The sequence below is a fragment of the Spinacia oleracea genome, chromosome 5 (assembly GCF_020520425.1).
Source record: "Spinacia oleracea cultivar Varoflay chromosome 5, BTI_SOV_V1, whole genome shotgun sequence".
Classification (NCBI taxonomy): Eukaryota; Viridiplantae; Streptophyta; class Magnoliopsida; order Caryophyllales; family Amaranthaceae; genus Spinacia; species Spinacia oleracea.
Genome location: NC_079491.1, coordinates 9,299,592 through 9,540,313, shown reverse-complemented (window position 1 = coordinate 9,540,313; position 240,722 = coordinate 9,299,592). Strand labels below are relative to the sequence as shown.

At 36.2% G+C, this 240,722-nt stretch overlaps 18 protein-coding genes, 3 long non-coding RNA genes and 3 pseudogenes across 31 annotated transcripts; 14 read left to right on the top strand and 10 right to left on the bottom strand.

The window, feature by feature from the left end:
* Window positions 1–4,081: 4,081 nt before the first annotated feature.
* On the top strand, window positions 4,082–16,209 carry LOC110804921 (uncharacterized). The gene is made up of 16 exons (XM_022010519.2): window positions 4,082–5,255; window positions 5,410–7,044; window positions 7,129–7,257; window positions 7,339–7,530; window positions 7,668–7,708; window positions 7,867–8,155; window positions 8,344–8,476; window positions 8,635–8,844; window positions 9,958–10,059; window positions 10,952–11,145; window positions 11,232–11,447; window positions 11,585–11,860; window positions 11,997–12,144; window positions 12,261–12,394; window positions 14,979–15,065; window positions 15,155–16,209. The coding sequence occupies exons 1-16, from the start codon at window positions 4,254–4,256 to the stop codon at window positions 15,239–15,241; spliced, it is 4,875 nt and encodes a 1,624-aa protein (XP_021866211.2). The 5' UTR covers window positions 4,082–4,253; the 3' UTR covers window positions 15,242–16,209.
* Window positions 16,210–17,953: 1,744 nt separating this feature from the next.
* On the top strand, window positions 17,954–19,406 carry LOC110804928 (LOB domain-containing protein 27-like). Its single transcript, XM_022010529.2, has 2 exons — window positions 17,954–18,961; window positions 19,113–19,406. Exons 1-2 carry the CDS (start codon window positions 18,147–18,149, stop codon window positions 19,219–19,221), a joined length of 924 nt encoding a protein of 307 aa, XP_021866221.2. The 5' UTR covers window positions 17,954–18,146; the 3' UTR covers window positions 19,222–19,406.
* A 12,384-nt stretch (window positions 19,407–31,790) lies between these two features.
* Window positions 31,791–43,862, bottom strand: LOC110804917 (zinc finger protein BRUTUS-like At1g18910). Of its 3 annotated transcripts, none has more exons than XM_056828003.1 (12): window positions 43,468–43,860; window positions 39,719–39,937; window positions 38,183–38,377; window positions 37,772–38,106; window positions 37,422–37,653; window positions 35,737–37,292; window positions 34,428–34,595; window positions 34,215–34,352; window positions 33,893–34,130; window positions 32,582–32,650; window positions 32,390–32,467; window positions 31,791–32,308 (listed from the first exon to the last, which is right to left on the bottom strand). In XM_056828003.1, exons 1-12 carry the CDS (start codon window positions 43,741–43,743, stop codon window positions 32,207–32,209), a joined length of 3,606 nt encoding a protein of 1,201 aa, XP_056683981.1. In that variant the 5' UTR covers window positions 43,744–43,860; the 3' UTR covers window positions 31,791–32,206. The 3 variants fall into 3 exon arrangements, with proteins under 3 accessions (XP_056683981.1, XP_021866205.2, XP_021866206.2); XM_022010513.2 differs by having other exon boundaries at window positions 34,428–34,643; window positions 43,468–43,859; XM_022010514.2 differs by lacking the exons at window positions 31,791–32,308; window positions 32,390–32,467; window positions 32,582–32,650 and having other exon boundaries at window positions 33,960–34,134; window positions 34,428–34,643; window positions 43,468–43,862.
* A 6,525-nt stretch (window positions 43,863–50,387) lies between these two features.
* LOC110804926 (protein NUCLEAR FUSION DEFECTIVE 4) lies at window positions 50,388–55,675 on the bottom strand. The gene is made up of 2 exons (XM_022010527.2): window positions 54,987–55,675; window positions 50,388–52,173 (listed from the first exon to the last, which is right to left on the bottom strand). Exons 1-2 carry the CDS (start codon window positions 55,449–55,451, stop codon window positions 51,019–51,021), a joined length of 1,620 nt encoding a protein of 539 aa, XP_021866219.1. The 5' UTR covers window positions 55,452–55,675; the 3' UTR covers window positions 50,388–51,018.
* A 12,149-nt stretch (window positions 55,676–67,824) lies between these two features.
* LOC130460928 (uncharacterized) lies at window positions 67,825–68,560 on the top strand. Its single transcript, XR_008921154.1, has 2 exons — window positions 67,825–68,032; window positions 68,319–68,560. It is a non-coding gene; the product is annotated as an uncharacterized lncRNA (long non-coding RNA).
* A 2,323-nt stretch (window positions 68,561–70,883) lies between these two features.
* Window positions 70,884–72,385, bottom strand: LOC110791842 (uncharacterized). Its single transcript, XR_002534220.2, has 2 exons — window positions 71,891–72,385; window positions 70,884–71,525 (listed from the first exon to the last, which is right to left on the bottom strand). It is a non-coding gene; the product is annotated as an uncharacterized lncRNA (long non-coding RNA).
* Window positions 72,386–77,721: 5,336 nt separating this feature from the next.
* Window positions 77,722–81,878, bottom strand: LOC110804946 (uncharacterized). The gene is made up of 2 exons (XM_022010546.2): window positions 81,699–81,878; window positions 77,722–78,207 (listed from the first exon to the last, which is right to left on the bottom strand). Exons 1-2 carry the CDS (start codon window positions 81,708–81,710, stop codon window positions 77,845–77,847), a joined length of 375 nt encoding a protein of 124 aa, XP_021866238.1. The 5' UTR covers window positions 81,711–81,878; the 3' UTR covers window positions 77,722–77,844.
* LOC130461259 (uncharacterized) lies at window positions 77,946–79,434 on the top strand. Its single transcript, XR_008921686.1, has 3 exons — window positions 77,946–78,080; window positions 78,886–78,953; window positions 79,051–79,434. It is a non-coding gene; the product is annotated as an uncharacterized lncRNA (long non-coding RNA).
* Window positions 81,879–82,595: 717 nt separating the features above from the next.
* On the top strand, window positions 82,596–86,548 carry LOC110804930 (pre-mRNA-processing-splicing factor 8A-like). Of its 2 annotated transcripts, XR_002537873.2 has the most exons (5): window positions 82,596–82,889; window positions 84,411–84,512; window positions 84,775–84,936; window positions 85,798–85,973; window positions 86,055–86,548. XR_002537873.2 is itself a non-coding variant. In XM_022010531.2 (4 exons), exons 2-4 carry the CDS (start codon window positions 84,432–84,434, stop codon window positions 86,172–86,174), a joined length of 363 nt encoding a protein of 120 aa, XP_021866223.1. In that variant the 5' UTR covers window positions 82,596–82,889; window positions 84,411–84,431; the 3' UTR covers window positions 86,175–86,548. The 2 variants fall into 2 exon arrangements, 1 of the variants encoding a protein (XP_021866223.1); XM_022010531.2 differs by lacking the exon at window positions 85,798–85,973.
* Window positions 86,549–87,690: 1,142 nt separating this feature from the next.
* Window positions 87,691–94,422, top strand: LOC110804940 (protein NUCLEAR FUSION DEFECTIVE 4). Of its 2 annotated transcripts, none has more exons than XM_022010539.2 (2): window positions 87,691–88,364; window positions 92,978–94,422. In XM_022010539.2, the coding sequence occupies exons 1-2, from the start codon at window positions 87,879–87,881 to the stop codon at window positions 94,112–94,114; spliced, it is 1,623 nt and encodes a 540-aa protein (XP_021866231.2). In that variant the 5' UTR covers window positions 87,691–87,878; the 3' UTR covers window positions 94,115–94,422. The 2 variants fall into 2 exon arrangements, with proteins under 2 accessions (XP_021866231.2, XP_021866232.2); XM_022010540.2 differs by lacking the exon at window positions 87,691–88,364 and adding an exon at window positions 91,483–92,057.
* Window positions 94,423–96,548: 2,126 nt separating this feature from the next.
* LOC110804920 (protein NUCLEAR FUSION DEFECTIVE 4-like) lies at window positions 96,549–98,802 on the top strand (annotated as a pseudogene).
* An 855-nt stretch (window positions 98,803–99,657) lies between these two features.
* LOC110804927 (protein NUCLEAR FUSION DEFECTIVE 4-like) lies at window positions 99,658–112,806 on the top strand. Its single transcript, XM_056829343.1, has 3 exons — window positions 99,658–100,090; window positions 110,359–110,390; window positions 111,658–112,806. Exons 1-3 carry the CDS (start codon window positions 99,658–99,660, stop codon window positions 112,804–112,806), a joined length of 1,614 nt encoding a protein of 537 aa, XP_056685321.1.
* A 5,340-nt stretch (window positions 112,807–118,146) lies between these two features.
* Window positions 118,147–121,265, top strand: LOC110804923 (protein NUCLEAR FUSION DEFECTIVE 4-like). Its single transcript, XM_022010522.2, has 2 exons — window positions 118,147–118,773; window positions 119,961–121,265. The coding sequence occupies exons 1-2, from the start codon at window positions 118,321–118,323 to the stop codon at window positions 121,101–121,103; spliced, it is 1,596 nt and encodes a 531-aa protein (XP_021866214.1). The 5' UTR covers window positions 118,147–118,320; the 3' UTR covers window positions 121,104–121,265.
* Window positions 121,266–121,408: 143 nt separating this feature from the next.
* LOC110804922 (HIPL1 protein) lies at window positions 121,409–127,168 on the top strand. Of its 2 annotated transcripts, none has more exons than XM_022010521.2 (7): window positions 121,409–122,082; window positions 123,102–123,259; window positions 123,862–124,662; window positions 124,750–124,963; window positions 125,486–125,664; window positions 125,776–126,017; window positions 126,702–127,168. In XM_022010521.2, exons 2-7 carry the CDS (start codon window positions 123,179–123,181, stop codon window positions 127,111–127,113), a joined length of 1,929 nt encoding a protein of 642 aa, XP_021866213.2. In that variant the 5' UTR covers window positions 121,409–122,082; window positions 123,102–123,178; the 3' UTR covers window positions 127,114–127,168. The 2 variants fall into 2 exon arrangements, with proteins under 2 accessions (XP_021866213.2, XP_021866212.2); XM_022010520.2 differs by lacking the exon at window positions 121,409–122,082 and adding an exon at window positions 122,576–122,994.
* Window positions 127,169–131,978: 4,810 nt separating this feature from the next.
* Window positions 131,979–134,435, bottom strand: LOC110804944 (uncharacterized). Its single transcript, XM_022010544.2, has one exon. It carries the CDS (start codon window positions 134,433–134,435, stop codon window positions 131,979–131,981), a length of 2,457 nt encoding a protein of 818 aa, XP_021866236.1.
* A 2,368-nt stretch (window positions 134,436–136,803) lies between these two features.
* LOC110804942 (DDT domain-containing protein DDR4) lies at window positions 136,804–148,483 on the top strand. 2 transcript variants are annotated; one of them, XM_022010543.2, is made up of 12 exons: window positions 136,804–137,908; window positions 138,007–138,117; window positions 142,597–142,683; window positions 142,782–142,819; window positions 142,898–142,979; window positions 143,352–143,458; window positions 143,616–143,784; window positions 145,418–145,510; window positions 145,667–145,787; window positions 146,581–146,623; window positions 146,735–146,914; window positions 147,004–148,483. In XM_022010543.2, the coding sequence occupies exons 1-12, from the start codon at window positions 137,318–137,320 to the stop codon at window positions 147,788–147,790; spliced, it is 2,409 nt and encodes an 802-aa protein (XP_021866235.1). In that variant the 5' UTR covers window positions 136,804–137,317; the 3' UTR covers window positions 147,791–148,483. The 2 variants fall into 2 exon arrangements, with proteins under 2 accessions (XP_021866235.1, XP_056686198.1); XM_056830220.1 differs by having other exon boundaries at window positions 136,809–137,912.
* A 330-nt stretch (window positions 148,484–148,813) lies between these two features.
* Window positions 148,814–153,028, bottom strand: LOC110804931 (F-box/kelch-repeat protein At3g23880-like). 2 transcript variants are annotated; one of them, XM_056830221.1, is made up of 2 exons: window positions 151,489–153,028; window positions 148,814–150,587 (listed from the first exon to the last, which is right to left on the bottom strand). In XM_056830221.1, exon 1 carries the CDS (start codon window positions 152,772–152,774, stop codon window positions 151,527–151,529), a length of 1,248 nt encoding a protein of 415 aa, XP_056686199.1. In that variant the 5' UTR covers window positions 152,775–153,028; the 3' UTR covers window positions 148,814–150,587; window positions 151,489–151,526. The 2 variants fall into 2 exon arrangements, with proteins under 2 accessions (XP_056686199.1, XP_021866224.2); XM_022010532.2 differs by having other exon boundaries at window positions 148,825–150,595; window positions 151,489–153,026.
* Window positions 153,029–164,366: 11,338 nt separating this feature from the next.
* Window positions 164,367–165,596, bottom strand: LOC110804945 (F-box/kelch-repeat protein At3g23880-like). Its single transcript, XM_022010545.2, has one exon. The coding sequence runs from the start codon at window positions 165,594–165,596 to the stop codon at window positions 164,367–164,369; it is 1,230 nt and encodes a 409-aa protein (XP_021866237.2).
* Window positions 165,597–170,157: 4,561 nt separating this feature from the next.
* LOC110804936 (AAA-ATPase At3g28580-like) lies at window positions 170,158–172,222 on the top strand (annotated as a pseudogene).
* Window positions 172,223–173,791: 1,569 nt separating this feature from the next.
* Window positions 173,792–192,235, top strand: LOC110804924 (uncharacterized). Of its 2 annotated transcripts, none has more exons than XM_022010523.2 (19): window positions 173,792–173,955; window positions 174,287–174,624; window positions 175,874–175,976; window positions 176,960–177,067; window positions 178,101–178,282; window positions 179,599–179,794; window positions 180,613–180,870; window positions 182,171–182,314; window positions 183,122–183,200; window positions 185,363–185,476; window positions 185,580–185,749; window positions 187,349–187,470; window positions 187,954–188,077; window positions 188,184–188,255; window positions 189,099–189,225; window positions 189,362–189,476; window positions 190,568–190,758; window positions 190,852–190,964; window positions 191,784–192,235. In XM_022010523.2, exons 2-19 carry the CDS (start codon window positions 174,323–174,325, stop codon window positions 192,039–192,041), a joined length of 2,778 nt encoding a protein of 925 aa, XP_021866215.1. In that variant the 5' UTR covers window positions 173,792–173,955; window positions 174,287–174,322; the 3' UTR covers window positions 192,042–192,235. The 2 variants fall into 2 exon arrangements, with proteins under 2 accessions (XP_021866215.1, XP_021866216.1); XM_022010524.2 differs by having other exon boundaries at window positions 173,841–173,955; window positions 174,292–174,624.
* A 2,218-nt stretch (window positions 192,236–194,453) lies between these two features.
* On the top strand, window positions 194,454–197,889 carry LOC110804919 (eukaryotic peptide chain release factor subunit 1-3). The gene is made up of 2 exons (XM_022010517.2): window positions 194,454–194,614; window positions 196,338–197,889. The coding sequence occupies exon 2, from the start codon at window positions 196,366–196,368 to the stop codon at window positions 197,674–197,676; it is 1,311 nt and encodes a 436-aa protein (XP_021866209.1). The 5' UTR covers window positions 194,454–194,614; window positions 196,338–196,365; the 3' UTR covers window positions 197,677–197,889.
* A 1,090-nt stretch (window positions 197,890–198,979) lies between these two features.
* LOC110804941 (hyoscyamine 6-dioxygenase) lies at window positions 198,980–205,076 on the bottom strand. Of its 3 annotated transcripts, none has more exons than XM_022010541.2 (5): window positions 204,941–205,076; window positions 201,096–201,312; window positions 200,760–201,010; window positions 200,170–200,488; window positions 198,980–199,474 (listed from the first exon to the last, which is right to left on the bottom strand). In XM_022010541.2, exons 2-5 carry the CDS (start codon window positions 201,297–201,299, stop codon window positions 199,226–199,228), a joined length of 1,023 nt encoding a protein of 340 aa, XP_021866233.1. In that variant the 5' UTR covers window positions 201,300–201,312; window positions 204,941–205,076; the 3' UTR covers window positions 198,980–199,225. The 3 variants fall into 3 exon arrangements, with proteins under 3 accessions (XP_021866233.1, XP_056683929.1, XP_056683928.1); XM_056827951.1 differs by lacking the exon at window positions 204,941–205,076 and adding an exon at window positions 201,467–201,492; XM_056827950.1 differs by lacking the exon at window positions 204,941–205,076 and having other exon boundaries at window positions 201,096–201,359.
* A 962-nt stretch (window positions 205,077–206,038) lies between these two features.
* Window positions 206,039–213,221, bottom strand: LOC110804937 (uncharacterized). Its single transcript, XM_022010535.2, has 3 exons — window positions 212,991–213,221; window positions 211,780–212,142; window positions 206,039–206,381 (listed from the first exon to the last, which is right to left on the bottom strand). The coding sequence occupies exons 2-3, from the start codon at window positions 212,075–212,077 to the stop codon at window positions 206,302–206,304; spliced, it is 378 nt and encodes a 125-aa protein (XP_021866227.1). The 5' UTR covers window positions 212,078–212,142; window positions 212,991–213,221; the 3' UTR covers window positions 206,039–206,301.
* A 2,768-nt stretch (window positions 213,222–215,989) lies between these two features.
* Window positions 215,990–223,931, bottom strand: LOC110780300 (AAA-ATPase ASD, mitochondrial-like; annotated as a pseudogene).
* Window positions 223,932–240,722: the final 16,791 nt, after the last annotated feature.

Sequence of the window (240,722 nt, the reverse complement as noted above, 5' to 3'; positions counted from 1 at the left end):
ACATAAAAAGCCTTAAAATAAGTGAAAAATTGAGGAAAGTGTGGATAGATCATACAATACACCCCCTCATATAGTGAGTTTGATTCCTCATTCCGTTCCCTTATTTCTTTTACGCAATCTTAATTTATATGAACTTACAACAAAAGTATTACTTCGACCTCGATTTACGCAATCTTAATTTATTTTATACGGAACAAAACTAAGCGGACTAGCTGAATCATCTTTTTGGATGTCATACAATGTTCGACCTCGAGATAGAAATAATAATGAGAGAAGAGAGTACAAAGAAATGCACATACACCCTAGCCCCACACTACGCAACCCCATCAAATTAAAACTTGGTGAATCTCAATTGGATAAACTAACTCTCGAGTCAACGTCAAAAAAGTGATTGTCCTTTTTATCCTTTAGTTAAATCAGAAAAATAATTACAATTAAGTACAAAATCATTCTATACTATACCATAAGAATCAACTTAGAAGATATTTACCATGCTCACCATATTTTAAAAACTAAGAAAAAAATATCAATAAAAAAGACAAATATAAATTAACACTTCATTATGATGCATTCATTTTTAAATTACAAGCTCAATAACTAATATACTAAAAAATACATCAGGAACGACACGTGTCATCTTTTGATGTGTTTTTTATTTTTTAACTTTTTTTAAGTATGTCAGTTCAAGAAAATTTTAGAATCTTTATATTTCCTATTTTTTTTCCTTCTAATGTATATATAGACTATATATATATGACAAAAATTATTTTGATTCCATATATTATTGCGATAATCTAAATTATATACTCCCTTTATTCTTAAATATTAGTCGATTTTTGACTATTTCACCTGTTTCAACTCAATATTTAAGCTTAAATATTTCCAAATGCGTATGTTAAAAAGTTATAAAATTTGATTTGTGAAACTACACAGTGAGACAATTAAAATAAGATCTCACATGAATATATTTGGAAATAACTATTGGAAATAAATTAAAAAATTTCTATTCAATTGTGAATAGTGTCAATATTATAAAGAAGACTAATATTTGAGAAAGGAGGGAATACTAATACTTCATCCGTTTCGAAATAGATGCATTATTTCTTTTTTCACGTATCCTAACATGCTTCTTTGAACATTAATATCTCTAATTGTGTGTAAGTAAAAATTATAAAAAATTGATATTTGGAATCTTCACATTGATACGAATTTAACAAGATCTCACTTGAGTATGTTTGTTTTTACATAATGTACGTGAAAGAATAATTGTCAAAGTTAGTTCATAAATAGTGTCCAAAAGAGAAACGATGCATCTATTGCGGAACGGATGAAATATTAATTTGAAGAATATATATGCTTATATTAATTTCTACGAAAATTTGTCAAAGGACCTTTTAAAACCAAAAAATTGTGACAAATGAACTTTTAAAAAAAAGCTGTGACATAGGACCCAATTCATATTTTTTGTTGTGAATAAGGACCAACCACTATTTTCCATTGGTCAGCGTATATTCCCCGACGTTGACCGGCACGTGGCGTGCACGTGTTCACTATCATGCCTCATATCTCCTCCTTTAATTCTTCCTTTTGTCATTTTTCGCAGCAGATTGGGGGTCTAGGGTTTGACATTGATGGAAAAGCACACGGTTGTGGAAGATTATCTCAGAAACGAATTGTTAAGTGTTGTACCAAGCGTCGGCGAGCTTCTCCGGCATGATACGGTTAATCTCTGTCGCTTTTTAGCCGAACCCGCCGGGACTTAGCTTATTGCAGTTTTTGTAAATGTCGGAGTTGAACTTTGGTGGAAGATCGTACACGAAGATTCTCCCGAATTCGCATTCTTCTAAATTAGGGCTTGGATTAGGGGAAATCGAATTGGAGTAGGGTTTTACAATGGCGATAGAGAAAGGATCGGAAGCGGCGTTAATAGACTCTGGACGACGACCGAAAAATGACGAAAGGAGGAATTGAAGGAGGAGAACGAACAATATATAGGAGGCATGATAGTGAACACGTGCACGCCACGTGCCGGTCAACGCCGAATAATTGACGTTGACCACCGGAAAATAACTTTTGTTCCTTATTCACAAAAAAAATGAATTGGGCCCTATGTCACAACTTTTTTTTAAAAGGTCCTTTGTCACAATTTTTTGGTTTTAAAAGGTCATTTCTGACAAATTTTCCTAATTTCTAATATACAATATAGAGTATGATATTCACAATTTCTAAAATTTATCGTAATACTCTTATCCTACTTAACGACTTTAAAAAATATATAAAGCAGTAAAAAATTATTTACTTAATTATATATACCCAAACAATAATTTTTTTCCTTTCATTTTATTACATTGTATGTAAAATAAGTGTTAAAAAATGGGTTTGATTGAATTACCAAAAACCCGAAATTCAATTAAATACCCAATCTAAAAATAGGTTATTCTAGCGGATATGGTTATCAGATTAAATAAGTGGGTTTAAATAAAAATTACCTAAAAACCCGAAATTTGATTAAATACCCGGTCAAGAAAATAGGTTGTTCTAAGTTTCTAACTAATATGGTTTTCGGAGTTGTTACAGATATCATTCTTGCTTTACATAAAATTTGGATAGCGGGTACGTTACAAATATAATTCAATTCTAAAAGCAACGAGTATCCGATAACAATATGATGAATTATTCTTCTTTTTTACCAACTTATATTTTGCCCGAAATCCTAAACTCTTAAATACTCTGTATGTACTAATCAATTTATAATTTGAATAAGTAATAATTTTCTCTTATTTTCCAACAACCTATAATAAAACTTAAATATATATTTTTGTAATAAATTAGTTTGCAACAATATATATAAAAAAGTATTTCGTATGGAGTATTATCCGTGCGTTGCACGGGACCTGACCTAGTATAGCTCATAAAAGTAAGTCGATTGCCGATACTTCCCAACTCACACCGGAAACAAACCCGAAGCCAATCTTACAAAAAATAAACCCTCAAAAAACCATACCATAATTCTTGAACAAAAATAAATACGAAGTACTAATAAGTTGAAACATAATGTTTTCCTTGCCACATGCCATCTTGATTTTCTATGTTTATTTTTCTTTTAAAAAAAATTGTTTTACCCTTGAAAATTTGTAATCCATTTTTTAAAAAAAATAAAAATTTCCCCGACTCCAATTTAATCAAATTTATTTTACATTTATAACATCTTAAATTATTAATTCACCAATGATAAAATAATTTGATTAGTTAATTGCCCCTTTAACTTCTATATCAATGGCAACATTAGGTAGATTTGATAAAATATAACTAGTAGTAATAATTAACATAAGAAATAATAATTGAAAAATTAACTATACAAACAAGCTAGTAAATTAATTACAAACATACAACAGCATATACAAACAAATCGATACTTCATTGAAATTCAAGTGAGCTTTACAAGAAGAGAAGAGCGACGGGTCAAAAGTTGTAGAAGCACACATCATGCACTCATACTCGAACTTTATACCCTTGAAATTTGAAGGTAGAGGAAGATGATTCGAAACAAAATCACGAGGTAGATAAGTAGTTCGGCTAAAGACATGGAACAAGAGACGTCCAATTGAATATTTAAAATTTTGGATAATATCCTTTTGATTCTTGACCAAGTGAATCTGAAAAACTCAGAAAAGACAAGATTTGAGATTACAATTACCATTCATATCTCAAACTCAAAACACGAGATTAAATTCAGATAATATAAAGTACTTCAATGCATGATATTTTGCCAAGTTACCTTCTTAGATCATTATACTTTATTCAACCATGCCTCATACAAATGAAAATCAAAATCTAAAAAATGGAAAGAAAAACCAACATAGACAAATGAGCCAATAATTTGGATCCTCACTTGACCACCAACAACACCACCACCATTTCTCTTCACTCACTCACTCAAATACTCAATCACTTGCATTTGTTTGGTAGGTGAGATTGCATATTTGGTGAATTGGTGGTATATTATTATTATATTATAAAAATAAAATAAAATACTATTAAAAAACTCTTACATATAAAAAGGCTCTCCAATATCCTCCCCCTTTTCCATTCCATTCTTCCTCGTTTTCTCTCTCTGTCGAACACCTTACACCTCACCGGCGAAATCTCTGCTCCTTTTTTATTTTCTCTCTCCTCTCGTTTTTCATATGAATCGACTCGACTGAGCCGGGCCCCACACACACACCCCGCTTACTTCTCCACTGCCCTAAACCATGGGCCACCACAAGAAACGCACCACCACTACCACCACCACAGGGAAACCCTCGTCACCACCACCACCACTGCCTCCGTCGACGCCTCCACTCAAGGAAATTGATTCTCCGGCGACTGAGTTAGCGAACACTTCCGCGATCAAGCTTGAGTGTGAGAAAGCCCTAAATGCTCTCCGTAGAGGTAACCACAACAAAGCGCTGCGTTTGATGAAGGAATCGAGTCATAAGTTTGATAGCTCTGCGCTTTTCCACCGTGTTCATGGGACTGTTGCTATGAAGGTCGCCGGGATTATTGACGATCCGAATACGAAGCAGAGGCATTTCCGAAACGCGGTTGAATCGGCTAGGAAGGCGGCGGCGTTGTCGCCGAATTCGATTGAGTTTGCTCATTTTTATGCGAATTTGATATTTGACAATGCCAGCGATGGGAAGGATTATGAGGAGGTTGTTAATGAGTGTGAGAGGGCGTTGGCGATTGAGAACCCTATTGATCCTATCAAGGATAATTTGAGTAATAATCAGCAGGCGGAGGATAAGTTGTTGGCCAATTTGACTCCCGAGGTGAGGATTGCACAGGTGCAAGGGGAGCTCAGGGGACTGATCCAGAAGTCGAATATTGCTTCGATTTCGACATGGATGAAGCATTTGGGAGGGCCGCCTGGGCAGGAGAGTTTTAGGTTGATTCCGCTAAGGAGGTTGGCGGAGGATCCTTTGGATTCAAGGTACTTCTCGACGAGTAATTCAAATGCTAGAAGGCCGAATGAGATTAAGAAGGCTACCAAGACGCCCGAGGAGAGGAGGAAGGAAATTGAAGTTAGGGTTGCTGCTGCTAGGTTGTTGCAACAGAAGTCTGAGCAGGGTCAGGATGCTGAAGAGGGGACAAATGGCGGTGGTTCGCAATCCAGTAGTTTGGTGTCTGGGAATGGTGTGAGTAAGGTTGCTGATAGGAGAAGACATGGGACCGCTAAAAGGAATTCTACCTTTTCCGAGCGGAAAGATCAGGTGAATCCATTGTTTTGTTCATGTTAAGAATTCATATTTTTTTTATGCCATTTTTCGTTCATGTCAAGAATTCACTATGTTTGATTAAAATTGCATTAGTATTGTAAAGTGGATGTTTTATGAGATTGAATTGTCGACAATGCATAAATTGCAGGTGAGGTCATTTTGGAACTCAATGAGTTCCGAAGCGAAGAGGGGGTCGTTGAGTGTTAGGGTTAGTGATCTTAGGGCACATTTTAGTAATTTTTCTAATAAGGATGGAGGTCAAGCGTGTGAGGTTTTGTCGGAGGCTCTTGAGTTTGGTGAAATTAATAAGACATGGAAGTTTTGGGCATGCTGTCGTTGTGGGGAAAAGTTTTCGCGGGCTGATGCTCACATGCAGCATTTAGTTCAGGAGCATTTGGGGAACCAATTGCCAAGAGTGCAATCTGCTGTGCCGCGGAATGTTGATAATGAGTGGGCAGATATGCTTTTTAGTTGTTCTTGGAAACCCCTGGATTTGACTGCCTCAGTTCGGATGCTTGAAGATCAGTCAAAATCTGAAGACTTCGAGTTTTCTGGCAGGGAAAACGGTAAGGAGCGAATTGATGACTGCTGGAGCGACCATTTTGGCTCTGATGAAGTGTGGGAGTCATTCCCAGAGAAGAAGAGCCTGGCTGATGGCTGCAATGGCGGTTTTTGGGAGAGTAAAGAGTACGATGAGGATTCAAACATCGAATGCAAAACATGTGATATTAAAGAAGGTTCCAAGGTGTATAATCTTCCAAATAGCTGGCCTTTATCTGATGATATTGAGCGAGCGAAGTTGCTTGAGAGGATCAGCTTGTTATTCCAAGTGCTGATCAGGCATAGATGTCTTGCTGTGACTCATCTCCATAAAGTGATACACTCTACCATGGAGGAGTTACATACTCTTTATCCTGGCTCACAGATTCTAAGCTCTGGTGTGGATAATACCCCTCTGTGCATGCGCTTTTTGGGAGCTGAACCGCTGAAGAAGATAATTAAGTTTTTGCAGGATGTGTCTTATGCTTGTGGTATAGGTAGATACCCCGAAAAAGTCGCTCCAGATGATTCCAGTAACTGCTCCCAAGTTTCTGATTGCGAGGAAAGAATCATGCTCGATGATGATGCATCGTCCCTCTTATTGGATGAGAGCTTACTGAATTTTGATGCCACAAAAAATGCTGTGGGTTTAGGATATTCTATTGGTGTCTCTGAGAAGGATGTTCAATCTGGTTCTGATTCTTTTTTGTCCTGGATATATGCTGGCTCTTCTAGTGGGGAACAGCTAGCAACATGGTGCAGACTTAGAGAAGAAAGATCACAGCAAGGTATGGAATTGCTGCAGATGCTGGAGAAGGAATTTGGCCATCTTCAGAGCTTATGCGATAGGAAATATGAGAATCTGGGCTATGAAGAAGCTCTGCAAGGATTGGAGGAGCTTTGTGTGGAAGAAAGCAAAAAGAGGGAGCACATTACTGAATTTTCTTATCGTAGCTATGATTCACTCCTCAGGAAGCGCAGAGATGAGCTTGTTGAAGGTGAAAACGAAGTTATGTTTGTCAGCAACAGGATGGAGCTGGATGTCATCTCGAATGTCTTGAAGGATGCGGAAACTCTCAGTGCTAATCAATTTGGATACGAAGACACCTACGGTGGGGTAACTTCACATTTGTATGACTTGGAAGCTGGTGAAGATGACTGGAGATCAAAGGACTATCTTCATCAGGTGGACACATGCATTGAGATTATTCTTCATAGACAAAAGGAACATATGTCTTTGGAGGTTGGTGTTTTTTGCTTGTTGATTCCCGTCAAATCTAATCTGTATTTTTTTAGGAATTGTTATCTTACCTTTTTAGCCATGCAGCTGTCTAAAATTGATGCAAGAATACTGCGGAATGTGGCCAGCATGCATCAACTGGAGCTTAAGCTTGAACCTGTTTCTTCCTTTGATTACCGTTCTGTATTATTGCCTCTTGTGAAGTCATTCATGCGGGTTTGTGCCGACCTTGTTTGTCTTTGTTCCATATGATATGTACCTACTTTTAACTTACTAAGTCTTGTATATCTTTTAAAGGCACACTTGGAAGATCTCGCAGAGAAAGATGCCACAGAGAAATCCGATGCAGCAAGAGAAGCATTCTTGGCAGAACTGGCTCTTGATTCTAAGAACGGCAGCGGAGGTGGAAATGACAACCCAAAACAAATACAAGAAAAGATGAAGGACAAGAAAAAAAATAAAGATTCCAGGAGAAGCAAGGATTTAAAAGTATGCTTTCTAGTTACAAGGCTTCTAATTTTACCATGCCCTCAAAGTTTTGTAGCTTTCCTTTATACAATTTCTGTTCCAATCTTGATAACATGAGCGGGTCTTCATACTCTTTTGATACTCTCATGTTCCTGCAGGTTGGCAGCTTTAACGAGCAGCTTGAGCCTTCTGAACAATTGTATGTGTATGCCTAATTATCGTATTCATCTGCCTTTATTTGGTCACCTGTTAGAGGACATTCTTGCCGAGTTCTTTCATTTTATTCTTCCTTTTAACCTTTGTTTGGTAACCTAAGTGATTTTACAGATTATTATAATGTGTATATTTCTGCTGCAGCTCTCTTGGAGTTTCATCCGACGGTGATAATGTGGAAACTGACCTAAAAAGGGACGATGGCCTTAAAGAACAGGAGGAAGAATTTCGAAGAAAGATTGAGCTTGAGGCAGAAGAGAGAAAACTTGAAGAAACTTTGGAGTATCAGAGACGACTAGAGAATGAGGCAAAACAGAAGCTTCTTGCGGAGCAGCATAGAAGAAATGCTGTTGCAGCCTCTCAAAATGTTGAGCTGTACATAGGCGATGTTCCTTTGGATCCTAGCTCCATAGTAGCTATACCCTTTAAGCAAGTATGATCCCTTTTCCTTCTTGTCTTTTGGTCTTAAAATTTTGGGATATAATAATTAAGTGGGGCTTTTATTTTTTGGCCCTCGTCTCTATGGAGAAGGAATGCATTTAAATTGGGATATGATATCACCTAGTTTCATAAAAATAAAATAGTTCTAGTGGGATTAATACTCCTTCCAACTTAATGCAGGACCAACTGGTGTCGAAGAACGTTGTCGAAAAAAATATAGATAGTCTGGAGAGGAATCTGAGGGATGGCAGTGATAGCGCTGGTATTGCTAATGATGAGTGTGATAGAAGTGCTAGAAGTCGTCTTAAACAAGGTAAAGATCATAGCTTTCTTTTTTTCAGAAATATCTTTGCTTGAGATTGCTTAAAGGCATATTTATACAGACCACAGGTATGATAAAAAAAAGAGGATTCATGTAGAAGTTGCCTTTTGCATCTGAATTGATGAGGATGTGCGGCTCTCATTTTGTAGGATCATCTGATGGAGAAATTCCAAATGGAGTTTCGCCTTCTGAACGTCGTGTTGGAAGGAAAGGGAAGCGCAGGAGCTCCACAAAACTAACAGAAGGAAGGTATCAAGCTGATTCCTATGGAAAGGAGAATGTTAAAGTTGAGAATTCAACTGCTGATGTAAAGCAAAAAGATCAAGTCTGGAATCAGGATGATGGTCTCAGTCGCAGTGGTAAGATTTCCTAAGTCTTCTATCAACTAGGATGTCATATCCCATTGCCCTTTCGTTTTCTCCTGCATGACTAATTGCAGTTGCAAGTAACCTCTCTACTGTTTCTTGCCCTGCCACTATTAACAAATTGAAATATATACGCCTGCCGTTGGCTAAGTTGAAACTTAGTGGACAACTTCATCCATGTTCTCTACTGTTTCTCTCTCTCTCTCTCTCTCTCTCTCTCTCTCATTAGTTAGGTGGTATCCCAGATGCGATTTGTTGCCTTGGACCAAAATTTGTCAACTTTTTTGAGTTGTTAATTCTCGAGTTTATGGGTTTGGGTGATATATGTTGAGAGCGGAGGAAAATCACTGCGGACCGCACCTGAATTGGACCAGAAAACTATGAATGATAGAGTGATATTTAATTATTTATCAATTTTCCGTTGTAAACTAATTTTCATTAGACATACCTGACCTGAGAGTTTGACCTAACCCAGTCGAACAGAATCTACTCTTTGCCTGAACATGACACAGGACAAATAGATCCGAAGTAAACCTTTTTGCCACCTCAAGTTGGTGGTCTTGGTGGATGGTTGCATCCAACTAATCCAATAGAAAAAGAAAAAAAATATTGTTTCCTGATTTGTACTTCCAAGATCAAACCCTTTATATTTCCTTTTATTCCTTGACAGTTTTGGTAGATCTTTAGATGGTGGTAATGGTGATGGTGAGGATTGGATCATGCCTCCATGGCCTTATGTGAGGGTATAGAGGAGTTTGAGGGAATTGTTAAGCTGTTGTTAACCCTCGAGAGCAGGTTTTAGGTATAAGGAATAAGAATTCGAGAGCTAAAGGGTAACCCAAGAAGAAAAGTGAGGACAGCGGATTATGAAACTGCTAAACTCTAAACTAACTACAGGAAAAGATGGTGTTTAGGGACCTTAGGCATATTAAGAACTGGAGAATATAAAAGGACTCTTTGGAAGTGAAACTTCCCCCCTCTGACAACATTAAGTTTTACCATATGGAAATGTTGGTTATTTCTCTCTGAATTTTTTTCAACGCCTAGCCAGTTTATGGTCTGTTTCTGGGAATGAACTAATGATTTTTGAGCTTGTATGTAAATCAGTTGGAGATGGTGGGACAAAGACACTTCGACAATTACAAGCTGAAGAAGACGAGGAGGAAAGGTTTCAAGCAGACTTGAAGAAAGCTGTACGACAAAGCTTAGGTAAAAACCTTTTGCTTTCATTGCAAGATATTTAATTTATTGTGAATTTGTGGTACACGTTCTTAATTTCTGACCTAAATTGTTATTTTTTGAATGGAAAATGGGATTAGAGTTTCCTGTATATGTGTGCGTGTGTGTACATGAATATCTTTATGTTTTTTCTGTTAGTTAACCACAAGCATATGGGTTATGGATGTATTTAATTTTGATATTGTAAGGTGCAAGTTGATTTGTAACATCCTTAATTTTATGGTGGTGATTGTCTTGTTCGATGTTGGTTCGTTACACATAGGAGCCATATTATTCTTTGTTGCTTGTTAAAATATAATGAGTAGGCGCTTGGTTATTTTTTTGCAATTGAGTCCGTGCGTTGTACTCCGTATATTAGATATTGGTGAGTTATACTTGGGTGAAAGATCATTGTTTTTAATTACGAATATGTCGCACCTCACACTTACAAATACTTTGCTCCAAGGCGTTTCTTCTTTATAGATTGTATCCCATCCTAGCTTAGGTGAGTATTTCTTTTTTGTTTATTTGTCTTTGGTGAATTCTTTAAACTCAATGCTTTCTTTACATTACTTCATAATTTTGCTTTTATGTCAACTCTGGAATCTGATTTTGGGTCATGTCATTATCATGGCTTCATTAACCTATTATTGTGGTTGCTTAGAAGAACGCAGTAGTTATAAATCTAAATGTCATATGATATACTCACATATACACATTGAGGTATTAGTGAAAATCGCGAGCTAATATATTATTTTAGATTTCCCCTTGAATTTTAGATTTCCCCTTGATTTTTTAAACATTGTGCTTATTGATTCCCGCTCTATTGGCTTCAACAAGTGAGGATCTTAGTATTAAATCTCTTCTGAATTTTTTGTGCCAGATACATTTCAATCCCGTAAGAACCTGCCTTTGGTTCCAAATTCTAGGGTGGTACAACAAATGCAGAATGGGGATTTCTTGGGAACAGAAACGGGTGAATTGATTAGCGTAAACGTGAATGAAATGGATTCTGTAGGTGCAGGACTGCAGAATGAAATTGGTGAATACAATTGTTTCTTAAACGTGATCATTCAGGTTTGTAAAATCGCTCACTTGACATTTATTTTCACTTCAGCTGCCTGCAGCTAGTTTGGCCTGATTTTTCAACTGGCTGTTTGTAGTCCCTGTGGCATCTTAAGCGATTTCGAGATGAGTTTTTGAGAAGATCACCGGCTGAGCATATTCATGTGGGAGATCCTTGTGTTGTTTGTGCATTGTTTGATATTTTAACAGCCTTAAGTGTTGCATCTGACGGTACAAAAAGCGAACCAGTGGCCGCTACTACTTTGAGGATTGCCCTGAGTAATCTATATCCAGAAAGTAATTTCTTTCAGGAGGTAAGTGAATACTGGATTTATAGCGGAGGATAGCGGACAATATTAGATTTTTTGTTTAGTTATTTCAAAACTAATTTTTCTCCTGTAAGGGTATATTTTTTTTTTTTGAGACTGATCCAGTTTCCTGCAATTAACAGGGCGAAATGAATGATGCTTCCGAAGTGTTGGCAGTAATATTTGAATGCCTGCATCGATCATTTATTTCTGGTCCAGGCAGTTCTGATAGTGAATCAGTAGAAAGCAACTGCTTGGGGTCTTGGGATTGTTCCAGCCCTTCTTGTATAGCACATACTCTATTTGGAATGGACATCTTCGAACGAATGAATTGCTATAATTGTGGTTTGGAGTCCAGGCATCTGAAGTACACTTCTTTCTTTCATAATATTAATGCCAGTGCCCTGCGAACAATGAAGGCATGTCTTTTAGTGTGACATTATTGTATACAAAAAACTATTTTCTTGTCTTATGCTGCGTTTCCTTTTTCTGATTAGGACTCAAACAATTTTGTCCATTCTTCATAGCTTTTGTTAACTCCCTACTATATTTCAGGTAATGTATGCAGAAAATTCATTCGATGAGCTGTTAAACTTTGTTGAGATGAACCATCAATTAGCTTGTGACTTAGAAGGTGGTGGGTGTGGGAAGTTTAATCATATTCATCACATTCTCTCGAATCCTCCTCATATCTTTACTACAGGTTACTTCTAGATTCTCTCTGCTCTTTGAAAATTATTTCTTTTTTGCATTTAGCATCTTGGTGTTTTGTAAACTGCTCGTGGAAACCTGTATTTGATTTCCTTTTTTGTCTTGCAGTTCTTGGTTGGCAAAATACATGCGAGAGTGTTGATGACATAACAGCGACCTTGGCAGCCTTGTCTACTGAGATAGACATCAATGTTCTTTACCGTGGTCTAGATCCCAAGCATGTGCATCGTCTGGTGTCTGTGGTATGTATCTGTATCTAGGTCTTAACGGTGAATCTCGTATAATGTAGCAACATACTTCCTCCGTTTATTTTTAGTTGCAACATTTTGACTTTTACACTATTCACTTGGGCTCTGTTTGGTTCAACTTATTTTGTCTGAAATTTTTAATCCGAATTTATTTTATCTGAACTTACTTTGTCTGAAAAAATTTATTTTGTGTCAAATTGTCTTGAATTTTTTTTATTTTGTCTGAACTTATTTTTGTATGAAGTCCAAATAAGTTAAAATAAGTGGCTTTAGTGATTATACTAAAGAAAGAAACATAGTTTGAGATCTTGTTAGTTTCGTCTCAATATATACTTTTAAAGTATCAACCTTTTGCAATATTTAGTAACTAAGATATTAATGGTTGAATTTATGTGTTGGCAAGCAGAAACATATAAACGCTGCAACTAAAAATAACGGAGGAAGTACTTATGTTATGGTCCTTTCTACCTTTTCGAAAGGAGAGAAATTATATTGGAAAGCTGTGCTATTTGGCTCTTGACTGTTGGCTTTTGAGAAAGTGTTGCATATAGAAATTGAAATATTGTCAGTCGTTTTAAAAACTTTTTTTGGTTGATAGTTTCTTGGTTTAGTAGTAGTGTAGTACTGTATACGACCCTTTTCTTTCAATTCAAAATTAAGTAATAGTGTAGTAGTGTAGTACTGTATAAGACCCTTTCCTTTCAATTAAATTTTGTGACATGGCATACTAGGTCGCCCTTTATTATCTTTATGCTCCTGTAAATTTCTTTCTTTATAGGAAGATATATTAGTTTGTTCTTTTATGCTCCTTGTAACTTATTTATTAATTTTGAATTATACTAACTTAAAATTTTCTGAACACATAAAATTAATAAAAAAAGCTTACGTAGTATATAAATATGTATCTTTTGAAATGTTGTGTCAGAGTCTATATCCAATACTTGTACTCTTAAACCCCTCATTGCCTCTGAATTTAGAATTTCCCATGTCAGACTTTCGTATCCATACTCGACCTGTATCCTAGTCCAAGCATCGTGAGGTGAAATCCTACATTACATTCACATTCTTAGCAAAACTTAATTTAGTAGCATGATAAATATGCTACTAAATGTAATTTAATTTAGTATCATATCCTGAAATACGTACCATAGACCCCTGTATTGATATGAACGTGTCCTACCACATCGGCAAGATCAAAGACATTTCAACTTTAATTACCCTTTTCAACTTTCATACCCGGCCTTAGTTAATTGACAATTTATTCGTAAGCCTAAATGAGAAAGTCTAGGGTTTGGTAGCTTGGTGTCTGAAGACTGAATGCATCATTAAGCGGGGAATGGCTTCAGCTGATTCCCTCAGATATCCTGGAGCAGATTGATCTTTCGAGTAAATGGATAGGTTTGGAGAGAGTGGGAATAATATGGATAGTTGTTGACACCTCTATGCTTTGGTAATTTGGTATACATTGCTTTGAAAACTTCTTCAGTAATTTGGAGTGATCGAAATCAAAGATTTTTCTGAAAAAGGAAACTCCCAATTTCCAGCAACTTGCAAATAGCAATGACAACATTATCAGCAAGCATGGTGCACATCAATTGAAGTGGCTTTTGAAAAAGACCTATCTGCATAGGGGTAGTTACTAAATTGGGTGTACTCTTAAAAGGGCCTCTGATCTCCAGGCAAGTTGTGGAATCAAGCTGAATTGTGAAGGTAATTACCCTAGATGGATTGGAGACTCCTAGTCTTTCTAATCTTTCTTGGTACCCAGTGGAATCATTTTGCATTCTAGACTTTGGGATTAACCTTTTTTGCTACTTGACCAAAACATCCTTACGATGTGATGCACCTTTTTTCATTCTTGAAGGAATCTTCACGAGTAGGACTAGGAGAACTCCCTGAATTTATTTCATTAAAGGAGACCCAAGATAAAAGGACCTTTTACATATCCACGTCCGAAGGTTTCTAATTTTTTCCTCTTAAGGCTATGGAAGCAAAGTGAGTGTGAGTGTGATTGTTTGTGTGGTTATTAGGTTGGATAAGCTTGACACTTGTGACTTGTGAGAAAATTGCATGTTTGAAGGCCCAACATAGTACTGTTGTCTCATGTGTGTACTTGGTGAAATGCTAGTGCAGAGAGGGTTCACTTCTGTAGCATTATAATATGGAGAGTAATCTTTGGCAGACTCTTTGGTATTAGATGGGCTAGTTCAACTACTGTTTTAGATGATTTATAGAGCGATTATGAGTGCGTTAGGAGGGTATGAAAGGCATTTTATGGTAGTCTGCAATTGTCATCATTTAGTGACTGATTTGGTTGGAAAGGTACTGTATTATATCTTCAGTTTGCCTCTTTTATGGAAGCCAATTATAGCCTCCGCTTCTCTTTTGGCTTTTGCGGAGTATTGCCTGTGGCGTTTCCTGTCATGTCCGTCTTAGATATAACACGTGATTGAAGCTCTTATTTCCTTTTCACTTGATTTTAACATGCTTCTAGAGTTCTAGTCATCGGCTTCGTAATACCTTTTCATTCACTGGTGTTTTTTTTACTTATCTTGAAAGTTTTCCCCTTGATTTGCAGGTTTGCTACTATGGTCAACATTATCATTGCTTTGCTTATAATCATGACCATGAGAGATGGATTATGTATGATGACAAGACAGTGAAGGTAACCTCTTTTCTTTTTTTTTCCTTACCATCCACAGTTTTCATTGTTTCTTTTCATTCCTGAACTCGGGGTGGATGTTTGCTCATCAGGTTATCGGCACCTGGGAGGAGGTCCTTTCCATGTGTGAAAGAGGGCATTTACAACCTCAAGTTCTCTTTTATGAAGCGACAAACTGAATGATTTCAGGGCTGGTCATTGTAGTTGAAGAATGAGAGGTTTACGCCTAAATAATGGCTTGCTGAGAGCGTTTTGAATCCGTAAGTCACTAATATCTTTCAGAAAGTTGGAAAAGTTGGATGATTGAAATCCTAATTTCTGCTAGAAAGAGGATTAGAAAGATAAAAGTTTTGCTAAGAGTATCTGATACAACACCTATTCTTAGAACGGAGCCGAAACAATACTGACATGATATTGGTAGATGCTTTAACCTACTGCTGTGCAGTGTTATTGGTAAATGGAGGAGCATCAGCCATCGTCGGCCCCTACAATGTAAATTGTTGATGAGAGGTTCAAAGTATACAAGCGTACTTGCCTTATATAGTGGTTCTGAGGGAAGTTGGAGAATACCAAACTGGCTGCAATTATCATTATGGTTTATAGCAAAGATGATTTACCGCCTGCTATTCGGAAACAACAAATATATACGAAGTATTTAACTTACGGTTGATTCGTCTGCTCGCGTTCACCGGCTAAAAAGAGTGAGCATGCCCTTGGACAAAGAGAAGAAAATGTGGGGAATTTTTTGTATAGATACTGGTATCCCATGGAACTTGTTGCAGGCCAGAATAACTATTTTATATGAGAATTTTGATGATGAAGAAATTAGCAGATTGATTGTAGTATCCGTAATATAGGAAACTGATTTTCGCACACCAGCTTGTGAGTAGAGTACGGAAGACCGTCTCACAGTGGGTGTGCCAAAAATATTTCCATACTACACAGTACTAGTGTGTCTATTCTTGTAGCAAAACCCGGTGTTATGGGCATGGCATAACATCACTCATTTTTTCGATCATGTTCTTTTTTGGGGCTCCTTTAGAGTAAAGAACAAAATATGGGCCTTGGTTGATTACCCCCAAGTCTATGATGATGAAGAATGTTTTTTTTAATTCAAATAAAGAATGCATAGTGTAGTTATAAAGTTTCTTTTGGTTTCTATACAACAATCTACTACTCCGTATTAATACTCTTGTCCATCCAAGATAGGCTACGCCATATTATGTACTCCCTAATGCCTACAAGGAATGTGAGCTCTGGCTCCATATTGACTCCCAACAAGTTAGAGGTACCCCCTTTCAAACAACTCCACCTTTCCTACCATTCATACCCCTTCTCCCGTCTTGGTAAGATGGTTTCCTCCCCCACGGGAGCCTACAAACTCAATTTCGACGGTTCTTGCAAATTCCTTTCAGCAGCAGCAGGTGTCATCATCAGAGATAGCAATGGTAAAGTCTTTTCATGGCAGAAGCTTTGGCTCTTCACATAGGCACTCAAGAAGCGATCCGTCTTGGTATTCAAAATCTTCACATCGAAGGCGATAACTTGCTTGTTATTAATACGGTGAAAAAGGTCTGGAAAACGCCTTGGAAGCTACAAAACATTGTTCAAGACATCCAATTGCTTCTTCAGCAATTCCAAAATGTTCAGATTCAACACGTGTACAGAGAAGCCAACAGAGCGGCAGACTGGATTGCAAACGTTGGTCATCTCGTGTCCCATTCTATGTATATTGATTTTAGTAACAGTCCGTAGTTAGAGTCCATTGTAAATGATGATTACTTAGAGCATCTCTAATGGCAAGCTAGTTTGACAATTAGCTTGTTATGCCACATAAGATTTTAAGCTATTTTATTGTATAGCTAATTTATGCTTCAATGGCTAGCAAATAGCTTGTTATTTAAATTGGTCCTACTTATTCCACTTGTCAATTATTTATTTGAAAAATTTGGGAGCTAGTTGTCAAGCAAATTAGCTTGTTTAAGCTAATTTGCTTGGCCAAGCTAATTTATTATCTTCACTCCAATGGTCTAGCTATTAGCTTGAAACTTTTATAAATTTCAAGCTAGTCCCTAGCTACAACCATTGGAGATGCTCTTAGGAGTTACCCTCGTGCGGAGGGGCTCCTAAGTTTTTTCTTCTTATCTTATAAAAAAATAAAATGTACTCCCTAATATATATGTAGTACTATATAGTACTATTTCTGTCCCATAATTATAGTCCTGTTTTTATTTTTTGGTCATTATATTTTTCACTTTTTCATGTACTATGTTACTTTAAATGCATCGAAAACACAACACAACAAAAATATGTATTATAGTCAACTTTTCTATGTAATATAGTCCACTTTGCCATGTTTTATATTATGTTCTTTTTATGCAAACAAATTACCAACGTACTATATTTAACTTATCCATGAAATCCGTATTTTTAATCAAACAAGAATATAATTACGAATGGATGAAGTATATGCTTTGAAAGTCAAAAGCGATTATGCCAAAGTCCACCTTTACGTATAAGTAGGGAAATATTTACCAGAAAACAAAGCAGTCGTATTATAAATATGGCCTCACAATAATATTGACTTTGTATCCTCGAAAACAAGTAAGAAATAGAGAGGACCAAAAGCTATAACAAACTAACAAAGTGAACAAGTGAGAGCAAATGCTAATTCAGAAACTATATTCTATATTCTACTTTTCACGAAATTATAGGATTCTCCTAAAAATTTCTCATTAGTTGACCTCCCAACGGTCAGATTTCTTAAAACCAAGTTCAGTAAAATACAGTTACAACTTCCAATCTTTCCCTTTTTACCAAGTTTTTTTGTTTTTTTTTTTTACCTCCAATATTTTCGGTTATTTTAAGACTGTTTCAGATCACAAAAACAAAACAACCCAAAAAACAAACTACAACAAACTAACAAACAAATAATCAATCTGTTAGTTGCTTCAGTTTCCAGAAACTCACATCTTGTTTCATATTTCTACTTTTAAACTTTTGTATAAGGTATAAGAAAACAAATTCTGATCAAATTTAGAGTTTTTTGGGGTGGGGGGTTGTTGGGTTGGGTTGTTCAGAGAAATGACCCTTAAAGGTGGCAGCAACCAAGCTTGCGCCGCGTGCAAATACCAACGGAGGAAGTGCGCACCGGACTGCATACTCGCCCCTTACTTCCCTCCTGATCAACATAAAATGTTCTTGAATGTCCATAAACTTTTTGGGGTTAAAAAGATCCAAAAACTACTACAAATCCTACACCCAACCCAACAAAATGAAGCAATGAGTTCCATCATTTACCAAGCCAATGTTCGTGATCGTTTCCCGGTGTTTGGATGTGTTGAGGTAATTCAACTCTTAAAAAATCAAATTCATCAATGTGAGCAAGAACTTTTATCTGTTCATTCCATACTTAACCTGTACCGGAACCAACACGAACAACAACAGCCAGTTTCATCTAATGGTGTTCCATTTACTGATTTTAACGCGGCTTCACAGTTACAGTTGGGAATGGCACCCCCAATTAACAATGATTTGTCCTGTTACCCCCTTAATACTTTGGTTCATGAACAACAGTACAATTCAGATAATATGGTACCTGTTTCGCAGAATCACTCGTATTCTAGCAGTAGCAGTCCATATAACTCTGGTTATTTTGATGTTAAAGAAACTGTGTTGAACTCGATGTGGATCCAACAACAAGGAGGTGATGATAATAACAATAGCAGCGACAATGATAATGGGAATATGATGCCTATACAATCACAGTTGGTGGTGACATCAGAATCAACGGCGAATCAGCAGGATGCATTTCAGGATTACAATGACATGCACCCGTACTTTGATACCGTAGATGATCGACAATCATACATTGATTCTAAAGAAACATATGATTCAAGGTAAATATATTGGTCTTTGATTTATTTATGCAACAAATATCACATATTGTACTCATCACGTTAGAGAATATGCAGAATTTAGGAAATCAACTCTGTTCTTCACTAGTTTCCCATTTGAAACTAATTTTCCATACTGGATGTGTATATGCAGCCCTGAATCATCAGCGAAAGATATAACACAATTTACAGTCACAGAGCATGTCGGCGAGAATGAATTGAAGACTGCTGCTGCATACTTCAGTCTTACCAGTGTCAACTAATGACATTGATAGGCATTTAGGCAATTTTGGTCAGGAATGTTTTTTCTAGTCCTTAACTTCTCTATACTGGTAAATTTTTTCATTTCTTTGTTCATTTGACACATGAATAATATGTTATCCACGATATTACTGTATTTATTCCTTCAACAATAACATAAATGAAATGAAAGGCATTTTATACTGTATGCTCACACAGACAAAATGACATGATGATAGTTACACCCTTCTAAAATCATAACAGAAATCTAATAGTATAATAGTATTATTAATAGTTCTCAAATGACAATATCAGCAAAATCATACAGAAAGAATCATTCTTATAATACATGATTTGATGGGAGTCATCCTAATAATCTAATATCTGATTTACCACACAGCTCTTGATGTTATGAGCATAAGAAGAGGGAACAAATACAAATATAGGAGGACATATATATCAATTCATTGTGTACTTGTAGTAGCAGCTGAAGAAAACTTCTAAAAAAAGTGCAGTTGAATATATCTCAAACATCCAAACAACAAATATTTCTGGTTAAGCTATTATCATAATTCATAAACTAAAATGCTTATCCCCTTATACTAACTAAATCTAATTCCAATCAGAATATCATAAACTAAAATCACACACAAAGATGATATTCAATACTCTCTTCTTTCCAAAATAATCATCTTCTCAGCCATTTTGGTATATCCCGTAAAGATCTTTCTACGGGGTAAATATTTGTAATAGTCTAAAATACCCTTCATAACTTTATCATAAAATTGAATTAATTAAAAAATCGTTTGTTTTATGACATTGAATTTAATTAATTTTAGTCGATTATTTAATGCAAATCACCAATTAAGAAAGTTTAATACAAATCATAGATTGAATCATGCAATCTCTAAAAAAAGACATAAAAGAAAATTAGTCAATTCATACTACTTACCAACTATATTAACATTAACTAGCTTTTGAGCCATTTTATTAGTGGTTGTTAAGCCATCTTTTAAATTGTTAATTTTATTGAGGGTTTGTGATTTTGATTAATTGGAATATATGATTTATATATGAGTTAAATTTAAATTTAAAATTAGATAAATTCGATGGTGACTTAATATTGAGTGTTAAAGAGGGAGATGGAGTTGAAGATGTTAAAAAAATATATGAACTAAATGGTGAATTGGTGTTGAATGAGGAAGATGAAGGGGATAAGGTGTTGAAACTTTAAAATATTTCGTATAACAAAATGAAAAATTGGAAAAAGAAAATTATGGACGAAAGATAGGTGACACGAGTCATCTAATGGTCTATGATTTTCTTTTTAAAATAGTAGTTATAGATTGTAAAATAAAATAAAATGACATAAAAGAAAAATAGTTGGTCCAATCAGATTTAATCACAAAAAAAAAAGTCACAATCAAACATTTACTCATGGCCAAATATACTCCTTATTGATCACATAATTTATTTATTTTCCTTTCAAGTATTGTATTATGCCACATTTTTGTATTATCACAAATAAATCATTTTTTCATTTAATCTTTTTAAACAAAATTCAATCAAAAAAATATACTCCGGAATTAAAAATACATCCCCTATAATGTATACTTTTTTTCTTGTAGAGATAGTTTGCGAATAATTTTTCTACATAACATAATTTTGTTTTTTTATATATTATCGCACGCATCGCGTGCATATAAGACTAGTTGAGACTAATCCAGCAGTATTTGAATACTATTTGAATTTATAATAGTAAAAGTTCAACTTAAAGTATATGAATAATGTCATATAGTCAAAGTGATAGCATCTAAAAAGGAAATGATGGAGTACTACTCCGTTTTTCTATAAGATGTTAATATTTATTATTTGCACATACATTAAGACAAAAGCAACAAGAGTATTGGTGTGGTGAGTGGGTGTAAGCAAAAAAATAGGGCATGTCTAGGGTAATACTTCTATTGAGTATCACCATAATGTTTTTTTAATCTTTTTTTTTCTTCAACAAATTCATTTTCTTATTTTAATTTTGTTAAGTGAGTTGTAATATTTGAAAATTATTTTGTAAATTCCAATATATTCCTGAAAATTATTTTCTCAAAAAATATTAAACCCTAATTAAGTTAATTAATTAGTTCACCCATTCCCAATCCTGCTTGGCCGGTGCCGGCGCCACCACCAGAGCTGCAATCACCGGAGCCGGCACACTTCCCCTTTTCGCCTTTCCGGCATCGACGATGTACACCTATACCCCTCCACTCTTCCTTTCCCGTCACCGACTAACACCGGTGCCGACGCCGGAAAAACTTTTTTTTGTCGCATCCATCTCCCCAAGTTCATCCTCTCCCCAGTTTCATCCTCTCCACCAGCTTCACCATGTCGTAGAATATCCTATTGGAATTGGTTAGTTCGCCGGAGCAAATAAAAGTAGACTATAAACTCGCTCTGAAAAATGAAACTTAACTTTTTCTAACAGGGGAAGAAGATGAATAACAGCAGAAGTAAACCATAGTGGTATTATCCAACATCTATTTTGAATTATACCTAGTACTGAAAGAACATGAATGCTATGGATATTTATTTTTCAGGAAATATTTAGTTTGACCCGTATTCCAATTGGATATCATATCATATAGGATAAGATCCATTTTGAGTTCCTTTAATATCAACCCCATAGCCCAAGCCTACCACAACTAGTTTTGTTAATATTGGTAATTATATTCATTATAATATAGTTTAAAAAATAGTTTGTTTGGGTGTGCGCGGCGCGCTGACTACATTATATTTGAGAGACTGAAAAATAGTGTGGACGGTCGAACCTAAATGTCATTACTTGTGACCGAGAACACCTAAATCTAAAATATCGTTCATTGGAGGTGGAATTTAATCTTGTTACATTTATAGGAACACGCATAATATTAACAAAAACTAGTTGTGTACATTAAATCTGATATATTGCTAATATTCAAACCACCGTTTGGAAAGAACCACAAAACCACTAGCCACTAATTTGTTAACAACGAAATTTTATGAACCAACGCAATTTTGGGTAATTGGGTTCCTTAAAATAAACCGTATATACAAGAATATGTTTGTCGGCGTGCAACTTAGTATGAGGTAACACTGGAAAATAGCGTGGCCGGTCGTGACCGAGAACACGCTAATCTAAATATCCTTGATTGCATGTACCGGATATGTCATATGATCTTATCCTATTTACGCGACTTATAATATTTAACAATCCTAATAGCAACCTATATTCTAAAAACAAAAACTTATTATTTACATTACATTTCGTATTTTGCTAATAAGTAATAACCAAACTATTGTTCGATAGGTCACAACTTCGTTAATAACTAATTTTTTCCATAAAGTCTCTTATTTATGAAGTAAAATGAACCAACGCAAATTTTTGTAATTATATTCCTAATAATATAGTTTAAAAAATAGTTTGTTTGGGTGTTCACGCGCGTGCTCTGACAACGTAATATTTGAGAGACTAGAAATAGTGTGGACGGTCGAACCTAAAGGTCCTTAATTGTGATCGAGAACACGCAAATCTAAAATATCGTTCATTGGAGGTGGAAGTTAATCTTTTTACATTTATAGGAACACGCATAATATTAACAAAACTAGTTGTGTGCATGATTTCTGATATGTTGCTAATAGCCAAACCATCGTCTAGTAAGAATCACAACTCCGCTAGCAACTAATTTGGTAACAACGCAATTTATTTTTGAAATATAGGGAACCAACGCAAGTTTTTGGGTAATTGGATTCCTGCAATATACAATAAATAGTTTGTTCCCGTACAATTTAATATATTTAAAAGACTGGAAAATAGTGTAGCCAGTCGAACCTAAAATTTGTGATCAAGAACACGTCAATCTAAAAAACAGATTAGGGAATAACCAAGAAACGTTTTAGTCATACTCTTACTGTTTTATTACCTTCTGGTAATGTTCTGACTTAGTGAGGTGGTTTCATCATAACATAGCTTCTAAAAGAATTTTGGTAATGTATAAGGTCATATCCATAATAGCTGTCGAACCTAAAAGTCCTTGTAACCGAGGACACGCAAACCAAAAATACCCTTGGTTTTATGTATTGGAGAAGTCAATTGATCTTATCCTATTTACGCGGCTTATAATATTTAAACAATCCTGATAGCGCAACCTATACTATAATAATAAGACTATTCGTTTACATTACATTTCATATTTCCTAATAGCCAAACCATGGCATGGTAAGAATCACAACCCTGCTAGCAACTATTTTGGTAACAAAGTAATTTATTCGTGAACTAAAGTGAATCAACGCAAGTTTTTGGTAATTATATTCCGGATAATAAACTATATATATTTGAAAAAATAGTTTGTTATAATATTTAAACATTTATAATAGACCTGATCAAGATGAGCCCGGCCCGGCCCGCCCAAAATTTTTGCGGGTTTGGGCAGAATTTTCCGGCCCGGCCCGGCCCGAAATTTTTATTTTTTGGGCGGGTTTGGGAAACAAAAAAATACACTTTTTAGTTATAAATTTGGCCCGGCCCGAAAATGGCCCGAAAAGCCCGGTAGGCCCGACCCGAAAATAACGGGTTTGGGCACAAATTTTTTGGTCCGAATCTTGGCCCGGCCCGGCCCGACATAGCGGGCTGATTTTTTACGCTCAAGCCCGGCCCGAACCCGGCCCGGCCCGCCATTTGATCAGGCCTAATTTATAATAATAAAACTTGTCGTTTACATTGCATTTCGTATGTTGCTTATAGCCAAACCATTGTTCGCTAAGAGTCACAACTCCGGTAGTAACTAATCTGGTAACAACCTATCTGGTAGCAACTAATAGCAACCTATATTATAATAACAAGAGTAGTCGTTTACATTATATTTCATATTTTCTAATAGCCAAATCATCTTCTAGTAAGAATCACAACTCCGCTAACAACTAATTTGGTAACAACGCAATTTATTTATGAACTAAAGTGAACCAACGCAAATTTTTGGGTAATTGGATTCCTGAAAATAAAACGTATATACAAGAGATAGTTTATCGACGTGCAACTTAATATGAAGTAACACTCAAAAATAGGGTGGCCGGTCGTGATCATGGACATGCAAATCTAAAATACCCTTGGTTGCATTTGAATTTATCCTAGTTACGCGGCTTATCCTGATAATTTATTCTGAACTAAAGTGAACTAGTGCAAGTTTTTGGTAATTATATTCCTAATAATAAACTATATATATTTGAAAAAAATCGTTTATTTATCGTTAATTGGATATGTCAGTTGATCTAAAATATCGTTCATTGGAGGTGGAAGTTAATCTTTTTACCTTTATTAGAACACGCATAATATTAACAAAACTAGTCGTGTACTTTAAATCTGATATGTTTCTAATATCCAAACCAACGTTTGGCAAGAATCACTGGCCACTAACTTGTTAACAACATAATTTAATCAACCTGGTAGATTTGTAAGATTGTATATGGTTTTCAGTGTTGGTATAAATCAAAACAGGTGTTGGATATAATAATACCACTTCTACGTTTGTCATTGCAAAATCTTATCCGGTTATATCCATAACTTATCTATGAGATTACCTTCTATTATCTGTATTTCGCCTCAAACTTTTCAATTGCTTGTGTGTTATTCATCTTCTTCCTATGTCACATTTTCTGGAAACCATGGATGACCTGCAAATATGAATGAACCCCATTTTATTGTTTACCAAACAACAAGGTCCATCGTTTGTGATCGGTTTTCTCATATGAATTATTTTCAGGTCTAGTTTTCGTTTTTCAGATCTAATTTGTTGTCCATTTTTATTTTCTCTGTCCGAATTAATTAACCAATGTGAAGCTGGGGGGAGAGGAGAGAGAACGACGTGTTTGGGGGAGAGGAGAGAGAACAATCGACGGGGAAGAGAATGAGGCGACGAAAAATGTGAACGTAAAATTTTTCGGCCTCCGGTGACGAGAATAGAGGTCGACCGTCGGGGCAAGTATGTCGTAGCCGGAAAATATGGCGTAGGGTAGTGCCGGCGTAATTGGTTGTTGGCGTGTCGACGGCCTTTCCGACGCCGCCGTGGTTGCTGGAGATGGGGTGGGGGTTAACATAATACTGGGTAATTAGTGTTTACTTAGTTACCATTAAAAACGAAATTTTCTTTTTGGTATTTTAGAAAATTATTTGGGTATTTTCAGAAAATTATTTTTGGTATTTAATAAATACTTTTACAATTTATGTAAATCAAAGAAAATGAATTAAAAAAACAAGGGTGGGGCGGCCTCCTCTTTGTGGACCAACCCATATGCGCCACGTGGCATTATGGTGATACTAAATAGGAGTATCACCTTAGAATTCTTACAAAAAATAAAGTAAAAGAGTGAGTGGGGTAGATAAAGTAAGAGAGAGGGAATGAAAAAGGAGTTAACCCCATGTTTGAGGTCTAAGTTTTAGTTTTTATCACCAATTAGGAGTTCACTTTTTTTTAGTCACCACTTGGGACATAAGGTTAGACTTTAGGTAGGTTAACTACTTTTTAACCCAAGATTGACTATTCAAACTAATAAAATAAATTAAAAATAAATTATAAGAGTTTTAAATATTAGAAGAAATGAATTGGCTAGCAAAAGTATACATAAAGTAGGAAAATAAAATTAGTTAGTTGTTTCTCTCACCACAACTCCTCCTCCTTCACCGGCCTCCTCTACCTCTACCAATTTTCTCCGACCGAGTCAACTTTTAATCAAGGTAACTAGATTGTTTATTCTCCCGGTCCTCTCCTCTCTCCACTTTCACCGATATAAATGAAAAGGTTTATGGCCGATTTACCCCCTAAATCAGTTGATAAAATGATGCCTCAAAGTCCTTCATTACCAGTTGATTTTTCGGAGCTAATGGAGCTGAAATGAGAATTTGAATCACGCTCTAAATAGAACTGCAATTGCTGGTGAAAACTATGGTTATTAGGGTATAATTTTATAGCTCGCAATCAAATTTGAATTCAGGACTCTTTGCATTTCCCTTTCTTCAGGTGGCGTGGCATGCAACTCCGATAGCACAATCGTCTACTCCGAGGAATCATCCGGTCGATGAAACCACCCCATCACTATTTTCATTCTTCTTATATTTTCGTTTTTTTAACCTTTTCGTTTTCTCTGATATTTTGGGTATGGTTATTTGCTAGCTTCTTTGTTGTTAAGCACCTCTTGTCAAGGCACCACTCTTCTAAAGGTAATAAAATGGTGTTTTCAAACAATGGCATTTTTTTTGTGTTTCTGTGTTAAATTAAACCACTGTATACTAGAAATTACTCCAACTAGTTAGCATCTTTTGATAAATTATCACTAAAATGTAAATTATTTATGGGTAAAACTCCATTAATGAAGAAAAGAAAAATTATCGTGGTGTTGGCGGTGCAGGTGAAATAACAAAATTAGAGAAGACGAAAAATAGTAAGAGAATAGTTAATTAGTTTGTACTTTTTTAATATATAAACTAATTATTTTCTATTTCTTAACTCAAATACCTACTTTTTTTAACCACACTAGTTAACTTTTGATCAGAAAAGGGAATGATGTCCCAATTGGTGACAAAAAAAACTATGAGGTCTTGATTGGTGATTTAATGTAAAACTTAGACCCCCCCAATCATGGGGTTAACTCAATGAAAAAGTGTAAATATTTTGGGTAAGAAGGATAGTATTGTAAAGGGGTTGCCAAAGACGGATAAACAAACTTGTTAATAACTTAAGAAACGGTAAAATGGAAATTGTACATGATCAATGTGTCTTGAGCAAAACCTAAGAGGGATTACATCCAAAACTAATTAACAATGAAGGATTAACCACCAAGTTATTCTTTTTGGGCCATGTCCACAATAATCCATTATAACGATTAGATTTGTGAAAATAAGAAGAATAGCCGCTTAGCCTTATAAAGTAAATATGTCTCTCTTCTCTTATCAATGTGGAATACTCACATGTGATGTTTCATTTGACTAGATCATAACATTTTCCCATATACGTGGTCCCTTCTGGTTGGCCCATGGTCGGGATGAATTTTCCAGGCCGAAAAAGGCCTATTACAGCATTTCTCAAGTTGATGAGTCCGAAAACTTCAAGAGTGATCTAGGATGGTCTTGGGGATTCTTACATGATTTTGTCTGGTGGGTCCTAGATGGGATATATTTAGAATGTTGTGTAATATTTATAGAAGCCTCTTTGCACGTAGGAGTTCCTTGGAGGTTGGAGCATTCTAGAAAGTATAGGATATTTTCTTGTGGGAATTGTATAAAATATTCGTCAACTTTGTGTAAGACCGTCTTATTGGAAAAACCACTTTCATTGCTTAACTAATTGGTTTCATTGCTTAACTAATAAATTTTAGTGTTTAACTAATCTAATATATATATATATAAAGGGGAGTTTTTTGGAGAACATTTAGAGCGTCCACGTAGGATTTCCACGTCATCACATGTTATTAACTTATTAATTAATTAAATAAAGAATATTAGAGTCTTGCCATGATTGACCACTTAATAAGATAAGATGATAGATAATATGATAAGATAGATTCCAACTAAAATTTATCTTACTTCTCTTCAACCTTTTTATATATATACATATAAGCTTTTGATGGGAATTTATCCTACTTCCTTTCTACGTTTTTGTGATAAAATATGCAATGTGACACAATGTGGTGTTAATTATACCCCGGGGACAGATGAGATTATTATCTAGTGTTGTTATTTTTTGGTGTCTGTTTATTGTTTCAGAACATGAGAGGATGAAGCTTAAGGTGTGAATTCTGATTCGTGGGAAACAGTTGATATGTTGTGTTGTTTCTTTGATGGTTTTTCTGTGACACATCTTGCTAACCATGTCGTCTAAGTTTATATGCTTTGTTCTCATAAATCTCTTTATGGGCTATTGGCATATCACACATTTTTGGTCAATCATGATTTTGCTATGTCTATAAACTTAAATGCCTATGTCTTGAGTAGTTATCGTATTTGTGTTTTGTATTAGGTTCATATGTATTAGAAAGCGTTGTTTAGTTTTGATACGTAGTATAGCGGACTATTTTGGATGGGTATGCGTTATTTCCATGTCATCAAATCTCTGAATAATATATTTCAGATTATTAAAATAAAAATAGATAAATAAGCACCTAATAAAAGATAATAAGAGATAAATTTTACTAAGAATAAAAAAAGATAAATAAGTACTAAGTAAATAACAGAAAAAAATACAATTATCCTATTTAAAAAAATAAGATAGAATTACAAATAGTGAATTTTCACAAAGACAAAATACCATTGGGAGTGGATAGAATAGTCAACGAAGAAAAGTAGATATAATTACAATTCTTCATTCTATACAATTGCATACGTATGCATATCCTTAATAGAGTTTATGTGACCATTCTATACAATTCTTCATTCTATACCATTACATACTTATGCATATTCGTTATAGAGATTATGCATATTCGTAATACTATAAAACACTCTATGCCTAGATAATTATCAAATATGTAATAGAGTTTTATTTATATTAAACCTTCAATATTTGGATTAATTCATATCATAAATTTAAATCATAATAACTATTATTAAGCATACAATAGAATTCTACTTTCTATTATACTTATAATTTATAAAATACCTATTTCTATACGATGATATGTATGAAAATGGACAAACCCGTGCATCGCACGGGCTTCAATACTAGTTACTTCTATTGTTTAACTAATTGGTTCTAGTGCTTAATTAATTAGTTCCAGTGCTTAACTAATTGATTTCATTGCTTAACTTGTATGGCACCAACCGCCTTATATAAAATTTTGTACTTGTATAAAATATTCTAGAGTATGAATATTCTACACCTAGGGGGTGGTGGCCTATAAATATGCACCAACGGTTATTTATACATGGGTGAGGTCCCAGGTGTAGGACTGACTCGATTCTGTGAAACTCCTTCATTGCATTGTTTACTGTGGATCAATATTTATACGAGTCAAAACTGACATAACAATAAGTATTCTTTTTGACATAATAAGTATTCTAATTATATTAAGATACAACACAAACCTATGACAATAATATTATAGGAATATTATCTATCAGTAACCTTAATTTATTTCAACGTACCCATTTTTTAAAATTGAACAACAAAACCTAAATGACCTTGGAAATTATTTAAAAAGTATTGGTAGACAATTTTCATACATGAACTCAAATAGCATACTATAAATTCTCACATAATTTACACAAAAGAGCAACTTTTATCCATTCTTAAAGGATAGCCACCTTAAAAATTAGAAAAAGGCGACTCGAAAAGTCGCAAAATAGGATGTTTATGTATGTCAATAATCTCTTTGGGTAAAATAAATAAATCCAAATACTACTACAATTCCTCATACACCCAAACCAACATAATGAAACAATGAGTTCATCATTTACCAAGCCAATGTTCGTGATCGATCCCAGTGTGTTGTTTATTCCATGCTTAACATGTACCGGCACCATCACAAACAACACTCGATTTCATCTAATGGTGTTCCCTTTGTGAATTTTAACGCGGCTTCACAGTTACAGTTGGGAATAGCACCCCCAGCTAATTCAAAGAATGTGGTACATTTTTCTCATAATCACCCTTACTCTAGCAGTAGTAGTCCGTATAACTCTGGTCATCTCGATGTCAAAGAAACTCTGTTGAACTCGATCAATGTGGATCCAATAAGGAGGTGATGATAATAACAATAGAGAGAACGAGAATAAAAATTTGATGCCTCACAATCACAATTGGTGGTGACTTCAATCACAATTGGTGGTGACTTTAAAATCAGCGGTGAATCAACCTGATGCCTTTCAAGGTTACAATGACATGTATCCGTACTTTGATACCGTAGAACGACAATCATACATTGGTTCCAAAGAAACATATGATAGTAAATATGTTGGTCTTTGGTTTAATTATGAAACAAATATCACATACTATATTCATCATGTTCTCTAGAAGGGAAAAAATCAGGAAAAAAACAGAACACAAAAAAACAAACTCTTTTCTCCACTAGTTTCCATTTAGAATTAATTTCCCATACCGATTGAATATGCACCTCTGAACCATCGACGAAAAATATAACACAATATACAGTCACAGAGCATGTCGGCAAAAATGAAGAAGATAGTTGATGTATACTTCAGCCTTACCAGTAGGGGTGAGCAAAAATTGGTCCAGATCGAAAAAATGGACCGGACCGGACCGACCCAGACCGGACCGGACCGAAGGCAATTGGTCCAGTCTCAGGGTCGAGAAATATCAAGTTCCGGTCTTCGGTCCGGTCTGGTCCAGACCAGATTTTGGACCGGATCGATTTTTCCTCAATAAATATAATATAAACTTTTTAAAAAATCAATTCTCTCCTTTAATATGTTGTAAATATTTCTCCCTCCATTCTTTTTTGATGTTCCTGTTTCTATAAATGTTTCTATTTGATGTTTCTGTTTCTATTTTTGGACATAACTTTTTACCATAAATTTCCCCGCCATTCCTTATTTAATTCATTCACATTTCCCCATTCACTCACCCAACCCCACTGTTATGGTTTTTTATTACTTTAATAAAAATATCTTTTCTCTCCTTCCTTTCTTTACTATTTTCCTTCATTTATTTATTACTTTCTCTTACACCCAATCATTACTCTTACACTCAATCATTACAAGATTCCATTTTCTTATTTTCCACCCCAAACTCCAAATAGGAACATCATTTAGGAATGGAGGGAGTACTATATTGTGATATATTTTACTTTAGCTTCCAAAAAAAGCCTTAAACAATTAGTTTTTTATATACTTCCCCCGCTCATAAATACTCGCAACGTTTGTCAATTTCACGCATACCAATGCACAATTTAGATCGTTAATATCTTAAATTCTCTTCAAGCAAAAGTTATAAAAAATTGATATTTTGAAAGTATGTATTGAGACGAATCTAACAAAATCCCACGTGACTATGTTTTATTTGACATATAAATCACCAACAATAGCCAAAGTGAAATATGTGAATAGTGTTAAAATAACAAATGTTGCGAGTACTTATGAACAGAGGAAGTATATTTTTTCTTTTTCGCCATACTTTTTAGAAAAAATAAAAAATATATAGAAATAGGTCTACAATCGGTCCAAAACGGTCCGATCCGGATTTTGTACAGATTATTCCGATCCAGTCCGGGTTTGGTAAAACATAATCAGTTCGGTCTTCGGTCTTAAATAATCAAATTTTCGATATTCGATCCGGTGCGAGTCTGTCTAGTCCGGTCCAGTGTCAACTAATGACATTGATAGGCATTTAGGCAATTTTGGTCAGGAATGTTTTTTCCGGTCCTTAACTTCTATACTGGTAATTTTTTTTTATTTCTTTATTCATTTGACACATGAATATTATGTTATCCACGAAAATACTGTAATCATTCCTTTAGCAATAACATAAATGAAATGAAACGCATTTTATACACACGACTCTATGAGTCTATGCTCACACAGACAAAATGACATGATGATAGTTACACCCTTCTAAAATCCTAACAAAAATCTGATAGTATAGTAGTATTAATAGTTCTCAAATGACAATATCAGCAATACATATATCAAACTACTTGCAACCCTCGTGGAATATCTTTGCCAATCATACAAAAAGAATCATTCTTATAATACATAATTTGATGGGAATCATCCTAATATCTGATGTCCCATACAGCTCTTGATGTTATGAGCATAAGAAGTGTCCCTAAGGCATGTAACCAGATACTTCGAAGGAAGCATAACCTACCATTATTTAAACAACAGGATGTCGCCTATTCTATTCTCTCAAATCTAGACATGTACTCTAATTAAACTGAATGTGTCAAAATTGGTTGAATCATACATTAATATCCTATTTACAAGATTGTATTTGCTTTTTACCCTTTTTCCGCCTTGTATTTGAAGGAAGAGAGTCATATAAGCCGGGTATTGTAAGACCCGCAAAATGGACACTTGTGATGTACCCAATGGAAGGGAGCAGTTCCTTTCCTCTCACAGTCATTGCATAGTATGGCCTGGAGTTTTAAAACCAGTTATGATTACACATTACATAGTTAACCTAGATGAATTATCTGTTTACTAAAGATCGCACTAACCTGAGTTCGCCCAATGTATTCCTCTGGCATTTGCAATTTCTCTTCAGCCAAAAGTGCATCCCACATTCCGAACAACACCTGCAGAACACCTTTCCAATTTTAAGAACTGAATTATGTGACTTCTGTTCCTTTAGTGAACTTATGTGATCATAGTCAAGTGATGAACTGAAACACTTAAAGAGTAATACAGACCTGCATGTCATTGATGTCACCAAGGGACTTACTGCATACTGGGCATGTATAGCGCGTGCAAGTGTACACCTGTCCACCATGTAAAACAGTTCAGAAAGAACGAAAATGATAAAGGTCGCAACATGCGACCTTTACGCTGTGTCACAATGATGACATGGCATGCTTATGTGTCATGATTTAAATTGAAAACTAAAATATTTAATTTATATAACATATTATACATTTTACAAAAAAAGGTAGGAAAATCTTAATATTTTAATTTGTTTCTTTCTTTATATCGACAACCCTATTTACATATTTTCATAGTAAAAATATTGTATTAGTAGTAAAAATATTCTGATGACGCATAGCCTACGTGGCGCCTATATGTGCCAATTAAACTGCGACACGTAAGATTGCGACAACTAAAAATTGTCGCAACTTGTGACCTTTATCATCAATAAAAGGGCAGGGAACGTTTAGAAACTTTGATGCCTTACTTGAAAAGGGTCTCATCTATGAAGTATATGACAATTATCTCACTTTAACTTTAACTTTCTGGGTTTTAATATAATTCCCTCAAGGCAGCATATTCAAGAATTTCAGAATTTACTTTTACAAGATAATATGATTAAGCCAAATGATTACTTCTGGAATTATTTAAAGAATTAAAATATTGTTATTTATCAATAAATCATATACTAAGTGGGTTAATACATTAGATTAGTGTAGTATGGAATACTATGTTTATATTTAATACACAAGGCACACATGGTTTGTGATCAATATATTAGGATTCACACATGGTCATATTAGAAGGAAATAAGTTTAAGCAAAAGCAATCGAATAACCGTACTATATAAATGTGAGTGAAGTTTGATAAAATTCAAAACATTTTGTATGTTCTGAGTGAAAACTAGGTTTTGTTTATTATACAATGATTCAATCTTTAAGTAAAAGTATTCAAGTAAAGGAAACACTAGATCTAAAAGCGATTTTTTTTATAGATTGTACCTGTTTTATTTAGTGTGATACAATATGTGTTCTGATAAAAAAAAACATTACCCCAATGAATATCAACCATATATATAGATGGTCAATTTTTACTCATCATCAAACTTTTTCCTATTATTTCTTTTACACTACCTACAATAGCCAATAGGACACTTATCTTAACAGGAAGTTTCTTTGATCACAGAGTCGGTACCAATTTATCATTTATTTTTTTTTGATTTTTGTACTGTTAACAGTAACATTGAAGTATTCATTTTGTTTGGTCTTCAACAATTTCTAAATTACCTAAAAGTGGCACAAGGGAAGGTTTTTAAATACCTCAAAGCATGATGAGTGCATCAAATGACCACAAACAAGGGCCTTTACTGGATCACGTGAAGTAAACATGTCGTCATGGCATATGGGACACTTATCCTCAATGCACTTCTCCCTGCATACATGCGAGGTTGAAACAGTTCGGGACATGCATGCGTTACATTTCATGCAATGGAAATAGTCAATCCCCAATCCTTTTCCAAGTCGGCATAAGTTACAATAGGGGCAGTGATAGATCTCCCTGTCTAATAAATATAGTTAGAGAAACTTCAGAGACCACATCTTTTATAAGAATAAAGAATAGAGTGCTCCACGGAAAATTAACCTGTTATCGTCGAATAATCGACAAATCTTGCAATAATATTTCGCCATAGAATACTTGTTGCAGGAAGGAGTCATGCAAGTGCGTCCAATTGGTTGAGTTTCTAGGCACATCATGCACATCATTTGGGTTGTGGATTTCCTGCACATGTGTTCATTAATTGAGAAATGACACTTTCGTAAACAAGTAAAAGGACAACACTTATTATAAATTTACCTATCCATCACGTGATCGGAAACCTCGTCATGGCAGTGTCTACAAGTAAAAATCTGGTTACAACAAGCTGCGACAAGCTTGCAGTTCTGTTTGTAGTGTTTGCAACCAAATACAGAGTCTCCTGTGTCCCTATATGAGGGAAATTGACCAGGAAGCTTTCCAGGCTCGCTTGTAATCACAACATTTGAATCAGGTAGTGATTGTGGAACGCAATGGCTAAAGAATGGCAGAGAACAAGCATGAATTTAGATGCCATTAAACGTACGTATTTCATAGAGATTTTGAGAAGCAACAAGGTCAACTCAAGAAAGGCTACTATGAGAATACAAGAAAATCATCATGCTCAATTAAAGAGAATCCAAATGAATAGATTCAAAATAACACAATACATGTCTTCATTTACTTCCTTCATCCCTAAATAAATCACACTTGGGTTTGGCATGGATATTATGAATAGTGGATACTGAAAAGAAAAAAAAACAAGAGGAAATGTGGGGATTTAGTAGGGGCGCTGCTAGGGTCTTGCTCCTTTGTTTTGTAGCTGGGTTGTTGTCTAGCTTTTGCTAGTTGTTTTCCTGATCTTTGGTAATAAATTTCATTTTACTTGCAAAAATAAAAATAAAAAAATAGATTTCCGGGACGTCCATTTTAGGAAATCTTCAAATCTATTTAGAAATGGAGTGAATAGCTGTTTAACAAAACAACTAAGCCATGACACCCAAGTATACAAGTATGTTTAGAGCCACGAATCTGTGTAAAAGTGCTCTAATTAAGATTCTAGAGCATATGAAAACCTAAATATCCCTCCTATGGGTGTAATAATCCAAGAAAAATAGCAATATCGTAAACTTGACATAAATAGAAGGGGTTTTATCCACATATGAAAGGTGCATGAGGCAGAAAATTTATGTTCAATTTGCCAATCCAGCCTAGTAGATCGAAGGGGTTCTATGTTCAATTTATCCAAAAATAAAATTCATGAGCTCACAGACCAGCACGATGGGTATGACCTATGAGGGCAATAGTACAAGAAATTCGAAACAGGATAAATATTCAAAAGTGATCAACCAAATAGGGTATGATGATCATATAACACAAAACGAGGGGGAAGACTGTGAAACTGATCTCAGTAAATCAATTTCTCTGATTCAAGTAAATCTGAATCATGAAGAACAGAGGTGGAGAAGAAACAAGATACAATTGTATTAATTATCTCACTACATGGTTCAGATGATGTGTCATGAATTCATATGTAGAAGGCATATTAGAAGGGGAAAAAGGGAAGCTAAGGAACAAATAAAAAACCAACCTTGTCATCAAATCCTGCATTATTCGTGTTTTTGCTTGTAGATCCAAAGAAGAGTCCTGTGACACCTTTCTCATAGCAGCCTCCAGTTCGCTTATTGAATCAGTGAGATTCCCTTCTCTCTTGGGGTTGTCTTTCTCACCAAGGAGCATTTTATTATCTGAAGATTTATGCTTCTTGTTGTCCTTATCAAGACCTTCCCTTTTTTTAACCTTATTGACATTGTTCGCCTCATCATGCAAATACTTCACATTTTCAATTCTGAAGTTTTTCCCTCGGTCATGAGAAACACTCAGAGACGAATGCTTCGCTTCAAGATCTAGGGAGTCTGTTGCTGATGAACAAGAAAAATCTGGCTTTTCTGCCTCAGCACAAACATAGCTCTCCATTCCTTCCCACCATTCTCCTAACCACTCATCGAACTTGGTATATTTAGTAGCTTTGCGCCAGTAGCTCATCATAGCTTGCTGCTCTTCTGATGTTAAAGAGGCCATAAGCCATACTATCATTTTTTGCAAAATCTCTGCCCGTGTTCTTCCAAGCATGTACCCTACAATTTTTTCCTGTTCTTCAGTGGAGAAATACTCTCTAAACAAAGGCCAAAGTTCAATCTCTTCCCGATGTATGTGATCATTCAATATCCTCTCCAGCAATTTACAACTATCTTGGAGCCTTACACACAACTGATGAAACTTCACTAATGCTGGACCTACTTCATCAACACTTGAACCAGAAAGTGTATTATACAATTCAGACATCTGATCCAAAATTCCTGAAACTCTATTAAAGCAGTCACCTTCTAGTTTGTGGTCAATTGTATAAGACTGTGTAAGGTTTTGAACCTTTTGCTTTGCCTCCAGAGCTGGAAATGCCACCCGATCTTCGGTTTCACTATGAAGTTCATATAAAGATCGCACTAGCCGGAAGTGTCGGTTGAACTCCACAAAAAGGTCCACGTTTTTGGATAGCTTAGTTGAGTCAAGAACTAAGGACTCAAGGTCCTTTTTTATGGCTTTGTGGAAATAATAGATGTGATCCATTGGCCTTGGTTCTCGGTGATTAGCAGAAACTGCTTCAATGGAAGATCCAGAAAAGGTATACACCTGATTTAAAGATCGTGAAGAAAACACGAGCAAGTTAATGCCACTAGAATACAGTGTCCCATGCTTCTCATTTCGCTGGAAACACTTGCTTAAAGAATGAGAAAAGAAGTTGGAGCTGTTTAAAGATCTTTGTTTTGTTGTGGGATCTATATCCTCTCTAAACTGCTCAAACATGTAAGATACCCTGCTATTGAACATCTCCCGCAAATCTTCCATAGTAAATTTGGCAGAGTAACCTATGCGAATCCATTTATGTAAAAGGGACGCAAAAGGTTTATCAAGAAAGCCAGATTGCTTAATGCCATGTAAAATACACTTCAACTTATCCTTCGGCAAGTGAGATGAAAACCAAGTTGTCACACACTTTAACAGGCCAAGGGGCAGCATACAAAGACTCTTGAACAGCAACTTCTGTTGGGTTTCATGGGCATAGTTCTTGCTGATGAAAGGAAAAACCTGAACAACAATTGAAAGCAGTGAGACAGGAAAGTTCGGTGGTTATAGCCTGTTTGCAACTGCTGAAACAGCTTAACATATACCAACTTAACGATTTCTGTCATACATAAAATAAGGTGAGCTACATACCTCTGTTTCTTGGAAAGACAAGTGCTTACTAGTCGCCAGGACTAAATCTTCCATCTTATTACATATCATCTTGAAAAAGTTCGGATTAGAAAAATTAATCTGAGTAGCACCGAATATGATCTTCTGAAATCCTTCAATTTCATTTTTGCAAGGAAATGCTTTGTATGAGTCTGATGTCGGAAGTACAGAGGCATCTTCTAACAATGGATAAAATATTCTTTCCAATGCATCACTGTAAAAAAAAGCTACACTTTCATGAAAAACTTACAACAAAGAAGTACAAAAGGCTAACAAGAAGTGCCAATGGTCAAATTGATTCCAAATATTTAGAGGTAGTTAGAGCTAGTTACCTATAAAAGATCAGCACATCTGTAAGGAAGTTAATCCGAACAAGCAGTGACGCCAATATGGAGAATTCCTTTGATCCTGTTGTATAGAGCTTGTCTAAAATTTCTTTAAAGTCAGACCTAATGGCAGCATGCCAAAGAAGAAGGCCGTCAAACGGGCTGTCCTTGACTTTTGACAGAAAATCTGACTGATTACTTTCATTGGAGGTTTTGAGCAGACAAAGTTTGGAGATGTCTTTCAAAGTATCCCTTTGATCAGGACACTTAGATGATTCATCATGATTTACGCAACCTCCTGAGGATGGTTGAGCAGTCTTATCAATCCAGAAAAACACCACCTTCAGAGAATGATTTCTACCATTAGAATCAGAAAGACGACTTATAATAGGAGATACAGTTCAGTTAGAAATATACTTCTTGTAGCATTTTATCTTGAGGCACAATTTTTCTCATGATATGTTTCAAGTCCAATTGTTCTTCTGGAGCAAGAAAACAAGCTAACCATGGAAATAGGTCCTCCATGAGCACCACAGGGACACTACACATTAACTGCCAAAGGAGGAAACCTTGCTCTTCATCGGAGAATTGGCTCACTAGTAGAGGGAACACCTGCCATAGGAGCGGCGAGGTATGGTTAACATAAGCTAAGAATAACCATTATGCAATGTAAATGGGTGAAGGTAAGCATGCAACTTAGACAGGCATTTTGTTGGCATTTAACACATTTGGTCTCTCAAATGTTGGATATTTGATTCCTTGAGAGCCTAGTTAATGTATCATTCATCTTCATAAGAAATTGACATCTGATCTAACCACTTCTATGACATCAATTCTAAATTCAACAGTAGCTCGAAGAGGGAGTGGTGGGGGAAGGTAAAAGGCTTAGTGTCCAAGTAAATCTAATTCTAATAGAATGTCATAAACTAAAATCACACACAAAGATGATATTCAATACTCCCTTCGTTCCAAAATAATCATCTTGTCAGCCATTTTGGTATATCCGGTAAAGATCTTTCTATAGGGTAAGTGTTTGTAACTCGTAAGCACTTGATGATAAATTACAGTGGGATGAGTTAAATTAGATGTGTACCTCCCGTCACCATGGATGTGTGTGCTTAATTAACATAGCTAGACATCAATAATGGCAGAAAATTATGGAAGAAGATGATTTGATTAGTAAGCTGGAAAATACAGAAAATGTGATGATATTCAAGCTTTCAAGAGGTTTGATTCTCTCCCAATGAACTATAAAACCTCAACCAAACACTCGTCAAGTCGTCAATATTCAACAAATTTCCCTCTCCCTAATCTTCTCTATTCATAGAGCTTCTACTCACAGATTAAGTAGCTTCTTCTTCAAGCTAACAACGTTATATGCTATTTCCTAAAGTACCCCCTACACCCCTCGTATCAGTTTATTGCAGTATGTTAGTCAAAAAGTTCAACTATAACCTGATGGTACATTAGCAAGATCGTATCCCCCCTCTTTCAAGGTACATAAAGATCGAACAAACATAGTAATCACTTGAACATCTTTCTGTTAATGACTGTAGGAAGTGACTGATATGACTACTAGTTCCGGAACAAGAACACAACTTTGAAGGAGCCTAAGGAATTAAATACAAAATCATGGCAAGAAGCATCAAATTTCCAAAGAAGTAACGAAAAATAAGGGAAATGTATAACCGTACAATTCAAATAAAATAAATGATGTCTTACCAGCTATATCTCTTTTGCATTGAAAAAGCAAATAATCCCAAAATTCATTAAGTGTATTAGTGTATAAATGTTGAAACCTTGAAAATATTTAAATCTATTTTTCATACAAAATTTTTGGGAGTTGACAATGCACTATTAAATAAAATTGAAAGAGGAAAGAGATCTTGAATGGTTGGATGCACTATCTGAAGAATGCATGTTTTCTAAAAGGAGATGCTACCAATTCTATACCTGCTGTTCTTCTTTCACCATATGCTGACAAATAGACCCCTGTAGAGTGCTAATATGAAAGGCAAGTTCTTGAAATTCTTGACATATACTCCCGTGGTCCTCCAGTATGTCTTTTAGACGGGAAAAGATTGAATCAAATACAGAATCAATTGTATGGTGTTCTAGGAAGTATGTACAAGCAATGTTTTTCACACGTGCATCTAGAGCAAAAAATATAACCTGTTGGAAAATAAATAAAGATCAGTCATGTTTTGGGTTCAATGAAATTTGTAGAGAACAAAGTCTTCACATTAGTATATCTTGTTCTTGGTAATAGAACAACACAGCTACAGGTTGTAAATGGTACAACAATTTTCTTACCCTCTCCTCCACCTAAAACACCAAAAAGAGGAGTGTTCTAATATTCTAAGAACACAATTACTAGGTGGTAAGATTATTACTCCCTTCGTTCCTTTTCAAATGCATCACCTTGACCGGCACACTTGCCTATACATCGTTTGACCATTTATTATTTATAATTTTCTATTTGTAAAAATTATAAAAGGTTGGTAAATATGAAAATATTTATTATGACTAATCCAACAATATTTGAATGCTATTTGAATTTATATAATAGTAAAAGTTCAACTCAAAGTATATGAATAATGTCATAGTCAAAGTGATGCATTTAAAAAGGAAATGATGGAGTACTGCCTCCGTTTCTGTAAGACGTTAACATTTACTATTTTCACAAACATTAAGACAAAGGACAAAGAGTTTTGGTGTGGTGAGTGGGTGTAAGCAAAAGATAAAGTAAAAGAGCGAGTGCAAAAGGTAGACGGGTGGAAAAAGGTAGATAAAGTAAGAGAGAGGGAATGAAAAGGTGTAAATGTTTTGGGTAAAAAGGATAGGATTGTAAAGGGGTTGCCAGAATGGATAAAACAAACTCGTTAACATCTTGGAGAAACGGACTAAAATGGACTTGTACGTGATCAATGTGTCGTGAGCGGCAAATTATAAGGTACACCCGGTTGTATGTAGTTCTACATGCAACCGGGTTAAAAGCACATATTTTTACGGCTTAAAAGCACATTTACATACTTAAAAGCACATTAACGATTTAAAAGCACATACTTATATATTTTTCATTTCCTTCTACTTGCAAAACTTTGATATTCATCTGTAACAATGTGTTTTTAATTTGTCAATATGTGCTTTTAAACTATAAAAATATGCTTTTGATGGGTTAAAAGTATAAAATGAACTGATTACACGTAGAACTACGTGCAACCGGGTGTACCTTCTACCAATTGGTCTTGAGCAAAGCCTAAGAGGGATTACATCCAAAACTAATTAACAATGAAGGATTAACCCACCAAGCTATTATTTAGGGATATTTCCACAATATTTTCCATTGTAACGATTAGGTTTTGTGAACCAGATGAAAATAAAGGAATAGCCCCTTAGCCTTATAAAGTGAACATGTCTCTCTTCTCTTGTCAATGTGGAATACTCACATAGTCACATGTGATGTTTCATGGGACTAGATCATAACATTTCAGTGATTCCTTCTGTTTAGCCCATGGTCGGGACAAATTTTCCAGGACCGAAAAAGGCTTATTTTGCAGCATTTCTCGAGTGGATGGGTTCATAAGCTACTAGATTGCTCTAGGATGGTCTTGGGCATTCTAGCATGATTTTGTCCGGTGGGTCCTAGATGGGATATATTTAGACAATCTTGTATATGTTGTATAATAGTTATAAAAGTCTCTTTGCACGTAGGAGTTCATTGGAGGTGGGAACATTCTAGAAAGTGTAGGACATTTCCTGGTAGGAATTGTATAAAATGTTCTAGAGTATGAATATTCTACACTAAGGGGATGGTGACCTATAAATTGGCATAAAGGGTCATTTGTACATTAGTGAGGTCTCAAATGTAGGCCTAAATGGATTCTGTGAAAATCCTTAACTGGATTGTTTACCATATCAATGTTTTTATTGGTCATGCCATTGGTCTAGATGTGTTAGGAAAACAAACATAATAAGTAATCTAATTACATTAAGTAGATCATAACAATATTCTGGGAATATTATCTATCATTAACCTTGAGTTATTCCAACGTACCCGTCTTTTAGAATTGAACAACAAAACCTAAATGACCTTTGAAATTATTTAAAAAGTATTCGTATGACTTTTTTCATCGATGAACTCAAGTAGCACACACAGGATCCTCACATCACACACAGGATCCATGGTATGCTACTATAACCACCTCGAACATTAGAAAGGTGTCGCAAGATCGAGTGTGGAAGATTGCTCACATGCGTATCGTTATTGCCATCGTTAATAAACTAAAGGAATCAACAAGTTTGTACGGAGAGGGTCATACTCATATCGTTAACCTTGTTTCTGGATATCGTGTATCATTCTCTTTTGACCAAAATGATCATAGTACGTCAATCACTACTGCATAGGATTCTTTCTATTTTCACCTTTTCGGCATACATTATATGGTTAGAAGTGATAGTGGAAATAGTTATTCACTTACCGCAAACATTTTGTAGAAATTAATAATTGAAAATTTTATAAGTTTTTGGATCGTATAATTTTACTACATGTCTACCTGCGATGGATTTAACATTTTTCTATGGAGCAACGATAAATATGTCACTAAACAAAGTCATTCCTTAGGCTATTCTTGTAAATTAAATTTTCTTTTGATAGGAATCTATATCGATCAATAAAAATGGTAGAGTTAGTCAAAATCATTTTAAAAAAAACAATTTTAATCAATACTTCATACATTAGTACATACTATACACTAGTGAATCAGAAAATACATATGTTCGCAAAAAAAAAAAAAAAACAGCTTTTAATTGATATCAATTTTAACTTAAAAAAAAGTCCATTCAAATATTAAATCCAAAAAACAATATCAACTGAAAAGACTGGGACGAAGTATTTATCAAACACATGTACACGACATATGAGTAACATGTGCTGAAATTAATTGAACTCTTTCCAAAATTGGATGTTTGTAATAATTGCAATGTTTCCTTTTCTGGGGCATGTAGCCATATAGACAATTTTGTGGAAGATTTGAGCAACTAAGTTACCCCTCTACGGGCCAATAGACCCAATACATCCACCTTAATCTTCCTTGTGTTTGAAAAAATACTACTGCCTCCGTCCCAGAGTAGTTGTTACACTTTCCTTTTTCCTCTGTGTCCCATATTAGAACAACTAAAACTTTGGGCAGAGGTAAGTTTACGATTAATTTGGGACAAAGAGAGTACAATTATTACGAAAGAGAGGGAGTAATAAATTTGATGAAGCGCAATAATTTTCATTATTTTTTTTGGTAAGAAAACTACCTTGGACCCTTTTGGAAAGAAAGATTCAATTGTAACCTAAGTTCAAATTGGATCTTTTCATAAGCCGATAAATCAGCCCGCTACCCACGTTAAGCTCTTCGGAATGGGGAAGGATAAGGGAATCCAAACCCAACTTTGGGAGTATAATTGTACCAAGATACGATGTACCTTGGAATATAAGAATGAATAAATTTCTTTTTCCACAAATTTTGACTTGAATTTAAGAAAATATTCCCCCCATAGCACAATCAAACACCCCCAATTCCCCAAAGTACTCTAATTTCTTCTCAATTTTCCAATCCATTTCTCTCACCTAGTCATCTCCCAATTTCATCTAAACAATTGCAACGAAAAAAAAAAACGAAAATTAAGAGAGGGAAAAAGGCGAAATATACCTCATCTTCAGCAGCGCAGTGGTACCTAAACACAGTTCTAAAGAACTCAAGCCTCCTCCGAAGCTCAACCACCGCCGTTTCCCGGCGACGCTTATCACTCTCGTTGGAAGCAGCGACGGCGTCATTGGCCAAGCGCAGGAGCTCGCCAAGCTCCCCTCTAAACGCCTTATGAAAAAACACAAGGACTCGCACCGGAGAACTAGAGTTCCGGTCGCCGGAGAAATACTCCGACGCCGGCAACGATGAAGAGGAGGAGGAGGAATCTTGGCCTCCCATGCGCAGTGAGAGAAGAAGAAGAGAGAGAAAGGCATGAAAATGGAAGGTAGAAGATCATATAGTGGTAGCTCAGAAGAGAAAGAGAGAGATTTTGATTTTGATTTTAATTTTAATCAGCTTCTTTTGTCTTGTCTCTGTTTCAGATTTTGAACCTTTTTTAATTAACATAACTTAATTAATTGATAATAATAATATGGTGGTTTCGTCGTAGTGCGGTTTAAAACTGATCCGATTCGATCGATTTCTGACAAAAATTGAAGTTATTCAGAACAAAAGGATTTACATATTCAATCTGCATATGCACACTCGTCCCGTATAAAACATTATTTGATTAGACCTAACCGATAATTTCCGATCTATAACCAACCGAAGACCCGATTTGACACCCTCTAGGAAGTATTACATTTGATTAAATAAAAAGGAAAAATTAAGACAATTAATGGCGTTTAGTGTGACAATTGTTGGGTGATGAATGATGATGAATGATTAAGACGTTGGCTTTACATGTAATGACTGCCCGCTGCCCGTCAAGTGTAAAGTTGACTAATGTTAATGTTTGATGCGTTGGCGCGTGCTTTATTTCGTTAACTACCTAATTATTGGAGTTAGTTACTAGTCTTTTACTGTACAAGACTACAAAACTAGAAGACTACGGAGTAGTATTTTTTATTTATTTTTACAAATAGGAAGTCTATAGTATTGACTATTGAGCATGTTAGTACTCAAGCTAAAAATAATAAATTATGTACTCCCTCTGTTCCTTAATACTCGCACCGGTTTGATCGGTGCGAAGTTTAAGACATTTGAATTGATTTATTAATTTAATGGATGTTAGTTGATAGTGGGGTATTTTTTAATATTGTTAGTGGAAAATGTGTAAGGGGTGGTGAGTGGTGAGTGGGAGGTGTGGATTTTTAAATGATTTTTTATAGGGAGTAGGGGTGTAAGTGGGGTAGTAGGTAAGTGTGAGAAATGATATAATATTGGTAAAGAATTCCATTTATAGAAGCAGTGCAAGTATTAAGAGACGGCCCGAAAAGGAAAACGGTGCGAGTATTAAGGGACGGAGGGAGTAATAAAGAATACGAAAATTTAAAGTAATTCACTTACAATATGTTAGTTATATCCACAGACGATGAGGGAGAAGTTTTATTAATCTCGAGGAAAAGAAAATACATAATATAACTAGGTTATGACCTAAAGTGTTGCAGAAAGGGGATTTGACCGATTCAATACATATTCTAACAGTGCATATTTGTAATCCTCGTGAGAATGGTCCGGTAGTAAAAAAAAATCCCTTAAAAGGAAATTAAGCATGTCTTACAAGGTAAATTATTTGGTTTCCCTCAAAAAACGGTAAGTTGTTTGATAATTTGAAACCTAGTAAAGTTTCTCCGATTCGAAATATGTACAATGTGTTTCAAGCAGAAAATCTCTCACAAGGAGTTCCAACAAACAACGTCGATGTGTGGCCCTTGTGAGAATGTTTGGTCTTTTCTTTTAGTGAGATTTTATTTTATTGTTTGGTAGGTGTTCTTCTCTTTTCTCTAATGTTAGTTTTTTACAAACTTTTTATATAAGGCGGTTTTACACAAAAGATCGTCTTGGTGTCATATAAGTTAAGTAATGAAATCAATTAATTAAGCACTTGAACTAATTAGTTAAGCACTGAAAGCAATTAGTTAAACAATGAAATTAATTAGTTAAGCACTAAAACTACTCCGTAATTAATTAAAAAATGAAACCAATTAGTTAAACAATCAATGTGCTCTTTTTCAATAAAACGGTCTTACACAAAAGTTGTATTTTTTTTTTTTTTGGTGTTTTGGGTTAAAGATTCACAACATCAAGATGATAGTCAAATTTTAGTTTTATATAACATCGGGACATCTTAGGTGTTGAGTCACTTTATGATTGAAAGATTACTACTCTGTATAAAAATTAAAAAAAAGGGGGAGCATCAATTTCCTGCTCACATACTCTGCATATAATGAATGAACATCTAAACTTGTCTATTTGGAAGGGTACACCATATTCCAAATTCCTAGATGCATGTAAGAAATTCAATAACAAAATAACCGTCACTAGTAAAATGGATAAATTACTTTATGTTGATGATATTTTTAACTGAAATCTATTATTGTTACATGAGAAATTTCAAAATAATCTCCTTAATTGGCATATTAAGTTGCACTCTTATAATTTTAATGAACAAACTAGTGTGTGGCTCGGGCAATGTCCCGATTGCTACATTGAAAAGTTAAAATTTTAGATGTTTCTTGAGCTTAATATTTGATAAAATACATGTATTCCATAAAGTGAAAAGCATTCATCTAGTTCGTCAACTACACAAACACACTATGTCGTTTATCATGGGAAATAATTTTTCAATTATACCATTTTACAATTAAACACCAAATTAGATATATGCAGCCATGCAAAATATGCATTTCTATAGTTGATGCTTATAAGACTTATGACATCATGTTCATTCATAGTTGTCATAATTCTTTAATTATTGAAGTATTATTTTTCTAAAATAGTCAATAGAAAATAAAAAGTCACATAAAAATGTAGTTGTTTTAGACTTCATGTTAACATTTATTTCTAAATTAATGTGAAGAAATAAACCACAATTAGTTGTTGGTTAAGATGGTAATGAGAGTTATCATTCATACTTGAGGCCTGGAGTTCGAACCTCATTGAATGTATTGATTTTTTGTTGTTTATGATATGTCGCTCATTTGATGAGTGAATGATGTGGCGCAAAGGGAAGAGTACTACGTGACACATAACCATTTTTCTCAACTCCTTTTAATATAGAAAAGTATAGATATGCAATCTAAAAATTACAATGTATAGTATATTTGATATTAAAAAAAATAAAAAGAAAATAAAATAATTTATATAAAAAGAGATTGTATATTTAAATATGTAGATTATATAATTTGACAATTTATTCAGGAAAATACCCTTTGATATGTTTTACTCGTCTATCATGAAGATTGTATATTTTTACCATTTATTTACGAAAATACCCCTTAATATATTTTACTCGTCAATCATAGATATTGAATAGCGCTCTAAAAGTGATAACTTTTCTACCCTCCTAAAACAGGAAAAAAAAAGTACTTCGTATACTATAAATATATAAACATAAAGTATGGTCAAAATAAAATCGAAAAGAAAATTCAGAGTAATGTACGGACAATCGGACATATATCATATGGCCTCAATTGACGTACCAAAATTAGACTTTGTACATTGAACATACGAGTTAACACGTATGTTAGGAGAAATTCCCGATTTCAATCAACTTTTTTATATATTATTATGATATGATGACTGCTCAAATTTTGCATACTATTAGTTTAAATTTAATGGTAAAATAATTTGATGTGGACAATTTATTGGATAACTAACTAGTTCGCAATATTCATCAGAAAATCTCTGAGGAAAGCATCCAATATAACTTTTAAATTAATTTCGTGTTTAATATAGTGCATGAGCACATCCTGTATACAATTTTTTTTTTTTTTGGTTCTACTACGAGGAGTTTCCACCGCCTTCGGCAAGTGGACTAATCTCCCGCGGGAGTTTGCATGGGTACCTCGATGGGCAGCATCCCTTCCAGTTGAGATTTTTTCCATTCCCAAGGCTCGAACCCGAGACCTTGGTTTAAAAGCAAGAGGCCCTTAACCACTCATGCCAACCTCAATTGGTTATCCTGTATACAATATTGATAGTATTAAAATGATGTGGAATTGGCTACTATGTATGTACTTAACTCGGTTATTTTTTATGCTCTGTTGTGGTTACTTCGTATTCATTTGTTGAATTGAGAGAATAAGATATCATGATAGCTGCATCAAAACATGCTAAGATAAAAATAAAATAAAAAAGTAAAATGATATGAATGTCAACTAGTTCAGATGGTTAAAGTCTTGAGTATACGAACATGATTCTAACTAATTTAATATTGTGCATGAGCACATTTGCATATAATATTGATAGCATTAAAATGATGTGGAATTTGCTACTTTGTATGTACTTAACTCGATTATTTCCTGAGCCCTGTTGTGGTTACATCGTATTATATTTGTTGAATGGAGAGAATGAGTGATCATGCATGATAGCTGCACCAAAACATGATAAGATAAAAAAAAAAAAAAAAAAAAAAAGAAGTAAAATGACGTAAATGTCAACTAGTTTAGTTGGTTAAAGTCTTTGAATATACGACTATGATTCTAACTGCAAAACACAACGCAAACTTGCAATCTTATACTTCGTAAATTTCTTAATTAAGAATATTACTCAATAGAGATGCTAGACTCAAGATTTCAAGAGCCATGGACTTTAACATTTTGGTGATTTGAATGAAATCATTTTCAACTACAACATACTCTCGATCCAACATTGAAGAGCAACTTTTAAACATGGAGTAATGTCAAAATCAATTAACTTTAAATCAAATCTTCAATTATTAGTGCTGGCAAAGGCGCAAAGCAGTAGTCTTTGTATTTCTAATAATGTGGTGGAGAAATTTTGGGTGAAACTCGACGGTTTCTTATTTATCAGACTCAAGTACTAGTACTTAGTAAAAAAAAACAATGTTATGAATTGCAAGTACGTAGTATATTTAGATCATAGATGATCAAAATATTTGGTCAGACAGTTTAAAAAAAGACTTACTCCCTCCGTCTCTTTTTGTTTTTTACGTTTTCCTTTTTGGGTGTCCCAAAATATTTTTTACATTTCCTTGTATATCATCACATAAATAATTTAATATTCTATCAAAATTTGTGTCAAATTATTATTTTAACCAATTAAATCTATTGAGTTATTTCTCTCACACTTTTCCATTGGGACATTAACTTTTTCTCATTTTTCCAATATCAGAATTTTGATAAGAGTGAAAACATTATAAATAAACGTAATTTTCCTCGTTTACATAAAAAAAGTTAGAAGAATCTCAATGCACATTAATCTATACTATATATTAAAAAGCGTTTAAAAAAGTTTATGTGACACGTGGCGCTCTTCTTATGGTTGGTTTGCTCAATGTAATTTTCATGTACATTTAAAAAAAAAAATATCAAACATGGTTTGCATAAGGTTTGAACCCTTGACCTTGTGTTTAAACAATAAAGCCTTTACCACTAAACTATTACATGTGTTCATGTTATCATTACAAAAAATATATATATAAGTAAATGTGAATGTCATTAATGTGATAACCCGGGGCATCGCCCGGGCCCAAAAACTAGTTAGTCGTTAAAACGCGTACAAAATACCAAACGTAAAAAACAAAAAGAGACAGAGGGATTATAATTCAAATAAAGTGCTGAAAAGTAGAATATTACGGTAAAAAAAGAGTAAAAAAATTAATGATATATTATTAATTTATTATGTATATGAACCTTCTTCGATTCTAATTGTAATTGAAAATATTGAAAGACTTTGTAATCCACGATCTTTTTCCTTACAATCAATTAATAGTGATTAAAAAGTGTGTTAGACAGGAGCTAGGCACGTGCCAAACTCATGTCACCACGTTCCTGGCTAAACTAAGTTAATCTCCTCATTAAGCAAGACTAATCACTAATTAAATAGAAGTTCCACCTTTCGACATCAGAAAGAGTTGCTTCTAAATTTCTAATCTTCCATCATGGGCTGTTTGATTAAACAATTAAAAGATTGATTAAATCACTTTCAGTAGATTTTATATGTTTTATATTATAATTAATTAATTAATTAATTAATTACAAGTACGGAGTATTTGGTAAGGAATTAAGTGGCTGCATTAATAATGTGTCACAAACAGTATATTCCCAACTTAATTATGGAATATTTCAGTAATCCAGATTATTGTGTCTAGAAATAGGGCAGTAGGGGCTGCCAGCCTTCCTAGGATCTATTGCTAGCTGATATTCTGAATTCTGATAACCAGTTTTGTTTATCAGGAATTCAAGATAATTTATGATTGATCTTAAGCCTGCGTTTGTTCGACTTATTTTGATTTAAAAAGTACTCTATATTATAAACAAAATAAGTTTAAATAAGTCCAAATAATTGCAAACAATGTCCTAATGATGATAGTTTCAATTGGGTCTTATAGGTTAACTATGTAGAGTTTCTTCTATTGCAATCAGGTGTGATCAAGTCCAATAATTTTCATTTTTAATAAGTTCAGTAAGTTGTAATCATGTTTATAAGCCTCATTCAGGTCCTAAGTCCTACTAGTATATGTTTGACTCTCTCAAATTTACTCTTTTATAATCAAGTTTGATCAAGTCCAATAAATTCCAGTCAGGTTTGATCAAGTCCAATAAGTTTCAATCAGGTTTGATCAGGTCCAATAAGTCCTAATAAGATTTGATTAGGTCTTATCTGGTCAATCAAGTATAACCGGTTTATATTAATTCAGGTTTCATCCGACGAAGAGAACTCCCCCTCAATCAACCTAACTACTTCGTACATGGGAGGAGCCATTTGGGTTGTAAACTTACACTCAATCACACATGCAAGAGATTACACCCGAGTGCATAGTGGACAACCTCGAAACAATTATTATGGATGTTCATTCCCATGGACGGTTGGGCAAGATAAAATTCTGAAAAAAGCAATTGGTCATGCCTGCTGTCTACTGAAACATCATATACATTCATTCATTCTTGAAATAGAAATCAGCATCAAACCATAACTCAATACAGATAAAAGAAACCAGTTAATTAGCAGATGAATTCAACCAAATCTAACTGCTTAAATTCCAGAAAGCAGCCATACCTCAGCCCTCGCATCAAGAATCCAATACTTGCACAACAAAGGTTGACAGCAGACAACATCAAAATCAGCCGAAAGGCCAATATACCAAGCAAAAGTCTTAAATAACAAAGTGGAGTGTTGGTGTATTACTGTAAACTGTAAAGTAGAGCATAACCCCATATTTCTCTTTCAACGTTTGTTTGTTATTGGCAGATTTTTCCAATAACTGTTGTCAAATTGTTACACACAACACGAGTGCACAACGAGGTCAGATAGCACCTTAAGAGTGACATCAGTTCACACCGACCCCAAGCAGCAGAAAGTGTTTGCACCCAACAAATGGCAGGCTGCACTTATCAGCAGTTTTAGCACCCATTAAACGAATTCCAAGGGTCAACATTAGCAGTTTGAAAAGTCAACCTCGCTCTGATTGAACAAACGATACAAAGGGCTGCACTTGTAGGAATTTCTTCCAACTTTTAAGTGAGAAAATGAGAACAAGATCAGATTTCACAGGGAATGGCGTAAATTTTTAAGCACAACAGACTGATAAAACACCCTTGTTCGAAAGAACAATGTCAGAGCAACAAGAAACCCCAGAAAACTAACAAACGCCAATATAATGAAAGATACCATGAAGCAGTGAACTCCATAGCAAGATTGACCTTCCCCTGCTTCTTTATCATATATATGTCCAATCACCAACACAGAGAGAATGTAAGTTCCAACAGGACTTGCTATTGCAATGGTATTGAAAATCGTACCCATATGCAGAATCCCGAATATCTCTGAAGTTATAGTAGGCATCAAACCCCATTGTGCTCCATAACAAATCCCGACCAAGATAGTTCCTATGTACAGATTACCGAAAAAACCAGATCCGATTATGATATGCCCGATAGTCATTGTTGCTAGAGTGATTGCCATCAGTAACGGCCTTGCCCATCCTTTTTGGCGTAGTAAGATATCAGATATGTATCCTCCACCAAACCGACCAAGGAAATTCCATATTGACCATAATGAAACCAATGTATTGATCTTTACCGTGTCATACCCAAGTGATTGTCCTATTTGGCTCATGTTATTTATAGTGGCAAGTCCAGATCCCATTCCACATGACATAGCAATGAACAACAACCAGAAATTCAAGCTTTTCATAGCTTCCCACAGATTCATGTTTTCTGTGCGTGGTGTAACGTTATGGGAAGTACCTGGTAATTCATCATACCCTCCTCCATCTTTCTCACCCAGAAATTTCTCGGGCTCATTTGGGTCCGTACCATAGAGTAATGTATCCCAATCTGAGGGTTGTACATCATTGTTTTCCTTGCTGACAGCTTCTGCAGAGACTTTAAGGGGTGAAGAGAGTAATATAACGAGACCGACAAGAGTAACAAGGTGTGCCCATTTTGGTAACACAAAAATGTTCTCCACTATGATGATGAACATCAGATACGCAGCCAGAACAAGAGCGACAATGGAAAAACCATTCAAGTACTTTTTCTCATCACCTGTGCTTCCCGGGCAAATTCTGACCAAAAACATTAGTGAGAAAGAGACTAAAGTTGGCAAGAATGCAAGGAGTAGGATGAATGTGCTTGGACTTTCTTTGAAAAATGCTTGATATACTTGAATTAAGATTGCTCCACTAAGTCCAAGAAAACCCTGACAATAAGAATCAAGAACGGACACATTAACAATTTAACAGTCAAATCACATGTAAAAGCTAATCAAACAACATATGCATGCTTCCCCACCCCCCTGCCCTTTGGATGATATGCATACACTTCAGTTTTGATCTGCACACAAAAGAAAAGCAGGCTCAGTTCTCCAATCTGAACTAGAACTCTAGGCCACTTTTTTGGTTCTTCATGGTTAAGTACTTTTCTCTATTTCAAAGGGATTTCCCACTTGGTTATTTAGCAAATTACGGCCTCTGATATGTAATTAGTTCTTCACAGAGACCAGCAGAAAGTAATAAGTATTTCTGGAAAAGGAAAACAATGTGAGAACGGTGGGGGTAAATTACTAGGTGCTCTTTTAAGTGTGTTTTTCGGCATTATGCAGCAAGTGAAGGATAACATTCTCTCCTCATGCTATAACCTTATGCACCTCAGGATGGCGGAGTGACATAATTCTTTGAAGCATCCACTTTCTTATGAAGGTTTTATATGGCACAATTGACATAATCATTCCTACCTTTCATCTTCAACCATCACAAGCAGTCACAAGTTCCCTCACAAAAGACCTAAACTTACCCAAATGAATGTACAAAGTATTATAGCATATGGACCCAACACCAAATATTCATTCCTATCTTTCATCTTCAACCATCACAAGCCGTCACTTCCAAAACACCTAAAAGTAGCCTACAGAAAGGTTGAAAGTACTAGAGCATAAGGTCCCAACACCACGTACATGCCTAGCTTTCATATACTTGCAGTATTATTTTCCAATCAAGACCTTTCTCAGAAAATCCAGGTCAAGAGTTATCAAATCAACACAAGATTCACAAGTCCTTCAACAAAGCTTCCTTTAATGCAGGATCTCAGGGTCGCCAGGATGTCAAGGACAACAAGTTATATCGATGTCTAAACTCACCAACCCTATTCAGAAAATTATAACTAACACTAAATTCGGACAACCAACCAGATAATTTCTAAGAAACACGCTTGCATTCACTAACTACAATTCGAAAATTTTAATCTATTATCAATTTATTACCAACTCAAGCCTAAGGCTCAGTCTGAAATCTCGTCTACATCTTCCACTCTTTTAAATATTCATCAAGAGCCATTTTGATACTACGCCAAAAACGACAACTCATTTGACAGCTAACAAAAAGTGTAACAAAGAGGGGGAAAAGAAACCATCCTTCAATTCATGATACCAACACCACTTTAGAATTTTTAAAGTTCCTTGACTCCCACAATGCACGTTACAACATAAACCTTGTTAAAGAAATCAAAGCAAATGCAGCATAAAAATCATCAAACCGAGCAACTTGTAGCACCAGAAACAAATTCAGAAATAAGGAACCGGTAACAAATTCCATCAGAATTCCTTTCATCCAAATACTGTATAAACAAACTTAAAAATGCCTTGTTACTTATTCATATTAGAAATAACAATGCAATATTTCTTGCCAAATTTGAATGTCGATGAAACAACCAAGTCCTTAAGTCGTGTTCGTGACCTTAGGGAATTCTCTGTGAAAGAATAGAAGGACCGAGGATACCAAATGCATTGTTAGTTTACCTTAGCACAGCCAAACAAACTTATAAACCCCATTAAAAGCAGACAAGAAGCTACATTGAACTGACCTTAAACTTAACAACCCTCCTTAAACAAACACAACTAACATTAATTTATTCTTCAATAAGACAACCAAACAGTACCTACGAATAATATATTCAATAAAAAGCCAATTAAGCCCAAATTTAACAGGATCCACTACTCTCTACTCCCAGCCTTGCAAAATAGTTTCAAAATAGTTGCAACACATTGCTTTTTGCACTATTCACATGATCCACTACTTCGTATTTTTTATGATCTATATTTAAAAAAAAAAATATTCATGTGCGATCTTGTTAGATTCGCTTAATGTATATTTTTCGAATATCAAGTTTATATAATTTTTCCTTATCACTAATTAAAGATATTAATTGTTTAAGTTATGCATTGGCAAGCGTGAAAAACAAAGTGTTGCAACTATAAGGAAACGGAAAGCACATCCGTTTTACAATAGATACACTGTTTTAAGGCCTTTAGCCATATTTACAACCACTGTTCCAATGCATTATCAATCAACTTATCTACATTGACCTGACCTTAAACTTAACAACCCTCCTTAAAAAAGCACAACTAACATTATTCTTCAACAAGACAACAACCAAACACTACCTGCGAATAATTGAATATCCAATAAAAAACCAATTAAACCAAAGTTAAACAATTATCCACTACCCCCTAGTCCCTAATTCCCGAAATAAGTATGATTACATGGTCTACATCCACCTTGTGTAATTGGTACTTTTGTTTATACTAAAAAAAATGTTTTATCCGGTGACTTGTGTCCAATTTAGCCACGTTTAGAAACCCTCTTACTCCATTTGCCATATTTACATCCACAAAGTTCCAATGCATTATCAATCCAACTTATGTAAACTTATTGGTTTAGTTTAATCTTACCTAAACTTAATTTTCCCTTCCAATAAGGTGAAAAATATAAGGCCTTTTGCCACTTCGCTTAGCAATTCATGGTTATGATATTAAATTGAAAATCTATCTACATTTGCCACTAACAATTCACCTACCAATCAATTTGACTCAACCAGTGAAGTATTGGAATTATAATACCCGATAAACGGATCAAATCCCGTCTACATCATTATCAATTTTCACATTGCGGCTTTTTCGACATGGATAAAAAGAATCATATTCAATTTTTCATAGATTGAAGTGTACATAGTACATACCTTCATGATGCCAACAATAGTCCCCTTATAATCCCGGAAATTCTCAACACCCGTGACAACATTCGCAGTATTGAAAAAAGTCTGCGCATGTGCAGCCAGGAACATAAATACACACATAACCGCCACAGGCGGCGGAGCAATGATCCCAACGACGGCAAGCCACATAAAAAAGTACCCCACAAAACACTGAACCGCCCCCACCAAGTGTACCACCCATGGGCCTCCGAAACAACATCCTAAACGACGGCCCAAGACGGCGGCGTAGAGTAATCCGGAGAGAATTCCGGCGTTGGCGCCGATGTCTTTGAAGACGGAGATGGTATCGAGGGTTGACTGGTCGTAGGATTGGGAGGATTTGAGTGCGGGAGAGTATATGCTAAAAGCGTAGGACCCACCTGTGGTGGATTGAATCCATATGCTTGATGCCGTTGATATCCATCTGTTGTTCATGTTGCTGGTTTCCATGGCATTTGATTTGATGATGATGATGATTTTTGATGGTGTTCTTGAGTTGGGTTTTCCTGTTTTACTGGAAATGATCAAATGAATAGCTTAATTGTTAGGTGGGTGGATGGATAGAAAGAGAAAGTGTAGAGTTAAACACGTAGGACCCTTGTCGTCCGATGATGACACGAATTTAAGATTTGAGTTTTGTGGGTGAAGATGATTTGAATTGGAATTAGATGATCCGAATGCAAAAGGACTTGATCTGAATTCGACTCATATTCGAAATTGGATGAATTTGATACGGACCTGATATAGAATGACCCGACTAAAATCTAATGATGATAAAATGAATTAGCTTTTTATATGCAAGTATAGTTTTCCACAATAGAAGTATTCAATTGATACTCGAGTTGGACATGTACTTACTCAATAGACACAAAATTGACCCAACTCGAGTGAAGTAACGATTACCCGAATGGAAAATGTCCTTGCTCATATATGACTCATACGACCCGATTAGAAAGGCACCATATCTAAAAGTGGCACTGAGCAGACAGACCCAACATGAAAAAAGCACGGCTCGACACAAGCACGAACTTGTGGGTTGTGGATCGCGTCTGGGCCGTGTTATTTAAATTTTTGAATCGGTCCATCCCGGCATGTGGAGTACGTGTGTTGGGCCTATTCAGGCCATAACCCGTGAGCTCAGTCTGGATCGACCCACAACCATCTTTAACTATACCCGTATCTGAACACATAAACGAGCCCGACCAGATCGGCCTGTTTTCCATCTCCGATTAATGATTATACATACCGAGCTATATTTGTTGAAAACATCGATCGTGTCGGTTTCATGTCGGGCAATTTATGACCCGAGCTATTTTCAAGTGGTATGATTTTTTGTTTTGGGTCGAGACTCGAAAGCACTTGATTATGACCCAAAATATTGGGTTACAGTCGGTTGATTGGAACAAGAGCGTAGACTTTCATATTCCAAAGCCCATTAATTAATAACAAGTGCTCCAACTTTGTAAAAGCAACCCAAACCCAATTTACACTGGGGCTTACCAATAACCAGCACCAGAAAAACAATAATCCTCAATTCTAAATCACACATTCAATCCTACTAAATGGGCTAGACCCACATGAGTATCCATTAACCATTAGCATCATATGCTCCGACTTTAAAAAGAGTATGTAGCATCACCATTCACCGACCATCATAAATTCAAGGTGACATAAATATAACCCGCCACGATATATTTGTTAGCTCTAGACTCTAGTCACTCTAGAAGGAGAATCTTATAATATATGGTTTCCATGCAAATGATTAAAGATGGGTAAATTTTCATGGACATTTTAAGACTTTTAGGTGAGTTTTATTTGTATATTTTTGTTGTTAGGGAACTTACAATTAGTTTTAGTTCTCCAAATAAGAAATGTTTTGTCAGTATAATTCAATAGTTAGAATTTGTTAATCCTTTCCCTTAATTAGATAACATGAGTATAGTCGTAAACTGTAACAGTTGCAAATTTGTTTGGTCTTTGTACAAATGATATGTTATATTGGTGGTAATAGATGACTTAAAACGGATCTATTTTTTCAGGCAAGATGAACATAAGCAGAAAAATGTAATGTTTAAGAAAGACAAGACTGTAGGCATGGAAAATTCATTAACGTGCCACGTTGAATATTATTTGGGTCAAAAGTCAAAATATTGACTCGGTAATTATTTGACGGTCAATGAAATTATTAATTTGGTTATACAAATAATTTCTGCACATTTTGGTTATTTTTAAACCCATTCATTTACGGTTAAAATCCAATAAAATGGATCAAGAGTTATTAATGGGTCATAACTACCAAGTCCAGTTAAAAAAGCCCAGTGTGCATCAAAACCCTAAAATCCCATTCACTCTATAAATAGAGTAGCTTACCTCATTTTGAAGGAGAGGAGAAAACAGACGGCAAGGCGTATCAAACTCTCTCCCTAGAATAAGGACAACAAGCATTCAAATCGATGTGCCGCTCCATTATAGAAGATCAACATTGGACGAGATCAAGCCCGAAGACCCTTATTCAAGAAGATCAAACCCGTTCACGAGCAACATCAAATTATCCCGGTGGAAGAAGAACAACAAGCATATAAAACTGACGTGTCGTTCTATTCTACATCAACATTCTTGAACGAGATCAAGCCCGAAGGCTCTTATTCAAGAATCAAACCAAATCAGTCCGCGAACCAAATCAAATTAGTTCGTGTGCCAAGTCAAATTCAAAGTGGAGATCGAATCAGAGGTGCAAATATTAGAGATTGTACCCAAAATTACACAAATCAATAAAATATAATGTGTTCACATATTTTAGCTTTGTTATTTTACAGACTTGAAATTTGTGTTTACAAATTTGGCACGCTCGGTGGGACCATTTCTACCTCTCATCACTTTCTCCACAATCAAATACTGAGCCGTAAAAACATGACGACGAAGAAACAAGACCAAATCATGGAGGCCAAGAGAAGATCCATTCATTTTGATGCAACTTTGTCATCGCTAACAAACCCTGACGGTGGCCACAAATGCAACAAGTCCTTCCTTCAAACATCAATCCAAGGTCCGTCACAGGAGGCAAGCAAAGATGCGGTCCAAGATCCGTCAAAGGAGCCAATCAATGGAACGGTCCAAGATCCGTCAAAGGAGTCTATTGATATATGTGTTTTATATAGAGTTTTTACCCCCGTCCCTTAGTACTTTTTTGTGTTAAATGAGCTCTTAGGAGCCATTTTGAGTATTAGTCTGTGTAATTAAGTGTGCCTTGAATTTCAGGTTCGTTTAATGAGAAATTGGCGCTTTTAGGCTCGTTTCATGGTGATATGGGCCACTACACGACCCCGAGGAGGTCCGGGGCGATTATTGTTGACTCTTGGGAGCCTAGGACGCTTACATTTGATCCACAAGGGTTAGAATTGATGATAATATTGATAGAGGATGCGTTTATCCGGTCGTCATAAGGATGGAGGTCGAATGGAGATAATCGGGCGAGAAAAAAGAACATTTAACTGATTCAGCACGCGACCGATCGGGCGGACTTCGCCCGGTGCCCATCAGGCGCTCATCCTGCAATCACAGTGAAGCCTTTCTCATCCAGCCGATCGGGCGGAATTCTGCCCGATCGACTTGATTGCGAGCCAAAAGCCCGATCGGGCGACGACAACCTCAACGCGTTTTTTTTACTTAATTATTTCCGGTTTTTCGTTTTGTTTTAGACAAGACTATAAATATATCCCTTAGTTATTTGTTTAAAACATCTCATTTCCTAGCCATAAACACTTAGTTTATTTTAGCACTTGTTTTCATTCTCTCAAACATTGCAATTACTTAAGTTCGAACCTTTCAGTTCTTCCCTTGTTCTTCATTTAGGTATTGTTTCATTCTCAACTTTATTAATTAATTCCAATTGTTTTAATTGTTTTATTAATTGCTTAGAATTATGTTTTCATTGATATCAATTGTTTGGTTTATGTTTAGCATGTGTGAGTAGTCTATTATTCTAGGGTTTAGGGGATCTATGAATGTATGATTGGGATTGGGTTGGATTAAATTATTGATTGTTGATTATAATTTCCATAGCTTGTTTTAATTGCTCGTCAATTCTGTTCGGCCGGACTATTTTGATTGAGTTTGATGAATCCTAGATTATGCGCTGAGAGGTATAAATCTGATGTTCTTGTTCTATGGTTATTAGATAGGGATTGTTTCTAGTACATAGCGAGAGCCTGCTAGTTATAATTTCCTAAGGAATTCATAGGATTCGAGAGATGCGTGTTTTCCTAGTTATGGTTATTGATTGATTGTTGTTGTCTGTTGTCCAATCCTGGTCTGCATTTGTGGTGAACCGTTACCCTAGATTCCTTTAATATTGTTATTTTCCGATTTAATTATTGTCTTAGCTTTTGTTATAAAAATCAACCCTTTTTTCCTGTTCCCAATAGCCTAGACCTTAGTTTTAATAGTAGAAAGAACGCTTGTGGATACGATCTTGACTTCCCTTGCTACCTTGTTAGTGGACTTAGGTTTATTTTTTATTAGGTGATACGACTTTAGCCTGTCATCTATCAACGGAGTGGTCCACAGTCAGTCACAAGAGCCAACCAATGGAGCAATAGACGTCGTCGTTGTAAATGTTATGGCGATTGAAACAAACACTATCGACGAAGAATTGACGAATATGAAGAAAGTCCTTGAAAAACTTGTCAAAGACGGGGAAGAACAAGAAGCCCAAATCAAACGCCAAGACGGACAAATAGCCAATTTGACCAAGAAGCTTGAAAAACGTCCCATTGGTGAATCATACAAAATTGCTGAAACCGCAAGTGAAGGAAAAATAGATGAATCTTAATCAACTGTGAGGTCAAATCCAAGAAGGATAAGAAAGCCCCATGGTGATTCTTTCTGCTTCCGTCAAATTCAAGATATGACAGCCAAAACTATCAAACACCAACTTGACGTAGATCCTGACGAAAGTGGCCATTACGTCAAACCTTAGACAGAAAGGATTGATGCCTTGGAGATGCCCAACGCTTATCAACCTCCCAAATTCATGTTTTTTGATGGCAATCCCAAACAACATGTTGCACATTTCATTGAAACATGTAACAATGTTGGCACCGAAGGGGACTTGCTGGTGAAGAAGTTTGTTCGATCGCTAGAAGAAGTCGCCTTCCATTGGTACACTAAAGAATTAGCTCCTGGATCAATAGATATTTGGGATAAAATGGAGAAAATGTTCTTGAATCGCTTCTTCAACACTCTTCGTATTGTCAGCATGCTGGAGTTGACACAAACAAACCAATTGGAGGATGAACCGGTCGTGGAATACATTGACCGTTGGCGGAAAATAAGTCTTCAATGCAAGGATCATTTGCGCGAAACTTCTACAGTTGACATGTGCATCCAAGGCATGCACTGGGACTTGGTTTATATCTTGCAAGGAATCAAGCCAAAAAAAATTCAGGATTTGGCAACGCGAGCTCATGAAATGGAAAATTTGTTAGCCAATCATGAAGAAGAGTCCGATTAGTTGAGAATTTGTTGAGACTTCGATGATTTGGGGCTACAAGTCTGCAAGAAGTTTCAACAATGATCCTGGGGGCAAAGGTGAAAAAGATCGTCCTCAAAGCTCCTAAGCACGAGCATAAACTGCATAACCAAAAAAAATTACAAAAAAACTCTGAACTATGTTTGGCTTGATCCAAAAAGGTGAAAAATTAATCACTTTATTTGGTACGTAGGCATCTTGGATTGTAATACCCCAAGTTTTTAGAACTCGATTAATTATGCTTAATTATTTTTATTTAGCTTAAATCGTTTTAAATCCTAATTTCGAACTTTATTTTAATTAACGAAGTTTTATTTCGCTTGAATTTTTACTATTGCTACACGATTTATTTTTCAATTTATAATTTAATTTTCATATTTACGAGCTTAACGAACTTTTTAAATTTTAATTATTTTCGGATTTCTAAATTTATTTTATTCAGAAACTAAATTAATTATTTAACGTTCTTATTTTTATTCGGAAACTAAATTATTTTTCGTTAACGATATTTTTATAAAGAATTATTTTAGCTAAACATTTCTATTTTTAGTAGTTTCCTAAAATAGCAACAAAATTTCTGAATTTTAGTCCAACCATGTGAAATTACTAAAATACCCTCAAGGAACCAAAATTCCCTTTTCTCCCCTTCCCTTGCTCTCCACGTACAACCAGGAAGGAAATTCCTTCCTTCCCTCTTTCCCTCAATTCTGTCTAAGTTCACTCCTTGGACCCCAAGAAATGCTCCTTCTTCTTCACTCTACTTCACCTTATTATCAGACACAAATTTTCACCCATTTCCTCAACCAAAAACAAAATCAATTTTCAACTTTCATTTCTCTTTGTTTTCTGTGATTCGAAATACTGAAACCACCACCACCATAACCATCCAACACCACCTCAACCACCATCCAACACCACCTCAACCCCTCGACCACCACCCGACCACCACCGCACCCACCGTAGCTCCCTGTTCCCCTCTCCTTCCCCGTCGCAACACCCCTGCCCTCCCCTGTTTCACTCGGTCTCTTCCCCTACCGCAGCCACCAGAACAACACCACCACCGTCCAGCATAACCACCACTGGCGCAACCCCTTTCGCGCCGCCCTTCCAGCCGCCAACGGCCTTCCTCCTCCCCAGAACGGATCGAAAACCCACCCCCCAAACTCCCCTATTTTCTCGCCTCCTTCGCACTCCCCCTCCCTTTCTTTCGTCGTTCTGCCGCCGCAGACCAGCCACCACCACCTTCGCATTAACCGGCGATTCCTGGCGCCACCAAACCCAGGCCGCCGCCCAGCTCAGCCGCCGTCCTCTCCTCTCCTACTCCCCTTCATGCTCCTCTGCTTCCTTCCTCAATTCGCACCTCATTCTCTATTCTTTTGACCACCGTGCCGCCGCCCAGCCACCACCCTAACCGTCGCATTGACCGACGCAACCCAGCCCAACCACCACCTTCCTCCTCCCTTCTTCTCGTGCCCTGTTCCTCGTGCTTTCCTCCCTCCCAGGTCGTGTCTTCCTTCCAGAAACCAAAACCAAATTGTGGTTTTAAAACTTGGTTTTATTTCCTTCCAAAACCCATATTAGAATTGGGCTATTTGAATTTGGGCCTTGGTAAGTTAAAACTAAATTGTAATTTCATATTTTCAAACTATGAATTTGCATGTTTTAATAATTATTATTATATAATTAGTTACTAATAAATCATTATTATTTTTCAGGTTAAATTATTGATTTTACGAAAATAAGTTACTAGTTTTATTTATCAAAAACCGAATTTATATAATATTTTCATGAAAATCGGCTTATGAAATATAAAATATATTTCGATTGAAATTTCGATTAATAGTATTTTCATTAAATTTCGAAAATATACTTTTTATTAAAATTCATTAATTATAAATTCATTACTTATAAAATTTATTATTTATAAAGTATTGATTTAGATTATTTATCGTTGTAGTACTAATTCAATAATTTAATATTCTGAAAGAAATCGGACTTGGAGCTTAGGAAGAACGATCCATCAGACGGGAAATATAAAACTACGGTTGAGGTAACGGCTATTAGTAGTACATGCAATCCCCTTATAAATGTATTATGAAATTATGACGTTATGATTGAATTTATGAATTAAATACTTCGATGTGTTTTATGGATTGTGGGATGAAATATGATTTGATTGAATTGTTTCCTATAATATGATTTGATTGAGTTTTCTCATAAAATGATGTTTATGCAATGCCATGAAAGAATTGATATTTTATTGATCCCAGGATCAAAATGATGTTTTATGATCTAAAAGAGTTATGTTGTTTCAACTGAAATACAAGCCAAGGCTTGGTAAAATTACATACAACATGATAAATGAAAGTGAAAGACCTGGTTTGTTTGGCGGTATATAAACTACCATAGTCCTATCTACCGGTCATGCATACACCACGGACACCTGTCCACCCATGGATTACGAGCCCAGGCTCCCATGGTTTATGAGCCCAGGCTCAGGGCCCAGGCCCATGTTACGATGATGAGCCCAGGCTCAGGGCCCAGGCCCAGTGGAGAATTCCTTCACGGTTCGTACTTGCCGACAACTAGCATGTTAATTAAGAGTTGATGAATGACGTTTTCATTAAAAGTTTATGAATGAATTGAATATGATGTTTTATTAAATGTTTTACCTATTCTATTCTCCTTGTCTTATTAAATAAAATGAATTGAAATGAATTTACGTTGCTAGGTGATGGAAATAATGCCCTTGGTCCAAGTATGCATTCTATGTTAAGTCTAATAAATGCGGTTCAGTATTAATTAACAAGTTAATAATTCAGTGAGATCAAGTGAGCTGAATGCCTAGCTAGAGGCCGCTTCAGTTCAAGTGGAATTAATGATATTAATCCACAGCTTACTCTTGACTGAACCCGTAGGGTCACACAAATACTACGTAAACGGATCAAGTATTTAATGGCATTAAATACTCTATCTATGGATATTCGGAATCGACGGATCTTGGTTTCAGTGGGAGCTGAGATCGTCACAGGCAAGAAATGAATACTCCGGAAACGATGATATTACCGGAAACGGAAATATGGATCGTATCGGAAATATAAATATTATCCAAGTCGTAGATGTTGCCGGAAACGGAAACATGGTACGTATCGGAAAATATTATCGGAAATGGAAATATTACCAGAATCGGAAATATTGCCGGAAACGGAAATATTGTCAGAATCGGAAATATTACCGGAATCGGAAAATAATTCCGGAAACGGAAATATTAAATATTTGTTCGAAACGGAAATTAGTTCCGGAATCGGAAATGTTAAATATTGTTCGTATCGGAAATGAATTCCGGAATCGGAAATTTAATCGGAAGCGTATCGTACGAATAAGCATCGGACGAGGCCTGCCGGACGAGGGCCCAGCACGAAGCCAGGCCATCGCCCAGCAAGCCAAGCGCGCCGCACAAACAGCCACGCCAGGCCCAGCGCAAGGCCAGGCCCAGCAGGCCGTGGCAGCGCGCACAGCGTGCGCAGCGCGCGCGGGAGCTGCGTGGGCTTGCAGCTCGCGCAGGCCTCGCTGCGTGGGCTGCTGCTCGTGCGCACGCATGGGCGGCCCATCGTGGCTGCCGTGTGTGCGTGTGTAAGTGTTTGTGTTCGTGCACGTTTCCTAAAACGTGCAGAGTTCGGTTAATGATTAAATTCCTAATTCTATTTGATAAATTAATTAAATTAGAGTTCTTGTAGGATTCTAGGTTTAATTAATTTGTATCTGAATAGGATTCCAATTCCCTTTCCATAACCCTATAAATATGTGGCCTGGTGATGAGTTAAAAAGTGATACCGCAAGTGCACGGTGTCTGTTGTTAGCAGATACTTAGCAAATACGGGTCGATCCCATAGGGAGACGAGTTCTATTAGTTTTTGCCCAATTATACGAACTATTTCAATAACGAAAGTTGATTTTGGATATTATTAACTAATGAAGCTAAAGCAATAATGTAAATGTGAACTTATCAATGAATTAAAAGGTCTAGGGCGTCTGTTCGGTTCACCATGCTTATACCAATCCAAGAACACAAATCAATCCATAAATGAATAAACTAAGCCGAGTAATTAAAGTACATGTTAATCCTACGGTCGGGTCTTAACACTTTCAATTCAACATATGCAGTACGGTCGCTACATAATCAGAATTGCCGATTGCACTAAGCCTCTAAAAATACGATCTTTCGATTCTAATTCCTATTAGCTAGATAATCAATTCATGAAACTGGCCGATAACATGAATCAACAATTAAAACAAATCAATCGGAATACTCAAGCAATAATCTATAAATTAACGAACTTTATGCATAATAATCATGGTATAAACATGGCTTCCCTTACTTAGCCCTAGAGTACGACTACTCGCTCATAATTGAATTAATAAACATGATAGAAATAATAAACATGAATTTCATAATCAAAGGAAAAATTAAACTAAGGAACGAAAACAATAATAATAAATTAAAGCAAAAGAAATTATGAAAAATACCTCTATATTGATTTATTGAATGGAATGAACTAGGGCTCAATAATGTGTAGAGAGAGAAATAAAACTGAGCGTTTTTAAGAATTCTCAGAAAATAACATGAGGGAAATTAATTAGTTCCCTTGAGTATTTATATGCTCCTATTTTCTAAAATAAAAAAAATTAAATAAATATGAAAATAAAAATAAAAGTCGTCGATGATTGGTCGATGGAGCGATGATGTGGCAGCCAAACCCGAGCACGAGCCGCGCACACGGGAAGATAGATGGCGAGGCATGGGCAGCGAGGGATCTCGCGCACCATCCCTCGCTGGCATCATGATGAGCGACTAGCAAGAAGGTAGAGCAGCGAGGGAGCTAGCGAGCCATCCCTCGCTGCCCTGCGCGTGTGTGTAGCAAGCCAAGCGACGAAGCTATAGGCAGCGAGGGAGCTAGCGAGCCATCCCTCGCTGGCCTAGTGAAGTGCAGCAAGACAAGACGACGAAGCTATAGGCAGCGAGGGAGCTAGCGAGCCATCCCTCGCTGGCCTAGTGAAGTGCAGCAAGACAAGACGACGAGCAACGAGGCAGCGAGGGAGCTAGCGAGCCATCCCTCGCTGGCCTAGTGAGATGCATAGCAGGCCAAGGCGACGAGCAACGAGGCAGCGAGGGAGCTAGCGAGCCATCCCTCGCTGGCCTAGTGAAGCAAGCAACCATGAAGCGATGAGGCACGACGATAGATGTAGCGAGCCAACGATAAATGTAGCGAGCCTACGATAAATGTCTTGCGAGCCAACGAGGGATCTTGCGAGCCAACGAGGGATCTTGCGAGCCAACGATAAATGTAGCGAGCCTACGATAGATGTCTTGCGAGCCAACGAGGGGTCTTGCGAGCTATGCACAAGCGATATATCGAGTTAATCATCCCCGGAAAACTCAATTCTCCGATCAAACACTTCGTCTCCGACTCAAACCATCCGGTGATCATTCGTTCCACCTCCAAACACTCCGAAAGCACCCAAATGATTGTAAAATCACCTGAAATATCAAAGAAAACACAAACGGAGCGTAATAGAGTACAATAACGACGACTTATGCAATTATGACTCTAAATGCAACTAAAATGAGACGAATGCCTAGAAATGCAACCTAAATGAGCCTAGAATACCCTATATAAATATGATTCATCACCTGGGTTCACAATTTATAACGAGTTTTCAAAGTATTCAAAGTGAGTTTTTGAGAGAAAAATTCAGCCACACATCTTGCTCAAAAGTGCCGAAAATTCTAGTACCTTAAGGGCGATTCTAGTTGGTCAATCTTAAGGCGGATCCGGACGTGCTGTGGACTATCTACGGAGGGACGACACTTGGAGTCCTAAAGACTTGTTCTTGCTCGGTTCGGGCGCAGCTAGGGAGGGCACGCAACAAAGAGTATGCATCTAAATTATGCTATATGATTATGTGTAAATAATATGTAATCCTGGGTTAATGGTTGTTTCCGCATGATTTATGTAATATCATATGTATCATAACTTAACAGTGGTATCACGAGCCCCTTATTATTTTCATAATCTAAATTGCATAAACATGGTTAAATATTACAAATTTGCAAGAATTAAAAGGGGTGATTAATTTTCGTAATTGTTAATTAATTGCAAATTGCGTTTATTTAATTATACGTACGCAGTTTTTCGGCAGTTTCTTCGTTACTCATCCAAATCGAGTGATTTTTGTGTCAATTTCGCATGTAAAAGGCATTCTAAAATTTTGACAAAAACAGTATTTTTCTGCCGAACCCAAAATTCTCAAATTCGAAGCCTAACTATGACTTTTCGAAGGTTTTAGTTTTTCGAATGCAAAATTTCGTAAATTTAAGATGTTAAATTAAATATTTGCGGTTCTTGTTGATAAATCTTGAATTTTTGATTGACCTACTGCATATGTTTAACAAGTTTGAATGCCTAGTCTTGTTAATTATGCAATCTAATTTGTAATTATGATTAATTTGTTGAAAATTAGAATAATTTAGAATTAATTTGATTTTCATAATTAATTGTAATTTAATTAGAAACCTATGATTAAAAACCACCATAAAAAATTGTAAATTTATGATAAATTTTAAATTTTTATGACCTAGGCTTGAATCCATAACAATCGGAAATCAATTGGATAATAAATTTTCGATTTTTTGCCCTAAAATTATGAAATTAATAATAGTTATTAATTTGTCATTAATTTTATAAATTTTAAATTTTTTTTATGCGATTCGTTCATATAACTTGCACGCACAAAGCAATGGACGCTTCGTGTTACCCTTAAGGGGTGTTGTATAATGCGGGCATGCGACGACGAGCAAGGGAGCTCGTCGCCCGTGCGGCACGAATGCAATGAGCAAGGGCGTGGTGCACGAGAACAAGGCAGCAACCCTGCCTTGTGTCGTGGGCCACGAGCAATGGATGAATGGGCATGGGCGAAGGGCGAGCCAAGGCAGTCGCGTGTGGGCAGCAAGCGAGCTGCGCCACAACGCGCACTGCCTCGCGCAAGAGCGCGCAGCCTCGCGCGCAGCGAGCGCAAGCTCGCGTGCCACGAGCGCTGCGCCCAGCGTTGCTCGCGCGCACAGCGAGCGATGTCGCGCGCCCAGCGAGCGATGGCTCGCGCGCCCAGCGAGCGATGTCGCGCGCCCAGCGAGCGATGTCGCGCGCCCAGCGAGCGATGTCGCGCGCCCAGCGAGCGATGGCTCGCGCGCACTGCGAGCGATGGCTCGCGTGCGACTAGCGCTGGCGCATCTGTGATGACTGATAAGAATACTGTTACAAAATAACTATCAGATATTAAGATCAACCTAACTGAACAAAAGATATTCAGACCAGCCTTTCATATGTTTATGATCTATACTTTCTTTGTAATTTAATGATGTTTCCTTTGAAATTACCAGGTATTATTGCTATTGATGAAAAATCTTTCGGTCCATTTGCTAAGCCCTAAATTTGAGGAATATGTAAGTGCATTTTGTCAAACATTAGTTAATGTTCATTGTGGTACTTTATCGCGGCGTTTATGGTCTTTGAGATATTCATTCTGGTGTTGTCAGCCTTGTCAGCCTGCATTGCACATGAATTATCTAGTACTTGCATGATCAAAAGTGATCCTTTACTATTAAGATCTTAAATGACTGTTGTGCTACTTCGTTTTTGTGTGATTTTTGTTGAACCAGAACCTTGGTAGCTTTTATGTTCCTTGCTGAGAAGCTTGGTTGTGAATCTGTGATGTATTAAAAATTTCAGGGAATTCCGGAGTGCAAGCTGAAGTTTCCGGAGTGCAACCTTTTGCTGCTCCTACTGATGTGCATCCTCATTCAAGAAGACCGCAGGCTGATTTTCTTTGCTTGAGTAATGAACCTGTACACGGATTAGGGGAAGGGTATTGTTACATTATGTTTTTTTCCTTTTCCATTTTGTAAACGCGTAGGAGTAACTTGTAAAATGTACGCTATTTTTTAATATATTTAATGCTTGTTTATGCAAAATTATATTTAATGGTTGTTTATGAAAGTATTTAATTTTTTTTTTAAAAAAAAAAGATGGAATAGAGGACGGTTATCTAAGAAAATCGTCCTCTATGATTATGTAAAAAAGGAAGAATAGAGTACGCCTATCTTAGCAAGTTGTCCTCTATTTTAATAAATACATAACAGTTAAGTGTCTTAACCGTTCTCTATTCCTTCTCTATTTTCTGATTTTAGGAAGGGAATAGAGAACGGTCAGCTGAGACCACTATACTCTATTCATATGTATATAAAACGCCTGTCCCAACCGTCCTCTAAACTATAGAGATCGCTTAGCAGGAGAACGGTCATCAGGCATCCTCTAAAGCCTATTTCAACAGTTCTCTATTCCCTTTTTTGTAGTAGTGCCAGATCGTAGAAATCCATCAAGCACCAGATTGTAGAAAGCTTCCAAGCACGTACCGGACATTTGTTAAATATAAATTGAAGAATGGAAAAAGCTTCTAAGCACCAAAACTTCACCAAATTTCCTGGAGAAAGCAGTCAAGCACCTGATAGCAAAAAGAACCTCAAAGCACCGACTAAACTTATTACATTGACATCTAGAGAGAGCGGTCTAACCCAATCTAGACAACATACACACATTATGATCACTGTTGTCGAAGATTCCAACGTCAACTCAAGTGGCATGTCCAAAATTAAAAATGGATAGTGAAGGCGGACAAAGATAACTAGGAATTGAGCACAGACGTCTTCGATCTTCTTCCTAGAAGAAAAGCGAAAGATGATGTATTTTGTCACGTCATGGATTCTAAGTACTCAAGACGTTATGAAAGGAATGAAAGCGACGAACTCAAACTGTAGCAACGTCAAATACCATCCTGCTCTTTCAATCACCAAATACCGTCCACAATTTACTCCAACTAGAGCTTTCAAAACGGTTACTCGAGTCGGGTCATGATCTAGTCGGGTCGTGCAGAGTCATTTTATCACCCGACTTTAGGTCAGGTTCGGTCAGGTTGATTATTTGTCGGGTAATGTCAAGTTATTTCTTCATTTCGGTATAGTCGGGTTCGGGTCGGGTCTTTTGTAGTCGGGTACAATTTCGGTTTCGGGTCTTAGCGAGTCGGGTTTGAGTCAGACTTGTAGCAGTAAATTTTGGGTGTTCGTCAAGTTTGGATCGGATAATTATTGGGTCGGGTTCACTATCGGACACGGGTTAAGAACGGGTCCGATAACTATCAGTTCTAGTCAAGTTTAAGCCTTATAATTAACTTTTATAAATTTGGTTAAATTTGGTTTAACGCTTTTCATTCGTTCTAGATTAGGTAATTATAAAAAATAATATTACAAATCGGGTTGTCAACGTCGTGTATATTTCGGTCGGGTGTCAGGTTCGGGTCCGGGTCATGCATTAACGGGTCGGAATCGATCGTCAGTTTTAACGGGTTGGATACGGTCGGGGTACGAGTCTCCTATTTTAACAACATTAAAATTCATTTACAAACAAACCTATTAATGAAAAATTGCTAGTTACAAACAAACCATTTTTTTGTTGTCCACTTAAAAGTCATTTACAAACCAACCTAGCTACTAATGGAAAATTGCTAGTTACAAACAAACGTTTCCCACTTAAAAGTCATTTACAAACCAACCTACCAATGTAAAATTGCTAGTTACAAACCTATTAATGAACCATTGCTAGACACCAGTGTTATCTTGAGAAATTTTCTTCTTCTTATTCATAGGCTCACAACACTGTATTTGCATTACCACCCAAACCATTTTTTTGTTCCAAGTGTTTCAACCTTCTCATGTAACCATAGGCGTATCTATGGTGTGAATAGGGTAGACAACTGTCTATCCTCTTTAAAAATAATTTGATGCATATAATAACAATATTAAAAGCTTACCTTAGTTGGCAATCTCCTTCAAGCATTATATACAAGCAACCCGAGTTCAAGACCCATCGAGCAATTTGAGTTTTTCTTTTTCTTTTTCTTTTTAATTTTTTCTCTTTTCCTTAATGGGTTATAACGGGTTCGGATCCTCTGGAGTTGGAGAAAAACTCTACAAAATAGAGTTGAGAAGATCTTGGCCTTCTATTATATTTTATGGCTGAGATTTGCTCTAAATAAAAAAAAAGGAAAAAAAAGAAAAGAAACAAGTCAGGATTAGGGGCGTGCATATATACTTCTCCTAAATTATAGGGGAAGTTAGTCTTTTATGGTATTTCCCACCAAAATCTTCATCATTATCAATTTTGGTGGGAATTTCTCTTTGTTTTTCACGGGAAGATAAATAAATTACGGATACTTGCACATAACATTATACATACTCAGTATTACGATTGAAGGCTTGTGGCCATAAGTTTTTATTTTTCTAAAAAAAAAAATTGAAGCAACAATCTGTATCCCTCTATATACACAATCGACACAATTGCCTGCATATACCGATGAACATTGAAGTCGTAACTTCGAGCAGCCATTGTAAGTAAGAGAAGCTAATATATTCTAGTAGCAACACCCTCATAAACACAAGCACAAACCTTCTGGGAGACAAGAACAGGATCACAGTGATCCGTACTCAGACCATAACTCAATTTCTTCAACCTTGCAGTAATCTTATCGACATGAACGTTCCCCTGTCGCCCATCTCTCTTTACTACATACATACTTCTTTTTTCTGTAGCCTATGCACGATTTGAACCTACGTCTTTGTGTATTGTCACACAATGCTCTCCCATATTGAGCTAATAGGCTAGATTAAGAAAACGATGGTTGCAACTCTTGCAAACCAAAGAGTTTGAAGCATTACTCACGCAAGTAATTTAGCCAAAAAGAACATATCAGTAGCTAATAAGGCAATTTGAGTGGCATATGAGGTATCATAAAACATCATACACATTTAAATACTACAGTATCTCATTCAACCAACCAATTGCAAATGGGTCACCTTCGTATTACTCAATCTAGCCCAGTTGAATCTACAAAAAAAAAAAAAAACAAATATTGGGTTGGAAGTAGTCAATGGAGTAACTGATGTAATAGCTTCAAATAGATCATTCAAAACACCAACAAAAACAAAAGCCCTCAATCAATTGCATAAATAATCAAGGTAATACACCAGAAATTTTCGAAAAAATAGAACTAACTTAATTGGGGAAAAAATTGTGTTGGAAGTACTCCATGGAGTAACGGATGTAATAGCTTCAAATAGATCATTCAAAACACCAAAAAAAACAAAAGCCCTCAATCAATTGCATAAATATCAAGGTAATACACCCGAAATTTTCGAAAAATAGAACTAACTTAATTGGGTAAAAATTGATGAAATTAATATATTCGTAACCTGGGATTTAGGTAGACACCGCTTTACCGGAATATGCCTGAACGAAATGCAGTTCCGACGAGGTGACCCGACAGGGATGAAACACCATGGCAGATGATTGTAGATTTGTAGTTTTCTGTGATTAATATGGAGACTGGTACGGAGTATTTGAGAATTAGGCGTAAATCTTGAGAGATAGAGGGATAATGATTTCATCTTCTTTTGTGAAGATGTTGAGTTGTGAGAGATTAGATGATGGCGACGGTGCCCACATCGAATTGGTGTTGTATTGTCGATCTCTATCATCTTCAAATCCCTCAACAATTAAACAAGAACATTAAGGAAATTCCTTCCCAGATGTTTTATCTTTTCATCGTATAATGATTTTTTTTTTTTATTTTTTTTTTTTACTTTTTTTAATTAGTTGAGTTAGTAGAGCAAATCTCAGCCATTAAATATAATAGAAGGCCAAGATCTTCTCAACTCTATTTTGTAGAGTTTTCTCCAACTCCAGAGGATCCAGACGCGGTTATAACTTATAATCCTCTAGTTTGTCAATGTATTTACTTATTCAGCATTTCATTTATTTAACTTTTAGAAATGAAATTGTAAAAATAATAATATTACGCAGTACAAAAGATGTATGGTTCTATATTTATATATTTTGAAAAGAATATAATATAAAAATATTTATAACATGAATGACAAATAAAAAAAAATTGATAAAAGATATCAATTAGATAAGCAATGATTTTCTATCAAAAAAAAAAAGGAATGATGAGATTCTTTAAAACATGGTGAAATTTTTTCGGCGAAAAAAAGGAAAAATATCAAAGACTCACTAAGACGTGACATGTGTCATTCCTGGTGTGTCTTTTAGTATATAGTAAAATCCTTTAGCCTTATGAAAAATGAATGTGTCGTATCTTTTAAAAAAATACATAATGAAATTAATAATTTAAGTAAAGAAATAAACTGAAATAGGGGTGAAAAGGGGGAAAAGAAAAAGTTGCAAAAAGGGTAAATATGAGAAACTTTTTATAAAGAACTGAAAGAAAAAATAATTGGCAAATTGTTACCTTATATTGAAAATAAATATGAGTACACTTATTTCAAGGAATATAAGTTTAGATAAATTTAGTTAAATTAAGGCTTTGTTTTATTCGACTTATTTTGTCTGAACTTATACTATCTCAACTTGTTTTATCTGAAAATATTTTGACCGAAACAAACATATTTGTCTGAACGATTATTACTACTCCGTAAATATTTTGACTGAAATAAACATATTTGTGTGTTAAAATGTGTGATTTTTTTTTAATTATTTATTTAGGAAAAATTAAATAAATTGGTATTGATGAACTCATTAACGAAATATTTATTTTATTAACTTTTCTGTAAATGATTATTAAATTATTAAAATTATTACATAAAAATATTTACGGAGTAGTAATAATCGTGCGTTGCACAGGTACAAAACTAGTTTTATTTTACTTCAAACATACCTTCACATCTATATCATTCACATTCAAGCATGCCTCACCTCTAACGCAGTTATTCTCATATATGCAATCTCTTTTAGTTGTTCCATAGTATGTTGTAAACCAACAACAGTCGACTCTATCTCAACCAGTTTGATCTGTAATTGATCAGAAGCCCTATTTCCTTGTTCTATAGTACTTTGTAACCCATCCAAAGTTGATTTTATCTCTATAAGTTTCAACTGTACTTCATCAGAGGTTGTCATATTTTTTTTGTGCTGTTAATGTCGGTACCTTGTCTTCCCACGAAAATATCATCCAATCCCCTTTATTCAAGCCCGTTCCCTTGTCTGCGTGATTCTTTTTGAAAGCATTCCACCCAGTACCCTTCAATTCATATGTCCAATTTGTCCTGTTTGGACTTCTTCCTCTTCTTTAGTTTCGTACCATAACTGTTTCCGGTATTTTTGCAATACCAAAAAACTGGTTTTTCCGCCACTATGTTCTGCATATCAGCATTGGGTACTATCCAGTCCGTGTACACACTCTTGGGAATAGCGAGGGCACGGTAAAGTATGTATGATCTTGTTAGCTTCTTGTTGTACTGCTTAGGTTGTTTACCTACACATTAAGAGAGAAAAATCTCTATTTAAAAATATAGGTATAAACAATGCCAAAAACAGATCACTGATGTTCTCAAGCATATATACCTGAACCAGATCATAATTGCAGCTGATTAGTGCCCCATGATCACTTGAAGTGTTATTAGTTTGCTGAAATACAGAAATGGTTTTTAAAAATGGTATTAAACGAGCTACATTAATTTTTTTCACTCACAAAATGGAAGCTATTGAAGGACCAATTCAAACATTAAAAACAATAATCTAATATATATATATATATATAAAGGGGAGATTTTTTAAGAGATTTTGGAGCGCCACGTAAGACTTCCATGTCATCAATTATAATTTACTAATTTCAGATTTATTAAAATTAGATAAAAAAAAAGTTCACTAAAATTGAAAAACGATTAGAATTCTCATACCAAAAGATATATTTTATCCTTTTGTGGAGGAAAATGATTAATCACAAAAGATATGTTTTATCTTTTTTTTGTGTGTGATAATCTCTAAGATCTCATACCACTATATTGCTTTGTACGGAGTATAAATGTATAACTAGTGTGTGGCTCGGGCGATGCCCCGCTTGCTACATTCAATACTTAAAATTTTAGATTTTTTTGAGCTTAATATTTGACCAAAATACATGTATTTCATAAAGTGAAAACATCCATTAAGTTCGTAAACTACAAAGACACACTACGTCATTTATCATGCTAAGTAATTTTTCAATTAGATCATTTTACCATTCGTATAATTTGTTTTCTGGTGGAACTAAGTGCTTCAAATTATTAAACACCAAATTATTATAATTTACGTAAACATGTTTTTCATGTTTTAATGCTATAATTATTATTATGTTTTTCAAACAGTCCAAAGAAAATAAAATGTCATGTAAAAATTTACATAGTGTTTAGATGTTAATATTTATTTATAAATTATGTGAATAAATGAACCACAAATGGTGGTTGGTTAAGTGGTAATGAAACTTATCATCTACACATGAGGTATTGTGTTCGAATCTCATTGCATTAGTTTTGGTTGTCTATGACATGGTATAACACTTTGTGAGTGGATGATGTGGCGTAAAAGGAAGAGTATTACGTGCCACATATACATTTTTCACAACGCCTTTTAATATATTAGTATAGATGTAGTGTAGTTGTGTCATGACTGCCTCCCACGTAGCATATATATTTTTTGGGAAAATAAAATTAAATGATATATTATCATGTACAAAGAACATATTATGTCATTGTGTTTTGATTTGTTTTTTCTACTCTTCTTATGTCTATTGTCTCATTCAATTCGCTTCCTAACTTTTGTTGCCTATTGCTTTTGCATGGTGCGAGCAGCTGCATGAGGACTTTCCAGCAATTGAAGAGAGAATATGCAACTCTGAAAAGGAAACTTGAATCCTATTTTTCAGGTTTATATTCACATTCATTATATCAGCTATTAGTATTATTCCTTTTACGAATTACGAGTTGTTAACTTTCGTAAGGTAAACTTTTAATTATTGATTACTAGTGTGTGGCTCGGGCGATGCCCCGATTGCTACATTGAATAGTTAAAATTTTAGATTTTTCTTGAGCAAAATATGTGATAAGATACATGTATAGCATTAAGTGAAAGCATTCATCAAGTTCGTCAACTACACAAACACACTAGGTCATTTATCATGAGAAATAATTTTTCAATTGCATCATCTTACAATTTGTATAATTTGTTTTCTAGTGGAAAGTGATTCAAAATTAACAAACACCAAATTGGACATATGCAGTCATGCAAGACATTTTTGTAGTTGATGCTTATGAGACTTATGACATCATGTTTATTCATGGTTGTCCTAATTATTTAATTATTATTTTTTCCAAAATAGTCAATAGAAAATAAAAAGTCGCATAAAAGTTTAGTTGTTGTAAACTTCATATTAACATTCATTTATAAATTAATGTGAAAAGATAAACCACAAATGGTTGTTGGTTAAGATGGTAATGAGATTTATCCTCCACACTTGAGGTCTAGAGTTCGAACCTCATTGTACGTATTGATTATTGATTTTTGATATGACATATCATTTGGTAAGTGGATGATGTGGCGCAAAAGGAAAAGTACTACGTGCCACATCGACATTTTTCTCAACGCCTTTTAATATATTAGTATAGATTAGATTGAGATGCCACATAGGATTTCCACGTCATCATATATAATTAAGTTATTAACTAATTAAATAAATAATATTAGAGTCTTACCATGATTGACCACTCCATATGATAAAAGATAGATTCCAACTAAAAATATATCCTACGTCGATCTCTTCTATCTTTTTGTATATATTCGTGCGATGCACGGGTTAATTTTTTTTTTTTTTTATGTTTTATATATATTATTGCAGTCCAAATTTTTTATTGGCGGATTTGAAGCCCAATATTACTGGATAAGGGTTAATTTATGTTATGTTGTATTATTTGATTCTTCGTCCTTTTCTCAATCCATCAACTTAATTTATATTTGATTTTATCTTTTAGCAAAAAATAAAAAAGATATTTATTATATTATATCTTTTACATATTCATTTAATCTTATCTTTTCATCCTAAACGTATTTTACAATTGCTTAAACTATATAAATATCAAATAAAATGCTAAATTTATTTAATTATTTGTAGTGATCATTAAAAAATGTTGGATACTAAAATGATGAAAATGAATAAGGCAAGCATTTGTACGTGTACTATAAATATTTGGTATGATGAAAAATATTCCAGTGACAAGTTAGGAAAAATACAATCTCAAACTATTTTTGATCTTTTGTTTGGCTTCTTACAGAAAAGTCATACAAAGTAGTTAAAAGAAAAACGGGACTGAATGATTGATGAGAAAATAGTTTTCCTTCCTTCAAAATGTAAAATGCATGATTTCCACCATTGCCAAAACAATCAACGAACAATGGTTTGAAAAGGAAAAAATCATTGTCAAAAAAAAAAATCCATAAAAATAGTATTTTACACAAACCAAACACACACTTTCTTGATCGACTTGCAAATACATGCTAGCAGACAAAAGTGTTAAATTTGATTACATATATTGGCTAAATATATAAGGTAGTATAGGTTTCAATGTTTCTTCTCTCTTTTATTTTTAAAAGAAATTCTTTTAACTTTATATGTGAGTATATTTGCAATTAATAGAGGAATCATCTTGAGACCGTAGGTTCATATAGATATATAATTATTTATCCGGACATAATACTTTGTAGGGAGAGTAGTATAATTTCTTTTTTGTAAAACCTTATTTTCACTTATTTCAGAAAAAATAACTTTAGCTCAATTCATAAAATAAGGAATTTCAAGTTCAGTTTTGCAACTAAGATAATAAGTTTAGGTAAACAAAAATCAGGTGAATAAGACACCCCATAATCGAAATACGGAGTAATGTATGGTGAATGTTTCAGTCCCTTTTATGTGTAATCGGAAGTTTTATTTTTATTCTTTTCAAACTAATCCAATATTATTAACAATTTCATGCAGTCATGCCCCGGAGAGAAAACCAAAAGTTAGCACCTTTCATGTAGTCACAACTAAAATATAATTTAAACGCTTAATATAACGTCAAATTATTATTCAAAACCCTAACTTCAATATCATTCTCAAATCTAAGCAACCCATGAATCATCAAATTTTTCGTTGTGCAAATACTCCATTATACTATCATTCAACTGAACCAAAAAAAACATACGCAGAATTACGTAATTGAAAAAGGAACGTAAAGTTTAGACGTATATATATATATATATACAAAAAGGTTAAGGGGTCGTTTGGTTGGCCATTATGGAATGGATTGGAATGGAGTTAGAATCCATTCCATCAATTTTATTGTTTGGATGGGCCTTTTTTGAATGGAGTCTCATTCCAAGGGGGTTCTATTTCCATCTCATACCCATGGAATCTCATACCCACCTCTACCCTAAGATTCATAATCCATTCCTCCAAAGTTACTAACCCTAAATTACAAAAGAAGGAGGAGAGATATTGGAGCCTACAGTCGCCCACCGTACGGTGACCTTCAACCATCAACCGACTATCCATCTTCTTCGGTGTAATCGACGGTGCTTCTACTGCAAGTGGTATCACCGGCTGGTACCACATATGGAATTCCTCGCCATTATCTTTCTCGATTTCCAGTATACATATGAAATTGAGAATGCTTATGTTTTCTCCCCCTAAAATCCTTACCTGCAATAAGATCATGATGGTATTGCAAATTTGCAATATGATATGCACGATGCACCATACCGAATCCTTCATTTATTCCAGTCAAATCGTTGTATTATTGGGTTTTTTTCCTTCATTTTTTTTTGAAATTTTCTGGATCGAAATACTTGTTCTTTTTAATTTTTATGATGAAATTAATCAGAGAATACACATTACCCAATTTTATTTTGATAATATGAATAAAATAATATATACTGTATTTTGATGTATTGTGAAGTAGCAGTAAAGTGAAACATAGTCTATCGGTAAAGCGAACCAAACAATGGTATAAGATATAGAATCCATTCCAACGCGAACCAAACACAACTACTTAGGAATGGGGATGTCAATCCATACCTCCCTGGTATGGGTTTGCAATCCATTCCATTCCACTTTATCATATTATCTACCAATTTAATCATGGCAAGACTCTAATTTTTTTTTTTTAATAAACTTAAAATATTTTATATGTGATTGGAAATTCTACGTGGATGCTCTAATGCTCTCCAAAAAAAACTCCCCTTTATTTATATATATATTAGATTAGATGTAATTAATTACTTTAACTAATTTTCTTTTTATCAATTTCCATATCTAATGGTTATATATTTGTTGAATGGTAGTCACGAATAACTCCTGCAACACTGGCTGTGCACACAGGATTAACAAGGACGCATCAACATACACATGCACTAACTCTTGATAATGGCGCAAATGGGGTGACCGAGGTAAGGAGATGTTTAGACTTTAGAGGGCATCCCACACTCCCTAGCTATGTGGAAATCATGAATAACATTGATAGAATCCTCTACCTGATGTATGCAGCTAGGGCAGAAAGGATGGTCCACTATACCATGGAGAAGCTTTTGGTGGGGATCCTATCTCACCATAGAAAACACAGGAAGAAGGCATATTTTGGGAGGGGGTGGGTCTTTGTTTTCCATAGCCAACAGGTTTTGTTTTCCAATAGGATTGTAAACGGAGAGATGTAGTTTGTTATTTAGAACAGAAGAAAGATGATGCAAGGAATCGTTGACATAGGTCATGTTGTTAACAGGGCTATGTGTCTTAAGCTAACGATTATAGGCCTGAAGAAGTCTATTATTAAGCTAACTATGATACTTCAGGTGTTCTGTAATGAAAATAGAGTTGTATAAAAATGGCCATTCGTTTATCACACAAAAAAGAGACCAATTGCCATATGAAAACTTTAACACACGGGGATAAATCTCAGGCGCTTAACTTCATAAGTAGATTTTTGGTTGTAAAGTATTTCATATATTGCAGCGAATTCTGCTGGCGCAATTAAGGATAGCTACATATTTGTAGCATAATTTTGTATTTGAAGCTGCTGGTTGTTTTAGTAATTCTGCTGTCCTGTCCTGTCCTGTCCTTATATACAATGTCCATGTGGAGTCTTGTACTCTCATGACGTGGTTAATGTTATTTTTTACCTAGGAGATCATACACAATCATAGCTTTATAATATTGAAAATTGATGGAATTTGTTCTGCTTGAAATACAATAATCTAAATTTTATTGTGGTTCTAAACATATCACACAAAAAAATTTTACCCAACCTGAACCCAATCAAGAGTCTTGGACGCTATTTTTGAACCCCGAAACAACCCTCTTAAGAACTGAAAGTGACCCGAACTTATCCACCTTGAAATGACAAGTTAATTTTAGATAGATGAAGAAGTTAAACATTGAATTTGTATTCCCTGACCCCCCCCTCCCCCTGTCTCTCTCAGTCACTCGTTCTCAGTTGATGTAAGGCAGTAGTTGATGGCTTATGGAAAACATAGCACGCGTGAGCCTCTTTTTCAAGTAACCATGAAGGTTAAGCAAGTAAATTTTAGGTCAGCATAAAGTTCATGCATAGTTTTGCATGTTCAAATTATGTGTTGAATTGTATCATTCTATTGTTTGTTCCCCACTACCCTCCCTATGTTTTTAGGTCATCCTGGTGAAACGAATAACAAGAAATTAGTTTGGCGTTTGGCTAGGCTGCTAGGATACTGTGTAACACGAGGTTGGAGTTTAGCTCAACATTTCATGGTTTACTTTGAGATTTTTTGTTCTTATGGATCATTGTGTATCTTTTAGCCAAGCTTTCTCTCTTCTGTAGGCAATCTTGGTGAAAAGTCCGTTATGTATTGGTTTTCCTGCAAGGTTATATAATTAAGTTTTGTTTTCTTCGTCCCAAGGAATCCATTTTTGTGTTCCTTAGGGCATGCTTGGATTGAGGGTAATGTATTAAGGGGTAATAAAAGTCAAACTACAAAATATAAGGCAATTGAAGGTGATGACGAGGGGATGAAGTGGTGGCAAAGAGTATAAGGTAGTGTTGGCAGGAAGAAAATAAAAGGAAAGGGGGAACAAATACCCTTATTTTGGGGGAAATAGTTACCCACCATCCCACTAGGGTGATTATTACCCTTATTTGAGGGGTAATAACTCCCCTCCTTTCCTCCATTCTCCTCACAACACCACCACTACGACACTACCACAACTTCTCATCACAATACCACCACACCTTCCTCCTTGCAACTACCTCAAATCACCTTCATTGTCCTTTTATGAAAGTGGTTTACCATAATCCATTACACCCAATCCAAACATGCCTTTAGTGGAGTTAAGTTTATAAATATTCAAATCACTAGCTAGTTGCTGTTAGTATTAGTACTCTCAGTGTTGGACGTATGTTACTTCTATCACTCAGAGGTTCGGCTGCTTTTTGATAAAACATCAAGAAAACAATATAAATGGGGGTCTTCCTGTTGAAATATTAATCTAGAAAAATCTAGATAATATGATTGTACAAATCTAGTAGTGAAATGTATTAATGTAGAACAATCTAGAAATTAAGAGGTGAGCCAATCAAGAGAGCTCCCACAAAATATGAGGGGTAGAAAAAAAAGTTCTACCAAATTAAATAGATAAGTGAGAGACATTGGCTCTCGTAAAGTACAATTCTTATTAATGTAATCAATGATAAAAATGCAATTATGTTAGATTTTTTAGGCTCATCAAAACTTCCGCGTGCATCATCAAATTTCTATCATTTCCTCTATGCATCTGCTAGTTTTCCTGTGTTAGATGTTTGAATAATGCAATAATTTGAAAAAAGAAGGCAGTCCAAAAACTTACATCTAAGTCAATATGCTCGTTATCATTAATTGAAGTATGCTCGTTATCATTTACCAGCAGAAAAGATTCTGCTGTGCAATTCACATAAATTCATCAACACTACATTTAAATTAATTACGAAAAGAAAATGAAAAACCTAGAAAAACCTAGTTGACGAAATTCCCACAAGACTCAAATTAGTTGACGAATTTCTAAAAATTCAAAACCAGAACCAATGATTGCAAATTAAAAGTTGACGAAATTAAAATTGAGAAATTAACTCAAAAATTCTAAAGACAAATCAGAAATTAAATTGACGAAATTAAAAGTTAAGAACTTACATTAGATACCATGGCGTTTTCTTGAATTTCTTGAAATCTTTTGGGGCGAAAAAAAGTTTGAGGTTGATGAGAGAGAGAATGTGCTTAAGCGGGAAATCCAAATTAGTAATTCTCCTTGTCTGGGCGTTACGTTGAGTTATCGTGATCTAGCTAACGGAGCCACGGATGAAAAAGCGCATTTTTTTTTATTTTTTGAGACAAGCAGCCAAACCCGAAAGGTAGACCTATTAAACGGGTCGATCTGGTCGGGTTGTAAAAAATTATTTTCGGGTTCGGGTTGAATGGGGTTGGTCACTTTTGGGTTCGGGTTTACAAATGCTTGTTCAAGACTCAGAACTTCCGGGTTCGGGGTGACCCAACGGGTTGAGAGATTTTAAAACGCGCATTATATTTTCATTAATTTAGGTGATAACTATACAAAATATGGGCACAAATTAACAAATTTTCCTACACAAGTTTATATTTAGACAAATACCATAAAATGGCGTATAATTGAAATTAAATCATATTGCACACAACAATAGTAAAAACAACATGTTTATTATGCTTAAATTTTCTCATAATCTCATATATTACTATAAATACAATGATTTTCAATCGGTTGGGTCCAAAATGGGTCTCGATCGGGTTTGACCAACTACTTTCTGGGTTATCCGGGTTCGGATAAAATCAGGTTATGGGTCACAAAATCTTGTTCAGGACCCACTATTTTCAGGGGGGTTCGGGTCAGTTTTCGGATCTGGTCGATTTTTAACAGGTCTAGAGAATAGAATATAATTATGTGTGCTATGAATCTCTATTATATAAAGGAACAGCTGAGGGCGTTTTTGTAATATCACTTTTCGTGTCCCCATTTGAAAAGACTAATACACCCTTCACATTTTTTCGGTTTATTTCAATCACCCAAACTGGGCAAGTGGGCAGCCGCGTACTCCTCCTCCTTCCTCCTCCCTCTTTCCTCTCAAACCTTTCTTCTTCCTTTCACTGAGCTTCTTCTCCTTCCTCAAAACCCTAATTTACATTTCTTAATTTGTTCGAGTTTCGGCTGGTAGGATTGATACTCTCGCACGCATACAAGGACTGAATGTCTGCAATTGTGCGCATCGCCGGCGTTCTTTGAACTCTCAGTTCTTTCAATTTCAATTTTTTAAGATTTGGGGAAGAAATCGAGTTCCAGAATCACTCTCTTTGGTAAATCACTCAATTTCTTTCATTTCTTAAATTTTCGATTTCAAATTTGTAAGATTTGGGGGTTTCTCTCTTTGATTGATGATTGAAATTTGGGTGCTTCCTATCATCTCTTTCACTCTTGCTACAAGGAAACTTTAAGATATTTAATTAATTAATATGTAATTAATATATTTTTTTCACAGGGAAATAATTAGGGATGTAGGATATGGAAATGATATTTTTTTGTGGGAAATGATTAGGAATATGCAAATAATAAAGTGTGATTTTGGTATAGGCAGATTGCCAGGAATGTAGGGTTTATTATTGCGTATGTTTGAATTTTTGTATAGGTAAATAATCGAGTCTTTAGGGTTCAAGTATGATTCTGTTTACTGTGTTTGTTTGGATTTTGGTAGAAATCTTTGAATTTCATTCTATTGATTTGATTTAACCCTAATTTCCAACTATTCTATTTCAACGACGTGAATTTCGAACGATTAGGGTTTTAATTGGTGTTTGTACATATTGATTTTGGAATGCATATTGAGGAATATGTGAATTCCTGATCACATGTAAATGCATATTGAGGAACTGAGGGTATATTTTTAAAACAAGTGACGTTTGTAGCCCATAGATCAAGTTAATCAAACAGATCTAAATTATTAGCGTGTCATTAATGGTACTTTGGTACTGTTCAAATTTTTGTTCCTAATGTCACGTTGCCATACCCAGAAACAACCACTCTATATGACTTAGGAAAATGTTCGCAGAGTATACAACAACCGGTGATTGGTGCAAAGAGCCATTCTTGGTACTGTTTTAATAAGAAAGCTAAGCTCTTAATAATAAGAAAGCTAAGCTCTTGATTTAGTAAGATTTTTGTACAATAGTCATCAATATTTTAGGTTTATTTTAATGATATTCACTGGCTCTTTGTGTTTAACACAAGAGCATTGTGGCCAAGCATTAAAATTTACTGAGACTTATTGAGAATGTAGTTTTATCTGACATCTGATGGATGTTTGCTGATAGTCAATAATGAGATGACATTGAGGGACAGAGAGAGTAATTAAGTTTAACACTATATCGATTTCATTGATGGTTAGTTTAATCCATGATGACTAAATAATCACTAATCACTTTAATAATTCCTACAAATATAGAGGGACCTTAAGAGGACCATAAAGCGCAAGAAATCGACAACCGTTTCAGCTTTCAAAAGTTGTCCTTGACTGATTAGGAATTTAAGATTAATCACCTTAAATCTCAAGCTAATCTTTCTGGTTAAAACCCTCAAACCCAAAACTTGGAACATAATCCAACGACCCTTTTCTCTCTCCTCCCCAAACTCACTGCTCTTCACTTACTAAAAACTTAAGATGAATATGCAATTCCCGGATTACTTACCGGGCACTTCATGTCATCTAGATTTTGTTTCTCTTATCCACAAATGGGTTTCTGCAATATTTATATGATTGGTTGAAGAGTATTTCTTCATGTACAACATTTTCTCGGCTAATCCTCATACTCCGGGCACTTCAGGTCAATAATTAGAAGGCAAAGATGTTGCTGAAGCCTGACAGGACTGTTGTAACTGAACCACATCATATATGGCCGTCCCTAAATGACGATCAATGCATGAAGGTACTCGCTATATGATCCCTTTGTTAACTGTCTTTTTTCCCTTACTCCCTTTTTTATTCTCTCTGGTGTCTGTCGGTCAGTGTTGTGTTTTTTGCTTTATCAACTAAAGAAAGAGCGTAAAAGCTCTCTTAATTTGCTATATGAACAAATAGAAGCACAATATTAATGGATTCTGTACAATAGCTCGGGCTGGCAATTCCTTTTGTTTTTGTTCAATAGGTAACATGCAAGTAAGACCAATCCGAAATTCACTTTTATGTAGGTTGAGGCCGCTTTAAGAGATCTTATACTTTCTGATTATGCCAAGAAGAACAACGTGAACACCTCGGCTTTAACCCAGTCAGAAATTCGTGATATCATTATGGGTGCAGAGATCACTCATCCGTCTCAACAGAGACAGAAGATCGCTGAGATTGAGAAGCAGGTGTGTTCAACTTCCAGTTCTGTTCTGTATTTTTTGTATTTTTCCTATTAAAATCTATCAGACCTTTTCCCCTTATCATTTCCTTAATTTTTCCTTAATGTGCCTCTTTCTGCTTTTATTTTGTCAATTCCATCACATAGAAATGGAAACTTGGAAGTAAATTAGTTGTAGATTCATTTTGTATAGAGTTAGGGCATACATTCTATTTACTGTGTTTAGGAACATGCATGGAAAATCAAAGAATATGTTTTTAGACATACAATTATCTCACATTCTGGAAAATTAGTGAATACTCTTTTCTGAGAATATGATAATTGAGCAACTAAGAGAGTGTGCCCAGTGTGGGAATGTAATGATTTTTATAGTGGGTTTTAGAGTACTTTATGGTATGTCTTAATTATGAGGGTGATGGCAATGGGACAAATTTTCCGCTATGAAATGAGGTGTCTTCAGTTGGTATTGGAGAAAGTAGATGCCTTTTCTGGGAATAGCTGAACATTTATGGGGGTTATCATCTAGGAATGAGTTAGAGTCTTGGATGCTGAGATTCATTGGGGATTGAATCTTTGTCATGTTGTTTGCTGATTTTATGTAACCTGATTATGCTCTTTGTATGCAACTTTTAATTTTCTCATTTGTCTGTCTTCGACCGAGTCTCCCTACTTTTGTTGGGTAAACTATCAAATTTATAATATGGCTGTGTACAATCTATCAAATGAATGAATGACGCTGCAAATCTATCCCTTCTCATGGTTAAGATATAGTCTTTTGCAGAATCTACATTATCAAGAGATCTAAGTGGTTGGTGGATTTGACTTATGGATTGAAAATAATCTCTGTTTCCCAACATCTTCATTGTAGGTGACTGTCAATTCCGGTAGAGTTGTCTTCTTTGCTTTGTTCAAAACTGTAAATGATGGTTGCAAATTAAGAGAAAGAGTGTTGCAGTGATCAAGTTTTCATCTTATAAAATGGCCACACAATCAGAACGCTTTGGCTATGAATTATCATAGTGGCTAGGAGTTTGAATAGCTTAGGTTGGTTTCTGTTACATTTGAGTATTTGTCTCTATAGGTGGCTGTATGAGATTGTTTCATAATTGTTTCTGTTAATTATAGGCAAGAGTCATTCATAAAGGAAAGGCCGGAGAAGTAGCTGCTTCAGAGTGGCGTCGCATAAAGGAGGTTGCTGAAAAGCCCGGAGAAGTAGCTGCTTCAGAGAGAGATGAAGTTGGCTAAGAGACATGCTCTGAGCTTCTTGAAACTCTTGAACTAAGCCGATGCCTTTTGTTGAAGTATGCCCTCTGTGTGGGTGTGTGTTTAGACATAGTTTGTAGTGCTGGAAGCAAAACTTTTATGCACTAAATTTTCGATTTGTTTTCCTTCAAAAGTCTGCTTATGGCAATTTTACAAGTTTAAATAACAAGGGTGGAGAGAGAGTTTTCCTGGGCTACTGTATCTGTTCTAGACTCGGATGATTTTGGACTATAATAAGACATAATCGTCCTATCATGCAGGATATAGTATGTAGAGACTATAACAGGATTATGGAATTATGTTAGCACCTGCACCTCCTTTATTATCTGTAATGAAATTTTGATTTTTCGTTGTGATACATTAGTTGTAACAATACAATTTTAAGTTTTTTAATAATTCCGCACGCATCGCGTGCATATAAGACTAGTCAATTTTAATTGTAACTTAAAAGCTAAGCAATTTGAATTAATTAACGTTTGTACTTTGACGTAGTTGAATTGTGTTCCCGGGAATTCTTGTACGCGTCAATAACAGTATGTTTTGTTTTCACCCGTTAGCCTAAGGTCTTTGCTTCGTGACACAAAATCATGCATTATGTCCCATAATTTTATGGAAAAACCATCATTTCGATATGCATAAATGCATAATTAACGTTACTTAGACTAGTGAGTTTTGTCATATTTCCATTTTTCACTCGTCTCCGACATTAATATTGACCTACATCGATCCTCGTCTTTGCTAACATCATACTTCACCCGTTTTCTTAGTGTTTTATATTTAGAGTGCATTCTCTTCACCTGAAACGCTTCTAAATTTATCTAAACTTATTGAATTTGATTTAGACTTGATTAACACTTATTAAACCTGATTGCAATATAGTAAACTTCAGATAATAAATTTATTGGATCAGATTAAAACTTATTAATTAGTACTTATTCGAATAGAACATACCTATGCAAGTTTCAACCAATAATTCAATCAATTCTTAACCAAACATTGAATAACCTTGGCTAAAATTGTTCGTAAGGAGACTAACATAAAAGATCCGGTGATGGAAATCTTCTATATTAAACCCAAAATAATTATAATTGGCACCAATACTTATGCAACGGGAGGTTGGAGGCTTGGAGCACGGGAATTAAGAGTATACAAAGGGCAAAGCGAAAAATGATATAGACGAGATTCGATCTTAGGTCTTAGGCACCAACCCTCAAGACTTTACCACTAATCTAGTGACTATATATTACTTTTATCAAAGTGTCATTTTTATTTACCTATACGGTTATACATGTGTGCTTTGGTGCACAATGCTCACTCTACACCGTTGTCAATAGTCCACGAACATATTAAACTTAATTAGTCACCATATAGTCAATTACGTGAGGTTCCTTTGTCTTCTTGATAGACAATGACTAAACATAAGAGACATTAATTCTTTTACTCCACCCAACAAATATAATACTCCACTCACCCTATCAAAATCAAAATCATAGTACTATGAACAAACACACCACAACTTATACGTAATACACAAATAATCACAAAATTAAGCTGATCTATTTAACCCATTCCATTTTTTCTGACATTAACCCTACAAGAAAATATGTGTCATCACCATTTGACTTAAAACTTGTGTATTTCCTCGTCTTTCTGATCACAAAAAGACCTTTTACGACGAGAAATGCAATGGAAAACTCAATGTTAATCAATACAAGCAGTAGTAATAGTAGATGGGTAGCAACAGCAGGAAGCATATGGATACAAGCAATAATAGGTGGGACGTACACTTTCAGTCTATACTCACCTATCCTTAAATCCTCTCAATCCTATGATCAGTTCACCCTCAACACCGTCTCCGTCTTCAAAGACATTGGGTCCAATGCCGGAGTTCTCTCCGGTTTGCTCTATTCCGCCGTCGTATCCTCGGGGCGGCATAACCGCAATGGCGGTGTTCCCTGGGTGGTTCACACGGTGGGGGCGGCGGAGGGGTTCTTGGGTTACTTCTTTATTTGGTTAGCTGTGGTTGGAGTCATCCCTCGTCCACCTGTGCCTCTTATGTGTGTGTTCATGTTTCTTGCTGCTCATTCTCAAACTTTTTTCAATACTTGGAATGTTGTTACGTCTATCCAGAATTTCCCTGATTATAGTGGGACTGTTGTTGGGCTTATGAAGGTACGTTAACGTTCGTCATTCTAGTTTTAAGTGCACGTGCGTCATAATTTTAATTTTGCTTCATATTCTTTCTGTTTGTTCCTAATTGTTTGCCCCATGCTTTGATAGGTTTTTTTTATTAAGAATTGGTGGAGTAGAATTAAAAAGAGACAAAAGTGATGTGCCAAATGTATTTTATGTGAGAGTAAAATAATGATCCATTAACTTTTATGATAACAGAACAATCTTTTAGGGACCTTTAAAAATAACAAAAAGTGAAAACAAAAAGAGACAGATGAAGTATTAATTTTTGTATTGAATATGTTATGGGAATTACCAACTTAGTTATAAGGGCAATTACCTTAATCTTCAAGAGTTAGACGTGTAGAATAACGATACCTTTCAACTTGATTGAGAACCGTAACGGGTCACTTAGAGGAAACTTTATGAAATGCGCAGAAAGTTCGTTTAGTGCCTAAGTTTAGGTGTACCTGAGTACATACCAAACAAACTTTAACCTCTTGTCCTCTTTACTTCGTATCTCTTTGCCTCTTTGGATAGATTGTGGGCCTTGTATCGTGTACAATAGCTTCCCATACCCCATGCTAGCAAAGAGGGCCCAAACTCATATCCCGACTGGGTTGAGTTTAACATCTAATTTGCTTAGGGAAAAAAAAACAACTTTTTATAATTCATTTTTTGCGAGAAATAACCTTCTAAAAAACATTTTGCGTAAAAGAACCTTAAACTAAAAAACTTGCAAGAGACAACCTTTTTGCCTTTTCCGGTATTGACTACTCATTTTCGGCATTAACTTCGCCGGTTTTGCTAACCTCACTCTTTTTCCCTTAAAACCAAAAGACAAATTTGTCAAAAACAACATTTTATAACCAATTGTTTGCGACAAAACAACCTTTTAATTTTTTTTGCAAAAAAAGACCTTAAATAAAAATAAAAAAACTCGCGAGATACAACCATTTTGGGTTTTCTAGCGTTGATTACTATTTTCCGACCTTGACTTTCCATGTGCAGGCCACATGTTTTCGTTTTTCCTTATTTACAATTGAATTGAGATACAACCATTTTGGGTTTTCTAGCGTTGAATGATTGAATTGAGATAAAATCTACCTTGGAAGCACCAATTCCAGCGAAATTTGAATATCTGGGGAAGAACGGAGAGAGAATGAAGTGGGGATTTTCATGGCTTTTTTTTTGATGGATTTTGGTTTTAAGGGAAAAAAAGGTTAGGTTAGCAAAACCGTCAAAGTCAATGCCGGAAATGAGTAGTCAACCCGGAAAAGACAACAAAGTTGTCTCTCTCAAGTTCTTTTTAGTTAAGGTCCTTTTTTGCAAATGTTATTTTTATAAAAGGTTGTTTTCGGCAAATTTGCCTTTTGGTTTTAAGGGAAAAAGGATGAGGTTAGCAAAATCGGCTAACTTGAACTAACTCATATCCAATCCAAATGACCTAATTGTCTTTAAGAGCATGTTTAGATTGAGGGTCATGTATTAAGGTGGTAATCAAAGTCAAACTAAGAAAATTTTGATGATGACAAGGGGATGAAGTGGTGGTAAAGAGAATACGTTAGTATTGGTAAGAAGAAAATAAAAGGGTGGAATAGTTACACTCGTTATGAGATTAATTGTTACCCACCATCCTCATAGGGTTATCCTCATTTGGAAGGTAATAAATTCTCCCTTAAGAACCACTCAAGAGACTCAATGTTGACCAAGAGATACTTCTTGTTGGAGAGCTATTTGGATATCCACTCCAAAAGCCCCAATGTACATACTCTTATGATCTTATCCCTAAATTCTTATCCCTCGTACCAAACGCCTCCAAAAATACAGAGAAAGAAGAAGGCAAGTAATATAATACTAATGAATGCATTACATTTTGAGTTTGTCCCTCTATTATGGACTTATGGTAGTACGGCAATTGGCAAATGGTTGTTTGGTAGCAAACATGAGTCGACATGACACGTGGCGTAATTTCAACCATTATGCCATGAATAAGTATTGTATTTCAACCATTAACAATATGTGTAGTTCTAAAGCAAACCAAAAGTTGTTGTATGCACCAGGCCAGTTGTGGTTTTCACCAGTTGATGCCTAGTGTTACAACTTACAAATAACGCCTTACATGCCCCTTCTTAATCGACTACCAAAATTGATAATCCAAATACGCGTTGCCTTTGTCTTGTTTCTAGGATAAGACGAAATGGTGAATAAGTTTAACTTTCATTTACCCCCCCGCTTGATGTGATTTGATAGAAAATATTTTTTAGACGAATTTAATTAAACACTCCATTAGGCTATGTTCTATTCGTCTATTCTAATTTGGTATGGTTTTCGAGTTTCTGGTCGAATATGATCTGTTTTTTCTGGTTTGGTATGATCTGAATACTTTCTGTAAATGTTTTTGGTCTTATATGGTCTAAAATTTTCTTTTCTTGTTTGAATTTAACAAAAATTAAGTAATACTCCCTCCGACTCTAAAAGATTGCCCTATATCTCATAAACTGATGTCCCTATTTGTTTGCCCCATACCTTATTTATTTATGGTCCTCACATGTTTCTCCTTCTAACTAAAAGACAAATCTACCTACCAATTTGCTTTTAAGTATACACAATTCTTAATGTTTTTCCTTCTAACTAAAAGACAAATCTACCTACCAATTTGCTTTTAAGTATACACAATTCTTAATAAAGTGAACAAAAACACTTGAGTCTATCTATTAGGGACGGAGAGAGTAACCAATAATAATAAGGCAAATATAACATAATTTTATACTTAAGTACACTAGGTTGATAAGTTTGTAAGATGGATTTGTTTGATTGTTTCCCCCAAATCTCAAAATACACCTCAATCCCTTGAAACAAAAGGGTCGGGGTTAACTTCTTTGCGAAGGGGTGTTGACAGTTGACTGTTGTTATTCATGTTGTTGCACCCCTAGAGGTCGAACTATGATCTTGTAATAACGTCGAATGTGACCAGACTTGATCGAAGAGTACCCAAGGGTCCCTCTACCTCTATCTTGTCATGGAAAATGACCAAAGAGTAGGGAAGTTCTTTTACTCTTCTCAACAATAATAAAGAAGAATAAGAATAAATAATAATAATAATACTCCAATGTAGGCCATAACTTATACTACTACAATTACACAACTCTATAATAACCCCCCTTACATTTTCCTTTTCCCTCCAAAAAAAAATTATCATCAAGAAGAAATTCTATAAGTATAATGGAAAGCTCCATAATTAGTAGCAGTGGCAACAGATGGATAGCTGCCGCTGCTAGTATATGGATACAAGCAATACTAGGGGGTACGTACACATTTAGTACGTATTCCCCTACTCTAAATTCTTCACAATCCTATGATCAGTCCACTTTAGACACTATATCTGTGTTCAAAGATATTGGGTCCAACGCCGGAGTTCTTGCTGGCCTCCTCTACACCACGGCCTCCTCGGGGCCCAACCGTTATGGTGTTCCATGGGTGGTTCACGTGGTGGGGGCGGCTGAGGGGTTCTTGGGCTACTTCTTCATGTGGTTAGCCGTTGTTGGAATCATCCCTCGTCCACCTGTGCCTCTTATGTGTTTGTTTATGTTTCTTGCTGCTCATTCTCAAACATTCTTCAATACTTGGAATGTTGTTACATCTGTTCAGAATTTCCCTGATTGTAGTGGAACCGTTGTAGGGTTAATGAAGGTATGTCTTTTTCGTTTATGGGTATTAGATGGTAAGGTTAGGCCATGGAAGGCACGTTCGGCAACACCAGTTGTCATCATGTTCTATAATTGTTACAAGTAGTTGTTTTCACTAGTCCTAACTCCTAAGCCTATACAAATGTTAGCTATAAATGTTTAGTAGCCAAGATAGGATTGTACAACTAGTGTTGAGTAACAAAATGACAAAAAATTAAAAATATACTCATACTTTGCAAAAGATTAGAATTACTTTACATTAAAATTCAATTTATTTAGGAAAATTCGTCAAAATCTAACTTATTAAATAACTATGAAAAGATTATACTCATATTAGGATTTCATTTTCCTAAAAGCTTGAGAGAACAAACTAAATAATGATGCTTGAGAAACCGCATAACACACATGGCCAATAGGGGCCATAAGCCCATCACAAAATTCGCCAAAGAGACAATGACCCAACAACATACATTTACGGCAAAATATAAAAAATGTCTGTAAAGAGAAATGAGAACATTTTTTAGGAACGGAGGTGTATTTTCTTAAAATGATCTTCAAGGATAGACAATTATAGGCAATGCACATTTTTGAAAACCTTGTATAGTTTCTAGTATCTTGTTTTGCTAATTATTTAAACCCTCGCCCCCGGCCACTCGATTTCATTGATAAAGATACCCTATGAGAAATAAGGTAAATAGGGCCAAGATTGGCTTGGGGGGAAGTACAAACTACAGAGTAATAGTTTCGAATATTAGCCAAGTTATTCTACAGTGTCAAATACATTACTCCCTCCGTCTCTATTTGTTCTTCCTAGTTTGACTTTTTTTATCTCAAAAAAATTCAAATCAGGAAGAACAAAAGAAGACGAAGGGAGGGAGTAGTAAATATCGTTGCACATTTTGCTGATTCTTAATTTGTGAACAGGGTTTCCTAGGATTAAGTGGAGCAATCTTAATCCAAGTATACAAAGCATTTTTCAAGGGAAATCCAAGCACATACATACTAATGCTTGCATTACTACCAAGTATAGTCTCATTATCACTCATGCATCTGGTAAGACTGTGCCCAAACAAAACATCTGAGGACAAGAACAACCTGAATTCTATGTCCATCGTCTCAATGCTTCTTGCTGCATATCTTATGATCATCCTCATCCTGGAGGACATTTTAGTGTTTCCCCATTGGGCGCGCCTTGTTGGGTTCCTAGTTCTTCTCGTATTCCTCTCTTTACCTCTGAAAATCGCTACAGAGGCTAACAACAAAGAGAAATCTCAATCTCAACAACCAATGCCCCTAAAAACAGACCCATTGCTACTCTATCATGATGATTCTACTTCAAATGAGCCCGAGAAAAACCTTATGGGTGAAGAAAATAGGGAGTCAGAAAGCGTAAATCTGTTGGAAGCTATGGGAAGCATCAACTTCTGGTTGTTATTTCTTGCTATCTTATGTGGGATGGGTTCGGGCCTTGCCACCATAAACAACATGAGTCAGTTAGGTCAATCTCTAGGGTACAACACGAGTAAGATCAACACATTGGTTTCACTGTGGTCAATTTGGAACTTCGTTGGACGGTTTGGGGCCGGGTACATATCAGATAGCCTACTGCGTCAAAGGGGATGGGCGAGGCCATTAGTGATGGTGATCGCGCTAGGGGCCATGACTGCAGGGCATTTGATCATTAGTTCGGGTTTTTTTGGAAATTTGTACATAGGAACTACCTTGGTAGGGATATGTTATGGTGCATTATGGAGTTTGATGCCTACTATTACTTCGGAAATTTTCGGTGTTTTGCATATGGGAACCATATATAATGCTATTGCTATAGGAAATCCTTTGGGAACGTATGTTCTCTCTGTTTGGGTGATTGGGCATACTTATGATAAAGAAGCAGGGGATAATACTTCTTGTCTTGGAGTTCACTGCTTCATGGTATCATTCTTTGTGTTGGCTTTTGTTAGCTTCTTGGGATTTCTTGTTGCTCTTACGTTGTTCTTCCGAACACGGGTGTTTTATAGGTCTGTTGTGCTAACAAGACTACACCGTTCTCTAAAAAGGTAATAATCACGGACGGACTCCTTTCGCCTTAAAGGACATCGTAATGGTAGCACATACGAAGTACATTTTTAGAAAGAGGTGTACTAAATCTAATGCTTCGTACATGATACAACGTACAAGTATTCTTTGAACTCATCTCATCGATTTTAAGGCGAGTTTATATGTTATTTTTCCTTAGCATTTCTTTCAATTTTATGAAATATTTTCTTTGATTGTGTTATTATAATGTAAATTATTTAGATAAAAAGTTCAATAATGATAAGTATTTTTGTAAATCAGTTAAATAAAGATATATATCCGTATTATGTTGATATTGTCCTATTATCTTGTTGACAGTTATGAGTGTTACTCTATCCACAAATACTCGTTCTCTAACATCACCATCAACATCGCTATAATGGATTATTAAACTGGCCAGTTATGGTTTTCACCAGATAATGCCTTTGCATGTAATTAGGAATCATGCCTTTAGAATTCAGATGCATGGGTTATATAAGCTTCTCTCGCGGTGAAGGTCTCCTAATATTATTATTTTTCATAACCTTTATACTCAAGTAGAAGAAAAAGAAAAGATTGCTTATTTTGCTCTTCTATAGAGAAGATCTAACAAGAAGGTTTTGATAAACTTCTAGACCTTTATACTCCTATACATGAAACTTGGCCTCTAAAGATATTAATGGCTGAAATTATGCATTGACATTTGACGGGGCATGAAAATAAAATTGATTCTCTAATTCTAAATTGTATGAGCAAGGTTTTCTAGGACTTGAGTGGAGCAATCTTAATCCAAGTATATAAAACATTTTTCAATGGCAATCCAAGGCTCCAAGCACATACATACAAGGCTTGCATTGTTGCCAAGTTTAGTCTCATTTATCACTCGACTGGATTTGTAGATGTCAACTAGCTTAGTTGATAAAGTATTGAGGGAGTGGTACCCACTACCCGACCTCTGGGATCGAATCTCATCTACACCATTGTCGGCTAGCCCTTTGTTACTCTCTCTCTGCACACACACACACAAGAACCACCTTAATTCTATGTCGGTATTCCAATACTTCTGGCTGCATATCTTATGACCATCATCATAACAGAATACTTACATCTTTGTGTTTCCACATTGGGTGTGCCTTCTTGTGTTTCTAGTTTTTCTATTATTTCTATCTTTGCCTCTAAAAGTCGCTACAGCAGCTAATAACAAAGAATAATGTCACCCACTTCTGGTAAAAACTGATCCATTATCAATCTTGGTGGGGATATGTTTTGGTGCACTATGGAGTTTGATGCCTACTATTACTTCAGAAATTTTCCGTGTTTTGCATATGGGAACCATTTACAATGCATTGGTAAAGCAAATCCTTCGGGAACTTATGTTCTTTCTGTTTGGGCGATTGAGGATTTATGACAGAGAAACAGGGGAGCAAATTTCTTGCTTTGGAGTTCAACTGCTTTATGGTATCCTTCCTACTATTGCCATTTGTGAGCTTCTTTTGATTCCTTGTCGCTCTCACGTTGTTGTTCCGCACAAGGGTATTTTACAGGTCTGTTGTGCTAAAAAGACTAGGCTATTCTCTAATAAGGTACTGTAGGGTAAATGCCATTGCTATAAGGATATATTGACTCCTCCTCCACCTAATACACCGCGTATTGGCAAGTTTGGTGGCACGGACATTTTTAGAAGAGACGTGCACTTGGACCTGGGAGAGGTCAGCACTCAGCACTTAGCAGAGACGCATTTACCAAGTCAAATACACAAGTATACCTTAAACTTCTGTGGACAAGGTTATACGTGTACGTCTTTTTCTTGTTTGAAACTTCAGCAATGTTTTTTCTTATTAACTAATTGTTGTGTATCATGTACAATTATTTGATTAATAGCTTCTACACAATAAGAATCAAAGTAAGTAACTAACATAAGTTTGTGGAGTAGGTGAATAACTCACCTTACACGGTCGAGTCCCATCGACAGCGAAATGCTTGGGAGTGGCTCAAACATAAACCTGTGTATGTTCAGTAGGTTCCCGTCTTCTCTTACCTGACAATAAAATTAAATAAATAAAGAATTAGAGTACATATTTTAATCCACATTGCCGATTGTTCTCTTCCTGTTGTTATGAAGACGATTTAATTTTGTTAATTTGTTATGAATGCTTCACAACCGCCATAATAAAATCAAGTATACAGCGCTTGCAAACCCAGAAGGGCGACTTTATAGTGTTAATAATACTTCAATTGTCTGTAAAGGGAGATTTCCACAAATCTTATTTGCTAATACGATCAGGTCATGTATTTTAACAATAATGACCAGCAACGTGGAAACAGCAACCAAGACCTACTCAATAAGTTCATCAAACAGCTTAATCCTACAACAAACAAAGACACAAAGTGAAAAACCAAACAGAAACACATTAGAAATTCATCAACACAAACAGATGCAATGGACAACATCATCAGCAACAGATGGGTGGCGACCGTGGCAAGCATATGGATACAAGAAACCATGGGAGGTTCCTACGCCTTTGGCGTCTACTCCCCGGTTCTAAAGTCCTCCCAATCCTACAACCAGTCCACCCTTGACACAATTTCCGTCTTCAAAGACATTGGCGCTAATGCTGGTGTCCTCTCTGGTATCCTGTATGCAGCCACTGCGGCTTCCTCTGGGTCCCGCCGCTGGCGTTGCTTCCATGGGCCATGGGTAGTCCTTGCTGCAGGTGCAGTCCAGTGCTTCTTGGGTTACTTCTTCATGTGGCTCGTTGTAGTTGGGCTCATCCCTCGGCCACCTGTGCCCCTCATGTGCCTCTTCATGTTCCTAGCTGCCCATGCTCAGACGTTCTTCAGCACGGCCAATGTTGTTACAGGTGTACTGAATTTTCCAGAATATAATGGGACTATTGTGGGGATATTGAAGGTCAGCTTAATCATTCTACTTTACCATTGCCAAAAAAAAACTGTGTGCTTTTTCTTTTGTGGAAATGTTCCTTAAATCTCCAGCCTTGTCACTATTTTCAACTAACACATAACATCCAATATCAACCTAACAAACCTTAATTTCAAGTTACAAGCCTTATAACCAGCACCATGAATCGATGGAAAATCTTTGAAAGTAATAGAAGACAACTTTCCTGACCTATTCTTAAGGTTGAACAATTGCTAATACAGATTATCACGAACGAGATATAGGTTATACCCTGTAGAAGCACCTCTCCAAACACAATGAGACAATCTCAACAATAGATATAGTCAAATAGATTGCTGCAAACAAGGCACATAGGTTATACCCTAAAATAAGTTGGCCATGATCAATGTTGGTCAACTATACCATACACCCATCATCGCAAGTTGCAACAAATTGCCGCGAATAAGCCATTGGTTTTACCCAGGAGAACCTCTCCATATATATACAATAAGACAAACCTAACTACAGATATAGAGCAAGTCTTCCTAAATCCAAGAGATCTCTAAAGATTAGGCAGGATAAGCAATTCTTTATAATCATTTCCGCATATCTGTGATTACAGTTATATTTCAATGTTAATTGAATGTTAATTAGTGTTTGTAATTCATATGGCCAGGGCTTTCTTGGACTTACTGGAGCAATGACAATCCAAGTTTATCAAGCATTTTTCAAGGGAAATCAAAGCACATTCATCCTAATGCTGGCTTTGTTGCCAACCACCGTAACTTTCTCAGTGATGTGTCTGGTGAGAATCAGTCCAAGAAGCAGATCAGATGATAAAAAGTACCTCAATCGGTTCTCCGTAGTTTCTCTGGTTCTAGCTGCCTTTCTAATGATCATCATCATCTTGGAGAATATTATTGAATTTCCACGGTGGGCACATTTTGTTACAGTTGCAGTTCTTTTAGTATTGCTTTCTTTGCCCCTCTATATTGCTGTTGAAGTTACAAGAAAGGAAAACTCTTACCAACTGTTTCTGGAAGAGGAATCATTAGCTGATAGTATTTTTGAAAATGAGGAATATAAAGCATTACCTGGTATTTCGAATGAGATTGAACAAGTCGACGAAAGCATGGATATATTTGAGTCCACAAGAAGCTTGAACTTTTGGTTGTTGTTTGTTGCCATGTCTTGTGGAATGGGTTCCGGGCTGGAAACCATAAACAATATGAGTCAGATAGGACAATAACTTGGCTATGACATGGTGAAGACTAATACATTGGTTTCACTATGGTCAATATGAAATTTCCTAGGCCGTTTTGGAGCAGGGTTCATATCTGATATATTACTGCGCCAAAAAGGATGGGCAAGACCGTTAATGATTGCAGTCAGTCTAGCAACCATGACTGCAGGACATCTCATTATTTCTCTGGGATTTCCAGGGAATTTGTATATTGGAACTGTCCTAGTTGGGATATGCTATGGTGCGCAGTGGAGTCTGATGCCTACTATTACTGCAGATATATTTGGTGTGAAGCATATGGGTACCATTTTCAATACCATAGGTATCGCGAGCCCTATAGGAACTTACTTCCTCTCAGTTTGGGTGATAGGACATATATATGACAGAGAAGCAAATAAAAACAATTCTTGCTATGGAGTTCACTGTTTCATGGTATCCTTCTTTATTTTGGCTTTTGTTAGCTTTTTGGGGTTTCTTGTTGCTCTGACATTGTTCTTCCGAACAAGGGCATTTTATAAGAATGTTGTCTTAAGAAGATTACATATTTTGTAAGAATGTATAACTTGGATGTATCACTGTTTTTTCCCCAGAAGAAATGGGTTTCAGTGTGGATTTTTGTTTGTATTGTTCATTCCACTTATTTTTCATATTTTATCTCTTGGCTACATACTTATTAGCAACCGTTTGGTTACATGAAGGAAGTAACACTTCTAGTAAAATTGTAATTCACAAGGCGTTCCATTTTAAAGGAGCGGCGGAATTTTGGTTGGTTGAATTGCCTCTTCCTTATTTACCTCAGAAAAAGAAAAGAAAATTGCAGAAACCTACAATGCATACAAGTTACACCTATCTTAGACCATTTGATAGCTGAAAGGGAAAGAATTGAATGTTTAAAACCCATTCCTTTCATATGAAAAAGAAGTTTGGTTCCTATCTTTGCTTTTCTTTTTAAACCATTAAAACTTATCTATACACAGTGACATAAATGCGCCCTCACCCCTTCTCTCGCCACCACAAGTCCACAACTGTGTTTTCTCTTTTCCCCCCGCCCTCTACCCTTCTCCTTAATATCGTGCCATTTTTTATCAATGTCAGGGACTTAATATCTATATTAGTACACGGCCTCCAAAATGTTAGACGGACCTGGTCTCTTTCCTACACATCCCTTTCCTCCCACCATTACTATCCAAACACACCATCAACACTCTAATTTATTGGCCAGCCCTGCTGTAAGGGCAATATAGGAATGCAAAAAATATTTCAATCAATGTCTCAACCTCCCCCTTACAACTTAACATGATCAAAATAGTTCCCTCTTCCATAAAAGTCAACAAACAGGAGAACATTCCTCCTCCCCACTTCCTAAATTCCTATCCAAACAAACTGTAAGAGTAATATTGTATCAATATGGGCAGTAGTGAAAGATGGATGGCAACAGTGGCAAGCATATGGATACAAGCAATCGTGGGTGGTTCCTATGCCTTCAGTGTATACTCACCTGCTATTAAATCCTCCCAATCCTACGACCAATCCACCCTCGACACCGTGTCCGTCTTCAAAGACATTGGTAGCAATGTAGGTGTCCTTTCTGGCCTCCTGTTCGCCACTGTCACCGCCTCCTCTAGACCTCGCCACTGGCGTTGCTTCCATGGACCCTGGGTGGTCCTCGCGGTGGGTAACATCCAATTCTTTTTGGTTTACTTCTTAATGTGGCTCGCAGTTGTTGGGTTCATCCCTCGGCCTCCTGTACCTCTCATGTGCCTCTTCATGTTCCTAGCTTCCCATGGTCCAACGTTCTTCAGTACTGCCACTGTTGTCACTGAAGGAAATAATGCCCTTGGTCCAAGTATGCATTCTATGTTAAGTCTAATAAATGCGGTTCAGTATTAATTAACAAGTTAATAATTCAGTGAGATCAAGTGAGCTGAATGCCTAGCTAGAGGCCGCTTCAGTTCAAGTGGAATTAATGATATTAATCCACAGCTTACTCTTGACTGAACCCGTAGGGTCACACAAATAGTACGTAAACGGATCAAGTATTTAATGGCATTAAATACTCCATCTATGAATATTCGGAACCGACGGATCTTGGTTTCAGTGGGAGCTAAGATCGTCACAGGCAAGAAATGAATACTCCGGAAACGATGATATTGCCGGAAACGGAAATATGGATCGTATCGGAAATATGAATATTATCCAAGTCGTAGATGTTGCCGGAAACGGAAACATGGTACGTATCGGAAAATATTATTGGAAATGGAAATATTACCAGAATCGGAAATATTGCCGGAAACGGAAATATTGTCAGAATCGGAAATATTACCGGAATCGGAAAATAATTCCGGAAACGGAAATATTAAATATTTGTTCGAAACGGAAATTAATTCCGGAATCGGAAATATTAAATATTGTTCGTATCGGAAATAAATTCCGGAACTGGAAATTTAATCGGAAGCGTATCGTACGAATTAGCATCGGACGAGGCCTGCCGGACGAAGGCCCAGCACGAAGCCGGGCCATCGCCCAGCAAGCACGCGCGCAGCCAAAGCAGCGCCCAGGCCTACCGCAAGGCAGGCCCAGCGCGCGCCAAGGCCACGGATGCGTGGGCCGCGCTGCGTGGGCTGCTGCTCGCACGCGCATGGGCAGCCCTTGTGGCTGCCGTGTGTGTGTGAGTTTGTGCTCATGCGTGATTCCTAAAACTACAAGAGTCAGTGTATGATTAAATTTCTATTCCTAATTGGATAAATTAATTAAATAGAATTCATGTAGGATTCTAATTTCAATTAATTCGTATCCTACTAGGATTACGATTCCTTTTCCATAACTCTATAAATAAAGGCCTAGGGGTCATTATTTATACAACAAGTTTTTAAGTATTCAAAAAAACTAAGATTTTTAAGCAGAAAAATCAGCCAATATTCTTGCCTACCCAACCGAAAATATTAGAACCTTAAGGGCGATTCTAGTTGGTCAATCTTAAGGCGGATCCGGACGTGTTGTGGACTATCTACGGAGGGACGACACTTGGAGTCCTAAAGACTTGTTCTTGTTCGGTTCGGGCGCAGCTAGGGAAGGCACGCAACAAAGAGTATGCATCTAAACTATGCTAAATGATTATGTGTAAATAATATGTTTCCTGGCTTTATGGTTTTTCCGCATGATTTATGAACTGTCATATGAATCATAACCTAACAGTGGTATCACGAGCCCCTTATTATTTTCATAATCTAAATTGCATGAACATGGTTAAATATTACAAATTTGCAAGAATTAAAAGGGGTGATTAATTTTCGTAATTGTTAATTAATTGCAAATTGCGTTTATTTAATTATACGTACGCAGTTTTTCGGCAGTTTCTTCATTACTCATCCGAATTGAGTGATTTTTGTGTCAATTCCGCATGTAAAAGGCATTCTAAAATTTTGACAAAAATAGTATTTTTCTGCCGAACCCAGAATTCTCAAATTCGAAGCCTAACTATGACTTTTCGAAGGTTTTAGTTTTTCGAATGCAAAATTTCGTAAATTTAAGATGTTAAATTAAATATTTGCGATTCTTGTTGATAAATCTTGAATTTTTGATTGACCTACTGCATATGTTTAACAAGTTTGAATGCCTAGTCTTGTTAATTATGCAATCTAATTTGTAATTATGATTAATTTGTTGAAAATTAGAATAATTTAGAATTAATTTGATTTTCATAATTAATTGTAATTTAATTAGAAACCTATGATTAAAAACCACCATAAAAATTGTAAATTTACGATAAATTTTAAATTTTTATGACCTAGACTTGAATCCATAACAATCGGAAATCAATTGGATAATAAATTTTCGATTTTTCGCCCTAAAATTATGAAATTAATAATATTTATTAATTTGTCATTAATTTTAAATATAAATTTTAAAATTTTATGCGATTCGTTCATATAACTTGCACGCACGAAGCAATGGATGCTTCGTGTTACCCTTAAGGGGTGTTGTATAATGCGGGCATGCGACGACGAGCAAGGGAGCTCGTCGCCCGTGCGGCACGAATGCAATGAGCAAGGGCGTAGTGCACGAGCACAAGGCAGCAGCCCTGCCTTGTGTCGTGTGCCACGAGCAATGAACGAATGGGCATGGGCGAAGGGCGAGCCAAGGCAGTCGCGTGTGGGCAGCAAGCGAGCTGCGCCACAACGCGCGCTGCCTCGCCCAGCGAGCGATGGCTCGCGCGCCCAGCGAGCGATGTCGCGCGCCCAGCGAGCGATGTCGCGCGCCCAGCGAGCGATGTCGCGCGCGCGCACTGCGAGCGATAGCTCGCGTGCGATGAGCGCTGGCGCGCGCAGCGAGCACAATGTGTGCGGAGGCTTGCGATAGGGAAGCAGCAGCTATGCGACGAGCGCATGGGCTGCGCGCACATGGCCAGCAATGGCTGTGTGCGTACGGTCCATGGGCGTGCAACGCGTAGGGTGTTTGCGTTACGATTAGATCGTTTTGAATGTTTAATTTGAAAATTTCAGTTCACGTAATTTTAATTGATTTTAAAATTAATAATTTGAATTATTTTCTTGGATTTTAATTTTGAATATTATAATTATAATAAATGTTATTTATTCTAATTATTTTACTAAAATTAAAATCATGAATTAATTTAAATACGACTGAAATTAAATTAAATTTTTGGATTCAATTATAAATTGATATGAGCTTTAAATTTTAATTAAATTTGTATGTTTCCGGTTGGACTAGAAATACATTTTTATGTTTAAAATTGGTAAAGCATATGAATTTATTGGTTTAAGTGGGAGCGTTTTTTAGTCATAAACTCTTGATTAGGTCTACAAATCCTTAAGGTTAAAACAACTTGATTAGAATTAATAAGGACTGAATAATTGGTAGATTATTGGTGCCCTTGATTAATTGCTGCAAATGTTTACGTGATGCATAATGTGTTTTACTAACCAGCTATGTGGGCCATTCATGATAATGAATGGGTGAATGGTATATATTGTATGTGTACTGTTTTGCAGGTTATGAAGTGACTAGTATGGCCCAAATAGGATAGAAAATATGGTCTGCGTACCATTAATTTGAATGTAATTGGTCTAAAGTACCAAAGTTATTTTTCAATTCAAATATGGTCTGCGAACCATCAAATAGTTGTAATTAGTTATAGCTTATCCTATTTGAAGAAAATGGTGCCTCCCACGGAGATTTTCAAGACGGACTTTGAAGTCAAAGCTTCAAGATGAAGTCGGGCCATACTAGATCACAAATATCTTATGCATGTTTTAAGTTATTTATTGTTTTAAATATGTCTTAAAATGCATGAGATCAAAAGCTTGATTATGTTGCATGATTAAGGATTTTAGTTCACTTAAAATCTAACCAACATAGTAAGAGCCTTAAGTTCCAAACTTAAAAATTGAGTTATAAGGTGCCATGCCAAAATATACACTTGCTTGGATATCCTTTACATCAATCTAGTAATAGTTTTCGCTCAGCGAGGTGTTACTTATTGGTCCTAAAGGGGCAAGGTACACAAATAATTGTGAGTACACGTTAGTTTTGGTGAAACTCAACGATATAAGTAAGGAGTCCTTTTATGTCGTGGCAAAATCGATAGGTTTACCTAATAAGTTCTTAGACGTACCTATCAACCAACAGTAGTTTCTAGACTATTAGCAAAAGGCTTTTGCTTACCTAAAATGTTTTAGAATTGAGTCGACAAACTGTGCTTAATTCTTCAATGGTTTTAGGGTCTTGGAATCATTTTATTCACACCTACCGGAACAATAAAATCGAATAAAATGCTAATAACTTGTTTGAATTGCATAGTTGCTTTAATTTCAAGTTATTATTCATGATAAATGTTTAGACTTTGCATGCTTCAATGTATGTTTTAATTATTGTTTATAATTAAATATCTTGCACTGCAATAAATCCTTTTAGAAAGGTAACAGTAAATTTCCTCGATTGGTAGTGAATCCAAGAACGATTCACGGAAATGAGAGAAAGTGAGCAAATTAAAATGTACGTTTCTTTTAGCGACTTTTATGGTTGTTTTCGAATATCAAAATCGAATGGCAAACCAATTGGTGCTTGTGAATTCAAAATACAATGTAGTTTTGAGATCATAAAGCATTGAGTTTAATACGCTCAGCTTTACCAATGGTTAACAACCTAATATCTTTGTCCATTTAATTCTCGAATGAGTCTAGTTCCTAGACATTCGAATAGATCGATGCTTAGAGAACTTTAGAAGCTTCTGGTAAGATCATCCAGTTGAAATATAATGTTCAACATAAATTAAAATGGTAAGAACTTTGTTGTAGTGACATTGGACATGTCTAAACAAAGTATAAAAGTCAACACTAAAGATTCAATTCTTAAGACTATAAGAAAGGGTACAAGAAATAGGAAAACAGAGGAACAAATGAAAGGAATTTACGATTCCGTTTCTACCTATAAATTTATGTTTAAAGAGAAGTGACCTAGCAATCAAACTTCCTTGGTATCATATACCGCTTGAGGTTCTTACTTCGGTAATAACTCAAATAATGGAAGCTAGGATACACTAATGACCTACAAGTGGGAAATGAAGCATGGCAATGCTACATTAGTTGTAGGGTCATCTAGTTTGTTTTAAGTCCTTTCAAAGGCCGGAACTTGATGGCTATCTTGTTCCATAATCAGCATACCTAAATTTCTGCTTCAAACACAGAAAGACTCACATTCAGAAGAACAAAAACAATGCTTGTTTGTTTGTTTATTTGAATGAAATGGTCAATTACTGGTTGAGTCAATATGCTTGATTAAAACAAACAACTCTTTAAAGAACTTTACTAGGTTCAAATCAAACCCTTGATTTGAGTTCCATTAAATCTTTGGCATTGTTGCTTAGACCATATCAACAAGTTAACATTCATAAGCTCTATTTTGATGGACTTTTGAAAGTTGGTTGATTTCTAGGTCAACTTAAGACAAGCTAGTCTTACTTGTTGAAAGTAACAAAGAATATGAACTATTGTTAGAACGCCTAGACGATAGAGTTCAAAGCTAAAGAAAGGTTTTATGACTTTATTATTTCACATGGATTTGAGTGAATATAGGTTTATTTACTCAAATGTGATATAAGTTGAATCTGTTTGGCTAGTTCAAAGATTCAAAAGTATAAAATCCACTTGGCAAGAAATCATAAAGATCTAGGTTAGATCATGTTGATGATTACTTGAGACCAAATATGATCATCAATGATTGTGTGTTGTAATTTCACAATCTAGGTCCATAAGATATGGCATATCTTAGTTGGAATAATCGAAGTCAATTAGTACTTGATTCGATCAATGACGGATCATAAAGACTTTTCCTATAATTTCTAAAACAAAATGCTCAACTACCACCAAACTAAACCAATTTCGTCAAAGCTATTGAAAAGTAATTTCAGAATATCTTTTCATAATATATCTAAAGAGTTCCTAAACTCAGTGGGAGCTTAGTGTTTGTTATTCAACAAACTAAGGCCCAAGTATAGATATATGTTTCATTGTGATTTATTCAAATGAGACACAAGGGTATTGTTTCTACCACGAATTTTTGAGAACATAATGTTTGTTTGCTCGAAATAATGTCCTTTTGGAGATTCGTTTCCAAAATGACAAGTGGGAGAAAATAGACCTCGAAAGTTTTCGAGGCGAACAACAAACATAAACGGACATTCCGGAGGCTTTTCGAAGCGCTTCAGAAAATCCGAACTTATTCTTTAAGGACGTTAGAAGTGGCTTTAAAGAATAGATATCTCTTAGAAGACTTTACGAGTGCTTCAAGGAGAACAGAATATTCAAAGGACTTTCAAGTGGCTATTGATATTCTATTTGTTTGATGTTCTATACCCAAGTAGGCATAGAATTCAAGTCACTGAAACTATGAGATTCTTCTATTAGATAGTGAAGAAACATAGAGATCAGGTCAATGAAACTATGAGATTCTTCTATTAAATAGTGAAGAAACCTACAACTTGCAGTCAAACTATTATCCTGTAGATTAATGAGTTTGTGACTTGTAAGAAAGCTATGACGAAACCTAGATTCCCTAAAATGGTTAAAGGCCATATATAGACTCAAATGTTTTAAATGGTTAGAGGCCATAAAACATACTCAATGTTTTGATGACGAAATTGAAATTTTGTTGATTTGCAAGAATAGGTTCACACCTATTGGTTGCAAGTTTGTTTTAAGGATAAAAACCATCAAACATGGAATTGTGTTCACACACAAAGCTAGATTAGTTGCTAAAGGTTACAAGCAAATTCATGGTGTGAATTGTGTTGAAACCTCATGCATAATCGTAATGCTCAAGTCTATAATTCAAGCAATGATTGCATATTGGTACATATAGCAATTGGATGACAAAACGTATTCCTCAGTCAAATGTTGGAATAAACTATGTACATGGTATGTCATAGGATTTGTGGATCCAAATAAATGCTTGAAAAAGATAGCTAGCTTATGAAATCTAAGTACAGATTTAAGCAAGCAATTGGGAATTAGAAATGTATTTTAGTGAAGCTAATAAGTATTTTAGTTTCATAAAATATACATGATTCTTATAGATATATAAGAAGTTTAGTGGGAGTACTTAAAACTTAATTGGTCCTATGTGTATTACACACATATCTCTCTATTGTGAAATAACATTCAAATGCTAATGACTTAGATTTGAAATTATTTATCAATGATGGACCATGGCGAAACTTAGTACATATTGGGTATTAAGATCTATTTACAAAGATCTTATAATATTGTTTTAGATTAAGTAATGGCATTTACTAAATCAAACACGAAAGTCTCAATTGGAGATATTCGACCCATGTGAATAAATCTAAGTAAAGGATGTTTGAACTATGTATAAGCATTTACTAAGTTAAACATCAAAGAGTCTAAATGAATTCTTAACCTATATTATATGTCAAAGAATTTAGCCGAATTCAGTATCTACTGAAACTAGATAAGCTAAAGTTACATGAATAGAATTCAATTGGGAATTATTCTCCAAAAGAATTTATCATGTATGATATAATATGAGGATCGCCAAAAACGTATCGTATGACTTTAGCCATGACGAACATATACCAATCTCTATTGATCTAAGTAAAGATCAACTAGATTGAGATCAAGAATACTTATGGTACTTGAAAAGGTACATAGGAATAGTTCTTGATTCAAGGAAATAAAGATATGCTAAATATTGATGCTACACGCATAAACACTGGCAAAGGATCAAGCAAGACCCTTTGGAGTTAACCATTGATAAAGACAAGCTATAGAGCATCGTGTTTTGAAAATGGCAACATGGATTGGAGACCATGAGTTGTTGCGTGGGAAATTAAAATAATAATTTCTATGTTCTAAGATATAGTTGGAGAATCTTCCACATATCTATGAACTGCTTGGATAGGTAAATCCAAACAAAGCATCACTAGCAACCTATACAGTTGAAGTAAAAGTAATTATTGCCTAAGAAGCAATAAAACAGGGTTGTTTAAAGTTCTTCACTGAACTTGGGTAGATCACCTATCTGCTGGCTTGATGGTTCTTCATTGAAAAATGCGTGGAACCACTCTTGAAGCAAGAAAAACGTCTGCTAACTTAATGGTTCTTCATTGCAAAATGCGTAGAACCACTAATGTAGTAAGAAAGACTAGATCACATAATAAACAAACTCGAAAAGATCTTATCATCTATCTCGAAGAACATTCGATGAAAAGGATATTAAGATTGGAAAAGCATGATAACTAAACCTATGCAACAAGTGAGAAGCAACACTTACATTGTAGCACTGGAAATCAAGCATAGCTTTGAATTCCATGAATTGTTTTAGAAAATGGGTTTGAGGCCCATGGTTATAAAACATTGGGGTTGAACATTTATCATATATGAAATATATTTTCATATTCCATTTAATCTTGGTTTAGTATTAAATGATGAGTCCCTTCAATTTGACGATATATTCAAGATAGACTGTCAGGACCAGTCCTGTGACTAAGAAATGTCTGTCAAGTGAACTTGAATGTCAAAGATTGAAAATGGTCCCTAATCGGAGTTTTCTATAAAGTTGGACGCATAGAAAACGTTAGACGATTAGAATGCAAGATGACTAGTAGTTCTGTTTCTTGAACTATGTGGACATGGCAATGTCATAATCATTTGCATAGATACTTACTTTGGGAAGACTAGTATCGGACAAGACCTATGAAACTTTACTGTAAGAGATGAAAATCTGTCATGAGTAAATTTCATTAAATTATTAGACACTAAATCCTCAATACCTGAGTGATTTGAGATTACTTGTTTGAGAACTGGTTGCTTTGACGTTGACCAACCGTCGCACCGTAAAAGGAGGCTATAAAGGCAACGCTCAGGTAATCACCTATCAAACGAAGTCTAATCTCAAGATCGCAAGATTGGGATTGTCCTCCCATAAATCGGGATGAGATGCTTAAAAGTTGTACAAGGCCACTCGGAGAGCTAGAAACTGTGAAATGCATGGCCGTGCTCGGATGAATCATAGGCTATGATTATCTGTTTATTTGATCAGTTGAACTCTGAAACCGAGGAACACCTCTGGACATAATAAGGATGACAACTCTTACCTTATGTTCAAGAGCAAGCATCGAGTGACAAAGGAATTAGGAAATGCACACTTGTCCCTAAGGACAAGTGGGAGACTGAAGGAAATAATGCCCTTGGTCCAAGTATGCATTCTATGTTAAGTCTAATAAATGCGGTTCAGTATTAATTAACAAGTTAATAATTCAGTGAGATCAAGTGAGCTGAATGCCTAGCTAGAGGCCGCTTCAGTTCAAGTGGAATTAATGATATTAATCCACAGCTTACTCTTGACTGAACCCGTAGGGTCACACAAATAGTACGTAAACGGATCAAGTATTTAATGGCATTAAATACTCCATCTATGAATATTCGGAACCGACGGATCTTGGTTTCAGTGGGAGCTAAGATCGTCACAGGCAAGAAATGAATACTCCGGAAACGATGATATTGCCGGAAACGGAAATATGGATCGTATCGGAAATATGAATATTATCCAAGTCGTAGATGTTGCCGGAAACGGAAACATGGTACGTATCGGAAAATATTATTGGAAATGGAAATATTACCAGAATCGGAAATATTGCCGGAAACGGAAATATTGTCAGAATCGGAAATATTACCGGAATCGGAAAATAATTCCGGAAACGGAAATATTAAATATTTGTTCGAAACGGAAATTAATTCCGGAATCGGAAATATTAAATATTGTTCGTATCGGAAATAAATTCCGGAACTGGAAATTTAATCGGAAGCGTATCGTACGAATTAGCATCGGACGAGGCCTGCCGGACGAAGGCCCAGCACGAAGCCGGGCCATCGCCCAGCAAGCACGCGCGCAGCCAAAGCAGCGCCCAGGCCTACCGCAAGGCAGGCCCAGCGCGCGCCAAGGCCACGGATGCGTGGGCCGCGCTGCGTGGGCTGCTGCTCGCACGCGCATGGGCAGCCCTTGTGGCTGCCGTGTGTGTGTGAGTTTGTGCTCATGCGTGATTCCTAAAACTACAAGAGTCAGTGTATGATTAAATTTCTATTCCTAATTGGATAAATTAATTAAATAGAATTCATGTAGGATTCTAATTTCAATTAATTCGTATCCTACTAGGATTACGATTCCTTTTCCATAACTCTATAAATAAAGGCCTAGGGGTCATTATTTATACAACAAGTTTTTAAGTATTCAAAAAAACTAAGATTTTTAAGCAGAAAAATCAGCCAATATTCTTGCCTACCCAACCGAAAATATTAGAACCTTAAGGGCGATTCTAGTTGGTCAATCTTAAGGCGGATCCGGACGTGCTGTGGACTATCTACGGAGGGACGACACTTGGAGTCCTAAAGACTTGTTCTTGTTCGGTTCGGGCGCAGCTAGGGAAGGCACGCAACAAAGAGTATGCATCTAAACTATGCTAAATGATTATGTGTAAATAATATGTTTCCTGGCTTTATGGTTTTTCCGCATGATTTATGAACTGTCATATGAATCATAACCTAACAGTCACTGGTGTACTGAATTTTGCAGATTACAGTGGGACTATTGTGGGGATCATGAAGGTAAACTCATTCTTTTTATAATCATAAGTAAGCTTTTAATGTGCTTTTACATATGGGGAAATCTTGTGCTGGATCACTGGTTGGCCTTTATTAGATTTTGCAATTACTTGAATTTTCCTCTTCTGGAACTTTTACGCAACAGACAAGAAAAGACACCTACATAACTACGAATGTCAAAACACAGGAGAAAATATCCTAAGGTTCCACAGTACTAGATGAGAGGAAAAACATCCCCACCTAGTCCCTAGACATCATATCAACTCAGTAACTCACCACCCCAAAATATATTTAAATTAGGGTCGATCAATTTAAGGTGTAAGGTAGTGTGTGTAGTATATGTGTCAAGTTGCAAGATGATCATGCACAACACACGCCACGGCAACAAATTCAATTGTCGATACCCCATGTGGTGAGTGTCTAGTACGCACCACTTGTGCTTATATGCACTTAAGCGTATAATAGACTAAATAGATAACCAAATAAACCAATAACAACTCCGATACCAATGGTGTAAGAATATCTGTCAAAGAATGATGAATATTGTTCTAAAACCTTCTACTGGACTCTGTTTATTCAAAATACAAAAGGCGGTGCTTATGCTGAAAAATCACATAATTCTGGAGAGGCATAAATTTAGGGGAAAAACGCTTAACATTAGATATCTTATTAGAGAAATTAACCCAAAAGAATGCCAGAAAAATTTGGAAGTTTCTTGAAAACAACACCACCAGCTTCTTTTAGTAGATTACTAGTGGTCCAACCTGAATATAAGCCTAGTGGACTAGTGGTCCAATCTGACCTTAGGAGTCTAGGACCTTGATCATTTAGTACATTGGTACCCCACAGGCATACAAACTCTCCTTTGATTGATCACTCCCAACAAGCGAAAGGATATACTTATCCAGATTCCAGCCAAAGTGGCCAGCAATTTCGGCAGAGATATGACCTAAGGCCAGTATAAGCTCGGCTGAATATAATGAAAGCTACCAGCAACTTCCGCAATAAAATTTAAGGCTAAATATTCCTGGGACAGAATTGTGTTCACAACACAACAAGGATGGCAGGACCACAATCCAAACAAAAATCTACTAATACTAAAAACAGGGACCTCAATCACATGGCAAAGCGTGTGAGATACCCCTTTAGGACACTAGAAATTTTCTTAAATAAATATAAATTTGTTATTGGTTGTGCATATTTATGACTTTTCTTATCTTTCAATGTTGAGTGAACAATATTGAGTAGTATTTTTCATTAATATGGCCAGGGATTTCTTGGACTTACTGGAGCAATCTTAATCCAAATCTATCAAGCATTTTTCAATGGCAACCAGAGCAACTTCATCCTAATGCTGGCTTTGTTGCCAACTACAGTCACTTTCTCACTAATGTGCTTGGTGAAAATCTGCCCAGGAAGCGGATACAATGACAAAAAGCACCTGAATCGCTTCTCTATAATTTCCTTGATACTGGCTGCATTTCTTATGATCACCATAATATTGGAGAATGTAATTGAGTTCCCTCAATGGGGACGCCTCGTTGCACTGATAGTTCTTTTTATGTTGCTTGGTTCACCTCTTAAAATTGCTCTAGAAGCTATTAGCACTGAAAAATCGGACACACTGCTTGTGGAAAGGGAACCATTACTCGACAGTATTTACTTGAATGAACCTGAGAAATCTGTGGATGGGAAGGATGAGGAAAGCAATGAATTATCTAGGACTTTAAATGACATTCTACCAGCCGAAGAAAACATGGATATCATAAAGGCTATGCAGAGCTTGAACTTTTGGTTGTTGTTTGTTTCTATGTCATGCGGAATGGGTTCAGGGCTTGCTACCATAAACAATCTCAGCCAGATAGGGCAATCACTGGGTTATGATACAGTGAAGATCAATACTCTGATTTCTCTATGGTCAATATGGAATTTCCTAGGTCATTTTGGAGCAGGGTACATATCTGATGTATTACTGCGCCAAAAAGGATGGACACGGCCATTGATGGTTGCAATCACTCAAGCAACTATGATTGCAGGGCATCTCATAATTTCTCTGGGTTTCTCGGGGAATTTGTACATTGGAACTACCCTGGTTGGGATATGTTATGGTGCTCAGTGGGGTCTAATGCCCACTATTACTGCAGAGATATTTGGTGTGAAGCACATGGGTACCATATTCAATACCATCGGTATAGCAAGTCCCATTGGAACTTACATCCTCTCCGTACGGGTGATTGGACATATTTATGACAAACATGCAGGGGAGGACAATTCTTGCTATGGGGTTCATTGTTTCATGGTATCCTTCTTTATCCTGGCATCTGTTAGCTTTTTGGGATTTCTTATTTCTCTGACATTGTTCTTCAGGACAAAGGAATTTTACAAGTCTGTTGTGCTAAAAAGATTACGTTTTCGTTGAAACATAAAATCTTTGATAGTTTATGTATTAATATATCCTCTCATTCCCAGGAAATAAAAGGGGTTTGTTGTACGAGTCACATGTCAGAATGCAAGTTTCTTAACATTTGCATAACTGTTTGTACAAGATTGCACAAGAATATAAAAAAAAGGGGGCAATGTCAACTTTACAAAAGAGCATCCACGAAAATATAACTACAAACTAACCACTTATTTATTGCTTGAGTTGACTAGATTTGTGTCAAATGCGAGCACGATTACAAATCAAAAATGGCACTCTGTTATGAATGCATCACTTGAAAAAGGAAAAACTAAAGCACGCTACTAAAGCAGGGCTTTCAAGAGGAGTAGGGGAAGGAATAATAAATTTCCAAATAGCATAAACATAGAAAGCTAACCTCAATTGCTTAGCACCTGCTGCCTGATATCCTCAAGAGTTTCCAGTTCGTCCTCCGCGATATGGTACTTCAGTCAAGCATGAGATAGGAATCAGACATTATGTGTAATTAGCTGAGAACTACACAAGAAAAAACAAAAATCGCATAAGAAGCCAACTTCAAGAGTGCACGATCCAATAGCACAATGCTGCTTTATACTTGTATGTATCCTAGTTGCAAATTCGATAGAAATGGAAACAAAAAGGCAAACAAAAGTATCTACGAAGTATTAAATTGATGGACCTACTACTATTATTGCATTGGAAATCACTAGTTCTTTTAAACCAAAAACGTGAAAATTACTAACAGAAGAAACCAAATAGATATCCTCGGCAGTAGCACTAAACTGATGCACCTAGCTGCTCACTAATCTTCAAGCCTATTCTGAAATGTCAATAGATTTTCAAACCTACTTTGAATTGTCAATAGATTTTGTCCAAGTTGAATTTGTTAGCCAGCAAGCAGTTCTGCAGATGCAAATCTTCATCAAGCAAATGTATGAGTAATTTTTAGAGCCAATAGAAATTCTAAGGTAGTAAAAAATGACAAGAAATAACAACCCCCCTACTCCTCCTCCTTGATTTTCTCGAAGAACGTTGTAAGTATCCAACTGTTGCCGTAACTCTCCCGCCTCTATAATCGAATTACTTATGTAGCACTGGAAGACTTACAAGATCCATCTCAAGTGAATGTCAACAACTTGCTCCGTTGATGATTGTCAATTCAGATAATTGAGTTTTCAATACATCTTCCTTCACCTCAGCAGTCATAACAACATCAATCTATTTTTCATACAAAAATATGTTTTCTTCTTCCAAGTTGTCAACCCATTTTTGTCCTAAACGATTCAGCCTCATTTATCTTCTCCTACAACAAGTCAGACAAAAATTGGTGTCTCAACCTTAAACTTTCCAAAGATTGAACTGCAAGCATCTCTTTCGACTCCAGAAACTCCCTCTCCATAAAGAGTTACTCCTTTTCCTTCCACTATTTCCAATATCTTCTCCGCTTCTTCCTTCTCTCTCTTCAACACCCAGACTTGTGCATCCAAAAATAAAATGTTTCCATCACCTCTGCCCTCATCTGAGTCAACTCAGCCTTCAAATTTCTTTCTTATGCCACCATAACCATAGCTCTATGATTTCAGCTCCTACTAGAAAAACAAGAACTCCAATAGATACCAAAATAAACAGATGAACAAGCAGTAAGGCTTTGTACAAATCCCCGGCAAAACCAACACTAAGGACATGCTTGGATTGAGGGTAATTCAATTAAGGGGTAATAAAAGTCAAACAAAGGTAATTGAAGGTGATGATGAGGGGGTGAAGTGGTGGCAAAGGGAACAAGCTAGTGTTGGCAAAAAGAAAATAAAAGGAAAGGGGGAACAAATACCCTTATCATGGGGGAATAGTTACCCACCATCCCACTAGGGTGGTTATTACCCTCATTTGGGGGGTAATGACTTCCTCCCTTCCTCCCTTCTCTTCACAACACCACTGCTACCACAACTTCTCATCACAATACCACCTCACCACCCTCCTTGCAACCACCTCAATTCACCTTCATTGTCCTTTTATTATGGTAGTTTGACTTTTATTACCCCCATAATCAATTACACCCAATCCAAACGTGCCCTAAGAGTAAGGTTTTAGAAGCAATACTTTGTGCCAACTTAGTAAAACCTAAAGATAATAAGAATTTGGGTATAAGAGCACGTCTAAATGCAGTATATTTCATTCAGCGGTTCACCTTCTTTCTTGTCCATCTTTCTGTAAGTTAAAACTCAGACAAAGCTCCAGGAATTTTAGCAAGGTTTCCCAAACCAACGAATAAAAAACTAGCCGAAAATTCGAAAACATTTTTCCCACATAAACTGGTAATAGAACAGTATAGAACCAAAATCACCCTTCACATTTTTGCATTAAAATTCTAACAACACTATGCTGCTTCAACATCCACACAATAAAAACACTAAGAAATTGTACATCAATGGACCCAAACATTTATTAGAAACCCTCAATGTTACCAAATTAATGAAAAACCCTGCAGTTACATATGATGACATCACTGATAACCATAAATTACACTGTAAAAAACAATATAATTCAAAACAAACTGGCGCGCAAAAAAACATCTGAAATTGATCGTCTAGACATCAATTCTCAAGTTATGCACTATGATTTTCTTGTTTCCAGTCGATTTAACAATCATAATTTAAGAAATCGAAAATCGGACACGAAGTTCAGAGAATTATATATGGAATCCCTAACTTTGTACAATTCAATTAGAAAGACAAGTTGAGAAATATTACCATGATATTTGAGGTTATCGGCTTATCGCGATAGAGAAAGAACAGACAATTGCAGAATCAATTGGTGAAGAAGAGAGAATGGAAGGGATGAAGTTAGTTGAATTAGGGATTTCAAATTTGCAATTTAGGATTTCCATTTTTTTTACAAACATGTGATTTTCAATTGGGGAAGATCCGTTTAGGCGGGAGTGTCGATCTCCAGGGGCATGATGAGCCCGTGAGAGAAAAATAGTGCAATGTGAGTGTCGCCCGCGATGCCCGGTGTTAACGCAAACAACAACGTGTCGTGCGGCTCGTGCCGCCATTTCTAAATGTTACTACTATGTTGTTTTTTTAAAAAAAAAAAGGAAACTGATATGTTGGGGTATGAAGGGTTGTAGTGAATTAATGTTGACTTTTCAACAACTACAATTTGGTTTAGGCATAATTCATAACTGTATAACTCAATGATTCACCATGCATGATTATGTATCGTGTGATGTCATTTTTGTCTCATACATAATTTTTTCACGTGGATCGTGGTGTGCCGTGTACCTCGACCTGCGGATGGCAAATGAAATCTTAACATTGTTTCATTGTGTAGGAAGATAAAAGTTCATATGATGACTTAGAGGTGATACTATGCAAAACTAATTATGCATTTCATGTCATTTAGAAGTTAGAAGTTTTATTTGAAATTACGTAAAACCATTGGTTAGTATAATTCACAGATTTTGAAGTAGTTGAGATTAGATTTCGTTAGTTTGGATTCTAGTGAAAATAGTATTGTTGCGATTCAATGTAGTGCATTTTAGTTTTTTCTAAAGGTGGCAACCAAGTCTTTCGATTCGAACTCGAGTCATAATAAAATAAGGATACTTTTGATTCAAGTATGGGTTGGAATTTGTCCATTCAAGTCTAGTAAATTTGGGGTTATATGGTCCAATATAAATAGTAAATATATCATACTGTGAATTTGAAATGATGGCCCAAATATGACCAACCCTTCATGTCGATGTGTCAGTACTCAGTTGTGTTGAGCTTAGAGCCTTAGACCAAATTTCGCTTATTTTGTTACAGTATGTCAACTTGTTGGGTCGTGCTTTATCCAACAAACTGTAACTTATAACCCGGCATACACAATAGTTAATGTGTTGTGCCACGTGGGCCATGTCTTCAATTGATTGCTTGAGCTCGGCTCCAACGCTAACCCTTCAAGATATTTGAGATTAGCTAGCTCGCCTTAAACGTGCTCGTTTAAATTTTTGGTCAATTAAATCCACGTTCATCCAAGATCATATCATATTTCTTATTTATAAGAAAGCTTTATACACACTAGTTATTGAATTCAAAACATCAACTTTTAGTCAATCGACGGTCTTTTCCATTACAACAGGTGCATCACATCTTTATAAAAAAGTTTCAGATCTAATAAATTTAGATAAGTTTAAAATGTTGCAATCAGGTTCTATTAGGTCAATAAGTTTACTCTCTCACTCCCGTGCAATTAGGTGTGACCATGCCCTATCGGACTATCATGTCAATCAAGTTTGATTAGGTCCTATCAAATTATTCAGTTTCAATAAGTTCAAGTTTTATCCGCGCAAAGAGAACATCCTAAATACAGAGGGTACTCCATTAGTCCATTACTATAAAACATATTAGGTGCATCGGGTGTACGGTGCACCCTCTCACATTTTCCCTTTATTGGGTGATGAGAAAGTGTGAGGGGATCATCCAAGGGTACAAAAATACCATTGGGTGCACGGTGCACTCGTGTGCGCCTAATAATTTTCACATTTATATGCCATATTGCTTTAGTTTAATGTTCAATTAATCTATACTATTATTAAATCTCCAAAACAAAGCATGTTAACTAAGTATAGTAGAAAGCTTACCATCTTAACTAAGTAGTTATGCCTTTTAACTCTACTTAAATATATTTAACTTGGATATGATTAGTGTGTATTTATACTATTTTTTCACACGTGTTATGTTATTTGATAATTTTCACAACATAGTGATTGTAAGAAAATGAAATTTTGTTACCATTATTGAAAATGATTTCGATTAATTCCTACATCTTTAATTTGTCCATTTTCACATATAATAGAGCATGTTATTTCATTCGTTAGTCAACAATTGTGTTAGCATATACTACGTGGATCATAACATATATACAAATACTAACAACCCAAAAAGGATTAAGAATAATATTACTAAAAAAGATACGTAGTACTATGTACAAATGTACAATGACAAATCTCGGACACTATTATGAGGGGGACCAGAAGAAGAATTAAGCAATATAATATGCAAAATATATACAATTGTATACAAATTTTAGTTTTCACAAAAAAAAAATACAAATTTTAGAGAGAGCTGTAAATAAAAATACACTACAATTTTTTTTTCGCGCGCGGGCCTACCCGTGTCATATAGAACATCAGCCACAGACTATGTACAACACACCACATCCAAATAAAATAAACAATTTTCGGATAGTTATTAAAAAAAAAAGGGTCAAACTGACCTACCAACACGGGTAAACAGAGCGTAGAAAAATACTTTATATACTCCGTAGTATTCAACGTTGTAATACGGGCATCCGAGAGTCCGAGACTAACGGTTTGACGAGAGACTAGCCATTTTCCGCCAATGACAGTAGGACACTGCACCAAATACTCTCCCAATGAGAATGGAAGAAAGTATCATACCAATCAACATCAATGGACTGATTGATTCCCCTTCCAGCCAACCAGAAGGTAAAGATTGAAAGCCCACAAAAATGGAGATGATGAACAACAAATGGGTATCAACAGTAGCAAGCATATGGATCCAATCCATCAGTGGCACACCATCCACCTTTGGAATTTACTCTCCTGTCCTCAAATCCTCGCAAGGTTATTCCCAAACTACCCTTGACACTGTTGCCCTTTTCAAGGACTTGGGCGCCAACGTCGGCATCCTCGCCGGCGTTCTCTATGCCAGCACCGCCTATCGCCGCTCTTTCTTTGGTGGGCCCAAAGTTGCTATATTTGCTGGGGCCGTCCAATGCTTTGCTGGCTATTTCTTGATTTGGTTGACGGTGGCCGGGGTTATTTACCGGCCACCGGTTGCGGTGGTATGTTTGTTCTTGTTCTTGGCTGGACATGCTATGCCGTTTTTTAATACGGCGGATGTGGTTACTGCTGTTCATAATTTCCGGGATTATAGTGGCACTGCTGTTGGTATTATGAAGGTCAACAACCCTCTATTTCTTTTGTTTTAGCCTCTATATAATTTTATTGATTAAATTGAGTTATTTATTTTGTGTGTGCGGGGATAAACTATAAGGGCATTATAAATTACAAACGGGGAGGAGAATTCGAACCTGGATTAATCGAGTTGTTGTGGTCTTATATTTTGTTCAAGTATATGTGTGCTCGTGCAAATAAGCCATAATGGCATTACAAATTACTAAATGGGGAGGGGATCCAAACCTGTATTAATTGAGTTGATGTGAACTTGTGATCATATATTCTGTTTTAGTATTTGTGTGTGCGCGCGCGCAAATAAGCCACAATGGCATTACAAATTACTAACGAGGAAGGGGATTAGTACTGGATTAATTGAGTTGTGATTAATATTCTATTTTAGTATTTGTGCGTGTGTGCAAATAAGCCATAATAGCATTACAAATTACAAATGGGAAGGGGGATTCAAACCTGGATTAATGGAGTTGTTTTGATCATATTTTTTGTTTTAGCTCGCGCAAAAATAAGCCATAATGGCATATGATAATTGAGTATGGTTAAAATTTGCATGCTATTTTATTGATCATGAGATTTGGCATTCTGTGGGCGCCCTGGCCGAGTGGCCGGTATGATTGGCCTCCACCCATAAGTCCATAAAGGAAAAGTAATAGGCTACATTTCTGTTTTGGATCGTGCCTGAAATAATAGGCAGGTCACCTTATAGATTTAGTAAGTTTAATGTCAAACTTATACATAGTGGCCATTTACCAGGAGAATTCCATGTATGTCTTAAGATTGTCTCGCTCTTCCTGCGTATTTGGCCAGCCATAAGGGTAGACCAAACGTCTTGCTCGAAATTGTACTCTAAAGTGTAAAGTGAAGTGGGTTAGAGTGTCTTGTGGCATTAAGGCCATGTGGTTTTCTTTCTTTACAGAAGGAAAATGTTTTTTACCCTTGAAATTACTACAGAGATTTTAAAAATTTAAAACGCCTGAGTATGGTGTTAAGCAATCATAACCCTTGTCTTATGATCACTGTGAGCAGTTATCAGGATGAATTCTCAACAAGGTCTTCATTGTACTTGTTTGCGTTTTTTTTTTCCTCTTCCTATTTTAAGCTTATGATTATCAAAGTAATCCATCTGTTTATCACTTGGGTTGAAGTCTAAGATGATTAGATTTGTTTGTTTCAGGGTTTTCTGGGTCTGAGCGCAGCAATGTTAATCCAGCTTTACCGAACCATATTCCCTGGAAATCCTGCCTCATTTCTTCTGATGGTGTCCCTGTTGTCTACAATTAACCCATTACTACTCATGTGGTTTGTGAAAATCTATGACACAAATGCTGGAGATGAGAAACGGCATCTTAACAACTTCTCATGGGTAGTTGTAGTAGTTTCAGCATATCTAGTGGTTGTTATCGTCTTGGAAAATGTAATCACTGTACAGTTATTAGCACATATCCTCATTGTTATTGTGCTGCTACTCTTGCTTGCCTCACCCCTGTGGATTGCCCTTAGAGCTCAGCAGAACATATCCTCTGAAAAGATACATGAGAGAGAAGATGATCTTGACTATCAGAGGCTGTCAGATCAGATAGAGCAGGATACAGAATCTATTAACAGGCCATCGGAGTTGGAAGGACACTTCAATTTGTTCCAAGCTATGAGGACTGTGAATTTCTGGCTTCTATTTTTGGCTACAGCGTGTGCGCTTGGCTCAGGACTAGCAACATTGAACAACCTCACCCAAATTGGAGAAGCTCTCAGTTATACACCTTTGGAAACTACAACTCTTATCTCATTGTGGAGTATTTGGAATTCCCTTGGACGATTTGGGGGTGGATATGTATCTGACTACATCCTTCATACGAAAGGATGGGCGAGGCCTCTTTTCATGGCTGGTAGTCTGGCAATCATGAGTGTTGGGCATTTGGTGATTGCTTCTGGTATGCCTGGGTGTCTTTATGCTGGGTCGATTTTGGTGGGGATTTGTTATGGGTCGCAGCTCTCTTTGATGCCAACAATTGCTTCTGAGTTATTCGGGGTTGTAAATATGGGAACCATATTCAATACTATTACTATAGCTGGCCCTCTTGGGTCATACATTCTCTCTGTTAGGGTGGTTGGTTATATATATGATAAAGAAACATCCGGTGAAGATAATACTTGTTTGGGTGTACATTGCTTTATGCTGTCTTTTTTAATCATGGCAGCTGTTACTTTTCTGGGATCTCTCTTTGCTGTGGGATTGTCTATGAGGACTAGAAGCTATTATGAGCGCGTTATATGTAGGAGGTTTCTACAAACCCGAACTCAGCAAGGAAGCCAGATATGACCAGGAGATTGGTCTTTCTGAAACTGCGCTCCATAACAATGTATGATCCTTGTTCTTTCTTTGCTGTTAGAAATTCTGAATTCCATTGACACTAAAGGGTTCTCAGGTTATGTATTCTTGTATATACGAATTGGGAAAATATATGACATATTCTTTTGTCAACTTCTGCATTGATACGATACACTTTCATAGTGGTGTTAATATGCTGCAATAACTCGCTCTTTTTATCGAAAGTTGTAGCCAGAGTTGTGTATTTTTCATATGCTTCAGAACTTGATTGAAGTACTGAACTTGTATGCTTCAAAATATGGAATGGGGCTTGATTGAGCAATTAAGAAAAACATTTCACTGTTGTATTGAATTGTTATGATGAAAAGTTCAGTTCCATGTCAAAGAGTTCTATTTGTTTTGTTGGTATGTCTATACCTTCTCCTCCACCAGCAGACGCATAATCGATAACGATGGTCAGCAACAAAGTTCTCCAATCAGACCATCAAATTTTGGTGTCCACCATTTTCTCATTCTTTATGGAGTTTCACCACTTCTTCAACAAGGTTTATTACGGAGTATATTCAGTTTTATCTTCGCCGCTGATTTGATAAGAACTTAAGAGGACAATTAGGTGGATTTTTACTATAAAGATTCATCCTTTGTGTGACCTGGGAAGAATTCAAAATTACCAAATCTCATTTCACATAGACAAGAAAAAGCAGACACCCGATAATGGGGAGATTTGCAGCAATATTTTCAGGCTTCTCATTCTCTCTCCTTTGACTTTATGGATTCCAATACTTTTGACCATCTCACTTGCTGGGTGTTAGGTGATCCATGGTATATCTTATTCTCCATGACAAAGCCTAGTAAAATGAATACTTTGAGACGGAAGGAGTATCGAATTTGGTTTTCAGAAAGAAGTTTGTGTGCAAATCTGCAGGTAGGCGAACGCATTAGCAAGTCTCTTCTCAGAGTGGATATCAAGGTATATTTAATGGTTCTTCCTGAAGTATATGCAAGTAAATTGCGTAATTATTAGCCTTAATTCCTAAATCTTCTTTTATGTCTAGTGAAAAATTTATGTCTGCTTTAACTTATTCTGCTGTGATATGTTAGTGGGGTTTTCTTCCCATGTGCCTTTAGATTTCAGATCATGCAACAACTCGCTTCCTAGAAAATTGAAACACCTCGCTTCCTAGAAAATTGAAGTCAGGGGAGGATCTTCCACTGGGGCCGGTTGGAGCCTGATTCCCAATATTTGCATATAATAATATGTTACCACAAAATCAGCAATTAAATGCCTGCACAGAACACAGTGAACCAACCATAATCCATGCAACTTGGGTTACAGGACAAAACAATCATACATAGTGTTATTTCTTCCCAACTAACCATTCATTTATTATTTTTGACTCTGAAAACTGGATGAGGTCAACTTGTATATAGGTAGGATTGTTTGCTGGAATAGATAGTATTAAAATAAGGAATTTCTTCTGGGAGCTGAGTTGTATAAGAGAGTGAAATGTCTGGTATTTAAATACACCAATAATAGAAGAATAATTCGTGATTTAAGATTAGAGTTTGACTGATCTGGTGCAAATTAGAATTTTCGAAAAGCTCAGAACTGTTTTCTTCTGTATAAATCATCTAAAAAACTGTACTGTTTTGGTTTCGGTTTCTTCATGAATCATGAATCATGGGGCTATCATTTTCCTGTAGAATCCTCGGAGTTGATAAAAAAAGACGGTGTCAGTTAGTACCTTGGATTGTACAAAATTGGCAGTTTTCTGTGTTTTTTCTATAATGGGTGTTCCTTTTAGTATTATTAGCTTCTATCTTTTAAGCTTGCTGTTACTTGCTAATAATTTGTCAGCTCATCCTCTTTGCATTGACTCGAGTGAGTCCCTTTGTTCCATCCTTCTTTGATTTCGAGTTATTCGCATTACGGTCAGTTGCTTTTATCTCAAGTTGTTTAACATTTTTGTTTTTGTTTTTGTTTTTTAGGCTATCCTTTAACCTTGAAGAGTCCCTTAAAATTTTGCCATTATGATGGGAGTTCATGCTGCAATTCGAAACAAGATATGCAATTGCAGAAGCAGTTTCAGTCCATGAATGTATCTGACTCTGCCTGTGCCTCTATTGTGAAATCAATCCTTTGTGCTGTAAGACTGTCTTTCCTTAATTAGAAATAACTTATTTTTCTTTTCTTCTCATGGATAGCTTAAAATAAGTCGTCCTACTCGTCTCCACTTGTTAGAGTAACGTTGCAGCATGTTCACCTCAACTAGGCTTTGTTCAACAAAATTAACCAGTTGTAGAATTGTAGTAACTGTTGGTTCTTCTACTATATGTTAGGTGATAAAGGTTAGCCGACAAAGTAGTTTTTTAATGTAGGTGTTCGGCTCTAGTGTCCTACTACCTGTTGAAGGTGTTCGGCTCTAGTGCCCTACTACCTGTTGGAGTAGTAAAAAAAACAAAATTTGGTAGCTTTTGAAAAACACTTCTCCATAAGTAAAGGCTGTTTACGACTATTTTGTCGAACACTGGCGTTTAAAATTGGTAGTATTTTGACATGTACTCACTCCAAAAGTACAAGCAGAAGTGCAGAACATACCCAAAACATACCTTTGATGGGACTTGTTTTGAGTGGTCAGATGATTGTTGTGGTTTTAGTTGCTGCTGCTGTTGTTCTTATCCAGTATGTGTAACATATGTATGTGGATATATTTTCCTGAGCTATTGTTGGGATTTCTGATAAATGCAGAGATGTGATCAGTTCTCAGCAGAGTTGTTCAGAGTCAATAGTGTGCCCCGTTCAGTTCCTGTTCTGTGCAACTCTACTTTGTCATCAACTTCACCACAATCCAGCCAAGCAGCAGGCAACTTTTGCTCAAAAGTATGGGATACATGTATGAACGTGTCAGTATTGAATTCACCGTTTTCACCCTCATTACAACGTCAAGCTGGATCTTCGGTAAATTCAAATCTGACCAAGATCACAGAAATGTGGCAGTCAAAAACTGATTTCTGTAACGCCTTAGGTGAAGCATCGGAAGATGGATCACTTTGCTTTGGCGGAGAACCTGTATCTTTAAATAATACTGCAGAACCCCCAAGTAGCCCATCTGGTTTGTGCCTCGAGAAAATTGGTAATGGATCTTATCTTAGTATGGTGCCTCATCCTGATGGCTCCAACCGAGTTTTCTTCTCCAACCAACAAGGAAAGATTTGGTTGGCAAAACTTCCAAAAGAAGGATCAGGTGGAGTTATCGAGTTTGATGAATCACGCCCTTTTCTGGATCTAAGTGACATAGTACATTTTGATGCTGAGTTTGGATTGATGAGCATAGCTATTCATCCAAGATTTGCTGAAAATGGCCGTTTCTTCGCTTCATTCAATTGTGACAAGACAGAGTGGCATGGATGTGAAGGACGTTGTGCATGTAACTCTGATGTCGATTGTGACCCCTCAATGCTACCAACTGATAATGGTGCACAACCATGCCAATATCAAAGTGTTATTGCTGAGTTTTCTGTTGGCGGTACCAATACTAAGCCATTAATGGTAAACTATGTGGTTCTAAACTAAGTTTATTTTTTATTTTTTGGGGTCTAAACTGTTAATAGCTAATCTTCTATGTTCTTTGTCCAGGCAACCTCTGCTAACCCAGCAGAAGTCAGAAGGATATTCACCATGGGACTGCCATTTACTTCTCATCATGGTGGACAAATCATTTTTGGCCCAGATGGGCATTTGTACTACATGATGGGAGACGGAGGAGGAAGTGGTGATCCCTACAATTTTGCTCAGAACAAAAGATCATTGCTTGGTAAAATTATGAGGTTTGATGTCAACACTTTTCCAAGTGAGTGTTATTGCAAATATTCTTATGTGATTGTACTATAAATTTTTTAAAAACTTTGGCTTTCGTTTAGTTCTATGTTTGATTTACCCTGCGCGATAAACTATGTTTTTCAGTTGTGCTGTTTATCGATAAGTCTTATCACCGAAGTTACTTAATGATGTCTAAGTCGGCTGATTAGTGTCAGAACCTCAGTTTTGCAGTTTCACTGGTTCACTTGTTCTTGCTGTCCTATTGATTGGTATCTAGGGAGACACTGATAGATATCAGTAATCCGCCATCTTATGATGGCCGTAGTTCTTCTTTCCCTGTATGTATCCAGAAGGCTTAATTTTAACATTTTTAGTGTTCATGTGAAGATCTCAAAGCAGAATGAAACTTGTGATTATCTCATTATGATACCTCTTACGCAAAAATTAAATGAAAAAGAGAAAAAAGAAGCAAACTAATTTGGTTACTTCTCCTTAATGAGGTTGTTTCTCCTATATTTCTTTCTGACTTTTGTTACTTATGTTGTTTATCCAGGTGCTTCAGAAATAAGTACAGAGGGTTTATGGGGAAACTATACTATCCCAAAAGACAACCCCTATATCAACGATAATCAGTCACAACCTGAAATATGGGCCAGTGGATTAAGGAATCCTTGGAGATGCAGTTTTGATGCTGAAAGGCCTTCATACTTTTTGTGCACTGATGTTGGACAGGTTTGAGTTTCGCTAGCCATTATAACTATCTACTGCCTTTTTAAACAACTGACTACCTCATCGTTCTCTGTCTGTATCGAGTTTTGAAACCCCTTTATCTTACACCTACAGGACATGACTGAAGAAGTGAACATAATCACGAAGGGTGGAAACTATGGTTGGCGAGTTTATGAAGGTCCCTACCCTTTCACTCCTCTAACATCACCAGGAGGAAATACTTCTCTGAACTCTATAAACCCTATTTTCCCTGTAATGGGTTACAATCATTCCGCTGTGAGTTCAAAACAAGGTTCTGCATCAATTACTGGCGGTTATTTTTACCGATCTTCAACTGATCCTTGCATGTCCGGAAGGTGTGTGTTCTTCAGCTACCTCTTTCTAGGGGATCATTGAGTCTACTTTCATCCCTGTCGTAAAAGTACTTGTCTGTTGTGTCTACTAAAGAAGGTTGTGGGCCGAGTCGGGTCAGGCTTTGGGCTGATCCACATGTCATGGGCCTGAATGGGCCCAACCCACTTGTAACGAGCCAGGCCATTCCAGGCCAAAAATTTCAAAATACGGCCCATGCACTACCTAAGCCCACATGTGACATGCCGGGTCGGGCCGTGGTGCCTAAGCTTAATATTACTCAATTTAGCATTCTTTGTCGTGTAGTGTTGGGTCGGGCCGTCATGCCTAAGCCTAATTTTACTCAATTTTGCGTGCTTTGTCGTGTTGGGCCGGGCCGTCGTGCCTAAGCCTAGTTTTACTCAACTTTGCGTGCTTTGTCGAATTGTCGTGTTGGGCCGTGCCGTATAGTGTTCTTTCCAAAAAATGCAGCCCAGGCCCGGCCCACAAAATCGTGCTCGTGCAGGGTCGTGCTTTTTTCTTGCTGAGCCGCCCGGCCCAGTGCCATCTTTAGTTTCCTACCAAGTTCTTAGATATATTCAAGCTATTGTCAATATTAGCTCATCATCAATCATCATCATCAAATTCCACGTCGAGTCAATTTCAGCTCGGGTCATAATTACGTGAAAATCTACATGGTGTATTTTCAGGTACTTGTATGCTGATTTATACGGAGGCGCTATGTGGGAAGGTACTGAGTTTCCTGAAGAAAGTGGGAACTTCACGTCTAGCTTACTATCCTTTAGCTGTGCTGCAGACTCTCCTATAAAGTGCAGTTCTGTCCCAGGAAGTTCATTGCCTGCTTTAGGTTACATTTTCTCATTTGGGGAAGACCAGAACAAAGATGTTTATGTACTGTCTAGTAGTGGCGTATACAGAGTTGTTCGTTCGAGCCGGTGTAAGTATACTTGCTCAAAGGAAAACACTGCAGATGTTTCAGTCCTGTCTCCTGCTCCATCGCCTTCACCTTCGCGGTCATCAGCCTCACAGTTGAGCAAACACTTATGCATGAGTTTAGTGATTTTGTTGTCATCTTTGGTTATGGTTTGGTTAGATATTTGATCAATTTTGTACATGAGAAATTTGCAATTGGAATCATTGTTGAACAATCTGCCTACTCCTCTCTTTGAAGTTTGAAGTACCTTAAAACAATTGACAAATCAAAACTCATTTGTTGACAAAAGAGAGTACTTTCAAACTTAAATAAGAAAATTGTCCTCTTTCTTCTTTCGTGCTATGTTACTCTGACTTGGATATTAGTATAGGATACGGTATCTGTCCAAGAATCAGCACTCAGCGAAATTGTGAAAATTTTCATAGTTTAGACCAAACTGAAGTGCATATTCATGTCGAGTGTCGAGAATTCGGGTACTTGAGGTGAAATGAAGAGTCCGAGTAACATAGCTTTCGTTATTCTCTTTACGTTTTACAACTTAACGCACATCCAAGCATCAATTGTTTTCTTGGATTGTTTTTATTTCCCTTGTATTGTACCAATTATCCAAAAACTAGTTGTGAAAGTTCGATTTTCAATTAGAAGGCTCAAGTATAATCTAACTCGGAACAAACATTTGTTTAATTCTATTTTATTAACTTTGAGCCCAATTTAGTAAGGAGTATGAATTTCCACATAATCCAATCTGATTAAATTCGGTTTTGGATTGTTAGTGTCCAATAAAAAAAAAGTCCAACACCATAGACCTTTTTTTTAAAAAAAAGAAAAGAAAAAAGAAAATCTTTGCATAATGGTCTTTGGACCTTTTTCATTTCTAATAATCTATCGAGTCATACTTATATGCTCATCATGTAAATTTTCTCAAAACTATTTATGTCCTCGAGTAATATGTATCGCGTCTCGTTAGACCATGTGCATCCTTGATCCTTGGTCAAGTATTAAATAATTTTTCTCTCATCTTTCTCCTTCTTTCACCTGATTTTCCATTAATTTGACACACCTCTCACTCTAACTCTTACTTTCTTTTCCTATAATCTTAACTCGAGGTCAATAATTTCTTTCACCTACTTTTTACTTAAATTCCACCTCAAATTCTCTTTCCTACACAATCGCTAATTTTAACAACTACTAAATTTTAAATATAAAGTTATAATTAATATATAAAAATTATGCAAATTATTTTCATACAAACAAAAATAGCGAATTGACACCACAAAACAAATATTCTAAATCAATGAAAGATAAACATTTAAAATGAACATGAAAAAAAAACGCAATGCATCAGACCCATAAAAAAACGAAACATGCATGGTATTAAAGAAATAAAGGCTCACTTATTTACTTGACATTTGGTCAGAAACCTGACCCAAGTCAAGTTTAGAAATAATTTGACATTCCTCTTTGTCAACATTGCAGAAAAATGGAAGGGTCAAATACACCTTGACAACAGGCCTCTGTCAAGGTTGTTGATGCACTTATAGACTTATAGGTAGCTAAGTAGCTTATAACTATTTTCAATGTGTCAAACTTCTTTTTAGATTGTTGTATCGTAACACCAGGATATGCTATTTTTTTAACGCAAAACGACGATATATATATATATATATATATATATATATATATATATCGTCGTTTTGCGTTAAAAAAATAGCATATCCTGGTATATATATATATATATAACTTAGAAATTAGGAATAGTCGGATACACTCCTCAACTTTTGAGGCCAAAGACAACACATTCCTAACCGAACCGATCCCTAAGCAACCTAAATCCCCCTCGTACGCAAAAACTTGTCAAAAAGGGATACTTCACTCCTAGATATCCATAATTATAATTACCAATCCGAGAATTAAGAAAACTATATATAAACATACTACCCAAAAGATACGAACGCCAAAGCACTAGCTTGAAGATCATGCGTTGCTCCAAAATCTGAACTGCTACTAAAGATTCTAGTTGTTGGAAATTTCACCATCCTCTAGTTCAACAATCTCAATTGGGTTAGAGACTGTTGAACCACCAACAACGAAAGGCTCAAAAACTTTACCCTTTCCTTTCCCCTGCACTTCATCACCCTTGCTTTTAGTCACTTCCAAAGCCTGTTTGATGTTTGACACAATTGATCCGAAAATAATTTCAGAAGCTGAAGAAGATGCAGCAAAAGTATTCAAAGTCTGTGTTGTATTGCTCGCAGCTTGAACCAAACTCCTTTCCATGGCAGCTTGCCTTCGGACGCAAGAATCGAATTCTTTGAAATAATGTTCTTTGGCACAAGCTGGAATGATGAAATGGAGTTTGTGACCCACTGCCATAACCATGGAATGAGCAGCTAAATCATGAGCTACCTTGTTGCAGAAACGAGGAATATGTGAAAAGGAAACTGTCCAGTTCTGGCCCAACAATTGGGCAACTTCTCTAAGCACTGGACCTAACTCATGATGTGCTTGATCTTGAATATCACTGACCAGTAACTTCAACTGAATGGCATCTGTTTCCACTTCTAATTTATCAAACTTGAGGTCCTTAGCAATCATCAATCCTTCACGCAAAGCATATAGCTTTGCAGCCAGTGGAGAATTAACATTAAATTTGCTAGAAAAACCAACAAACCATGATCCATTGGGTCTTCTGAAAACTCCCCCTCCACCAGCTTCAGTTGCAGACTTCCAGGCACCATCCACATTAAGCTTCATAAAGTCTTGTTTTGGTGGAATCCATTCAAACTTGAAAACTCCAGCTTCCTGTACCTGAGACATTCCTTTTCCCTGCAAAATGAAGTTAGTGCCTTTTCAATCCACAAAGAAATTGTTATAAAGAGAAAAACAAATTTTCATCTTATACTCAAAAACTGTGGTGTTTCTTGAAGTCCAGATGTGCCAGATGCCAACAGCAAATAAAACTTTCCAATTCATGGAACAAGATAAATTAAAATCAATCCATGATTTCCAATTGGAATTATAAAAAGCTCTAAAATCAAACTTTTCATTCCTCCATATCCTTTAAAAGATAAAGGACCATAGGATACTGGATTGGGTACGATCCCTGAAAAGATGAAGATGAGATTCAGTATCTGAAAGGCATCTAGAGCAAATTGGACTAATGCCTGGTATGAACCTATTCAAATTTTGTGCTACTAGGAGAATTTCATGCCTGCAATTCCATAATAACATTCTATATTTGTAAGGCACTTTGATTTTCCAAATAGAGTTCCAAAAGTTATTATTCTGACTATTGTAAGAGATGGGAGCATGTATTTGACAAAAATAAGCTGATTTGATATTAAAGGTTCCATTTTTCGAGTAATTCCATCTAATAAAATCTTCTTTCTTATCTGTAGTAGAGAGAGGATAAGCTAGGATTTGATGTTGAATATGAGTGGGAAGAAGATGTTCTATATCTTTTAAATACCATCTCCCATTTCGAATGATTTTGCTGACAAACCAATGAGCTTTGGAGTTTGGAATTTTAATCTCTTTAAGAGTGTATAAAGGAGCTTCCCCAACCCAATGGTGATACCATAATGAAGTATTCTGACCATTCCCAATATTTATGATTAGACCTTTTTGCAAAACACTACGTCCCTTGAGAATGTCTCTCCAAAGAGGAGACTGATTTCCGTTACTAATGCAGTCCATAAGTTTGATTTCTTAATATACTTTTCTTTAAACACTTTAACCCACAGCTTGTCTGGTTTTGTGAGGATGGCCCACCCTAGTTTTGCCATAAAAGCTAAGTTCCATTCTTTTAGACGTCTAATCCCAAGTCCTCCACAAGTAACAGAAGAAGTGATTTTATCCCAAGAAAGACGGGACATGTATCTATTTTGGTCTGGTTTATTCCACAAGAATTTCCTAGTACATTTTTCCAACTCATAAATAGTAGAAGCAGGAAGCAGATTGGTTTGCATGACATAGAGGGGTTGAGAATTAAGGACAGATTTGATTAAAGTACATCTTCCTGCCATGTTTAGAAGTTTGGCTTGCCAACCTCTTACTTTAGTAGTAGATTTATCAAGAAGGGACAGGTAATTACTAATTTTTAACTTATTGGGGCGAATGTCCACTCCTAAGTACTTTCCAAAGCATGAAGAGATTTTAAATCCATAAGTGGAAGCAATGTCCTGTCTAATGGAATTATGAAGGGTACGAGGGAAAATCAAAGTGGATTTGGTCATACTGATTTTAAGACCAGACATTTCTCCAAAGGAATCAAGAGTATTCATGATGCTATGCATATTGTCGATGGAGGCTATACTAAAAAGAAACACATCGTCAGCATAAAAAACATGAGACATTTTAATGTTCTTAGTAAGAGCTATTGGTTTCCAAGATCCAGAATTAATTTTTTCTTCAATCATAGAAGATAACCTATCAAGACATAAAACAAAAATATAAGACGAAAGAGGGTCCCCTTGACGAATACCCCTTGATGGGGTAAACTTATCACAAATTTCACCGTTCCAAAGTACTGAAATCACAGGAGAAGTAATGCAGGACATTATTAAATGTATAATCTTATTAGGGAAGTCAAAATGAATTAAAGTGTCCCGTATAAAATCCCATTCCAAACTATCGTAGGCCTTAGAAATATCCAATTTTAACGCCATAATTTTATTTCTTTTTTTGGCTTTGTGAAAATGATGGGCCATTTCTTTCACCAAAATCACATTATCCTCTATCCTACCTTTGATAAAACTTGATTGTAGAGGGCTTACAATTCGACCTAAGACTAGTTTTAACCTAGAAGAAATGATCTTGGTAATAATCTTATAAATAGTATTGCACAGGCCTATAGGTCGAAACTCAGTAATAAAAGAGGGAGCAGAAATCTTTGGAATTAAAGCGATATAAGAGTGATTGATCTCCATAGGAATACAACCGTTGGTAAAGCAATCCTTACAGAACTTGAAAATAGTGGGACCTAATTATTATTCTTATTTTTTTTTGGCAGAAGGAAAAAGCAAACACACATCTAGTCTCTTTTCCTAGCTTGAACAGCTAGGTTATGAGCTCTAGACACCTCATTCCTGGGGACTTTAGAAATGCAAAAATAATTAAGTGAATTAATACTAAGAACTATATCCGCTATCAGGGACCGAATCTCCAGCTTTGTGTCACTTGGTTGTTTAAGTGCTGTAACGAGATCACAGCAATCCGTAAGGATATCCACCCTCGAGTACACATTAGCAAGTGATTGAATTGCCAGCCACAAGGCCGTAGCCTCCTCTTGAAGGGGGGTAGTTGCAAAGATATGTTGAGAGCCACTAGTGACAGTTCCCTCATGCTCACATAACCAACCCGCTCCCGCAGTCCAACCCAACTTCGATATTTTCTTCGTCTTCTTCCACGACCCATCCACCTGTATGCTAGTCGGAGTAGAACCACTTGGACAACCGACCGCCCAGAAGGCCAGGGCACTATTCCTGCGGTCCACCATCCCACGCGCAGACGAGTTCCTCTTCTTCCCTTCCATAAAAGCCCAACACTTCTTGTAATTGTCATCAATGTTAGACATGATCTGTGTGGGAGTGGTCTTGCCATCCCTGAATATAAGCTCATTCCTGGCTTTCCATATGCTCCATAATGTTGCAACAAAGGTCACTAGCTTTTCGTCCCTTCCGTCTTCCGTCTTCGAAAAGAACCACAAGTAGTGTCTGACCCACTCACTCAATGATGATCCGCTGTTGTTGATCCTTAAACCGATTTGTCCCGTACTCCAAATTCTCTTTATCTGCTCACAATCACGAAATAAATGCTCCAATGTCTCCTCATGCGCAAGACAACTCTTGCACATTACATCTAACTCCACACCTCTCGCACGGAGGTTGGTACACGAAGGCAAAGCCTTATTTAAAATCTTCCACATAAATAGTTTCCAGTTGGGTATAATTTTCATTTTCCAAATTTTTTTCCAGAATGATGGGCTGTCACCTTGTACCGTTAACTGATTTTGCAGCAAAGCATAGCCTTCCCTAACCGAATAAGATCCCTTGGTGAGGGAGTTCCATATTACCTCATCTTCAAGATTCCGAGCACTAACGTGGATGGCAAGGATATTCTTTGCAGTATTGCTCTCAAAACAACTCCAGACGAGACTCGATTTCCACTTTAAGTCATCAGTTAAAAGGTCTGCAACCATCTTCACATTAGGCGACACTCCCTCCTTCTTTTGAACACGCTGACCATGAACCCAGGTATCCCTTTCAATGTCAATATTGCTGCCATCCCCAACTAACATACCCATACCCAACTTCAAATTTGAGGCTGCTCTTACCATACTCCTAAAACTCCACGACACCCTGCCTAGAATCCCATTATTTTGTGCAATCAATATTGGCGATTTTTTGTATTTTCCCAGCAGAATACGAGCAACTAAACTCTGAGGGTTATTCTGGATTCTCCAAGCTTGCTTACACACTAATGCGGTGTTTAGATTTTTTATATTATGGACCCCTAAACCCCCTTGCTCTTTGTGTTTTTCCAAAAGTGCCCTACTCCTCCAGTAGATGGGTTTTCTGTCCATTGAAGTGCTCCATATAAACTTGGTGAAGAGGCTTGTTATTCTACTAAGGCTTCCCCTTGGGATCAGGAAGAGAGACATAACATGAGAAGCCATGGCTACAATGATACTGTTCACCAAAATAATCTTGCCTGCTTGGGAAATAGAAATGAATTTCCAAGATGAAAGCTTTTTTGCGATTCTGTCAATTAGGAACTCGAACTTCTGGGAACTCCTACCATCCACATCCATAGGGCAGCCCAAGTAAGTACCCATTGCGAATTTATTCTTCATTCCTAAGGGCCTGCGCATAAAGGAGATGAACCTGCGCGGGGTGTTAGGAGAAAATGTGACAAAAGATTTTTCCAAACTCACCACCTCACCCGATATCAGACTAAACTCGTCCAGAGCCTTCCTCAAATTAACACACGAGTCCGGAGTTGCATGGAAGAAAAATAACGCATCATCCGCAAAAAACAAGTGATTGATTCTTGGCGACCGTCTTCCAATTTTCAAGCCACGACCTGAACCAATTTCCTGCAAAGCTAGCATACGTCGAGAGAGCACCTCCATGCACATAATGAAAATATAAGGCGACAAAGGGTCGCCTTGACGGAGACCACACTTGGGCTTGAAATTTTCTGTGACCTCCCCATTGACAAGAACCGCCATAGACACAGTGGTGATACATTCCATAATCCAATCTATCCATTGTTGAGGGAATTCAAAGGCCATGAGAACCTCCCTAATAAAGCTCCAGCTTATACGATGGTAAGCCTTATTCAGGTCCATCTTCAAAATACCTGCAAAATCCTTTCCTTTTTTCCTTTTCTTTACATATTGCATATACTCATGAGCAATCATACAATTATCCACGAGAAGTCTTCCCGGCACGAAAGCATTTTGATACTCACTAATGATGTCTCCCATGATTCTTTTCATCCTCATCACCAAGCACTTGGAGATCACTTTATACAAGGAATTACATAGGCCTATAGGCCTGAACTTAGACACACAGTCCGGGCTTTGAACTTTAGGAATAAGAGCAATAAAGGTGCGATTTGTTTCCGCTAGCATTCGACCTCCATTGAAGAAACCCCGTACCGCACCGCATATCTCAGTATGAGTTTAAGCCCAAAATTTTTTGAAGAAAAGTGGAGGAACCCCATCTGGCCCTGGCGATTTAAGATCCTGCATACTGAATACAGCGTCCCTCACATCTTGGTTCGTGAAAGGTACTGCTAGTATCTCCTTTTGGGATACCGAGAGTGGAGTAACCGTAGATAGCCAAGTCTCCAAAGTGAGCTTGCTTTCCTCTGTGAGTTGCGCCGGTTGAGCATAAATCCCTTTAAAAAAATCCACGAACTCCTGCTTGAGAAGGTCCTTATCCGCTATCCAGGAGCCATCTTGTTTTTTGAGTGCACCAATGTGATTGTTAGCCTTCCTTTCCTTGACAGACTTGAAAAAGAAACTTGTTACCTGATCACCATTCCAATGTTTTTGGAAAAAAATGGGTTGAATTCCATCTGGCCCCGGAGACTTAATTGGAGCCATATTAAAAAGATTATTCCGTACTTCCTCTAATGAAACACACGAGTCCAAAGTTACTTTTTTGTCCTCAAGTAATTTCAAGACACTTTTATTCCTATTATTGAGGATACCATAAGTATGCGTAGTCGTGAATAACCCCAAGTCTATATAGTATATCATTTTGATCTTCGACTCTAGTGATTCCTCACATTTTTTTTAACAAAACACTACAAAACTCAAAATCACAATCTCTCAATTGTATTCTGGTAACTTTATTTTATCATCTATACTAACTTAAGATGTTTCTATTTCGCATCTAGAAGGTTAAATATATATATATATATATATATATATATATATATATATATATATATATATATATATATATATATATATATATATATATAAATAAAAAGCAAAAACTTTGACAAAGAGTGATGTAATGCACAGCTTTAAAATCTAACACGACACGACATGAACTGGACACGAAAAAAGCGGGTTAGTCAAAGTTTTACGGCACATTTAATTAAACAGGACATCACAACACGACACGTTTAATCAAACGAGACCGATTAGTAGTGAAGTTTGTCAATCCGTTATATTTCACATCAAATCATTACATTTATCGATTTCGGGTACGATATTGGTTTTTTATGCATGGATCATACCTTTCCTTCCACTTCCGGCTCCCTTGTTAATAGGAGCTGGACTTTTATTTTTCAAAAGGTCTTGCGCGCACAAGGTGTACAATAAATTTATTGTACACCCAGATAACTTTTATGCAGTTTTTCATAACTTTAACCTATTTTTCTGTAACTTTTATATTATAAAATAAAAAAGTTGATAGATAAACATTTTAAAGGGTTAAATGATTAATTTATACATTATTGGTGATTTTGAAGAAATAATATTTATTCAAATGAAAAAATTTATCACTAAAAAATAGATAACTTTTACCTATATAAATGTAACTTTTAAGCATTTTGAGTCAACTTTTACTCCGGTGTACAATATTTATTGTACAACCATTATAAACAAGAATTTGTGTTTATTTTTTCCGACGGCAACAAAAAATCTTTGGCGTATATGGGCTTTTTCTAGTATTTCGTTGTTAAGTATAGTTATGATTTTTTCGATGAAGCTGGCTATTCAACAAATAAATAGTAATTTTATTTATCAATATCTATGGTCTTGGACCATTAATAATGAATTTTCTTAACTTTGAGTAGAATATGTAATAACCCATGACATCGCGCATAAATCTATTATCTATCTATTACTTTATACTAAAAAAGACACCAGGAATAACACATGCCACTCCCTGGTGTATTTTTTCCCGCCAAAAACATATTTCCTAAAATATATCTACTTTATTTTTTTATTTTCTATAATTTTTTACAAATGATTTATGTATGGATAAACATATTAGATTACAGAATATGACAATAATAGATACCACATAATAATTTGTTCAAAATCGGTATCTCAATAATGAAAAATAGCATATTAAGCATATAAAATAGGTAAACGTTGTAGGACGAAAATTTCATACTTGATTAAATAAGTAGGTTCAAGATTATTATTATTATTATTATTATTTTTTTTTTTTGAGAGGATTCAAGATTTAATTATACATTAACTTTAACGGGAGAAATATTTTATAAGGAGTAAATAAATATGATCAAATAATAATTTTAGAATGAATATATGTGTGTACACGGGATAGCAAAAATACAATGAACACCATGATAGCTGAATGATCTAAAGGGAGAAGCAAGGGAGCGTAGAAAAAAGCCAAATCCTCATTCATTTTTCTTTGATCTTTGTCATACGACTCATATCGTCTTTGAACACACTACCTTTATACCCAGTTGCCTGTTGCCCTAATAATCGCCAAACCCCCCTTTCATATCTCTCCCCTTCCCAAACAAAACACAATCCGATTAACCAACAAAACATAAATCAAAATTCCCAGTACAAAACAAACAAACCCCAATACTAACTTCTCTAACCCCACAAAAACCCCAATTTTTAAACTTCCTAGAACATTGAACAACAGGAGTTAAGGTTAAGCTTAACATCAAGAAATAGAATCTGGGTTTCTAATTTTCTTCCTATTTTCTCCCTGTTTTCTTGCTTTTCTTGGGTTGAAGATAGTTACAGAGAAGAGTGCTGTGATGTGATGAATGTTGTATTATTCAGGTTTTCTGGGGTTTCTTTGATTTCCCTTGTATTTTTCCAAGTACCCAGGAACTTGGCCTTATTTTTATTGCCATTTTTCAATGCAAAGCTATGATCTTTTGCCAAATCCCACCTTAATTAGCCCTAATCTTCATCTTCTTGATCTTCCCGTTATGGAGCACGTCGTTTCGTCCCCGATCCACCGATCTTTGGGTGAACCGGAGACCAATGGGGATGCCCCAAAGCCTGAATCCAACAATTACCCAGAAACCGGACCTGAAGCCGGAAACAAAGAGGGTAGCAACCCAATTGAGGAGGAAAGCAAGAAGGAGTTGAGTGGTAATGATGTTGGTAGTAAGAGCAGTAGTAAAAATGGGAAGAAGGAGAACAATAGTAGTAGTAATAACAATGTTATAGTTAGGAGAGAGAGGCCCACTCGGGCTTGCACAGCTCGTCCGGCTAAGTATGTAGACCCGCCGGTGATTGAGCGGAGGCCGAGGCCGCCGAAGAGGGAGAGAGTTGAGAAGGTGGTGGCGGAGGAGGTATCGGAAGAGGAGGATGATGATTTGCCCAAGGAGCAATGTAGTAAGGTCGTGACTTCATTGGTAAATCCACCTACCCAGGAGGAGCTAATGCCGCGGTGGGAATTGAGGTCCATGTGGGAATTGGCTTCCATACTTAATTTCCTCCATGTCAGTTAAGATATAAAAGAAATGGATTTTATTATATTTTTCGAGTTTTTCAGTTGATTTTGGAGCTGAATTGAGGTTTTTTTGCTTGTGTGTTTTAGATATTTAGGGCAGTTTTGAACATTAACGCCGAGTTCACTGTTGAGGAGTTGGAGTCTGCATTGCTTTCTCCCAATAGTACATTGAGTGATATACATATCCCATTGTTAAAGGTTGGTGCTTCTCTTTTCAATCCATTTTAAGAATACTTTTTATACTGTTTGTAATGTTTTGTTTGATGGTGGAAATATAAGTTGTTTGCTTATTTGATTGAAATTGGTTAGTGTTTACATATGAAACAATGCATGTGCTCTAACTGTTTCTTGCGGTTATGTACTTGATTGTAGTGATGTACCAACTCTTAAGATTCCTATTAAGTTGAATAGTTGATATAAAGTAGAGATTGCTACTATCATCTTGTAGGTGAAATAGAATTCCTTACCACAGTTTGAAGGATGTTGAAGTCTTGGTCATAGGCTTTGTTTGTACTTCTGGTGAAAGAGACTGGTATTTAATCAGATGATTAAGCTTGCTTTAAGATTGAGAAATATACAGGCAGATGTTAGTTTTTATCCCGGTTCCTGTTTGTCTCTGTGAGGGGAGGATAATAGTACTCTAGAAGCTTCCGTATATTTATTTTTTGTTGCAAGGAAATGGGGATGAGTTCATTTGCTTCGTGATTAGGTGATCAAGTATTCCTTTTTCAACGTGGTATTAGCCCCAAGAATGTAGAGCAGAAGATCATGAATCTGAAATGTCTTGCAGAACGATGGTTCTTTATGTGCGCATATGTTATGTTCACTGATGTGTCAAATTTTAAGGGATAGGATTTACAGATGAGTAGCTTGGTTGTCGGGTTACAACTTACAAGGTTGTTTGAGCAGCAAAGATTCTTTAGCGTAATAGAAACTAGAAAGCCATTGTGTATCAAACTTAGGCCGACTTAGGGTGAGCTCAGCCTATTGTACTGTCCTGGTAAGGCTGCATACATTCTAGTATCAGGTACTCATGTACCTTGCTCATATTGGGATAATGATGTTGTTGTTTAGGCCATTGGCTGCTTTTTGGTGGATGCTTAAGTAGAAAAATTACCAGCCTAAAATTATTGGTGAAAATCAAGGAATATGACAACTCTTGGGAGTTGTTTGTGAACCTAAAGTTAATATCTCATATAATCATCGAATTCTTAATGTATACAATTTAGTTAAAGGAACATGAAGCGATGAGATGGATTGACATTCTTTCTACCTTGTTCACTCATTAACTATGGCCAATTCTGATGTTACTATAGAGCATGTGAATGTAACTGAGCCACGATCGTGGAGTCTTAGGCACATAGTTAAAGTGTGCTTCAGATGTCTAGGGGTTGCAGAATCATGTGAGTTTGTTGTTGTGGTATCATTGTCCAGGTAATGCTTGGAATAGCCAATGTCAAGGGTCTCAGGAAAGTTAGGTTACTTCCACCTTTTCTTTCGTGCTAACTTCTGTCAATTATGAGTCTACCATGGAGTATGAGAGTGTTAACTGAACCTATATCACCATTGACAAGGTTGTAAGCACTTTCAGCAACTGTGCCTGCAACTTCTAGAACTGTGGTAGAATAAAAATTTGTGGCAGTGGCATCAATAGCCTTAATTTGACTAAAGAAAGGTAATTTTAGTTGTTTGGTGGGATGAGGAGTGCAGAAGTTTTGATTTGAGTTGGATATTTACAAAATTTGAAAATTGAACTGGAAATTATTCTGTGTATAGGACGGCTGATAGATGGAATTGCGTTTTACGGATTTATTGTTGGGGTTTGCTGATGAGCGTGATTGATTTTGCTAAAGCTCAAAAAGTAAAGAGAGGAGGATTTTGCTAATTATGTTTACAAGGATGATTCTTGTGCCTTAAGATAACAGCTGGCTAGTGCAGGGTACTCATTTTGGTAGAATTTTGGTTAGGGATAAAAAGCTAAAGCTTGTGAACTTAGGATTTGTCTTATCTGTGCTTATGGATAGAATGCTTTTGAATTTAGGCTTTGTCTTGTCTGCTTAAGGAACTTGGGAAAGTATTCTCTTTGAGAGATTTCAGCAATACAGCACTCTTTCCTGAGAGTGTTTACACAAATGTATAAGTGAGAGATCTCAAATCTTTTGTTCCTGATTGAATATAGGATGATTTATTGGGAAAGGAAGACAGGAAAAGCTTCTGAAGAGGCTTAAAATTTTGTTGAACTTTGAGTCACTAATCTCAGATCAAGCTGATTTGATGAACAGGGGTAGTGGAAAAGCTGGTTAGCCATCTATCTGGAGCTGCCTTGAATTTGTCAACAAGTGTAAGGCTGAGCTGTGGTCTAGTCAGTAAGGTAATTCTGGGTAAATAAGGTTTAAACGTAACTAAAGGTCGACTTACTTTCCATGTAGAGCATCCTTTTTAAAAAAATAAATAAATTGTGCCAGATGTAATAGGGAGAGCAGCCCTTCAGTAAATGGGAATAGCTAATATATCGGTGTTGGTGTTGGTTGTTGTACTTGTGATCTCATAGAACTGTCTGTCAAGATTGTCCATTTTTCAAGTTTGTTTGCCTCTTGGAATGGCATAGGATGATAGGAGGCTTGTTCAATAACGATCTTATTGCAATTTTCTAGTTGTAAGCAGTGGCTCTTTTTGAATTAGCTGCTTGAGATGCTACAAATATAGTTATGCTTTGCCACTGACAATCTTAGTACATTTCATGTAAAATAGATGAGTTCACTTTGTGTATTTTTTGAGAGAAATAAATGCCGTTTTCAGTAGCTGGTGTTGTTTTTCATCTTTGATTCTTCCAACTGGTAAATATGCTTCTTATGTGTTCAATATTTTCTTTGTATTGAAATGGTTATCTTCTAAATGGTTATCTAAGACATTCTGGGTCTTGATATATTTCTTTCTGTCCTGGTAATTGTTGTATTTTTCTCTCATTTATGTAATTTGTACTTTACTGATGAACCGTCACCCAGATGGGTTACTATTGAAGATATCAGCTTGTTGGAACAAACATTATACTCCCTCTGTATTTATTTAAGAGATACACTTGTCTTTTCCGGCCGTATTTATTTAACGGATACACTTGCCATTTTTAGTAACTTATAAACCCCACTATCTAATTAAATAATCTACTAATATATCCTATGTCCCACCACCATATTAAACAAATAATTTCATAACTACACCCCACCCCCCACCCCCTAAAATGACATGGTCCCACTTGTTTTACTTATTAAAATATCTACCCAACCCCACTTGTTTTATTACTTTATTTCATTCAATTCTTCTTCTTAATACCCGTGCCCGACCAAGTGTATCTCTTAAATAAATACGGAGGGAGTAATATCTACATCAATATGGACATTTTAGGGGGTGTTTGGTTGGACATCTTGGTATGGGTTTGGAATGGATTTTGAACCCATTTCGTTGCATTTTAGTGTTTGCTTGAGCATCTTAACTGTGGAATCTCATACTTGGAAGATTCTAACTCCACGCCAACCCCTTAGAATCCCGTACCTACCTCCCCCTATAGGATTCAAAGTCCATTCCACCCTATATTCAAACCCTAACTTACTTGAGAGGAGAGGAAGCCACCGCCTCTGGCCTCACCATAACTGTCGGACCTTTGTTCTTCTCCGGTGGCACCACCTCTTCACTCTTCGACCCCACTACATTGTACTGGGACCCACTGCACCGAGAATGGGCCCTATTTGGTGCCCCCCCCCCCCCCCCGCCAAGCACCACCGTAGAGCCGCTGCCGCTCCTCGTGGCTCCACGATCATTTTCAATTTTGATGACCCGTGAATTGTGGTGGTGTTGTTTGTTGTTGGCTGATTCGAAAATTGATGTTTGGGGAGGAGCCTTCCTTCTTGTTCTTTCAACTTCTGTTTAGCAGATGAAATTCTGTTATGAAAACATAATCTATTGATGAGATTGTATTTTTGAATTTTATGGTTTCAAATGGGATTTGGATACTTTGCTTTTGCATTTCGATCTACGCTCTTGAAGTTTGCTGCTTTAGTTCTTCTTTTTCTCTTGCGTTTGATATTTGATTTGTTTTTTACTTTTTATTGATAATATCAGTAGAATAACATAATGATAGGATAGATTATCTTCTGGAAATAATTATAATGAATAAAATGTAAACTTATTTTTATTAATTAAGTTAAACTAATTATAAAATAGTTTCTAAAACATATTGTATACTTACTAGAAATCGATTCCAAAAGTAAACCAAACATTAACAATGGATGTAGAATCCATTCCGAAGGTGAACCAAACAATTTCACTGTGGTATGAGGTCTTGAATCCATACCTCCCTGGAATGGATATCCATACCAATCCATTCCAGTTTGTTCCCTTAGTTACCTTTGAGGCTATTTTAGTAATCAAGCAGTTTGATTTTCTTTTCCTGCCATAGAATAGTGTTGAAGATGATTGTTTTAGGTACCTTTTTTTCTCTGTTCCTGCAAACCTATTCCCTATTATGATATTATCCTAGGAGTATTGGATTTAGAATTCTGACCATGGTGATTTTTAGTTGATTATTACTCCGTAGTGTAATGTGGTCTTGTTGTGTACTACTGGTAATTAAATTATTCTTCATGTTCTCTAAGTAATTAACTTATTTCTTGATGCTGTTAGGCAATTCCCCCAGTTACTCGAATGGCTTGTGGACGTGACACTTGGGTGACCGTGCTATGCAGAAAGTTGAAAGACTGGTGGCATTGGGTAATTTTCATGCTTAGTTATTTTATTATGGAGTGATATGCTGTCACATTGCCCCTTCTGTAGGATTTGTACTTATTTGAAATTGTATTTGTTTGAAGGTTGCTGAAGGAGAGTGTCCTGTAGTTACTGATCACGGGTGAGTCTTTGATTGCTTTTGGAGCTCTTTACTTTTTGATGATTATGTCTTTATTGTGCCAGCTTTGTCATTCTGTAGGGCTGAGACTGAAGCGTACAAGAATCTTGATCCAAAAGTGCGTGTGGTGATCCTGAAAGCCCTATGTGACATTCGGGTAGAGGTAACACTATCATCTAATAGCATACCTTCTTATTCTTCTATTTAGGAGTTATTTACATAACATCATCCGATATCTGTTAGCATTCATTCCCACTGTCTAGTGAAATATGCGTCAATGTACCAAGAGGCCGTGTTCTCTGTTATCATTATGCCATATGACCTTTATGTCGATTGTCAAACTTCTGTTGTTTATCACAGTTTATTATTAATCTGTTGTAAGACAATGGTCATGAGAAGTTCACTATAGTATCTTCGGAGTGACTAAAGAATTTGTTGATCTATTTGTGTGTAATTTACTCTTTGGGTTTTGTGTCCATCCTGTCCATGACTCCCAAAATACTTATATTTGTTGGTTTTTGCTTGTAATCTGCAGCAAGAGGATATCAGGAGTTATATTGATAGTTCACTCAAACATGGGGCTCAGCTTTCAGCATTTCGGAAAGAGCGGATTGGTGGTGATTCACATGGAACTTCTTTTTGGTAGTACCTTTGATCTCTTACCAAGTTTCTGACTGTATTTCCTGCTGCAAACGAAGAAGATAATTGTGTTTTGTTTATTTTCATTTGTATCTTGAAAACGAGTACTTGTGATTTTTGCATCGATTTTGAAGAAGTCAAGGTTGATGTCATTTTGCAGGTATGAAGATGACGAATTTGTTGGCCATAGGCTATATCGGGAGATAAGGAAAGTTGAAAAGAAGGTTGAGTTGAAGAAAGGAAAGACTAAGGGTTCTAATGTCCTTCCATGCACAACTTATGAGTGGGAGACTGTGGCAACTAATCTGGATGAATTCCTTGATGTTTCTGTAAGTTGTTGAAATTGCTTTTTTTTGTCATTGCTTCATCTTCCCTTCTTTCGTGAAAAATATGACCACAATATTTCTTTTAAATCTTGTCACAACCAAGTTTTCATGAATTGATGAATGCACCTTTTAAACTATATCTTCTCCACCTCATTGCAATCTTCAGAATAGCAGCTTGGTCCGATGATTATTACTAGTCATCTAAAGGTTACCTATGATTAAATTAGAGATGAGTATCATGGCCTGTATATGCTCTTGTTTACAATTTCTGTGTGAATAATCTTTTGAAAGATGAACCTCTTTTTTTCCCTTCACGTCTATCTTTTAGTTAGAACTGCAAGCTGTCTATTAGAAGAAGTTCGTTGTTATTAATCGCATAGTTATAGGGTTTCCCAAGTTGCTTTCGTAATCCACATTTCTTTCTTCTTCAGCGATAACATACTACCTACTCTGTATATACATACTAGTTTTAGTCAACAATGCTAGCTGAAATTTGTCAATAATACTACCTACTCCGTATATACATGTAAAGGATTTGTAAACAGTGATATCAACCTGCAATCACGAGCTGACTGAGCTGCTGGATTACCCTTGTATCAGAGGATGGTTATGATCTTTGAGTATGAGTATGAGTATGAGATCAAGTTGATATGGCCTCAAGTAGTACCTCCAACCATTTTGTCTGCTTGTCTTGTCAAGGGACAGTGGTATATAGACCATAATTTGATGAACCTATACCTTTGATTTTGAATTGGGAGTTGCTGTGGAGAGAGAAATTGCAGAAGATTTGAGGTTAGAGAATGAAATTGGGGCAAGACATGAAAGAATATCTAGCAAAATGAGAATTAGTGAGAGGGTTGAGTATTTTTTTGGCCCCCTCAGCAGATGAGCAACAAATGTAATAAGAGAAGGTTTGGGTGGGGGGATTATAGGGAAAGGAAGAAATGTTGAAGGAGAAACGAGAAAAAAGCAAGAATGAAATAAGTGTTTGGTGAGAGGAGAAAATATCTAACTGGAGTTTCTGATGAATGAATACTAGGATTTATTTTCTCAAGCAGAAGTCTTTGGCTCCAGCTGGTAACCTTTGAACACCTGTAGAATGACACCGTAAGCACTTTAGAGCATTAAAGTCTTATGGCGTGGAGTTGAGGAATCGTGTTCTCTTGAATTTGTATTTAGTTGGAGCCCATGTAGGATTGGCCTTCAAAGGAGACAAGACACAAGAGTCATGGTATATATATTTTGCTTGTCTTCCAGAGTGTAACTGATTTTAAATGTAGGATATGGTAACCTATATAGGTTGTATCTGTTGATTAATGATTATTTTTTCCTTTCTATTCTTTGTCTTTCATTCAGAAATGTAGGATTAACAATTGTTTTCTTTTCTCTCTGTTCTTTGTCTTTCATTCAGAAGAGTTGACCTCCCCAGTCATAAATTACTCTGAAATTAGTCTAATGCAATCTGCTGATCCTCGAGTTGTATGCAGCCTTTTATTCTGTTAGAATTATTGTTGTTGCTGGGAAAAGAATCTGTGATAATTGATATGAGTGTAATCAATGTATAGTGTTACTGAATTTTGGGTGGGATTTGCCATCAAGTTTATGAGAAAACTAATTTCCATGTGTCTGTCTGCAGGAGAAGCTTTTCACAAGCAAGAACAGGACAGAAGCTTCCCTTGGAAAGAAGTTAAAGAATGATATGCTTCCTGAGATCGAGAAGATTCACAAGGTAAAATTGTTTGTTCTTCGGTAATACTTAATTCCACAGCTGGTTTTAGCTTTCATGAATGGGACGTTCGTACCGATTCCTTCAAATTAACCTGGATGTGCTTATGTTCCGCTGCGTTGTTTTCTGTTCTGTTTCCCTCTCTCTCTCTCTGAACAGAGAAAAGAAAAAATGCTGAAAAAGCAGCAACGGCAAGCTCTTCTTCTGGATAATTTCGTAATGGATGGACTTGCTGGGGGCCGCTCCCTTCGTGACAGGAAACCTGTTACTTACACGTTTGGTAAGAACATTAATTACTCTCCTAGACTCCTAGATGCATTACACATTTGGTAAAAACATTTTAAGTACTTTCCTGGATGCTTTTGCTTTAAGACGATGGACATTTTACCGTACATTACATTCTGTACTATGATGTTGGTGAGGTGTACAAGAGTTCTAGGATGCCAAAGACTTGCAATAGTTTTTAGGGACTCTAAACATATACGAAGTAAATCATTAGGATAACCTTAGAAGGATGAAAAGTATGGTTCTGTTCCTCATGCCCAGACATCACATCAGTTGTTGGCCGGAGGGGTAGGAGACAGTTAGTGATATGTATAAATGATTTATGGAAGGTTATAAGATTCCAGCTTTTGGTTGCTGGACTTGATATAGATATACCCTATTTTCCCCAAAGGTAATGTTGTAATTCGAATTTGAGGACCAACTTTACAATTTGATAAAAGTTTCCTTATAGTATTTGATGAACTGCTGATATTGGAAATTTGCAACTTAAATTAACAAAATACAAGTTTTGAACACAATAATACGGAGGATGTTATTAGGAGAACTTAAGCTGTATGCATAGATAAGGTGGTTTTTGTTGGCTCTAGGTAGTTTGTGATAATTTCCAATATACTCCACCTTGCCTGTTGGGTGTTGCTGCTTTTGTAGTAATAGAGCTGTTATCTGACACTGTATTATTGTTTGCTTCTTCTACCTCTTATCGTATGACCCAACAATCATGCAATATTCCATGCTGTTTTATTGGTTCTGTCTTAAAGACTAAGTGGTTTAATTGAACTCTTATGCAGATGATTTCGATCGTTCAATCAATGAGGCTATCAAGACTACCAAGTATGGAATTTCTTTTGGATTATACATAAGAATTCTGGCTTTGTAATTGTCAAGAAATTCCATCTGTTTTATTCTGACTGGTTTAATTATCTTGCATATCTCTGAATTTAGGCGCAAACAGCCATCTCCAGAGCCCGGAGTTAAAAGAGAAGTTATGAAGCCTGAACCGTCCACCAACGGCAGATGGAATGGCTCTTCAAACTCCTCTCTGCATGTGTCATTTAGTCCCCCATCTCCAGTTGATTATGATGAAATGGATGTAGACCACAACTCTGAGCCGTTGGATCGCGGGTTAGATTCTTTTTACTTCAGTTCTTTTTAATTCACAGCAATGATTTGTTTATCTGACAACGTTATACATATACTTGTGATATATTTAGTAACCGGAGGAGACAGAGACCTCAGAGATACTCAGAAAAAGAGTTTGTTGAAGCGGTTTCAGACAATGACGAGGAATACTTTTACAGTGATGACGATATAGTTGGGGAAGCGGTGTATGATGAGGCATATATGCAGCAGCGTAAACAGAAAAAGAGACAAACAAGCAGCTCTGAAGGTGAAGGGGATGAGGAATACCAATGGAGTGATGAAAACGGGGTGGATGAAGAAGAAGAGGAAGAAGATGATTCGGTGAGTAATAACAGTGAAGATAGTGACCAACCAAGAGGAAGGTTTAAGAAACCCGAGGGCCGGACCCGGAGCCGTAGAGGAACTAAAATAAGGTCAGTTGATGACATAGACGACTCGGGTTTGAGGCGTAGCAATCGGGCTACTAGGAACCGTATTGATTACCGCACGTACGAGCTGTCTGACTCTGAAACCGAGACATCCACGAAAAAAGGGAAGGCGAATTTGCATGCACTTGATAATGCAGGGTACTCGTCAGAAAGTCAGGACTCTGATGAGGGCAACGAGGAAGAAGAAGAAGAGCAACAGGAAAAAGGAGTTGGTAGTGAGTCCGCTCCCATGGCTGTGGAGAATTATGATAACGAACCCGAACCCGAACCCTTGGCTAAGTCTGAAAGTCCGAAGCAAAATGATCCTGAGAGGAGGATTGAAGCAACAAGGGGGTATCTTGATCTGAATGAACTAGCACCTGGTTCCGGTTTTGATGATGGGCCCAGTGCTTTACTGAAGGATGATGATGATGATCAGAAAGGTGAGTAGACTAGATGATATTTCTTTTGTTTTTACCTTTTTCTCCTTTTCTAGGGTGGTTAGTAGTTGTATCATATAAGGAAATTATGAAGTTCACGGTCTGGTCTAGCCCATGAAGGTCCACGGAGGAGGATATTCAGTTCTACGTTCACTGTCGAGGATATTGTTGAATGGGAATACATACTTGTTGAGGGATTCCTGTTAGTTGTGCAATATCACTCCAGAATTTGCAGAGTTGTAGATTTGAGTAGTCAGTAATTTTTCAGAGGGTCTGTAACTTGGTATATCTACTGGGGGGTTTTGACAGAGATGGGCAAAAATTTGTTGGGAGAGTGAGTATGTTTAGTGTACAATAGCTTCTTCTTGTTAACCAAATTCGCGGCAACCAAGGTTCCATCCTAGATTAAGAGCCCTGTTCTTAAATTTTTGTTGACTGGGACGGACGAAAGTAATCTATTATTATGTAGTAAGTACTAAATAGTATGTAGTTGGGGTTGGCTGGGTTGGTTGGTTTATAAAATTGTGTGTGTCTTATTATAAGGGAGCTGAGCTGGGGAATACCTTGTTGTAATTCAACCCCCCTCCTCCTACTCCCCGTTTAAGGGCGTATTTGTAACTTTATAACGCGATAGATACTACTTGTAATTCTTTTGCCCTTGTTGCTCCCTTTATAACCATGCACATATGCTGGATTCCCTCGTCTTTCTTAATGTTGTTATTTTAGCTCTAACTAGGTTTTCAGATGCTTATGAACTGCCTGCACGGCTGCCGGATTGCGCCTTCTTTTTTGACATGTTTACGGTCTGATTTTTTTAGTCGTGTTTAGCATTATCATTAAATTCATAATCTTATTTCTCCTGTATTCGTTTAGCCTAAGAACATATTTAAAAATAATAATATTAATAATAATAAATAAACAACCGTGAGACGTAGCCGCATAGGTTTTTTTTTTTTTTCCTTTCTTTTCCCCTCCAGTCGAGTGAAAGGAGTCCGCGAGCCAGTGAACAAGGTGAACATTACTGTCTTCTCCAGGCAGCTTTGATTTTAATTAGTTGTGCGCATGGGGGTTGGGTGGGTTTAGGAATTGTTGAATTGTGCCTAAGTTGCTCTAGGCTCAACCATAGTAGCAGAAAAGGGACCAAATCTAACAAATACCGAAATAAGCCCATTCCTGTTTAAGTAAAAATGTAAAATTGCTTGCAACAAATAAAATAAAATAATTTGCTTGCAACATAAAGGAAATGGTACGTGCACTACGGAGTAACTCACAATTGAATTTTCTTTTTTAAAAAAATACGAAAACATCGTGTACATGTGTCCATAATCAACATATAATTACCACTCATATCCTTAACTGTTTAGTAATCGGGTTGAAATAGGCCTGGAACTGTATTGATCCGACCAGAATCTTTTCGAACCGATATGGCCGCTGTTGAATCGACCGGTCCCGAGTTTGACCCGTACAAACTCGTTTGGAATCCTATGTGGGTTTCACCTGAACTGTTTATAACCGACCTGAAATTGACCGAACCAAATAGACCCGATCAAAACCTGATCTGAACCCGACAACTTTTGACCCGCACTTGACGCGAACCAAATAGACCTGATATGTCGTAGATCAACCCAAAATCCATACGATAGACCAAATTTGACAACTCTACTCCATTTATGCTTTGAACTGTCTAGTAATCGGACCGCGACAAATAGGACAAGTCAAATTATAGTTGAAATACCACGTCTCAAGACAATCTGTATGGAATTTATGTCCACATTGTCTCAAAACCGTAATCGTCCTATCAACCTTACTATCATCGTCATCTTCTAGATTAATGAGTATGATAACTCTATCGTTTTGTTCATCGTCAAAACTTTCCAAACAAATCGGACACTTCAAACAACTCATAGAAATATCAATAATCGTATGATTATAGTAGTCGTCGCCGTCGCCGTCGCCGATGTGGTCTAGCATCAATGGTCCGTTTTTCCAAAGATAAAGAAAGAAAGAAATTTCCTGGCGGTAACCGATAATTATCAAGTACACTATGAAAAATATAAAAAGAATAGCTACTACTATGAACGGCGGTACCGTTATGATATATAATTCAATAGAGGGATTAATAGTCACCATTGTAGAACAGAACAATTAAGGGAAAGAAAATCAATGACAAACCTAACGTTTGAATAGCAGCATTATAATGAATTAACTAGTACAAGTACTTCTCTGTTTATATAAGGAACTTTCATGGTGATTTTAAAAAGTAGCTTCCTAAACCGATTAGAAATTGCAATACAATCCTAAATCTAATAGAAATTCGTCAAATTAATAAACTCAAAAACATCAATACCCTAGTAGTATTTAAAAAAGAAGACTATGGATTATTAGATGACATGTGACATGTGTTATCCCCTCTTTCCTCCATTCATTTATTTTTTTTTTCTTCTAATTTTTCCTTTTGTTGTTTATTTCACAAATTATTTTACAACTTTGACACCCCAATTCATCTTCCATTTTCAAAATCAATTCACCATTTAATTCATATAACACTCGATATTAATCCACCATCTAATTTGTATATTTTTTCAACTTTCAACCCACTAAAATCACAATCACTCAACAAAATTAGAACTTTAAACGATCGCTTAACAACCACTAAATAATTACTTGTTCATTGAACGAGCTCATAAGCTAGTTGTTTATAATCCTATAAAGCCAAAAGTAACTGGCTGCTCGACTAAAGCTGATGCAGATGGCAGATTTTGCACTCTTAATCGACAAGAACGCCCCACCAAAGTCAAGTCATCTCTTCTGTTTATCTTCAGAAAACATGGAAAGCATTAGTGAGTTAGTCATCGGTTCATCACCGGGATTAGAAAACCATTACATTTAATAAGATTATATGTAATATTATTCTCTGTATAATATCTAGCCATATATATCCCCTATTTATTTATAGTTTGTAAATATTAGGACACAAATTCTTATTTACATGGGGTGTACGATAAATATTGTACACCGAGGTTAAAGTTAACGTAAAATGCTTAAAAGTTACCCTTATATATGTAAAAGTTATCTATTTTTTACTGATAAAAATTTTCATTTTAATAAAAAATATTTCTTCAAAATATATAAAATTTATCATTTAGCCTTTTCAAATTTTTATCTATCAACTTTTTATTTATTAGAGAAAACTATGTAAAAGCCATGTTGGTGTACAATAAATTTATTGTACACCAACATAACTTTAACCCGTTATCTCTAACTTTAACCTAATTTTCTCTAACTTTTATATTATTAAAAAAAGTTGATAGATAAACATTTTAAAGTGTTAAATGAATAATTTTATATATTATTAATGATTTTGAAAAAATATTTTTTATTAAAAAAAAAAGTATCACTAAATAATACGAAGTAGATAACTTTTACATATATAAGGGTAACTTTTAACCATTTTACGTCAACTTTAGCTTTAGTGCACAATATTTATCGTACACCCCATATAAATAAGAATTTGTGAATCAAATCAATATGATATGATTTTGATGGGATTATATACGCCTAAATTGCAGCCATAATATTGGCACACATACTTGATACTTGTAATATTAGCACACATTCATCAATCAGAATAATCAAACCCATTTCAATCTAATTTTGCTACAACATTACACAAATTAAATTACAGCAGAGACATGATGTTTGATATTACCTTTGAATGTGATCGATCCCATTATCTAAATGGGCTTGTTAGAGGAAGGATGTCAAATTCTGGCCTTGAATTCCTTTGTGCAATACCAAACGGCCTTGAATTCCTTTGTGCAATACCAAACTCTCTACATAAGTATCTAAATACATGTCATTGCGGGGTTTCATCAACTCTTTTAGTTGGTGAGTTTTGATGTTATAAGATATTAGTCGATACGACTCTCTCTTCCTACTCGTTTCAATCATTTCAACCATCAAGAACTCATTTCTCTCTTCAACATACAAAATCTTTGAAAATGGGTATCCATCATCGATAAATATATTACTCAAAGGAGAGAGAGAGGGAGAGTTAATTAAATCTGGATCAACACGAAACCAAAGTCTCCACGGATCAACATTATTACGACGATCCTTTTCCATAACAAATATACGGCTACTTTCACAGGACATAACATACATTGCTAATGATTCACCGAGGACGAAAAGAAACTTGACAACGATACTACTTCCTTTAGCAGCCTCTGGCAATTGCATGTCGCTGAATTTTTCAAGCTCAAAATCCACATAGATAATACGAAGTTGATTAGATGCACATCCTATCCAGTACAAAGCCCCTCCACAGAAAACACGTTGTATACCATAAACTACGTCTACTGGACCCACACGCCAAATATTCGTCCAACAATTGGGTTTAATCCTCCATTGGTGATCATTCAGAGAATATACTGCAATTGTCGCCTCCCGTAAATTTTCAGAGTTATGCCTGCCGGAAAATTTGCAGGCAAGTACCTTATACTCATTACTAGAGGGTGCAAATCCTAAAATATAATCAGGTAATTCTAAAGGACAAGTGGGGAGAATCAATGACTTTCTAATACAGGGGTTCCACAATACGATCACTGCTATACAAGGGGAGAACTTCATCAACATCAACCCATTACAGTTTCCAACAATTAAGTATGACCCAGGAATTCTACCAACTTCGGCAGTTTTCCTAGATGCGTCACTTGGACGAACTGTCAATTCGTAACGACTGCCAAACATTAACAAAACTAATACATGATTATGACGAATACTGTTTTTGTTGTAAACATTAAGATGCATAGAAACAAAATCAGAGGAATCGATAATTGAGCACCAAAGTTTACAGACAAGCCTGAATTTCATTAGGGTTTTCACCGGCAACCTTGCTAACACCTCCGTTAACAACTCCGTCGGGAGATAGCTGTGCTCCGGCAATTGATTGTGCCATTTGAATTTCCTGTTCCTGTTTCCGCTCTTGTTCTTCATCTTCGACTTGTAAATTTGTAATACAATTGTGAATTGGATTATTATTGATAACCAACCGTATTTTTAAGAGCTAGGGTAAAAACTAATCGATCCTTTAGCTTTAAACTAGGTTTTCAGTTGCTAATGAACTGCCTGCACAGCTGCCAGAATTGGGCCTTCTTTTTTGACATGTTTACGGGCTTATTTTTTTCAACATGAAGCCAAAAAAAAAAATCGTGAAAACTCGAGTTAGCAACATCATGCATTAAATTCATAATCTTATTTCTCCTCTATTCGTTTAGCTTAATAAATATAAAAAAAAAAAAAAAAAGCGTGAGGCGTACTGGTTGTAATCGGTATCCTTCTGATTTATTTAATTATTTCCGTGTTTTAATCGGTGGTTTGCATTGTGGTTGTTACTCGCTAGGGCTCGGGTCAGTCGCTCAAGGCTTAATTTTCGTTGTGGTTGTGAATTTGTGATTACAACTTTGATTTTAAGTAGTTGTGCGTAGGGTTGAGTGGGTTTAGGGATTGTTGAATTGTATTTGTGCCTAAATCGCTCTAGGCTCAAATGCTCAACCATAGTACATGTGTCCAAAGAGAGAAAAAATACAAAAAATCATCATGTACATGTGTCCATAATCAACATACAATCACCATTCATGCCTTTAACTAATTTCCTGGAAGGATGGAACTGTATGATCAGACCATAATCTTTTCAAATTGAAATGACCCGAGTCAAAATCAACCCAACCCGAGTTTGAGATGCCCAAACCCGTTTGAACTTGACTAGGTTCCACCTAGTCCGTAAATGATTCGAACCGAACATGACCCAACCTGGAATTGACCCCACAACATTTGAACTGCAATTGACCCAAACCGAATAGACCCGATCTGAACCCAACACTTTTGGCCCGCTCTTGACACGAATGAATAGACCGACATGTCATGGGTAAAGCCAAAATCCATTCGATGACCCGATTGACACCTCTTTCAGGCATACCTTGAACTGTCTAGTTATCGGACCACAACAAATAGGACAAGTTAAATTATAGTTGAAAAACCACGTCTCGATACAATCCACATGGAGTTTATGTCCACATTGTCTCAAAACTGTAATCGTCCAATCAACCTTATTAATATCGTCATCCTCTAGATTAATGAGTATGATAACTCTATCGTTTTCCTCATCGTTAAAACATTCCAAACCGCAATTTAAAAGGTGGAGCATTGTGCACAGTGAGTATTGTGCACCTTAAGAACATTTAGTTACATGAAAAGAACATTAATATATATTTCACTTTTTGTAAAAAGTTAATGAAATATGATTTCCCCTTTCTCTTATTTCCCCAAGATCTCCTAGAATTGTAAGGCCATCTCTAGAATAAGTCAGCTCACTTCTTATGTCTTCTACTCCCTCCGTCCCTTAATACTCGCACCGGTTTGACCGGTGCGGAGTTAAGACACTTGAATTGACTTATTAATTTAATGTGTGGTAGTTGATAGTGGGGTATTTTTTTAATATAGACGTGGAGGCGACGGATTCAGGATCATAATATAGGGTGGACCGGTATCAAACGGACATATGTTAGATTTTTTTTAAAATAAAACATATTCCATATTAGTCGTTTAGTCATATATCGAATCTAAATGATAAATGTTATGCAAATATTAAAACGCCGAACAATGAAATTCTATATGCTTTTCCATATTCCAGCCATTTTCATTTAAACCTAATTTCAAAAACAAAATTGAAATAGAAACAACATAGAAATAGAAGAAGAAAAAAAAGCAGAAGGCAGGCGAATAAATCAAAGGGTAGTGAAAATATTGTCCAAAGGCAAAATAGAACTTGTGACCACAAGAAACATTAATTACAATTGCCCCACTTCAAATTACCAACGACACCAATATATTCTTATGCTATTTATTGAAGAGACTAATCATAGTAGTAAATCTGGGGATGGGTTGGGCCAAGGCCCGGGTAGGCCACCCCCTAGATCCGTCATTGGTTAGTGGAAAATGTGTAAGGGGTAGTGGGAGTGTGAATTTTTAAATGATTTTTTGTAGGGAGTGGGTTAGTAGGTAAGTGTGAGAAATTAATAATATAATATTAGTAAAAAAATTCATTTATTGAAGCGGTGCAAGTATTAAGGGACGACCCGAAAAAGAAAGCGGTGCGAGTATTAAGGGACGGAGGGAGTATGTTTTAACCAGTTGGGATTGGCATGAGTGGTTAAGGGCATCTTGCTCTTTAATCAAGGTCTCGGGTTCGCGCATTGGGTATTGAAAAAATCTCAACTGAGAGGGATGTTGTCCATCTAGTTACCCATGCAAACTCCTGCTGGAGAATAGTCTACTCGTCGAAAGCGGTAGGAACTCCTCGTAGTAGAACCAAAAAAAAATGTCCTCTATGTTCTTTTGTGAGACAACAACGCTATTGTTCAGCTAGTTAATTTACCTGAGTATGGCACATGTCATTTCCCTGGTGCCTTACGTTTTTTTTAAAAAAAATTAATATTTTTTAGGAAAAAGAATAATTTATTTTCCTTCATATTTCTATTTCATGGCAAAATTCTTTAATAATGCAAAATATTTATGAAAAAGTTTCCTAAAACTCTTAACCTGCTTTATGACTTTTAATCACTTCAATAGTAAAAATGATTATATGTGGTATTATTATACGTCCATGTCGCTATAACTTATTTACAAAATTTATCTGAAATTATTCCCAAATGACATGTGTCACTTTTTACGGAATTATTTCTCGCACATTTTACAACTAAAGTTAGATAAATGCGTCATATTAATAATTACTCCGTAACTTCACATGTAATAGTGGAGTATGAAAAAGAATGTGGATGAGTCAATGAAATATCTAATAAATCAAAAACAGGTTTTTTTAAACTATTTTACTAAACAAAACTATTTTTTCAATCGAATAAGTAATTTCTTTGAAAATTTTGAATAGATGTAAATAAATACTTTATGTTTTATTTATAAAATTTACGGAGTACTGTATATTTGAAGAAACCTAAACATGTTTAGAAAACTATAGTTTTATGAACAATTCCTCCCCCTTATTATTGCAATTTAATCTGCCATTTGAAAAATTTAGAATAATTGTACTAGAGTTGAAATTTTATTTAGACCAAGTATATTAATCTGAACATTATAAATAGTACTATTTTTAACTTATTTCACGGGTCGTGACATAGATTCAAAGTTCTATTGACGAAATTTAGGTCAACAATATATTGTACATAGTACTTTGTATGAAATAATAATAATAATAATAATAATAATAAATTCTCTCTAGTAGGGCGATTAGGGCACGATGGTGTTCCTCGCCATCTTCTCCGGCGACGTTTAGTGCTACCCCGCGACGTTTAGTGTTATCCGGCGGTGGTTCCACGGCGGTTCAGCGTTCCCGCAAAGGTATTCGGCGGTTATAGGTGCAGTTCTCAGGAGAATTTTCAGCGGTTTTGGTCGACATTTTCAGTGCAATTCTCAGGCGTATCACAGGGGGTTCAGGCGCAGGTTTAGGTTGTCCATTTCCGGCAACATCGATACCAGATTACGGCGAGTTTATCGGTGGTTCAGCGATCCCACGAAGGTTTTTGGAGCAAGTGTTTGGTGCAAGTGTTCGGCGAATAATTCATTGCAATACTGGGCGGTTATTGCGGGTTTTAGGTGACGATTACGTACGGTGAAGGTTCACCGGCAGTTTCCAGGCGGGTCTCAGGCGTGGTGGTCTTGGTTTCGGTCCACTTTCTCAGGCGGTTTTCGAGTATTTGCTGCAGTTTTGGTGCGGTTTTCGAGTATTTGGTGCTGTTTTCAGGCGACGGTTTTCGAGTGGTTGTTGGCGGCATTCAGGTGGGTGGTGCTGTTAGGGCAGCGTGGTGGATTTTGAGTCCGGCGATTACGTGGGTTGTTCGGAAGTTTACCGTTTTGCGGTGCATTGTGGGTTGTTCGGCAGTTTACCGTTTCGTGGGTTGTTCGGCAGCGTGTTCTGTTTTGCAGCAATTCAGTTTAACGGCAATTTTGGTTCTTTGTCCAGCAGTTCAGTTTTGCTTTGGTTCTTTGTCCAGCAGTTCCGGCAATTTTGTTGTTTCATCTTGGTGCAGGAGTTGTTACAATTGTAGGGGTTGTTACATTTTGGTGCTGGGGGTTGGTACATTTGCAGGGGTTCATTTGGGTTCATTTTGGACATAAAGGGTGCTTTGTGTGGGGTTCATTTTGTTTTCTTCCTGTTTTGTCCAGTTGTTGACGTGCTTTGATATGGCGGCTACCGTGGAGAAGTTTCATTGCCCTTTTGTGGGTCTTAGCGGGTGCCAGGATGGCGGTGGGCGTGGTTTGGTAAGGAGTTCTCTGATCACTCACTTACGGGATCGCCATTGTTGCTCTGATGTGCGGGATGTAACCCGTCAGTCCCTTACTACCAATTTGCAGGTTTTTACTTCGGCTGAGGTTACCTTTCGTCGTATGGGAATTTGGTTATGTGGAGATTGTTTCAAGACGCATACTCATCGTATTAGGTGTCGGCATGGCAGTGGTTCTAGTACGGTTTTTGTGGACCCACCTGATTCTGGGGATGGTACTATTCGTTTTACTCTCTACGGTATTCAAAAACCTCAAGCTCCTGCTTCCGAGCTCTCTACTTCTGATGCGTCTCGAGAACAATATTTTTCTTTTGATGTTGCTCTTCTGGACACTTTATGGTCTAAGCGGTTGCGTTCTGTGAAATCCATCCCTCCCAAATGTCGTTTGGGTTTTTCGCGAGTTCTGAAAGGGGCGCTTGATAAGGTGATTTGCAGACCAGATGACATCGCTTGTTGGGTTCAGTTGCTCGTGTTACCTCTTTGTGTCCTCAAGACTTTTTCACCACGGAGTAATCGTGAGTGTTCCTCCGGTGTTAGGCGGCGGCAACAGGAGGAGTGTATCACCTCTGCTATTCGTTCTTGGGGTGTGCCTGGCGGTTCTGAGCAACTTGTCATAGACACATTGGCTAGCGTGTCTCCCTCTCTATTGGATGTTGACGATGACCATGATTTGACGGAGCGTAATATTAAGCAATGCAAGAGAAAGATTTCTGACGGTCACTACACTGCTGCCGTTCGGGTCCTTTCTTCCTCAGGTCTTGCCCCTTACGATGATGCTACTCTTGCAGATTTACAAGCAAAGCACCCTTCTGTTCCGGTCCCTACCTTACCGGATATCCCTGTTGATCATCAACCTTTCTGCTTTCTCCGCTGTTGTTTTGGAGCAGATTATGGGCTTTCCGCGTGGTACTTCGTGCGGTAGAGATGGCTTGCGTGCTCAGCACCTTTTGGATTGCTTGGGTGGTGCTGCTGTAGCTGTTTCTGATGAGTTGGTGGATGCTATCACTCAGGTAGTTAATCTCTTTCTTGCTGGAAAGTGTCCCGCTGAGCTTGGAGGATACATTGCTAGTGCTCCTCTTACGCCATTGGTTAAGCCTGGTGGGGGTGTTCGGCCTATTGCTGTGGGTACTATTTGGAGGCGCCTTGTTTCTAAGGTCGGGGCTGCTTTGATTGGTCCGCGTTTAGGAAACTACTTTGGAGGTCTGCAGTTTGGAGTTGGGGTTCCAGCAGGTGGTGAGGCCATTCTCCATGCTGTCAATCGGTTGGTTGAGGCTCGTGGGGCCGATGTTGGCCTATCTATATTATTGGTGGATTTTCAGAATGCTTTCAATTTAGTTGATCGATCGGCTTTGTTGCGTGAGGTTCGGCTCCATTGTCCTGCTCTTTCGCGTTGGGTTGAATTCTGCTACTCTTCTCCAGCGCGGCTGTATTATGGGGAGCATACCTTGTGGTCTTGTCAGGGTGTGCAGCAAGGGGATCCTCTCGGCCCTTTGCTTTTTTCTCTGGTTCTACATCCATTGGTGTGTCGAATTCGAGACTCATTTGATCTATCTTTTCAGGCATGGTACTTGGACGATGGCACTATTGTTGGTGACACTTTGGTGGTTGGGCAGGTCTTGGAGTTGATTTTGGAGGAGGGTCCTCGTTTAGGTCTCCATGTTAATGTTGAGAAGACGGAGGTTTTCTGGCCTTCGGAGGACCCACGTTGTCGTCTAGAGGGTGTCTTTCCTACGGATATTGCTCGTCCTGAGCTTGGTGTTAAGTTGCTTGGTGGCCCAGTCAGTACGGATTCCTCTTTTTGTAAGGCGGTTGTTTCGCAGCGTGTGTCGAAGACTGTTGTGTTGATGGATGCTGTAGCCAAGCTTAATGATCCCCAGTGTGAGTTGTTGCTTCTTCGTGCGTGTACTGGAGTTTCTAAACTATACTTTGCTATGCGCACTTGTTCGCCTCATCTTTTCGAAGCGGCCCAATTATCTTTTGATGTGGCTCTGCGGGCTTCTTTAGAGCGCATCGTGGTTGCTTCGGGACCTGGGTTCGGTGACTGGCAATGGCGCCTTGCCACCTTGCCTTATTCTTATGGAGGATTGGGTGTTTATTCAGCTGGTGATGTTCGGCATTATGCTTTTCTTGCATCCCGTTTGCAGTCTTCTGGTTTGCAGGATTTGCTTCTTTGGCTTTCAGGTGTTGAAGGTCCGGGACCGGCCTTTGATGATGCTCTTGGTCTTTTCAACAGGACCGTGGAGACCGACCTTATGCGTAGCCCTAGTGAGATCGCTGCCCCCAGACTCATGAAGAAATTGGCAGACATATATTTCACGAAGGTTATTGCTGATGCGGAATCCGCCTACTCCTTATCTTCACGTCTTGTTGCCCTATGGAAATCTCAGCAGGGGGATCACTCCTCAGCTTGGTTGCGGGCAGTCCCCATCTCGGGGTTAGGCCAGACTATGAACGGTAAGGCTTATCGTTCGGTTCTTTGCTATCGGTTGGGTATTCCGTTGTTCTCTGATTCGACGCCGTGTTCTGCTTGCTCTCGGGTTTTCGACGGGGACATTTATGGGGATCATGTCGTGTCTTGTGCTGGGATTGTGGGTATCAAACATCGACATAATGTTGTTCGTGATACCCTTTTGGATATTTGCTATCGGTCGGGGATTTCTGCTCGTAAGGAGGTTGATGTTGGGCTGACTAGTGAGAGTGATGGAGCTCTTCGTCCTGCAGATATATTGCTTTATTCTTGGGATGGCGGTGTAGATGTGTGTGTTGACTTGACTGGGTCTTCACCTATGACGCAATCTGGGTTGTCAGACTTCGTTCCGGGTCGGGTTGTGGCGGTTGCTGCGCAGCGGAAGCAGGTTAAGTATGTGGCACGTTGTAGGGCTTTGGGTTACGGTTTCTTTCCTTTTTCCTTCTCTTCTTTTGGGGAGTTAGAGAAAGGGGCTGTTTCGTTGCTGAAACGGGTCCAGACGTACTCCAGGGCTCAAGACATAGGGGCACGGGCAGCTGCCCACATTTTCAGCAGGATCGGGTTCGCCATAGCTAGAGGAGTGGGGGCCCAGATTGTATCTCGGCTCCCCACCAACTTCTTGTAGTTTACTTGATCTTTGTAGCTTGTTAAGCTTGTAACGTTTTGGTGGTTTCCCATAATAATAATAATAATAATAATAATAATAATATGTAATAATAAATAAATTTTTAATATTGTGGTAATGTTAACCAATTTATTACATTATACTAATACAGACACGAGAAGTGACACGTGTCACTTCCTGGTGGAAAATTTTCCAGCTAAAAAAAACTCCTAAAAATCTCTACTTTATATTTTTGATTTATTTTCTATTATTATTTGTTTACAATTTATGTATGGAAAAATATTATTTGTTTAAGATTCGGAAATAGTATATGACACATAATTATAGTTTGCTAAAAAAATGATTTTTGGTAATATTTTAGTCAAATTGTTATATTAATAATGGAAAATGTATGTAATCAATATTTTAGTCAAATGAATCCACAAAAACTAGCCGTTGAGCAACAAAACATGTACGTATTTTTTTTTTTTTTTTTAGTTTTTATTACGGAGTATTATTTTTTATATCCGATTTCTTTCCATATTGTAACCCGTGGTTTGAGTTGTGGTTGTTAGTCGCTAGGCTCTAGTCAGTCGCTCAAGGCTATTATTGATAAATTATATATATAGAATTAAAGGGAATTTTTTTCGCTTAAAATAAACTACTTCATGATTTATATACTTCGAAAGAAAAATTAAAAACGTAACTCTAATATACATGTACTCTATCATTTGCTGCAACAATCAATGAAAATGAGTAATGTAATTTACCTTTGCAAACTTTACTAAAGACAGTATCCTCTAATTCTTTTGTTAATACGGGATCCTAGGTAATTAGGTATGAAAAGTATTGATTGTTAAGGGATGATCAACAAAGCAGCATATTAACCGGAAACAGTTAAATAGAATATAATTACCAAATTGGTGCTTCCAACAAATATAGAAAACAAAATAAGTGGTGATTGGTATATTATGGTTCCATAATTTTGGCAATAAAGTATAATGAAAGATTTTATTCAATTTTATAAATTGTCATATATGGCAGAAAAAAATCACGGGCAATAGATAACTTATTTGTCTTGGATAAATCAATTTTATCCTTGGCAAAATCCGTACCCTAATTAAATTGCATTATCAATTGAACGTTTGACTTGCGCTATGTGCGACAAGATAGAAAACTTGTTGATTTTTTTGGGTGAACTGAAAAGAAAAACCAACAAGTTTTCTTTAAACTAGCTATAGGTTCTTTAGGTTTTGGATCCTTTAGAGTTCTAAAATAAATCTACAAGGTAGAGTTTGAACATCTCAACCATTGAATGAAAAATCAATGGTTCATATATTATCTTTCCAAAATTCCTCCTATTTTTTCTCATCAAATATGAGCCATTGATTTTAAAATGTATGGTTTAGATACAACTCTACCTTGTAGAGTTTTATTAAAACTCTAAAGGATTCGGACTCGGTTTTTTAATAGTGGTTATAAATTGATAATTATATACTTCCTAGAATATAGGTTTTTAATCTTGTGTATGTCGGACTGTCGGTAATCAAGAATTAGTGCTCCTCCTAGCTATTTACTTTTACTTTAAGGTTGCACTCAGATGGCGTGGGTACAGATCGATAGGGCTCAGAGTTCCTGAGGTGATTACAACTGATTGAAACCGTTCAAATACAAAGCCAAGCATCATGACAGTGTTATTATGAGAAATCAAAATAATAAAATCTAAAAGCAATAAAGATACAAAAGGTAATTAAGCAATAATAAACTCTAAATGGAACTCCAAACTGAAATTTCAAATTTGGGATATTCAACAGTTACAGAAACAAAAGGAACAGGAAAAAATAGTGTTTATATAGAGATGCAACAAAAGAAACAAGCGACTCCTTTTTTAAATTCTCACTGATATAAGAAAATTGCCTAGATAAGAAAAAACATAAGAAATTCAATTAAACTGAAACAAACTGCCATCGCCATAAAACATAGCAGAAATCTAAGAAAATCAAGTCTAGATATTACGAAAACATTAATTTGTGATATAACAAGATAAGATAGGTCAGAATATACATACATATAACTTAGTAAAATTCTAATTTTGTATTTTATTATATTAAGTTCAATTTAAAGTTGATGAATAAGATAAAATTTTAAATTGGTCAATTGAGTTAAGAGGGTGGAGTATGACATTTTTTAATGAATATTTGGTCGAATAAAGTGAGTGAACATTATAATGTAACATATTTGATCTACTAATAATATATCATGTTATATCATACTTGGGGTAAAGGGGCAAATATGATTTTGAAATTACTAACTCCATAAGTCAACATAGACTTTATAATGGTTATATTTTATAATTAAGGGTTTATATTGTACGTAGTAGTATCGTAAATTATAACAAAATTATTATTAATATGTTTGCAACGACAAAAATAAGTTTTCTATGTTAATGTAAAGGATTGTAATATCACTTATATATAAAATTTCGTGTAAAGTTAACATTTTGATATATAAACCATGCATCACATGCACTTGATATGGGCGAGTCCGGACTTAATTTATTCTAACGAAGAAAATAAAGATAAATTATTGACTAATATTGACTAATAAATGGAGATTTAGCGTTAGTGAACAGATATGAGGATAACATGTACCAGGCCACCTTGGTGATGGGGCGAGTTTAAATTATTGGATTGAGAACCCTCACCCTCACCCAATTCTAATTATGTATGTCAGATATTTTCATCAATATTGTAGCGAATAAAAATAATTTTAATAATAAACTTATGCCAATATATTCAAAAGATAGATGAAAGACAAAGTGACTTATTTAACGAATATAGGGACGAAAGATTGTCAATGGGGCAAGTTTTTTTTGGGAGATAAGCCCGCGCATCCGCACTTGGTGGGAAGGGTGGAGGAAATTTGGTGTGACGGGGTTAAAAAGTTGTACTCGCCGCGGGTGACGGGAAGAGGATGCATGAATTTTTATTAGCCCCGCCCGCTTCTCTTATCCTTCAACTAATTTATTGTGAATCTTTTTAAAAAAAAATACTAACCTACATATTATAATGTGTTGTTTATTTACTCAATTACTCTAACCAGACAACCAAATTGTAGAAGTCTCTAGAATAGAGTTTTAAAATTCAAAGTTCTCTTACCTAAACAAAAAATGTTGATTTTAGGGGTGGGTTTGAGGCCGGTGTAGATACACGGGAGGGTGATTGAACGGGGATGAATTTTATTGTTTACCCTTCAGGAAAGGGATTGGGTGGGGTGGCCCGATTGGTACTATTGTTCCTATCGTGGGCGGCAAGGAGGGGGATAAGATCTTAGGTGGTTACGAGTGTGGAGGCCCCTCCCCGCCTCAAAGTCATCTATATCTGAATAAAGTAAATGGTGGGGGTATGTGTTAAGTGATCGGATAATGAGGTAGTTAATAAGGATGAATTTTATTTCGTATCTCATAATTAATACGAGCAGGAATGGGATTGGATTTGGTACTATACCTACAGTTGGTGGAGGGGATAAAAAATTTACCCTTGTACGGTTGTGGAGGCTTCACCCGCTTCAAAGTCATTTATAGTCGAATAAAATAGATGGACGGTGGGAGTGTTAGAGGAGTATGACTACCGAAGTATAGGGAGAATGAGAATAATTTTTTATTTGACACAGGTGATGAGAGGGGACGAAAACAAACATATCTTTGTACCCTTATTTTTAATTATTTTTTTTAATAAATAAGACATTGTACGAATGGGGCAACAACATATTTTATTATATTTTATTCATCATTAATTTTTAAATATAAAAATATTTATAAGCTCTGTTTTTTATTATAGATTGTCTGCAACTGCAACTTAGATTTCATGCAAATTTAATATTAGGATTATAAACCGTACATCGCACGAGCATTATACTAGTAAACTCTAAATGGAACTCCAAACTGAAATTTCAAATTTGGGATATTCAACAGTTACAGAAACAAAAGGAACAGGAAAAATTAGTGTTTATATAGAGATGTAACAAAAGAAACAGGCGACTCCTTTTCAAAATTCTCACTTTGATATAAAAAAATTGCCTAGATAAGAAAAAACATAAGAAATTCAATTAAACTGAAACAAACTGCCATCGCCATAAAACATAGCAGAAATCTAAGAAAATCAAGTCCTCTCTTCCATTAGGGAAAGGAAGTCGAACTCTGTCCTTGAATTCTTTTGTGCGTGCAACACCAAGCTCTCCACATAAGTATCTAAATACATAGCATTGCGCGGTTTTATCAACTCTTTTTGTTGGTGAGTTTTGATGTTATAAGATATCAGTCGATACGACTTTCTCACTCTACTTGTTTCAATCACAATCAAGAACGCATTGGTCTCTTCAACGTACAAAATCTTTGAAAACGGGTATCCTAAATTGATAAATCGATTGCTCAGAAGAAAGGGAGAGTTAATTAAATCTGGATCACCACGAAACCAAAGCCTCCACGGATCAACATTATGTTGATGATCCTTTTCCATAACAAATATACGGCTACTTTTTAAGGACATAACATAAATTGCTAACGACTCACCAAGGACGAAAAGAAACTTGACAATAATATTACTTCCTTTGGCAGCCTCTGGCAATTTCATAATGCTGAATTTTTCAACCTCAAAGTCCACACACATAATATGAAGATGATTAGACGCACATCCAATCCAGTACAAAACACCTCCACAGAAAACACGTCGTTTTCCATCAGTTAAGTCTACTCGACCCCAACTCCAAATATTCGTCCAACAATTGGGTTTAACCCTCCATTGGCGATCATTCAAGGAATATACTGCAATTGTCGCCTCCTCTAAATTTTCAGAGCTAAACCTGCCGGAAAATTTACAGGCAAATACCTTATACTCATTACTAGAAGGTGCAAATCCTAAAATATAAACAGCATATTCTAAAGGACAAGTAGGGAGAATCAATGACTTTCTAATACAGGGGTTATACAATACTAATTCTTTTGGAGAGGAAGGGTACTTCTTCATCAACATCAACCCATTACAGTTTCCAACAATCTGGTATGACCCAGGAATTCTACCAAGGTCACCAGTTTTCCTAGATGAGTCACTTGGACGAACGGTCAATTCGTAACGACTGCGAAACGCTAACAAAGCTAATACATGATGATGACGACTACTGTTTTTGTTGTAAACATTAAGATGCATGGAAATAAAATCAGAGGAATCGATAATTGAGCACCAAAGTTTACAGACAAGCCTGAATATGACAAGGGTTTTCACCGGCAACCTCGCTAAAACCTCCGTTAACAACTCCGTCGGAAGATAGCTGTGCTCCGGCAATTCATCGTCCCATGTGAATTTCCTCTTCCTGTTCCCGCTCTTGTTCTTCATCTTCGACCTAGAATACAATTGTGAGGCAAAAGCTTAAGGATTATTATTGATAACCGGCAAATAAGTACTAACAAGTTAATAACTTTTAAGTATAGTATTTATTTATTCACCAAATCCGATTTTCAAAAATTTTCCTAGTTCAATTTCCGTTTTACAAATCTTTTAGATATTATTTAATGAAAATAATTTTTCAAACACAAATTCTTATTTATAAATAATGTACCATAAATATTTATTTGAAGATAATGGAGTTATCCTAACCATATAATATTGTACTTTTACTATTTGCACGGACTCCGGTGTAATGTTTGACCGTTAATATTCAATTATGCATGTAAAAAATATATAAAAAGTTGATATTTATAAAATATATTTTGAGACGAATCTAACAAGATATATCTCATGATAATTTTTTTATAGATATAATAGTGAGAATTTATAGTCAAAGTTTTGATTTTTGGACAGATTTTTCAAAGCGTAAAAAACTTTATGAAACAGAGGTAGTATATGGTAGGGTTGTGTACTTGTGTTATATCTGGGATGTATGATATAAGATAGAAGTCTACTTAGGAAACCTACGAAGGGCGTGATATCTATTTTTTTAATATAAAGAGACGTATGCCACGAATAATACAACACACGACCATTATTTCTCATCAATATATTTTATCAATATTGTATACCGGATTAAAAAGTTAACTTAAAATGTTTAAAAGTTACCTATATATACGTAAAAGTTGTCTATTTTTTTAGTGATAATTTTTTTGATTTTAATTAAAAGAATTCTTCAAAATCACTAATCTAATATATATATATAAAGGAGACATATTTGCTGAAATATTAGAGCACCACCTAGGATTACTATTGGTTTCAGCTAATGAAAAATAGGATTTCTAATTTATTAATGAATTAAAAAAAATCAAGTGCCACGTAGATAATTAATTAGGTGTCACGTAGATATTTTAATTAATTAATACGGATTTTTCATGAAATACCCCTCAATTTTCACGAAATTCACCAAATGCCCCTCAACTTTCAGAAATTCACCAAATGCCCCTCACCTTTAATATAATACCCAAACTATCCTTACTAATGACACGCCGTTAGTCCGCCGTTAGCCTACTTTTCTAATTCACCAAATGCCCCTACAATGTAACTTATTTCACCAAACACCCCTATTTTAAAATATAATTCACCAAATGCCCAAATGTAAAAATTACATTTTTAAAGCCCAACGGCTAGTTTTTGGGCATGTGTATGTCGGCCGAAAAGAAGGAACAGTCCTTGTCGGCTGGTGTTATGGGGGAGGAAATTGATGAAGCAGGTTCTCCGTGCTAATTTATTGGTGGCGTTTCTGTGATTTCTCCGGCTAACAATTGTCCATTGGTTGGGGTTGGGGTTTGGTTGGGGTTGGGTTCTCTCTCTCCATTTTTTTAAAGACAAGTGAGAGTCTTTTTATTATTAGATGTGAATACAACATTAGTTTACACCATAACTGAGCTTAATCATAGTTTGGGGAAGTTGATGTCAAAAATCCGTAGCTCTAGCGACAACCACATGTCCATAATAGGACTAGACATCGAAAGACACTACTGTCAAGATGACACCAAACACCAACTTGCTGAAAAAGTTGCCATAGTGAAGCTGTTTTTCTTCGACAATTGCTTGATTATCCAGTTGTTGCGGATTAATAAACCTATTTGTTCACTGGCTTAGTTCTTCCAAAGACAAGAGCTTACCTTTGTTGCTGTTAAAATGAACAACTGTCTTAAAGCGTTGAACAGAGATTATGGGATTCAATGCAGGAATGCTTTTGATTTGCGTGAATTGGTTGTAACTGTTAAACAGGATAAAAAACAGACCAATGAAAAGTTCAAAATATTTGGATTGCAATATTTGACGAATCTATTTACACCGGGTAAAGAATTGTTTTTGTACGTGCTTAAAGGTCCTGCAGCACCTCTAGGAAGTTGGGGTGCTACTATGTTGTCTTTACAACAAATTGAAGCAGCTACTCGTGATGCTTACTTGTGTTGCCTTGTTGCGTATTTCTCTTGTTAAATACTCCATATTTGGGAACTAAACTGCTTCCTCGTGAAATTGTAATCAATCTAGCATTTCTGCTACTAATATTTTCAGATGTGTCAGAAATAAAGTGTACTAAAAATATCAGCAACAGATTAAGCATATTCAACACACAAAAAAACATCATTTATCAAACTAGATTAAGCATATTCACCATTCAAAAACATCATAATGATCATATTCACCATTCAAAAATAACTTCATATAGTGACAGATATACTGAAACAATATGTAGTATTGATCAAAAACATCATATTTAAGCATATTCGCCATTGTTGCTTGGATCACACTTGTAGTATACCCTTTGTGGAATGAGTGTTGTATCGGAGCTACGAATGACAAATTTTCTCCCACGATAACAGATTTTATTTGGGACTCTAACATATGTGGACTCATTATGTGTGGATGATGATTTTGAATGATAACTCATGACACAAAATGAGATGAAACTACAACAAAACAATTTGGTGACTAAATAAACACTCAGAACAGGGTTATTTATACTAAAACAATAAGCTACGGCTATTTTTCAATCCCAAAAAACTAGCCGTTGGGCTTTAAAAAGGTAATTTTTACATTTGGGCATTTGGTGAATTATATTTTAAAATAGGGGTATTTGGTGAAATAAGTTACATTGTAGGGGCATTTGGTGAATTAGAAAAGTAGGCTAACGGCAGACTAACGGCGGACTAACGGCGCGTCATTAGTAAGGGTAGTTTGGGTATTATATTAAAGGTGAGGGGCATTTGGTGAATTTCTGAAAGTTGAGGGGCATTTGGTGAATTTCGTGAAAATTGAGGGGTATTTCATGAAAAATCCGTAATTAATAATATGTACAACTCCGTCCAAAATCAAATACTCTAATAATTAAAAATAAATCTAAAACAAAATTTAATCCAAAATCAAACACTAATCTAAAATAAAATTTTGGCCAAAGTCAAACACTAATACAATAATAGAGCGCCGCATAGGAAATATACTGGTTTCGGCCAATGAAAAAAAATATTTCGAAAATATATTTATATATATAAAGGAGAAATATTTGCAAAATTATTAAAGCGCCACGTAGGAAATCTAATGATTTCGGCCAATGAAAAATAAGATTTCTAATTTATTTTTGTATTAAAAAGAAATAGAGTGCCACGTAGATAATTAATTAGAGCCACATAGATATTTTAATTAATTAATTACTAATATATACAATTCAACCCAAAATCAAACACTATAATAATTAAAAAATAAATCTAAAATAAAATTCATCCAAAATCAAACACTATTCCAATAATAGAGCGCCACTTAGGAAATCTAACGGTTTCAGACAATGAAAAATAAGATTTTAAAATTATTTTTGAAAAAAAAAGTCGGGTGCCACGTAGATATTTTTTTTATTAATTACTAATGTTACGTATATACAACTTCATCAAAAAATAAATACTCTAAAAATTAAAAAATAAATCTAAAATGAAATTCAATCCAAAATTTTTTTTTATATATATATATATATATATATATATATATATATATATATATATATATATATATATATATATATATATATATATATATATATAATATAGTAGTTGGTATATATAGGAGTTTTATTTGAACTTAACCATTAATAGAATCCGTGCATCGCACGGGCTAAAATCTAGTAATGTACTTCGTATAAAATTAATCATTTAGCCCTTGCTTGTATTGTTATGTTTTCTATAGATGGATTAATATGGTGTATGAGACTAAACTCTTGTGCTTTTTTTTCTCTCACAAATAACGTTTAGGTTAATTGTTGCTTGATATTATTGTCCCACAGTCCGCGTATTACTTGTGTGTCAGTATGTCAACGTGATAAATTTTCTATTGGGTGATATTAATTAATTAATACGTAGTACTCCCTCCGTTCCTAAATGTTGTATCCGTTTCCATTTTAAGCGTTTCCTTTTGTTGTATCCGTTTCTATTTTTGGACATACATTTTATCCTAAAATACCCTTATATTTCTATCTAATTACCAAAATACCTAAAGATTCTACCCATATTCCCACCCAAATTTTCCCACCCCTATTATTTAATTATTTTATCTTCCCCATATACCCACTCTTTCACCTCCTTTGTCACCCATCATTATCACTCCTTTCTCTTACCTTATTTCTTTATTATTATTATTATTATTATTTTATTTTTATATTTTTATATTATAATCTCTTACATACAATCATTTTTTTACACTCAATCATTACACTTATACCAATACAAACCAAGATTCCAATTTTCTTAAAAACACCCCACTTTCCCAAATGGATACAACATTTAGGAACGGAGGGAGTATCACTTTTGGTATATAGCGGTGTATTTAATTATTAATTAATTATTTAGTAATATTAATGTAATTTTATAAGGTCATTTTTTTGACACATTTTACTTTACAAAATAAAAGTAATTGACTAATTACAATTCGTTCTAATTTCTAAGCGCGCGTACCCGCAAACTATATAAGTGAAGTTGTAGTCTTACGCCCAAATCTTCCAAGTCCTTACCAGTTACCCTATATTGGCTATATATTCATCTTAAAGTTTGAATTCTTTTAGAAAACCCTAAAAAATTGTTTGACTCTTTTAGAAAACGCTAGTCCATAACAATGGCGAAACCTACCAAAACAATGGCGAACCGGCGTAGCAACACCCTAGCAAATTGGGTAAACACAAGCTCTGCACTCGCAACAATGGTGTTCTTGATGTCTCTTCTTAAACAATACGCACCGTATCAACTCCGCCGAATAATTTATCAGTTCACCCACCAACTGTTCGACGTAATGTTCACCATTGACGAGTTTTCACCCGGAATCCTCCCCACCCGGAACGATGATTTCGAATCAATCCAGGCTTATTTAGGCAAAAACGGGTCGAAGAATGCGAAAAGACTCCGACTATCTTCTCTTTTGGGAGAGAAAAGAGTCCTTACCATGGATGCTAATGAGGAGATGACTGATAAGTTTAATGGGGTTACAGTATGGTGGACGTTCCGATTACAGAGAGCAACAACAAACATGCCTTTCGATCGAAGGAGTTACAAGCTTGTTTTCCACAAAAAGTATAAAGAGATTATAAGTGGGAAGTATTTAGATCATGTGATTAGCGAAGGGAAGAAGATTCGAGAGTGTAGCAGGACAAGGAAGTTGTTCTTGAACAAAGCAGGATTATCTGTAGCTAGGAAGGAATGTTTATCACAATCCTGATTCGTTATGGAACCCTGTTGAGTTTAATCATCCTGCAACATTTGATACTTTGGCAATGGACCCTGAAAAAAAGAGGGAGATTGTTGCTGATTTGTTGAAGTTTAGAGACAGTGAAGCTTATTATTCAAGGATTGGGAAAGCGTGGAAGAGGGGTTAGTTACTGTATGGGCCACCAGGAACTGGGAAATCTACAATGATTGCTGCTATATATGGCTAACTTATTGGAGTATGATGTGTATGATCTTGAGTTAACTGCTGCAACAGATAACACCCAGTTGAGGTCTCTGTTGATTAACACCACTAGCAGGTCTATAATTGCGGTTGAAGACATTGATTGCTCGCTTATTGCGGTTGAAGACATTGATTGCTCGCTTAGTTTGACTGGTAGAAGGGATGACAGGAACAAACCCAACATTGCTAGTACTGGTAATAGTAGTACTAATACGAGTGCTTCTACTGCTAGCAGGAACAGCTCTGTAACTATTTCTGGGTTGCTGAATTTTGCTGATGGAATATGGTCAGCTCTTGGTGGGGAGAGGATTATAGTGTTTACAACGAATCATGTAGGGAAGTTGGACCCGACATTGATAAGAGCAGGAAGGATGGATAAGCATATTGAACTGTCTTATTGTGGATTTGAAGCTTTTAAACTTCTTGCTAAGAATTATTTGTTGGTGACAGAGAATTCTAAGTTTGAGGTGATTAAAGCTTTGTTGGATGTGACTAAAATGACACCTGCTGATGTTGCTGAGAATTTGTTGCCTAAGTTTCCTGATGATGATGTTGATATATGTCTCGGGAATCTGGTTTGTGCCTTGGAGAAGGCTAAGAAAGAACAGGAGGCTAAGGCGGTTGCCTTGGAGAAGAGGAGGTTGGAGAGGAAGGCGAAGGAGGAGGCAGAAGCGGCTCTGTTGCAGGTGGGTAAGAAAGCTGATGAACCACCAGTTAGAGTGGAAGCACAGGCTGCACAGCTACAGGTGGTGAGAAGAAAGTTGATGAAGAACCACCAGTCACGGTGGAAACACAGGTTGCAGAGATACAGGAGGGTGAGAAGAAAGCTGATGAGCCACCAGTCACGGTGGAAGTACAGGCTAAACAGCTGCGGGTGAATGAGAAGAAAGCTGATGAAGTACAAGTCAGGGAGGAAGTGGAGGAAGCAACTGTCATAAAGAATGGAGAAGTCTGTGAAGTTAATGGGATACTAATTACTTGAAATTATTAGGAAATTAGGAAGCTGATTATATACAAATATATATAGCATAATACTTTAACAACTAGAAAAGGAATAAAAATATGGAGGGAGTAAAAAATTGGCATTATCGTTTGTGTTACAAGCTAACTAAGAGAAATTATAATGAAGTTTGAGTAGAGAGAGTTATCATACCATTGATGCGAAAATGAAGTAATACGTAATTAATTTTGGCAAATCATAGACATCCTTCCGCAATGGCGGATTAAGTTTCTTTCTTTTGGTTTGTATATGAATGTCATCACAAGCATGGGGTTCTATCAAATTAGTGACTTCACAAGTCTTCAATTTGATTAGGTATTACGGAGTACTCCTTTGTCCCTATTTGTTTGCCCCATATGCTATCACAAATTCTTATTTACAATGGTTGTACAATAATTATTGCACAACGGAGTAAAAGTTAACTCAAAATGCTTAAAAGTTATGCTTATATGTGTAAAAGTTATCTAATTTTTAGTGATAAGTTTTTTCATTTTAATAAAATTTATTTCTTCAAAATCTCTAATAATGTATAAAATTAATCATTTAATCCTTTAAAATGTTTATCTATCAACTTTTTTTTACCAATATAAAAGTTAATCAAAACTAGATTAAAGTTACAAAAAATGGGTTAAAGTTATTTTGGTGTACAATAAATTTATTGTACACCTTGTGCGCGCAAGACTTTTTGATATTCTATTTTAGTCCATCCTTAAAAGATCGTCTCATTTCCTTATATAGTAATAGGTCTCTACCATTTACTCCACTTACATACACTCATAAAAGTTAAAAAGACAATATTATCCCCATTTCTTTGAATTTTTTTGGTACAAGCCTTAATAAAGCACATTTAGGCATTTAGCCTATAGGGCAAACAAATAGGTACGAAAGGAATAGCCAATTATAAACTCTTCAATTTAATTAGGTATTAGCCAAATATAAGAACTTACAACAATGATATGCACAGATGAATGGTGTGGGTGAAATTAGTTGAACATAATAGTAGTTGGAACACTGAGAATTACCAATACGCTTAACAAACAAAAACGAAAATAAAATAGAATTAAAACTAGAACACAACTCTAAAATGTCTTCAATAATTAAAAAGAAAGTATTTGTTCCTCTTCTTTTTGGAGTGCCTAGACGGTTGGACCACCACAAACAATCACTCTCCAATACAATACTATATGAGAAATTTTAAGTGAACATTAAACATCTCAAGAGTTGACTTATATAATAGAGATTTATTTCCCGTTAAAAAAAATTGTATCTATACTAATATATTAAAAGGTGTTTGTGAAAACGTATATGTGTCACGTAGGCTCGATCGAACATCAAACCTCATGGATTAAAAGTTTCACTTCCTACCATCTCAACTAGCTACAATGTTTGTCATATTTTCACATATAAATGTAAAATACAATCTTTTAAAATTGGGCACATTTTTCGAAACGTAAACCCGACTAAAAGTAAAACCCGGAGCAACGCCCGGGCCACACACTAGTTTATTAACTAAAAAGTGCAAAATAAAGAGATTACTCTAATTTGAATATGGCAAATCTGAAATTTTTGTTTAGTTTTAGCCATAAAATATACTTTCTAGGCTTTCCAAAGAATTAAGTACATTATAGTTTAGGGCTCACACTATACGTACATCGGGTAAAATTTGTTGGGCTTAAGGCGGCTTTGTGTTTATGTCCCCGCATATGCCTCCATTCTAAACGGGCAGTATCGTGGAAGTTGAAACACTTTTGAAAACAGCTGACTGGTTCATGACGCACTAAGCAGCAGAATAACTCTGTTGTTTCATTTCTTGTAAGTTCAATTCCTCAATCTTCACTTCTCCTTTACGAAATTGCATTACTCCTATTTTAGCCCATTCAAATTCCGAATTTCATATTCTTTAATAAGAACCAAATTTTGAAGCCATCTTCAATTCAATTTTGCTGTCTTGATATTCTTTCAAATTGGACGTTTCATTGTTTCAATTGCACCTTCTTATTGTAATTGTAATTGTAATTCAAATTAAACCCTAATGTAGTAAAAGGGTTTGAATCATTCTGCTTAATTTGGTAGTTTTAACATGATTGCAAGTAACGGTTGATTTATCATCTGGGCACAATTGACATCCCCAAATTTGTTGCAGGGTAGCTTGATTATTTATTTATTTATTATTATCTGAATGGAGAGCGAAGATGGGTTGAAGGAAGACACCCCCTTTGAGGAGAGAGAAGAAACAGATGGGGGAGAAGATGATGAGGAGGAAGAAGAAGAAGACGGCGGTGATGATGACGGCGAGGAGGGAGAAGGTGAAGAAGGTGAAGGTGAATTGGAGGAAGAAGAATTTCCAGTAAGATTTGAAGGGGAAATAAATCCTTTGGATTTTGTTACTTCTGAGGTTCAAGTTTATCAGAAGTTGGAACAGTTTGAGTATAATAAAGCTTTGGCTGTGAAGAAGCGCAAGGCCACTGCTGATATTCAAGGGTATATCACTTTTTTTTTTTGCAATGTGTTCATTTTTGTCATTCCTTTTGTGATTGTCTAATCTTAGAATCAGTTTTCAATTTGATTGTTTGCTGCAACAAGAACATTCTAGAACGAATAGCAAATTCGAACCAACTTTTTATTTGGGGTGGGGGGTTTTGTATGTGGAAAATTAAGTGTATTCGTTATCTTTGCATGAACTTGACTTATCAGGAATTATTGTAGGTATGAGTTGAACTTGGGTAGCCCTTGTTGGAGCTTATAATTGTCTAATCTTAGAATCAGTTTTCAATTTGATTGTGTGCTGCAACAAGAATAATCTGGAACGAATAGCACATTCAAACCAACTTTTTATTTGGGGGTGGGGCGGTTTTGTATGTGGAAAATTAAGTGTTTTTGTCATCTTTGCATGAATTTGACTTATCTGGAATTATTGTAGTTGTGAGTTGAACTTGGGTAACCCTTGTTGGAGCTAATCTGGATTCATCGGAACCTATTTCTCTTGAATTGAGTTTATTTATGATGATGACACAAATATGTTAACAGCCTTCACGCTGCTCCAAAGGATTGCGGAGATAGTATTCAAGAGTGACTAGATAGAATATGAAACTGTATATGATAGACACTTGTTTGGGATAATGTGTGTTTACTGTTTAGCATTTGCGAATTGGTGTTATTGATACATTGTCAACTATGCACCTATTCATTTTGGTACTGGGGAATTGGCTACCATTTATGCTCCTATTTGAAAACGTTAAATGCTTCACTTTGCCTGAATGGCCAATCCGAGATCTTTCCACCATCATATATGCCCTCAATTTCCCCTTCACTGTTACATGTGCATAAGTATAAAGTCTTCTAATTTAATGGATCACTCAATTAGAAAATTCATAATGCTTTCCAGCAATATGATGGAATTTTCACCTCAGGTGGATATGTTAGAGTTAATAATGTAATAGGAGTGCAAAGTTATTCAGCTTTCATCTAATCAAGGTATTATCTTGGATTTGGTGATCAGTTAATAGTCCTTTTTTGTGTAACTTAATGTGGCAAAAATGCAAGAATCTTAAGATTTGTTTAGTTCTCCTTTTTTGTTTGTAGGTTGTTTCAATTTTAATCATTTTGACAAATCACATGCATTAGCTCAATCTTCTTGTAACTTAAGGTTCCCAGGGTTATACTTGACGTCATTTGGAATTTATCTGATGTGGGTCAAAATTGAAGTTTTACAAATTTTTTATTTCGGCAGAGAAGGGTCTGTTAAGACGGGGAGGCCGGAGGCCAGCACTGAATCACTCTTTCAAGAGTTACATGAGTCTATGGTAAAAAGTGCCAGGCGAAGATCTAAAAAGGTATTTATATAGTAAATGGGACACTGTTTTTTGTCCTTTGAGTATCTTTGGCGTAGTCTTTCTTCAATAAAATTTTCTTTTTCTGTTAAGAACATAACATTGTGTCTGAGGATTAAGGGGAAATGGTAACTAGGACATGGATGGATTAAATGTCGGAAGATCCAAAGTTATTTGTGATGCATAAGCAATATTTATTAAACTAAACAATATTCTAATTATGAAGGCGCTTATGGAATTGCTTATGAACTCTATTCTGGAATGGAAGATATGTTATTGGCTGCAATTACTTACCTTCACATGGGTTTAATGAATTGGTTGCACATTAGGATGGGAAGAAATCTATTGAGATCATATCGTGATACTTAGTTTTCTTCTATCAGTATTGGCTTCATGCTTGTATCTATAAAGAAATGCTGTTTATTGTAGCACGTGGCAGAAAGCTTCATGGCCTTCATCTCCCATGTATTGAAATTGTTTGTGCCCACTATTAGTGTTTTCATTCAAATTCCCACTGGTAAGACGTAGTTGGAATTATCTGTTTGTTTTCTTTGGAGACTTATTGGGTGATGTTGTTACACTTACATGGTGTTGAAAATCTTGAAATTTCTTACTTCACTTCTTACAATACCTGGCATGACCTTGCTCTTCCCTTTCCTTCTAATTTTAATGTTTGTCTTTCAGTGTGTGTAATTTGGAGGCACTTGGCTGCATTATCATGGCAGGATTTTGTAGTTGCACTTTGTTACCCTTGATATAGTATACTTTGAAAATGTGAGGCTATTAATATAGCAGGCTGGCTATGTATTAAAGTTACTTTGGGCTGATCTATAGTTTCTCATTGCACCTTCTTCATGTGGTGACATACTGACATGTGATGTAATATATGATGAAGGATGTTGATCTCCCCTGGCCCTATTGTTGTTTCATTTCATTTTTTTTTTTTCACATCTCAAACTATTTTCTTATTTCACTTTATACTTCAGCCTAAGAAGAGAGGGAGGCGTAAAGGATCAAGAAATAAGCTTAGCCCTGAAATCACAAAGAAGATCGGTGATGCTAATCTTCATTATGCTCATGGCCGTTATGAAGATGTATGTGTTGCTCTATTGAACATTTTCTCTTCTTCTAATTCAATTTAGTTGCAAGGTGAATTTGTTGAATTGATGATCGTTTGGTTAAATTGATATTTTCTTTCTTGTTTTTTCGCATTGAATTATGACTATTCATGGTCTAATATTTTATGTCATTCTTTGAATTTAAATTTTGATTTTTGTGGATGATTTTAGAAAGATTTTGTCCTTATTCTGTCTAACACATTCCTCAAAGTCACAAGATCAATAACTACTATCTAATTTTGTCCCACAGTCCCATCTCTCATGTTTTGAACCGATCTGACCAAGTCTCTTCTTCAGTTCTTTGTGTGGTTGCCTGCAAGCTACATACTCTTCTGTCATTTATAGTCTTCCCTGCAAGTGTTCAACTTTTGAACGATTTTACATTGTGCTGATGTATATGGAGTACATTAACATGTCAAACCAATTGTGCACTCTGCCTCTGTCCCTTGCCATACTTTTCTTTGGCTACCACTTCTTTATCAATTTTTCCTTTCTGAACCAAACCAAACAATGCCTTTCTCTGTTGTTTGATGGGTGCAACCTACACACTCTTGCTTAGCTTGCAGTTTCCCCTGGAAGTGTGAACATTGAGCACATGATAGTGTGCTGATTTATCATATATTTGCTGATGCAGTAACTTGTCATATGAATTATGTTTTGTCAGTCTACCCCTTCCCTTGTCCATTCTGGTTATTACTTCCTATATATCTTTATCACGTCTACATCTTCACCTCTTTAGAATTCAGACCCAGTCTATGGCGTGGTCAATCCTGGATTACGCTTCTCTTATTTATGGCGTAATCATTATTGTCAGTTTGTTTCACTGATATTATTGTTGGTTTTGTGTTGTCCATTATTATTTCTCATAATATTACTTAGCCTTTTCTGTCCTCCACTAATGTCAGTATGCTTAATTCAGCTTATAGTTTAGGTGCATTTCAGTTCAATATTTCTTCCGTTTCGACTTAGTTTATTTAGTGTTGTTAACTTTCTGGTCATTTTGTTTTAGGCTATCAGTTTGTTGACTGAAGTGGTTCTGCTGGCCCCAAATTTACCGGATCCATATCACACACTTGGTCTCGTATATAACTCCATGGGTGACAAAAAGAAGTCTATAGGTTGCTATATGATTGCTGCATTCTTGGGTCCAAAAGAATCATCTCTTTGGAAACTGCTTGTGTCTTGGTCCTTGTAAGTATCCGTGAAGTTTTTATTGTTCTTTGCACATATCAGATACTCAAAGACAAATTTTTGGGTATGTTTTGAATTCGCCGAATTATTTGGAACAACGAAGAAAATCGCCTATCTAGAGTGCTACGTCTTTGCCGCTTACCAGCATATCTTTTCAACATAATGTGGGTTTCTAGGGCGCAAATCTACCATGTTGTTAGTAGTGGATGAATCCAGAAAGTTTATTGGTAGAGGTCAATACCCATTGGCCTTTATCATCTAAGGGTAAACATTCAAAAGCAGATGAAGAAAACCAGAATATAGGAATAAGTAACAATGCATATGTTGAAATAGCAAATGAAAACTAAGATTAAAATATTTACTGCACCTCTTACAATGTGACAGATGGAATGAGGAGAGTAAGAAAGAGAGAAAATTGGCTACAAACATTTGGGGAAAGATCCACTTTCAAATTTTATGTAATGGAAAATCTGATATAGATGGACAAAGTAATGGATTACCAGTTTACCACCCTCTAACTCTAAGTATGTGTTTTTTTTCTGTATCCACTATTTATCACCCTCAATTACTCACATACTTAAGGGTAATGAGAGAGAATGAGAATCCATGCAAAATTAACACATACTTGGGAATAGATCCATTCACTAGGGACTAACATACTAAATTGTAGACGTTTATTAATATTAACTCTATGTATCACCTTATACCAAACCGGACATTAAACATCTTTCATTTTTTTGAGGACTTAGCCTATTTCGGCTTTCTTTTTGCGACACTGCTGCTATGGGTCTTGGTGCTGTTGATATATAAAGCTGAAGTCCGTGGGCCATTTTTTGTCTTGAAATGGTTGGCCACAATGCATTGCCAATGCCCTACCAGACCAATTGTCACCTTACTAGACTGAGGGGTCATGGATACTGCAAATATAATCGCAATACCCCTACGTGGAAGAACAGAGCAACTGTGATATAAATTGAACCAACTTAGCCCGACGTTTTTGTAAATGATTGGTAATCTCCAAAGTCCAAATTGACTTTTAGAAGGGTCGATGTAAGCATTGAAATTGAAAAGAGGAGCCTTGAATGACTAATTCTATCAACCTATCATTTACCTTACTTCTGTCTGATGTTGGATACTCATGACTGTCATGAGGTGTCCTAAGTTTGTAATGTACTTGTTTATGGAATTATAGGATTGGTTTTCTTTTAAGATCACTTATAGAGATTTTCAAGAGTCATGCTCCATCATCGGATACTTCACTTCTTTATTGTTTATTGACGATAAATTTACCTGACTGGATGTAAATTTTCATGCAGGGAGCAAGGTAACATCGGGCAGGCTTGGTATTGTCTTTCTAAGGCAATTACTGCTGATCCAGCTGATATTACACTTAGGTACCATCGTGCTTCACTTTACATGGAAGTAGGAGATTATTCAAAGGCTGCTGAATCATATGATCAGATAGTTCAAATTTCTTCTGATAACATTGAAGCACTCAAGACTGCAGCAACGGTTTCATCTTGATCCTTGTCTTATTTGTATATTATGAATCTTTTTTTTTTATTTGTTTCTGATGGCTTGAGCTTCCGTATCACTTATAATGTTTGGCTTGTCTTGCTACACCCTGCTTCATGGCTACTGACTTTTAGAACATGTGGTGCTTCCTACTCTTTGGAAAGAGTTGATCTGTTATAGTAGGAAATTTTCCAATTGAGATGTCAGAGGCTAGCACCAAGGGACAGGGATCTAAACTTTTGGGGTTATCTACTCTATGAACCTTTAATGTCATTTGGTATTACTAGAGGAGAATAAAAATAGAGGAGAATAAAAAATTGTCTAACTCTTTTTTATATAAATATTTGTTAATTTGTTTATAATAAATTAAGGGGCTAGGGTGACATTGTGACTATCACAGCCATTTTGCTATTGTATTGTGATATGTGATTTCCCGGATAAAATATGTTGCCATTTTACAATTTTCTGTTATTCATGCTTTCTCATAATCTCATCTGGAGACTAAAATTCTAGGATGTCACTGCTTTGTGTATAGTTGTGAATTTTCGGCATAAGATTACAATATTACATGCATTTATTTGGATCAGAGGACATTGTATGAAATGTCTTCCGTTTCATGATGTTTGTCCTAATTTGCTTTTGACAAAGAAAAAAGAGAAATGGAGAACAACTAGGAAGGACGTTTAGTGAAGCAGTGTATAGGACTAAGTATGTGAAAGGTACCAAAATAAAAAGGAGAACGAACATTTTCATTGGGAGGGTGTAATATTTTATTTGTCGAAGATGGTAACTTCTTGACTTGCTTTCTTTTGCAGTTGTACAAGCGATCTGGCCAGATTGAACGTTCTATTACAATCTTGGAGGACTACCTTAACAAGCATCCTTCTGAAGCGGATCTAACTGTGGTTGATATGTTGGCTTTATTCTTCATAGAAAACAATTCGTTTACTAAAGCGCTTGAGCACATTGAGCATGCAAAGAAGGCCTGTGGTTTAGTGAAAGAGTTTCCTTTATGTCTGAGAGTAAGAGAAGGCATTTGCCATGCTCATCTTGGAAATTTGGAGAAAGCAGAGGTATGTTTATTAAATAATACTGTAAGCATTAGCATTCAAAATCAGTTTATCTGTGAAATTGGTAATCAACTATTCGTCAGAGATTGGTGATCTACGGTTGAAAGGTTTTTGGTTTTTTAATAGGCAAAATTCTTGTACAGTAGAATCGAGAATGATATTTTCATGAGTCACTTTCTGAAATATGAAGTAGTTGAAGACGATTGCTGATTTTCTATTTTACTTTATTTTGCTGATATTTCATTTGTAGACTTCCTTGTTACAGATTAACTTGACAGAACATTCTTTTTATTTCCTTTGACCCTAGTTAAAATACATGAATCCAACACTACTTTTAGCAAATCACTTTGGTTACTTGTGATACTTCGAATGAGTTAGAGAAACGTCGGACATTCTACTTTTTCTGTGTTTTCTCTGTTACTCCATATGATATGTTTAATCTAAAAGGAATTGATAATCAGGGGAAGTTCAAGTTATTGGTCACTAGTATCTTGGATGGGAACTCCTTATTTTACCTTTTTAAATCTACCGCTCATTTCTCCACACTGTATCCAGTCACAAAATTGTTGTCCAATTACCGACATTCTACATCCCGCAGATTAGATCATGGACACAATGCACATATGCACCATAAGAACACAAGTGCACATTAAAGAACATGACATTAATGTACGTGAGATAAATTCCTTTTTATAGCAATAAAATCAACAAATTCCATGTTCTTTTACGTATGCATAGTGAGCATCATGTACATGTGTTCGTAGTCCAAGCTTATCTTTTGAAGTTTTTTTTATATGTTCTTTTATTTTTTTGGTGTGGTTGGATTCTTGTTTCCTCTCCAGTGACCCGATAAGAGGGTCTAGATGGCTGGTTTTTTTCCGGTTCTTTGAATTGTTGGATTATAGTATTCGTTTCTTGCTTTTGATTTTAGAAACACACACAGAATGTCATAGATTCAGAGGGTGTCTAAGACCTTTTGTTGGAACGTTAGGATAGCCACACTGTTGAACCGCCTCATGTTGAGCCTTGAATTTCATCTGTTCTCTAATGAAACACAATGATTTCAAGAAGGAAGAATCTTTTATCATCAGCTATCTATCTATTTCACCTGAAGTTTCTTATGTAGCTCATAGGGGGTCAAGTATTTTTTTAATATAGAGATTGTATTTCATGGAGATAGCAGTTTCCAAAAACCATGCTGGTTGCCTAATCGGGAGACCTTATGTAGTTATGGTTTAAATGATATTGGTATCTCTACACATGTTGGATTATTTTCCCACTAAATCCTCCCGATGGTGTACAGATTTGTTTCACTCTTCTGCAAAGGGAAAATGCGGAGCAGCAGGTGGAGTATATAATGGCAGTAGCCAACTCATTTGTGAATCTGCACAAACATGAGTTAGCATTGAAGTACTATCTGATGTTAGAAGGCTGTGTGTCAACAAATGTAAGATAACTTACTACTGTGCCCAGAGTTTTACCTTCATAGCTGTCTAAAATTTTCTTCAATTACTTTGTGTGTGCTAGCCACCTAGTTGGTGTTATATGACCATATTCTTATGCTATTCGCCAAGTGGCAACAATTTCCATGTTTTTAGTTGAAAATGAAGTGTCAAGTGCCCATAACTAAACTGGAGTGTCGAGGGCCCGACATGGGTACTTGAGGTGAATGGAAGAGTCTGAGTAATATAGGATTTGAACTACATATTTCCCTGATTCCCTGCCACAACTTGAGAGAGAGCCTAGTTAGAGGGTATTGGAGTAATGATGTATGGGCCGTATGGTTATAGTAAATAGTATGTTCCCATGAGTTTCTTGAAGGTTAATGGGCTATGTGTTTCGAATTTCATGACGTCCCATCATAACGAAAGCATTATAAACGTTTGAAATGTGTAGGTTGTATTATGCAGTTAGATAAGGAACAAATAATTGAGGGATTTATGCATGTAGTTTAGTAGATCAAGATTTAGGAGGGGTCCAAAACTCAGAGTTTAACTAGCTTTAAATGTTAATGATGAGAAATGAAATGCATGTCTACACAGTTAAAAGGATAACTAGACCAACTAAAAAGGCCTGTTTAATGGTAAAGCAGTCTGCCTCGTTATTAAATCTTTGACGTGCAACAATGCAATTGGAGTTGTGCCTTATTGAGAAACCCTTGAGAGCTATGTGAGGTGTTGGTTTCTTTCTTATTTTCCTGGCTTAATTTATATATTTTTTTTTTTTTCAAGATTTTTGTGTTTCATTTTGTTAGGAACTCGTAAGTTTGAAAACTGCTCACTGCTACTTAGCTTTGAAAAAAGCTACTTCAGCTATCCAGTTCTTCTACAAAGGTTTGCAACTTTTCTGAAGCTCTTCTCCTAAGTCTTCTTTAAGCTTATAGCCTTATAGGCATGAATTTAATCAATATAGTGCCTACTTTTAAGAAGTGGACCAATCAGTTTCACAACTTGATTTGAACTGAGTTATTCTTATTACTCACTCGTGTACTATTTAATGCAGTGCTGTAGTGTTATAGCTGTTTGATATTCATTATTTTGCGGAGCTATTAATCTAACCTTCATTTATTTGTTAGATTAATTTAAGATTAGGAACCCGGTCTTAATAGTCGTGCCATATTTGATTCATGGTTTGATACAAGTTGGGATGAACTAGGTATCAGGTTTTCCTCACGTCTTTTCAATAATAGGTTGGGTTGAACCGATTTTAATTGTTTTCCTTAGGGCAGAGTTCATAACAACTTGAGATGAATTGAGTTTCGAGTTTTTATTGGTGTAGACCTGTCGGGTCAATACAAGTCATGTTAAATTGGGTTTCTGATTTCTAGCGACTTAGGTCAATAATAGGGTCGGCTTGGATTATACTAGGTGGGTTATGCCAATAGTAGGTTGAATTAACTTGAATTTCGGTTCCCCTTGGGTCAGGTGCGATTCAGAGTTTAGTCTCAAATACTATAAAAATTTTGGGTGTTGGGTTAAAGGGTTGGGTTTGGTTCGATTTTGGGTTGATCAATTTATCAGGCTTTATCAGGTTGGGTTATTGTTGATTTCAGGTAGGTTTATCGTGTCGAGTCAGCCTTTTGAGTTCTATACGAAAGTATGTGAATCCTCAACTTGACAATCTTGCACCACCTAAAAAGTTTAGCCTTTAAAATTTAAAAGAGTTACTAATCATGCCACAATCCTACCTTTAAATTTTAAAAGAGTTACTAAGTCTCAATATGTCACACAAGATATTTTCTACACTTGCAGGACAGGCTCTTATATTTGTAATGAACTCACAAACACCAGGAAGATCACTGGAATAAATGGGAAAAGGATGATTGATTGATATTGCTGAAAACTGACTTACAGGAACAAAGTAACAGCTTGAGGCTGTAAATCTCCACTAGTGACTTTATGTCACAACTCTCTAATGACTTAACACAAATCACAATGCCTACTACTACTGCTCTCTACCCTTTAAATAGCTACTACAATTGTACTACATCCCACCCACTAACGTTGTTGCTGTTGGTGCTCTTTGTTGCTGCTGCTGCAGTTCTTGTCTGCTAGTGCTTTAATGGTTTTTGTCTTCATTCCCTTAATTTCCTCTGTCCTCTTCTGGTGTAGGTAGTTGGTATTGTTGCTTCTGCCTAGTCCTCTGCCAAGTCATCACAATATTTTCATGAAGTTAATTATTAACTAATATGAGCTAATAAACTTCAGTTTTGACACAGTAGATTTATTTTTAGCCATCCTAAAACATATAGGCCGTTTTCTAATTTTAGTAATTAAACTTTGAGTTTTCATGTTACCTTGTTACTCCCTCCGTCCCTTAATACTCGCACCGCTTTCCTTTTCGGGCCGTCCCTTAATACTTGCACCGCTTCTATAAATGAAAATTTGTATCAATATTATATTATTTCTCACACTTACCTACTACCCCACCTACACCCCTATTCTTTACAAAAAGTTATTTAAAAATTCACATCCTCCACTCACCACTCCCCACCTCTTACACATATCCCACTAACAATATTAAAAAAATACCCCACCATCAACTAACGCCATTAAATTATTAAGTCAATTCAAATGTCTTAAACTCCGCACCGGTCAATACGGTGCGAGTATTAAGGGACGGAGGGAGTATTAACTTGTGACAGAAACGTAAAATTTGAATATTGGAAATAGTTATGGCATTTTAATTTAATTTCTTAAAAATGATTCAAGTCAAACATAGTCAATTATTTAGAAACGGGGTGAGTATTAGTTTTGATTATATTGTTGTAGTGTTAAAAGTTGAAAAGTTTTAAGTGGTAGGCATAGCTAGATATTGCCTTGTGTCTAAAGTATTGGTCCCAACTCCTTTCAAAAAAAAATGCTTCATTGAGACTGCTATGTGAAATGTGGATCTATTTTAGCTAAGAATGTCTGATGGCATATACTATGATGGTTAAAAAAATTATGTGGTTGGACTTTCTTATTGCTTGCTATTAAGTAGTTTCTCATCACAGGATTACAAGCAAGTGAAGATGACATTGATGCTCGTTTAACTCTCGCTTCTCTTCTCCTTGAGGAAAACAGAGAAGAAGAAGCGGTTGAATTACTTTCACCTCCACCTAAGACAGGTAGTGGTGTACCATGAATCTTGCATTGCTTTTTGTCCTGATGAATTTTTTGGGGATCAGGTTACGGGACATCCTCTCATGTGAAATAATTCTCTTTTTCAAGTATTATCAAAGGACGTGCACGCAGATAGATCAGAACCTTGGTGGCTTAATGTGAAAGTGAAGTTGAAATTAGCTCATATTTACAGAACTAAAGGGATGCCTGAGGCCTTTGTTGAAGTGATCTACCCCATTGTCCATGAATCACTAGAGATTGATTCGATGCATCAGAAGGTACTTTTCTCTGAAATTTAGCTTCTGTAAGTTATTGTCTCTTGTTCATGCATCCATACAACTAGACACACACGAATGTACTTGCTTGTATCCATACCTGTGGTCAGTCATGCCTTTACGTTCAGTATCTTAACATACTGGCGTGGCACATGCATCTATTTGGAAATTGTTTACATTCTTGAGGAAAGTTCTGCACCTAATAGGCTAATAATCAAGTATTGTGAGCTGTTTTGTCTTGCCATGTTTGAACAGTAATATTTGTGTTTCTTTTTCTTTTTGGCAATTGACATTCTAATTCAACATCAACAACCACCCTTTAGTGTGGATAATACATAGGGTTTAGGGAGGTGAAGACCTGTGCAACCTTACTCTAACTGGTTTTGGGACTAGTACATAGATTTTGTCTCAAAGACCAACTCGAGTCCATTTTCATCATGGGTTTATTTTTTATTATTGGATATGTGCTTCTATTGGTCTTTTCGATCACTGAGCCGGCTGGTATCTATAAGATATTGACACTGTACATTTAGTGAAAAAACACGAAGCATAAAAATAAGGAAATGATGGTGGTTGACTAGAAATATGAGGAACAAGTGTTTGTTCTCTCCCTTGTATAGATTGATATTGAGTATGAACAGATGATAAAGTCTAGAACTAGATAACAGCGAATGTGGAAATGGGAGGAAGTTTTTATTTGCTTGGTGTTTGAGTTAAAATTCTAAAAACAAGGTGTTGTGTGATATTAATCCTTTCCTATGGCCTTCTGTTCCTTATGACATGCCGCCATTTCCTGATATCTCGTCTTAGGTTGCTGCTACTTTTGTTAGTGAATGCTATACTCCCTGCCTTATGCTAGTTCCTCTATGAAACTGCTGGTTTTGTTTGCAACTATAAAACTTGGTTAGGTTGTTTGGTTTTAGGATGAAAGAGAAAGGAGCATGGGGGAGAAGGGAGGTTAAATATAGGGATGCTGCTTGATTTGTGATCCTCTTGGTTGAGTGACTAGCAAGAGCGATGGTGGTTAGTTGGTGTCCTTTGTGAGAGAGAATGGGAAACGGGAACAAGGAGTGTAAATCTTGTTCGATAGATTAGGAAAATTGGGGCTCTGAATCCGGATGAGATATGATAACTTGCATTGTTGGGCTCATTCATAATGGAGCTGTCTTGATCAATCCATATACAAACATACATTTATGTCCTTGTCATGTGGCTGGGTGTTTCTGTGTGCATGCTTGTTTGTTCGTGTGAGTTTTTTATGGAATCCCGGACATTTACCCATTGACTGTACTTTTGTACCAGCAACTAAGCAATCTCTAGCCGCTTCCTCTTCCATTTCCTTTGTAATTAGGGCCATAGTTTTGCTTCAGGTTTCTTTACGCTTAACCGGTAAATAATTAAATACAGACTTGTGATAAGCTCTTTATGGGTTATACATTTATACATGATTTTCAGCAGAGCAAAGTACCTTATATCTATCTTTGTATATGCTACATGCTATAACTATTGTTGTCACGCTATCTATCGAAATGCATAATTGCGTATAGCATTCCTATTAATTATCTTTATAAACTGTGTTGGCCTCTTTTCAATATGTTCCAGGCAAAACAGAGGAAAAGACTCTCCATGAATGAACTATCTGAGAGAGTTAGTAAGGTTCTTGGTGATCATCAACCTGATTCTATCTTCGGCAATTTCAGAAAACCAGCTTCCAAAAGTGAGCTGTAAGTATGTGCATCCTTTTCTCTGAATCATACTGGAAATATTTTCTTCAATTATCTGGTGAATATGAGGATTTGCACTTCCATAACACTATTGATTTTATTTTTATGTTTTGTCCTGCTGAAACGTTTGCAATGATGTCATCAGTGACTACACACTGACAAATTAGTTTCTGCCACTATTCGCCTACAATTTTCTGTTCGTGTTTTGGGTTATTGGACTCCCTTTATTTATTTATTTTCTATGATTGCGAAATATGATAATTTCCCCCCCCCCCCCTGCATCTGTGGCACAGTGGCAGTGCCGTATACGAAGTAGATAATTATTTGGTATTTTTCTCTTTATACTACTTGTTTGGTAGTTTTCTGCAATGCCTTCACGGTTGAAGTTTGTGAATATAGATTAATTAGTGTGGGCCCTCAGAAAATTTTTGTTCTTATGGAAAGGAAAAATGAATTGCTTTTTCTTCTATGCTTGCATTTTAGGTTGAAAGCTAGTAGGGCTATGAAGTTGCTTAAAAAGAGGGCAACTACTAAAGAAGAGAAGATATCTGCTGCGATGGCTGCCGGAGTTGATTGGGAAAGTGATGATTCAGAAACTGATGTTCCGGTAAAAATGAATTTCAGCTTGGAACTTCAGTCTCTCTTGGTGAGAAATGCTAAAATAAAAAATTAATTATGAGTATTCATTGCACTTTTGTTTGGGATGTTTTCAGCAACCACCACTGAAGGAGCCTCCATTGCCCGATCTCTTCAAGGATGAGGAGCATTATAACCTCATTTCAGATGTCAGTCTTTATATCGTGGCTGCTTTACTTATGTTGCTTGCTTGAATAATTATTTTATTTTGATACCAGTGCTACTAGCCTACTACTTGCCAAATGCCAAGCATAATTTTCTTCAGTACTTTCTACGCTGTTCTATGCTTCCCCTGTCTTAGTACTCCTTTCTCTCTCTCTACATCTTTGATTTTACTGCTCTCTCAGTGATTTAGACATGTTAGGAAATACTGAAATCATGTAAATAAATTTACGAGGGGCTACTGAGTCACTGACAGGTATTTAATTGACTTCGGTTTTGGTCGACAGACTTGACACACCCCAGCTTGTGTTGTAGGGTAGAATTAGTAATCCCTTTGATCCTTATGTTGTAGGCTTCTCTCCTAATCCTAATGTCTTCCTCTGTCCAATAATGTTGGGTCAAACTTTGCAAACTTGACCTTATTTTGTAATATATAATTATGTATATACTTCGAGTAAGGAAAAACAATCATGTGGGATCTTGTTAGATTTGTATCATTGTGTATTTTCAACCTATCAACTTTTTAGTGTAGAAGTAATGGAATATATCCTGAAGATGATTAGCTTTCTTTTCTTTTTCTGGCGAGCTTGTGGTTTCCATTGACGTTAGATCTCAGAATTTCAGGCCTACCACCCAGAAAATTTAAGTTAAGGAGAATTCCAATAAGGATATATGCACTCGTATTCCAAGTTTGATCCGTAAATTGGCTGTTCATGTTACGAGTTCTTTTTTGCATCACTTTTTTGTATATTTGTGAAGTTTATTGTATGTTTATGTTCTGTTACTCCACTTGTTTGCCTGAACTAATCATCTGTGTGTTCTTGTGTTAGTTATGCATAGCATTGACATCTTTAAGAAGATATAGTGAGGCTTTAGAACTTATAAAGCTCACATTGAAAATAACTTACAAGACGCTGCCTGCTGAGAAAAAGGAGAAATTCCAGTCCCTGGGTGCTCGTAAGTGTTCAACACGATAATATTCTTTACAACTCTTCTTTAATTGTTGCATTCACAATTCCATTTCAAATTGAAAATTTTAAATGCCTAGTTTTATGTTGCTAACAAGCTGACTCTTGTATGTTCTGTGTTGCAGAAATAGCCTTGAACAGTACTGATCCTTCTGATGGATTTGACTATGTACGCTACATTGTTCAGCAGCGTCCACAGAGTATTGCTGCCTGGAATTGCTATTACCGATTAGTCTTAAGGTACATAAAACCACTGTATTGCTCTTAAAACCCTGTCTCCATGTTTATAGATTTCCAAGCTGTAACCCTACTGATTTTATAAGGCTCGAAACGCAGAATTCTATTACGAGGTCTATAAAGATGATTGTTGTTAAAATTGAGATTGTTTAGGAAGTTCAGAAAATATAAGTTAAGTTCATATTAGTTCTGGTAAGTTTGTTCCAATAAGTTCTACTCTTAACAAGTTCCAATGTGTTCATATAAGTCCAACATGCCCTTAGTGAGATTTTTTCACCTGGATTAAGTCTTTTCCTTGCCCTTTTTGATTTTTTAGCAACTGCCCTAGATCTATTGATCTTAAGTTTGACAATGTTATAGGTTATCTTATGCTTCTGTTTAGTCTGATCTCAGTTCATTTCAGTTTGCAGGAGCTATAGTATATACTGTTGATATACAGGCATAGTGTACAAAACCTACTAGTAGCATTCTCACTGCTCCTCAGATATACTATACGTAAAAAGAGACAAAAGACAACTGGAAGGAAGAAAAAGATACTGGTATTCTAAATTTTCAAAGAAATGTAGCACCAACAAAATGTTAGGTTAGAGACATTTTGGAAGTAAATGGTTCTAATGCCCTGGCGCCTTATAGGGTATAAGGGAAACATCGGAACTCTAACCTTTAAGGATCCAAAACAGTCCAAATTATCAAAAAATGAAGACTAATATACCGATTTTTACCAAATTTAGAGATTCCAAGACCCGGCCTGGAAGAACCTAAAATTTTGGGGAATGTATCCGGTGGTCATATAAGTCATTTTGGAACCATAAAAACCCACTAGTTGGTCACTTAAAGGCACAGAATAACCTTGATTCAACAAAAGGGTTATGTAAGAAATAGACTAAAGTACCATTTAAAAGCAAAAGTAAAAGGTTATAACCATCCAATATGCCTCCCGGGGCTTCATGGAGTATATGAGAAGCATCCGGACCTCTAATCTTTCCGGTCTGAAAAAGTATAAATTATCAAAAATGTTGAAACTGGTTAACAATAGTGCATATCCATGTTTTATTTGATATTCTGTCTGATTATTGTTCTTCATCTGGGTTTAGATTAGAGAATCGGCTCTCAAAGCACAATAAGTTCCTGCATCATATGCGAGTTGAACAGAAGGATTTGGTACCACCCATGATTATTTCTGGAAATCAGTTTACAATGATCAGTCAACACCAAGTAGCTGCCAGGGAATACTTGGAAGCGTATAAACAAATGCCAGATTCCCCACTGACCAATCTCTGTGTTGGTATGTTCTATGTAATTGAATCTGAACCTGATTATTGTGAGTGTGGTGCTAATTTTTATTTTCCCCATTCAACTGACGCTTCTTCCATTGCAGGGACTGCCTTGGTCAATTTAGCCCTTGGACATAGACTTCAAAATAAGCATCAGTGTGTCGCACAGGGCTTGGCTTTTCTTTACAACAATCTGCGACTTTGCGAAAATAGCCAGGTAAACTTTTTTATCAATAAATATGTTGAGTTGAATAAGATCACTTTCCTCTATCTGAGCATTCCCTTGCCCATGGTCATTCTTCTGTTAGATATTGCATTTTGGAAAACTACGTATTTAGGTGAAAGCATTGTTGTAAGAAATATTGGTGTATTCTGGCTTGTAGTTGCCACAGAAGTATAAAAGTAAAGAGCCTCCTTTGTGGTGAGACCATAATTTAACGTTCCAAAGCACTGGAAGTCTAACATTGTCTCTTTCTATTTATTCTTACATATAAATAAAAATTACTGTCCAATAAGAGAAGTCAGAGATGGATAAATATTACTTCGTACGTATGTTTACGTTGTAAGTTCTTATATTTTCTTACAATTTTATGGTCAAAAATTGAGTAAAAGTCAAATTGTAACAACTAAACTGAGACTGAGTAAGGAACAAAAAGAACGTAATTCCCATCTTATGTTGCTGAAACAGACAGTGTTTAGCAAGTCTTGAGAGAATTATCTGAACACGTCATGAAATTAAAGCAACATTAACAAAATCTAAAATGAACACTTTTAGTCCGAATTTGACATGAGTGATCACTACAAGCAGTTTTTCAGTGCCATGTTGATGCATGACGAAATTGAAGCAGATTTAGACATGAATATGACCTTTCCACTACTCTGTATTATTTGTCTGTTTGAGTTACCAATATAATATGTTTATCAGTTTGTAATACCAACATAATAACTACCCTTTAATATGTGTACACAATCTTGAATGTCACCTATATTAGTTATGTGGTGATATAGTACTAATCAAAGTCGGGCATATTTTCAGGAAGCATTGTATAATATAGCTCGTGCATACCACCACGTAGGACTTGTAACATTAGCAGCTACTTACTACGAGAAGGTCCTTGCAATTCCCCAAGAGGACTGTCCTTTACCAGAACTTATCAAAGATCCCACAAAAGGTCTAAAATCCGGCTATTGTGACCTCCGTAGAGAAGCAGCTTACAATTTGCACCTGATCTACAAAAGAAGTGGAGCCGTTGATCTGGCTAGGCAAATTTTGAGGGATTATTGCACCCTCTGATATCTATCCTATATACCCACTGTTTTTGCTCTTCCTTATTTAGTTCATGTTCATATATAGATGTCAGTGTTTTAGATGAAATGCCGAGATCCATCACACCCCGTTTTGTAGCTATTTAAAACGATAGTAATGATAATCAGTTCAAAAATTATTGTTATGGAAGTTTTGCAATGTTCATAGTAATGTTTGTCCAATTCTTATTGTTTCAAGTATTGTGTTTTTCTTCTTAAACACATTGTCTTCTTGCTCGGATTGGTTCGATGCCGTCCGAGAGTTCGAATTGTCTGATGAATCAGTCAGTAGAAAACTGTATTGGGATGGAAATGTCATGGTTACTAAACTATGTTTCTTGAAGGTTAATGTGCTATGTGTTTTAGGCAAAATAACATTGTGACATGAAATTAGAGATGTTGGGAGATATGGGAAGAGGTTATGAATTCTCATTATTTCTTATATTCATGGACCAATTTCAATTTGGTGGGATTCATTCACATTTTGTTCTACAAACATGTTATTAAAACTCTTTGTTACTCCGAATTTGGTGTATCTTACTTTTACCAAATTCAAAGAGATCAATAAACGTTGGATATGTGTTTTAGCCTTTTAGGCAACGAAATATGGTTGCTTCGTATATGGCTTCTCTTATACCTATGAGTCTATGAGTCTATGAGTTCTATTGGTCTTATATATTTCCTTCGTTCTTATTTACATGACACATTGGTTTATTCGAATAACTAAGAACTGTATCATGTCTGAATCTAACCATGCAGTGGTGGAGGATAGGGAAATTGAGGGATTCTAGTTGTTATGAAGTCGTTGATGGAACTGAGATCTCATTCAGAGAGGGGGGGGGGTCAAATGTCTGGAGTTTCCTTTTATATATTATACGAAGTATATGTTATACTCCGTGTTTTTTTTTTAAGGGAAGTATATGTTATATTAGTAGATCCTTAAGGACCATCATTAAGAAATGTTTGATTGTCTTCATTTTTAGGTTGGTAATTAAAGATCGGTTTTTAGCAAGGTACAGAATGTATTGTTGGTTATTCAACAAGATTTTGAAAATCTAGCTTTATTCAAGTAATGAATTGTAGCGAATTTAAAGAATTTTTTTCTCAATCTAAAGATCGTTCGATTTCAGTTAGTTCGCTTATACGGAATATCACACGTTAATCCATAAAAGAGAAACTCGAGGACCAAAAGAAAGATACGAAGTATATCAATTCTTCATTATCCCTAATGTTTTAAAACGAAAGGAAAAGAGTTAGAACCATACTAAATTCCAAAATATCTTTCTAGATAGTTCTCGTCTTCTCGGTGCCTCGACTATTCACAACAAGTGAAAAGCAGATCGATAATTTGAAGGAATATGTCCTTTAATCAAGATGGAAATCACTAAATATAGATTAGGATTAATAATGGAGATTAATAATCCGGTTGTTTAGGTGGTCATAATGTTTTGCTAGAAACCAATTATGATCTGGGGGCTAATTATTATTGGGCTACTACTAACATAACCGCGTCCTATAAGGTCACACAATAGAGTATTAGATATAATCAATATGACCCAAGGCCCATGATGGTCTTTGGTGTTGGATAGGATTTTGGAGTAGTTAAGGTTTACTAGGACTACTATGTTTTCTAATTCTACTAGAATTGGTTAGAGCATCCACAATGGTAAGCTAATTTGACAATTAGCTTATTATGCCACATAAGATTTCAAGCTATTTTATTGTCTAGCTAATTTATGCCCCAATGGCTAGCAACTAGCTTGTTATTTAAATTTATTCCACTTGTCCACTTGTAAAATTAATTATTTGGCAATTTTGAGAACTAGTTGTCAAGCAAATTAGCTTGTTTAAGCTAATTTGCTTGGCAAAGCTAATTTGTTATTTTCACTCCAATGGTCTAGCTATTAGCTTGAAACTTTTATAAATTTCAAGCTAGTCCCTAGCTACAACCATTGGAGATGCTCTTATCAAGCTATTATAAACGTTATAAATAGACATGATGACCATATGATTGAATACAAGTTGAATAAATCATTAACCTTATTCAATACTCCAAATCCGTCCCTTCCTTTAGTGAGAGAGAGATTTCCATCTTCTCCATCCGTTCAATCACGCTTGGGATTCTGTCTCCCAATTGGTCCTTGTTCGTATATTCGGGAATCACGCATCAAAGGTATATTTAACTACTCTATATTATGATTTATATTCATGAATGCGTGCGATTCTGTTAGATGTGAGAAAAATGTTTTCTACAATTCCGCTATTAGTATCTAATTCTACGTAATTATGGGGTAAAAACTAAAATCACATTCATTAGTATTTTTTATGAAATTACTAATTTGTTGCGCTTTAGGAAGGGATACTCTATTTTGGAAGGGATACCAATTTTGTTGTTGACTTGGTTAAACAAAAATATAATTAAATAAAATGTGCATAATTGAGAAACCCTAAGACCCTTTTACCCACACCACCCAGCCGTCCCCCTTTCTTCTCCAAAGCTCATTTACAACCGACGGCGGTGTGAGCTTTTCCCTCCCCAGATCCTCCCTTCTTCATTTCCAGGTTAATTTTCTCTCTCCTCTCCCCTTTTTAATTATTTTTTATCATCTTTTCTTCTGATTCTGTGAACACATGAAATCTGGGTTATTGGTGAATGATTAGAAGATTATCTTCACTTTTAATTGTAGGGTTTGCATCGAGTTGATTTGTTTCTTGTTGTTGATTTTCATTTTTTGATGAAATTCTGTCATTTTTTTGGTTCTGGTTTTCTGATTGTTATTATGTAAATACTGAAGTGAACTGCTGTGTGGATGGATTCATGTTAGGATTTGTGATTAATGATATGGTATTATTGTTAATTGCTTCGATTTTGTTTTGGAAATTGGCGAATTGCATGATACCCTTTTCAGCAGAATTTCCGAGTTGAAAGACTTGTCCTTAATTTAGCTGAAAAGGGGGTTTTAGCTTTTGATCTTGTATTCTATAGCTTTATGAGTAAGTTAATGTGATGGACTTGTGGGTAAGAAGGAAAGAATGGGGCTAGGGAATGCTGTAGGATGGCCATTCTTTAGTGAGCAGATCGATTTTACGGTTGGTTGGTGTTGTAGCGAAGTTAAAAACAATTGAATTGACACAAAACACTCATACCCAGATTAAAATGTGGGGAGTGCTGGTTGCCTGGTTGTGCGAATTTCTTTTACTTCTCTTCAATGGAGTATTTCACTTTGGGAATTTTTCTTGCTGTTTGATGCGATTAAAGAAAGTGACGTTTAGAAATGGATTTTCTTGTTAACTGAACAGATAATTTCTACCATCATATTTTGTACTGTTGCAGCTGTATATGTGAGAAGCAATCCCCAACTTATGAAGAACATGGGTTGTCCAAATTTTCTTGCGGATACTGGATGTTTGTAGTGTATTGTCATATTGTATATCATCATAGATTAGTATCGAACAACATCGGTTGAATTGTCATTTGTGTTATTGTGTTCCTATATTGAAGTGGCTGGATCTTGTGTTTGTAGTGTTCTTTTGGCTGTTTATTTGAAGTCACCAACCGTTTTCGATACTGAGTATTTGTATCTACCTTCCCTTTAAAGATTGTTTAACTGTTGTTGCTGAGATTCTGCTTGTCATAATTTTGATGTTGTATGAGATTATATGATTATTAAGTTAAAATAACTATATTCAGCCTAGGTTCACCGTTCACCTGTTACAAAAATGAACATTTAAGAATTGTTTGCAAATTCTTACTCAAGTCAACAGTGAATAGTTTCACTTCATAATTCTTAGGTATTGGCCTTTTGGGTTTGTGTCTTGTCTATATATTTGGATTAGATGATATTATCAACATTAAGAATAGGGCAGGACATTATTTTAATATGTAGTAAGGATGGATTGAGAAACAGGGACTTCAAAATAGAAATTGTTATGGTGCCATGGCCTAGTCCTAGTGGCGTTATCCCAGGTTCAAACTCCGTTGCCGCCTGATACCTAAACAAGAAAGGTTACTTCTCAGTTCTCTAACTTTGACGATGTAAAAAGAGAATTCAGTCACTTTTGACTGTGTCCAGTTTTATTTCTGTGAGTGAACTGAAGTGTTCATGAGCAAGGCAAGAAGACTTTAAATAACGCAGTGCCCAGTTCTTGCTATCATCTGTGATTTGTTGTGTTTTATTCATGCTCTATGTTTGGGTGAAGTGATGTCCCTTTCTATTACAATTGGCTTGGCATTTGGTGACAGTTGTTTCGCATTACTGATTGGTTAAGGCTCTGTGTTTTGCAGGTGATTATACTCAAAGTTCTTGTTTAAGATGTCAGACAGCCACGAGACTGACAAGAACATTGAAATATGGAAGATCAAGAAGTTGATCAAAGCACTTGAAGCTGCCAGGGGAAATGGAACGAGCATGATTTCCCTCATCATGCCTCCACGGGATCAGGTTGCCCGGGTTACTAAGATGCTGGGTGATGAGTATGGAACTGCTTCCAACATCAAGAGTAGGGTGAACCGTCAATCTGTTTTAGCAGCTATTACATCTGCCCAACAGAGATTGAAGCTCTACAACAAGGTTCCTCCTAATGGGCTTGTCCTGTACACTGGAACAATAGTGACAGATGACGGTAAAGAAAAGAAAGTAACAATTGATTTTGAGCCATTCAGGCCAATCAATGCTTCCCTGTATCTGTGTGACAACAAGTTCCATACTGAAGCACTTAATGAACTACTTGAATCTGATGATAAGTTTGGGTTTATAGTCATGGATGGTAACGGGACCCTATTCGGTACTCTGAGTGGTAACACCAGAGAGGTTCTTCACAAATTCACTGTTGATCTTCCGAAGAAACACGGCAGAGGAGGGCAATCTGCGTTACGTTTTGCTCGTCTTCGAATGGAGAAGCGGCACAACTATGTGAGGAAAACTGCAGAACTTGCTACTCAGTTTTTCATTAATCCAGCTACAAGCCAGCCTAATGTTTCAGGACTCATACTTGCTGGATCGGCCGACTTTAAAACTGAGCTCAGTCAATCTGACATGTTTGATCCTCGCCTTCAAGCAAAGATATTAAATGTAGTAGATGTTTCTTACGGTGGTGAAAATGGTTTTAACCAGGCAATAGAGCTCTCTGCTGAAATTCTTGCCAATGTGAAGTTTATTCAGGAAAAGAAGTTGATAGGGAAGTACTTTGAGGAGATCAGTCAAGATACAGGTAAATATGTGTTTGGTGTTGAAGATACACTAAAAGCTTTGGAGATGGGGGCTGTTGAGATACTGATTGTCTGGGAAAATCTTGATATCAATAGATATTCTCTGAAAAATGCCTCAACTGGTGAACTTCTTGTAAAACATTTGAACAAGGATCAAGAGTCGGATCAGAGCAACTTCCGGGACTCAGAGACTAATGCTGAACTCGAGGTGCAGGAAAAAACTTCGTTGCTGGAGTGGTTTGCTAACGAGTACAAGAATTTCGGTTGCTCCCTTGAGTTTGTCACTAACAAATCACAAGAAGGATCACAGTTTTGCCGGGGTTTTGGTGGCATTGGTGGAATTCTCCGTTACCAACTCGACATGAGAACCTTTGATGAACTTGAAGATGGGGAAACTTATGATGATTCTGATTAATCTAGTCACTCATCAACAACTTGAGCATCAACCAGACCTAAGTAGTTCATAAGTTCATAACAGATAAGTTGCTGCCCCGGGTTGAATTTGAGTTCCATTTTAAGGTTTTAATTTCAACATATTTCATGTCTGTGTAATACCTTTATCAGAATTCTTGTGCTCCGAGAATATACCATAATTGTGTTGAGGTTGATTATACCTGATTTTGATTGAGCTGTTGGATGATTCATATTCATGTTTAAATTTGTAGATTGTTGCATTGCATCAGGTGATATGGTATTATCATATAATTTTAAGGTAATGAAACTGTTAAAGGGTTGATAATCCTTGCTTTTTAGGCATTTAGAAGCTTGGTTTTGGCAAAAATTGCAAATTTTAAAGCTGTATTGCTTGAAGACTTGAAGTATTTACTTGATTAACAACAATAGAAGAATTTGATTGCAACTCTCTCTAGATCCCTTGTTTAACAATAACAAGAAATAATCACAAATGTTTGGGTGTAATGGAAATAAACCTTAGTTTTGCTATCTATCTCCGATCATCCAATTTCGTTAAGCATTACTTCTGCTAAAGCCTAAGACTATAACCCATGATTCCACGCGTACCATGAATCAATTTATCGTATGGAGTTCTCGGAATAAACTGTTATATTATCACTAAGCCAAACTTAGCTTGGTAATATTATCACTACGCCAAACTTAGCTTGGTGAGAATATGTGTTTGATTTTCTAGCCGAGGAAAATAGAATCAACCAGTCTAAATCCACATTTCAAAAATAAGATATTATGTGCATATTACATATGTATTGAGCTTTTTCAAAATTAGTTATTTAACCTAGAATTCTCTTCCAAACATCTTTTAACCAAATCCCACAATTAGCTTTTTAAAATGGTCAAACTTCTAATTAGCCTCAAAAAGATTTTTTGTTTTTCCTCAAAACCTCTCATAAGTCATACTTCCTCCGTCCCTTAATACTCGCACCGCTTTCCTTTTCGGGTCATTCCTTAATACTTGCACTGCTTCTATAAAGGGAAATTTATATCGTTATTATATTATTTCTCACACTTAATTACTAACCCCACCTACACCCATATTCCATACAAAAAAATCATTTAAAAATTCACAAGCCCACTCACCACTCCCCACCTCTTACACATTTCCCACTAACTATATTAAAAAATAACCCACTATCAACTAACACCCATAAAATTAATAAGTCAACTCAAATGTCTTAAACTCCGCACCGGTCAAACCGGTGCAAGTATTAAGGGACGGAGGGAGTATAACCGAACACCGCTTAAAAGATAGCCAAAGGTAAAATATATAGATAATCCGTATTTTAAGTAGTACTCCATATTGTATATAGTGATTAAAAGATTGCAAGAAAAGGTCTCCCTTACGTATTGTTTGATAAAACTACTCTTATGCACAAATATGACATACTCATATAAGCATCAGCAATAAGGCTAAGTGTGTTGCAGACTTGCAGGATCGATCTTCAAGCTGTTCTTTTAATTCTTTTTTCAGAAGACGAAGTTGATGTAGTTCATCATACCATGTAATGTTCCAACACATTCTGAGTTTTTCCTAGATAGGCTGCCCTAAACGTTTGAACGAACTCTGCATACTGAACACTCTTATACACTGCAGGATTTCCAGCATCAGTGGTAATTGCTTTCGCAGGCTCCACGATACAGTCTTCCTTTGGCTCGATGAAGAAGGCAGCAGACATCCGTGCTTCATCTTTGTTCGTAACTGCTCTATGTACCACACTCACCAGCTTACCATTGCTAACAATCTGAACCAAAATCCACAAATGAACCACAAAAAAAAAAATCTGTACTTTGTAGAAATACTTCCCAAATCAGTGACTCAGTGAGGAATTTGACATAATTCTGACAGAGAATTTTCGCAAATCAGTGACTCAAGCCTTTGTTCTGTCACCTTATTTCCACTTGTTTTAGGAAAAATAAGTTCATATAAGTTCAGTAAAAATGAGGGTTGACCAATTATAATTTCTTAAGTAAAATAAGTTTTGATAAGTTCAGGAAAAATAAGTAAAAAGCAGGTGAATAGAACGCACAAGTGAGGAAATTTGACAGGATATATTTTCGCAAATCAGTGACTCGGTAAGGAATTTGACAGAATTCTGACAGGATTTTTGCAAATCAGTGACTCAATTAGGAATTTGACAGACTTCTGACAGAATTTTCGCAAATCAGTGACTCAATGAGGAATTTGACAGAATTCTGACAGGATTTTTTTCAAGTAGTAAAGATTTTGAGGAGACAAACAATCAGCAAACTCACAAATGAACCACAAAAACTGTAAACTTGTTCTGCATTAGACTGATCTAAACATCATTCTTCACTATACTTTGTAGAAATACTTCACAAAACAGTGAGGAATATGACAGAGTTTTGATTTCTGACAGGGGATTTTAAGTACGGAGTAGGAAAAAAACAAGCATCAATATATGTAATATGTAGCTACCTGTAATTGGTACCCAATGTTTACAACAAATGCATCAGGAATTGGCTCAATACACATCCATTGTCCATCCTTCAACGCTTGAAGCCCCGCGACAGTTCCTTGGAGAAGTATGGTTATGAGTCCAGTATCACAGTGCGGTCTCAGTCCCAAGGTTAAACTTGGATCAGGGCATGGAGGGTACCGATGAACGTTCAAATATTGTTGTTGACTCAATTCGTTTTCAAAATATCCAACTCCAAGCCCCAATCCTTCACTTATGAGCTCCAAAATTCTCGATCCCATCTCTCTAACTTCAGTTACATACTTCTGCACAACCTCCCTGAAACACTATATTGTATGTTAACACAGTTTTTGTGATGATACAGTGTTGACTAAGGCTTTGTTCTTTTCGACTTATTTTGACTTATTTCAGACAAAATAAGTTCAGTTAATTTCAAATAAAGTTAGATACGGAGTAGTATAAGTTCAAAAAAAATTAAGTTTTATCAAACAAATAAGTTTTTTTGCCAAGTAATGACGGCACATGAAGAAATGACATGCATTGCCTTGGAGTTTTAATAATATATATGTAGATGTGACTGAAAATTAACCTGTATTTGGTAGGTTTTTGAGGCCAAGAATGGATGCATTCGTCTAAAGGGGTGCACAAGTGTCTTAAAGAATCCCTCCAAGCATGAATGTCTTCGTTATCATAGAACACACTGCTTGTGTAAAATATGCATTTCTTATTGACATCTGAAGAATATAATCTCATCTTTTCCTCTGTAGGAAGATCGAAAAATCCTTGATAAGCAGCTCTCGCGTCTTCAACTACTCTTCTCGGAACTCCATGGTTAATCACCTACTCAGAAAGGCGAATTATTAGCTCATTTTATACCGTAATACTGTTAGATATCTAATAGCGAGTATTAAGTATTATAGTATACCTGAAAAAATCCGAACTCTTGACTAGCATCAATAATCTGCTGAATTGCCTCCTTGCGATGAAGCCCGACCGCCTTTCCAAGATCAATTACCGGAATATTCTTGGAAACATGGACAAGGTGCTCCCCAGGTCTTTTTTCAGGTGGAAATACATAACTTTCAGGCAACGTCTTGCCGTCAGACCAACTATAAACAAAATTGTTCATCTTTTGTTAGGATCTGTAAAAATTAAAATAAAAAATGTTTAGCATGATAGACAAACAAATACTTACAAGACTGGTTTATTTACAATGTCATATATATAAGTGACAAAATTAGATTTCAAATAATTTATCGTTAAAAAATAAATAAAAACTAGGTAAAATAATGCTACCAAGATTAAGTATGACCTCATGCCGATTATCTAAGCAATTTTAGCAAGCTAGTAAAAAACATATTAAGAAACCTAAAAACCCACCTACTAGTGCCTATCACATCTTGATTAAGGACATGTTTGGAGAAAGGGGAATGAATGAGAGGGTAAGTTGTATTTATTATGGGTTTTTTCTATGAATTATGATGTCAAATGAGCTATTATTGTTAACCTTAGGGATCGTGATGTCAATACATATTAAAAGAGATGTTAGTTGTTGAAAATGACTGCAAAAAACAAAATGACTTTTGTAGGTTTCAAAAACTTGATTTTAGTTTTTAAGAAAATACAAAACTCACAATAACAAACAAACACTTAATTAAAGATAAAATGATTTTGATCTTAGAAAATGTTGGATTCTAACATGGTCATATTTGTTTAGAGACCCCACTTGAGAGTTGAGACCCCAATTTGAGCCCTCTATAGCTTTATATCACATACTCTGTATAAAAGTAATAATTATATTCCGTTCACATAGGGGTTAGATTGGTAAATTTCGGCTCATGCCTTTAAAATTTTGAACTTTAGTCAAGGGAATTAATTAATGGGGGCGGGGCGTGAATGAAAATAGTGGTGAAGAAAATAATAGAAATAAAACGATAGTTCCGTATATTTATTTGATGACCTAATCGAGTCTCCGTGTCTTTATATCACATACTTGGTACAAGAAACGAAAGTTATTTTCCTCACACATAGCCACATAGGTAATAGACTAATAGGTGATGAATGGTTGTTCATGCCTTAAAGATTTTGAGCCTTAACAAAGGGAATTGGTATTTATTAAAAAAATAAAATAGGAGAAAGAAAGAGCGAATGAAAAGAGCGGTGAAAAAAAAAAGTTAGAAATGAAGAACGGTACTCTGAGACCTACACTTGAATCTCCTTATCTTTATATCACATATCTGTACAAAGCATCGATAGTTAATGGCCTTGTTTGGCAAATGGTTTTTTGGTGGCTTTTTTGTTGGCTTTTGACTGTTGGCTTTTTAATCTGGTCAAACAGCCAAAAAATATGTTTGGTAACTAGCTTTTTAGCTTGCTGAAAAGCCAGCTTTTCCGCCAAAAATGAAAAGCTAGTAACACTAGCTTTTTGGAGTTGGCTTTTGGCTTTTCACTATCTAAATTACTTTTTTGTCCTTGTTTTTTACTAATAATCAATAATTAATAATTAATAATTAATAATTAATAATTAATAACAACTAAAAGTTAATAATTATGGAGTATTAATTAATGACTAATAACTAAAAGTGATTAATTAATAATTAATTATTTATGATTAATTATTAATTATTATTAATTTAATTATTATAAATTTAATTATTAATCATTGATTATTAATTATTAGCTATTAATTATTACTCCGTAATTATTAATTAAAATAATAATTTATTAATACTATTGCATAAAGTAATTTATTTTTAATTTATATTTTATTTATTTGTAATTACGTTTTATTCCGTACATAATACAAAGTATGTATTGAAAAATGAATAAAAGACATCAAATATCCTTAAATGTCATTTTACATAGCTACAGCCAACAGCCAACAACTGATTTTACCAAACATATTTGTAACCAATCCATAGTCAAACAGCCAACAAAAGCAGCCAACTTGAATAGCCAGTCAAACCAGCCAACAGCCAATTGCCAAACAGGACCAATATTCCGTTTACACTGCCTATTAGACTATCGAATTGCGGCTCATGCCGTCAAGATTTTGAACTTTCATAAAGAGGATTACTATTAAAAAAAATAGGCAAAAAAAAAAGAAAAAAGGAAGGGGGGAAAAGGGGGGGGGGGGCAAGAATGAAAATAGTTGTGACGAAGAGAATAAAACGTTAAAAAGAGATGTTAGTTATTGGAAATGAGCACTAAAAAACAAAATGACATTTTGTAGTTTTCAAAATTTTGATTTTAGTTTTTAAGAAAACACAAAATTCACAATAACAAACAAATACATTAAAGATAAAATGATGTTGATCTTAGAAAATTTTGGATCCTAACGTGGACATATAGTATTTGTTTGGAGATCCCCACTTGAGAGTTGAGATCCCAGCTTGAGTTTCTTTTATGGCTTTATATCACATACTCTGTACTAAAAACGACAGTTATATTATGCTCACATAGGTGTTGGTCAGGTTGGAAAATGGCGGCTCAATGGCTCATGCGCGCATGTCTATAAACAAAAAAATCAATGTACAAAAAGGATATAATGAAAATAGCTGTGAAGAAAAAAATACGTTAAAAAGGACGATAATTGTATTTGTTTGATGACTAACTTACTACCGTTTGAGTATCCGTCTCTTTATATCACATACTTTGTACAAAGAACGACGGTTAATTATATTCCGCTCACATAATCGTGAATGGTGGTTCATGCTTTCAAGATTTTGAATTTAATAAAGGGAATTACCTATATAATAAATAAAAAGAAAGCACGGATGAAAATAGCGGTAAAGAAAAGAATAAAACATCAAAATAAAGACAGTTATATTCCATTTTAAAGACCCCTACTCGAGTCTTCCGTGTCTTTATATCACATACTCTGTATAAAGAACGATATTTTTATTGGACTATCAAATTGGGGCTCATGCCTTCGAGATTTTGAACTTTCGTTAAAAAGAATTACCACCAAATCCAAACATGCCGTAAAGGGGGAAAAGTGAAAAGTGTGGAATGAAAAATAGCGGTGAATAAAAGAATAAAACGTTAAAAAATGCATAGTAGAAGAATAGAACCATGTTCCCCTTCACAGCCTTTTGCTACACGATCTAAAGCACGTAATAGTAAATAACAACTGGGACAACTGTAAACATTTGACAAACTACACAAAATAGCTCTTTTTAATTTTTTGATAAACTAAATTAGCTTTTCTTTTATAACATATTTTGGTAAAGACATGGTCAATTGTCAGACTATAGTATGCCACATTACTCAACTTATAAGTTATAACTTATATCTATTAAGATATTGAGCATGATTGATAGTTAAGTAAATTATAGACCATCTGATAGAAAACGAGCTGTTATTTTTATCTCCAAGGTATATTTTCATCGAAGTTTAAACTAGTTTAAATTACAACTTACAATAATGGTATACTTAAGCAGAATAATCAACCAACCCTCAAAAAATCAACAAACATTGCTAAATGCAAATCATCTATTAAACTATTGAGTATGGTTTGACATTAAGTAAGTGTCAGGTAATTTGATAGAAGACGAGCCGTTATTTTTTTCTCAAAACACATATTTTCATCAAATTTTAAACTGAGTTTAACTGTTTAAGGTACAAGAATGGTATACTTAAGTAGAATCATCAAGCAACATTGGTAAAAGCAAATCATCAAAATAAACACAACATATAAAAGAAATAGTGAAAGAAAAGGGAAATTAAAGAATTTTAAAGCTAAAGATGTAAGATTATAGTAATGCTTACATGTAAAATCTTTGTTGTAAAGGGGAATTTGCTTAGCTTGATCTTGCTGTTTTAGTGTATGATGAAGTGTTTAAGCTCTCGACATTAGGCCTCTTTAGGAAGCTTTTAAAGTTTTGAGTTTGATTTGGAGGTGAGAGTGAGATGTTATGCACTTGTGTGTGGGGAGGGGGTTACTATTTATAGAAAAGAATTTGCTAGAAGATACACGTCGGACCATTGACCATTATCATACACTTCCAATCATTCAATATGTGGTTTTTTGAAATAAAAAAAATTAACCCACTTAAAAAGATGGAATTGCGTCGGAAACACTATCAAACACAACATGTTTGGACACAACAATGGCACAAAGACGTGGTCATGCTTAGGCCGTATATTTTTGGAAAAGCATGGCAATACAAGGCACAACAAACCACACGTTAAGTTAAGTAAATTTGACTTTTGTGCACAAAAACATAACACATTAGTACCTCAGTTTTATAAAAGAAAAATTGACACGGACACAATACAAAGCTAGCGGAAATGATGTAACTAAGTCAAGTTTAGACATGTCTAAGGAACGAGGACTCGACACAAAATACCACATAATATTATCTTTACCCCAAACTCCAAACAATTATAGAGACCATTAATGAGTAAATCTCATAATATATTGCTTAATTCTTCTACTAGCCCCCTACTTAAACTGTTCAAGATCCACCACTGTCTGCTACCCCAGATGTTCCGTCCCTGATTAGAGATCTTTGCAACTTGACCAGACGCTGCTCTATCCTGATCTGGTGTTGGTTTTACGGCTTGATAGTTGATACCTTTCTTTTTGCCTAATACAAGAGTTCAAATGAACTATTACACCTTCTCTTCTAACCATTATGAGGGTATAGAGGGTAAAAATGTTCCAACTTCACAAGAAAGAATAATATCAATTCCATTTTAGCGGTAATCGTATCAAAGTGCTAACAGTTTTTCATACATTGCATTTATCTTAAGCAAGATGGAATTTTTGAATTTCACACTCTTCAAAGTTTCTTTATGTATAAAGAAGCTTAAAGGTTGGATAGGAAAAGAAATGACCCAAATCAGGCGAAATCTCCTACCAAATGAAACAAAACACACTTTAGTCTTTATATGAGAATGTCCAGATACCGCGAAAACAAGCTACATATCGTGGATGCCAACAATAAGTACAGCGTTTTTGTTATCTCCTAAAAGAGTACAGAATGCTAGTACAAGTACAAAACTCCTATAAATGAGTTAGTGCTCTATACAACAGGCATGCATTATACCATCAAGAAACAAACTAGAAGAAACAAAATGGATTCATGAACCAGATTTGCTGATCTTCAAGGATAACTATAAGAGACTCAGTAGTCAGGGATGGCTGCAAAACGATACCCGGCAGCACCTCTCCATGAATAATACGCAATCCGGGTTTCGTAAAATCCTGCATCAACAGTTTAAAAACAGGACACAGTTATTTCAAAACATAGCCACATGGAAATGGGATAAGCTCAACAATCTTAACCATAAACATGTATGAGTGGCTGAGTGCTACATCAAACACAGTTAAAAATCACAAAGACAAGTGCACATGCTTCTGCAAATCACACTAAACGGTGTCTCTTCGTTCTTCTCCTCCCCTTTCTAACCCCCCACCCCCCTCTTTCTTTGGATGGAACTTTTATGATGTCCAAAAGTCTTGATTCTTGACAACATAAGCTGATCAGAGTCCATTCTTGAGGGAAGTCAAACATCCTCGGATAAGTCACTAAAGTTATGCAATACAAAGCTTTAGATACAATCTCTTACCGATACAATACGGTGTACAAAATATGTAGACACGGTCACACAGACATCTATTAGCTATAAGCCAAAAGTTTTTGCTAAAGAAGGCATTCATGAGCAAGTTCTTAGAATTTTGGAGCGACTGCAACCTAAATCTTCAAAAGGTTCTCAATGCCTGATCTTTTCGGTAACTTTGAAGTTCAAAGGAATTTTTGGGCCAAGCAAAGGTTTATGATTCCACAAAATGAAGAACCAGGACCAAGCTTAACGAACCAAGTTAGGCAGGCTCCTTTGCTCCTACATTATTTCATAAAGTCATGCAGACACCTCCAACTATATTTAGATTTAGCTCCAGCTAGCCTATACCATCCACTCAAAACTAAAGAATGAAGACAAATAGCATCAGAAACAAGATTAGTGAAAATAACCTAAAAATAAACAACACATCAGAGGAAACCATTGCTGCTGCTTTTTTTGGGTAATTCTGTTCCTGCTTATATGGGATTGAAAACATGGATTCTCCTTTGACATCATTCTTCACATATTAGAAAATACAACCTCTTAACATCTAGATCTGCAAAGGTACAAGGCGAAAAAGGCAATTAAACCTGTCTTGCATGGGAGCAGGGGAAAGAGCTACTTTGAAGAGCTTAGCTACTAAAAGGCTGAAATAACTCTTAAGAGATTCAGTGATTTCAGTCGGATGAAATAAGCTGATCTAAATGAGCAGGACTTATTTTAAGAACAACAGAACACATGGTTTAAAAGAACAAAATCTTTTTATTCCCTGTGAGATGAAAACTAAGAAGAAATCAAAGGCTGGGTACTAAGAAGCACGTTCACAGAAGAAACAATCCAAGGAACAGTGCTAGGAACAACCTGCAAGAGCGAAGGATCTAGCACAAGTATCAAAATCCTCTTGCTTAGTGAAAAAATAATATTTCTAAGATGATTTGTCCAAGACCAAAAGCAGCAAGGTTCTTAAATGTCAGAGAAACATTATGAAGGGGATAAATCTGAGTTAAGTATTAATAACTGTTTAACACCTCAATTAAGATTGCCTAATTAAGTAATTTTGCATCTCAATTGCAACAATCACAACAAAATCATTGCCTCAATGCTTCTGAAAAAGCTCCCTCTCTAAGCAGGGTAAGGGCGGGTTCAGATGTACACAACCTTACCCTGCGGAAACCGAGAAGCTGTTTCCACTTTAATAGTTTTGCAGCTAAAGTACCATCCCATGATTATTGGTGCAGCTTGTCAGCTACTATGTCCACTAGTAAGAAATCTCAGAAGACCATTTTGAAGTGAAACTTAAGGAAGATACTTGCTGGCTGGAGGATTAAGAACAGCCCTCATTTATAAACATTCAGGCTAGAAGTTGATAGCATTTGCTAAGACTGGGAATTGTATCATTCGCAATTGTTTTGCTCCTGCTATAAATCAGGAAAAGAAGAATATTTTCTTACACATACTTTAATTTTCTCTAATTCCGGATTGCTTAGAAAAATAAGAATCTCATGTGGAGTCCATTAATAGACTGAGTGTGAATGATGCAACCATGCAAACAAAAATTAAGAACAAGAGTGATTCTCTTCACCTCTTGTTTGAAAGAACTCTGTGAGTGTTATCAACTTATCAGTTTTTACAGTCTTGGAACTTAGTAAGGGTAACTCCGACAAGGAGGTACTTGTGGTGAAGTATCCTAATAAAAGATAAATAGTTATTGTCTTAACCTTGATGTGTCAAATCTGCTTCTATTTCAATCGTTATTGGAATTATATATCTGATTAAACGTCGTAATTTATGTTCCTTTTTATCTTTTTGAGTTCATAACCAAATAAAAGAATACTTAACGTTTTCTCTTCACTTAGGTAGGCTAACTTTGTTGGCCTCCAAAAAAAGAAGAGTGAGCTTTCTTCTCCACTTAGGCTGTCAAAATTCTAGCGTACTTTGTTCTTCAAATCATAATTTTTCTATGTTTGACGAAACATGTCAAAACACATTAAGCCCGCTACTAAAAATCAACAAAGACAGTAAGCACACAGTTTTATCTGTCTCAGAAAAATCCCAATTTTCTTTTTTGCACTTTATGGCATTATGCCTTGAACATCCTTGAAGCTCATTTGTTGCCAATAACTAACTCTTTTAACATTATTGTTCTATTACGGCATTGGATCGCTACATCTTCCAGTAGCTGCGTGGAATAAATTTGAGTAGCACACTTTCTCTATTTAAGCTTCCGCCTTAACTTAACCAAATAACAAAAAAGTACAACTGAAACTACGTCTACCAGAAGGCATAGCTCGGGAAGGGGGGAGAGGGAAAAATGGTTCTCCAAAATGTGTAACGCATTACCGATTACCGCTTGCAAGACTCTTACTTAGTGAATAAAATGACAAGTACAATCATTTAGCTAAAGGGAGACAGGCACACAGCATTCACCAATCAGCTAATAACTTGAAAAACACTCTCTCCATTTTTGTTACCAATATGCCCCGGTGGACCCATGGGGTATATGGGAAGCATCCAACCCTCGAATCTTTCCGGGTGCCAAAAAGGTCCAAATTATCCAAAAATGAAGGCTAATACGAAGTATAACGTTTTCGGCCAAATTTGGAGGTACCAGGACACGGTCTCGGAAGCTCCTAAAATTTTGGGGAATGTGTCATATGGTCATATAAGGAAGTTTGGAATCATAAAACGCTAGTTGGTCACTTGAACACACGGAATGGCCTTGATTCAATAACATGCGCTTCTATCGGCTAAATTGTCATTTAAGAGGCGAAGTATATGTTCTAAGCACCCGGTTTGCTCCCGAGAACTCATGGGGTTGGTATATGGGAATTGGGAAACATCCGGGCCTCTAACCTTTCCAGGTGCGAAAAAGGTCCAAATTATCCACGCATCCGGACCTCACCGTCTTTGACGAAATTTGGAGGCTACACACCGTCTTTGACTAAATTTGAAGGTCCAATAAAGGCTACACACCGTCTTTGACTAAATTTGGAGGTTCGGGGACCCGAGCCCGGAAGCTCCTAAAATTTTGGGTAATGTGTCCTATGGTCATACAAGGAAGTATGGAATCACTTAAAAGCAACAATGGCATTGATTCAACAACATGCGTTTTTGAGAAAATCGACTAAAATGTCACTTAAGAGGCGAAATAGATGGTTCTAAACACTTACTATACCTCCGGATTACCTATATAGCTATATATATGGGAAGCATCCGGACCTCTAATCTTTTTGAGTCCGGAAAAGGTCCAAATTATCCAAAAATGAAAGCTATACACCTTTTTTTCACCGAACTTGGAGGTTCCAGGACCCGGTCTCAAAAGCTCCTAAAATTTTGGAGAATGTGCCATATGGTTATATAAGAAATTTTGGAATCATAAAAACCCACTAGTTGCTCACTAAAAGACACGGAATAGCCTTGATTCAACAACGTGCCTAATTTTGCAGCCCTATTGAAGCACTCACAACAACATCATTGCCTCAATTTTTCTAACAAAGATCCCTCTCTAGGCAGGTTCAATTGTACTCAACCTTACCCTACGGAAACCTAGAAGGTCTTTCCACTTTAATAGTTTTGAAGCTAAAGTATTGTCCCATGATTATTGGTGCAGCTATTCAGCTACTATGTCCACTAGTAAGCAATCTCAAAAGACTATTTTGAAGTGAAAGTTGAGGAAGATACTTGTTGACTAGAGAATCAAGCAATAGCTATCATTTATAAACATTTAGACTAGAAGTTGATATCATTTGCTAAACTAGGAATTGTATCATTGCTACTGTTTTTCTACTGCTATAAATCAGGACAAGAAGAATATTTTCTTACATTTTCTTTAGTTTCCTCTTATTCCGTATTGCTTAGAAAAATAAGAATCTCATGTGGAGTCCATAAATAGACTGAGTGTGAATGATGCAACCATGCAAAATAAAATTTAGAACAAGAGTGATTCTATTCATGCTTGTTTGAAAGAACTTCGTGAGCGTTATCATTATCAGCTTTCACAGTCTTGGAACTTAGTAAGGGTAACTCCATCAAGGAGGTTCTTGGTGAAATACACTTGAGACCTTGACCATGAAATCCCTCATTCCTCAAATCAAATTGTTCTTAAGGTGGCTAATATCCTAATAGAAGATAGACAGTTATTGTCTTAACCTTGATGTGTCAAAGCTGCTTCTAATTCAATCTTTCCTGGCATTAAATATCTGACTAAACGTTGTAAATTTTGTTCCTTTTATCATTTTGAGTTCATAACCAAATAAAAGAATACTTGACTTTTTCTCTTCACTTAAGTAGGCCAACTTTGTTGACCTCCAAACAAAGAAGACTGAGCTTTTTCCTCTTCACATAGGCTGTCAAAATTTTCCTCTTCACATAATTTTTTAGCCCACTACTAAAAATCAACAAAGACAATAAGCACACAGTTTGGTCTGTCTCAAAAAAATGCCAATTCTCTTTTTTGCACTTTATGGCATTATGGCTTGAACATCCTTGAAGCTCATTTGTTGCCAACAACTAACTCTTTTTAACATTACTTCGCATTATTCTATTATGGGATTGGATCACTACATCTTCCAATAGCTGGCCTGGAATAAATTTGAGTAGCATACATTCTCTATTTCAGCTTCCCACCTCTTGTCTTAACTTAACCACATAACAAAAGAGTACAACTGAAACTACACCTACCACAAGGCATAACTCGGGAGGGGGGAGGGGGAAAAATGCTTCTCCAAAATACTGTGTGATATAACGCATTAACGCTTGCAAGACTCTTGGTTAATGAATAAAATGATAAGTACAATCATTTAGCTAAAGGGACACAGGCAAACAGCATTCACCAATCAGCTAGTGACTTGAAAAACACTCTCTCCGTTTCCTGTTACTCTTCCTCGCTACAGCCTTCAATCACCAAACTAGGAAAGCGCAAACTGCATAAGAGATAGAAATGACCCAACCCTACCTCCCCACCTCCAACCATCCAACACACACCAACACACAAGTTATGGACAAAAAATAAAAACATAATAAAGGGAAACTCTGGATACCTGGAAGGAAAGTAAGAAATCCAAGTGCAAGAAGACCATATGCTTGAGACCGCTCCCCTCCCATATGACCAGTGAAAATGAAAAAAGATAGAAAAAGAAGAAATGAACCGAGTAAGAGAAGGAAGAGTGCAAGAAGAATTGATTTCCATGGAACTTTATCTAGGTACTTCGGTGTGTAATCAAACCGAGCATCATATTGTCTTCTTCGTCCCTTTATATTGCCATCATCACTGTAATTGTTTCCTCCATCCTCATCAGTGTCAAGACGAGAGTATTTCACGTTGCGCCTTGACGCCATTAAAGCAGCACCAGCAGGTGTTGTGAAATGAGAATTGCAGCTAAACTTCCAAGCCCCCAAAAACCCTGATGATGAGTAGAATGCAAAACCTAATTAGTATATATAATGTTATAGTGTGCCACGAATCCTCGTGAAGGATGTTTTGAGTATGTAAAATGAAGGTTGGTGATCAAATGAAGCAATAAAAGAGTCTTGGTGAAGTTAGAAGAGGTCTAGAGGCGAAGAAATGAAGCTAAGTAAAGATGGGAACTTGCTTGTCCAAGCACGCTCAAGGCAAAAGTTGTTGCAAGGCCGTGCTCGGCCAAGCACATTTGTGCTTGCCCGAACACCCGTCGTTTTCGTCAGTTGTTTCTCTTTTAACATGAGCTAATTTTATCCATTGATTTCTTAATTGGATCTAGCACTATAAATACCCCTTTTTATCACGTTATTTCTGATTTGTGTATGAGAGACATGTGAGATAAGGAGTAAACCCTAACACACCAAGAAGAGTAATAAAAGCTCCAAACCCTCCCCTTGTGGTGGATGTAGCTCATTGAAGAGAGAACCACCTTCAATCTTGTGTGTTTTAATATTCTTCATATATTTCTTCTCATTATTGCAATTTACATTGCTCATACAAAATCTCAATCAAGTCTAGAAGGTCATTAATTTATAATACATAAATAAGAATTAATCTATATAGGAACACAACTCAAATAGCAACCAATCAAAAGGAAAGTATAGGAATTAATCTATATCCATGAACAGACTTTGAATATTCCAAATTCTAAACTCGAAATTGAAATCAAAGAGGTAAAACCCTAAAAAATCGAGAACAAAAACAGCTAATTAATCAGCAAAGTAAAGCAATTGAAAGGCAAAATTAGAGTGCGATCATGAGGCAAAAACGATGAGGAATTCGGAGAAATACCTAACACCAGATGAAAATATGTGAATGTAGAAGATGATGCAGAGTTTATCGAACCCCTTTTCTCTCTCCTAATTTGGGAGGGGAATGTGCAGCAAAATGCAAAGAGATTACAATAAGTTACGAATTGTCAATGAGACTGCCCGCCAAGAAAGAAACTTATTTTCCTCCCAAATCCAAAAAAAAAATGGAGTGCATTTGACAAGGGTCGTGTACGACTATACGGACAAATGGTATACGGCAACCTTCGTCTTGTTTCGAGTTACATCTAAAGCTAAGCAAGACCTCCCATTTAAGTGGAAGAGTATGACAAAAGTCTGAGCAAGAGTCTTGGAATTCCAAGACTCTACTTAAGACATTTAAACAATACATTCAATCTTAATTATTACTTCCTCCGTCTTTTAATACTCGCAACGTTTGGACTTTTGCCACTATTCATATAATCTACTTTGACTATTCGTAGTGTTTTTTATATAAGATAAAACATAGTCATGTGGTATCTTGTTAGATTCGTCTCAATGAGTATTTTCAAATTATCAACTTTTTATAATTTTTGCATAAAGAGAATTCAAGATATAAATGATCAAAGTTGTGCATTGGCATGCGTGAAACTTACAAACGTTGCGAGTATTAAAAGACGGAGGAAGTATTATTTATTCTTTTTTATTTTATTATTTTCATAAGTTTGAGAAGTCTTGAATGAGTACGAGGGGTGAAGTGGAAAAATTAAGTAAGTCTCAACAAGAATCTGATTAATTGAAAATAAATAAAAATTAATAAAAAGATGTCGTGGAAGTCTTAGCTTATACTAGCGCTAATCTTGCTCTTAGCGGTAGCGGGTAGCGGTTAGCGGTTGAGTATTGGATAGCGATTCGAGTAGCGGGTAGCGGTGAATGATAGCGGATAACGGTTAGCTGTCAAAGTAGCGGCTAACTGATATGGGTGTTGGGTAAAAGTAGCGGTTGATATTCTAAAATAAAATAAAATGTAGAATATAAATTTGTCAAAAGCTACCCGCTACCTTAAAAGCTACTAATTTTAACGTTTGATAAAAGTTATCCAAACGCTTTATCGTTAACCGCTACTTAAAACGCTACCTTGCCAAACGCTTACAAATTTTACAAGTAGCGTCTTGACTAGATCAAAACGCTACCCGCTACCTCAAACGCTACTGCCGAACACGCCCTTACAATGAGAAAATGCAAAGGTCATGTTTTGTACATAGAGTTTTGAGGGGATTTTTAGAGGTTTGGACCACTTTTAGTCCCCAATAACAAAATTTAAAGGTCATGTTTTGTAAAGAGAAGTTTGAGGTGAGGTTTGACTAGCCAAAACTTCTAAAAGTGGTGTTTGGTAAAAAAAAAAAAAAAAAAAAAAACAAAATTGAAACCTCCCCGTTTGAAAAAGAGTTAAGCCCATTATTGGGGTCTAAGTTTTGCAATAGATCACCAATTGGGACCTCACTTTTTTTTGGTCAATAATTGGGACCTAAGGTTAGATTTTTTGTAGTTTAACTCACCTTTAACTCAAGGTTGACTATTCAAACTAATAAAATAAATCAAAAATAAATTATAAGAGTTATGACTTAATAAGTAGTATTATTTGCCAATTTTTTTAGGGGTTTTATTTTGTTCGTTTTTAGATTTGAGTTAATTGGTACTGGTTAATTTTGTGATTTTTTGTTCCCCTCAAAAAAAAAATTGTGATTTTTTGTGAGATTAATGATTGAATTGGTTAATTTTGTGATTTTGTATGATATTAATGCTGCTAAATTTGATTGTTTTTGTGTTGATTTTGATCCATTTGTTATTGTTTGCTTTTATTATTATTATTATTATTATTATTATTATTGTTATTATTATTATTATTATTATTATTATTATTATTATTATTATTATTTATGTTTAATTCGTGATGTTTATACCTAAATCACTTAAGGAGAGCAAAGTTTTTTAACCCAAGGACTTAACATTTTTTTAACCACCGTAGTTAACTTTGCCTAAAAAATTAAGATGAAGTCCCAATTATTGACCAAAAAAAAGTGAGGTCTCAATTGGTGATTTTTTGTAAAACTTGGACCCCAACCATGGGGTTAACTCGTTTGAAAAAAACATTTCTCATCTTATTTTGCTTAGATGATTGTTAAACTTGTAAATGACATTTTTGTCCATAATTACTACGGAGTATATTTCTGTTTTTTACCTAATAAAATTAAATTGAATGTTATTAAAGACAATGTCAATATCATTTAACAAAATAAAATAGTTGACAGTGTTTAGCAAACCGGAAGTAATATGACCCGCGATAGGGATGGCTAAACATTCTCCGACAATCTCTATCATAACTTTTTGTAATTGGAGATCTCCAATTTTTACTTCTCGAAAATTAGGATTTATACTAAATTGGGGGTTTTGATTTTGGGTAAAAACCAAGTAATTCTAAGAAATTAGTAAAGGGTTTTGGATGGATATGATTTATGATTCTTGAATCATGTAAGATGCTACTTTGCAAAATATTGATTCAATTTAAGTTCTTTTCTCATATATTTGGCCTTGTAAACTACTACTAATATCGACATAATTGGATTCGGATCGCAATCCCACATATCTCACCCACAACTGGTTTTCACGATCCTAAACTATTACGATTATGGCAACGATTTGAATCATTTTGATGATCGCGGATCTAATAACATTAAATTAGTACTACTCAACAATTACTACTTTAACTAGTGTGTGGTCCGGGCGTTGCTTCGGGTTTTACTTTTAGTAGGGTTTACTTTTTGTAAAAATGTGCCCATTTTCAAAAGATTGTATTTTACATTTATATGGGAAAATATAACATACATTGTAGCTAGTTAAGATGGTAAGAGGTGAAACTTTAATCCATGAGGTTTGATGTTCGATCCATGCCATGATGCTTATTAGCGGTGATGTGGCGTAATAAGGAGGGGGTATACGTGACACATATACGTTTTCATAAACGCCTTTTAATATATTAGTATGGATTAGTTCAACAAAACAAAATAATAAGAAAGAAAAAAAAAAAAAAAACTACCACTTATCCCACTAGTCCTCTATCTCCTCCACTGCTTCCTTCTTCCTGACAGCCTCTTCCTTACCTTCCTGAAGCACCCTAATCAATTTCTGAAAACACATTTCAGCAGTTTCTTCACAAGACTTAGGCATCAGATTCTCCGCAACATCGGCCGGTGTTACCTTAACCTCACTTAACAACTCCTTAATCTCATCAAACATCCCATTATAATCATCATCATCCTCAACAACAGACAAGTAATTCTTAGCAAGAACCTTAAACCCTTCAAAACCACAATAAGACATCTCAATATGCTTATCCATCCTCCCTCTTCTTACCAATGCAGGATCAAGTTTCTCAACATAGTTTGTAGTAAACACTATAATCCTTTCTCCCCCACAACTTGACCATATCCCATCAATGAAATTCAACAACCCAGAAAGTGTAACATTGTTTTTCTCACCCCCCTTCTTCTTGTTTTCTGCTGTCAACTCCTCCTCATCGTGAAGAATATCAGAAGATCAGAGGGAATTGAGAGAGAATGATATTTTTATTATCTGATTTCTTACCCAACAATCAAGCTAAAGTTGCCTTATATACAAGCTAGTAAAGCCTAGGCTAACAAACTCTAACTAACTGTGTAACAACTTCTAACAACCTTGTGTAATAATAATAAATATAAATAGATATTTCCTATATCCCCCCTTCAAGCTGGACTTTGGAAGCAAGGCCAAGCTTGGAAGATAAAAATCGATGTTGAGAGGAAGAAAGGGGTTTGGTGAGCAAGTCTGCTAACTGATTTGAACTTGAAACATGAGCTGTTTGGATGAATCCATCCTCAACCTGTTCACGAACATAGTGCATGTCCCTTTTTAGGTGTTTAGTTTTATCATGAAACATGGGGTTCTTGGCCAAATGCTCAGCAGAAGTATTATCACAATATAGAGGCACAGGCAATGGGACAGTGACTTGTAGGTCTTCAAGAAGCCCCTGAATCCAAACTAGTTCACTAGCTGTAGCTGACATACTTCTGTATTCAGCCTCAGCTGAAGATTTGCTCACAGTTCGTTGCTTTTTGGTTTTCCAAGAAATCAAATTTGTACCAAGAAAAACAGCATAAGCACTAAGGGATCTGCTGCTGTACTGACATGAACTCCAGTCTGCATCACTATATGCAGACAGATGAGTTGTGGAATCAGCAGAATACCATAAGCCTTCATCAATAGTCCCTTTCAAGTATTTGAGAACATGAAGAGCAGCCCTTAAGTGAGGAACCCTTGGAGAGCTCACAAACTGACTGAGGTGTTGCACTGAATAAGATAAATCTGGTCTGGTGATACTGAGATACAGTAATCTTCCCACTAATCTTCTGTATACATCAGGCTCAGTGAGTAAATCACCTTCATCAGTGGTCAGCTTTAAACCACAAGAAAGAGGTGCAGGAGCAGCAGTACAATTATCCATGCCAGCATCAAGAAGAATATCCTTGATGTATTTTCTTTGAGAAAGAAAAATTCCATTAGAGTTTCTGTGAACTTCAATGCCAAGAAAATATGATAAAAGACCAAGATCCTTAATTGTGAATGCTTGATCAAGCAAAAGTTTGACCTCATTGATTTGTGAAACAGAAGTACCAGTTATCAGAATATCATCCACATACACCAAAAGTACCAAAAATTCTCCATGAAGTGATCTGGTAAACAAGGAGTAGTCTTGCTTAGATTGCTCAAAGTGTAAAGATTTCAGAAACTTGCTTAACTCCTTGTTCCACTGTCTAGATGCCTGTCTGAGACCATAGAGAGATCTTTTCAGCTTGCAAACCTCACCAGGTTGAGCTTTAAGATAACCAGGTGGTGGCTTCATGTAAACCTCTTCATCAATAAAGCCATGCAAAAATGCATTATTAACATCCAATTGAAACAGATCCCAACCTCTAACTGCAGATAAAGCAATTACAACCCTGACTGTTGCTAATTTGGCAACTGGGGAGAAGGTTTGAGTAAAATCCTTGCCTTCAACCTGTTGATATCCAATAGCAACTAATCTGGCTTTATATTTGTCAATAGTATAATCTGGATTCAGTTTAGTCCTGTAAACCCACTTTGATCCAATAGCCTTTTTATTCTCAGGAAGAGGAGTAAGTTCCCAAGTTTCATTGCTCTCAAGTGCTTCAATCTCTTTATGCATAGCCAGAATCCAATTGTCATCATCTTTGGCTTGATTGTAGTGTTTAGGATCATTGGAAGCAAGACCAACAGAGAGAGCCAAAGATTCCCATGTATCATAACTATCAAGAGCCATTGCAATCAACCAAGCTTCATCATTCTCAAAATTAGGAGAACAGGAATTGACTGAAAATGAAAGAGAATCACTGCTAGATGGAGTTTCTGTATGTCTGTGAGGAACATATCCTCCAACAAAACCTTTGAGAGTAGTGGAAGGTTTAATTTGTCTAGGAATATGTCTAATGACAGTATCAGTGTGAGGAAGAGATTCTGTAGCCAGAATTGGTGTAGGTTCAGTCATAGGTTGAGTGTCATTAGTGTGACTGTCTGAAGTACTAGAATCAGAAGAATGAGAAGCAGGAGAAGAGGCAATATGGTTTAAAGATGGTGGAGAAGAAGAGTTGTGATGTGTTTTAGAAGAGGAACTATCTAGAGAAGGTTCAGAAGTAGGAGTATCAGGTACAAAATCAGGAGTGAAAGGTTGAGCTGTAGAGTGAAAATTATGAGAAGAATTGGGAATGAAAGAAGAAGAGTCAGTGCCAAATTGCACCATTTGAGGATTGGTGTTGACAGAAGAAATGGACTGAGATGATAGTTTGTAAGGAAATGTGTGTTCAAAAAACACAACATCTCTTGACACAAAAACAGTGTGTGTATCCAGATCATACAACTTAAAAGCTTTAAAACCAGTAGGATATCCAAGAAATAAACATCTTCTGGTTCTGGAATCAAATTTGTCTTTCTTAACTTGAGCATTGTAGGCAAAACAAAGTGAACCAAACACTCTCAAATTATTATAGACAGGTCTAGTATCAAACATAACCTCATATGGTGTTTTCCAGTTCAGCACCTTTGAGGGTATTCTGTTTAACAAATAAGTGGCTGTAAGAACACATTCCCCCCAAAACTTCTTTGGAAGGCCAGTATGAAACCGTAGAGATCTAGCAATCTCAAGAAGACTTCTGTGTTTTCTCTCTACCCTGCCATTTTGTTGAGGAGAATATGGAACACTCCTTTCATGTAAAATACCTTTAGAAGCAATGAATGATCTACATGATTCCTTGACAATTTCAGTACCATTATCTGTCCTAATCTTCTTGATCTTTTTATTAAATTGTGTCTCAATCATAGACACAAATTCAGATACAACTCTTTCCACTTGCAATTTGTTATGCAATAGATAGGTCCAAGTAACCCTACTGTGATCATCAAGAATGGTTAAGAAGTAAGAAGCACCATCTAAGCTTCTAGTTTTTTATGGACCCCAGAGATCCAAGTGTATCAATTCAAAACACTCAGATGCTTTACTATCACTGATAGGAAAAGGAGATTTATGATGCTTAGAGCTGTAACATACAACACAATTATATTCTGAAATACCTCTGCAACATTCATCATTTACATGTTTCAGTTTGGACAGAGATGCATGACCTAGTCTAGCATGTAGAAGATCAAGATTGTTTCTGTCACTATTCTTAGGCTTAGAAATACCAGTAGCAGTTTTATTTGGTAATCTAATCATGTTCACATTATTCACAACTTCCTCAGCAACATTAGCTACTGTACTACAACTTGAAACATGACAATTAATGCCAGAACTTCTCACAATAGTTGAAGACTTGTTCTCTGCAGGTGTGACAAAATAGTAAAGACCATGTCTCCTTTTTCCAGCACCAAGCAGCACAGAATTAGAGGGGTCCTGGAAACAATATTCACTCCCAGTAAATATGACATTAACACCAGTGTGCTCAATTAGTCTACCAACAGATAAAAGGTTGTGTCTAAAACCTTTCACCAGCAAAACATTTTTCAACATCAGATTGTTCCCTAGAAAGGTATCACCAATGATTTCAACACTCATTTGAGTTCCATCTGGCAGACCAACCTTAATAGGATTAAGCAGAGTTTTCTTGTTTATCAGTATACTTTCATCATATGTCATATGATCACAAGCTCCAGAGTCAACAATCCACAAACATTCATCAGGCAATTCACTCACAGTACAATTAAAAGAGTGAGATATTGTACCTGCATAGTTGGCAAAAGAACAATTTGTGCCACTAGTTTCACCATTCTGAGTTTGTTTGCCCTTCATTGCTTTCATAACCTCTTGACAAATAGCATTCTGCATCTCATTGCTTACAGTACCAGTATCTCCAGTTGTGTCATCCAATGGATTATCTCCAATTTCAGAGGTATGAACATTAGCTGCAAGTCTACCTCCATTGGATTGAATGCCTTTAGATGCCTTGATTGAATTATACCAATCAGGATATCCAATCAGCTTGAAACATTGATCAGCTGTGTGTCCTTTTCCTTTGCAGTGAGAGCAAACTCTGTTCAGTTTCTCCTTCTTCAATTCCTTCCAATCTTTCTTGCCATATCCAACAGTGTATCTTTGAAACTGCTGTCCTCCTTTGTTAGTTTGTGCAGCCATAGCACTACTACTCATAACAATTCCTTCAGCTGCTGTGTTATTCATTTCCTTCTGCTTCTCTATTTGTTGTGTGATAGAAAACACCTTATTTATGCTAGGCAATGGATCCATTGCCAACACATTAGTAACTGTTCCTTCAAAACCTCCATTAAGACCAAGCAGAAATTTCATCATCTTATCTTCTTCCTCAAATACAGCCATCTTTTTCAAGAACATACAGCTACACTGACTTAATGCACCACAGATACATGAAGGAAATGCTCTTAGATTCTGCATTTCATCCCAAAGCTTCTTTAATTTGCCGTAATATGTGACTATAGTCATGTTCTCCTGATTGAGATTATCAATCTGCTTTTTCAATTGATAGATCAAAGGTCCATTGGATTGACCAAACCTTTCATTCAGTTCTTTCCATAACTCCACAGCATTGTCAATATATCCAAAATCATCAGCAAGCTCATTGTTCATAGAACTCAAAATCCAGCTAACTACCATGAAATCCACACGTTTCCACTTATGGTAATCTTTGTTATTCACAGCTGGTTTTTGTATCTCACCATTAATAAAACCTTCTTTGTTCTTAGCTATCAATGCACGCCTAACATTTCTACTCCAGCGAATGAAATTCATGCCATTAAAAGCTACAGAAACTAAAGAAGCAGTAGGATTATCAGAGTTAGCAATGAAGAATGGATCAAAATTACCTCCACTGTCTCCATTGTGCACCTGAGAATCAGAATTTTCTGAATTCACAATCACCATTACGCTCAACTAATTGATCGATCACAATACTTTGATCAAGATATTGTCGTATTGCGCAAGAAATTTCGCAGTTGCAAGAAATTTCGCAGCAAGTAATCTGAGAAATCACACAATTTCAATGTGCTGATTTCAGAAAAAAAAAACGAAACCTAAATCTCAGAAGAGAGATTTGGCTCTGATACCATGAAGAATATCAGAAGATCAGAGGGAATTGAGAGAGAATGATATTTTTATTATCTGATTTCTTACCCAACAATCAAGCTAAAGTTGCCTTATATACAAGCTAGTAAAGCCTAGGCTAACAAACTCTAACTAACTGTGTAACAACTTCTAACAACCTTGTGTAATAATAATAAATATAAATAGATATTTCCTAGTTTGAGGTATGATCAATGTGTATCCCATCCCTAGTTTGAGGGGGGGTGTTGGTTTACAACCTGCTGATCCTAGCTCAAGTCATGCCTTACATGAACATGCAGCAAGCAGTACAAAGCTCACCACAGTTCACACACTGCATGACCATGCAGCCAGCAGTGCAATGCGTATTATGGATGATTCTAGAAGCAGATATACTCAACAGCATACTCAACCAACTTCCCTAGATTCACGGAAGTTTGTTAGAGAGTTAGTTACTTGATTCAACTTGTAATAATGAGCTTAGAATGCTTGGGTGTACAGTAGGTTGAATATGATTGGTTGTTAGTTCTTAGCCCTCTTCCTGTCGTCATCATCATTGTTCTTCGTCTTCTTCCTTTGGCCGGATAGCTCGAGGGAGAAATCAATGTCTTCGATAACAATAATCGACTTGCTGGTGGTTTCGATCAGGAGTCGTCTGAGCTCTGTGTTGTCCTTGACAGCTGTCAGTTCCAGGTCAAATACATCATACTTGAGGAAGTTTGCCATTGCAGCAATCATGGTGGATTTGCCTGTTCCTGGTGGACCATATAGTAAATAGCCTTTTTTCCATGCTTTCCCAATTCTTGCATAAAAGTCTTTACTGTTGCTGAATTTTGTAAGATCGTCCATTATCTCTTTCTTCTTGTCTGAGTGCATTGCTAGTGTCTCAAATGTTGCAGGGTGCTCAAATGGTATATGACTCCACATTATGGGGGCTATAACTAGAGTACCTGTCACATAATATTACCATTAACAAAAATTGTTACACTATATTCACTTACCATTACAACTATTGCAATTAATTGACCCGTCCTGAAATTGTCTCTATGATACGAGGGAAGAGGGAGAACTTGGTGGCCTCGGTATCTATGTAAAAAGACCGAAATACCCTACTTATATTACTAATTAAGTTGCATGTTCCAAATTATCCTCATTTCTTTACTCTTTAGATTTCTTTACTCTTTAAATTATTTAAATAATGATACAAGATTAATTAACTAAAAATTATACCATATTTGATACGTATGTAATTTAGGAATATGTTAATTAATCCGGAAATAAAGGGGAAATATTCAAAAACTTAATTATTTGCATAAGACAATTTAAGCATGCAACGCTTGCATATAGGACTAGTATAGACATAAATGAACCAATCGACTAATTACTTTAACCCGAATCAAAGTTAACCCGAATTAATATTATTTAAATACAAATAGATCGGGGGTTTTACCGGATCCAAATACAAACTTAACTAAGACCCCTTTTACATGTCTATATCCATACAAACATGAAAATTCTTATGATTCACAAGTACTACTGGCCACTGGGTACTGACCCCAACATGATCTACAAATTAACCCCTTGTCTTTTAATTGAAGCAAATTAACCTTGTACCTTTTCGCTAACGTACAATTAACACTTAATTTAACATTTTTCAGCGTAATTTCACCGGAAAACATAAATCTATAATTAAAACATGAATTTATGTATAAAGAAGTGAAATAATTTACGTACCTTCCCACATTAGTGTAAAGCTTCCTCTGCCTATTTTTGACACTGATCTCCTTTCCTTGGTAAACAACATGTTTAAAGTACTCCTCAGTAACTAAATCCCTATGTTTTTTATGAAATGTGGCTTTATAATACTTCTTTTCCGGTTCAGCCGAGTTACTTGTATAATGTTGTGGAAACACACCCTTAACTAGACCTGACAAAACTGACTCGGAAACCCACCAAATTTTAACACCTTTAAACTCATCTTCCACCTTTTCATGCTTGTCCATGCATATATAAGATCACACTCTTCCCATCTCGTCCTATCTCCCCCGTGAACCGCTTAGCGGACTTGGAGGAGATAGACGAGAGGTATGATTGGACCGCCGTGTAGGCGTCGCTACGTATAAACCGTTGTTCCCCCGAGTACTCGGGGATCGTTACGTCAACGTAGGGGTGGAAGTGAGAATAGAGACGTGAGATGCAGTTTTGGACGAAGTTGCGGAGCTCGTAAGGGATGAATTGGGTTAACATTGCTCAAATGAACATGAAACTTGCTAGGGAAGATGCTAGCTTTGTCCATGTTCCTAGCATTGTTGGGGTTTTGGTGGTGTTTTTTGGCAAAAATAATTGTTGTGATGTTGTGATTTTTGAGAAAAGTATTGGTTTCATGCTAGTAGGTTTTTGGTGTTGGCTTTGTGGGGAAATGATTGGCTTTATTGAATAGATGTGAGAATATTATAGACCTAATTAGAAAATTATAAGGATGGTCGGGTCGGGTTCGGATCGGTTGTGAAACAAAAAAGGTACGGCAACATTTGATATATCAAAGGTAAATGAGCTACCCGATACCCGTTATCTTATATTGTCATATACGTTCATTTATAAAACTGAATCAAACTCTTTCCATTATCTTTGTTGCCAAAATTATGAAACCATAAATATATCAAATTACCACTTATTTTATTTTCTATATTTATTACATGCACTACTTTAATGATAATTTGGATTATGCTCCAATAGTCCAATTCTTTTGATAACAGGGAGTACCAAAGAATTGCATGTAATAAATATAGAAAAAATAACATAAATGGTGATTTAGTATATTACAAACTTTTCTATAAGACGGTCTTACACAAAAGACCACCTTGGTATCATATAAGTTAAGCAATGGAACTAATTAGTTAAGCACTTGAACTAATTAGTTACACTACAAGAATTTGATGTTTTACCTACCGCAAAAAACAGTCGGTAATCATTGAAAAACCATCGGTAATTTGATTACCTACTACAAAACAGTCGGTAATAATTAGTTAAGCAACTGAATCAATTAATTAAGTAATGTAACCAATTAGTTAACAAATTGAACCAATTAGTTAAGCAACAAAAGTGGTCTTTTCGGTAAGGCGGTCTTACACAAAAGTTGTCGTTTAGTATATTTATGATTTTAAAATTTTGGCAACAAAGATAATAGGAAAGATGTGATTCAATTTTATTTAGCATTTTTTCTATAGTGTAAATGTAGTGTCGGGCTTCGGGTTTGTAGTCTTCCGGAGGATGGAGCGTAATCATATATCGTTCGGCTAATCGTTTATCTTTGAAGCCTATTCACCAAGTTTACTTGGAACTGGGGCTGGGGTAGTTCGAGGTTAGAGCGTAGTTTCATTGTACGATTTGTTCTACAAGAAGTGTTTTACTAGTTCGGAGTCCTTGTAATTCACCCATTCGAAAGGATGGTGTCAGGTAGTCCGCCTAGGTTTTCTTTCCTTATCAAAAAAAAAAAAAAAAAAAAAAAAAAATTATAAACGGCCATATATGGCAGTATAAGATTACGGGTATCGAGTAGCTCATTCGCCTTAGATATATCAAACTAGATTTTAGCCCGTGCGATGCACGGATTCTATTAAATTATGTTAGATTAGTTTTTGATTTTGCATTGAATTTCATTTTAGATTTTTTTTTAAAGTATGAACGTGTTTGTTTTTTGATGAAATTGTATATGCGAAATATTAATAATTAATTAATAAAAACATCTATGTGGAATTTAATTATTTATCTGCATGGCACTCCACTTTTTTTAATTCAAAATTAATTTTGAAATCTTATTTTTCATTGACAGAAACCATTAGATTTCCTACACGGCGCTCTAATATTGGATTAATTTTTGATTTTAAATTGAACTTTATTTATTTTATTTTAGATTAGTGTTTGATTTTGGATGAATTTTATTTTTAGATGTATTTTTTAATTGTTAGAGTGTTTGACTTTAGATGGAGTTGTATATATTAATAATTAATTAATTAAAATATCTACGTGGCACCTAATTAATTATCTACGTGGCAATCAATTTTTTTTAATTCAAAAATAAATTTGGCGCTCTAATATTGGATTAATTTTTGATTTTAAATTGAATTTTATTTATTTTATTTTAGATTAGTGTTTGATTTTAGATGGAGTTGTATATATTAATAATTATTTAATTAAAATATCTACGTGGCACCTAATTAATTATCTACGTGGCAATCGATTTTTTTAATTCAAAAATAAATTAGAAATCTTATTTTTCATTGGTCGAAACCATTAGTAATCCTAGGTGGCGCTCTAATATTTCAGCAAATATGCCTCCTTTATATATATATATTAGATTTTGCCTTGGCAAAATCCGTACCCAAAAGAAATAACATGTCATGTCGAACCGGTTCAAAATTTCAGGTCTGTTTATTGTGCTCAAAAGTCAAAACTCGTTATTACGAGCTAAAAACAGCAGATTTTTCGGGCGAATTTAATTTATACGGAGTAACTAAAATTGTACTCCGTAATTTATTTGTCCATATCCCGTCCAAATTCTTTTTAATTCGGGTTGGGCCGGGCTAAGAAACTGTCCAAACCCCGACATTTTTCAGCCCGAATTCAAAACGATAAGCTCTAGGAAGAAACAACAAAAATGGGTACGATGTATGATCATTTGCTTGGCGTGAGTCTGCCAAAGTAGCAGAAATAAGACTTGTTTATGACCAATTTTGTAAGAGAATATATTTGAGGAAATAAATCGTTAAAATACTACTCCCTCCGTTCTCAAATATTAGTCTCTTTTAGAATCTTGACACTATTCACAATTGAAGAGAATCTCTCTCTCTCTATATATATATATATATATATATATATATATATATATATATATATATATATATATATATATATATATATATATATATATTATTAATTAATTATTAATTTTTTTTAATATTTATTATTGATTATTTATTATTGATTTATTATTATTATTTATTTTAATATTTTTTTATTGTTATTAATAATAATCATTATTAATATTTTTATTTTTATTTATTATAATAATAATTATTATTATTATTATGATTTTAATTTATTAATTTAATTATTATTATTATTATTATTATTGAATTATTATTATTATAAGAAAACACCAAAACGTTACAAGCTTAACAAGCTACAAAGATCAAATGAACTACAAGAAGTTGGAGGGGAGCCGAGATACAATCTGGGCCCCCACTCCTCTAGCTATGGCGAACCCGATCCTGCTGAAAATGTGGGCAGCTGCCCGTGCCCCAATGTCTTGAGCCCTGGAGTACGTCTGGATCCGCTTCAGCAAAGAAACAGCCCCTTTCTCTAATTCCCCAAAAGAAGAGAAGGAAAAAGGAAAGAAACCGTAACCCAAAGCCCTACAACGTGCCCCATACTTATCCTGCTTCCGCTGCGCTGCAACCGCCACAACCCGACCCTGAACGAAGCCTGACAACCCAGATTGCGTCATAGGGGAAGACCCAGTCAAGTCAACACACACATCCAGACCGCCATCCCATGAGTAAAGCAGTATATCTGCAGGACGAAGAGCTCCATCACTCTCACTAGTCAGCCCAACATCAACCTCCTTGCGAGCAGAAATCCCCGACCGATAGCAAATATCCAAAAGGGTATCACGAACAACATTATGTCGATGTTTGATACCCACAATCCCAGCACAAGACACGGCATGATCCCCATAAATGTCCCCGTCGAAAACCCGAGAGCAAGCAGAACACGGCGTCGAATAAGAGAACAACGGAATACCCAACCGATAGCAAAGAACCGAACGATAAGTGTAACACCCCGACAATTCCCATTTTCTAAAATAACCTCTTTTTAAATATAACTGTAGGGAATTATCAAAGTATTATCGCCCGTGTGAAAACGTTACGGCTTATTCAGAATTTTGCAGCGGAAAACATAAAACTAACTTTTAGGTTCATAAATAATCTATTACATATTAGGTCCAAACCAATTAACTGAATTAAGGAAATACGAATAGTACGACAAATTTCAAATCCAAGTTAACAAATTAAATCACTTAATTAAACGAATAGAACTACAAGCTCTCTAATCCCGATCCCAATGATGCATCATCTTCAAACCTGTAGATGGGCAACGCTTATTGATCCTTAGAGACTGCTCACCAAAGATGGGTCATCACAGGATCAATAAGGCATAGCCATGATCAACACACACAAACAAAGCACGTAATCAGCAAAGCTGAGTACTACATACTAAAACAACAACAATCCTAGCATGATACTATCAAACCAACAACCCTAACATGATACTAGTAAGTATAAGTAAGGACAGACAAACATAATAAATTGACGATTATACTTGACTAGACTAAGCTAGGCTTAATAACCATAATATTATTTTAGTTGAAATAGACAATGGACCGAGTTGACCATCCAGAAGTCTTCACTAAGGAAGACGAGGTACGGGCGCGACTCCGTAACCTCAGTGACCTGCGATATCGAGGAACGTTTAAATAAAAATAGGACACGGTGATCAATCCGGTCCCAGAAAAGGCCATGGGCTACCACCATGAACCCCAACTCCTGTTTGTCCGTCACTTCAGATGTGCACAGTCTAAAGTTATTGCTATTCAGTTTCACTTTACATGATTTACAAATTGAGATTCTGTTATGACTCAACCATTACATAAGACATACAATTCACACTTGTTCACAACTGTTTTTATCTTGGAATTAAGTAAGTGATCATAAAAGCATCAATCAAGACTCATTCCAACTTAACCAACCTTTCCTTTAACCATGAGCAACCCTGTATATAGGCATAAAGTTTCAACTTACTAAACAAGGTCCTCCGCCCTTATAAAGTAGTGAAAAGATAGAAAGGGAACAACAACCAATTGATCCAACCCAATCATATAGAATAATCTAGTGTTCCCAACCAACATGTTTGTATCAAACATCCATACTAACATGTTACAGTTCTTATAGTGCAAAATAAGTTCAATAAGTTTGTCCAACAATACTAAACATGCACATTCAATATAACTCAGTTCGTCCATAATATCAACATCACCAAGTTCAACAATAATATCAACATAACCAAGTTCAACAACAAGATTCATCATGGTTTCATCAATTAGCACACATTCCAAGCACACAGGTATGTACGTACCTTGTGTAAACAAACTGATAGGCCACCTTAACACTTTCAAAAGTCGCCTAAAGAGAATTCTCCGCCTAAAACAACCAACGAGTAATACCAATCAATTTCTAATCATTGGTAACCATAATAAAGCATTCTAAATGCATCCTAAACATATTTAGAGCTCTCCCCAATATCAAAACTTAAACATTTGATTTCCTAGCATCATAGTTATTGAACCAGTGATTGAAATTCGTTGAAAACTTTGCAAACATCGTACTCTAAATTTTCAGCAACATTAATTCATTTGAAAAGCTTCACCAAGGTCAATCTACGTTCCTAGTATCTCAAAACAACCAATTCAATAATCCATACTCAACCTATCATGATTAAAACTCATAAAAACCTTGAATTTCGTACTTTAAACAATCCAAATTAATATTTCAAAGTAATTTGATAATCTGAGAATTAATAACTTTATTATATAATTTGCAAAAATCTGAAATTTATAACTTAAATCACAAAACTTCTAACTTTAATTCAAGAAACTTAATTCAAACTAATACATCATGAATAAACCCTAACTCAATATTTAATTAATCAAAACTGAAAATTAATTCGTTTTTTAATCTCATCATCAAATCTGAAAATCATATTTACCATAAAAATTACAAATTTAATTTAAGAACATAATCTAAATTAACAAGCTTTAATTTAAAATAATTAGTTACTTAGGGTTTAAGAAATAACCAAGGATTAAGGAGAGAGAGAAGGGCTGGACGGCGGTGGCTCGCGGCAGGGGTGTTCACCGGCGACGGTGGCTGGGCGCGGCAGAAATTCACGGCGACGGTGGCTGGGCGCGGTGGTGCTGCGAAATTGACAAGGCTAAGCTACGAAAACAGAGGGAAAAGGAACGAAAAGAAAAGAAAGAAAGAACAAGGGGAGGAGAGATCGAATGAGAGGGAGAAGGACTCACCGGCGTCGAGGGAGGAGCCGCGGCGAGGAGGTGGTTGCTGGGGCTGCTGTGTCGAGAGGATGAAGAGCTTTGTTTTTTTTTTTTTTTTTTTGTTGATGTTTCACGTGAATGAGGAAGGAGAAAGAGAATAGGGTTTTATTTTTGTTTTACATGAATTAGAAAAGAGAAAGGAGTATGGTCATATGGGTTTTGTTGGTTTGGGCTTTGCCCAATTGGGCTAGGAATAGTATTTAGGATTTGCTTTCTAATTCCAATAGAACGTGATTTCAAAATCCGAATTCGTTTCAACGTAAAATTCAAAAATACATTTGATTTCGTAAATCATTTAAAATATTCAAAATGTAATAACATAATTATATTTCAATTACATATTCATTTCTAAAATTCGTAAATTTACATTTAAATATATTAAATATACGTTAAAGTATATAATTAAAATATAATAAAATTACGGGGGATTACAATCTACCCCTCTTAAAAGAAGTTTCGTCCCGAAACTTGACACGAAAATTCACATTTTTTTCCAAACTTCACAACTTATTCTAATTGTACTCGTACTTTGTGCCACTCTTGTGCACTCTTTTGCCAACCAAGCGTTACTTGCAATACTCAAGAACACATTTTCTTATGCGGAAGGTCTATTTACTGGCATCAACATGTAAAGGTTGCTAGAAATAAGCATAAAATGCATAAAATATCATAAAAATAGGTAAAAAGCGCGAATTTCTATCGCATTCTACCCCCTTAGAGAAAACGAGTTACGCCCTCGTAACTCACCTCAGAAAATAACTCTGGATACTTGATCTTCATGTCATCTTCGGCTTCCCACGTTGCCTCTTCGTACTCGTGGTTCGACCAAAGCACTTTCACTATGCTGACGTCCTTATTGCGTGTACTACGCACTTTTCTATCAAGGATTTTCACAGGCCTTTCTTCGTATGTGAGGCTACTATCAATCTGGATTCTCTCAGGCTCTAAGATATGACGCTCGTCATGGATATAGCGCTTTAGTTGGGAAATGTGAAACACGTCGTGCATCTTTTCGAACTCCATTGGCAAGGCTAACTTGTATGCTACTTTCCCTATTCGTTGCAGAATCTCATATGGGCCTACATACTTGGCACTTAGCTTGCCCTTCTTCCCAAATCTCATCACACCCTTGGTTGGTGATACTTTCAGGAACACTTTATCACCTACTGCAAATTCATCATCTCTTCTTTTCAAATCAGCATAACTCTTTTGCCTATCCTGGGCAGCTTGAATTCTAGCCTGAATTATTTTCACATTCTTGACAGTCTCTTCAATGAATTCCGTTCCCAAGACTAAATTTTCACTGAAATCATTCCAGCAGGTGGGACTTCTACATTTTCTCCCATATAGTGCCTCAAAAGGTGCCATCTTAATGCTTGCGTGGTAGCTATTGTTGTATGAAAATTCGATCAAGTCTAGATGGTCTTCCCAACTACCCTTAAAGTCAATTGCACAAGCCCTCAACATATCTTCCATAGTTTGGTTAGTTCTCTCAGTCTGACCATCGGTTGCAGGGTGGAAAGCAGTGCTCATTTTCAAAGTTGTCCCAAGGTTCAACTGGACTTTTTGCCAAAATTTCGAGAGGAATCTTGAGTCACGGTCTGAGATAATATCGGTTGGGACCCCATGCAACCTCACTACATGCTTAATGTATGTCCTTGCAAGCTGTTTCTTTTTCCAAGTCTCTTTAATCGGAATAAACACGGCTGATTTTGTTAGACGATCCACAATCACCCAAATGGTATCATTTCCGTTCTTTGATCTAGGAAAGGCAGTAACAAAATCCATAGAAATGGAATCCCACTTCCATCCAGGCACTTCTAAAGGTTGAACTTTCCCCATGGGTCTTTTGTGGTCTATTTTGACTTTCTGACAGGTTAGGCATCTAGACACAAACTCAGCAACTTCCCGTTTCATATTAGGCCACCAATAGATTTGTTTCAGGTCTTTGTACAACTTGTCACCCCCAGGGTGCACAGAGTATGGAGTATTATGCCCCTCATCCATAAGACGTCTCTTGAGTTCTTCACACTTTTGTGGTACGCACCATCTCCCTTTGAACCTCAAACTACCATCTTCATGAATCTTGAAATCCACTTCTTTCCCTTGACCCATCTTTTCTTTGATTCTCTCTAGGCACTCATCCCCAGCTTGACTTTCTCTAATCTCCTCGAATATAGACAACCCCAATGATAATGCACTCAGTTTTGCTTTGGTTTCCCCAGGGTTTACTATTTCCAGGCTAAGTCTCTGCATGTCTCGACACAACTCTTCAGGCACTATCAAGACATTCATACTATGGCTAGATTTCCTACTCAATGCATCGGCAACTACGTTTGCTTTCCCCTCATGGTACTGGATGTTCAAATCATAGTCCTTGATCAACTCTAACCATCTTCTTTGTCTCATGTTGAGATCTTTCTGGGTGAAAATGTATTTTAGGCTTTTGTGGTCTGTGAAGATCTTACATGTTGCCCCATAGAGGTAATGTCTCCAAATTTTCAAAGCGAAAACAATCGCAGCTAGCTCTAGATCGTGGGTAGGGTAATTAGCCTCATATGGTTTTAATTGACGCGACGCATACGCAATCACCTTCCCATTTTGCTGTAATACACACCCCAACCCATTCTTCGACGCATCACTATATACCTCAAACCCTTCATTCCCATCAGGCAAGGTTAAAACAGGTGCTGAGGTTAAACGTTCTTTGAGAATTTGGAAGGCTTCCTCACATTTTTCGCTCCACTCAAATTTTGATTCTTTCTTCATCAAGTTGGTCATGGGTCTTGCTATTTTTGAGAAATCTCTCACAAATCTCCTATAATACCCAGCTAGACCTAAGAAACTCCGAATATCAGACACATTCTTCGGGGTAGGCCACTCACTCACAGCTTGAATCTTGGCAGGATCTACAGAGACTCCTTCCTTTGACACATAATGCCCCAAAAATGCTACCTTTTCCAGACGGAACTCGCACTTAGAGAACTTTGCATACAACTGGTTTTTCCTAAGCGTCTCCAAGATAACCCTCAAATGTTCGTCATGTTCCTTTTCATTCCTCGAATAGATCAGAATATCATCAATGAATACCACCACAAACTTATCTAGGAACTCATGGAAAATCCTATTCATCAGATCCATAAAGATGGCGGGTGCATTGGTTAACCCAAAAGGCATTACTGTAAACTCGTAATGACCATAACGAGTCCTAAATGCAGTCTTAGGAATGTCTTTTTCAGCTACCCTCAATTGGTGATATCCCGAACGCAAATCAATCTTTGAGAATACACTTGCCCCGTTCAACTGGTCAAACAGGTCATCTATCCTAGGCAAAGGATATTTGTTTTTGATTGTTACGTTGTTCAACTCCCTATAATCAATACATAGCCGCATACTCCCATCTTTCTTTTTGACAAACAATACTGGAGCTCCCCATGGTGATGCACTAGGCCTAATGTACCCCTTGTCGAACAAATCCTGCAATTGTGTCTTTAACTCACTCATTTCTGGGGGTGCCATCCTATAAGGTGCTTTGGATATAGGTGCAGTTCCGGGATTTAACTCTATGGTAAATTCAAGGGTTCTAGCCGGTGGCATACCCGGAATCTCATCCGGGAATACATCTACAAATTCTCTTACGATTGGGACATCCTCTATCTTTACCCCAACTTTCTTACTCACATCTTGGACACTACAGAAAAATAGTTCACACCCTTTATTGATCAGTTTCCTCACTTGTAATGCGGAGATCACCCCAAAGTTCCTAGACTTCCCAAAACGTCTATATGATATTGATTTCCCAGTAGGGTTCTTTAGGCTTACTTTCTGAATCTCGCAATCTATCCTGGCCTTGTATAAGCTTAGCCAATCCATCCCCAGAATCACATTTAGGTCCCCCAAACTAAATTCTATCAAATTAGATGGAAAAGTGCAATCTTTTATCTTCAAAGGCAAGTTCTTAAATAATTTTGTACACCTTATTGTTGCACCATTAGGCATACTAACAGGTAAATCAATTGCCTCAAAATCTACTAACTTCAAATTTTTAACAATAGAGGTCGAAATAAAAGAATATGTTGCCCCTGAATCAAACAATGTTTTAACAGGTAAGGAGTTGATAGAGAAAGTACCCGAAACTACGTCTGCAGAACGTTCAGCTTCATTTCTACTCATTACGAACAGCTTTCCGGGAGCCTTGTTGTTATTGTTGCTTCCATTGGCAGGTTTGTTTTGGTTTCCCTGGTTGTTTGGTGCCCCAGCAGGCTTCGAACTTTGGTTCCCCGAATGGTTAAAACCTGGTTTCCCTTGGTTACTACTCCCACTACCATTCTGCTCTCTCTTCTGCTTTGTGAAGCACTCAAACTCCCTATGTCCCTTCTTATGACAATAGTTGCAAATTACCAATTCCCCCTTACAATCCTTCCCAGGGTGGTTGTTGTTGCACCTCTTGCAGTGGTACACTCTGTCAGTTTGGTTTCTGTTGTTATAGTTATTCCCCTGGTTGTTTCTTCCCTGGAATTTACCATTACCATTACCATTACCATTACCATTCCCATTTCTATTCCTTTTGAAGTTCCCCTGACTTCCCCCAGCATTAAACTCTTTCCTTTTATCCCCAACAACAATATTCTTTTTGTCTCTCCTGGTCTGAAGGCCATAGATATGAGCAGCTCTCCCATAAACAATGTCTAAGGACGTAAAGGTTTCCCCGCCTAATCCCAGTTGGATCTCATCGGTTAACCCTTGCTCAAACCTCTGAGCCTTTAGTTCCTCAGTAGCTACCACCTCAGGTGCAAACCTCGACAAGGCTATAAACTTACTGTAGTATTCAGCAATGGCCATATTCCCCATCCTAAGGTTGATAAATTCTTGGGCTTTCTGCTTCCTCATAAAAGGAGGATAAAACTTCCCCCTCAAAGCAACAATAAAAGAATCCCAATTGAATCCCTCAGCAGCGCTTAGTCTAGTCCCATTTTCCCTCCACCAAAGGTCGGCCTCATCTTTCAGGTAGAGGACAGCTTGGCCTACTTTCATATGCTCAGGACAGTTTACCGCCCCAAATAGTTTCTCAAATTCCCTGATCCAGTTTTCAAGGAAGGTGGGGTCTGCCTGCCCCTTAAAGTATGGTGGCTTAACTTTCGCAAGCCTTTCAAACATGTCCCCTGCAGAATCGGGACGCTCAGTTCTTTCCTGGGTTAGTTTTTCCGCCAAGAGGCGAATAGCAGCAGCTAGGTCACTATTATTGGCCATCCTAGAGCGCGACCTGAAATTTATATGCTCTAATTCAGGTTCCAAACTTTACTTACATTATCCTCTAGCAATGCAATATCACATTAACATTCAAAATGCACACGAAATGAACAATCATGCAAAACATTCAACTGAGAGACAAGGAATAACTTCAATCATCACGAATAATAAGTTAGAATAAAAAAGAAAACATTCCCCTTGCGTGCCCGTAAAACTCTGATCTTTTAGATAGTCAATAATCTAGCTTTTATTCCTCAGAAGAATGTCAATAACAATCCTAAATATTAACACACACCTGTTCTCAAAATAAAGTAAAAAGGTTCTACGATATAAACATAACTATGGTTGGGCGGATTGACCAACATTTTTCTCACACACAACTAAATATGTAAGCAAAGCTAAAGGGAAACATCATCAGACTTGTCCTTTGACTCGCTATAACCTTCTAGGGTGAATAGCTCATATTTAAGTTCATCATCGTCATCCATATCAAAATAATAAGCTTCTTTTCTTGGCCTAGAGGATCTTCGTAGACCTTGAAATTGATGATTAGCTTCCTCTGGCTCAGGCTCAGGTTCAGGTTCATGTTCGGGCTCAAACTCAAACTCAGGTTCAACCTCTAATTCATGTTCGAACTCAAACTCAAATTCTTGTTCGAACTCAAACCCAATTTCATGCTCAAACTCAGGCTCCGAATCGCTTTCAGGTCTCAAAACAGCTTGATAAATATCGACCCTAGTTTGCCCTCTAGCACGATCAAATTCACGAAGGGCTTCATCATCACTATCAGGTTCTCCTGCTCTTAAAACTCGACGCAGAACAAGTTCATGGCTGGTGTAACTGTTAATGTCAGACTCGTAATCCATTTCATTTTCATCATCGCTTAGAACAATAGGGTTAGAATTGCTCCCTATTCTATTTCCTTGTATGCCAGACATGATTAGTGATCTATAACAATTAAACATAGTTTCTATGTTAGTAATTAGTACTCTCACTTACCGTATGATCCCACAATACACAATAAGTAAGAATATATATCAATCGCAATGCATAGGAAAGACACGACAGTTAGCAGGTAGAGAAATTACAATCATGTTGACATAATGCATGCACAATGCTTCTATTCTATATGCCCTTTCCTATACTACCCAACTCTCAAAATAATCATAGTATATGAAACATTGAAGCATAAAAGGATAAACAAGAATGATTTATAAGAATTAGATTGATTAAAAGAATAATTATTAAACGATAAATAATTAAATAGTTATTATTATTATTATTATTTTTTTTTTTTTTTTTTTTTTTTCACGGTACTGTAGCAGCAGCAGCAGTAAATTTTTTTTTTTTTATTTTTTTTTTTTTATTTTTTTTTTTTTTGAAATATTAATTTAAATTTCAAAAGAATCGAAATACATTTATTCGCATAAAAACGTATTTCAAAGCACGATTCAAGAGTCAATATTAAAATAAATTCAAACATTTCTAGCTAATAACTTTAAATTTATTCACTAGTGTGAAATTACTTTTACATAACTAATTAGTTGGTTAGGCGCCTAAGATATAAAAGGTAGACACGAAATGTCAGTAAAACCTTTAGCTCAAAAATACCACTTTGTAACACCCCGACAATTCCCATTTTCTAAAATAACCTCTTTTTAAATATAACTGTAGGGAATTATCAAAGTATTATCGCCCGTGTGAAAACGTTACGGCTTATTCAGAATTTTGCAGCGGAAAACATAAAACTAACTTTTAGGTTCATAAATAATCTATTACATATTAGGTCCAAACCAATTAACTGAATTAAGGAAATACGAATAGTACGACAAATTTCAAATCCAAGTTAACAAATTAAATCACTTAATTAAACGAATAGAACTACAAGCTCTCTAATCCCGATCTCAATGATGCATCATCTTCAAACCTGTAGATGGGCAACGCTTATTGATCCTTAGAGACTGCTCACCAAAGATGGGTCATCACAGGATCAATAAGGCATAGCCATGATCAACACACACAAACAAAGCACGTAATCAGCAAAGCTGAGTACTACATACTAAAACAACAACAATCCTAGCATGATACTATCAAACCAACAACCCTAACATGATACTAGTAAGTATAAGTAAGGACAGACAAACATAATAAATTGACGATTATACTTGACTAGACTAAGCTAGGCTTAATAACCATAATATTATTTTAGTTGAAATAGACAATGGACCGAGTTGACCATCCAGAAGTCTTCACTAAGGAAGACGAGGTACGGGCGCGACTCCGTAACCTCAGTGACCTGCGATATCGAGGAACGTTTAAATAAAAATAGGACACGGTGATCAATCCGGTCCCAGAAAAGGCCATGGGCTACCACCATGAACCCCAACTCCTGTTTGTCCGTCACTTCAGACGTGCACAGTCTAAAGTTATTGCTATTCAGTTTCACTTTACATGATTTACAAATTGAGATTCTGTTATGACTCAACCATTACATAAGACAGACAATTCACACTTGTTCACAACTGTTTTTATCTTGGAATTAAGTAAGTGATCATAAAAGCATCAATCAAGACTCATTCCAACTTAACCAACCTTTCCTTTAACCATGAGCAACCCTGTATATAGGCATAAAGTTTCAACTTACTAAACAAGGTCCTCCGCCCTTATAAAGTAGTGAAAAGATAGAAAGGGAACAACAACCAATTGATCCAACCCAATCATATAGAATAATCTAGTGTTCCCAACCAACATGTTTGTATCAAACATCCATACTAACATGTTACAGTTCTTATAGTGCAAAATAAGTTCAATAAGTTTGTCCAACAATACTAAACATGCACATTCAATATAACTCAGTTCGTCCATAATATCAACATCACCAAGTTCAACAATAATATCAACATAACCAAGTTCAACAACAAGATTCAACATGGTTTCATCAATTAGCACACATTCCAAGCACACAGGTATGTACGTACCTTGTGTAAACAAACTGATAGGCCACCTTAACACTTTCAAAAGTCGCCTAAAGAGAATTCTCCGCCTAAAACAACCAACGAGTAATACCAATCAATTTCTAATCATTGGTAACCATAATAAAGCATTCTAAATGCATCCTAAACATATTTAGAGCTCTCCCCAATATCAAAACTTAAACATTTGATTTCCTAGCATCATAGTTATTGAACCAGTGATTGAAATTCGTTGAAAACTTTGCAAACATCGTACTCTAAATTTTCAGCAACATTAATTCATTTGAAAAGCTTCACCAAGGTCAATCTACGTTCCTAGTATCTCAAAACAACCAATTCAATAATCCATACTCAACCTATCATGATTAAAACTCATAAAAACCTTGAATTTCGTACTTTAAACAATCCAAATTAATATTTCAAAGTAATTTGATAATCTGAGAATTAATAACTTTATTATATAATTTGCAAAAATCTGAAATTTATAACTTAAATCACAAAACTTCTAACTTTAATTCAAGAAACTTAATTCAAACTAATACATCATGAATAAACCCTAACTCAATATTTAATTAATCAAAACTGAAAATTAATTCGTTTTTTAATCTCAACATCAAATCTGAAAATCATATTTACCATAAAAATTACAAATTTAATTTAAGAACATAATCTAAATTAACAAGCTTTAATTTAAAATAATTAGTTACTTAGGGTTTAAGAAATAACCAAGGATTAAGGAGAGAGAGAAGGGCTGGACGGCGGTGGCTCGCGGCAGGGGTGTTCACCGGCGACGGTGGCTGGGCGCGGCAGAAATTCACGGCGACGGTGGCTGGGCGCGGTGGTGCTGCGAAATTGACAAGGCTAAGCTACGAAAACAGAGGGAAAAGGAACGAAAAGAAAAGAAAGAAAGAACAAGGGGAGGAGAGATCGAATGAGAGGGAGAAGGACTCACCGGCGTCGAGGGAGGAGCCGCGGCGAGGAGGTGGTTGCTGGGGCTGCTGTGTCGAGAGGATGAAGAGCTTTGTTTCTTTTCTTTTTTTTTTGTTGATGTTTCACGTGAATGAGGAAGGAGAAAGAGAATAGGGTTTTATTTTTGTTTTACATGAATTAGAAAAGAGAAAGGAGTATGGTCATATGGGTTTTGTTGGTTTGGGCTTTGCCCAATTGGGCTAGGAATAGTATTTAGGATTTGCTTTCTAATTCCAATAGAACGTGATTTCAAAATCCGAATTCGTTTCAACGTAAAATTCAAAAATACATTTGATTTCGTAAATCATTTAAAATATTCAAAATGTAATAACATAATTATATTTCAATTACATATTCATTTCTAAAATTCGTAAATTTACATTTAAATATATTAAATATACGTTAAAGTATATAATTAAAATATAATAAAATTACGGGGGATTACAATAAGTCTTACCGTTCATAGTCTGGCCTAACCCCGAGATGGGGACTGCCCGCAACCAAGCCGAGGAATGATCCCCCTGCTGTGATTTCCATAGGGCAACAAGACGCGAAGATAAGGAGTAGGCGGATTCCGCCTCAGCAGTAACCTTCGTGAAATATATGTCTGCCAATTTCTTCATGAGTCTGGGGGCAGCGATCTCACTAGGGCTACGCATAAGGTCGGTCTCCACGGTCCTATTGAAAAGACCAAGAGCATCGTCAAAGGCCGGTCCCGGACCATCAACACCTGAAAGCCGAAGAAGCGAATCCTGCAAACCAGAAGACTGCAAACGGGATGCAAGAAAAGCATAATGCCGAACATCACCAGCTGAATAAACACCCAATCCTCCATAAGAATAAGGCAAGGTGGAAAGGCGCCATTGCCAGTCACCGAACCCAGGTCCCGAAGCAGTCACGATGCGCTCTAAAGAAGCCCGCAGAGCCACATCAAAGGATAATTGGCCCGCTTCGAAAAGATGAGGCGGACAAGTGCGCATAGCAAAGTAGAGTTTAGAAACTCCAGTACACGCACGAAGAAGCAACAACTCACACTGGGGATCATTAAGCTTGGCTACAGCATCCATCAACACAACAGCCTTCGACACACGCTGCGAAACCAACTCCTTACAAAAAGAGGAATCCGTACTGACTGGGCCACCAAGCAACTTAACACCAAGCGCAGGACGAGCAATATCCGTAGGAAAGACACCCTCTAGACGACTGCGGGGGTCCTCCGAAGGCCAGAAAACCTCCGTCGTCTCAACATTAACATGGAGACCTAAATGAGGACCCTCCTCCAAAATCAACTCCAAGACCTGTCCAACCACCAAAGTGTCACCAACGATAGTGCCATCGTCCAAGTACCAAGCCTGAAGAGATAGATCAAATGAGTCTCTGATTCGACACACCAATGGATGTAGAACCAGAGAAAAAAGAAAAGGGCCAAGAGGATCCCCTTGCTGCACACCCTGACAAGACCACAAGGTATGCTCCCCATAATACAGCCGCGCTGGAGAAGAGTAGCAGAATTCAACCCAACGCGAAAGAGCAGGACAATGTAGCCGTACCTCACGCAACAAAGCCGAACGATCAACTAAATTGAACGCATTCCGAAAATCCACCAATAACATAGAGAGGCCAACATCAGCCCCACGAGCCTCAACCAACCGATTGACAGCATGGAGAATGGCCTCACCACCTGCTGGAACCCCAACTCCAAACTGAAGACCTCCAAAGTAGCTTCCTAAACGCGGA

Excerpts from the sequence above, each read along its gene's own strand:
- LOC110804930 (XM_022010531.2), top strand. The coding sequence starts at position 84,432 with ATGTTGCTGAAGCCTGACAGGACTGTTGTAACTGAACCACATCATATA. Across the intron at positions 84,513-84,774 it reads ATGACGATCAATGCATGAAG|GTTGAGGCCGCTTTAAGAGA; the intron begins GTACTCGCTATA and ends ACTTTTATGTAG. Across the intron at positions 84,937-86,054 it reads TCGCTGAGATTGAGAAGCAG|GCAAGAGTCATTCATAAAGG; the intron begins GTGTGTTCAACT and ends TGTTAATTATAG.
- LOC110804923 (XM_022010522.2), top strand. The coding sequence starts at position 118,321 with ATGGAGATGATGAACAACAAATGGGTATCAACAGTAGCAAGCATATGG. Across the intron at positions 118,774-119,960 it reads CTGCTGTTGGTATTATGAAG|GGTTTTCTGGGTCTGAGCGC; the intron begins GTCAACAACCCT and ends TGTTTGTTTCAG.
- LOC110804922 (XM_022010520.2), top strand. The coding sequence starts at position 122,901 with ATGGGTGTTCCTTTTAGTATTATTAGCTTCTATCTTTTAAGCTTGCTG. Across the intron at positions 124,663-124,749 it reads CCAATACTAAGCCATTAATG|GCAACCTCTGCTAACCCAGC; the intron begins GTAAACTATGTG and ends TTCTTTGTCCAG. Across the intron at positions 124,964-125,485 it reads TGATGTCAACACTTTTCCAA|GTGCTTCAGAAATAAGTACA; the intron begins GTGAGTGTTATT and ends TTGTTTATCCAG.
- LOC110804928 (XM_022010529.2), top strand. The coding sequence starts at position 18,147 with ATGACCCTTAAAGGTGGCAGCAACCAAGCTTGCGCCGCGTGCAAATAC. Across the intron at positions 18,962-19,112 it reads AAAGAAACATATGATTCAAG|CCCTGAATCATCAGCGAAAG; the intron begins GTAAATATATTG and ends GTGTATATGCAG.
- LOC110804931 (XM_056830221.1), bottom strand. The coding sequence starts at position 152,774 with ATGAAGAACAAGAGCGGAAACAGGAACAGGAAATTCAAATGGCACAAT.
- LOC110804917 (XM_022010513.2), bottom strand. The coding sequence starts at position 43,743 with ATGGGAGGCCAAGATTCCTCCTCCTCCTCTTCATCGTTGCCGGCGTCG. Across the intron at positions 34,644-35,736 it reads ATGCAGGATTTGATGACAAG|CCATTGCGTTCCACAATCAC; the intron begins GTTGGTTTTTTA and ends GCCATTCTTTAG. Across the intron at positions 32,651-33,892 it reads TGCACTCATCATGCTTTGAG|GTGTACACTTGCACGCGCTA; the intron begins GTATTTAAAAAC and ends CATGGTGGACAG.
- LOC110804927 (XM_056829343.1), top strand. The coding sequence starts at position 99,658 with ATGGGCAGTAGTGAAAGATGGATGGCAACAGTGGCAAGCATATGGATA. Across the intron at positions 100,091-110,358 it reads TGAAGGAAATAATGCCCTTG|ATTACAGTGGGACTATTGTG; the intron begins GTCCAAGTATGC and ends TGAATTTTGCAG. Across the intron at positions 110,391-111,657 it reads CTATTGTGGGGATCATGAAG|GGATTTCTTGGACTTACTGG; the intron begins GTAAACTCATTC and ends TAATATGGCCAG.
- LOC110804926 (XM_022010527.2), bottom strand. The coding sequence starts at position 55,451 with ATGGAAACCAGCAACATGAACAACAGATGGATATCAACGGCATCAAGC. Across the intron at positions 52,174-54,986 it reads CTATTGTTGGCATCATGAAG|GGTTTTCTTGGACTTAGTGG; the intron begins GTATGTACTATG and ends TCTTATTGTCAG.
- LOC110804941 (XM_022010541.2), bottom strand. The coding sequence starts at position 201,299 with ATGAACAATTTTGTTTATAGTTGGTCTGACGGCAAGACGTTGCCTGAA. Across the intron at positions 200,489-200,759 it reads CAAAAACCTACCAAATACAG|GGAGGTTGTGCAGAAGTATG; the intron begins GTTAATTTTCAG and ends ATAGTGTTTCAG. Across the intron at positions 199,475-200,169 it reads ACATTGGGTACCAATTACAG|ATTGTTAGCAATGGTAAGCT; the intron begins GTAGCTACATAT and ends ATTTTGGTTCAG.
- LOC110804937 (XM_022010535.2), bottom strand. The coding sequence starts at position 212,077 with ATGGCGTCAAGGCGCAACGTGAAATACTCTCGTCTTGACACTGATGAG. Across the intron at positions 206,382-211,779 it reads ATTTCTTACTTTCCTTCCAG|GATTTTACGAAACCCGGATT; the intron begins GTATCCAGAGTT and ends CTGTTGATGCAG.
- LOC110804944 (XM_022010544.2), bottom strand. The coding sequence starts at position 134,435 with ATGGGAGACATCATTAGTGAGTATCAAAATGCTTTCGTGCCGGGAAGA.
- LOC110804919 (XM_022010517.2), top strand. The coding sequence starts at position 196,366 with ATGTCAGACAGCCACGAGACTGACAAGAACATTGAAATATGGAAGATC.
- LOC110804942 (XM_022010543.2), top strand. The coding sequence starts at position 137,318 with ATGCAAAGCTATGATCTTTTGCCAAATCCCACCTTAATTAGCCCTAAT. Across the intron at positions 142,820-142,897 it reads CCTGTAGTTACTGATCACGG|GGCTGAGACTGAAGCGTACA; the intron begins GTGAGTCTTTGA and ends GTCATTCTGTAG. Across the intron at positions 143,785-145,417 it reads ATGAATTCCTTGATGTTTCT|GAGAAGCTTTTCACAAGCAA; the intron begins GTAAGTTGTTGA and ends GTCTGTCTGCAG.
- LOC110804924 (XM_022010523.2), top strand. The coding sequence starts at position 174,323 with ATGGAGAGCGAAGATGGGTTGAAGGAAGACACCCCCTTTGAGGAGAGA. Across the intron at positions 178,283-179,598 it reads CTGCTTGTGTCTTGGTCCTT|GGAGCAAGGTAACATCGGGC; the intron begins GTAAGTATCCGT and ends ATTTTCATGCAG. Across the intron at positions 185,750-187,348 it reads TTGATTCGATGCATCAGAAG|GCAAAACAGAGGAAAAGACT; the intron begins GTACTTTTCTCT and ends AATATGTTCCAG.
- LOC110804921 (XM_022010519.2), top strand. The coding sequence starts at position 4,254 with ATGGGCCACCACAAGAAACGCACCACCACTACCACCACCACAGGGAAA. Across the intron at positions 10,060-10,951 it reads AGCTGTACGACAAAGCTTAG|ATACATTTCAATCCCGTAAG; the intron begins GTAAAAACCTTT and ends TTTTTGTGCCAG. Across the intron at positions 15,066-15,154 it reads ATGATGACAAGACAGTGAAG|GTTATCGGCACCTGGGAGGA; the intron begins GTAACCTCTTTT and ends TTTGCTCATCAG.
- LOC110804945 (XM_022010545.2), bottom strand. The coding sequence starts at position 165,596 with ATGAAGAACAAGAGCGGGAACAGGAAGAGGAAATTCACATGGGACGAT.
- LOC110804940 (XM_022010539.2), top strand. The coding sequence starts at position 87,879 with ATGGAAAACTCAATGTTAATCAATACAAGCAGTAGTAATAGTAGATGG. Across the intron at positions 88,365-92,977 it reads CTGTTGTTGGGCTTATGAAG|GGTTTCCTAGGATTAAGTGG; the intron begins GTACGTTAACGT and ends ATTTGTGAACAG.